Below are 236,599 nucleotides of genomic sequence, written 5' to 3' on the forward strand. Positions count from 1 at the left end.
GTTTGTATTAATTAATGAATAAAAAGACTTATCATTTTTCCTCCAAATCTAGCCTTTCCTCACCCAATTTGCTTGAGTTTTATGTGTGGTGGGTTGCAAGCAAGATTTCTCTTCTTAAAAACCAGAGAGAGAAAATAATATGCCACGGCATATTCCATCGCCAAACAAACACGAGGGCCTTCGAAAGTACGTGTTGCAAAACTAACAGCAAAATACTTGCTCGGGTCCGTCTGGGCGGTGCATCACGCTAGTCTCACACACTAGAGGTCCCCAGTTAGAACCTGAGCTCAGACACCTTTCATCTCTTTTCTTTACATACAGATTATCCTTTTTATTTCATCCGGAGAGGAATTGGGACAAATCTCTAATACACTGAAGTAAGCGTATATTTAGATTGTAATTATATTTGTTACGTCTACAGACATTTTAGTTTTATTAGGTAGTGTTTGGTTGCTGTTATCATTCTAGTGTGTCTAACTTTTTAGCCTCTCAGGCTATTTGTTATAGATACAACATTTTATCAAAATTTATCTAAAATTAATTAGTCAATTTTCTTAACATAAAAATATGACAATGCGAACCTTATAAAGCAATATATAGAAAAATTAGTTATGAACCAAACGGGCCCTGAGTTTCCAAACTGAAAGGGTAATGGGCTGGACTCTGAAACACGACGCAAACTTAGGCCATTGGGCTGCGACACGCCAACTTATGTGGGCCGCGCGGCCGAAAAGCGCCCAAGCCACACAGCTCTCCCCCTCCGCGCTCGCCGCCGCGCCGCAGCCCGCATGCCCTAGGGCCGCAGCAGCAAGTGTACCCTCGCCTCGCCTCGCCTCGCCTCGCCGGTCGCCCACCACCGCGCTCTCTCCGTGCTCGGCCTCCCGCCCCTCTCCGGTTAGCTCGATTCTGACGCTCCGCTGCTACAGGTCCATCGAGCCGTTCCCTGCAACCTTCACTGCTTTCAGTTGAGGGTGCGGGTTGCGAGGCAGGGGGCTCAAGGCTGTCTGTTTTTTTTTTGGGAGTGATTCAATCATTTCTGCCGTTTCTATAGAGGTTTTGGTGTGTGTTTGGTAGCTCGGAGTTTGCCTTTGCGTCTTAGTTGCGTAATTTTTGTGCGCGGCCTAGTTTGCTGGATGCTGTAGAATATATTGTGGGGGTTTTAAACCAGTTCTTCTTCTTCTTGGGCAGGGAAAAATGACTGAGTATCTCTTTGAGGACGTCTTCATCGTCATCAGGCTCAATCCTGATGGTAAAAAGTTTGACAAAGGTAATTTCTGACTATTTTTATCACTATGTTATATCGTTAAATATATATGTACCTGCTGTTTCTTTAGTTTAGTTTGCATTGCTCGTATCAGTGTTGCTCATGTTATAGTGGGACTTCGTTCCTTCAATGTTCACGCTTCACGGTTCTGTTAGAGGGGCGGGGGGGGGGGGAGATTTTACAGACAATTCTGTGGTGTCATCTAAACATATAAGCAATGAAATTACAGTAGAAATGAGAGTGCGGATCATTTCCTTTGATACCTGTAAGTTGTTTTCCGGTTATTTTGTTGCACCCTGTTCTCTTTGTGTAATTGGAGTTGGAATGAATCATCACCTTCCTAATTTCAACACTGCGATCCATGATGTCAGATTTTAAGCATCTTCTTCCAATGATTATACATTCTTTTTCACCAGTTGACTGAAACAATGCCTTAATACTGTTTTCATACTGAGTTTTTCTTGCTTTCTGCTATCTCAAGGGGCTGTTCTTCTAGGATATACAATTAAACATTAAAGCTCCCTTCTGTATTGAAATAATATGCATGCAACTGTTGACAGTTATATGAATGTTCTTATTTTCAAATGTTTTGCTGTATCATTCATCTATGCATGTATATATGTTTCAATAGGTACTATAACTAGCTTATAGTTTGGTAACTTTTCTCCTGAATGTGATTTAGATATTCTTTCCGTTAGTACCGTTTAAATTACTATGCTCACTTGCTTAGCCCTGTTCTAATATGACCTCTTGTTCTGTTGTACTCCTCTTGTATATGTACAGTTTCTCGTATTGAAGCTCGCAGCGAGCAGTTTGATATGCACATGCAGTTAGATGTCGCCACAGACGTTTATCCTATGCATGTTGGCGACAAATTTACCATGGTTTTAGCTCCTACTCTTAATTTGGATGGCACTCCAGATACTGGATACTTCACACAGGTGATTGACCTTGCCATTCTATGAAATTTGCATCATACAACGTGACCTTTTATGATATTGTCCTCATGAATTTGCATCTGATCTGATGAGGCATGTAGATATAACTCCTTGGAAAATGAACACTAAATTTTCTCTTTTTCACTTCAGGCTGGCAGACAAACTCTGGCAGACAAGTTTGAGTATGTCATGCATGGGAAGCTTTACAAAATCTCAGAAGACACCTCCTCTGGTCAAAATGCTAAAGTGTATGGTTTTCCTCGATCTGAAAGTTAATGAATTGATGTATAGGTTTGCACTTTTTGGTACAAACTTATTCTGTTAGCATATTAGTATTTTGTTCACTTGTTGCTTCCTCCTACATATTATTTATTGAGGTTTTGGTCCTAGCATAACGCTCTTGCAGTATAAATGGCAACTCACAAATTCTCTTGCAGTATACATGACTAGCTATATGTTTTGGGGCATTTGCAAATACCTCCCTGGGTTTTTTTTTTGCAAGGATGCCACTCGAATGACGGTTTTAATGGTATTTTTGCAATTTTCTAGTGACAAGCTTGCAATAACACCAGGAGTAGTGGTTTCTTTGCAATTGTCCCATATGTTTTTCATGGTCCTAAAGAAAATGTAGGCATATAGCTATTACTTGTATGTAGTATGGAAAATTCCTTCCAAATCAATATGTTCTTGTGTCGAAAAGAAGGGAGCAAATTACTTTAATTTGTTTGTTTAAATTAATGTAAACTCCAGCTCTTCTTATTTATATGCAGTTTTTAAATTAGCTATGTTTCTCATGCAGTACTTTTCTTTTCCTTTCAGGGATATTTATGCATCATTTGGTGGTCTCCTAATGATGCTCAAGGGCGATCCTTCCAATGCTGCTAGCTTTGAGCTCGATCAGAGGCTTTTTCTACTTATGCGCAAGGTGTAGAACTACTAAAGCATGTGCGAACTACCTAATATTCTAGGGTGTTGGTCATTCACTTGAAGGCTGTAACCTATGACTCTATGAGTGACCTTAATTTTCATCCTTGGTGCCTGTCCTTAACCCCTTACTCATGCTTGATAATGGACCTTTTTGAACTGGTAGTGTATACTGTTTACTTCAGCATGATGTTATCTTCGTAGTTCCCGTTTCTTGTCCAAAAGCTTATTACGCGCTAAATGAGATCCATGATTTTCTTAATATATGGATCTATGCTGGAACTTCCATCCCCCTAAATCATTTCTTGCTTTTGTGCTCTGCTGTTCTACAGAATCATCAGGTGACTATGATGTGATTTCACAAAGATGAATGAATATAGTTAGGACATAGATAATCAGCTGCCATAACTCTTGTTGTTTTAGCATGGAACACATATTCTAGCCAAATCTTGCGTGAGTTGTGGCAACCGATTTGGTTGACACAAAATATACCTTGCCACACTTTGCCACAAGTAGGTGCGGCAATGTACAGTAGATTTTTCTGATTTTTTCTCACACTTTTGAACTTCGGGCCTGCTGATTTATGTTAGTACCAGTACACTAGGTCGTTGCACTTAGGTTGTTTTTGAAGCTGATGAATCAGATATGTTCTGAACCTGAGTCTAATAAAAAAAAGGCATCTTTTTATGATCTTCCCATGTACTGAAAAGAAGGTTTGTCCATCAGTTTTTTGGGGAGAAAAGGTTGCTTTGTAGATTGTTTAGTGCCGTGAGATTGGCGTGCCTCCTCTTTTCTCGCTCTTATCCATGAAGGCTGAATTCATAAGCTGCAAGTTGGGTAGCTGGTAGATTTCTTTCAGAGTTTCAGTATCTTGTCGTTCTTCTTTTTGTTCACGTTCCCTGTTTGATTTCTTTTTGAGATGCCGAACCCCTCTAATCTTCGGTTTCAGTATCTATGAGTCTATGGTAATGTAAGTACTAGTTTAAGTCAGTTGCCATGCTAGCAGTTCCCTGCATTGATTCAGGCAACCTTGCTGAACATTCATCGATCATCCAATCATGAGTCAAATGGACTTGTTCTTGTTCCTGATCTGAGTGAAACGTGATGCCTAGTTTAATACTAGGCGAGATGGCAACTTGACAATAGATTGATGTTTTCAGATTGGAATCTCTGAAGACGCGAGTCAGAGGAGCAATATCATTGGTAGTTTTGTTGTGTGCAGCTTGTCGTTTGCTTGTTCCCTTGTTGATCTGAAGAGAGCAGTGCTACATCTACGCATTTACGTGAGCTTTATGTACGACTGATGTGACAGTCATAATTTAATTCAGCAGCGCATTGGGTTCCTTTGATTCACAGAGCACGGAGTATTTTTCACTGATACGTTAGTTTTTAGTAGCATTTCTACTTAAGTAGACAAAGCATTACCGATCTGGAAAGTGCCCGGGTATAGATAGCAGAATGGGAACTTCGTTACATTACGACAGTAAAGATCCAGGGCCGTCCCTAAAGCCCGGGGATTGAGGCTATGGTGCTCGACACCAACTTCGGCCACCGCCGGCTGCGTCTCTCCGTACAGAGGTTTGAGGTATCTGGCCGTGTCGGTCGTATGGATCGAAAGGACGAGGAGATTGAGCAGGATGATCTAGTTGTCGATGAGAGGTTTCTTTATTTTTATATTTATAAAAATACATATTTATTTTAAAATATTACATATTTAGATTATTGTCGTTCGTTAGATGGATGACATAAAGATGCCGTACTTTTAATAAAAGATATTTTTTAAGTTGTCCAGACGACATATTTAAAAAAATAAAAAAACACTGCGTTGTATTACTCTGAAATTCTTCAATTTTGGTCATCAACACAGCCCAGTCCAGAATTAAGCTGGAAACAAGAACAATGGTGCTCCAAGGGGTGGCTACTCTGGCCACGGGGATGGTGCTCCAACGGGTGGCTACTCTAAGGCCGTCCACAGCGTTGATGGAACGCTTAAAAAAAAAATGAAGCTTCAGTTAGAATGAAGCATCACTCGTTGCAAACTTGCAGTGAGTGGCTTCATTGGTGGGCTCCATAAAACGAATAAAAAAATCGACACTTTCTTGTTTTCCCTAGTTCTATTCGGTCGCTACCTACAGCGTATGAAGCGATGCTTAGACCGTCGTCTCATCCACAAGCTTCACTCCAAGTACACGCTGTGGAAGTCCTAAGCTGCCGTGAAGCTGGATACCAGCAGGGCGGGTACAATGGCAGTGGCAACGGTGGATACCAGCAGGACGAGCACGGCAATGGCGTGTACCAAGAGCGCGCTGGCAATGCTGGCTACCAACCGGGCGGGCACAACGGCAGATACCAAGAGCTCGCTGGCAATGGTGGGTACAGTGGCCGGGGCAATGGCGGGTACAGCAGGCAGCGCGGCTACTCGGAGCGTGGTGGCAACGGCCGCCGCCCTGCGCGTGCCCAGGACATCAGCAGCAGGGCCTGCGTCTCCTGCACCAGCTCCAGCCGCAGTGGGGAGAGGACTGGAAGATAGGAGGAAAGCATAGCGTTTTTTCTCTTCAATTTTGTTCAATTCTTTGGTTTTTTTACAAGCTATCGTTTATCTTCCTTGTAGCGTGCGATTTGATAGTTCTTTCGAAAGCAGTGATGTTTTTTTGGTTGAAAAATGAGCTTCTCATTGCTTCCTGCTTGGTGGCCGCAAAGTACTCGTTATACATGAGAACGACAGATGAGTTGTGGGAGTCGAATAGCCCTGCAGTTGTCTAATCGTTATGGTTGCAATGTTACTTCATTGGTTGATAAACTATCTAAGATCTAATCCAAAGTAGAAACAGACAAAAAAAACCTAAACTGTGAGGAGTAAGGACTGTTTTAGGATCGAATGAATCGATTGATTTGCGATTGAAATATGACTTTGGATCTTATGTCGAGAAGTTGCGGGAAATAACTAGGAAAATGTGGTGTGTTTGTGAATCTAGCCACTGCACGCGTGTTATCAATTCAATATATAACCCTCTAAAAAAATATAGAATACAAATAATTAAAGATTAAATATATTTTTATAAAAAAAAGAGATTTAATTTTATACTATGACTATTTAATCAATTCGGATTAACAATGGAAATGGTCCGGATGTGCCATGGTAGGAGAATTATAAAATGGGAGTGTCTAGTTATCTGATGATAGATTTATTTATTATTATTATTATTATTATTATTATTATATATATATATATATATATATATATATATATATATATATATATATGACACTTATTCTATACTCCTAGGAGTATGTACTCCCACATGCAATATACCACCTAAACAAACACCCAGGAGTACATACTAGTTTTCCTATATATATATATATATATATACTCCTGGATGTATGTACTCCCATCTCTCATATACCACTTTTATACATGAGTTATACTTCTTTATCACTTTAAATATACTTCATTAGTAATTATAAGATACTACAATACAAATCCCATGAAAATTTTTATGAAATTCCATGATTTTTATCTTAATTTGCGTATATACTTCTTTTATGTATAAAAAAGAGTATATAGCAAAAATGAAAGGCTAACATTGAATTTTTTTTCATACAACTCATATTAGAGTATCTTAGAATTAGTATTAGAGTATACTAAAAATGATAAAAGAGTATAAAGTGTTTGTTTAGGTGGTATATTGCATGTGGGAGTACATACTCCTAGGAGTATAGAATAGGTGTCCTATATATATATATATATATAACCCCCACCTCACTCTATCTCTCCCAACCCGATTCCCACCGTCACTCCTGACTCGGCATGCGTGCTGCCACCATGTCGTCTCGTTGGCGTCGTCCCTGACGCCAGTGCGGCCTACCCGCCTGCATCGCCCCTCTTCTGACACCCTCCGCCGCTCCTTCGTCGGATCTGAGCTCCCCCACCTCCGCCACCACCTGACTGGCTCCAGCAGCGTCATCACCGTCGCCGCCAACGCTAACCACTCCAACCTCTATGCCCCCATCACCATCGTGGCCCAACCGCCATCCACCACCCCCGCCGCCTCACTGTTCTGCCTACCGCTCGCCACCACCGCTAGACCAACAAGCTCCCAAGCATCTTTTAGAGTCGAAGGTGTATAAATCCCACAACCTCAAACTCTAACTCTAATTTAAAATCCTAACTTTGCCAAAGTTTGTTAGAGGTGAAAGACAAATCTCGATACAAAATAGAAGGTTAGAAATTTGACAGATTATCCATTAAAATCTGTCATGAGATATTTAACATTTGACGCTGACGGTAGGCATACGCCAGCGATGATGCATGACGCCCCGCGTGCGCAAGCATGACGTCCCATCCGCGTCCACGGTCCACCCACCCGTCCAACCCCGCGATTCCGGAAGGAGCCAGCCACGGCCGCCGCGTGCTCTGCTCTGCTCTGAGCCTGCAATGACGACGGCGATGATGAGGCTGAGGCAGTATCTCTCCTCCCCTATTTATACCACCACCTTCGACAGGATCGGCAACAGCAGCATCCGCCGCCGCCTCTCCGTGCCACCACCGCAGAAGCGAACAAGTACCAAACAGAAGCCTCTGCTCCTCCTACTCCTGATCGTTCCACTACTCCTGATTCCAACCATCTTCTTCTTGCTCCCACCGATCACCATGTCTGCCTCGTCGTCCGCTTCAGATGCTACCATGTCGGCCGCGGCGCCGTTCGAGAAGCCGAGGGCGGTGATGAAGAAGCTCCTCGCGGGGTCGCAGCCCGAGGGACAGGGCGCCACCGTCAGGAGGAGCATCGGCAGGTGCCTTTCTATCTACCCTCAATTCTGTGGATCCCGATTGCGCCCTGCTGATTCCGATTTCTTTCCTTCGGTCTGCAGGCCCGAGCTCAGGACTCTGGACCCTTTCCTCATGCTCGACGAGTTCTCAGGTAGGACGACGACCCGCCTAAAATTGCAATCTTTTTGAGTCCCCAAACGATCAGATTTGCGGTTCTTGATCTTCTCTCAATTCTTTGCAGTCTCCAAACCCGCAGGATTTCCCGATCATCCCCACAGAGGATTCGAGACCGTAACCTACATGCTCGAGGTACGGCTGCTTAATCCTTCCCCTGCTTGTTCATACGCCGATGATGATGTGCTGCTCTACCTGATGCCCGCGAGGTGTTTGCTGAAATGCCGCGTGTTCGTGTGTTGTGGTTGCAGGGGGCCTTCACCCACCAGGACTTTGCAGGCCACAAGGGCACCATCAAGGCGGGTGATGTCCAGGTCCGGGTCTACTCTGCTCCCTCTCTCTCTAATGGAGGACATGATCACGCTCATTATGCAGTTCATTCCAATTGACATCCTGTCTGAATTCTCCAGTGGATGACGGCTGGCCGCGGCATCGTGCACTCAGAGATGCCGGCGGGAGACGGGGTGCAGAAGGGCCTGCAGCTCTGGATCAATCTCTCCTCGAAGGACAAGATGTATGCACTAGCAATTTTTTTCGAGGAACTTCTGTATGATCCATTGATACGAGGATTGCAGTGTGTAAGTCTTGGGGCAGTAGCATCTTGCAAGTGCTCATTGTCTTGCTACTTTGCGTGCTGGGTTTCAGGATCGAGCCCCGGTACCAAGAACTGCTGAGCAAGGACATCAGCCGGGCCGAGAAGGACGGCGTCGAGGTCAGGATCATCGCCGGCGAGGCCTTCGGCGTGCGCTCGCCGGTCTACACCCGTACCCCCACAATGTACATGGACTTCACCATGCAGCCGGGTTCCCAGCTGCACCAGCCGATCCCGGAGGGCTGGAACGCCTTCGTGTACATCATCGACGGCGAGGGCGTGTTCGGCCGGGAGAAGGCCGCCCCCAGCACCGCACACCACTGCCTCGTGCTCGGCCCCGGCGACGGGCTCAGCGTGTGGAACAAGTCCGGCGCGCCGCTGCGGTTCGCGCTGGTGGGCGGGCAGCCGCTGGACGAGCCGGTGGTGCAGCACGGGCCGTTCGTGATGAACACGCGCACCGAGATCCAGCAGGCCATGGAGGATTACTACTACGGCAGGAACGGCTTTGAGAAAGCCAGGCAGTGGAGCAGCTCTGCCTGAGAAAGCCAGGCCACCCCACCCCACCCCACCCCACCATGATGATATGATCCTCCGGTTCTACTGCATTCTTGAAAAATTGACATGAAAAAAAGAAAGGAATTTGTTGTCTTGACAGAGCAGAGCAGACCATTACTTGACACTCTGATCTTGATCATTATTTTCCCATTGTTTTTGCTTGCTGTAATATACTAGAAGGATTTGCTTGTCATTTGTATGGTGATTGCAATAAGCAGGATGACAAATTAGTAGTATCAATAAACTATTGTTTCTTTACGGGTGTAGCTTGTTCATCTGTGCATTGAGGCAGTATATTGTCGTGTTCCAACCTCAAGCCTATGGATGAGAACCGAGCCGTACCTTGTATAGTAATTGAGTTGTTTGTATCCCTATCTATCAGGAATTAAATTTTACGTTTGCTTCGTATAAGTTAGATGATTTTTTTTTTATGATAGATGATGTATTCATCGATAGTGAAATGTTTATAATAATTTTATTAATTTACAAACTTCGTATATGTGATATTCAGTAGATACTGTGTGAGTGCTCGTGTGCTATTCTGGTGTTTAAAAAAAAAAACTCAAGCTTGTGGATAAGGAACATTGTTTCGTCGGATTTTTGTCTCATGTCAACGAAGTTTCTCCGAGACCAGAAATCTATATACTGCATTCACGTGTCATCATAGTGAATAGCCACGTGTCACAGCTCCATGCAGGCCTCAAGGCGCGGCGCTCAGCCCGTGGCCGCCGGAGGATGGACGGCCGCGACGCTGCTTCCACAAAAATTCCAGTCGAATCCGTCCATCCATCCCTGCGCAGTCCAGCCCACTCGAATCAGACCCTCGCGTCGCGCTTCCCCTCCACCTCCACTCGTTTCATTCCTCCCCCGCAACGCAACATCACCACCAGCACCGGCGGCGGCGGCGGCGACCGGCACGGCAGCCGCCACCACCACCACAATGCTGGCCGCGTCCCTCAAGCCCGGGCCTTCCCTCGCGGCCTTCTCCCCTTCCATCCGGAAACTCGCGGCAACAGTTTCCTTCCCTCCCCGCCTCCACAACCGGCCCCTTCTCTCCGCTGCCGCAACTGCCGAGGGCACCGGCGCCCCCGCCAGCCAGGGAGACGCCTCCTCCTCCACCGCCGCCGCTGCCCCGATCGATGAGGCGCGCCTAGCCCAGGTTCGTAGCGTCCTCGTTACTGGGTATTTCCTTGTCGTCTGCTTCTGGAGCGTGCGGCTGCTGTTCGATGACATGCCAACATGGATGATCAATTAAGGATGTTGTATTGCCTGCAGTTCGCGGCGGACTGGCAGGCTGCGCGCGCGGACAAGGACCGGGGGAAGATCCTCACGCTGCCGGTGTTGCGGGCCAACAGCGGCGGGCTGATCGTCAGCTTCAACTCCCTGCAGGGGTTCGTGCCCAACCCTCTCCTCAGCCCCGCGCATTGGTGTAAAGGTAGCAGTTTGTCTTATCGACTTTGAACAATTTGCCGGACTTTTGTGAACCCTTTGTAATTGCCATTAAATATGAGCTAGCGGTTGATTGTAGTTAAGCTTGCAGACCCCAAAAGGCCCATCCAAGATGTTACAAAGGAACTTGTAGGTTCGTCCATTTCAGTCAAGGTAACTAGGTTTTCTTTGTTTTTGCTTTGCTACTTCCATTGTGCAGTTATTTGTTGCTAGTTTTGCTGTAACCTAATGGGGGAAAACTGACGGATGGGTCAAAAATGCGATTCATATGTTCTATCTAATGTCATTGCTCATCTCATAGCCTATCTGAAACTTGAACCTGGTTTCCTCGTTACTGCCTACGTCACAAACTAACATGGTTTCTGCCTAATAACATTACTCTGGAAATTGGATGAAATGAGCTCAAGATTTGAGGGTTTTCTTGAATTGATTTTCTTAAGAAGCTGAAGCTAATCACTCCAGGTGGCTGAAGTGAATGAGGAAGAAAAGAAGCTTGTTTTCTCTGAGAAGGATGCTAGTTGGTCTACATACTCTTCCCAAATTAAGATGGGCGATATATTTGATGGAATTGTGGGCTCAGTGTTCCACTATGGTGCATTTGTTCACCTGCGATTTCCTGATGGTACTTATTACCAATCCCTTTGCCATTTTTTTGTGCTAACTATTCAATGTAGTGTTTCTGACAACAGCTACACTTTACAGGATTTTACCATCTTACTGGTCTTGTACATATCTCCGAGGTGTCTTGGGACCTTGTCCAGGATGTCCAGGATTTTCTAAATGAAGGTGATGCTGTCAAGGTCATGGTGATGAACATAGATACGTAAGTACTTTTTACTACTTTACTTGGCTTGCTCCACAACTGTTAATATGTGTTTTCATGAGGTAGTTCTCTCCCTGTGGTGGAGTTATTCATGAAGTAGTTCTGATGACATACTTTGTCATGAAAGTATAGACATCATATGAATTTTTTGGTGTAAAATGTTGAGGTACTGTATGATGGAAACACCATATATTTTCCCATAGAAATTGTTAGTAGAATCAGTTGGCTTGTACAAATAACTTGGTATACATTAGGATTTAGGGGCATGATAACTGATGAGAAAATGTATTCCAAGTTTCAACAATTTCAAATTAGCAATCTTTCAGTTACGCAAGATATACAATTCGTAGAATGGAATGAGTTAGTTATCTGTTTAGCAAAGCATTGCTTTTTCTTTCATTTGAAAAAAACATGCCTTTTTTATCAATAGGGGAATGGGAAAATGTTGGGCTGCTGAATCAGATTTGTATGAAATAATTCGACATACTTTGCATTCTTACATTGCCTACAAAAAACAGGGTGAAGTCAAGGATAGCTTTATCAATCAGACAACTGGAGGAAGATCCTCTATTGGAAACATTGGACAAAGTTATTCCTTTGGTTAGTTGTTGAATACACACTGTCTTAGTGTATTGAGTTTGTTGTCCAAAAGGAGCACTCATGCAATAACATTTTTCTTATAGGACACTGATCAATCTCCTAATGCTCATATCACATCATCTCCTTCAGAAATTGAGCTTCTTCCAGGACTTGATGGTATATGTAATGAATTACTGCAAGAGGATGGGTATGATTTCTGTTTGTGTGATTGATATCTAGTATTTAATATTGTGGTATACTTCAACAGCAAGTCCTTTTCTGTCCCAATTATACCAGGCTACATATAGGTTATTCTGCAATATTCATACTTAAAACTAGTTGTATTATCTTCACAGTATAACGGATGTACAGTTTGGGCGCCAAGCATTGGAGAAACGTGTTGTTTCACAAGACTTGGAGCTTTGGCTTTCCAACGTATGATCCTAGTCGATGTCAACTTTTCATAGCTGAAGCTCACAGGTGCTGGATCTAGCTACAAACCTGTACTAACGTGTTGGATTTCGTTACCCAGGTACCAGCTAAGGACAACAAATTTAAGCTTCTTGCACGAGCTGGGAGGCAGGTTAGTTTTCTTCTGATATATACAATGTTGCTTTCTTTTGTAAGGAGTTTCATTATGCAAGTATTTGGCCTGGGCTTGTTCAGTCCCAACTAAATAGAAGTACAAAATTCATAAGTCGTTTTTACTTGGTAGGTCCAAGAAGTGTATTTGACAACTTCTCTAGACCAGGAGGGCATAAAGAAGGCTGTGCAAAGAGTACTAGGGCGTGTTCCTTGAGTCTGACACCCAGGAAGTAGGAACAGAGGTGTGTTTATCCTCCACAATTTTCTAACTAAAGCATCATACAGAATCAACAGTACGAGCAAACAGCCCGAAATATTCGTCACTGTTCCCACACTGCTGAATTTTCATCTCTGTTGGAGACTACACAACCAAAAGCTGTAAGCCTGTAAATACTCGCAGTAGTACAATGAGCAAGTTAGGCATCCTTCGTGCATCCATTAAGCAAATGTCTCGTTAAGGTGCTGTTTCCAGTATTTGCCTTTTGATCCCTGTGTATTTCGTACTGTATGTACTTTGGCTGAACCCTTGAGGCAACCTGTATATAAGAATGTACGTAAGTTTATGTCACTACTCTACTCACTAACTGCTTATTCAAGTTATATGCCTTTCTTGGCAAAGCATGCAGCTTGTAAAATGCAAATTTACTCTTGTAAGGTTCGTTTTTATGGCTTGGGGGGGGGGGGGGGGGGATTGGATGAGAGGGGCACCCCTGGAATTTATAGTGAAAATTCGAACTAAATTCTGATGTTTTGGGTCTACCCTCCTTATCCGAATGGGTCCTTAGTTTTGGAACAAGTTGCTGGTGAAGAAGCACTATCTGAACTCTATTCATCAAATCTTGACTGTTGGGAGTCGAGGCTTGAGACTGACGAAGGCAGTAAGATTGTCTAGAGTAGTGCTTCTCTCTGAACTCTCTTCGTTATGATCTGTGGGCTAGATAGATAGTAACCTAATCATTCAATTAAAGAAACTTCCCTAAAAAATATTCGAATAAAGAAACCACATACTAAGCTGCTTCCTGCTGACATGATCCAGGAGTTCCAAAGAGTGAACCAAACTGACTTGGGACGCATCGATACTATCCAAAAGGCGGCATCTTGACGCCCCTAGAACTAGATGAAGCAAGGCGCCCATCCGTCGACGTCTAGGAACGAACCCGTCGGCTCGTGGCATTTCCGCGTGCCCTTCGCCTTCTGCCCTCGAGCGATACTCCCAAAGGCCCAAACAAGAATGGTATTGATGATTACGAATATCTTTTTAAAAAAATAAAACTTAGTACAACATGTAGACATATACATATACTTACTCATACAACTCCTAATAAAAGTTAAAAATACAAGATTGAATATTAATAAAGTCACTCCACACGTTTGGCTATTAATGAAAACATCGGTTGCCACTAAAATAAAATTACATCTTATATATCCTAAAATTTAATCTATAATTAATAAAGATACAACTATCTCCACTCACCACCCATTCTCGATGACCACGAGAATCTGGAGCCCCCGCGCCGGCAGATCGCGCTCGCCGACGACACAAACAACAAGGAAGCTCCTCCCCAAGAACCAAGAGCAGTAGTATATCTACACGATCACGCTGCATCGAGACACCTCTCCACGCACTTGCAGCTAGTCAGTCTACTAGCTAGTACTTCGTTGTTGCCAAGATATTTACCGTCGCAGCCTCGTGCCTCGCTTGATTTCTAGCAAGCTAGTGCCATGTCGCATGGCGGCCAGCCGTCTTGCACCACGCTGTCGCTCGGCAAGTACGTCCGCCGCGCGCGCGGCAAGAAGCGCATCAAGGACAAGCCGGAGAAGAAGAAGAAGCCCGAGGACCCGGCCTCGGCGAGCAGCGGAGGCGTGTCGATGGAGCTGACCAGCGCCTTCTCGGCGGAGGCGGGGGCGGCGTGGAGGGACTCGGTGGTGCGGGTGGTGCTGAAGAGCGGGGTGGTGGAGGTGTACCCGGGGGTGGTCCAGGCGTGCACGGTCATCCGGAAGCACCCGCCGGGGTTATGCCTGGCCCACCCGGACGTGTTCCGAAACCCGCACGGCGCGGTGGTCCGGCCGCTAGAACCGCTCTTCCCCGGCCAGAAGTTCCTGCTCCTCCCCGTGACCACCGTCGACAAGCTCAAGCAGAAGATCCCGGAGAGCTCCATCGGCGCCTTCGCAGACGAAGAATCTGACCTGGAGGAGGAAGAAGAGGATGAGGGGAGCGAGGAGGTGACGTCGGAGGGGGACCAGGATTACAGCAGCGGCGCCGCAGCTTCGTCGGAGGACGACCAGGAGACGGCGGCTGGTGACGGTAGCTTCATGCCGGCGTGCAGCGCGAGGGAGTACTACGTGGCAAATGAGCGGTGGTCGGAGTGCCACTTCAAGAAGCTTGTGGCGCGCGGTCTCGCCGTGGAGCAGAGCAAAGAACCGGAGAGAAAGGAGAGGACCAAGAAGAAGGGGACGAAAAAGAGAAAGGGAAAGAAGCGGAAAGACCGGCGTGTCGCCGTGCCCGCGGGGTTGAGGATGTTCGCGACGCCGAGGAGGACATGGGAGCCCAGCCTGCCGTCCGTGGATGAGGAGATCATCTCTCCTCTCCACCCTCCATCGGAGGCTACAACCGACGATCATGAGCAGTAAGTTAATTATTGCTGTTGCACATAGTCCTAGTCCTGTTATTGTTTCCTCTCGCTCGGAGGTGCAGTTCAAGCGTCCAATCAGAAAAGTATGGCGTTTGCTTTCTGATCGGACATTTCAGATTCTTTTTCGGTAGCAGCAGCAGCTTGAACTGCATGCATAGTGCTCTGCTCCGTACGTACATTCCTTGGTAAAAATCGGCGTTTGTAACTTTGTATCCGCGTGCAACTGATAAGATCTATGTATGTATGTATATATACACACATACACATATATATACACACACCTTGTTGCGATCGATCTTTCTTTTTTTGCAGCCGTGATCGATCTAGTTGGTGTTATCGTGCCATTGCATTTTCTACTTGTCGCGTGTGTCTTGTCATCCTTCTTTAGTACTCACTTGTTGTCTCCTTTTATTTTCAAACGGAAACGATCAAACGACAATTCGAAACCAAGTGTTTTTTCACACGAATTCAAAAGTTCAGTTTCCTGCACTGCGTAACTCGTTCTGCAGCAATTGGAACCTTGAGAGATATCTCTGGTTAGGCCGGCCCGTACATGTGTAAAAGGCAAAAATCCTGTTGCGTGCTAGTAGCTTAAGTCATACGTCCGAATGAGATGGTCCACTAGTGTTTCGATACTAAATTTTTTCGTTTTTTTTAAAAAAAATTCTTATTATTTTTTTTTAAATTTTTTTGACCTAAACTTTTTCTAAACTTATTCTTAAAAAAGTTTTTTTTTAAGCTTGAGCTAATAGAAAAAAAATTAGAAAAGTTTCGAAAATAAAAAGATACAAAGGAAAAAAGTTTTTAAAAGGAAAAGGAGGAGGGCTGTCGGACTATAAAAAGGTCTAGACCCAAAAGATATGCACATTATTGTAGCGCGTGTAGTTGTCTTGGTATTCTATTTTACTCTCTTGCGTGCTAGTCTATTGTATTATTACCAGTGATTTACATACAATCATATTCTATGAAACTTTTTTTAGTAGAGTAACAACAATATTTAGAAAACCACACCTTCATTTGCATTGGGTTTAGTTTTACAAGAGAAAGATCCAGCAGTCAAGTATGTGACCACTTGTAAAATAATTCCACCATAATGTGTGGGGTTTAACACAAGCTTTTGGGTTTCATTTGGGTAAAAACGGATTGGATAATTTCCAACTAATCCGAGTCATCGGAAACGGATAATTTTCTTGTAAATTAGTGTAGCAGTTTCAGATTTTTTTTTTTTGGAATTGGCATCGAAACCTGTGTAGTAGTTTTGACAAAATCGACATCGATATTGGATATCCGGAGTACCTAAGTTCGGATATTATCCGAATGCCTCACGTGCCCAGCAACCCAGCACAGTCCATGGCAGTGGCCAAGTGGTGGTAGCTCATTGCGCAAGCGGGCGAGGGCGCGGGACGCGGCTTCTGCTTCTTGTCGCACTGCCACGCCCAAGGTTTACAAATGCATTTTATCTCTGAAATCGCTCGGCGGTAGTAACCGTATAGTAATTTAGTGGAACTCGATAGTAACCGATTAAATTTTGTTATTTTTTTTTAATTTTAAATTTAAATTTAATCGGTACACGCTCGATTTATAAATACAATTCGAACCGAATTATCCTGTAACCAATAACCCTGGCCACGCCACCGCCCGGCAGGAATTCCGGCCTCCGGTGGCTTCTTCTGTGCGGGCTCCGGAGTCGCTCCATCATTAGCCGTCTGATCGCTTGATCACTCTGATCGGAAGCCTGATGTTTCCTCTTCTTTTTTTCTCTCTCACGGTGGAACTACTTTTGTATATAGAGATCCGTGGGTTTTATGATTGGATGTTATGCGATTTTTTGCTGAGGATATTACTAGCAGATAGAACATAACTGTTATGATCTTACACACAATTGAAGATGATATTATAAATATGTTCTTTGCTTTTGTTATGTTCTTAATAATTTAAATGGTCTTTCGTGTCCTGATAAATACTCGTCGGTCGTATTCGTTTTCGATCCATATTCATTTTATATTCATTTTTTATATTATCTATGATCATATTCATATCCGAATTATCCATATTTGAATATGCTTTTAGTAAAAAATATGATTTCAAATACAGTGAAGCTTTGTTTTCACCGATTCCGAGCCTTTTTCACCCCTACGCTACACAATTCGCCCTTGTCTCGAATAGGCCTTAATGCTTGCTTCACTTCACTTCCTGGGCTACCGGGGCCCTCATCTGCGATCGCTTTAGTTGGGCCGGGCCGGGCCGACCTAGGCCAAGTCCCCACCTCGCCATTCCTCTCACGGGTTCTTCCTCTTCCTCCCCCAAAATACGAGTTAAATCCCACACTCAGATCCATCCGACCTCCCTCCTTCATGGGCCACGACGACACCAAAAAGCGGAGGGCCAGTCACGGCGGCGGCAAGGAGGATGGCACAGACACGATGGAGGAGGCGCCAGACCTCATCAGCCGCCTCCCGAATTGCGTACTCAACACCATCGTGTCCCTCCTCGACACCCATCTCATCAAGGCGGGTGCCCGCACTGACGGCTCCATCTTCCAAGCAACTTGTTTCTTTTCAGCTAAGCAAACGAAAAAGCAAACAAATCTTTACTGTATAAAACAAGAGTTTTCTATATAATCTCTTCTCATATTCTTCTCTTATGTAATAAAACTTCTAAAATTTACACACTTTTGTCATCCACTATTTCTTCATTCTCGCAATCTCATTATCAGCTATGTAAATGAACAAAAATTTAAAGAAAAATCAGCAGATAATCTTATTCTCTTTTTAAAAATCTCATATGATATCAAACTATGGCATCACTTTCAACGTATTTACTCGGCGACGCTCTCATAATATATCTACATCTTCAAACTTAATTTTATACTCAATATTAACACGTCTAATATTTATGTTTTTGTTAAAGATAGTCCTGCCGTGCAGGTTAGATAGTACAAGAATGAAAATTAAGCAAGCCATATTATTTTCTGTGCAAGTTACAAATTTTGTTTCTTTAAGTTTATTCTTTTTGAGCGGACAAACGGTCCTTAAGTCACGTGCTCATAAAGTACCAAGGCCCACCTGAGCCTGGCCCAATTCAGGCCCGGCCCACCTATGCTTCAACGGTGGGACCCACGCCGCAACGTTGGTGCACCCTCCACTCCACCGGAGTAATAAGTCACGTGCTCATAAAGTACCAAAGGCCCACTCGGAGTTGGAGTCGCCACTCGCCTGCTCCTGCTCGTGTCGGGCCTCGCCGCCCGCCTCCTCCTCCAATGGCTGCGCCCTCCCACTTCCGCCTCCTCGCCCGCCCCCAAACCCTAGCCCTAGCCCTGCCCGCGTCGCGGGCCCGCTCCGCCCCCCGCTTCCGCCGCCTCCGCCCCGTCGCCGCGCTCGCTGGCGGCGGCGGCGGTCTCGCCGACGTTGGCGAGTTGTTCGGCCGTGTCGAGGCGCTCCTCTACACCGTCGCGGACGCCGCCGTCTCCGCGGGCCCGGGGGCGGTTGCCGAGGGCGGCGGTAAGGTCAAGGAGGCCGGGGACTGGCTCTCTGGCGTCACCAACTCCATGGAGACCGTGCTCAAGGTGGGTTTCCTACTTGCTAGCGTCTGGCTCCGCGTTTGCGTGGGCTGCTTCCCGTTCCGTGTGTGTACGCATCTTCGATATTCTGTTTTGGGAGTTTGGGCAGCTGTGTGGCGTGAGATGCGTGATCCCTTTTTTTGTGCTAAAAATGCTACGACACCAGAGTAGAAATGTTAGTTATAGTAGAATCTAGTACTACTTGCTTAGATTGCTGTGTTGGCTGAGAGCGATCTACTGGAGAATTTAATTCAGGTATTTCTGTGTTGCTGTTGTAAAGGAGCCTTGTGTTTTCTGAACATGCTCTGAAATTGGCGTTGGTATCCTCTTGCCGCAGGTGGGATGAATTTTATTGGAGTTCTGAACACCCACTTGAGGCAACACAATTATCAGTATTTTCTCTAAAAATAGTTGAATCACCAAAATTTTTGAATCCAATGACCCTTCAACACAGCACTGCTGCATGACTTTTTGCAGCGTACTGCTGACTCTCAGGCAGCAGTGGTTGTGTTGAAGGGTCATGGGATTTTACACCAAGGCCTGAAGGCCACCGGCAATGACCGTGAGAGTCTGCATGCTTGTGAACAATATCCTCACATAGCTTCATGGGAGGATAATATTTGCCATGCCCTATCAGTATACAGTCCAGTTCAAATTTAGCACTATTTTTTTTTTAATTTTTTGCCTAGCACTTTAGCTAAGGTTTTTGTTATGATCATGATTGCATCGACCGGTACCTAGATATTTAGCTATGAAGGCAAGTTACCATCATTACTCGAAGAACTCTGAATTGGACCTGCACTCCTGCAGACATACAGTGTTGATACTGGTGTCTAATTGCTGCTGTACTTGAGGACCTGCAGGGGTATAAGAACTAACTAGTTTCTTCCAACTGCCACTACAGTTTCATTAACTTTCACAAGAAAAAAAAGCTTCCCTGATATCCATGTCTCAAGCAAATTAGGTAAAGTTGAGTTGTCACAGGCACTGCTAGGGAAGATGGACCGACGGACAAGGCTTAGTTGAGGTTCAAAGGAAAAGGGTAATTGAAAGAGTTGCTGATTAGTGTGTTTTGAAATCTACATTCAACAATTGGCGTTCAGTTAATTGAAAGAGTTGCTACATTCAACAATTGGTGTTCAGTTAATTGAAAGAGTTGCTGATTAGTGTGTTTTGAAATCTACAATAGTCTATTCCACTGGAAAATTACTTGAAGGATCGGTGAAATTCAACTTATCCATTCATGCTTGTTTTGACTCTTTTGAGAACATATATACCTTGTTTTGCTGCTGTAACTCCCAATACAGAAAAGGATGTTAGATCTGGAAGATGACAAAAATTTGAATTTTCACGAAGGTTGAGAAAGGAGATGAAGAGAGTCATTTACATCCCATTTTCCTCATGTTTATGGCTTTGTGACCGTGATCATATGAGTGACCTCTCTAGTTTTATTGTGAACTCATTGATAATTATTATAATATGTTCCCGTTCAATCCGTACATGTGTCTTATGTTTTTTTATTCTCATTTTGTGCCCTCTTCTTTTTATATGTTTATGTCATGCTTCAACACCTTCTTAGGTGATATACATTTTTTTCCATTGGCAGATTCTGAAAGATGGTCTATCAGCTCTCCATGTTCCTTATTCATATGGTTTTGCAATCATTCTCCTCACTGTTCTTGTTAAGGCAGCTACATTTCCTCTTACAAAGAAGCAGGTAAATCTCTCTGCTATGTTTATACAGTCAGAACACATTGTGATATAGTTGAATATAGATTATCATATAGATTATTCAAATTAAAATGGTGAAAGGTGCTTGATTTTTCCAGCCATGATAATTTTACTCTTATATGTTTTCTTCTATTTAAAATTGTGCATTGTGGGCTTGTGGCAGATCATTAAGGTATATTGTAATCGCAATATGTCCCCACTTTATGTGGGAAACAGTAGGGTTTGCCATCGACTACTGAAACATTGAGATCTGCAGCTCATAAAAAATACTGAGATATTTATCAATACTTGATTACATGACGCATATTGCCTATGTGGCATTGTGGCAGTATTTTCTTTCTTCTGTCCAGCTGTAGCTTCAAGCATATCCTAGAAAATGGTGATTAATTGCGGGACCTTCTCATTTGATCCAATAATTAATGCATGACTTGATCTTTTGTACCAGTGCCTTCATGAAAGAAACTTTAATGTTGGAACTATTTGGATAGAAAAGTGTGAAACACATAGTTTTCACCTTGGGAGAACATTTTGCTGCCCTTCGATCCAGAACAATGAATGAGATTGGGTCTTTTGGGGTTAAATTCGGCATTCAAGCATGGCCTACTAGTGATAAATGATGATGTAAAAACGCATCCTACCAGTCAGCTGGAATCTTCTAATTGCATGTTTTTACCTTCCGGTAAATTATGCGCATATCTCCAGATGTACCTAATTTTATGGAAAATTGTTGGTTACTGTGGGTAGTAATGCTTAAAGTTCACTGGTGACTCTCCTGCCTAGGCACTAGTTGTCGTCCTTACTCTTGAAACGAGCATTTTGGTTGCCAGCAGTTTGTTTGAACGAAGCAAAAAAAAGATGAGTTTGCCAAGTTCATTTTCATTAATGTATTAGTCGGGATATTGCACATATGCTTTTTTAGTATCATTTTGCATTACCAACCGGTAATCACATTCTTTTAGTTCTGCATCACTTCTTGAAATGTGAACACGTTATATTTTTCCATTGGAGATCCATTTGCAAGAGAAAATTTTCAATTTTCTGTACATTGCTTGTGTGCTGCCCTAAGAGTTCTGTTAATTTTGTCTTCAGTATTGAAACTAACACTTTTTGCTGTTTTCTTATAGGTTGAGTCTGCACTTGCAATGAGATCGCTCCAACCTCAAGTGAAGGCCATTCAAGAACGATATGCTGGTGATCAGGTGATTATGTTTTACATATTGATCTATTAGAAAATAATATATATTAGACCGCTGCACATGTTCTTGTGATGGACCACTGCACATGCTCTTACATTGGATTCTTCAATGTGCACTGTGGAGCAATGACAGGGTAAACCTTGCAATTCTTTTGTTACCAATGGTAAAATAATTACGTCACTGTAAATTGAGGTCCTAATCAAGTGGAAGGTCTATTTTTCTCATCGCACTCAGTTTTTTCCTCATGAAGTTGTTAAGATGTTATGTGAAAGCCTCGTGATCGAATCTTGATGTATTGTTAGCTCACTCCAAAGTACATTATGACATCAAGTTAACAGGGGTAGTTTTGTCCATGAGGTAGCTTAGAGCAAAGTGCACACTTCATATGGGCCCCATTTGAAATAAACTACTCTTTTACTTACAAAGGCTCCCTTTCTGGGATGGCTTATGAAAGCTCACCTGGGACTTGGATGTAGACTGCAATGGTTTTACAAAGTGCATTTTAGATTACATAAATGAATTTAGACTACAACTGAAATCACATTTTGTTTGTAAATCTTTTATTTGTTCTTCCAGGAAAGGATACAACTCGAAACTGCTCGTTTATACAAGCTGTCTGGCGTTAACCCACTTGCAGGTAGCTCAGAATAACCATACTTGATGCTTTTCATATCAATGCATGCCCCTCAATGCTCAATGCATAACCAGTATCAATAGAGTTATCTTGTTATTGGGTTTCAAATCTCTGTCTATTGCTACCTTTTCTTTTTACCTTTTTAGTAGTATGGGTATGTTTGTTAGAGCTCCTCCTAATCCAAATTCTCTGTGGGAATTGATTCTCTGGGGGAAGTGATTCTGTGGCTGAAAATGATTCTCTGGGATAAACTCTATGGAGGTAATGATTCTGTGAGGCAAGTGAATCAGGAGAAACTGGTTTTTTCAGCTCATAGCATCTAATTCATTTCAAGGAATCACTCCCACGGAATCACACTGGGAGCTAAAAACTGCAAACTACTGTTTGATAGAGCTCCCACTGATTCCACTCTAGGAGCTAGTCTGGGAGCTCTGCCAAACATACCCTATGTTCTTATGTGGATATATTCTTCTGTTAGTTATTCACATGCAGTTTCTTTTTGCCTTTTTTTTTTCTGCAATAGGATGCTTGCCTACTCTTGTGACAATACCGGTTTGGATTGGTCTATACAGAGCTCTCTCGAATGTAGCTAATGAGGTGGATATGCCAAGACATCTATTCTTTCTGTCATTCTTCGTTATGTTGAACAGTAAACATGTATATTACCTAATGCGTTTGTATCTTCTCTAAAAAAAGGGACTTTTGACTGAAGGTTTTTTTTGGATACCTTCTTTGGCTGGTCCTACAACAATATCTGCTCGACAAACAGGGCAGGGAATATCCTGGCTTTTTCCTTTCACGGTAAGTACAAATAACTTGATATTCCATAGACTTACACAACGGCACAATACAACTAAATAATTGGAGCTCCATTGACTTAGTTTATAATGTTAAGGATCGCATTGAATTCTCTGTGATGCTATGCTCAATTATTTATTCTCATCAGGATTGTTCTGTTCAGCAGAAAAGTTTTACATATAACAATTTTCTTGTACTTACCTGCTTAAAAATAAAATTTATGAGCCCAGTTTCAGTTTCCTACGTGTACCTTTTGGCATGAATGCATGATGCAGTATCACAGCATGTGTGTGTTCAACATAATTGCATTTTCCATAAATATTGGAGAGATCTACAATGACGAGTTCTATTGCCTTAAGATAGGCGAATTTCCATCTGCATGTGAAACTTGACTACATAATTGAGGCCTGGTTGATGGGCTTGTTCATAATTTGGTTTTATTTGCTGGTGTAGAAATCAAAAGGCTAAGGTTTCACATGATTTTAGTGCTTGTGTTCAATCTGTAGATGCTTTAAAATGATGAATTTGTAAAGCAAGCACATCTAATTCTGTTACCCTGGAAATTTCAGTGGTTGCCTGTTAATGCTGTTTTACACCTTTATGCTGACCTATTAGTTATTTGGACAAGACTGTTTCAAAATGGTGCTTGACACTGTTTTATAGAATATGGATTCCATTTTATATTTCTGACCCCAGTATAATTGATGACATTGTAGGATGGCCATCCACCTCTTGGCTGGTCGGACACTCTGGCATATCTTGTCCTACCTGTTCTTCTTGTCATTTCACAATACATATCTGCTCAAATAATGCAGCCACCACAGGTTAGTTTTACCAAGTTTTGAACATATTTATTCCACTGAAGCTACTATTTTAAGAGCATATTCATCTCGGCCTTCAATATTGGTATGAAAAATTTGTTATTAATTGAAATTTATCTATATGTCATGGTTCTGAAAATCAGTAACCTGTATTAGTTTGGTCACCCACCTAGTAGTGCCTTATGCATTGTAACTGTCCTGATTATGCGGCCTAACCGACGATTATATCATGAAAAGTAGGGGCTTGTATACTGCCTAGCAGACCCACTAATGAAGAACAATATAACATTTATGGGTTGGCTTAACTTTAGTTCAAGCACACATGATTCTGCAAAGATATATGAAAGATCAGATAGCTTGCTTTTGTCAGCTCCCTTCAAAGATCCGTGGTGTAGTAATTTTTTCAAATTTTTCACTCTTCAAGGAAAAGAACTAGGGAATTCAGAAAGCTTAAATATCTAATGTATACAATTTCTTTGATGCCTGTTGCAAATGTACTTCAGCAGCTCGTGGAGTTTCGCTGTTTTTTCAAGTTTTCAACATGTTGTTTGGCATACAATTGTTTTGCAGAGCAATGATCCTAGTCAGCAAGGTGTTCAAGCTGTAACAAAGTTCATGCCTTTGCTAATTGGTTATTTTGCTCTTTCCGTACCTTCTGGACTAAGTCTATACTGGTGAGCATATTTAACAAATTGAACTGCAATTTATTTAAATGGCCTAGAGTGCTGTTGATGGCATCTCCAGGCCATGTGCTGCATAACATTGCCACTTTGGCTGTTGCGTCATAACTAGCTTCATTGACTGGACATGCTATCTTAATGTGATATGTATGATTAATGAAAACAATATTTTGTTATTGTTGTTTGATTTTTGTGAACTTGATCAGGTTTTCCTTTCTGTATTAGTTAAATTGATTATCTGAAAGTGTTGGGGTAGATTAAGATAAATGAGTCTGTTCTATCTTTGAACCAATATGAGCAGCCTCGTAGGCCTAAGTTTATTTTGATTGCTTCCAGGCTCCACCAGTGCAGTTCTTTCATTTAATCAGAATCCCTATGTTTATTTTGGTTGCTCCTGGGCTCCACTCATACAGTTCTTCCATTTAATCAGAATATTTATCAATATTGCCATAGAAGTTAGAAGATGCTTGACTGCAAAGTAGTTTTAAAATTTGCTTTAGTGCAAAGATAGGTTTTGCCATTGATTGGCTTACAAGCCTTAATTACTAACAGGGTGGTATCTATGTTTGAGTATAGTCACTGTTTATTGAAAGTTGACATACTATAAGAAAATTATTGCTCAACTTGAATAACTTGCTGTTATATACTTGTTTTACTGCTGTCTTAGTTTTGTCAGGAATATAGTGTAATTGAGAACAAATTTTCACCCTTTTTTCCTTGTTTTAACTTTACAGTGCCAATTTTACTCAGTTTTCTTTTGTAAGACAACTGTATTTGTTTTAGTTTTGTGTTCACTTATGTGAAAGTCCCACCAACGTCGCCTGTTTTCTGTTTCTTTTTCTTGTAATTTTTATTTATCTGTGGTTTTCATTAATTATAGCTTTCCTGCAGGCTCGCAAATAATATCCTCAGTTCTGCACAACAAGTATGGCTTCAAAAGCTTGGTGGTGCGAAAAATCCTGTTAAAGAATATATTGACAAACTTTCTAGAGAAGACTCAACTAATGTTGGGAAGTACGAATCTGCTGTTAAGAGTGACTCTCTCCCTAAACCTGGTAAACCCCAGCCCAGCCAAGAGCTGAAACCAAGTGGCCCGCAACGCGGTGAAAGGTAATGTTGAGAAATCTTTGGAAGATCACTGATGAATGCATGTGCTATCTCGGCACTAAAGTCATGGTCACTAAACTATTGGATCCAGGATCCTTAAACAAAGAACACTTTGGCATACATTTTGATTGGGATCTTAGGAAATGAAAATCCATTAACTGTGGCCAGATCCAGAAGCCAATGTATTTGGTGATACAGGGACCCAATGTTTGAATTAGAGACATAGGGGTCATGCTTAAAATAAGAGGAAAACAGAAGTAATCAAAGTCTGGAGCCTGGACTTTATGAAACCTTTTGTACATTGTCAGTATAGAATTAACGTAATGAGGTATTTGAAGAAATTCCATTGTAACATTTGGAAGTTTAGCAAGCTCTGCTACTAGTAAAGTTTCTGCAGTATGAATCCATTAAGCTTCCTGTGAACACTGCATGACATCTTATAGTCTGGACCTTGCACATGCATGTCAATATTGTGCTATGTGGGATGTCTTATACAAGGGCTTGATGTGTGCATAAATCCATTTAAAGACGTGCATATGGGCTGCTAGTGACATTTTAGCACTGCAGCATCATGGTTAGGTAAAGACTTGCATATGGGCTTAATTTAGTTCTTGCTCATTTATTATTGGCACCTATACCCCTCATTCCAACCCTAGAAATAAGGTCGATGCTTCTGGCAGGGAGAACATAAAAAATGGTGAGTGATAAAAATTGATTTTTCCATATCTCAATTGGACCACCAAGGGGAAATTGCAAGAGAAGAGTAGGTTGTGCGAGTGGGCCATAAGTCTAATATGGTATTGTGTCCTTTAAAGGATTAATGGAGAAATTACGTTGTGTTTAACTTGAAAGGATGCAATGTATTATATTGTTATATGTTGTACATTTTTATGTTCAGATTTAGGAAACTAAAGGAGGAAGAATCAAGGAAAAAAGAGCTTGTTGGACAAGCAAAACAATCAGAACAGTCAAGCACAGAATCTATTGTCCTTGATGGAAAACAAAATTCCGATGCCTCTTCTGGAGGCAACAAAGATGAACAGGTACAGGCCATTTGTTGCTTGGTATATCATTTAGTTCAGCAGCTGAAGTCCTTTTGACTATTAATAAATATTTAACAGGAATCTAATGAAAATGGATCGATCATAGCCAAGAGCAATGGTGGACTTAACCATAGTAGAAACGAAAGTACTGTGAATGGAACCACAGAAAAGGTATGCCGCTGTTGCTATCAATATGTTTCTGCCAGTATGAAATCCCAGTGAATTAAGTGACAACAAAGTTCTACGTCTTGTCCATACCTGCTTGCTCATTTGGTTGATTAAAGGCTGAAAGATTGAATATGCCTGTTCGGCTGTATATGGATTTCAGGAAGCAGCTGACGATCATTCCTCAGTAAGCAAACCTGCCTCACCGGACGCCCACAAATTGACGGACCAAGAGAATGGAAATGATGCCGTATAGTCAATGCAAGTTGGTGGCTCTAGCCTTTGCACTGCCTTTACATGTTCACTGAAAATCACCGGCTCTGGCGGATCTGCTTCTTCAACGTGCTGATCTAAATTCACCGTGCAGACAAGTTGTGATCTAGTGAGCATTAGTTTAGGCAGCTACAGGAGAGTCGAGTCTTACAGGAACACACACCAGGAGGCAAAATTGTTTCAAACCATGCTCTAGGGCTAGGTTCTTTTTCCTTTTTAGAACTTTAGAATTGAGGCTGTAGATTATGTGCAGCTTGTAGATGAAAGGATTTTTGTTCATCCCGTTTATGTTTTCCAGCTGGGATGAATGTAAGGTGGCTGTAAATATATATCTTCCATCGTCGCTGATTTTGACCGTTCAACTCGATATTTTGCTAGCAGTGTACTTTTTATTATGTCTAATTCTTAGCTAATTAATATGATAGTCCTATCTCTAGGATCAAGCACCTCGTAACATTGGAAGTGTGAATGTGTACCTGTATTCGGTGACGTCATCAGATGAGGTTGAGAAGTGTGATGTAGCGTAGCTGTGCGTGATGATGATGTTTGAAACCGTGCAGATTTTCGGTGCTGTTGTCTTCAGCGTGATGCAGGTGATGTAGATGTGGCTGTGAGTGGGAGAGTTTGGTGGAGATCTTCGGAGCAGTCCGGTGGTGGCCTTTGTTTCATCGCAGCGTAATCTTTAGATCGGTTTAGAGTTTTGGTATGTTGGGTGTGCGTTAGTTACGTACAATCAATTTTACCCATGAGCCCTGACATTCTCCTTTTATTGGTGCGTTGTATGGAACAAGATCTTAATCAATGTTGGTTGTGCCCCTGATCAAGACGTTGGGGTGGGGACGGCTCTTTCTTATCTCTCGATTTGTTTTGTTAGAGAACATTAACACGAATTGAGATCAATTTTAATATTCTTTTTCTTGATCGTAAGGTTTACATTATAATTACACTCTTAATGAAATACCATACCAAGATAAAGTATTTTAGCGGCTAATAAAATACCACTAAAACCCAAAAATCTATAGTATACCACATCTTAAAATGAAAATTCGTTATTCCTAATGAGAATTAGTTTGCATTGTTGTTCTCTTATCTAAAATTATAGACTTTCTGATGATCCTATGCCGACAATATGATTACAAAAAATATGGGGTGATAAGACTTTAGTAAGCGGATCCGCGAGCATTAACTTAGTGTTATATGCTCAATATTAATTGTTTGATCCTGAATTCTATCTTTCACAACATGACACTTAATATCGATTTGTTTGGCAACACTATTCGACTTATTGTTACTCGTATAGAAAAATGCGGCTTGATGATCGAAGCACAACTTAAGTGGCTTTGAAATGCTGTCTACCACTCTTAATCTCAGGATAAAATTCTTTAGCTATACAGCCTTCCCGTAGCCTCACAACATACTACAAACTTAGCTTGCATCGTTGACAATGCCGTAAGTGTATGTTTGGAGTTTTTTCACGAGATAGCTCCTCTAGCGAGGATAGAGATATAACCTGACATAGATTTCTTAATATCAACACATACCGCAAAGTCGGCATCTGAATAACCAACAACTTCAAGGTTATCAGATTTTCTAAATATGAGTATATAGTTCTTAGTGCCTTGCAAATAGCGAATGACTTTCTTAATGGCTTTTCAGTGGTCCAATCCTGAATTTAACTGATATCTGCCAAGCATCCCGGTCACAAAAGTTAAATCAGGACGAGTACATACTTGAGCATACATAATGCTTCCGACAGCTGAAACATAAGAAACTGATTTTATCTGATTAGTTTCATACTGGTTCCTCGGACATTGAAATACCCCAAATTTATCACCTTTAATAATAGGAGCAGGTGTGATAGAGCACTTATGCATATTATATTTCTTCAGGACTCTGTCAATGTATGCCTTTTGCGACAAACCTAATACCCATTTGGATCAATCTCGGTAAATCTCAGTACCAAGAACGTAAGAAGCTTCACCGAGATCCTTCATATCAAAATTAGAGGATAGAAATCTCTTGGTCTCAGACATATCCTTATCGCTGCTAGCCAATAAGATATCATCCATATAAAGAACTAAGATGGTGAATTTTCTCTCTTTAAATTTTACGTAAATGCAGTTATCAACTTCATTTTCTTTAAAGCTAAATTTTCTAATGACTTTATCAAACTTGAGATACTACTACCTAGAAGCTTACTTTAGACCATAAATTGATTTCTTAAGGCGACATCCCAAATGTTCATTGCCTTACATGACAAAACCTTTCAGTTGAGCCATGTAAATATTTTCTTCCAAGTCATCATTAAGGAATGCTATTTTTTATGTCCATTTAATGCAGCTCTAAATCATAATGCACTACAAGCAACATAATTATTTTATAGGAATCTTTATTTGATACAGGAGAGAAAATTTTATTATAGTCAATCCCTTCTCTTTATGAGAAGCCTTTAGCTACGAGTCTCGTTTTGAATTTTTTTTTGATGTTCTCTTTAGAGTCATACTTTGTTTTGTAGACCCATTTACAACATACTGTTTTAGCTCCGTCAGAGATTTCTACTAGGTCCCATACATCATTATCGCTCATAAATTTTAATTCGTCCTTCATGGCATTAAGCCACATAAACGAATGGTCACTCTTCATGGCCTCTTTATATGAGTTAGGATCTTCTATCTTCCTAATGTCATTAACATCCTCATTCATGTATACATCGTAATCGTTCAAGATGGCAGGTCTCTTGCCATGCTGTGATCTCCTAATTGGTTCGTTAGGTACTACAGGATTAGGATTGGGTACTGTAGGGTATTGCTGAGGCTCATCTTTAGGTGCAATATTAGGAATTTCAGAGACCTCAACAGGTGGTGCACTGATGTTAGTTTCTACTGAAGGTGCAACCACCTGGGGTACATGTATGGAGGGTTCTTTGATCAGCGGTGTATGAACATGAACCTATTTTTCCTCAAGATCAGTTTCCCTGGACTCTAGATCTTCGTTCTCAAGAAATATAGCGTGTCTTGTTTCTACAAACTTAGTGATCCTATCTGGACAGTTGAAGCGATACCCTTTTGATTTCTTGAGATATCCAATAAAGTGACAACTAATTATCTTAGGATCTAATTTCTCAATATATGGATTAAATACTTTATCTTCAGCTGCACAACCCTACACATGCAAATACTTCAAAGAGGGCTTTCTCCCAATCCATAATTCATAAGGTGTTTTTGGAACTAATTTATTGGAAACCCGATTAAGAATGTGTGTAGATGTCTTAAGTGCCTTCATCCACAGTCCAACTGGTAAACAAGAATAGCTAAACATACTTCGCATAATGTTCATAAGCGTGCAGTTGCGTCTCTCAGCTAGCCCATTTTACTGAGATTCACCAGGTATAGAATATTGAGCTACTATGCTATTTTCCTAAAGGAATATGGCAAAGAGACCAGGAATTTGCCCATATGGGGTATTATCGGAGGGTGAACTCCTCAAGCGGGGATCTGGAGGGACCCCCTTTGAGATTCGGCCGGGGGGATGATTCTGAATCCGCTTTGTAGGTGAAATAAATGAGAGTAAATGAGATGCATGTGGATGCGGAATGATTGGATGCATGAAGTAGTAAATGCTCAGGGGATTTTTAGACAGGTTCGGGCCACACTGAGCGTAACACCTTACTCCTGTGTGTATGCTATAAATGCTCTGAGAATGTCTCTCTGAGTATTTGCTGGGTTACAAGAAAGTTTGTCTAGTCTAGAGCTTCGTGCTCCTTATTCTTCGGCTGATCCAAGCTTCTGTCTTGTGTTCTTCGAGACTTGTCCTCAGCTCATACTCGACTTGTACCGAACTGGACCTTAACTCAGTTACTCTCAAACTCAGTTCGTACTCCACAACCTATCTTTCTCCGGGGAGCCCGCCCAGCTTATACCCGCCGGGGTGGTAGCGTGCCCAGAAAGGATGGTGCGAGTTTCGAGGCGCCATAAATGGAAAGCAACCATCATGGGCTGCTACGCGAGGTGACGGGGAGGGTTGAAAACGCGCCCCCGTCCGGTCTTGTTCGTCATTATGCCGTTTTTCAACGGGCACCACGGGGAGGGCCCACCGGGCAGCCACCGAGCAGCCCGGTGTGCCCGCCCGGCCAGAGCAGGTCTGACACAGCAGGGCGGCAGGCGGGGTGCCTCGAGTGCCGCGACGTTATCCCGAGGCGTGCCGGATGACGCGCGATGGGACCGGTGCATTAAATATCCCCTCGCCTCCCTGCCAGGCCGTGGCAGGGACTGGCAGCAAGCGTGGGGGGAGCAGTTGAAAGTGATAGGCCACGCGCCCTCTTAAATGCAGTATCGGGCCTTTCACCAGTTGACACCTCACCGCTGGGCCCTCGTGGGGACCACCAGCGAAGGACCTCTCGGGCCCTCGGGGAACCGAGTGCTCGGGGGGCCACTGTTCGCGGCCCCGAGCACTCTCTCCCGGATATGCCCTTTCTTGGTCCTCGGGGAACCGAGTGCTCGGAGGCCACTGTTCACGGTCCCGAGCACTCTCTGCCGGAACTGACCATTCGAGTCATCAGGGAACCGAGTACTCGGGGGCCACTGCTCGCGGCCCCGAGTACTCTCTCCCGAAACTGGGTGATTGGGTCTTCGGGGAACCGAGTGCTCGAGGGCCATTGTTCATGGTCCCGAGCACTCTCTCCTGGAATTTGGCTTTTCTTATCATCGGGGAACTTGGGTACTCGGGGGTCACTGTGCGCAGCCCCGAGCACCTTCTTCCCGGCACTTGGTCTTCTCGGGTCATCGGGAAACTCGGGTACTCGGGGACCACTGTTTATGGCCCCGAGCACTCTCTCCCGGAACTTGGTCTTCTCGAACCCCGGGAAGATAATCCCCGAGGGAGGGTGCCACGTGGCACTCTGCTGTTCTGGCCTCGGGACTCGGGGACCCCCAGTTCCTGTGTCACCGACAGGTATGTCTCCTATAATACTCTCCCCATGATACGATCTTACTACTTTAATCTTTATATTGTGCTGATTTTCTACTTTAGCCTTAAATATTTTGAATTTATCGAGAGACTCAGATCGATCTTTAATGTGATAGATATAGCCGTAACAAGAGAAATCATCAGTTAAGGTAATGAATGAATCAAAACCATCCACCGATGTCACAGGAAAAGGACTGTAGATATCCGTGTGAATTAATTCTAATAATCCTGTGCTCCGAGTGGCCCCTTTGTTTATTTGCTTAACGTGTTTTACTTTAATGCAATATATGCAATGATCAGAGTCAGAGAAGTCTAATGGTTGGAGAATCTCTTCCTTAATGAGATGCTCCATTCCCCCTCTTGAAATGTGTCCTAAACGACAATTCCACAGTTTTGAAAAAGTCTCATTAATTGTACTTCTCTTTCTCTTATATCTTACATCACAGATATTCATAGACACAGATGATTCATTAAAAGGAAACATATAAAGTTTGTCTTGTCGGATGGCAAAACCAATAACATCTAAATTAAACTTAAGAATGCACTTATTATCTCTAAAATTACAATGAAGACATCATCGTCTAACATCGAAACTAAAATGAGAATTCTACTCATGGAAGGAACATAAACTATATTATTCAGTCTAAGAGTGAAGTCGCTATAAAGAATTAATGAAATGGATCCGACAGCTTCAACTTCAGCTTCCTTCCCATTGGTTACTCTAAGACTTCGCTCCCCCTTTCCTAATATTCTCGTGGTAAGGAATCCATGTAATGAGTTGGTAATATGTATAGTAACACCTGAGTCAATCCACCATGAATTAAGAGAAAATCAACATAAAGAGATTCATCAATGAATGTCATTAAATCATTACCCTTCTTTGCGAGCCACTTCAGGTAACCAACACAGTCTTTCTGGTGGTGATCCTTCTTGTGGCATAAATGGCATCCGTCATCCTTAGATTCTTGAGAGACAGGAGCAGAAGGAGCAGGTGCCTTGGACGTTCTCTGCACTGTCTTGTCGTGCTTAGCGATAAAATGCAACTTCTTCTTAGAGTTAAAATCTCATTGGAATTTCCTTTTATTTCTAGGGTTGTTAACTTGATTAAGAAAATCTTTTTTTAGCCCTCAGCCTCTCTTCCTGTTAGACACACATCGTGATCAAGTCGCTCATGGTCCATTTCTCCTTCTGAGTATTATAGTTAATATTAAAGAGAGAAAATTTAGGAGGGAGAGAGGTCATAATAAAATAGACAAGAAAACCATAAGAGATTTTCATTTTTATGCTCTTAAGTTTGGCAATCATGTCTCTTATCATCATGATGTGTTCTCTTATGTTGTCGGACCCATAATTGTACTTAGTATTGAGGAGCTTCTGAATTAATATACTGGTATAAACTTTGAAGGTGCCTTTAAATTGATCCTCCACGAATGCTAAGTAGCATTTCTTGAGATGGGATTGCTCTCCTTATAGCTTCTGAGATCGAGTTCCTTATAATCATTAGTGACATACGGTTATACCGCTTCCACTTCTTTGAAAGTGCATCATGAGTTTTCTTTAGTTCATCATAATTCTCCACACCAATAGCGGGAGCAATGGGAGCGTTAACCCTAAGTGCATAATCAAGGTCCAAAACTCTAAGGACAACAGTCACCTCAGCTTTCCAAGCGTGAAAGTCCTGTAAGTTGCTCTATGCCGTCAATTGTGGTGGCAATAGAGAAAGCATTAAGAGCTGGAGAGAAAAATTAGGCTAAATTAGAAAATTATCATAAAGAAATATTTTGCACGAATATAACCCTAAATTGGTCTGATTAAAATCATGCCAAAAACTCTAATCTGCATCATCGTTGGGCAGAAGATGGAACATAATTTGAATTAACACATAAAATGGTGCATAATTACAGTCAACTTTGGTCAGAAAGTAATTATGAACCTACATAAATTAACCATAAAATTCTCTAAAAAATCTTTCCGTTGGTTCTAATTCAACTAGAGAATTAGTTCATAATTTTAGTGCATAAAGCATCATTATTTTGGGTTGTAAACATTAATATATATCCAGTGCATAAATTAAGAAACATTAATACTCAATGGATCCGACGAGAGAGAGAAGAGGAGGAAGGCAAGAAAATGTCGTCATCGGTCGGCTCGCCGGAGCGTGCGTGCGAAAGGTCTTACGCAGCTCCATCGAGCCGGTCTGTGGAGGTGTCGTGAAGGTGACATGCGCACGCGGTGAAAGAGAGACATACTCCGATGCAAGAAGACGACGATGAAGCGAGGAGGTATGGATGATCTGCGTGCGCAACGAAGGTATAGGAGGGGAGATCTCGCCGGAGAAGAAGAGCTCGAGGCTCCGACGGGCATGACAAAGATGAAGAGCGCCAAAAACTCCTAAGACCTCCGCCCTTTCTTGCTTGCTCTGGGGTTCCAAAGTGGGGATTTGCGGGTTTAGGCCTTCATAAATGGAGAAAAGGGCTTGGAATTGAGGAATTTTCTTAGATTTTTCATTAGGGTTCTTTCGGATTCCCTAAAATTCCCTCCTTCTATGTACTACCCAAGACTTATACATGCCCTAAGCCCTCAAACTAATCCTAATAGCACACAAGAACGCACATATATGCATAAATTACATCTAATCTGAGCCTTAAAACCCCTAATTCATGAACATATTATCTAATCTGACACTAATTGGGGCTAATTATCACTTAAATATTCTCAATTAACATTAATCCAAGGCATAAATAGCCTAAAACATGAATATGAGCATTGATCCGAGCCTAATTTATATTAAAGATTCATAATTGACAGCTAATTGGTGTAAACCGAAACTAACTAGACATGTTTGATCATAAAACGATACCAACCGAACACAATCTAACATAATTAAGGTCTAATGGGCTTAATTAGAGGTAAGTTAGCCTCTGATACCAAATATTATGTCCAATCCTTAGCTAATTAATATGATGCCATAGCTCTAGGATCAAGCACCTCGTAATAGCGGAAGCGTGAATGTGTACATGCGTTCGGTGACGCCATCAGATGAGGTTGAGAAGCGTCATGTAGGTGTAGCCGTGCGTGATGATGATGGTTGACGTCGTGCAGACTGTTGGTGCTATTGTTGCCAGCGTGATGCAGGTGATGTAGATGTGGCTGTGAGAGAAGGAGAGCTTGGCGGAGATCTTCGGAGCAGTCCAGCAGCAGCCTTCGCTCCACTGCAGCCCACTTTTTAGATCGGTCTAGGGTTTTAGTATGTGGGGGTATGTGTTAGCTATGTGAGATCAATTTCACCCACGAGCCCCGGCGTTCCTCTCTTATTATCGCGCTGCATGAAACGGAACCGTAACTAACGTTGGTTGTGCCCCCGATCAGGGCGTTGAGGTGGGGATGACTCCCCTTTATCTCTTAGTTTGTTCTGTTAGAGAACGTTAGCACGAGGCGAGATCAATTCCAAAATTACTTTGTGTCAATAATTTTAAAAAGCATGGTGCGATATGACAATAGAATATGAAATGAAAGCATGGTGTTTGTGTACATATATGATATCGAAGAAACTAGTCAAGTGAAATGTTTCAGAGATTTTGCAGAGCTCATGCATGTCGTGATCATCTGGACACGTAGAGGTGTCGGCTTCGCTCATTCCCAGCAACCCATCACAACACATCAACTGGAACTGATGTCCAAGCCTCGGCGAGTGCCTCAGAAGGCGAACGCGCCTGCGGCGACCGCCGCGACGGCTCCGACGCGAGCCGCCGCTACCCCCAGCACGGACGCGCCGCTGGTGGCGGTCCCTGCCTCCCCGGCAGCAGCGCCGCCGCCGGGCGTGGTGGTGAGCTCCGGCTTGGGCTCGGTCATGGTGGCCCCAGTGGGGGCGCCGACGGGCGCGGCGTCGTCGTCGTCCATGGAGTCGTCGTCGGAGGCCGGCGTGTCGCCCTCGAACGACCCGAGCGGGGTGTCTGCGACGGGGGTCAGGATGGTCGGCTTGGCCTCCTCGGCGGAGGCGACAGCGGCCACTGCCACCAGGAGCGCGGCGACGAGGAGGAGGAGCAGCGCCCGGTGCCCGGCCATGGCCCGGAGATCAATGAACTTGGAGGAATGAGCAGAGGGATCAAGAGGTAATCCTGTATGAGTTTTATTATCTCTAATTAGCTGCAAGAATCGGGATTGATGGAGAGATGGAAGCGTTTCTATATATCGATCTAGCCTGGGTGACAGGCAGAGGCGGAGAGCGATGCATGGTGCATGCAACGGGAGAATTTGGCGGGAGATGGTCGGCTGCGGGCGGTTTGACCTAGAGAGTAGAGACCACGGGATGGGACACTGGTCGCGCGGGTCCCACGGTCGTCGCCCAGTTTGGGAAGGTAGGGTGTTTGGTTTGTGAAACTGCATGTATAAGTAGACTCAGGACAAATAAGTTAGGAAGAATTATATTTGTTAAAAAAAGAGTATTTGTTTGGATATACTGAACTGATTTTCTGCTTGTTTGATTGAATCTGAGGCGGATGAAAGAGTCGGGATTGTGATTAGTTACTTATATAAATATGATTTTGTAATACTGACAAGTTAACTCAACTGTTTGAGCGTATGTAAAACCTATATCTGTCATGTTAGACTGCAGAGTATGAGACTGTATATTTGCATCCGCTAAATCAGGATGGATAGTGAATACGAATAACCAAATATACTTATCGCTGAGATTATACGTATCTACCGAGAGATTCGAGTAATCAAACACACTAAAAAAAGAGAGCATTTGTTTCGGCATCTGTTGCTCTGTTTTGGAAATCTTAGGTTTCTTTGTACGGGAAAGAGTATTAACTATCATTGCAATTGGAAATGGAGCTACGTACATTCAACTCAATGTGAGAAGCACTTGGAAATGTTTTGTGCTTCTCAGTTCTTTAGACCGAGCCGGACACAAGATTGATAGTGCAGTACAGGAGTAGGTGAAACTTTACACAGTGGGTTGCCGTGCAGTGCAGTGCAGAGGCAGACGAGCAGAGCAGCGACGGCGATTCACTGCGGCTGCTCCTCTCCTTTATTAGCCCGACAGCACCCGGTCCAGGAGGTTGGTGTATGCCCTCCAATCCATCACCAACTAATTATGCGAGCACGTAATAAATGCCACGTTTACACGTACACTCGATTTCTGTACTGTATTGTACCGTGTACGTAAACCAGAGGAATTTTTTTAATGCGATGGGCGTATTTCTTGAGTTTGAGGGCTGATTATACAGAGTATAAGACTTGTATGGTAAGAAGTCTCTTCTAAAAGTAAGACGGATATAATGGGATTATAAATTTTAAACTACTAAATACAAATATGCCAATATACTCTAACATCCTCCGTAGTGGTAGTAGGAGTAACACAGATTAATCAGATTGGAAAGAAAGTCGAAGGTTGGGAACCGACAGCCTAACATTCCCTCGAGGTTGTAATGTGAGCACCGTTGTGTCACGGACGCTGTGACTGTAGAGGAAGCTAGCATGTTGCTCGAGCGAATGATAGCTCTTTGCGGCGATGTCGAAGTGGCCGAGAGCGAAAGGCATGGTGCAACCGTGGTCGGAGACTTGGAGTAACTATAGGTGAGGTAGCTATGGTCGATGTAGCCGAGGGGTTGCCGTTAACGAGGTAGTCGCATATGAAGCTGCGGGCGCAAGGAGGCACCATAGAGCCAGGAGCGCAATAATGCACCTAGGAAGAAGACAATGATATGATTGAGACAATCGTGAAGGAAGAGGTTGATGCCAAAGGAGATGGTGTCAAAGTCGTCAAAGACGAGGCACCCCACTGGGTTTGCCAAACCCGTGGATGCGTCAGGAACGAACACGCACATCAGTGTTGCCGGTACTAGATGTGTCAAGAAGAGGATCATCACGAACCATGTGCAATGTTAGAGAGACTAGCAGAGAAGGTCTCTAGGACGGTTGCGACATGCAGAGTGACGAAGAGGGATGTGCCAGTGTATCCCACGTTGTCGAAGTAGACGAAATGTAGTCAAAGAAGATGATGTGATTCTGGCAATGGGGTTGTGGTGGACGATGATTGAAGGTATGGCGAAACCAACAACCTGAAGTGGTGACGCTAGTAGTCTGAAAAAGCATGACAGGGGTGCTCGAAGTAGGCGGAGAAGAACTCGAGCGGCATGACGAAGATCGGCGCGAGCAATGATGGCGATGTTGTGCCTAAGGAGATAGGTCAATGAAAGTGTCAAATGAAGAATTGATCTGGTCAAGTTTCTCCTAGTCTTCATGCTAAGATAGTTAGGCTTAACGTCATGTAGCTCTTCTCTCCTTAATTCTAGTTGTATCTGTAACTGACGAATGTGTACTATAGCTCGCCTGTTGGTCTATAAATAAACACATCGCCACTGAATTTAGTGTGGCGTTCTTCTCCCAAATCTCTTCCGTTTACTTTTACATGGTACCAGAGCCATTTGATCCATCAAATCGATATGTCCACTGACAACTCCAGCTTCGGCACCTCCGCTGTGAACTCCATCTCTGCTGCCGGAATTCTGCCCACGCCATCCTTTGGGCATCTCATCACGGTGAAATTGAACCGTGACAACCACCTTCTCTAGAAAGCTCAGATCCTACCCTTCCTACGGAGCTAGCAACTCCTAGGATTTGTTGATGGATCAAACATCCCACCTTCACAGATGATCGCCGTTACCGAAGGAACATGCGACAACATCAGATCCATCTCCAGGACAAATCCTACCTATCGGACTTGGACCCTTCAGGATGAATCTGTTCTCAGCGCCTTGCTTTCCTCCCTTTCTCCAGAAATCCTGTCCCAAGTTCTATTTCTTTCCACCTCACATGAAGTTTGGACGGCCTTGAAACACATGTTTGCATCTCAATCCTGTGTGAAAATCATGCAGATTAGGCGACAATTGGCCATAGTGCAGAAGAAAGATCTTTCGATGTCCGATTACTTTCATAAGGTAAAAGGGCTCGTAGATTCTTTAGCTGCAGTTGGTCAGCCTCTACAAGATGAAGAAGTCCAGCCCTACCTCTTCACCAGCCTTGATACCGACTACGACCCCATTGTGACGTCGCTCACAACACGGTTTGATCCACTCACCCTCGACGACATCTATGCGCATCTGCTCACGTTCGAGATGCGTCTAGAGCATAACTCCGAAGTACAAGTGGTGGTGCCTCAGTGAACTCGGCCACTCGGGGCAGAGGTGGTGGTGGCCGCTGAGGACGCGGTTGTGACCGGTCCAGTGCCAGTGAAGGACATGAGCGACTGAACAACAACAACAGCAACTCCAACGGCAAGATCTAGTGCCAAGTGTGTGGGAAAACCGACCACTCAGCACTCAAATGCTGGTACATGTTTGATCATTCTTTTCAGCCAGAAGATAAACGCGTTGCAGGTTTTGCGGTGACCATTCCAGTGTACAACATTGACCAAAACTGGTACACCGACACCGGAGCGACATATCATATAACAAATGATCTAGATCGTCTGACAACGCATGAAAGATACAGTGGGAAGGATCTGGTTCATGCTGCTAATGGAGCAGGTATGGTTATTTGCCATGTTGGTCAGTCTAAGATTAATACTCCCCTTCGTGATCTTTAGCTTAAGAACATACTTCATGTGCCAAACACCACCAAAAATCTCTTATCTGTCCACCGATTCACCACTGACAATGGTGTTCTTTTTTAATTTCATCCAAACCACTACTACATCAAGGATCGAGCCACTCGAAAGATTCTTCTTAGAGGCCATTGTAATGGTGGTCTTTACTCCTTCATGCCTGATCAAAGTTTAAAGCTCAGAAGAGCCCTCATCACCACCATTCCAACTCAAGAACAGTGGCACAACAGGCTTGGTCATCTTGCAGTTCCAGTAGTTCAACAAGTTGTTTCTCTCAACAATCTTTTGTGTGCCAATAAGAGTAAACATGTTTCAGTTTGTGATACATGCCAATTGGCTAAAAGTTGTTAATTGCCTTTTTTTTTCATTTCCAATAATGTGTCCATCTCACCTCTTGAGCTTGTACATTCAGATGTGTGGGGTCCTGCCCACACTTCTGTAGGAGGGCATAGGTATTATGTAAGTTTTATAGATGACTTTAGCAAGTTTACATGGTTTTATCTTCTGAATAATAAATCTGATGTTGCAAAGGCATTTGTTCAATTTCATTCCAATGTTGAAAGAACTCCGAATAAACACATTATGAATTTTCAGTTTGATTGGGGTGGGGAATACCAAAAACTTCACTCCATATTAACTCAATCAAGGATTTCCCATCGAGTCTCCTGTCCTCACACACACCAACAAAATGGGGTAGCCGAAAGAAAACATAGGCACATTGTTGAAGTAGGTTTATCCCTTCTTGCTCATACCAGCATGCCTTTGAAATTTTGGGATGAGGCATTCCAAACAGCATGTTTTCTCATAAACAGATTGCCTAGCAAAACCATCCAATCTCTCACTCCAGTGGAAAAACTATTTTTCACCAAACCATCCTACAATTTTCTTAAAACCTTTGGATGTGTCTACTAGCCTAACCTCAGACCATATAATCAACATAAGATGCAGTTCAGTGTGTTTTTATAGGTTACAATGGGATGCATAAATGGTATAAGTGTCTTGAACCTAAATCTGGAAGAGTTTACATCTCTAGGGATGTAGTATTTGATGAATCCATTTTTCCTTTCTCCAAATTATCCCCAAATATTGGCTACATCTAGTTTGAATCTGACCTACTTCTTTCCACTGTCCAACATTCCAATCTGTCTTCTATGGGGAGTTGTCAATCTGGACAAAATCACATGGTTAATGATCATACTCTTCCCTCTGTTGTTTGGACTAACTCTGATCTGCAGAGCAATATTCACCAACCAGCTTGTGCTAACACCAGGACTGAAGCTGGCCAAGTTATTGCATCCAGTCTTGCTGCTGTTGAAGATCTCCCTGCTATTGTCGACAATACAACAACAATTGATATCTCTGTTTCTGAAGCTGGTTCACCACTGGTGTTCACTCAAGCATCACATGCAACAAGCTTTGAATCAGTACCACTCCCTGAACCCAGGCATCACATGTGCACTCATCTCAGGAACAATATCACACAACCAAAGCAATTCAATGATGGTACTGTGCGCTATGCATGTAGTGCTTTATTTGAATCTGCTGAACCAACTGACTATCGACAAGCTATGCAGCATAGACAATGGGAGAAAGCCATGGATGATGAGTTCAATGCATTACTGAAGAATGATACATGGGAATTTGTGCCTCCAAGGAAGGGAATTAATCTCATAGACTGCAAATGGGTTTTCAAGCTCAAAAGGAAAGCTGATGGTTCAGTGGATCGACATAAAGCTCGATTGGTTGCAAAAGGATTTAAGCAAATATATGGCATATATTATGATGATACATTCAGTCTAGTGATCAAGCCTGTCACAGTTCGACTTGTACTCTCCTTAGCTGTGTCTAGAGGATGGGATTTGAGGCAACTGGATGTCCAAAATGCATTTCTTCATGGCATTCTTGAAGAAGAAGTATTCATGAAACAACCCCCTAGGTATGAGCATCCTCTTCATAGCAATCATTTCTGCAAATTGCAGAAAACACTTTATGGTTTAAAGCAAGCTCCACAAACTTGGTATGCGCATCTTAGTGCCAAATTGCAGGCTATGGGGTTTAAACCATCCTGTGCAGACACATCTTTGTTCATACTTCAAGCTGATGGCACCACTGTCTTTGTTCTGATATATGTCGACGACATCATTGTGACTGGTTCTTCAGGGTATGTTGTACAAAGTAAGCCTGATCAATCAACTTCAACAAGATTTTGCTATCAAAGATCTTGAGCAGCTACACTATTTTCTGGGTCTTGAGGTTCAATACACTAGTTTAGGTAATACATCTCTGAAGTTCTCCATCGTGCAAATATGTCTCACTGTAAGCCCATTAGTACACCAATGGCTACCTCAGAAAAGCTATCCAAGGATGCAGGAGATCTGTTGTCGGATGCTGATACTTTCAAGTACAGAAGTGTGGTAGGAGCACTTCAATACTTAACCCTGACAAGACCTGATATCGCTTTTGCTGTGAATCGTGTTTGTCAATTTCTCTCTACACCAACCATGATTCATTGGGGGGTTGTCAAGAGAATTCTCCGATATCTGAAGGCTACACCGATAACAGGTCTTGCTATCAAACACTCCAAGTTTGTTCTAGTCAGTGCATTTTCGGATGCGGATTGGGCAGGCTACCCTGATGATCGAAGGTCTACAAGTGGTTTTGCCGTCTATTTTGAACCAATCTCATATCTTGGAGCTCCAGAAAGCAGGCCACAGTGTCCAGTTCGAGCACAGAGTCGGAATACAAGGTTTGGCCAATGCTACTGCAGAGATTGTCTGGGTGCAGTCCTTGCTCAGAGAACTTGATGTTCGTCAAGATCGTGCGCCCTGTCTGTGGTGTGACAATCTGGGAGCCACGTATCTTTCGGCAAATCAGGTATTTCACGCAAGAACAAAGCACATTGAAGTTGATTTTCACTTTGTTCGAGAACGTGTAGCAAGGAAAGCCTTGGAAATTCGGTTCATACCCAGTCAAGATCAAGTAGCTGATGGCTTCACAAAACCTTTGGCGGCAAGGCAATTAGCATTACTGAAGAGCAATCACAACCTTGAAAAGATCAGTTCAGATTGAGGGAGACTGTCAAATGAAGAATTGATCTGGTCAAGTTTCTCCTAGTCTTCAGGCTAAGATAGTTGGGCTTAACGTCATGTAGCTCTTCTCTCCTTAATTCTAATTGTATCTGTAACTGACGAACGTGTACTGTAGCTCTGTTGATATATAAATAAACACATCGCCACTGAATTTAGTGTGGCGTTCTTCTCCCAAATCTCTTCCATTTACTTTTACAGAAAGAAGGATGAGTCGTCGATGTGCGGGAACGGCGATGAAGACGATGCAGCGACGGGAGCCATTGGTGGCGCTGCCATGCCTTGGAAGGTGTGCACAACAACCGGGTGGGGTTGACTATGGGCAGCAACACCGCAGTCCAAAGGGGTGATGTAGTGGCCTTCCTGATGCTCAGTGGCTTAGTGCGAATGCTCACTCACAGATCGTATCGAGGGGCGACGTTAGTATGTGGTGATGGACATGGATGATGATGCACAAATTGGAGTCACCTAGCCCTAACATATCATGGTAGCGATGTGTATAAGGTGGTGACGTTGTTGAGGACGTCTCGAATGGTGGTGGCGATGCTGAGTCGACATGTAGACAGGTTGCTGAGAGATGATTGATGGCGTGAATCCTAGCTATGGATGACGCAACCTCAAGCGAACATCATAGAGATCGACCTCCCTGGGAGCGACGTAGTGCAAAATCTACGATAGAGGCTAGAAACAAAAACTATCTAATATCATATAAACGGGAGGAATTTACATAATCCGACGGATGTATTGTTTGAGCCTAGAAAACAGATTATGTGGAGTATAAGGTTTGTAAAACAAAAAACCTCTCCTAAGATAAAACAAGTATCACAAGATTACAAATTCTAAACTGCCAAATACATATATGCCAATATAATCTAACGGTGTACATGCGCACGTATGTACACACACGATTTCTGCGGGCAATTAATGTACCGACACCATGCATGGAGCGTGCAGTAACGGAGTGTACTGTAGGCTTCCAGATATAAAAATCACCACACGTCTGTAGTACACACGCAAGTTTGGGTAACAAGCTAGCTAGGCAGCTAGCACTGACTGCCCCAAGGACGATGACAATGGCGACCACCAGCCGTCTTCTCCTGCTAGTCCTCGCCACCGTTGTCGCTGTGGCGGCGACGGCTCCGGCTCCGGCTGCAGCCGCGGCTGCGGCGTCGTCGCCGTTCCGGACGGTGTACGCGTTCGGCGACTCGTTCACGGACACGGGGAACACGCACTCGACGACGGGGCAGACGTCCTTCGGCTACGTCTCCAGCCCGCCCTACGGCGCCACCTTCTTCAACCGCTCCACCAACCGCTACTCCGACGGCCGCCTCGTCGTCGACTTCCTCGCGCAGGAGCTTTCGCTGCCCTCGTTCCTCCCGCCCTACCTCTCCGCCGCCTCCAGCTCCAACAACGCTACCGACGTCGGCGTCAACTTCGCCGTGGCCGGCGCCACGGCCATCGAGCACGACTTCTTCGCCAAGAACAACATCAGCATCGATATCACGCCGCAGTCCATCATGACGCAGCTCGCCTGGTTCGACGCGCACCTCCGCCGGACTACCACGGCAAGCGAGATCAAGGAGAAGGTCGCCGACGCGCTCTTCTGGGTCGGCGAGATCGGTGCCAACGACTACGCCTACACCGACGTCATGGCTGCCCCCACGATCCGCCCCAAGCTCATCCGGACCATGGCCGTCCAGAGGATCACCACCTTCATCGAGGTATTGAAATTTACGCACCTCATTAGTGTTAATTCAAGTCTAGAAAATGAAGATTAGTGGTGCAAGTAACATATATAGGAGTAAGATCTTGGAAGAGTCGGTGTCACAGTAGATCATGCACAGGCGGTAGATATGGCGGCATTAACATTTAACAGTGGCCTGATCACATCTTGAACTGTTCATATCAGAACATTAGATTCGCTTAGCTTTGATTTCAATTCCTAGCTACTGTTGTTAGCTATTAATCTTGTCATTAGCATTTGCAAGTTTAGTTTTGCACACTTCCTAAATTCCATGTGTTCAGGCGACAGATTCCGACGGCCGATGGCAGGGTTAAGGGTTTTGAGATTTGAGTTTTTCCATAGCTGTCAGACTCAGAGGAGGTTGGAGAAAGCAGGCTGGTCCGGTGGAGGAGGTGAGCGTGAGGGTGGGGCGGTGAGGTGGTGGGTCTTGCCGTCGACCGCGGGCGACGGAGGATGACTGGTGGGCGGGGCTGGGCGGGGGCGAGCGGAGATGAGGGGTTAGCGAGGGAGGGGCGATGACCGCGGATCCGACGGCGAGGCTGCCGTCGGAGACATCCAGAGAAGGGCGGATGAGGGGGAGCGAGCCGGCATCAGGCACAGGCGCAGGCGGCGTGAGGTTGAAGATGGCTATGAGTCGTTGGATGAGCATCCAAGCACTCACAACTGTCATTAAAAAATAAATAAAAATGAGACATTTGAAAAAAAAAACATCCCCTTATTTTTGGGTTATTGCATGCATGCAGTCGAGTACATGTGTTGTAGGGGTTTGCATTGTAGCAGTGTGTGGCGTCAGAGTAAATGGACGTCAATACGCGTGAAACTACAAGCATGGTCGCTTGAGTCAGAAATATCTGTGGCATGCAAGACGGCATGACACACGTACAAGACTTGGTCGTGTGGAGAGCAAGAAGCGGATGCTTGCATGATCCTGTATACTTGAGGTTATCAGGTTGCTTGCAAGGATTGCTTCATCATGGCGTGAGTTAGTTGGATAAGATCTGTTTAGTTGTTGCATGGCTTGGAGATAGGATAGAGTCTAGTTTTGTTAACTGTGCGTGCGTGAGTCTTCAAAAGTATGTAATCTCATTCATCCGGATGCATGTTAGCGTCCACCAAAACACCAGTGTCTCTATGTAATCTTTCTTCACGTGCATGTGTCCTCTGAGGGAAATCAGTGATTGATTTCTAACAACTGTGTCCTCTATGAATTTCCAGCTTCTAGAAAGAATCGACGATTCAGCACTTGGCCTAGTGTAATGTAGCAGCTTTTCTGTTCTATTCTGTTCTTCCTGACGCTGCTGCATGGAGTCTAGTAGCCCAGTTTCTGAATCCATCCATAGATGCTCTGCTCTCTCAAGCAGTAACCGGCATCTGCACGGATTTAATTGACTACTCTGAACATAATAACCAGTAAAAAACTCTACTAATATACCAGTTTCAGTTAATAATTGATGCATACTGTAGTTTTAAACTTTTAATTCCACTGCAAAATATAATCATGAATGGTTTGTAGAGTAGAGTACCCAAAGCAGCAGCAGAAAAGAAATTAACCTGACTGAATACATTATTTATCTTGGTGGGGTTGCAAATGGCAGGCATTGCTGCAGAGAGGTGCCAAGTACCTGATCGTGCAGGGGCTGCCAGTCACGGGCTGCCTGTCGCTCACCTTGACGCTGGCGCGCGCGGACGACCGCGACAACCTCAGCTGCGTCGCCTCCGTCAACCGGCAGGACTACGCGCACAACCGCCTCCTCCTGGCCACCCTCCGCCGGCTCCGGCAGAAGCACCCGGACGCCGTCATCGCCTACGCCGACTACTACGGCGCGCACCTCGCCGTCTTGCGGAGCCCCGCGAGGTACGGCTTCACGGAGCTCTTCCGGACGTGCTGCGGCTCCGGCGGCGGCGACTACAACTTCGACGTCTTCGCCACCTGCGGATCGCCGGAGGTGACGACGGCCTGCGCCCAGCCGGCCAAGTACGTCAACTGGGACGGCGTCCACATGACGGAGGCCATGTACAAGGTCGTCGCCACCATGTTCTTCCAGGACCGCGACACCTACTGCCGCCCGTCGTTCGGTGCTCTGCTGGCCAGGAAAGCCCAGGGCAAGTGACCGCCGCCGAGATCACCTCGAGAATCTTTGCCGCTTGCTAGCTACGGTCAGTTCAGCACAAATGCAATTTAATGGTGACGAATGCATCAGTCACCTTGTTCTTCAACCATTGTGATTTCACAGGTGTATCCGAAGCTATGATGATGATGATGAACAAAGATGGTTTAATAAGAAGCATTGCATGAACGCTGAGCAAGCCATAATACAGTTAATGCACTTCACACATTCTGTGAGCTACACTTCGCTCATATTGTGCTCGAAAGAAAATTGTTGTTCCATTTACAACAATGAAGAAGGCCCATGCCAAGTTCAAGAACAGCAACGAAGACTCATTTCAAGGCTCTAACTAGGATTCTATCCTCCGACTAGCACCAATTTCTCTTCTGAAACAAATATCCATGAGAAGATTACAGAACCAAGTAAAAACAAATCATTACCAACTTCGGACAGCAATCAACTGAAGATCTTAGCATGCCAAAAGAAACCAAGACTCAGGATCCAGAAATGACGCCTCTGTGCCCAACCCAACTGGCCTCTCAGATCTTTTGTCAATTTGCCACCTTAATATACCTCGTATATACAACTCAATCCTGTACAATGTTTCATGAATGGCTAACAACTCGAGAAGTTCATATGTTAGAAAACACTTGCCCAAACTTCAAACTACCAAAGAGAGGTGCATTTCTTTACCCCGTGAATGACTCGCTACATAGCTGAAGATTGACGAGGTAAGGGTCGAGAGACGAGCACCGCCGCTCCGCTGGTTGCTTTCGCTGATGCAATCTCTTCAAGGCGTTTCCATGTGGCTTCTTGCTTCAATTTGATCTCCTTCTCTTTGGCTTTCTCTTCCTCATATTTCCGCAGACACTCGGTGTATAGTCCAGCATCATGATCAGAGAACAGCTTTCGAACATTAAGGGTGAGGCTTTGCACAGCTTGGTTCCAGTGCCCATTGGTGTTTCTCTCAAGTGCGGGAAAGATGATAGGTAATATAACCTTACTATTTTGCTTGATCAAATTCTCGATATGGTCATTGTTCCACAAAAATAATGCTCTCTCAGCAACCTGAAGTGGAATAAGACTGTTAGTTACCATCCATCAATTAACACTATATTCTGAATCTGCAATTTCAATAGGACATGCATTGCAATCATGCAAAAAAAAGCAATGTTTGATGTCTCAAACTCTGAAACACAATAGCTGATTTGAGATGCAATGAAAGGTCGCCCTCACAATATTGTATTCCCAAACTCCACACCATTTTGTGCACAGATAAAGCAAATAAAGGAATTTTGGAGAAAGACAGTGTGTTGAGAATGCAGGATAAACAATAACTCTTTCATCTTCTCTCTTATAAACCACCGTTACAAAGTTACATCTTAAATATTGATTCAATTGTTCTACAGTTCAGGAAGACATGGAACAGAACTGGAACTCTATACTTGTGAAATGGTAAATTCTTAGCTGTTCTTCAAAGCTCATTAATAAACAAGACAGGACCTTCCAGTACTCTGAACTTTATTGAAGTCGAATCTCACTGTCTATTTGAAGGACATAAGCTGCAGATAGTTCCAAGGTTCATTTGAACATATGATTTTTGTTGTAGGAATCAATGGACATTTATTTAAAGAAATGACAAAGAAAGAAACTATATATTACAAGAAATATCATGGACAAAAAAACCAATTATCTTTCAAGTGTTTTAGTTTAATAACTAACAACCCATACTTATGCATCCAAAGTTAGCAGTAGCAGTTCATGATGTCCTACAGCAGGCCAATGGTCAGCAAGTAATTAAAGTTTGCCTACTCTAAGCTGTAGTATAAAAGGGAGACATTTTTGTTTTACTTTTTTCTTTGACATGGTTACCAGGAATTTTTTCAGTTAAAATTTTCACTTAAGAGACTATGAAAACTAAATCCGACAAGGGATTCATACTCAGTCCTGGTCAGCACTCAGCACTCAATGAACATCATTTCTGAAGAGCTACACACTGCAGAGAAATCCTTGTTAAGAATCCCCTTGGCAATCCATGGTAGAAGCTGCTCAACCATTCCTCAAACTAACCATACAAAATGGCCTTTAACATGTAATCAATTGGTGTAGTATTAACAACAAACTGTAAGGTACTTTTCAAAAGACATAAAAGAAAATAGAGTGCCTCCAAAGAAGACTAACAAATACAGGGTACAGAAAACGACAATGATACGTGAGCAGAAAACTATCTTGTAAAGTAAACCGAACTCAACAGACAAAAGAAAAACTACAATCAGTGAATAATTTCATATGCCACCCACTTACAGCACTAAGCTGTCTAATTCTAGACCCGCACAAGAACATCATAATCCACGTATTATATATTTATATCTACACTAACATGCCTTAAACAGAAACACAATAAACAAGATGAGATGATCACTGTGCGGCTCATGCATCTTATCAATTTTAAGAAGAAAAGGACAGAAGTAAACCACAAAATGGAAGAATTTGAAAATAACAAAACAAAAATGGGTACTTTTATTTCATGATGAAGGCAAGGCAATGCTACGACTAACATTACCTGAAAGTGTGAGCTATTCAGGCACCGTGCGATCTGGCGGAAAAGAGGGACCATGCATTTCTGGAACTCTGCAGGTTGCATAGCTTCCAGTATCTCTTCCAACTCTCCCAAAAACATCACCTCCTTGGAGCTGTTTGTGATGGGCCAATATTTCAATAGGCCTCTGATTACTGTATCTGCAAGTTTGCAATCCTTTTCGACAAACTGGGTAATACAGTAAGACAACTGCTGATGATACATCGAATTGCATTTTGGCTTGTGAAGAGGAATTAAAGCTCGAACAAGGAACAATTTATGCTCTTCCTTAAGTGGCAATGCGAACCCATTGATGATACTTCCCAAAATCTCCAACAGCTCTGCAATTCCATTGTGTTTTTCAGTTTCATAGATGAATTGATAGAAGATGTTGTTAATGGCTTTCCTAATATATGGCCGATGAACCATGAACTTTCCATAGACACGGTGAAGTATCATCTTGAGGTACTCCCTCTCCCTAGGATCTTCAGAATCAAAGAGATCAAGTAGCCTCAGAACAAACGAATGATCAATGTATCTTTTAGCCAACTTAGCGTCAGTCTCTGGAGACTGAATGAACCTCAAGAACAACTCATAAACAATCTGCAAGTGCGCCCATGCAGGGTCCATGACAGGTTCCTCCTCATCCAAGTCAAAGGCTTCCACTTTGTTCTCTCTGGGAGGGATAGTCAGTGTCCTGAACAGATTTACAGAAACCATTTTTGTGATCTCTTGCATGCTTGCCTCAGAAAATTTCCCACTGGCCGAGGCAATATAGTCAACGAGCTCCACCAAAGTTTGCCTCTTTGTTTCCTTCTCCTTTATGTTCTTTGTTGGATCGGTGAAGTCAAATTGGGTGCAGCACAAGTTCAACTTCTTGATGAACAAGCTCTGCTTCTCCGTGTTGGGCACATCCTTAAAGCTTGGTAACGACACAAAGGCTGGCGAGGCCGAATCACCATTTACGTTTACCCTCGAGTTTGCATTTCCTACATGCATGCCACTCCCATAACTAAGCCCAGAGCTGGAAATGACCGGTGGCTGACTACTCAAGTTGGAGGTCCTATCTGCACCTCTCGGACCCAATGGTGGGTGCGACACCGAGGGGCTGGACCTGCCAATAGGATCCTTATCCGCGGACTTGGACGGCTTCTTGGGGAGCCGTCCAAGGAATTGCTTTATCATGCTATCACTCAGATTAGTAAGTCACCCAACACGAACTTCAAAGAGCTCGGAAACAACAGTTGTCGCCTTCCGAGTAGCAGGAGCTGCTAGCCTATTACTGAACAGTAAACCCTAGTACATTGCCATGTCAAGGCAAGCTTCACTTCAAAATCTGAATGTTCAAGCCGCTCCAATCTGCGAGAATCAAAACGACAAGCCAAAATAACAAACCATAAGAAGATCGCGTCGCCCAAAAAAAATACCCCTCGGATCACATAGCGGCAGATCAGTTTGAACCCAGATTTTTAGAAAATAAAATGCAACCGCACCTTGGTTAGGTCAATCTCGCGCGAGGAAGAACAATATGAACCTAATTGATCCATAAAGGATGTATTAGCTCAGATTAGCAGGTTAGCACGCAGCAAACAAATCCGCAACTAACAAAATGGAGAGAGAGAGAGAGAGAGAGAGAGAGAGAGAGAGAGAGAGAGAGAGAGAGGAAGATTTGGATTTGATTGCTCGCAGTCAAAGCAAAGAAATGGTCCCCGAAAACAAAATGAACAACTAGAAAAATGCAATCTAGGGTTACTCACCAACAAAAGAAGAAAATCGATCCAAGTGTGGATGGATCTCCACTCCACGCCGGTCCAGCACCAGTAGATGGCGGCGACGAGGCGCAGGAGGAGAACGACGACGAGGGAGACGCCTCTCGACGTGTGAGAAGACTTCCGTGGATGGACGGGCGGCTTGCTTGTTGTGCCCCGTCGCCGGCGGTGAGGTCGCCGATGATGAGGCACAGCAAATGCGGGCGGTGGAAGGAGAAGAGCTTGAGACCGAGGGAGGAGAGGAAAGTTCCCTCAACTTTGCAGATTTCCCGTTTTACCCCTGTATCCGCTGAAGGATAGCAGTGCAGGTGGTGGCTTTTGTTGTCATCAACAAAACCGCCCACTTCTCCTTAAACGGTCCGGTCACTGGTTCGCCATTAAACCAACCGGTCTAGTTTGGTTCCAGGCCTGACTCCAGCTATCAGAATTTTTTAAGTAGAGTATTTCTAGCTATAGAAATTTATAGAATTGAAAATTTTGGTATATTTAAAGTATTTATATGAGTATCTTATTCCTATTTTAAATTAAAAACATAAATATAAATCACTTTATTTTAACTTACAAACTCAAAATCTAAGTAGAGCTATCCCAATCAATATCTAAAGTCATTGGTTCATGATTCTCTTGGTCACCAGCGGAAATATGACTCAAAATGTTTTGAGTTTGTTGTCAAAATGTTTTGCTAGTGAAACATACTTACTCCACCCTCTCTTATTGGTTGATTTGTTGTCATTATAATTATTTTTACATTGTGTTGTATTGGTCATAAACTTTGATAAGATATTTCCAAAGTTGGGTCGCGAGCATACATCGTAGCTAGGTAGCCAAACTCTCGTTACAAAAATAACAAAGTATCGGTTAGAAATATTATTTTCCACCTACTCTACTGCGTGTCCCAGGCTGTTACAGTAGCAACGGTGAGATCCTTCTGTTGCCCGTTACTCTGGAAGAAAAATAGCGTTCCGGCCAATAAGAGAAGCTCAAGCCCCTGCTTCTTCCTGCTCGATACATGTCATGTGTATCTAAAGATTTTTTTTTTATATATATCATGTGTATCTTTTTTTCTCAGTTATACATATCAATTGTTGAATTAGATAAGGACGATATAGATCAGAGTCTTATAAAAAAATTTCAGTGAAAAATCCCATAAAAAAAAATTTCGTGCACATTTGAATGGATCTGACTTTTTATCGGAAGTTGTAACCAGTCAAGCTAACTTGGTACGCTATTAAAAGAAAGACATAGAGGAGAAGAAAAAAGAAGAAAAAGAAAGAAAAATGCTCTTTACAGTTCGTTCATGCGTTCGCCACTGGAAAGAAACCAGTACCGCTTCTCACTGCTACTTATTTTTAAAAAATCATGGAGTTTGTTGGTGGCATTATGCGTTGCTCCCTTTTTTGCTTTTTCTTAATACCGTGGGAGGGCAGTTGGGTTTGCGCCAGGCTGTTTAAGATTCTGATGATTAAGCCGCGTGATTAGCATAACCAACGGACGATGATTACATTTGAACTCGTTAATTAGTTGCTAAATAGGAGTACATTGCTAATTAACATATAACCATCCAATGATGATTACATTTACAGCTAAGAGGAGCCTGTGCGATTGCAACTTGCCCCTTTCAACAACGGCCGGATCTGCAGGCGTCATGACAAGATCAGCCACGATTTCAAGTGTTCTTTTTTTCCTTTTCCTTTTGAGCTGGATACATGTTTTTTTAGTACAAATCGGTTGGGTCAACCCACATTGAGGTGAGATACACAGGATACGAGATAATTTTTCGTTTTTTTAGTGATACATGATATGTATCAAGTTCATATAATATTTTCTAACCTAACAAGTAGATCACTGAATCTCTAACTTAACGAGTAAAACATTTCATTATTTTTATTCTAAATTCACCACTACAAATCAGGTACGCATGCCCGTGCGCTACACTCACGCCAGTGTTTCGCAACACAGGAGTGTCAGCTTGCTGATATCAATGAAACAGAAGGTGAAGAAATGTAGAGTGGGCCAAACTCAATATGGGCCTAAAAGCACGGAAGGCCTGGCATTTCTGTTGATTTAGTAAGGTATAGTGGCCCACTCGAGCCAACCACAGTTTTTTTTTTTTTGTGCGCAAGGAAGTGTCTAAAGATAAGCATGGTGCATAAAGACAGGTAATTCTGTTTGCAACTTTTGACTCTTGGATGTTACTGCTTAGCTGGAAAATGCAGATACGGCCATGTTTGGATCTCTCCATATTTGTCATTTTTTGGGCTAAAACATGTAAGGTATGTTCAAACTTGAAAGCGGGTATGAAGCATGGACCACTCTTGGCTAAAAAAACTAAGCAATGGTTTGTTTTTTCGACACTTTGTGAACAGAAACATTGTGCCGAGGGGATCAAGCATGGATGGTGTGTGAACTTTGCAAACAGAAACATTGTACCAAAATCAAAGTGCATTTTTTCCATCCCTTACCACCATACAAGCGTTGTCTTCCGCCAGCATACGCGACTCGAACTCTGGGATGAGCGGACTCCATGTGACGATCGATCCTATTTGTAGGGCCTTTAGGTCGGTTTGGGTAGCCCTCGGGCTGATGATCACTCGGCCTGACAGTGAACTGGATCAAGTTGGCCAATTAAAAACTCCAACCGCTGAAGCTAGGCCAATGCATTCGTGACACGTATCGGGTTGGGGATACGTGGCTCCTCAGCCGATGCCTCGACCTCGACGAGTCGTGGATTAAGGCCCTCCACAGTGTTAGCTTAGAGCGATGCCTCAAGAGGGGAGAGAGAGGGGCTTGCTTTGTACACATCGGAAGATTTTTCAAGAGATTTTTAGTGGAGAAAATATTGCACACATCGGATAGAAAATTAGGCATGATGCCTTCTGATGTGAATTTATATGCCTTAAGTTTGTGTCAAAGAGTATATATACATTTTACAAGTGTTTGCGTTTTTCTTTGTAACCTTTTTGTCTTTTCTATGGCGCAGGAAGAGATCCGCTTCATGATTAACCCAGAACTGATTGTGGGCATGCTCTTCATGGCTTCCATGGAAGATAATGAGCCATAGAAATTGTTGGTGCAGAAAGGTTCTCACATTATATGGGGTTAGTTTGAACCTATCCATCCGTTGCTTCATTTTAGTTCATAGGTTGAATAAGAAAGAACTGCCAGTAGTCAAATCTATGATATGATTTATGGGTGATATCCTTTACATGAACCCAACACTTGCTTCTCCTTACAGGTATGGTTCCTCATTCCGCTTTGTTGGTAACTATTTAGATAGCAAGCCCTTTGATTCAATGGGTAGACGGAGAACTAGGATAGTGGCAATTGATGCTTTGGAAAATCTTTTATGTCTTAGTTTTTCTACATTTTTCCTATAATACACCTTTGCTAAGGGAAGTGAACAAGGCCTTCTGTGGTTTTTCTGATCAATCGAAACATCAGCTCTATGCGAAGCTTTTCCAGGTTGTTTATCTGATCACTCTATGCAATTTATGATAAGCTTTTCTAGTTCTAACATGGTAAACTGGAATTTACAATAATATACATGGCATCAGAAATTCAGCAGTATGATAGATATATGTGCTGATTATGTTTTCTCTTTCAAAACACTGTTCAGGATTATAATACCAAGGATAACTGTCCAAGTATCAGTTCCGATGAATGTATAGGGGTTTCGACTGGAAACTGGGGCTGTGGTGCTTTTGGTGGAAACCCTGAAATTAAGAGCATGATTCAGTGGATTGCTGCATCACAGGTTCAAGCAAAATGTGTGACTTGTTATTATGTAGTCAAACTCCAGGGTCAGTACTGAACAATTCATCAGAAATTATTGGAGCAATAAACTTGTTATTAAAATCCAGCTCACAGCTGGCTTCTGAATTCTTAGAAGCAGAAGCCCAGAAAAATCGAAGGAAACAGATCCTAAGAAGCTCCCCCAGCCGTTGTAAACAAAAAACAAAAAACAAAAAACAAAACAAAACAAAACAAAACAAAACCCTGTGAGACGGGGAGCGTTGTGCGTTGTGCGAAGTCTCTGTGCCAAACAGACACTCTAAAAAAACATTATCGGATGATGATTGCATCCTTTCCCTTTAGCATTTCTTTCGGACATTCTTTGGCACTTAACTCCAGTTTCTGGATGCCTGCTTAAAAGTCGTGAATGTACTAACAGGCAATGACTAACGATTGATCGGATTTGAGCACTGCACAGAACTCTATTCCATGGAGATGAAACGCATGATTGATTATATAGAAAAGGATGCTTTATTCAAGACGGACAACAACATTTTGTTTGCAATAGATCCACAAATAAACGTGATCACTAACAATAATTATATACCAATACACACAAGAGACCGAGCTGGGTCTTTCGTATGCATGCTGAGCATGCGTACGCTTTATATTTCAGTAGTGCACATCATGCATGCGTGCAAATAAGTATATATCTGGCCTCGGTAATTTTGCTGTGCAGAATTCAGATCGATTGGGTTGGGTGTGCCATCCTCTTCCACCTTGCAATTTTCTCCATTCCCTAATACGCAAGAATCCAACAAGTTGAGTAATTTTCATATAGAGTAATGTTCAGTTGGTCAAATATATTTGTCCATAATTAGTCGTGCATCGCAGTGTGATTTACGTACCTTTCGTGGCTCGACTGCCACCTCGTTGTCTTGGATGCTGGTAATCACGAAACCCAGGGGCTTCAGCACCTCCTCATAACTGCATCGTGACATATAGGAAGGAGTATACATGAGACCAACGTGTATTAGCATCACTAATCACTCTAGACTACTATAAATGATGTCATCTATCCATGGACGGTCCCATGCATCTTACTCGAGCACTGTTGTATTGAATGGTGGCCCAGCCTCCTGACCTTCAGCCTACCATGCATGCATGAACAAATTGGGAGCAAAACAAATATATATTGATCAGTTTGAGCTACCAAGAACAGACTGGAATCACCAGTAGATGCATGGTAGTGCAATTATTATTACCAGGTACATGAGGGTAATGAGCTCTCCATCTGGCTTCAACACTTCGGCCATTCTCCTCGCCCATGCTGGCCTCATGGACGGGTGCAGAGCACAGAAGAATCTGAAGCACACAAAACAAATAAGTGAGACTCGAACCGGATAGACAGATTTTACCACAAGGACCATAATCAACTAAGCTATATTCAGTTCATGAAACTGGTAAGAGTAGTAATTAACCAGTAGGATTTTGCGTACGTGTAGTCGAAGATGAGGTCGAACAGCTCCGGCGGCTCCCAGGTGAAGAAGTCCGCCACGACGAAGGCGAAGAAACTGCCGTCGGCCGATGATGAGGACGACCACTAGTAGGATCAAAACATTTTATTTCCGTACGTTAATTAGCAGCTAGCTAGTCTCGCGGAATACCGTACGTATTTTTTTTTACAAGCACACGTACGTACAATAGGTACCAGTAGTACTCGTACCTGTTTGGCCTTCTGGATGGCGGTCTCGCAGACGTCGAGGCCGACGACGAAGCGGCCGGGGCCGGAGAGCGCAACCACGTCGTACCCCTGCAGCTACGGATTAATGAATCAAAGCAAGCTAGGCCATTCAACAATGAGATCATGGTCGTCAAGGCAAAACGCAGGGGGAGCTGGTCGAGGCGATCACTGACCGCGCCGCATCCCGGGACGAGGACGGTGGCAGCGTCACTGGGCAGGGTCCCAGACCGCACGAGCTCGACGACGGCCGGTGTGGGCTGGCCCAGGTCCCACGGCGTCACGCCTTCCTCCCAGCACCGGCTCCACCCATCTGCACCGCCCATGCATGCATGCGCGTACGTACGTGAGTGATCAACGCGCTTCCTGGGACCACTACTGTGCATACGCACTACCTGAAGGATCCCGGCCGCCGATGAGCTGCCGCAGGCGGGCCACCGACGGGTTCGAGCCGTCGAGGACCTGGCCGGAGATGGCCGGAGATGCCATGAAGTACTTCTTTTTCAGTCAATCAACTATATGTCGAGTCGATTCGATCGATCACGTTAATCTTGCCTAACAATGGCGTGGATGGTTTCAAGTGTAGTGCTAAGATACAAGTGTACTGAATATATATATAACGGTAGAACATAGCCTCGCTTAAGTTACTAACTTGGTGTGATTGCTTGCTTCAAATGTAAACCACATGAAGAATCAGAGAGTGACTCGTGTGTTGGCCAAGAACAGAGAGATCTCAATCGATCCATAAATCGTATATCGCCGGCCACCACAGGTCCCTGTGTGGTGTGGCTGCGGCGCCCCAAAATCAGGCTCTGCTCTGCTCTCCTCTCTTTGTCACAATTAATCGGTGATCTTGATTACACAGCCACATGGAGAATAATTGAGTGACTAATTGCGAGGGCAAAGTGTCATCCGCCACAGAATCCAACTTCGCCGGAACAGCCCTTCGAATTCTCACCACATGAAGTTTTGCGCAAGAAAAAACTTGAAAGATTTCTGATCATGACAGGTTAAACCAGCAGAGCCCATCATCAGGCATCACTACTCTTGATTTCAAGCTAAGGAGTTGTTTCACGGATTCGAAACATGCGGATTCAAATTCGAATAGTTGTATATTGTATAACTGTATATATATCGCGGGCGTGTCAGTATATGAAAGAGCAGATCTAACTATTTCTTCGACGATTGCTTCGTCTTGATTCCCAGAGCCTCATAAGGCCACTGGTTAATTACGCCTGGCTTCCTGAACAACCTCCGATTAAGCTACATCACAGGTAATATACACATGCTAGCTGTAGCGAGATCTTCTGCGATGCTACACAAGTTTCAAAACATTCCTCCAATAATGTTTTGAAGTCTTCTCTAAAGATGCAAAGGATATATGTCAATTTACAACCAAAAAGACAAAACAAAAAGATGACTATCATTATCCTATGTTCTACTTTACAGGTAAAGTTGGAAGTAATTTGTTAATCTTTGACATCTAAATCTGCAATCTGCATATGTGAATTTGTATCTTGCATCACATCAACAAGCTCCCCAAGCATCTGATAGATGGACGCCGAGTCTGGATGAGACATGTCTCCTGCAACAAAGGCATGGACCTCATTCTTGACCTCAATCCAGCTCCACCCGGCTTCCTTCTTGACCCCCATTTCGTCCATCCTCCTCCGCACGCTCCCAGCATCCCGCCATTCTCCGTGCATCGCGTAGATGTTGGACATCAGCACGTAGCTCGCGGAGTCCCTTTCTGAAAGCTCCATGAGCTTGCCTGCTGCGAGCTTTCCAATGTCCAGATTCCTGTGCAGCTTGCATGATGCTAATAGCGTTTTCCACACCAAGACATCAGGCTCGAATGGCATCATCTCGATCATGTGCAGTGCCTCATCGAATCTGCCACTTCGACCCAGCATGTCAATCATGCAAGCGTAGTGAGGAGGAGTCGGTGTGATACCATATTGATCCATCATTAGTCTGAAGAACATCTTCCCTTCCTTTACCAGACCTGCATGATTGCACCCTACCAAGACTCCCAGAAATGTTGAGTCATCTGGCTTGCAACCATTGGAACACATCTCACTGAATGCCTCTAGTGCCAAATTTGCATCCCCATGCTGTGCAAAACCATGAATCAGAGAGTTCCAGGATGTGACATCATGGAGATGCATGACATCAAATGTAAGCCTTGCGGATCCAATTTTACCGCACTTGGAATACATGTTGATCAGTGCATTCCCAGTACAAATTTTGGAGTCACACCCCAGTTTTAGTGCCAGGCAATGAAATTGCCTTCCTTGATCCAGCAATGCCAGGTCTGCACAAGAACTCAGACCGCTAGAGAAGGCATAGTCATTCGGTGTGAAACCTTCTGAATGCATCTGAGAAAGCAATGCCACAGCCTTCTCACCAAAACCATTTTGGAAGTATGCCGAAATAGCAGTTGTCCAGCTAACAAGATCAGGATTTTCAGTCTTGTTGAGCACAGCCTCGAGTTCTTCTACAAGACCACTTCTACCATACATAGAGAGTAAAGCATTTGATACTCGAATATCTGTCATTAAGTTGCGCTTGATGGCTGAGCAGTGAATTTGACGCCCCAGGCCAATGAATCCACAAGCCCCTAGCGCAATTGAGAATGCAAACTCATTTGGCTCGACACCTTCTGACATCATACCACTAAACACTCGCAGCGCGTCTTCCAACCTTCCATCTCTGATGTGCAGCTGCATCATGGAACACCAGGACACCACGTTCTTGCAGTCGAGGTTTTCAAACACCATGATCGCCAGGTCAAAGTCACCGTTTCTTGAATAGAAATCGATCAGTGCAGTCGATGCATAGACACTTTGCGAACCCATTGCCTTGAGCATGTATCCATGTATCTGCTCTCCAAGAACACGAGGGCATGCTGCCAGCATGCTTGCCAGCGTGTGCTCATTCGGCTGCAACCCCTGCTTCATCATCTGACAGAGCGCCTCCACAGCCTGTCCAAACTCGCCGTACCGGCAGAGCGCCGAGATGAGCGAGGTGTATCCCACCACGTCTGGCGAGTCCATCCGGCGAAACACATCCTCGGCCGCCCGAAGAGAACCGCACCTCGAGTACAGCTCGATCAGGCAACTCCCGATCCACGCGTCCCCGGCGAACCCCGCCCGCACGGCGAGCGAGTGCACCTGCTCGCCGAGGCCGAGCGTGCCCGCGTCCGCGCACGCCGCCAGGGCCGCGTTGCACGCGAAGCCGTTCGGCGCGACGCCGGACTCCAGCATGTCGACGAACATCGCCAAGGACGCTTCGGGGCGCCCGTTCCGCGTGCACCCGGAGATGGCCGAGGTCCAGGCAACGACGTTCTTGCGAGGCATTCGATCGAACAGGTCGATAGCGTCCCCCAGCCTCCCGGACTTCATGAGCCTGTCCAGCCGTTTGCAGTCGAGAACGACGTCCGGCGGCTCGTAGCGGCTCTTGCCCACGGACGTGGGGCGGCCGCTCGGCGGTCCATGGCTCGGTGGCGCGGTGAGGAGTCGAGGTGTGGGTGGGAGCTTGGCGTGGAGCGCGGCCATTTCCCCCGTGACAGGGACCAAGCGAAGCGGAAGAAGAGAATGGATAAGCTTCTAGTGTGGAGGAGGCCATGGGCTTGGGCCCAACCTAAACTAGCCCGTTTCCACCTGACCTGTGTTGAGCCGTGTCCGGCCCGGCCCAGCCCGACCTGGCCCATCTCAGAAGGAACTGCAGTTCTTGCAAGTTGCGACACGTCTACGTCAGATTTGTATGAATACTTTTTTTCTTCCCGTTCATGTTGGTGCTTTCCATCTACCACGAGTAATTTGTTATCATAATTTTGGCTGGCACCTATCTCCAGGAGATTACAAACAGCAGAAAAACCATTCGATCACGCAGCAGCCACAGAAATTCTTGTGCACATTTCAACAGAAATTTTGGAAGATAACAAGGCAAAAGTGATTATTTCTTTCAAGATGACATATATATATACACACACATGTTAGTTGCGGTAAAAATGAGCGACGCTACGTTCCTACAAAAGTATCCACATGAGCAGAACGTCACAGCATGTGTTTTCCAAGCCTCTTGTGTAAGATGAAGCTACTGCATCCCGAGGGCAACTCCATTTGGCTTCCTGCCTTTGTGTATACGCCTCAACTTTTAGGCGCCCCGGACAAAGGATTCTTGACCCGGCTTCCTGTACATTCTGGAAACATAGCTCAAACTGAATGTTCTTTACATGTGCCAAGAAGAATCTTTCCTAATTAAACACACAAATTTTCCCTTTTATACCAAATATATGCCAATGGATTTGTTAAGCAGATATCTCATGCTGGTTGTGTGGCCCCAATGAACATTCCTCTAACCAAAGCCAAAATGATCAAGGTTGGTCTACAGGGTTCACATGTAAAATTCAAAATATTTGAAGTACTCAAACAAAGTTTCCAGACACTCCTCCACAAGAGGTCTTCTATAAAGAGGCAAAGACTTAACACATTAACTTGCAAGACAAACATAGCATTATCATTTGAATATGGCATATAGCACGTGCTACTACACAGTAAAAATTCTGAAGAGAAGGAAACCTGAAATGGCAACCCCCTGACCCTGCCTCCAATTGCTATGATGTCCGTCTGCCATAAGGCACTTGATCGTCCTACATAAATTACAATACATCAGTGTATATGCCTATTACTGAAGTTTAATGGTTTATCTCAGAGTCCCTCCAAAAAGTACTAGAGAAACTGCAAAGTGCATTCACCGGGAATATATTAGAATACATCCACTGGACCCTAGAGTGCTCGGCTGCTGACGTAGGTTGGCCAAACTGTCCAATTTGGAGAAACTAATTAAGTGTTTTCCTTTGTTGCACATATTTTATTCGAGCAAAATTGTAAACAGAAATGTCAGCACAGCATTGCAAAGAATAAACCTGCAAAGTGTTTCCTGCATGCAGCTGGTTACCAAAGTGGTGAGGGTGACCAGATTGCATGCCATAACGGCTGTCGAATGATATCTCATTTGGATTAACATCTTCCTGGAAGTTACACAGTTAAAAGTAATTACACTGTCAAGAATCCCATATATAATAAAGGATAAACAACCAAATATTGATAAAAGCGACTACCATGAGATCAACAACTCCATGTGTCCTGACATGAGTACCAAGGTTTGAGGCAGTCGAAGAAGAATGAAAAGCACCCTTCTGAGTTGCATCGGAGGATACCAATAAGGAGTCCTGCCATATGACAAATAAAACTTGGTTAGGACCAACAACAAAATGATGCGAGGAGTGCACATAATAGAAGTAAGGAGACATCTTATTGCCATACTGATTTACCATGGGATCCATGCTTATCTCTTTACTCTTTTTAGGAGGACGGCCTCGGCGCTTTTTTGTTGGACCCCCCTCGGATGAACGAGGTTGTGCATGGTTGTCACCATTCACAATCGTACGTTCAGCTGGTGTAAGTTTCTGCTCCAAATCACGGCACAGACTATCATCAAGAAGGGTGTCTTTCATGTCTTGTAGGAGTCTTAATGCATACCGATACTTCTCATCTGATGCCATTCCAATCTCAACAAGACGGAGGCACTGCAAAGAAATATAATCATAACGTTCAACGTGATTACTTGTTGCCAAATCCTTTGATGGATTATCCAGGGCATGCAACTGCTTAAAGTCACTCCGCCACCTGCTAAGTACATAACAAGGGAGGATGTCGTATACTTGCTGCCATTTAAGCACAGATAATGCATGCCGACAAATGATGCCACTAAACTGAAATAGACCACAGTTACACTCCATCCTGTTGGTCGCCATACAGTGAACAACCTCGTACTTTTTATTCAGCGTTTCACTGGCTGCTTCAGCCAAATCAATAGCTATAAAAGAAGATGCCGATCCATCCAGCTGAACTTGACAATGCATGGTTGCCTTTAGCTCATCCTGGAACTTTATAAACATATTTAAGGTGTACAATTTGGATAGCTGTTCTTCCATTGGGAACTTTGATATCAGGACCCTGCTGCTATTTAATGACTCAAAGTCATCTTGTTGCTCCATTTTGTATTTGTTCTCCAAAAGAATCATGTAGCTCGCAAGGAACGGCGCCAATGTGGTCTCTGGGCTGATTGAATCCTCAAAGAATGCACTTGGACTTTCTTGCTGGTTAACAGTACACAACCCAGCCCAGAAGGCATCCTTAAGATAGGCAGGGACCCACAAATGTCGATTCTCATACAGAAAGATGATCCATTCATTATCCTGAAGGCCAAATCTATCAGTCCAGTTCTTCCACCTTGCCTCAAACTCATCATCCTTCAAAGAATCATATATTACAGTCTCCAATTCGGTTCTCATTGCTTCATATTCTGGGAACTCCCCTAATTTTTCTGAAATACTTCTTACTACATGCCAATCACTTATTCTATGGCGTGCCTTCGGAAACACTTCTCGAACTGCAGCTTTTATCGCCACACATTCATCAGTAACTATGGCATTTGGGGGTCTTCCCTTCATACAAGTTAACCATGACTTGAACAGCCATAAGAAGCTCTCTGTACTCTCATCCGACAGCAAGCCACAGCCTAACAGTACAAGCTGACCATGGTGATTCACACCCAGAAATGAAACAAGTGGGATATTAAACTTGTTTCTTAGGCACGTCGTGTCAACCCAAATAGCATCGCTAAAGTACTGATACGCTGCCCTGGATCTCGAATCAGCCCACAGGACACTCCTCAGATGGCCCTCTACATAAAAATCCATGACATAGAAGGAGTTTGGCAGCTTGGTCTGCATCTCGGTGAAAAAACCGTTGATGGCCACAACATCCGCTTCCCCAATCTTAAGTCTCCCCCAGTCATCAAATATCGGGACATCTATGTCACCGGAACCCGAGCACTCCCCTCTGGCAGCCCTCACCACGAGATCTTTGCTCATCCCACTGGGCAGCGTCTTGTAACACCTCAGAAATCGCGCCGCCGATGGATTCAGCGCGTGATTGTGCTCAAGATTCACGTCCGTCAGGTGCAGCAGGCCGTCCCCCCACAGCCTCGCGACTACGGTGGCCTGGCAGTTGGTCTTGGCGGTTGGCCTGGCCTGGTAGCAGGCGTCCTCCTTGCCGTTCCCCCACTTGTTGCAGACGAGCACCAGGCGGCGGCAGAGGCCGGCCTTGGTGAAGGAGGACTTCTTGACGCAGACGCCGAAGCCTGTGCGCAGCGCGTAGCGCTTGTAGAAGTTGAGCACCTCCTCGTAGGACTTGAACACCAGCCCGTCCCGCGGCGTCCGGTCGTCCCCGTACGGCGTTACCGGCGACGCGGCGGCCCCGGCGTCGTCCAGATCGATGCTCTCCGCCGCCGCCGCCGCCGCCTCCACCAAGGCCGCGAGCTCCTTGCTGCCGGGGGAGATGTCCCCCGCATCGTCGTCGTCGTCCTGGGTGCCCGCGAAGGCCAGTTCCTCCTCCCCCGGATTCGTGTCCACCTCCATCATGGTTCCCTCCTACGAATCTACAACGCAATCAATCCATCGAGGCAATGCAAATTCAGACGCGGGAAGGAAAAAAGAAAAACCAAACACCAAGAACAACGGAATCCATCCAAGCAAGCTAGGGTTGCTTACCAACAACAGAAGAAATCAATCAGAGGAGGAGGGCCGCGAGAGAGCAATGGCAACTTGTGGCCGTAGCCCGGAGGAGTGAGACGACCGTCTTTGAGCTGCCGAGGCAGACGAAACGGACCTGGAGGAAGCGGCGGCCCCCGAGAGGGGAGGGAGGAGGAGAAGGGGACTAGCTAGCTAGGGCTGGTCCTGACTCCTGACTCCTTAGGGCCGATGCGATATTTTTTTAATCTTTCTGAGGTTTTTTTTATAGAGAAATCTTTTCTGAGGTTGTTTTCGCACACAAACACAATGTGACGCTCTCTCAAAAATAAAACACAATGTGACGCGGGACGGCGGGAGGAAGGATAAAAATGAGTAGTTTTGGTTCCGCTGCAATGGAAAAAAAAAGTTGAGTGTTCAGGTATTGTAATAGAAAAATAGTAAAATACTCGTGCATTGTAAAAAAAATACGTACCGGTAATATCATACACATGCTATATATATGATGTTAATTGACACCTTATGAGATTTAGATAGGCAAACCTGAGATAAGTGCTACTCTCACTAGTTATAAATACTCGATGTTCGGATAATATCCGATCAAACTTTTAAAATTTTGATCATCAATAACCTTTAAAATCTTTAGTTTAGAAATATAAAAATCATGTGTAGATTTATCTTTAAAAAAACGTTTAATAATCTTATAAATTTATTAAACTCTCTCTCTCTCTCTCTCTCTCTCTCTCTCTCTCTCTCTCTCTCTCTCTCTCTCTCTCTCTCTCTCTCTCTCTCTCTCTCTCTCTATATATATATATATATATATATATATATATATATATATTCTAAAAGAAACAGTGTTCAGATATACACATTGGAGTCCTTTCGTATCCAAAACGTCATATATTTTGACTGAATGGAGTACTAGCACCTGATTCAGATAGCCCAATAACATATATATTTACATGGACATCAGACCCTCATCTTATATGCTATTCATGTATTATGACGGAACATGGCAAAATTGTTTGAGATAAGGACAAATGGCTTCCTCGATTTATATTGTACAAAATACAAAATGCTGAACACTATGAAAACATAACTGCCGTGCAGTCCATAACAGATAAACAAGCAGCCTCACTGGAAAATTGATCTCCCGCTCAGTATCAAAACTCAGGAGCCTTGAGCCCTGAACCATAAGTGATGCTTTGCTCCTTGTGTATACGGATGCTCCATGGACAAGAATATACAATGGATTGGATCGATCCAAAGTTCCAAAGCTTGTGTCGTGAATTCTATTGTCATCCTTTATAGGCCATAGTGCAGCATTCTTTGTGTTTATGTACATGGCAAGTCGAGGTATCAGTCTAGATTGATCCAAAATCTGGTCAAGTGGTCATGCTTTCCTCCTTCACGCTCAGTTCTTGCCTTCTTCCAAAGGCTCTTGTTGATGTCTTCCGGCACTGCTGTCCTATTTTCCTTGGTTGTGCCCAGGAGTTTGTTTTCATCTATGATGTGAGGTAACTCATTCTTTCTCAGATATAACAACAAAAACATCCTTGGGCGACCACCTTCGCCTTGAAACTTTATCTGTTGGATTGATTATGGCACGCTCAGCTCCCTCAAGACGGTACCCAATGACAATCTCTTTCCTCTGTCTAGCACGAAGAATGACCTCAAAGAAATTCAACTCCTCATCTTCTTTAAGGTACAGATCGGATGGATGTATTTGCATTTCATTTCCCTGCAAAGGAGTCCAGTTGCAAACACAGATATCAGTCAGACAGAAACCTGAGTAAGGCATGATTCAAAAGAAGTCCAGCTGCTGACTTAGAAATTACTCTTACAAACAGATACATGAGAAGAATCATATTTCCAAAGAACGAAAAAATAAATAAATAACTGAGATAGCATCTGAGAACAATACTGACAATTGAACCAGAGAAAAATTGTCTAAATGTAATAGTCCAAAGCTATTCAGATGAACTTTTCCTTCTTGAGATTCTATAGGTAAAGTTAACGTACTGAACAATATTCATGTCAGATACGAAGTTCTAGTACTTCAGTCTGTGTACTAAACATTAGATTCATCTACTATACAAATTATAAGTTAAACATTATTTGCATACATGTTTGGGAATCGAAATGTAATCTGGATATCTGATTTAATGCAGAATCATAACTTTTTGAGGTAAATTTCTAGGTCAGTGAAAAGTGATTGACCATGCAACCAGCTTCAAGAATTATACCTGTTCAGCAAAGAGCTCCTCCAAGACATCATTTATTTGCTTATCTTCAGCAACCATTGCCAATGCCATGCTCACTAGTTCATTTGAAAGAACATAGTCACTAATTTTTGACATTGTCAACAAATTTTTTGTCCTATGCTCCAAAATCTCGCTGATTATGACAGATTTATCAGATGCTTGTTGCATCTCTCCTATCCAAGAACCTTCAGAAAAGGTACCTAGGGGAACATGTGAAACCATCGCTTCCCTGTATGGAAGCCGTTTTGCCTGCAGTAGTTAAAGAGTATGAGAACAATCTTCAGTTCTTGTAAAGAGTTTATTATAACATTAGGAATGATTTAGCTGGGAAATAAAAATAGCACATGATCGAAGATGATTGCATGTGATCTGGAGATGACATCAATAACAAATTAACTCTGTTCTAGAAGAAAAAAAAAACCTGAATATCTCTGATCAGCAGTAACGTTGCAAGTGACCTCGAGTCAGCTTGGATTGCTGAATCTTCTACAGATTCGTCTGCCAAAATCAAGATCTGCATTTTTCTTTCAAGCATCAATAAGAGGAAACGCGAGCAACTATACTCATAGGAAATACCTTAGCACTTGTTATTCTGCGGATAACAGTTCTAGCAGAGTACAATATAATTTCTCAGAACTTACTGAATCAAATGATTCTAAAGGGAGGCTCTCCAGGTGACGGCGAATAACAGCATTTCCTTCACGATGCACCAAAATAATGTTTTCCAGACGACCGAAGTCCAGACCTCCATCAATCAGCTTTCTTTCTCTGTCAATCTCAGGGACATCATTAAACATCCACAACTCTGATCCTGGCGCAAGGAAAGCATCAAGTACCTGGATATCAACAACCAAGTTACAATACGTTGTTCTCAACTGAAACACAATAAGGCCTTAATAGCTCATTCCATCCACAACGCTGCTGTGACATTAATTATACATAATAAAATTCAGAACAGGAGGAAGTACTCTATATTTAAAAGTTTTGGCACAGGTAAATTCTGCCTCCAAATCCTTTCGCTACAAATGTCTTCGTTATAGGCACATGACACTTAAGAATGTCAATTTGGATCTGTCATCAAGTTACCATTATCATATCTTCCATATCACGGCGCCAACCACAAAATAATATTCTTTCTGGAGACTTTGGAACAATAAAATCTTTAGGCAGACAGCCTCTCCTAACCTGCACAATTTAACAGAGAGAAAAGGAATTAGGAGCTTCAAAGAAAGAGCTTACCACAATCATATCATCTATATCCCGTCACCAACCACAAAGGAGAATCTTCTGAGGTTTTCTTTCAGGGTGAACAATGTCAATGCAAAGAGCCTCTTTAACCTGAATAATAAGATTGACTTTGCTTATGGGATGCTCCACATATGTGCAGTGTCTATGTCGAACTTTTTTAAGATAACTAGTTCTTATTGTTTTCAGAAGTGATAACAAGCATTAGACTGTCATCTGTAATGCATTAAGAATAAACAGCATAATGCAGTTGCACTATCGGTGCTCAATGGACAAAATGGGAAGGGAATGAACAAATTTCAAATCGCAACACCAAGGCAATAAAGCTTCATTTTGAGTAGAAGCTAGAATTCTATTCACTGATGTGTGTTGACTACTGTTATTGAGCATATAATCTATCACGTCTGTGGGGAAATGACCGAATAGGATAGCTGTGGGAAGTCACCGGCCAGTTTCTTGCCCATGGTGTAGCCTGGGGCGCCTGCTAGGCGCCGACCAAAGGAGATGACAAGCAGGAGATGAGATAATAGAGAATTGAGGTGAGAACTAGATTGTTTTATTGCTTGAATTCCTGCTGCTCTTCATATATAGAGCATGGCTCATTACAACTCCCAAACAACTCAGACTCCTAACCGAATTAGATTACCTTCCTAATCCTATCTCTTCCTGCCGACTTGAACAAGGACTCCTAATCCTAATCGACTCAAACTAAACCTTCCTATCTTCAAGAATCCGACTAAGGCAACTTCAACCTTCAGCTTGATCTGCTACTATCTTTAGCCAGCGCCTACCATATGTCTTGCCGACCATAAAATCTCTCCCCTCCTTCGGAAACAGCTCGTTCTCGAGCTGAAACTCTGGATACAACTTCTTGAAGGACACATCTTCCGAAGTCGTGTCACTATCGAGCATTCCTTCCCAACGCACGAAAATCTGCCAAACCCCGCAGGCCAATCTACTACGCACTACTTGAGATGGCCGAGGCAAAGCACGGCCATGCAGCAGAGGGGACAGCTTTGGTTGTACCCTTGGTGGCTCACCATAGAACTTTTTTAGAAGTCCCACATGAAAAACATCATGAATTTTTGCTCCAGTAGGTAGACGGAGACGATAGGCAACTTCTCCAATGTGTTCCAAAATCTGAAAAGGCCCATAAAACCTGGGTGAGAGTTTGTCTTTGCTATATTGATGAAGAGAGGTTGCTGGTCGTTGAATCAACTTGAGCCACACCCAATCACCAACCCCGAAAGCCACCTCTGTATGTTTGGCACCATAGTATAGCTTAGCGTGTTCCTGGGCTTGAAGAAGTCTTTCACGCACATCCTTGATGAACGCATCTCTTTCGGTCAGAGACTACTCCACGGCCGGCACCCGTGTGTCACCTTTTTCACACACCTACATAGATGGGGTTGCCGGCCATATAGACCACCCAAAAGGGAGTGTCCCAGAGTGCTAAGTGATATGCAGTATTATAGCAATATTCCGCACACGGAAGCCAGCACAACCACTATGATACCGCACACCCTTGATTGTTCGACGAGAGGAGGAACGAGGAGGAGTTGAGCTTGTGGATGAGAGCGCAAGGGGTATCAGGGTAACTGTGCCGAGTCACCCAGCTCGCCGTGGTGAGGCTCTTCCTCAACCATGGCAGCAGCTCTGACAATGCCGATTTACTTTGGAAGTTTATTTCTTGCTTGATTTCTCCCATACACCCTACAACAGCCTTAATAGATTAGGTGTCTTAATGCCTAAGCCAACCGACTTAACAAACATGGTAACAAACTAGAAAAGATCCTGATCAACTCTAATCAATTCCCAACTAATCAAATCTTTCTATATCTTCATCCTCCTGTTGCTTCACGCAGATTGCTTGTCGTCGGATTTTTAGTTGTTGCTGCCGTTACCAACGTCGTGGCCCTATTCCTCCGCCTGTACGTTCTTCCCACGAAAGCGTCGGTAACATTTCCTCCCTCGCCGAAAAACAGCTCGTCCTCGAGCTGAAACGTCGAGTAAGTGTTGGTGAAGTCCTCCAAATACTCCCAGGTTCCCTCAGCTGGTGCGCAACCAAGCCAGTGCACCAGGACTTGCTAGCAGCCTCTATTGAGACGCGCCTTCGAGACCTTGGCTGGTGATGGCACCACTCGACCCCGAACGATTTCCGGTAGTGGCTGCATCGTTGTAGATGTAGGACCGATGTATTTCTTTAACAGCGTGACATGGAATACGTCATGTATACGTGCTGCCGGTGGAAGCTTCAATCGATAGGCAACCTCGCCTACCCGTTCACTGATTTGGAATGGTCCATAGAACTTGGGCGCTAGCTTTGTTCTAACACCTTCTTTGATTGATGCTACCGGTAGATGCTGCAAGCGAAGCCATGCCCACTCCCCGACATCAAATGTGAGGTCGCGATGACTTTTGTCATGCTTGATCTTCATGTAATTGGCCGCCTAAAGGAGCCGTTCCCTGATGTCGCACAGAAAGTCATCGCGGTCCCTGAGCTGGCGATCCACCGCCGGTACCCGAGCCATGCCTCCCCGGTAGGAAAGTAGGACCGAAGGATCACGACCATATACCACACGAAATGGTGTGCCCCTGAGCATCGAGTGGTACGAGGTATTGTAGCATAATTCAACCAATGGAAGCCACTGTAACCATGAGCATGGCCATTCTCCTGCCAAACACCGAAGGTACATGGCGATTGTGCGATTGACGACTTCGGATTGACCATCGGTTTGCGGATAGAATGCAGAGCTACGGAGAAGCTTGGTACCGAACAGTCGAAAGAGCTCTTCCCAAAAGTTGCTTGTGAAAACTAGGTCCCGTTCACTCACAATGGAACACGGGAAGACGTGGAGCTTGACAATGTTGTCGAAGAAGGCTCGCGCGACGGAGCTAGCGGTGTAGGGGTGACCGAGCGCAATGAAGTGGTTGTACTTGGAGAAGTGATCAACCACCGTTAGCACGACTGATTTGCCTCCGACCTTAGGAAAGCCTTCCAAGAAATCGAGTGAGATATCCTCCCAACCTGCAGTCGGCACTGGTAACAGCTGCAAGAGTCCGGCTAGATGCAAGTGTCCGTTTTGTTGCATTGGCACACAACACACCCACGAACATACTCCTGGACTCATTGATGGGCTTGTGCACTGTAGAATGTCGCACGAAACCGATGAAGAGTCTTGTCAGCACCCTCATGAGCGCCACCATGTGCATCAGCTAGGATTTAGGGCCATGTCGTCGAGTGATCTGGCACAAATATGCGGCCCTTGTGTAGTAGCAGACCATCGACTTCCGTCCACACGGAGTCGGCCTACGCTACAGCGAGCTGGGTGCGCATGGCCACAGCATGGGAGTATTGCGCCAACTATCGTCGGATGGTGTCGAAGATGGCGAAGGAGGGCGCAGACACAACATGGCACTGGATTTGATCTTTGTGGCATCGGGACAAGGCGTCTGCCGCCGTGTTTAGTCATCCCGGTCGATATTCCACCGAAAAATCATAGCCGAAGAGCTTGCTCACCCAAGTATGTTGGGGAATTGTAGAAGCCGCTGATCAAGCAGATACTTGAGGCTATAGTGGTCTGTGCGAAGCACGAAGTGACACCCCCAGAGATAGGGCCTCCAATGGCGCACCGCTTTCACAAGGCCGATCAGCTCACGTGGCGTGGTGTACCATCATCGCCCGACTAAAGAATGCGATGGGGTCAGCACCTTGATGTAAAACCGCCCCGAATCCAATCCCAGATGCATCGCAGTCGACGGTGAGTGTGTTGTCGAAGTCGGGCAGCTGGAGTAGTGGAGCCGACGTTAGTGCAGCCTTGAGCATGACGAAGGCGGCCTCGGCGTCATCGCTCCACGAGAATGCCTCCTTGAGCAGCGCGATGAGAGGAGCGCCGATGGCTCCATATCCCGCAATGAACTTTCAATAGTACCCTGTGAGGCCTAGGAAGCCTCGCAGGGCTCACACCAACCGTGGCCGCGGTCAATTCTCCATCGCGCCCACCTTGGAGGGATCCATGGCCACACCTTGGCCCAACACGACGTGGCCGAGGTGGTTTACGGATTGTTCATCGAAGAAACACTTGGATTACTTCAACGCGAGCCAATGCTCTCGTATGATCTCAAATACCATCTTGGCATGCTGCAAGTGTTCTGCCCAAGATGAACTATAGACTAAAATGTCATCAAAAAATACAAGAACAAACTTGCGAAGGAAGGGCTGAAATATAGAGTTCATTAGGGCCTGAAATGTTGCCAGTGCATTCATTAATCCAAAAGGCATCACCAAGAATTTGAAGTGCCCATGATGTGTGCGGAAGGCCGTCTTCTCGACATCTGCTAGGCTCATTAGAACTTGGTGATAGCCACTCATGTCGAGCTTGGTGAAGAACCACACCTGCCTGAATTCATCAAGGAGTTCCACCAAGGGAATGGAGAACTTATCCTTGATTGTCTTGTTGTTGAGTGCACGGTAGTCGACACAGAACCTCCATGACCCGTCTGGTTTTTTCACGAGGAGCACCAGTGAGGAGAACGCAGATGTGCTTTCCCGAATAATTCCTTGTACCAACATATCAGCACATTGGTGCTCGATCTCATCTTTGAGTAATTGTGGGTACCGATATGGTCACACCACAATAGGAGGTGTGTTAGGCAGCAAGTGAATGTGATGTGCATGATGCCTGACCAAAGGAAGGCCACGGGCTTCTTGAATATGTCGCTGAAGTCGGTGAGGAGGTGGTCGAGAAGCTCTCAGCTCGTCGCCGTGGTGAAAAGCTCGAAGGGCACATCGGGTGCACCAATGCCGCGCCACTTGACTTGATGATCTGCATGCCAAAAAGTCATCGTTAGAGCTTCAAAATTCCACAGGATAGGTCCAAGTGAACGGAGCCAGTGGACGCCCAACATGAGGTTGAACCCTCCGAGGGAAATGGCGAAACAATTTAGTGTGAACTTCTCGTGTCCGATAGTCACGGATTGACGCTCGCAGATGCCCCCAATGGTGATGTGCTCGCCATTGGCCACCACGACCATTAGTCCAGGGAGTGGCTTGATGTCGTCGAGCCATTGTCGACTAGCGTCGTGATGCTATTACCGCCCATGAGCACAGGCAACCGCATGGTGTGGGCCACTTGAATGCCGGTTAGGGCTAATAGGGAAATTTGCAAGCCGCTTTCGTCTTCCTCCGGAGTATCGTCAGTGAGTTCCAGCAACAAGACCCCTTTCATGGAACACTTGCCAACATGTTCCTTCGAAAACTTTTCAGGGCAGTTAAAGCACAGGCCCTTCATCCTTCGATCCGTCGCTGCCGAAACTTTGAGCATGGTGTCGTGGCTTTAACAGACGGTGGCACTGGTGTTTTTGTCCCGACGGTCATTGATGTTGATGATGCGAACGAGGTCGCTGTCAATGTTGGAGTAGAAACAGCGGTCGAGATCGACTTCGGCGCCACGCTGGTGGGCCGAGTGGAGCCCGCAGGTCGCAGCGTCGTGGTTATAGCGTTGTAATCTCCTTCGTCCAAGCGTTGCTCGTACGCCCGGCCAAACTCATGGCCATCTGAAGATTGGTCAGGCATTGAAGCTCGACGTCGGTACGCAGTGGTTTGCCAAGGCCTGCGGTGAAGAGGTTGACTTGGTGTTGTGGCGTTAGGCCATCACATCGGCAGAGGAGTGCCAAAAACTGGCGTTGATACTCCTCGACCGTACCAGTCCGGCGAAGATCCTTGAGTTCGCCCAAAATATTGGCCCGGATCGGGGGACCAAAACGGAGGTTGACGAAGTCAACGAACCATGCCCATGACAGAACGACGTGTTCCCACTCCAATTGATAGTAACACTGAGCGGCAACACCTTGCAAATTGAACGATGCCAACCATACCTTTTCCATTGTGCGTTAACCCTGGAAAAACTACTCACATTTGTTGAGCCACGGAAGATGATCCTCCTCACCCTCAGATGAAGGGAAATTCAACTTGTGGTGGCGTGGGATGCCACGACGATCATCAATGCAGCCATCTTGGCGGTGCTGATGAGTCGTCCTGGTTGGCGAGGCATCGCGTGACCGGTCATTGTCGTCGTCGGCCTGGAATTTCTTCGTGTGCGCAATGCACTAATCATGGTGATCCAGGCGAGTTTTGACAGATGACAGCTCGGTGAGGACCCGTTCCAGCCGTGCCGTAAGGTCAGATGTTGGTTCCTTTGGTGCATCGCCCGTGTCGGCCATGGCAGCAGGTGGTATTGGGGATGGTGGTGGGCAAGAAGCGGCCAATTGTTGTCCTATCTCTGATACCAAATTGATATCACACGCCCTCGATTGTTCGACGAGAGGAGGAACGAGGAGGAGTTGAGCTTGTGGATGAGAGCGCAAGGGGTATCGGGGTAACTGCGGCGAGTCACCCAGCTCGCGTGGTGAGATTCTTCCTCAGCCACCACAGCGGCTCTAACAATACCGATTTACTTTGGAAGTTTATTTCTTGCTTGATTTCTCCCATACACCCTACAACAGCCTTTATAGATTAGGTGCTTTAATGCCTAAGCCAACCGACTTAACATGGTAACAAACTAGAAAAGATCCTGATCAACTCTAATCAATTCCCAACTAATCAAATCTTTCTATATCTTCATCCTTCTGTTGCTTCACGTAGATTGCTTGCCGTCGGATTTTTAGTTGTTGCCGTTACCGACGTCGTGGCCATGTTCCTCCGCCTGTACGTTCTTCCCACGAAAGCATCGGTAACAACTACTTGGGCTAATCCCCTGTCAAACAGCGAAGATACATAATAATGACTTTATTGGCAGCCTCCGACAGACCATCGGTCTGGGGGTGGAAGGCCAAGCTCATATGCAAACGTGTGCCTGGTAGCCGGAACAACTCCTTCCACAAATTGCTAGTGAAGACCACATCCTGATCACTGACAATTGGCTCAGGCAACCCATGAAGACGGACCACCTCATCAAAGAAAGCACGGGCTACCGAGCTGGTCGTATAGGGATGTCCAAGAGGAATAAAATGTGCATACTTGGAGAGAAGATCAACCACAGTAAGGATTACCGTTTTATTGTTTACCCTCGGAAGCCCTTTGACGAAATCCATCGCAATGTCACTCCAAATATGAGCTGGGATTGGCAAAGATTGCAATAGTCCAGCCAGGTGCAAGTGACTGACTTTGTTTTGTTGGCAGATGGACCATGTGCGGACAAAGTCCTACACCAAAGTCTTGTTCCTTGGAATACGAAAATCAGCTCGAAGCCGCTGCAATGTTCTCTGACAACTTGCTCTGATACCAAGTTGTCACGTCCGTGGGGAAGTGACCGAATAGGGTACCTGTGGGAAGTCGTCGGCCGGTCCTTGACCCGTTTCTTGCCCGTGGTGTAGCCTGGGTCGCCTGCTGGGCGCCGACCGGAGGAGATGACGAGCAGGAGATGAGATAATAGAGAATTGAGATGAGAAAACTAGATTGTTTTATTGCTTGAATTCCTAAAGGCCCTACTGCTCTTCATACCTTCCTAATTCTATCTCTACTTGCCGACTTAAACAAGTACTCCTAATCCTAACCGACTCAAACCAAACTTTCCTATCTTCTAGAATCCGACTAAGGCCACTTCAACCTTCAGCTTGATCTGCTACTATCTTTAGCCAGCGCCTACCATATGTCTTGCTGACCATAACATAATCCGAATGAAAAAACTTTTATAAGGATGGAAGCAATTCCATAAGGTGGTCAGGCAAAAGTAACACAAGTTTATAGCTCATATATAGCCAAACATCCCACTGCAAAATTAATCTAAAAAGTTTGAATACATTCTATGTGCAATAACTGTTAGGTGCCAATTGTCAACAAAATATAAAATAAACATTATGAACAATTTACAATCGCTCATAAATGTAAGTCAAAAACATTGAAGCTAACTCTGTGCTCTCGAAAATCAGTTGATGCCGTAAGTTCTAAAGATAAAATATATCAATAAAAGAGGTTAAATGGAATATAAATGGATAGATTATGTAACAGAACCTGGAGGCGGACCAAGTATAACAATTTCAACACAGTATAGTTTGTGGAATGCAATGAGTAGAGTAAAAATGTACTAAGACTGCCAAGAACACCAATAACTCGTCAAATTCATAAGATCACATAATTTATAAACTTAACATCAATATTGAAATTATTATAGGCATACGGGTGAAATATATCAAACCAAACATGTGCTTGCAGATTATAGCCAAAAAAAATTACATCTTCGTTCTTAGTGACAAAAAATTACCTTGGGCAACGGTGCTGGGGCATATGTATCATCATCTTCTGCGATTACTATCACCTCATCACCCTCTTGCAAAACATAACAATCATCAGGGTTTAAAATAATTTTGCCACCGTAAGATGCCACTTTTATGCCACATGGAACGGCATCAGGAAAGCTAATCAGCACATCTTCAAATCGCATTCCATCCAACTTAGGCCATCTTTTAATGTAGAATTCACAGTTCTCAAAGCCAAGAATATCTTCCCATATCTGTATATGCAACTCAAATGATTTTTACAACAACATTTAGAAATTACTGAACTGTATCTAAATTCAATCAGCATGGTAATCATAGTAAGGGTTATGTAGATGTCGGCACAATTAAAACTTAAAAGCATGCACATATTGCAGGAATGATTCTTATTTCAACAAAGCAACAGCACTCAGAATTTAATGTTGGAAGGAAACCTGAGCAAGGCCTGGCTGACGTGCACACTGTATCATCAACCGACCGATCACATCATGTGCAACAACGGTCTCCACAAGATCTCCGCCAACAAGTTTGACTAGAACTTCGTTGTCAAGATCACTAAGCTCAACTACTATGTGACCTCTTAGTCCCTCTTTGACTCCAGTTAAACTCAAGACTGTTCGCAGTGCCCGTGCATCACTCTGCAATAAGGGTGTAATGATGTAAGGAAGAGCTTCCACAGAACAGTATAACTTGATCAACAGAACTTACCTGGTCAGCATTTCCTTCTTCAGCTAAAACCACAATTGCACGTGCCTTAGAAACTGAGACCTTGTGCATGAAGGTACATTAGTTGAAATAGGCACATATATATGCAGAAGTGATGTGCTAGCCAGAATTAACTAACATCAATACATCACAATCATTCTATTAACTGTCAACAGACCATAATGGCATATTAACAATCACAGGTGTCAGAAGATCAAAACTGAGAAAAATATGCCTCAACATCTGTAGATCACATCGTTTTACCTTTTTCAAGTCAGCCAGAATCAGAGGGCTTCCACTTCTACATATTACAGATGTTCCTTTCAAGTCAAACTCCATTTTAGCAATATCTGCTTCCATTTCCTCTTTGTTTCTTTCAGCCATCACTACGATGGTCCCACCTCCCAAACTTTCATTAGCAATAGCGATTTGGTTCAGTAAAGATCCCTATTGTCACCAAAGGAAACAGGTTAGATTACATAATCTGGAGAAATGCAACTTTTGTTCTTACAAAAAAACTGGCATGTAACAAAGCAGCTATATAAGTTAAAAGAAGTGACACAACGTTGCCAAAAATGTGCATGGCATTCTATCAGAAGAATGCATGATACTATAACGAAACGGCATTAGTAACGAGCATCTATCTCTCTGGTTTTAGGAATAACTTTGAAGCATCAAGCGACCTGACAGAGTGCAGACCCAAGACCTCTTAATAAACTTATTAGCTACAGGTACAGCTACAAAATTCATACACAAACAACAAGGGACATAGCAATACATTTAAGCATAGTTAGGAAATTTGCAAGAAAAGATTAGCAAAGGTTCGTTCCAAGATTACCAACTTGTCACTCCATCCAAGGATCAGAGTGTGGCTTTGCTCTATGACCTCACTTCTTCCTTTCCTCAAAGAATCAAACTTCTCTGAGATTGAATCAATGACGAGACCAAGCATCATGGCAAAAACCAACATCCCACCAATACTAATTGAAACTGAAACCAGCTTGGGTCCAAAACCCATGGCATTGGCATGGTTGCCCGAGTCAGCAATGAAGGTCCAGGACAGCCAAAGACAATCGGATAAGCTATCATCAGTCACACCATACAGAGCCAGCCCGCCAAGAGCAATAAGTAACAATGTAGCAACAAGTAGAACCAACGGTTTAGCATACGGATGAAGAGATAAAAATATATCAACTTTGTATGCCAAACGCTTGTTTATGGGAACTTCTTCAGAGTCATGTGAACTCCTTATCTTTGACACAAGGCCAATGTACTTGAGAATGACTAGCGGCGCATATAGTACGGAAAGCGAGATCAACAGGGAAAAGTTCTTCAGACTTCTGGTCTGCATGGTATTGTTTTCATCCTGATGCAACAAATTAATGTTGCTCATATCCAATGAGGAGCCTATAATACATGACTGCAGTTTTGCAGTAACTACAGCAAGCTGTTCCTGAAACAATCAGAATGAAATGGGATAAGATCGACAGATTATATAATGCTTCACAAGCAGTGCGAGGCAATTAAGGGCAGACTTGTACCTGCAAATGGCAAACCTGATCGTGTAACGAAAAGTTCCTGCGGAGAAGGGAGGCTAAGCACAGCGAAATGACCTGAAGCAAGCAACAGTTTTTTCGCGATTAAACAACGGGCCAACAAAAGTCAAACACAAAACCCAGCGAGTTCGCCCATTTCTCACCGCCGCGGATAGCATCTCTGACCATCGAGGGGTGATCGCCGATGCCGCCGGCTTCCTTCCGTGCACCGGGGCGGACGTCTGAGGCGCCTTTTTCTCGGCGGCAGCCGTTAGGACATCGCCGCGGCGGACGCCAGCGTACCGGAGGTCGCGGCGGCGTGGCGCGGACGGAAGCGGAGGCGGCGGTGGCTGCTGCTGCTCCGGCGTCGGGTGTGGGGAACGGGAGCGGGAGCGCAGGGTAGGGGGTGGACGGCGGTCGGCGAGGGAATAGGGCTTGGGGGAGCGGGAGGTGGAGGGGAAGGGGGTCCGGGCTCTGGAGGAGGGGAGGAACGGCGGCGCCGGCGGGAAGAACCAGTCGCGGTGCGGCGGCGGCGACGAGGAGTCGGGGTCCAGGGGCATTTTGGGGATTCCCGACTGGCGGGGCGGCGTGGGGGATGTCTTTTTTTTTTTTTTTTTTTTTTTGGACGACGGGGATGTTTGTTCGCGCGTGGCTGGCCGTTGGTTTCCGCGAAATGATTCGCCATGTCATTGACTTGTTTAACCTTTATTAATCGGCGGGTTTGCTCCGTAAATAGATATTTTTTCTCGACAACCTCAAAGTACGTGGATTACAATAGGAATATGATTCTCTTTAGTAGATATATATAGATTATAGGTCTAAGTATGTGTTTTAAGTATATAAATGCGCGTGTGTAGAATATGATATATGTTTAAATATTTGTTTAAATATTATAGTTTGTATCTAATATTGAGATAAAAAAACTTTTCTTAATGGAAATCCAACCATGAAGATGGTTCTTATATGGTTTCCTTTCTCTGATGCCAAAATTATCGATGTTACTATGTTGTCATGATTAATGTGAGCTTTTCTTTCCTTTTTTCTTTTGAGAAATCCCTTGCAACAAGTAGACGTAGCGCATATTCGTACTATCACATGCAAACACGCAGTACTCACACAACATCTATTTAAGATTGGAGATGTAGAGAATGATGAAGTTACCATAAATATCTTATTGTCAACGGTACATTGTGTGCTATAAAAAATCGGTCTTGTTGAGACACATAAATAATAGACTTAAGGTTTGATCCTGATGAGTATGGGTACAATTCTCTTTTCTTTTGTACTGGCTTGGATTTTGATATAACCAATTTAGGCATGAATAGATGCCATACAGAAAAAGGGTCTCTTATAGTGTTTTAAAAGTGTTTTATTTTCTGTATAGATAACATGTGTGGTCCCCTTAGTTTGCACGGAAAAATGAAAATCAGACTTGCCATTGTTTAAGAGGGGAGATATTGCCAGCAATATATTCCGGTTTTCTTTTTCAAAAGGATCGGAAGAACAATTAATTGTGTACAAACTAACACATTTCAGAGCCTTATTTGTAGCCAGCAAGTATTTGCCTAGGATTGGTATTCTCAAATATCAATAAAGATTTCCTTTCCTTGGTATAAAGCATAACCGTTTGAGATTAATTTAGTCCAATTCATAGTTGGATGATATCATCCAAAATCTAGGGCATATGAATACCGTGTAGAAGAATATAGAAACACGTGGAATTCTCCAGAGTTGGTGTAAAAGGCCAAGATCCAAGTTGGTGTACTCCACTCTATGTTCAGATACTTAAAAATGTGGAAAAAAAAAGGCTAAACAATTTAGGGCATGTTTGGATGTAGTAGGTTTTAAAAATCACGATATGGAGAAACTACAATTTTAAAAATAAGAGACATTTAATACTCACGGTTTAAGATAAGAGGTTCCAAGGGGAGTTTTCAAAACTCCAAATAGGCTAAGCTTTTAGCAATACTATGGTTCTGAGAACTATAATATTTGTTACATTCAAACACCTCCTAGTTTTCTAAAATCAAACTACTTTGTAAAACTGTAGTATATTTCCTGAACTTCAGAAAAACTTTGCACTCTACCTTAATTATTTTAGTTTCTTATCACTTTGGTCCGGACATATATTTGTAATAAGTAATTTGTGCTCCTTGGCTTGCTGTTGGACCACTGGTTGTTAGCTTGTTGCTGTGGCCTGTGGCCGAGTAAGTGACTGTTGCTGTTGGAGTGTTGGGCTGTTTGGCATTTCGACCGTAAGCTGCCATTTTGGTTAATTATTGCAAGTTTGAACTTGGAACTTTCTTGATTCCTCTCGTTGTACTGCTACAGTAGCACGAGGCATCTCAAAGGCAATTGTGGAGACGATTCGGCCAGCTCCCTCACATCCGACGTCTTTCTGGCGTTGGAATATGAGGGTGGTCTGGTCTTGATGGTTTTAGGTTAGTATTTTACTAGTGTATGTAGTTTAGTTAGTTTAGGATTAGGTTTGCGAGGGAGTTTTCTCGTTGGGGTTGTGTGTCCTGTTGGTCATTGATGAGCATGTTGGCATATGCGTCAGCTACAGCGATAGCCATGGTAGGGGGTTTTCGAGGCATGCTGGTGTTTGTGATCGGGTCTGTGGTTTTTGTTCCCTCGTCGACGTTGGAGGTTCCAGCTCTATTGTCGAAGTTGGAGGCGTCTGCTCGCTCTAAGTCCGGTGACGCTTCAGCCTTTGGCTGGTTCAAGATGACTATGCATTCAGCGTGTACAAGATATGTTTGTTTCATGTTGACTGTTGTGGCGCAAAAATGTGAAGTGTCCTCGTCGGTTGAGTGCGCGGTCTCCGGCTCCTTCCTCGGGGTGGTTCGTCGTCCAGTGTCAATGAGACGTGGCCGTTTTGGGTTAGATCTATCGGAGATGAAGCAGAAGATAAGGTCCCCTCATGTATTGAGTTGTAATTTTGATCTTTTCCAGGGTCTTTTTTAACTGTGCTGTAATGCTTATGCTTTGTAAATGAAAACCAGACCCGGTCCTTCTTAAAAAAAAAAAAACTATGCTCATTGCCTACAATTTGATTTCTGAAGTGGCTTCTTGTTTTCTTTGGTTAAGGCTTCACAGTGTTTTGTGTTGCTCAGATGCAGTCTGAACTTCTTGATATACTCGAGTAGATGTTTCTCTTGAGGTGTTTTTTTTTCCCTGCATGGTCAGACGGGTGTGAGTTTTTATTTGTGTTTTAGGTTTTGTTGCGTATGAGTTTTTGCTGTACCTACTTTGATTCTGATCTATTGCCATTTCTAAATTTGTATGAAATATTTGCTCATAGCTCTTCTGTTCATAAGGTCTGTTTATATTAGCTTGCAAATTAAAGTAAATAAGTTGAATAGTAAAAATAGATTATATAAGATATTTTTATCTTCTATCAATTTATGCAGATTGTATAATCTAATTTTATAATTTTATAAAGTGCTTTTCACCGTCTAGAAATAAACAGGCGTGACCTCCAAACCCCATAAACCAGAACATTTCCCGCATGAAACTCACCTAGCAAACGCAAAAAGAGCGGTAAACAAACAACCCAAGCGCCCGACACAAGAAAAAAACAAAAGAAAAACCCTCAGTCCTTAACCCTCGTCCCAATCCATGGATGCGGAGATGGAGGAGGCGGGGACCCAAGTGAGATCAAGTGGGACAACGGCGGTGACGGAGCCGACGTGGGGCTGGGCCTTCCCGGTGACGCCGCCTCGGTGTCATTGTGCTACCACCCGGCGTTCAGTCCCCACGACGACCTCGTTCTCCTTGAGGCCGGCGCCGACCTTCTCTCTGATCTTCTACAGAGCTGGTAAGCACTCCCCTTCACCAAGCACCTTACGTTTTTTTACGGTTTTACCCCAATAGATCAAGAACCAGCAGCGCTACTCGTTTTTCAGGAGCACACGTTTTATTAGGGTGTCACTATGAGATCTTCAACCGGTCTCCAGCATAAGCTGGTTTTTATGCTTAGTTATCTGTATCCACTGGATTTCAACTTTAAGCAGGCCGATTCAAACAGATAGTCGATTATTGTAGGATGGAAATTGTCCAGTTTGCACCATTCGCCTTGTGCACTAGTTAGTTTGCATGAACTATTCTAAGTATCATTTTTGCTTAATGCAAAATTAATCGTTGTCAAACTTGCCCTCCATGATTCCCTGGCGCAATGGCTGATAACATAGGCCGATAAATCCATAGATACGAGCATTTTTGTTGTCAACTTGTGTGAGCCTACGCTTGTATGTACTTAATTGTGAGTTGGTCTTACGTGTGATGTTCAGGTCGGTCTGTTGTTCGTCCTACTTATTTTACCGAACGAGAATGACGATTTAAAGTGGGGTGAATAGACGTCTCAACAAATTCTTTAAATAGATATTTTTTTCCTATTTCTCACCCAACGCACCCCAAAACGTTTAAGCGGAAGCAAAAGAATTAGATAAACAAATTAAGAAGACTAGTTCTATGAAAACATGACTTCACGGATGGAATATGAAATATATGTTTCATTTAAGACCATTCCATATGTCTCTGTGTATAAAACTCATAACTTTCAAAGAAATTAAAGAAGAAGGACACCGAACAAGGTTATCCTCCAAGATGATAGTCTAGTGGCAAGGGAACACAAGACCCGCTCAAATACATGAGTATGTAAGTGTTTAAGTCACTAGCATCAAGAAAAACAACCCTGCAAAGGTGAAACCTACAGCTCAAAGAAAAGATCACCGAGTAAAGAATATCTCTAAGTTGATAATCTAGAGGTAAGGTTACTCAAGACCCAAGTGCATACACTCGTATGTGATTTTTTATCCCTCTAGCAACAAGAAGAATGACCTCACAATATGCTGAAATTTCAGCCCAAAAATCAAAACGAAAATCAAAACCGAAAAACAAAAAACTTACAAACTTGCAAAGGAACCAATAAAGTGAAACTAGAAGGAGGGAAATTCAAGCATATAAAAAAATAAATTTTATTACTCAAAGAGATCAGTCCTATTTTAAACGGATTACAAAGGTTTATCTCTTAAAACTCTCACCTATTATATAAGCTAAACATGTATCCTTCTCTCCTTTAAAACCTTAGCTCTAAGGCTCTTAAATGTATGGTACGAGGGGGCTCAAATGGCTAGTTCAAAACTCTCTCTAGCTCTACCCCTTTACTTAGTTGGAGAGAATAATATTAATCGGGAGGAGCAATGGTTAGTATTAATCGGTGTAACGGCTTTGTCATGACGCCCTATGTACACCCAACGTGCAGAGTGTACGGTATCGACGGGTACCACCAAAGGGAAGTTCATGTCGTGTGGGTAAAGTGTACAAACTCTGCAGAGTAATAAATCTATTCGAATAGCCGAGCTCGCGGTCAAGAGCCCCTTAGGAAAGGCTGCATGGTTTAGATTATTTATTTTGGGATGTCAGGTTTCACTTGTAGGCACTAGTGTAAGTATTGTGTATGTCTAGATGGAGAATCGATCTTCATGGTTTGTGGTAGATATGAAGCTGTTGTTGTTTATTTATTTGCACTATCATTTACTTTTTGCTCTCTTTAAATTACGTTGTGAATCTATTATATTGTGTACTTTTCAAATTGTCAAGGCATTTATGCAAAAACTAGATATGTTGACAATCCTTCAATTCAACATGCATTATTGTATCATTGCAATATACATAGCTTGCCTCCTGAAGTCGTTTATTCAGAAATAATGCCAGAAAATCATGGAAGCGATGATATCGGGTCTTTCTAGGATTCAACTCCCAGTCGGTTGCCCGTGGGCGGGTTTGAGGCACACCCGCTGGATATTTGAATCTATTTTGTTGTATTTTTCTGCTGCATATCCTTTTATATTGTAGACCAGTTGGTCATAATGTTGTAAATTTAATCCAATTAAACATTTTCACCTTGTAAAATGTATGGATGTGATATCACTGTTGTAACCGTGTGTACTTGCTACTGATTATGGGACAAGTACAGTGGAAACACAGAGTTTCGGGTAATCTAATTACCAGGGGCGTCACACCTACCTACCACCGGACGGCCGTGGCGCCTTCACGACTTAGCTTCGCCTCGACGCAAGCTTCGTGATGGTGTTATGTACTCCTCTAATCCTCTCATGTTTTTAAGGTCAAATCGCGAAACCACCTGCACTCTTCTCAAAGCGTGACTCACCACCTTACTTATACTTTAAGCAAGCGCTTCGATGTCGACGCGTGTACTCCGTCATGCGATCCTGACCCCCGGCAAGTCTCTCCCGCTCTCGATTCTTCGGGCGCCTTGTCACTTGCACCGGCATTCCATTCGCTTGACTTTGTCAACGCACCCGTTTTCATCCGTATTCAATGCTTTGCTTGACCTCCACGTGTTCAGCTAGGATTACCCTTAACTACGTCCGGCCCCCTTGATCATCTAGCACCAAGCACTCTGTTTGGCCCCGATCATCCCGCTGTTGAACGCCAAGTTGCATCCGTCGACTGCACACCATGAGACAAGCGAACACATATCTCCAACTCCAATTTCAATTAGTTCATAATCAATATGCTCAAATAAAATCTTAGATTACATCAAAACTCATGCAAAATCGAAGATCATCAAACTAAATAAATGACAATATCAACACCCATCAAAAATAACCCAAGATACATTTTAGCTTAGTTTATCATCAACATTAGCATAGCATGGAAAAAAAACCTTAGCTTTATTGAATCATAAACAACTAACATCTACGCCGCAGACAGATGTCAACTGAATTTAGTGAGGTTGATCCTCACATTTGCAGCACCAGTTCACGTGCCATTGGAGAATTACATGCCTTATATAATTGATTTTTTCCTGAGTCAAAGCTGAATCCAAATAAACAGCTAACATCTACGCCACAATGTCAACTAAATTTAGTAACGTTGATCATCACATTTGCAGCACTAGTTCACGTGCCATTGGAGAATTATAATGCCTTATCTAATGCTCCACTCTACGAAAGTATGGTGAATTGCTTCAATGTTTCCATGTGTGATTAATTTTGACATTTCTTTTGATACAGGATGACTGTACGGGGGCGTCTGGATGAAGAAGCTCTTCTCTGCACACCTTCTGCAACGTGTGCCATGAAGTTTGTGGGTACATCCAATTCTATGTTTCTGATACCACCCGGGGAGCCAGCTGCTCCAAGTTTAAGGCCTGATAACACCAATGGCGATGCTAATGCCGCTGATGCGGTGGTTGCTGCCATCAAAGTAGCATCAGGGAGCATTGAATTGGCCCGAACTGCTCCGCGACTTGACGAGTAACTTTCTCCGCCAGAGCCCCTATGTGCTTGATGAGGATCTTGGGGATGGCTTTCACTATAAGATCATCTTCAATTATATTTTTTTCATTTTGTTTCCTTCTCGATTTATTTCACCGTTTGTATTCTTTTTATTTTCTCTTATCTTCAAGAGATTTCATTCGAACGGAATCGCGAAAGAAAAAGAGAGAATCCTGTCTTAAAGGGAATGACTTTGAGAATCCCTTCGTGACGGAAACTGTGAAGTTAAACTGTTGGAGTGCTGAAGTAAACGAAAATTTATTGACAACGAGAATCTGAATCGTGAAGGAAAATAGTTGGCAATAGTCTAAGAAGGGGAAGGCCTTTGTGAACTTGTCCAGGCCAGTGACGGTAAGATGTCGGGCTGAATTCTCTCTCTGCTGTCGAGATTGATGGGTACTGGAAGACGGTCGATGCCAATTCTGTGAACACTATTCTGGACATGATCCTGCACAACTCTGTGTTGCACGACTGGCCCCTAAATTCAATGCCAGAAAATTTATAAAAGTAATTTTTCAATATAAATCTACACATATGACTAAACCTTTTAAAAGCTATTGCTAGTTAAAGTTTTAAAAGTTTGACTAAACTATTTCAAAATAACGTATATGTATGATTGGAGGGAGTACAACATACTTCTTCTATATTTTTGAATTCAAGCCCAGAAGCAGACTGCACTCTATGCCGACAGTGAGTTTTTTTTCCTTGTTTGAGGGAGCTATACCGATATAGTGAGTAAAAAAGAGATGTTAAAATTAGCCGGGGCCCAATGAGCACTAATTTAGGGCCCAGCCCAACGGATTAGCCCGTGGGCTATGCAGTATGAGGCCCGTCCCCGACCACTAAGGCCGTCCAAATAAGGAAAGGGGGCCCACGACCCACCCACTCGGCTCCGACCGCATCTCTTCTTCTTCTTCTTCGTGTCCCTCGCCGCGTCTCTCGCCGAGAGCAGTCGCGCGTTCAGTAGAAACCCTAATAAACCCCACCTCGTCCCCTCGCCCGCGGAACCCTCGTCGCCTTGCCGGGAGGCGGGGCAAAGGGGGTCGCCGGTCGCCATGGACGCGATGCGGAAGCAGCTGGACGTGCTCATGGGGGCCAACCGCAACGGCGACGTGGAGGAGGTCAACCGCAACTACTACGACCGCGACGTCTGCCGCCTCTTCCTCGCGGGCCTATGCCCGCACGACCTCTTCCAGCTCACGGTATCCTCCTCTCTGCTCCCCCCGCCCCACCCAAGATGCTGTTTTCCATGGTAATTTTGGTTAGGTTTGGGGGTGGAAAAATATCTTCCTAGGTTTTTGTGGGAGTCATGGATAAATTGCGTATCGCTAATATGCGCATGCCGCAGATGGAATTTTCTTTCCACAAAAAAAGTAGTTTTGCTTTATGCTGCTGTTATCTAACCGACTTATTTGCTAATAATGGCAGAAAATGGATCTCGGACCTTGTTCCAAGGTTCACTCGCTTCAACTGCGGAAAGAGTATCCTTCATTTTACATTGTTATGTGCAAATTTCTTCACTAAATTGTTTGTTCTGCGAAGTGCTGTGTAGCCTTGCTTTCCTGAGCTGTTGGCAGTTATGAAGAAGCGAAATCAAAGGGATCAGGGAATTTTGATCAAGAACTCGAGGATATGATAGAGAGACTCATTGTGGAGTGTGATAGGAAAATTCAAAGGGCACTGAAACGCCTTGCGGATGAGGATGCCAAGGCTGCTATTGCAATATCTGTGTCTGAGGTTACTCTGGTATTTTGTCACTTGTATATTACTTATTAGAATTTATATTTTTCAATGGTGACTTGATTAAGCTTTAAATTGACTATCTTGTTAACGTTCACAGACAGACGAGATACTGCAGCTGTCAAAACAGATCAAGGAGAAAATGAAAGAAGTTGATACCTTTGGTAATTCCACTACATTTATATTTTTCCTACTTTGTTGATTACCGCAGTTGTCAAAACATATCAAGGCAGCTCATAGAAGTTTATTATTTGGATGACTCGTAGCTTCTAGGCATGCAGTGCAACCAGGTTTCCTCTATATGCTAATCTGGAGAGAGGGGCGAGATCCCAAATAGTTTAGGTTGATGGACCCCAAATATGTGAATGCATATTGTTCTTTGTGTTTAACATTAATACATTTGTTTATGACTGAAGAAAAGTTTCCAGTATGGCCACAGCAACAATGTGAAAGTAATTAACCTAGTCAGACTCAACATACTTTAACATTTCCCCCTTTTGTATCGTGCAATATAAGAGGCTCAATCAATAGGATGTACCGCATGTTTAAGAGATTGTTATTGTACTATCAGTACTCAGCGTTTCTCTTTGAAATGTACCAACAGATTTTGAAGGGAGAACTGATGATAAAATCAAGGCCCAGGAAGTGGCAGAAGAACTGAAAGCTAAAAGGGCTGATATGCAGGTATTACTTCACAAATTCAAATATCCAACTTTTTAATTCTTAATAGATCGTAGACTATATATTTCTAGCACACATTAGTAAAATACTAATACTTTAGCTTTGATGTGATAATTGATTTCCCAATATTTTCGCAGGCTACCCTCTTGCTTGATGCTTTTAACAAGGACAGAGCTTCATTACCTCAACCTGCTCCACCTCCTCAAATAGCAGCAGTGCCACCGCCTGCCCCTCCAGATGCTCGTACTCAAGAAATGATTAATGAAAAGCTTAAGAAAGCTGAAGAGCTTGGTATGGAAAGAAATCTTTCAAACTGCTTTACTTTGCAAAGTACTATGTTTTACTAGTTTTTTTTCTTATAGTTGTATATGTATTTAGCAATTGGGGCCAAGTTAGGGTGAGTATTTCTCCTCGTGTATGTTGTGAAGTCAACCACTCAGTTAATATACCAAATAGGCTAAGCATATGCACCACTGAAACTTTAGTTTTATTTGGTGATGGTGAGAAGCTGTGAGGGTTACTTGTATGAGAGTCCTCAACTGACATTAAGTTATAGTTGGTATATTTGTGGCATATTTTGATCTCTAGACCTTTTCACGATCATAGACAAGTTTTGTGCAACTTTATAGGTTTGCTATTCCAAAAATAAGCCACCTAGCCCTCCTAATCAGGTATTTGGCGCTAGGCGCCCCCTCCTCCTTTTGAAACAGAGTATAGATCTATTGATTATTTGTTAATTGGACAACAGTGTCTTCAGTAGATTTTTTCTTCTATTATGACGTCAATTTTGTGACCTTTGCATGTCTAGTTGACCAAAATTTGTTGGGTATTTGTATTGTTGGTATGAATCCTTCCATTCTGCTATTTTCTTAGAAATACTTTAATGGTTGTCCTTTTGGTAGGTGAACAAGGCATGGTAGATGAAGCTCAGAAAGCTTTGGAAGAGGCAGAAACTCTGAAAAAGGTAGCTATTACCATGTTCACCTTAATTTATTATGTTTCTTTTACGAGCCATTTTAAGTAGGTTGTTTTTTAGCCTCGCCGTCGCAGACAAAGGATAGAGATGACTTGCCATTTTTATAACACTGATACTTATATTCCTTTTCTTTGGTTTAATGGACCATTACTGATGGCTAATTTTGGTTTTGACTTTATGTTAGTTGGCACCACGGCAGGAGCCAGCTTCAGAATCTTCTAAATATACAGTTGCTGATGTTCGAATTGTGAGTTTTCACACAGCCAAGGGTTTTTTTTCAATCACGTTCTTATCTGTGTTATAACATTAGTTTGCAGTTTGCACTGTATTGTTGTTTGTCTTTTCTGCTAGCTTCTTTTGATGATTGATTATTATGGCTTATGAGATAACCCTGGTACAATGGTTTATTCTAGATCAGTGGCTTTCGTGATGCCTGACATTATTCTTGGACCCACTTAAATTGGAACTAGGAATTTAATGTGTATATTTCTCCTACTCCTAGGCGCTAAAGTTTTATCCTATCTTGCTCAATGATATGATTATACTCTGTAGTCTAAATGGGAAACTGATTAAACATAAGCATTCCCAATTGTACTTAGAAGTAATTTAACTTGCATAATTCATATTTCCTGAACGTCTTGATGAGATATTGTCGTACCAGAATCCCATTCTCGTATCAGTTTAAGCTCTTTCAAGTTACAGTTCAGCCTTTACACATTTGGGAATTTATGCCAGTCATGTGTGCACTTGCTTAGTTCCGAACCTAATGCACTACCGAAATATAAAGTGGTATGCAGACTGTGAACCGTTGCTGCTCCACTAGTATATGTTTATGCACTTATGGCATTACAAAATGATATACTAATTATTATATGTTCTTTGAGCACATCAATTTGAATTTTTTGCAACGTCACCTCCATTAAATGACTCTTTCTACAAAGCACCATGTGCATTGCATATCTAGAGTTCCAATGTTTGCAATGCACTTATTCAGCATCAATGGGTGCTACCTTTGTGCCTCATGTTTTGAAATGACTTTGATGTGGCGCCAGTGTTACATCATATGTTGATCCGTATTTCTTGATATTTCTGATCATGGTGAATTAGGTTTGCATGCATATATAATTTTATTTACTCTTAAAGATGCTATGGTCTACATCATTTTTTAGAGTTTAAGGGTTGTCACTATTTTGTTACATAAATTTTATTTTATATCTATCTATTTACATCATAGTGCAGTACTAGGTACAGCATTGCTAATGCCTAATGGTATTCTCTCTCTGTCCACTTAATAGACTGATCAGAAGCTACGCCTCTGTGACATTTGTGGAGCATTTCTGAGTGTATATGACAAGTAATACTTTAAGATCCTTCGTCCTTCCACTCCCAACATGATCTGAAACTGTCAAATTGCATCTTTAACATGAAAATGAATATATCTCAACACAGTGATCGACGTCTCGCTGACCATTTTGGAGGGAAGCTACACTTGGGCTACTTGCTGATTCGTGAAAAACTGAAAGAACTCCAGGTAAATTTCTGCATGCCCAAAATACAAATAAGATGCTGGAGAGTTATGAAACAAATTAAGGATTCCTGGCATTGTAAACCATAAATGAATAAAAACAATCAAATCAGGGAACCTGCGCATCTTATTAGGACTTACATTCTATTTGTCTATTAGAATATAAGTTGGATTTATTCCTTTGTCCTTTCTCTAAATTTGTTAAGGTGCAAATTTATCAGGTGCTGAGTGTAATGTACCATTTTCTACTTTAAAGAGTTACTATGTTTTGGGCCTTTTGGCATCTGTGAGTTTTCTTATCTCAAGGAAGAGCCTCCATGTTCTCACCTTTCTTATATATTATTTCATTTCTCACATTGGAGGGCACTATGGTTATTACGATAGTCATTACAGGAATTAGTCAATGTTGCGTATTTGGAATCTCATGTGACAATCATCTTCACACCCATGGCAACAGCTGTCACTGTATGTTGACAAATGTAAGCATAGGAGCGTGCAAAACATGGTATGAAGAATCATGTTTACTTAATTGTGAAAAATTCCTTATATGCTCTGCTTAGTATTATGTTGATCAGAAGCTGGAGGTTGCTTTTCTGCTGGGTGATCATATTATGTAGACCTGGTGATAAATAGTACTGGTTAAGTTATCCTGAAAGCACTCTCCTTTTGCCATCCTTTGCTGTAAGTGACAACTTGTTCATATGCTACCCGCTCCATGAGTTTGTAAGTTATAATATGCTGAAGCAGCCTTGCCTATAATGTATCACTTGCCCTTTCTTTTGGAACGTTGCCTTTTATTTGTAAGTATGCCAAAACATCATCATTTTTGCCATCATAAAATACGCTATCTTCCAGGAGCAGAGAAATAAAAGAAGGAAGGACAGATCTGAAGATGATAGACGGTATGGTATCCCCCACCCTTATTATTTTAGTCAGTAATGAAATTATCTGAAAGTACTTGTTTGGCTTTTTAGATCAAGAGAACACAGCAAGGACCCCAACAACCGAGCATCCAGGGAAAGAAAGGACAGAGTTGAGTCTCGAGAAAGTAGAAGAGATCACGATAGGGATCGCGATAGACGCCATGATAGAGACCGTCGCCATGACCGTGATCGGGATAGAGATTACGACCGCTCCCGCGGCCATGATTCAAGGAGAAGGGACCGTTCTCGATCCAGGGAGCGCAGGTATTGCTGAATGGTTTCTCTTGCATAATAAATCGTAACTTCATGCTTGTAGAGCTAGATTGTGTGGCATGTAGCATGGCAAAGAACATATGAAGTTCTCTGCCTTTTGATTTGAAACCCTTTAGTCGTCACTTGTCTAACCTAGATATTTGTTGCAATTTTCAGGCGCCATGATAGATACTGAATGCTGCTCCATGGTTGGCTGATTTTGGAGTGCTCTCGTCTTTCCGCATGATAGCTTGTTGCTTCGAGATATTGTTGAGTTGTGCTTTGTATCTTCTGAAAGTTCTCGCTTGAGAAATCTGAAAGTACTATCGCCTTAGTTGCTGGGTTGATGCAGGCAATCTTATGCATTTTGTACTGTTCTACATACCTGTGGCGCCTCAAGAACTTTGGCATCAATTCAGGCTTTGGGAAACCGTCTTGACAGCTAAATGAGTCGAGATCTTTTTGTGTTTTAATGCATCTGAAATCATAAGCGACTTGTTCCAGTGGATGGAGTGGCGTTAATCCAATTCGTTCAACTTCTGAATACCTTTGTTCAGTCTTATTGTGTTTGCTGAGTAGGTTGTGGCTTTCCCATTTACGCTTTCACAGGAACTGTACTTCACTGAAGAGGATTAAAGTCTTGCTCCGTTCTGCCCTTGAATTGAGCAAGAAAATGTCGATTTCTGCCTTGTCCAGGTAGAATCAAGTAGTCTCAGTACCTATTCCCTTGTACAACCTGCAGTAGGCAAGGCCGATTGGTCCTCCAGCAGCACAAGCTTCAGGCTTTTGCCTGAGCATGGTGGGCTAAGCTGTTGCCACATCACTTAGAACGTCACAAGCGTCGGTTCGGTGAGCACTAGCCTGAATGAAAAAATGCATGCATTTCTAGAACACAAATACAAGAAAAAGGCATCATTTTCTCTCAACCTGAAGCAGAATTCTGGTATGATATGAACACACTCAAAACCTGAAGCTTTTCGACGCAGAAGAATCGAAGAAACCAAATTTAGAAGGCCTTCCGCTTGCGGACCTTGAAGCTGGTCGACCGGATGACATCGTCGTCGGCATTGAGCCTTTGCTGCAGAGCGTCCAAGGACTCCGGCTTGGTGAAGTAGGTGACGAGGAGGTATATGCCGTCGTAGTAGGTGGACGGCAGGCCGGTCCGGCTGTTCCTCTTCCTGATGCTGTATGCCAGTGGGATGACTCCCCGGTTGAAGACCTCCACGTACATGGCGCCGCCGGCGACAAGCAGCTGCAACACGGGGAGCACCAAGGTAAGCAGAGTTGCCGACGAAACGGACCGATACACAGATGGTAAGAGTGGAGAATGGGTGGTTCACTTGAGGATCGAATGGCATTTTAGACTTGCATAGGTATAGAACAAAATCAAGTTCTTTGCTAATTGTTCGTTACTTGTGCACACTAATGTAGGAGTTTGCGCACACAATTGATAGACTCACATGGCAAGATTATTGAAGATCGTCGTCATTTTGATAGCTTGTGTAATGTCCCGGTGTGCTACCGTACCATTGCTGTCAATGCTCTTACAGTTACAGACATTTGGTGCTGCATCATTCTCTTGGGAGAGTATAAGCTTTGCATTTTCACTACCAATCGATAGATCATCCAACTTATAGGCAGCGATAATGTTTGACGCATGAGCAAAAAAGAAGACATTTTTGGACGAGATGGTCTAGTATCACACGCTCATACCGGCAAACGATAAGATTTTTCAGGCAGGCACCATAAGCAGCTAGCTTCCTAGGAATTCATGTGGAATGCAGACGAGAGGTGATCGGATTGCGTTGTAGAGCAGGTAAATGGAGCGATCGAATAGGCGTACCTCCTCGTAGCGCTGGATGAGGGCGAGACGCTCCTCCTCGGACATGTCGGGGCGGAGCACCACCATGGTCTCGTACTGGCGCAGCCCTGGCGGGCAGGGCGGCATCTCGCGCTCCTCCAGCGCCAGCGCCGCCTCCGCGGCCGACATCCCGAGCCCGCCGCCGCCGAGTCCCAGCCCGGCGCCGAACCCCGCGGAGGAGCCCCCCTCGTCGCCGACCCCCTCGTCCTCGGCGCCGCTGGCCGCAGACGCCGAGCCGCCGTAGAAGGACGCGGCGTAGCCGGCGGAGACCGCGCGGGCGCTGGCGCGGGCCGAGGGGAGGTGCAGTGTGGCGGGCACGCGAGAGCGGAAGGGCGGGAGCGTAGGGAGTGTAGTGGCGGCGGAGGAGGAGAGGGGCAGCGCCATGGGTGGCGGCATTGGAGGGAAGCCGAGGGGAGGGCGGAGGTGCTGTTCGTGTCCACTGGATAGATAAGGATAGGACGCCACGCCCGCCTTAAAAACTCCGTTTGGACGAATTTTGGACATGTTAGATAACATTGTTTGGACAAATTTTGCCGCGTTTAAAGTTTAACACAGGGCTTAAAAGCTTAACTGCGAGTTATCCAACAATGGCACTTTAATCTAGTGCGCAACAAGTTCAATGAGTTCTAGTCACGGTACTTACTTTGGTGGTTTATTTGAACTCTGTTTAGCGATAACTAATGACTATTTTAAGATGAAGTGTGAATTTTACAGGAACATAGTAAATTGTTTTGAACTGTGATAGATAGTATGAAATGACTGATTTACATATGAAAAAAAAGTCAATGACATGTGTTCGACCTATTGTCGCTGGTATATAATGAATTAAATTGTCTTGCTTGTTGCGCTCATACTTCCCTCCCATCCCTTCACTTCTCTCGGTGCCTTTGTTCCTTTTGTTTTTAACTCATTGTTCTATTTTACCTGTTGCTGTCGTACTAGGGCTAGGTATCCATCGTGTCTAACCAAATTTTGGTTCTGTCCAGATAATTTGGCCGTTGCTTGATTCGGAACTGAAATTTGGCTACCAAGTGAATTTGGTCATACCGAGTTGTTCGTCCAGCCAAATGTTGGCTAAGTTGGCGCAAGCAAATCGCTGATCAAATTTTGGCTCAGCTACATGATGATGTGGTAGTTGGAGAGTGGCTCCGATTTGGGTTGGATCTGAGCGGTCACTCCTCCGCCCTCCCGTGCGTCTCGTGTGTGGCACCTCCCTCTCCCTGGCTCCCCCTTGCTCACGGTCTATGGCTCACACCACCATCGGGTTTTGGATTCACGTCGGATCAGAGCTAAAGGTAGTTTTGCACCTGATAAGAATTTCATAACCAAGTCGGACGTAATGTCTCTGGTTTCGAGTCTGGTGCATTCTTACTTCATCTAGTCCCAATCCAACTCATTATCACTAAAGCTATTAAAAAAGTTCGAGACTCGCGAGCTACTTGAACTCGACTCGTTATAAGCTCAATTCAAGTTTGTCTCAAGACCTTAACAAGCTAAGCTTAGGTCTAGCCACAAGCTCGAGAGCCTATCGAGCTCGAATAGCTTATCAAAAGCTCAGCTAACTCTAACTACTATCCGTTGAGGCAAAGCCGATGTCTATTTACTTTAGTCAATTTTTTTTAATCTTATCATCAAACCTAAAATCCAATCGTCCAACCTAAAATCCAATCGTCCAACCTCAAATTCACGTGACTATATACTTATATGACTCATAGATAGTGCTATAAAAAAAGTTCGAAGTACGTGAGCTACTCGAACTTTAACTCGTTTTAGACTCGATTTGAGGTTTAAAAAGCCAAGCTCAAATTTAATTATAAGCTCAACCAAATATTTGGTTCGGATCACACTCGACTCGAATTTCTATAAAATTCAAATTTGAGATGATGAACTCACTTGAGCTCAGATAGTTGACAGCACTAATTAGGCCATCTCCAGCAGATCCTCTAAAAATTCATCCCCTATAATACTATTACAGCATCCTTTAACACTATTACAGTATCTCCTATTTTTTTAATCTCCAGTAGCTACCATATTTCCTATCTTCTATTACTTTCTCCCTCCCCTCGGACCCATGTGCATACGCTAGCTACAGTGATACAGGTGCTCCAACCGGCCTCAAATTTGCTGTTCTCAATTTCCAATCGGCATCACGGTAGCTGCTGAAAAGGTCGTATGCGGTAGCTGCTGAAGACGTATACGAGAGCTCCAATCGATAAAAATACAGATGCGGCTCATTTGCTGGCACTGCTGGAGAAGGCCTTATCACCGTTACTTCTTTGTGTTCCTGAGTGCTCCGCTCCTGATTGCTCAAGCTGTGAAGCTGAGGTGGACAGACAATCAGACAAAGGGGTCGGTCCAACCACACTCCTGCACGTGCTTGCTGCCTCTGCTCTCGCTCTCCTCCCTCGCTTCCGTCTCGAGACGGAAGCAATCTCTGATCTCACTCTCACGTTCTTGGTTTTTTTCTCCGCCAGCGACAGCGTCGAGCATGTCTTCGTCGGAGAACATCACGGTGACCGAACGCGGCGGCAAGGACAAGGACCATGACGAGGGCGGCGGCGGCTTCATCGACAAGGTGAAGGACTTCATCCACGACATCGGCGAGAAGATCGAGGAGGCCGTCGGCTTCGGCAAGCCCACCGCCGACGTCTCCGGCATCCACATCCCCCACATCAGCCTCCACCGCGCCGACCTCGTCGTGGACGTCCTCATCAAGAACCCCAACCCCGTCCCCATCCCGCTCGTCGACATCGACTACCTCATCGACAGCGACGGCCGCAAGCTCGTCTCCGGCCTCATCCCCGACGCTGGCACCATCCACGCCCACGGCGAGGAGACCGTCAAGATCCCCGTCTCCCTCGTCTTCGACGACATCAAGAGCACCTACAAGGACATCCAGCCCGGGAGCATCATCCCCTACCTCGTCCGCGTCGTCCTCCTCGTCGACGTCCCCATCATCGGCCGGATCAAGATCCCGCTCGAGAAGACCGGCGAGATCCCCGTCCCCTACAAGCCCGACGTCGACGTCGAGAAGATCAAGTTCCACAGGTTCTCCTTCGACGACACTACCGCCACGCTTCACCTCAAGCTCGAGAACAAGAACGATTTCGACCTCGGACTCAACATGCTCCAGTACGAGATGTGGCTCGGCGACGACAGCATCGCCTCCGCCGAGCTCACGCAGAGCGCCAAGATCGAGAAGCAGGGGATCACCAGGATGCAAGTCCCGTTCAGCTTCAGCCCCAAGGATTTCGGATCAGCTGTCTGGGACATGATCAGGGGCAGGGGGACAGGGTACACCATCAAGGGGAAGATTGATGTGGACACCCCGTTTGGGAACATGAAACTGCCCATCAGCAAAGAGGGTGGAACCACTCGCCTCAAGAAGGACGAGGACGAGGACGACGACGACGAGGTATATGCTTGCTTCTGCTGCCTGTTGATTGATCTATCATCTTCCATGCTCTGCACTCATTCTTCATATTCGTGTACTAGACTAGTTCAGTCCTGTTTGACTAGAATGATAGTGGAAGAGATAAATTGAGCACAAGCATGGATTAATTTTAGTTGTCTTACCAAGCCAAGTTTTCTACTTCATGAATGCAATAGCTGAACTTACTTGGCCTTCAATTTCTGATTGTTCTAGTGAAGGATGGATACTAAAAATAGTTGCAATAAAAATGGCCAAAAAGGCTCAATCAGTTTTGCCTTCATAAACCTCTAGATAAGCCAAAGAAATGTATTCAAGTTTAGCCTAGAAATTCTGTTGTCTGCGGCAGATATTCAGTGCATGCTCAAATACCTGCCACTGATAAACTTAGAATACCATTATTCTGTTTCAGATGATGTTAGCTGAAACTATATCCATATCATAACACAATCTTATGGGGAAAATTCAGGAAGACATGTAGTGCCGGCAATTGCTGTCTATCAGCACATTGGATTTGTCATAACAAATAGATTAGGGGAGCGAAGTTTAACTTCTTTTTTACTATCCTATAGAAATAAATTGGGTTGCTTCCACATCATAAAGCGGCGCTCTTAGCAGTACCATTCTTGTTTCCTGGAACCTTGCTAACCTCTGTATCTGAACTACTGTTTTTGCAGGAGTGAAGTGCTGCTGTTAGCGAACAGGCAAGATAGTTAAGCATCAAGAATGGAGAATGTTTTATGGGGATAGTCCACCCGTACGCTTATCACTAGTCAAGCTCATGCTTTAGTTCTTGATGCCTTGTTTGATTACAGATCTGATGTCCGAACCACCTCCATGCCGTATGCTTCATTGTGAACTGGTCTTGTGACTGCTTTGTGCTGTTCATCTAGTTGTCTCGTGCATGAATTCTGTGTGCGTTAAGGGCTCCAGACTTTGTGATTGGAATAACAATAAAGTCCATCACCCCTTGTTCTTTGTGGGGCTGGTTGGTAGGTTTTCCGTGTTTTCAAACGTTGTGTTGATGCAAGTTTTTTCTCCTCGCCCAAACTTTGACATGTTTGCTATGCTTAGTACACGTTTTTTCCTTCCACGTGATTCTATTATCTACTTTATAATTTTTTTCACCTACCCTTCTGACACAAATCTCAATATGAATAAACGGTCTTAATAAACCATATATATGGGTATAGCCTAGTAGAATTTTCCCTTCTTCGTGGCGATTCCATCCTTTTCTTTTCTACTTACTGTTTTTTCCTGCTTTATTACTACAATTGGCAGCTGTCATGGTAGCTTGTTCTAAGAAAAAATAAGAACGAACAAACGATGCACTCACATCGATCACGAGTCACGCGACATATGTATGTGCCAAGTGCAAAACTGGATGTATTTTTGGATTGTGCGCACGCGGTGTGGAATTGGGATCTGGAAATGAGATGGGTGCTTTGCCATGAGGTTTCTGTATGCGATCTAGACATCTACATTGTTGGTGCTGCTGCTGTGATCGAGTAATCTGGAATTTCTTCGCGGGTGATTTGGAGTGACTGATCGGACAGCTGAGTGACGAGCGGGGCGCCGAGGGAATTGGATGGCTTCTCCTGTCGGCACCGGCCGCAAGGCAGGCCGTGTTGTCCAGGTAGCGCAGGAGTAGCGGCGCAGGCCTGGAGCGGACAAGGCGATTCCTTCACCGAGCCGAGCGTAAGGGGCGCGCGGCGGTGCTCCGGCGATACAGCGACCCCTGCGGTGGTCGGTAAATCAAATACCGTCCACCCCTGGGCATCAGAAGCCGTTAGATCGGACATATGCGGCCACGATTGGCGTCGATAATTGCAAGGAGAGACTCTCTTCTTCTTCCTCGCTCGACAGCCCTTTCCCCTCGACGACGCGCTGAGCAGAGCTCCGGCGAGGCATGGCACCGGATGGCGGAAGGCGATCGCAGGCTTTTGTTGGTACCATCTGTCTCATCGCGAGGCCAATAGGCCCAAGAAGGCGGCGGCGAATCTCCTCCGACGGCAGAGCTTCGTTGGCTTCTTGTTCAGCAGTCAAACCATCTGCGGGCTCAAATTCAGTTGCCTTTGTTTCAGCCAAACTCTAAAAGCGCATCAGGCAATCGTTGTTCAACAACGCCCAAGGATCCAACCAGGGATGCACTCTAGTTCATAGAATTTTTTTCCACCATAACCATCATTAATAAAATGAACTAAACAATCAGGTAGAATAGCATTTTAGTTCAAAAAAAGTTCGTTTTGGGTCGAACCAGTAGCAGGGAACTCGTAAACCATCATGGCTTGCAGGAATGCAGGATGAAAATCCCATCAGATTCTTCAAGTGCAGACATATACAGTCTGCTCACTTTCAAAAATCTACTGACATCGTTTCTTTAACTGAGCTTCCCACATCCACATGCCTGAAAACACTTGCACACAGTTGCGTTACTATACAGCTCATGGTTTTTTTTTTCCCGCGGGACTCTGATCCAAATACGGAGTCTACAAAAAACTGTCCCCTAAGAAAACCAGGTTTCTTTTTACATGACGTTAGCTCTCTCATGATGTTGTCTTGGTTGAGGACCTTCCTGATGGCATCGGTTTTGCGCTATCACTTGTCTAGTGTCTATGAATCCAATGTTAGTGGATGTCCACACACAAATGCACTTATGTACACCTGTTTTCTTCCTCTTCTCTTGCCAACCACCATCTAGCAGTTAAAGTCACTTTTTTCTCCGTTCTTGTTCTTCAAGCTGATTCCTAAGACCTTTCAATGCGTGTACTACTTTTGGGTTCAGCTTGTGCTGCAGAAGTTTTCCTTGCAACGACGTTGACCTGTCAATTTTAAATTCAAATAGGTTGGATCAGAACATTTAGCAAATAAATTGGATCCAGAACGAAATTTGGTGCCATCATTTTTGCAGCTTGGCAAGTGGATATGTAAAGTTATTTCCTCTTTGATGCCTAAATCAAGTTTTTAGAAAGAAAATGATGCACCGCATTACTGTAAAAGGTGTAACTTGAACCTGGTTTCCTTCAGTTCTATATCAAGTTCCTTCTCTGATTCTTTTAACTGCAAAATCATAAGAAAATACTTTGCTGTTATACAATGATTCTTTGAGACTTTAATATCCATTAAATGCAAAATAATAGAAACTAACCTCTTTGACCAATCTTTTCGAGCTCCAAATAAGAGCACCCTACAAAATATACAATAAGAACTACATTATAATCATCAGGAATAAAACATGTGAATATGTGGCAAAACAATTAATAAAAGTAACAACTAATATCCTCTATTTCCTTATTTCCTCTCATTTTCTATTTATTTTCAAGGCTATCATTGGTTTTGGAATATAACAATCAGTCCTCATGTTTTCCAGATAAAGAACTAGTGAAAATTTCTGGTGGTTAAATACTGAAATGTGCAGAATGCATTTCGTGACACTTTCTGTCAGAAATGTGGCAGAACGTCAAAACTAAAGTACAAAACTAAACATACAAAACTAGTGCATAAATGTCTGATGGCCGGTAGCGATAAATAGAAGCAGATTGTCCTGGAAACGAAGAAAACACACTTCTCCATGTGCTAATTGTTGCTCCAATGCATCAGATGTCACAACCCAGACTTTGGGGCAGCCATCTGCCACCAAGGCTTCGACCTACATTGGAGGAAGAACCAGCAAAAGAAATCAGTGAGCGGTATTACATGCTGCGTACTTCATTTGTATTAATCTGATATGAATGCGTCTCAAGTCCATTTGCTTCCAAAATTACATAATCATGTCCAGAGTAAAAACTTAGTGCTCGTAGTGTTGAACTAATACAACCACAAAAAATGCTTCTTGACAATATGGCAACAATTTGCATTACTTTAGGTCAGCAAAAAACCAATATTAATTGTACTTCTTTTGCTGACCCTTTTCTGAAGAATCCTTAAACACACAAACAGTTGGTTATGATACAGCTAGCATGAAGACTACAACTAGAACATCTCTGCATGCTGAAACTGACTCAAATAATTTGCAATATTTTTTACTTTCAGTCATGCACGCTTCATATATTAGAGCCTTTTTTGCATGAGTTTTGCACTGATGAGTAGTGTCATAAATCTATGCTAGGAACTCTAGGGTATCCTTCTGATGAAGAACTTCAAAATGTACCTCCTTCTCTATCCAAGAATCAGCAGATAAGTCAGTGGAATATACAACATCAACCCTGTTCAATGAGGCAAAATCTGCGTGTTAGGTTTTCCCTAAGAACCACCTAGAGAAACCTGATGGAAACACTGAACTTCCATTTATTTAATCAGACAGATCAGCTTCAATGGCATCAACATCTAATGGAAGAAAAAGGTCAATTTACAATAGCATCTTACCCTTTATATGTTTCCTTATGTGTAGAAAGCCCGGACATGGCAGCATCAAATACGACTACAACTTTTACCTCTGCAAGTGTCGTTGTGACAAATGATATAAGATACCTCACGTAAAAGAATACCACATGGCTACTGAAGAAATTACATTGCTACGAAAATCAGTGGAAAATGGTATTGCAAGTGACAGGTAAAAAACAACCTGATAGAGTTATGCTACACATTTGGCTAGCTACATTCCATTCATTTATAAGTTGTAACTAGATTTTTCCACTATAAATCGTAGTAGACTAAGAACTAAGAAGTGCAACTATGTAAGAGCTTTCAACAGTTATTGCTTAAGTAGGCAGCACAGCTGAGACCTTTTTCTGAGAAAATCATAGTCGAGACATTATTTTAACAGGTTTGATCCTCTAGTGCAGACCTCTTACTGCACTGAAAGATACCAGCTCATCAATGAGCATTTGTCTTGCAATTTCTTGCCTGCCATTCATGAAATCCTTCTTAAGCTTTCCCCAATAGCCACATACATTGTAACCGTCCACAAGAATAACAGGTGAAGCAATTTCCAAACCCTGACTTGTGCTAGATTAAACGAAAACACAAAGTCAGCAACTCAGCATACTCAATTTGAATCAGTACTAAGAAAAAAGAGTAAGGTCTTGGATATGAAAGGAAAGACAAGCCTGACAAGTGAAGAGTGGAAGAAGGGTCCTCGTAGATGTCTGTGTCATCAGGAAGCACTTCTTTTATTACTTTCTTTTTGCGGTACCTAGTAGCAGGTTGAGGTCCACTTGTTTGCCTCCTTTCATAGTCCTGATAACAAAGGTTTAAGTAATTGTAACAAATGGAGTGCTTTAATCTGAAAATGACGCACTACATTACAGAGTAGGACTAAACATATTTGACTGCATATGAACTGCATGCATCTGATAATCTGATCCCATGTTGATCAGTAAATGCAAAAGTTAATCTTGCATGCCTTAGGTGCAGCATTGTGTTGCTTGACGCATTTATCATATGTTCTTCTGAAGATTTAATTATACTAGGCACAGCAAAACAAGAATTTAACCCCTAGAGACAGATAGGAAACGGTAATGCTGGAAAGCTGGTTTTAAATTGAATGCAGGAAAAGATTACCTTCCAAAATTTTAGAATCCTCAAGTTCTGCTTAACATTAGATGTAATCCTAGGAGGCCGCCACACCTGCAAATAAGAGAGCGCGTGAGAAACTCCGACCATATTTCCTGATCTGTTATCAATTAACATAGCAGATATTCCACCTCCGAAATTCAAGACAAAGAATTATAATGTCACGGTAATCTTAATATGCACTAGCTAAAGAACGAATATACTAATTCACATTTGTCTTATCACATTGACATTTCCTTAATAATAACAGAACAAAATGACATAGGTGGTAAGTTTTTTTTTTAGAAAAATAAATAACAGAAGTGGTTTCTCTATTCATGTTCCCTAACTTTCCCTTTCCCCAGGCAGAAAAAGGACCAACAACTAACCCGCAAAGCATCTGAATTTATGTAGCCCAGCAACCATTTGATTCTAGGCCACCTTTCCTGCCGCATTGTATATTCCCGGATGATTGCACTCATGATGCGCCAAATTCGATGGTACAGTACTTAGCATACGAGATCGTTTTTTCGAGCGAATACTAAACAAAAAAAAAAATCTGAACCAAGATAGCACGTGATGTCGTAACGAGCTGGAAGGGGATTGAGCTGACCTTGTTGGAGCCCGCGGAGCCGCCGCCTCTGGCGCCCTTGCCCTTGCCGTTGCCCTTGGCCATCACCACCACAGTGGCGGACGCGGAGTAGGCTGCCGAGCCCGCCATGTCGCTCGCCGGCCACCACCCTTCCTCTGTATCTGCCCCCGCCCGTGGTGCGAGCGCGACGAGTGGCGGAGACTGAACTGGCCCCCACGCGGAGTGAGTGAGAGGCGCGGGGGCGGGCGGGTGGCGCCGGCCGCTGCCATTGGAAGGAACGGGTGGCCGTCACTCGCATGCCGAAGACGTAACACCCAAAGCCCGCCTCTGCCTCAGCCAACCATGATATCGCGCGACGCCTTGATCGTCCGATGCCGATCGGACGGACCATGGAACCTCTCCTGCGCTGTTCTCGACCGTCTGGCCTCGATCGAAGGTGCGTGTGTTGACTTTTCCTCTGTGCATGATCGAAGCCGGCACGCCAGCTTCTCGTTGAAACCGTGTCCGTTGAACTTTTCTCTCCATCAATTTTTTTTCTCTCTCCTCAACTTTTTTCCCCGGATTACAAGGTAAAGTTGACGCACGTATATCACTATACGCTCACATCACACACATATATACACTTTTATCGTATGTTTTTATATAATATTATTAAAAACACTTATGTGTATAAATCATTAATACCAAAATTTGAATACTGCTGAATGGAAAAAGGGAAAAAATCACTTCACTCCCTCGAACTATACAATAATTTGGATAACCCTGAACTTTGAATCTTCCATTTTACTCATCCGAAGTTTTAATATCATATCACTTAACCCCTTAAGTGGTTTCACTAAATGGTTTCGATGACGTGAACGCTATGCCACCTTAGAGTTATTCGGATTATTAATATAGTTCAAGAGAGTAAAATAAACTTTGTTTATAGCATCAACTTCTATATATTTCCAATCGTACAACGCGCAAGAAAGTTTGTTGGGGGTCAAACTATACTTGAGTTTGGAGTTATAATGATAATAATGCCTGCTTGATTGGAAAGATTCCAAAATCATCTTCCAGCTCAGCATCGAGCGCTGGCGGATCATGTATCATTTGATAGGAATGTCTCCAAATTGTACCTTGATTATGGAATATTATCTCTTTTAGTGGGGTATGGCTAGATCCACACTGAAATTTGTCCATAGCTCCGTGTAAAAAGAGGCAGCCTTGTTCCCCTGTTGACCACCGAGGATGCTTCTAACAAATTTAGATGTTTAGCCGTTTTTATAGGACTTTAGCTAATAAGAAATATGTAAATATCATGGTAAACATGTTTTGCGATCACTTATCTTGCTATATCAATAAGTTCACTCTGTGACAATATAATAATCAAACATCACATACTAAGTAGGTGCGTCACCTTTCTAAAAAAAAGTTGTTTCACTTATCATTTTTGTCAGGATCATTATGTAGTGGAGCATCATGACGGAACCAATCTCATGGGAAGGCGAGTTTTAGTTCAGTATATAGAAATTTCACTAAGGTATAATCTAGATAGTAAAAGCTCATTATAAGATATTATTTTAATGTTAGTTCTAGACCGTTAAAGTTTAATCTAGGTGTGACCGAATTCTAGCTCCACTATTATACAACGTATTATATTATTTTAGTTGTTAATAAAATAAATTAACCTTTATAGCTTAGAATCCACACAACAAGTATTGATATTATACTTTAAACAGACAGCTGCCTAACCAGTCAACATAAAAAGGCAACTAGTGCTAAGAAGTAGGCATGAACAAGTATGGGTGGCCCCCCTCTAAAAAAAGTATGGGGTGGCCCAAAGGTGCACTTGTGGTGTAACCGTAACCATTTTCCCCGTGCGCACTCTGCAGTCTGCACGAATAATCAAGTGGCCCTCTCCCTCTCGTCTCCCCTTGCAAAGCAAAAACGATAGCCGCCAAAGCAAGAAGCCGTCGTGGCCCCGGCGGGAGGAGCCAGAAGACAAAACAACAGCGAGGCCGTGGGGAGGCGAAGTCTCCGAGGAAGCAGCAGCCGGTTAGGGCGCAACGAGACCGAAAGCGAGGAGGAGGAGGAGGAGAACAAGGGGATCAAGAAAGGCTTCCTTTCGGATCGATGGCGGGGCGGCGTGCGGCGGCGTGGGAGCAGGGCGGCGACGAGTACGACTACCTGTTCAAGGTGGTGCTGATCGGGGACTCGGGCGTCGGCAAGTCCAACCTCCTCTCCCGCTTCACCCGCAACACCTTCTCCCTCGACTCCAAGTCCACCATCGGCGTCGAGTTCGCCACCCGCACCATCCAGGTACGTACGGCCGCTGACCCATGCCTTGCCCGCCCCGCTCTTATCGTCGCCATGGTCGCCGCTGTATCCAGTCCCCCCTTCCGCCATCATAGTTTCTTGTGCTGCTCGAATCGTACGCCCGCATGCTATGCGCGTATCAGGGTCTTGACCTTGGTTATCTGCTCTGCTCGATGCCTCTGTAGCCTTCGCCCGTGGAGCCGGCGCCGCTGCTTTGCACTACTTTTCGTCAAAATTTCCTTGAATCCAAACGGGGCCTTGAAGCAGAATCGGTTTTTGCCGACTCTCTGTCTTTCTTGTTAGGTAGGTGTGTCAGTTCTTGTCCCGGCACATCTCGGCTTGTATGTGCAAAATTCGTTTGGGGGAAATCTGACCAATGCAAGCGTGGATTGGAGCTGAATTGGATCAATCAAAGTGCAACGGAATACCATCCGGATGCTTTTAATTTACGCTGTTCTTCCTGCTGTGCTCGGGGACACATTTCATTGACATGAATAGTATCATAATCAAAGTGACAATCTTTTCAGTGGCAAATCATCAATTTATTGGTTATGCGGTGGAAAGATGATCACCGTGTACAAGTGGCCAAATGTCACCGATCTATTTATTTTCTATTGATATTTTGATGCTGAACTTGTGTTATGTAACCTGTTTGGATGTCACCAAAGTACACTGTCAACCTGCCTGTACCACAACTTGCACAGGCTGAGATAATTTTATTTTCCATGGTTTTAAAAAAACATGTACCACATCTGCACTTTCCTGAAGCTGAAGTGGCAGTGTTCATATGCATCTTGTATTGGTGCCAACTGCCAAACGGTTGATGCCATCTCAAATTCTCAATCAGTACTGGTAGACCATTAGCAATTTCGTAAATTTTTCCATCAACATCGCATAGTCATATCGCTGCGTCTGCGTGATTTCAGGTGGAAAGCAAGACGATAAAAGCACAGATATGGGACACGGCCGGGCAAGAGCGGTACCGCGCGATCACGAGCGCCTACTACCGCGGCGCCGTGGGCGCGCTCCTGGTCTACGACGTCACCAAGGGCGCCACCTTCGAGAACGTGAAGCGGTGGCTCAAGGAGCTCCGCGACCACGCCGACGCCAACACCGTCGTCATGCTCATCGGCAACAAGACCGACCTCGGCCACCTCCGCTCCGTGGCGCAGGGGGACGCGGCCGCATTTGCGGAGCGGGAAGGCCTGTCTTTCGTCGAGACCTCGGCGCTCGACGCCACCAACGTCGACAGGGCGTTCCAGACCCTGCTCACGGAGATCTACCGCATCATCAGTAAGAAGGCGTTGGCGTCCGATAAGGCTGCGTCAGGTGCCGGCGCTGTCGGGGAGGGGCAGCCGATTCAGGTGGCGGGCGGCGTGACGACGAGATGCTGCGCCTTCTAGTGATCATCAACTTACTTTGGATTGCCTCAGGTGATCCCTGATCGATCCTATTTATTTGTCAAGATGTGCTGTTCCGCGACAGATCTAATGACTTACGTTCAGAAGGAGATCTGCGTAGAGTGACATGGTATGGCTGCTTTGATTATGAATTGCGCCATTTCTTGCGACCACTTTGATTATGAATTGCGCCATTTCTTGCGACCACAAGTGAGCAGAGTTTGGCATAAGCTGAGGTTCAGGTCTGTGCTGGCTCATCCAATGCGCGCAGGCGCAGCGCGGTGTCCCTGCATGACTGCAGTAGATCCGAGTAGGAGTAGAAGAAAAGAAATCTGGGCCGGAAACTTTTGGTCAAACGGCCCAGGAACACGAAAATAAGTGAGTACAACTACTAATATGAGATAATAAGGCAAGGGTTTTCGTGCAAACGTACATACACCAGCACGATCAGTCATGTGGGTCCACATGATTGCCATACATTCTTCACGCGATGTTTGTTTGAACTTCTGCTGCTGCTGGCTTCTACAAAGATAGCTTTTCATTCAAAAGTTAATACACAAAAACACCTTTTCTAGCTTTCTAAAAGCTGCAGCCCAAACAAACTTCAACCGTCTTGATTACCCCTCCCCGACATCGTCTTAATGCTCTTCTCCAGCGACGAGGAAAGGAGGACATGCTAAAACTTGAAGGTTTAGGGGTGTGACTTGTGTAAAACTCTTGTTTAAAAAATTTAGGTCCATGCCACTGCGTCAATTACCGTTTTGATATTTGTTATTGCTTTTTTATATTGAGGCCCATGCCACTAGCTTCAAAACTTGTTTCGTGAACTAGTGGCATCAGCTCCGATGTCGAAAAAGTAATGGTAAATATCGAAACAGTGATTGACACAGTGGTGTAAATCCAAACTTTTCTTCTTCATTGAGCGAATGGCACTATCAATGCCACTCTCTCATGCTCTTTTATCCATCCATTCCATCTCTCTCTCTCTCCAACTGCAACAGATGATGCGTCCTTCCACCACCGCAGCCTGAGGTAGGCAGGGCCACTTCGCCACAATCGCTTTTTCATGTTTTTTCGATCTAAGTTGAATCTTCCCATACATTTTTTTTTTGTTAAACTTCATCCTCAATTTTTTTAATAAAAGTTTTAGATTAAAATTTTTGGACAAAGCTTCGCATCGAAATTTTTAGCCAAAGTTTTCGACCAAAAATTTTTAGCCAAAGGTTTCAACCAAAAAATTTTAATCAAAGTTTTCGATCAAAATTCTGCAACAGATGTTTTAGTTCACCTTTGTCCAAAAATGTTTGAGATATTTTTTTAGTAAAAAACGAAAGGGAGGAGGGAGGGGGACCACTTTTTACCCGAATCAGAAAGTGTCGGGGGGGAAGGGGGATGTTGATTTCCGGCTGTTGGAATGGTGCATGAGCTTCCTTGCGCGCGCGCGGAAATTAGTGCCCCCCAATTTAATTCTGCAGCAACCCCCAATTTAGTATAATCTTTTATAATTTTCCTAAATGGCTGAAAAAATTCTAGAATAAATTAGACACTTCCGGATGGTGAAAACAAATCACGGATAAAACATTACCGACTAAGAATTCCCGCCAAGGATTTTGGTATACAAACAAATGAATAGCAAATGAACTAAATTGTCTGGCTCTTAAAAGTAGTACTCTAGAGAAAAGTTCGAGCATCTTCAGCAAACTTGGTAAATGGCTCGTCATCACCATGTTTGGTCAGAAATATGAAAGTAACATCTCTAAGAGAATCATCATTGGACGGATCATCCCTGTACACACGCCATCCCATTCTGCTCGCTCCGAAAAAGTAGATTACCTTCTCGGCTCACCATCTCGACCACATCACTACTACTCCGTTTCCCAACAATTACGCGGGGAGCCAAATGCCAATCCCGCGTGCCTGTAACCTGTTCGACAAATTTCCTAAGAGGGACAGGCTGAGACCTAGTCTCCGTTAAAATTGCCAGCCTCCGTGTTCAGCATTTGGTTTGCAATTCATTGCCATTCCATGATGCTCGTCAGGCATATCATTGCCACCATGGACCAGGGCTGCCGCCTTCGTTTTGCAATTCAGCACTTGGTTTGCAATTCGGAATTAAAATTAAGTTTTCTTGGATTGTGTCATTTTTTGAATCAAAATTATCGCCCACAGTTTGGTCCTGTATGTGAATTCATGCGTTTGCTATTTGGAATGCCGAGTAATTATCAGTTCTTCAGTTCCTAGCTGTGTCATTGTGTCATATGGAAAAAAGTTTGTCTTTTCAACCTGTTTCATTTTTTTGCCAATTACATCTTTATCATGGGATTTCATATTGTTGAAGTGGATAGACGATGGAAATATTTCGATGTACCTATAAGACATGGTAGTTGTCTTCAGTGTACCTTATCATAACCAAAAAAACATGGAATAAATGAAATTATCAATTAGTCATCTCTCTAACTCTTCAAATTCCAAGAGGAAAGAAAGATATAATTTAACTAACAATACCATCACCATATGTTAATTATTGTCAACTGACTCTTTTTTGAAATCACAAATCATAGAGAAATGGTAAAAACAAAAGCCTCTGTGTAGAATTAGCTGGTAGCTAGCAAGAGCAAAAGAAAAAAATGGATCATATATTTGAGTTAAAAACACACGCTTTCGTAAAGAGTGCTCAGAATTTTGAGTACAAATACTTGAAAGAATCAAACATCATGTAAAAGAAGCATCATCTTGTTTAGAAGTGATACTTCATATTCGGCAGAACAGATAAATTTCTAATGCTTTCTTGGGACATTGTTCATCCTTTGTTACTTCATCAAATGGAACATATTGAAAAGGGTACTACATAAGAAGAGAAGGAAGCATGAATATATTGCAATATGTATCAAGCTGAAGAAGAGGGTTGGGCTTGCATCAAAGAGCTTCAATTCACATCTCAGTAGTGCCAAAATCTGGTAGTGCTACAATTAGTTCTTGAGGCCATGCTTTCCAGTGAAATTGAAGCTAGTTATATGAGAAGTCAGGTAAGAGCGGCTGTTGTACAACTTAATTTGTTAAGAAATGACCTTGAGAAACTTCAACTCAAGAACAAAGATGCTGATGAATTATTAAGGGCACACATGTTTACTGAAGCAGAATTGGCTGATAGAAATGCTACACTTCAAGCAGCTGTTGATTCTCTTCAAATTGACCTTTGCAGTGCTATTCAAGAGAAGGAAGGAGTTGAGGAGCTTGTGAAACGAAATAAGGAAGCATCGACTCAAGATAGTAATAACAAGTCTCGGGATATAGCAGTATTAATCGATAACAGTGAGAGAGTATTGAAGTATCAAGATGGGATTTCACAACCTAGAGTCTTGGTGACAGATCTTGAAGAGTAGGTTGATGATATGAGCTCTACAAAAGATGAGATTGAAATTTTAAACATGATTCTTAGGTCAAAATTGGAGGAACAACACACTGTGATGCCATCGTTGCTCCGGAATCATGGTGACGAGTTGATAAATTTAAAAGAACAGAACAAGGACCTCACTCAAAAACTTGCTGAACAAAGTCTGAAGGGAGAAGAGTTCAAGAACCTGTTTTCCATTTGAGAGAGCTAAAAGGAAAGAGAAAGAGGGATCAATATTTGCCACACAAGATTCCCTAAGAATTGCCTTTATTAAGGAGCAGTATGAATCGAAGGTTCAAGAGCTGAAAGGTCAAGTATTTGTTTCTAAATATGAAATTTGAATTGATGAAGTAATATTGTTTTGTTCACTGTGACCATAAGTACAAAGTGAAAATAGAAAACGCAAGGAAGTATATCCCAAGACTAATGCATAGTCACAATCGCTGAAAAGATTTGAAGAAAGCACAAGTTTTTTTTGAGGTGTTTATTCTCCTGTTGTTGCATAGCTATACATCGATGAGGAAATCAATAGAACAACTATATGGGCGGATCGAGATTCGAATAGAGCTGCAACAATTGACGAAAGAGGAAGGGAGGGATTGTGCTCACCGCTTATACAGCCGAGGACGGCCATGGCGACGCCCCCGTAGCAGAAGAGGGGTAGATGCGAGACACCGCATCCAAGAGGGCGACGGTGGAGCTCCCAACACAATTGGTGTCAGGATTGACGCATCTCGATTTCGTACTATGATATCGGCGGCCGGGTTTGGGCTCGCCGGTCGGAGATGAGAGAGAAAAGGGGTAGCGCGGAGGAGGAGTGGCCTCACCGAAGGTCGCTGTAATATCCTGAGTTGAACATGTTTATTTAGTTACCAATTTAGCTCCAAATTAAAAAATTTTAGAATTAATTAATATAATTAAAGTTAAGAAGATAAGCCTATCGATGTATGTATATACCTTCATGCACGTTAAAAGTGCTAAGTTCAATAAGTGTTCTAAATAGCACAAGAGTCAATTCCAAAGTAATCTTTACATTAGGATGGTTTATATGCTTTGGTTGAGATTTTTATGGTTTTTTGTGTGGTGGTTTGAATTAGGATGTCTCTCAAATTCAAAACCTACTTTTAAATTCGGTTCAGCTCAAATCTAATCTGAATTCAAATTCTTGGATTCAAATCATCTCCAAAAGGTCTCGAGATCCAAGGATCAGATATTTTAAATGAAGTTGATATACATTCAAAATCAAATCCAAATTCAAATGCCTCAATTAAAATTTAAATCTTATTCTTATCCCAATTATTCTTTTTCCTCTTCTCAGGCCGAATTCCAATTCTTCTCACTTTCTCGGCCCATCGAGCTGGCCCACTCCTTCTCCCCTTCCCCCCTTCTCCCGCGCTGTTGGCCCGTTCACTCGCGCGCGCCAACACTCGGCCCACGCCACCGCGCTGCCGGCCCAGCTGCACGCTCACGCGCGCGCCAACGCTCACCCGCGCATCGCCCTCGCTGGCCGTCCACGTGTCACCCATCCACCGGCTCACTCCCTCTCCCTCTCCTTCCTTCCCCCTTCCAGCGCGACGATGACTTCACCGGCCATTGTCCCTCTGGGAAATATCCCGCGCGCGCGTCGACCAGCCTCCGCTTTCTCGCTCTCTCTCTCTTTCGCGCTCTCTCTCTCCTCCCATGCTCTGCACGCACGACTTCCGCAACCTGCCCATTCTTGGCCAGCGCATAATTCTCAGGCATCTTCTCCTAAGGCAGAGCAATCATGTTTCAGTTCAGAATTCTCATGACTCCCATGCGTGCTTCAGTAAATGCTCGTCTCAATTTTCAAGCATCTACAAGTTAACCCAAATACATGAAGTTTATTATCTCACTGAAGAAAAAATACAGTACATGCACCAAATCTTAATAGAAACAACTGGGAATAAAGGAAGCATAGACTACTAAGAATGTATCAGGTGGCAGCTAAAGACTCAAGGTTCGTTGGCATGTTGAATTTCATCAATTACTTATCTTTAATTTTGCAATAACTTCAGCAGTTCTATTTACAAATTTTCATTTGTTAGTTTCTCGCATACTCCTCATACTCAGTTGTGAGTAACATTCAAGAGGACACGGTAAATGTTGCCAAAAAAAAAAAACCTTATGGCCTGTGTGCTCACCTGCTTAAATGCACCAAATTTCGGTGCATCCAACAAGCAGTTCTATAGCATGATGCTGCTTTAAGAAAGGAGCTCAGTACTCTTATGCTATCAAGAGGCTAAATTAACGGAACAGATCCAGTACGACGAAGATGCAAACTCGCTATAATGCTTCAGCTTGTGGACAATTAAATGATCTGACGGGGCAGCTAAAGCACAAGCACACTAAATCCACCTAGCAGGAAACAGAAAAGCAGTAGCTATTTGATCTTGCGCAAGCACAAATGGCTTAAACCTGTGGGACCGGAGGTATGGAGCCCAATGCAATGAACGCTGGAAAGGTGGATGATCCAAATGAACACCTAACCTTGAGAAGACGAACCCTCCCACCAAAGCTCCCAAACCACCGTGGCAAGCTCTAGCCTTGTGCCCGTGTCCACCATGCCTCTGGTCAAACCTGACAGCACCGTAGATTTTTTATCGGGCCTGCCATGCAATGGAGGGAGGTGCGCTTAAGCTTCAAGGTCTGCAGAGAATGTTACCCTTGCGCCGCCAGCATGGTTTAGTACCACCGTGCATCGCCTGATGACAGCGAGAGCGGAGGTGTCCAAAATTCCAAAATGTGCCTCTAACCTCAGCTCAGTAAACCCTTCATGTGCAATTTGGCTCATAGATATGGATAATTTTTTTTAAAAATTAACTCATCATGCCTCCAAATCTCAGCTCAATGAGCCTTTGCCATGCAATTTCACACATCAAATTGGACAAAATAGTAAGGGAAAAAAATTGGAGATCTAAGAGTGAGCCGTGGATCAGGAGGGAGCGGAAGGGGAGGAGGCGGCGTGGCTCAGGGGAAAGGAGACGGGGGCAGCGGTTAGACCATCTGCTTTCCTTCGCGAGTCCCTCCGAAGAGAGAGTTAAACTGTTAGAAATGAGAGAAAATAAAAAAAATGAAAAAAATCAGGAAGGAAACAAAATGAAGAGAATATGATTAGAAATAGTCTTATAATATCGATGCTTATTTTTTAGGAACCGAAGCAAAACACGGACCACGGGGAGGGCGAAAACGTGGAGAGACAGATGAAACTTACACTTTATAATAGTAGAGAAGAGATAGAGACTACCACTCAGTTTGTCCACACCACAATCATGAACACCCACATGTCACAATCCATCTACATACATCCTGTAGAATGAATATTCTGGCAACACATGAACAAACTATCTTCGATGCAAAAGGCAATCTTGGGGCATCCATCTCCCCAGTTGGTAAACAACTCCGAGACTCAACGCTCAGTCGCTCAAACAACTTGCGCACATTTTCGCAAACATAACGTACAACTTGTTCCACCCCCTTGAATCGCTGTTACCACGAATGCCAAAGTTTCATGGACACATTTTCCATGCGAGATTCATCACATTGTCGTCAATGTATGGGCGCAAATCCCACATAAGGCAGTATCCCTCGAGCTGCGATGATGGTGTTTTAAGAGATAATGCACTGACAATCTTTTCCTGCAGGGAAAACCGGAAAAAGTAGTCTCCGTTAATCAAAAGGCCTAAAGAAACAGAATTGGGATGCCGTAAAATGCGATCGAAAGCAAATGAACATCCTGACACATGGGATGCTGCAAAACGCAATCTACCTGCATCATATAGTCAAGCTTCAACATGTTACAAACAATGATCATCACTGTAACGAACGATACATCTCTGTCCAATTGATCTGCACTTTTATCCTCCTCCTGCAATGTAGAAGTACCGTGTTCCCAGTTTCCATTTAACTTATCGTTGCAAACAGCAAGTTTTTCTTTGTTGAACAGGACACCAATAGTAACAGAGTAGCAAAAGCATTGTGGGAACCGAGACTTTACCTCCATGAAGCAAGTTTCATTGTTCAGCTTGTTACCAATGGAAGGACTGTCCGAAGTTTCCAATTGATCTGCACTTTTGTCCTCCTCCTGCAATGTAGAAATACCATGTTACCTGGTTTCCATTTCACTTCATCATTAAAAGAAGTAAGTTTTTCTTTGTTGAACAGGACACCAATAGTTACAGAGTAGCAAAAACATTATGGGAGACTTCTACCTCCATGAAGCAAGTTTCATTGTTCAGCTTGTTATCAATGGAAGGATTGTCCAAAGTTTCCAGAGCACTTAAACTGGCCGTTTGTGTAACGCCATGGACATCCTTGACTAGACATTCGAGCTCTTCAAGCAGTGTCTTAACTTTGAGAAAATAAAAGAACAGCAGGCCAATTAGAATTAGAAGTTTCACAAACTTGATAAAAAGGCAATATTATTAACCGATAGCTCTAGTTTAAAAAATATGAACTGAAGAGAACATTAAAGTGGAATTGATGCACCATTCTTATCTTTGGCCAAATGTTTTCCTCTGTCTACTAATGGAAAGGTAGGCAGTACTTCTGCCAATTCTTGAAATATATGTCTTTGGTCAAATGTAGGCCAAACAGCCATGTACACTACTACATGAGTACATGACCAAACAAGATACAGAACTACATAAGGACTATCAACTAACTGGTGATCATTAAGTTGGTCTTTGAAAAAGGATCTCTTGGCAAAACAGATATGATTACTCTATGCTATCATGACTGCATTGTTAAGAATAACAATTCAGAATTACTATTGTCAATTTTGACTTTACTATTCAATACGCATGGCAAAGGTTGAATAGAGAAGTCAAAATTGACAGTCATTCAATAACAGAGGTAGTATATCAATCTGCGATTATGTGTCCAAAATGAGAATATATCCCTTTGAATCACAAGCAATGTTCGCCGCACCAATATGAATATATCTGGACACTAAGCAGTTAGTAGATTTTGCACAAGAATTGCAGTGAGGTCACGCTTTACATTAATTAAATGCTTGTGCATAGTGAATATAATAAAGATTAACAAACTCATATAAGATAAAGAGCGACCAAATACCTTCGTTTATATGATCTTTAAGTCCATCTTCACACGAACGTACTGGTACAAGAAACAGAAAAAATCAATATTAAACTGATTAAAAGTTATGGAGTTGTCTATTAAAAGTGAGCAATTAAGTTCTTTAAAGCTTATGCTTCATTAATGAAAGCAAAGAATCAAAGCAGTACATATAATCTGCTTAGAATCACAATATCGGATAAAATTCTATAGCCAGAACCTCACCTAGTCACAACTATACTACTACATGAGTTCACAAAATTATGTACAGCGTGAGTTCTGATAAGCAAATCATATCAATCAATAGCATGCGAGAATAAGAACGACTATTCATTCTTAAAGCTAGACAACTCACACTGATTTATGTTTGAAATGTTCTGGCAGTGAAGCCTGCAGCCAGCTTCAAGGTAGGACCGCATTCTGCCAGTGCAGTTAGATTTAAGTATCGCACTCATGACATCCGACCCGGCAGGAATTTGTGGCCTTCGAAAATTCTCTGAAACAAGGTGGTTCAGCGCCCTCGATAAATCACAATTCACAAGTATGGAAAAAATACAGTACAAGTATCAGAATAATGTTTCTGAGTAAAGGCACTACACAGTGGATCATATAAGCTGAACCTTCAGTTGTGCACACAAAAGGGGAGGGGGGACATGTCAGAATTGCTAACCTAGCTCCTGATGGAATCTGACAAGCAATCGCTTCCCAGATTCAGCTAGCTCCTCGAACCGAGCCACCCTGTGTCACAGATGGAAGGATCAGCACAGCGCAGGTCAATGGGAATTTCAGACGAAAAAGATACGAATTCAGATCGCAGAAGAAGGATGAAATACTTGGTCATGAACTCCAGGAATACGCCGTGGCAAGTTCGTTCCTCCTCACCTGCCACGGCGGGCGGCGGCGGCGGCTCCTCGAGCATAGCTGGAACCTCTCCCGCCTGCGAACTTCAACTACCACGGAGCTCGGCGGCGACGGCGAGCCGAGTCCAGTAGCCCTCCCCGTCCCGTTAGGCGGGCCGCATTTAGTGGGCCGGATCGACACTTAATGGGCCCAAATGTAGTATTCTCGGCCTAGACGGGCCAGGGCTTTTAATCCACGACGGAGAACGGCCGGCGAGGAGCCACGTGTCCCCAACCGCGGCCTCACTCTACTGTCTACTCCCTCGCCTTCCTCTCTCTCCTCGTCGTCTTCCAACGGTTCGGCGTTCGCCTGGGGGAGCGCACGAGAGCCCGGGCCGCGCCCCATTTTCGCTCACCGCTCTGACTCCGAGATGGCGGCCTCAGCATTAACCTCCCGCGCTGCCTCTGCCGCGACAGCCGCCGTCTTTCCAAGTCGCTCGCTGCCGGGCCGTGGCCGCCGACGAACGCTCCACCGACCCCTCCTTCCCCGAGGGCCAGAACCGCGCGCTCTCCGGGTACGCACCAACTGATCATTCAAATTTCCGAATGTTTATCACTTCGTCATCGCCTCATCGATGTTGTTGGATTCTGATGGATCAGGGCGGTGGAGAGGCCGGCGGCGGACGTCGTCGTGATCGGCAGCGGGCTGTGCTGCGCGGGGCTCCTGGCGAGGTACGGCCAGGACGTGCTGGTGCTCGAGAGCCATGACCGCCCGGGAGGCGCCGCACATTCGTTTGATATCAAGGGGTTCAACTTCAACTCGGGGCCGTCCTTGTTCTCGGGGTTCCAGTCCAGAGGCCCCCAGGCAAATCCACTCGCTCAGGTGAGCCCACGCGCTACTTGATTGTGCATACTACACAACACAACTACACAAGCATAGCTTTTTGGCATTTTGGAAGTTGGATGGACTGACAATGTTGATTACGGTGAGAGCTTGAAGTTGTTCTGATTTTCTACTGGCTCAGGTCCTTGATGCGCTAGGCAAATCAGTACCTTGTGCGTCTTATGACTCTTGGATGGTTTATGTACCTGAAGGCCAGTTCCTCTTGCGGATCGGGCCAACTGATTTTCTCAAGGTAAGCTATCTTAATTAGGCTACTTGGTATATACCGTTCCCTTAACTTTTAGCATGTGCATTTCTTAATTTTCAGCAAGTTGTTTCAGTAACCATTCATATGTTTGATTATTCTCTAGTTAGTAATAATTGGGTATCCCTCGTAAAAGAAGTATTTTGGATATTGTTTTCTTATGATGACAAAGTGAAGCAACCAAATAAGAGTTGTTTCCTTAGAGTCCTTCATACTCCACATACAAATAATCCTAAATGTTTAGCATATCATCTAGTCATATGATAATCAGATATGGTGCAATTTGTGATCATTTTCGTGATACTGCACAAAGAGGTCCTTGGTTGATACCCTGCGATTTTGTAAGCTCCACTGTGCACACCTAGCTGTTGTGATCAAAGGAGGGCCAGTGATGCAGGGAAATGAAACCTTGAAAATGGGGGATGGATTGCTGGCTACCATGGCAGTGAATTGCTGCCGTGGTAGTTGCCTAAGATTTTTTGGAGTGATCAGCATGGATCATTACATCTAGCAATGCTCTGTCACATTTATCAATTTTTGTTGTTAGCATTTTTGTTTGTGTTGGATTGCTCTCACTCTTGACTGGATCCTGACTTCTAATTCCTGCAGGACCTTGAGACATTTGTTGGCATCGACGCTGTCCAGGAGTGGAAAAAGTTTCTTGTGAGTTTTCTTTATCTGGTAGTTAGTTTCTTTGGTAAAGGCTTTTCTAGTTGTAGATTAACTCTTTGAATTGCTGAACAATGCATGGGTAATGCACTAGGTGTTGTCTTTCCTGTGCGTTTGTACTCGCATACACTTTAAAATCATGCAATGTTTATATTTTAAGGTACTCTTATATTTCCTTAAAACACATGCTAATGCCATACTGAAAACAATCTCAGGATGCAGTTATTCTTCTGTCTGCAGCTGCAATGGCTTTGCCTCCACTTTCCATTCGAGGTGATTTGGGCGTTCTCTCCACAGCTGCTGGTAGATATGCTCCTTCTCTGTTGAAATCATTCATACAAATGGGACCCCAAGGAGCTCTGGGTGCCACAAAACTTCTACGGCCATTCTCAGAGATTGTTGATTCGCTAGAGCTGAAAAATCCCTTTGTTCGTAACTGGATCGATCTCCTGTGCTTTCTACTTGCTGGAGTAAAATCTGATGGCACTCTGTCTGCAGAAATGGTAATCTAAGCTCCAACGGGTTAAATTTCCTCTTTAGTGCTTCCCCAAACTTTAGCTCATGATGAAAACTGCGCATAATCAAAACGGTAACATGTGATATGCAGAAAATGATGTGTGTGAGCAAATTCAGTATTCATCGCTTGTGCCCTGAAACTAGCTTGACACACCCTAATTACTACGTACAATGAAAGAGCTATGCATCTGAAGTTTTCTGAATCGTCATTAATCCAGATCTGATAGACCACCAAATGCATGAACATGAACTGTATTAAAACAAGTTTGTGTTGTGTTTTTTTTTAAGAAAAAAGTTTTGTGTTGTGTGAATCAAATAGATGTAATAATTTTGTTGCACAATCTGTGTGAATATTTTTTGTTGGTTCATCTTGGGTGGTGAGGACCGATGGAGCATGATAAGACTACTCATGAAAATGGGAGTATTGTTGATGTTGGCAAGGATATACTCTTACTGGCTTTTCATATCATTGGCGCATCTATCTAAACCTGCGACAATCTTAGAGTTTATGTACCAGGTGCCATATTTCAGGACCTACAATAAGCTACTCCCATCTGCCCCTAAACCAAGCAATGCAATGACCATGGTAGTGATTATATTTGTACTGGGACTGAATTATGTAGGGTGGCAGCATACTTTTCCAGTGATGAATGGCATTTACTGTTATAAGAAATCATGAGATGGCTATTGCTGTTTGTTTGCTCCATATCATTCATCTTTACATCTACATATTGGTGATCCATCTGCCATGCCCATTTAAAATTAGTTGGATAATTTAAAATATAAAAATATGAAGTGTTCTGTTCATCATTTGGTCTAACTACATCCTCAGGTTTATATGTTTGCAGAATGGTATAAACCAGGATGCTTGCTTGAGTACCCTCTGGGTGGAAGTGGAACAATAATAGATGCCCTTGTGCGTGGTATTTAAAAATTCAATGGCAGACTTGCTCTTCGTTTCATGTTGAAAATATCTTAATTGAGAATGGTCGAGCGGTTGGTGTCAAGCTACAAAGTGGACAAGTAAGCTCCAGAGGACATTTTATTTCAAAACCAAAGAAAAAAGAAAAATAAATAAGAACTTGTTGGAAAATGAGTGGTATGTCATGGCCATAAAGCTAATAACAACAACGATGAGTAAGACTCTGATTCAGATGTCATGTAGCTATCATGGACAATTATTTTGTCTTGTGTGATGTTTTGTAATATATTGTTCTTTATAGATGCTAAATGGCCTTTAATCAGAAGGTACAATCCACAACATCAAAAGACAGTTTCTATGTGAAAAGCAAATTAAGTGTTTATCCTCAGTACTGCATATCATATTTAGTCTAGGCCATGCTCCATCGCTTTCAAGTAGTGGCAGACCATAGAAATGATGTAGGCCAAGATGGCAAAAAATTGCCTCTTTGTTGTCTTATGCATCTATTTTTTAGTGGCATGATTGTGTCACATGTCAATCTAGGTCAGTAGATAAACTTTTTTCCCTGTATTGATTTCCATCATGCTACCTATGGTTTGAAGAAAGATGCAGCTGTTGAAATCTTGTCGGGAATTATATGTCCTCTTGCAGGTTGTACGTGCAAAGAAAGCGGCTGTTAGTAATGCATCTATATGGGATACTTTGGATCTGCTACCACCAGATGTCCCAAAATCATACAAAGATAAAGTGAAAGCAACTCCATAATGTGATTCGTTTATGCATCTCCACCTGGGTTTTGATGCAGAGGTTCGTTCTTGTATGCTTCATCTGAAGTGAAATCTATTCACAAAGATCTGTGTTTCCACATTGGTGTTACATTTCTTACTGTAATTGACAACATTACTGAAACATAATGCTAGAGAGGACCTTGGGATCCATCACATTGTGGTTAATGATTGGAACAAAGGAGTCGATGGTGAACAGAATGTTGTGTTGATGTCAGTTCCTAGTGTTCTTGGTAAGAGCCTGGCACCACCCGGAAAGCACAGCCTTCATGCATACACACCAGGAGCAGAACTTTTCAGTTTGTGGGAGGGACTGGATCGGAAAAGCGCAGATTATCGAAGGCTGAAGGAAGAACGTTCTGAGGTACATCATAGTGAGAACTGCTATGCTATAGTTACAATTTTGATCCCTTCAAGCTATCAGTACCTATCAGTTGATGCATTTCATGCCATTTCCCAAGTTTAGATATGTCTTGAAGTTCCACGTGTCCACCCTCATCGGTCCAGTTCTTTTAGCGCATGTGCTCATTTGCATTGTCTAAGCAAGATCTGATAATGACAGTGAATTAATCAAAAGAGAGAAGTGCTCGAAAGCTGAGCACAGAAGTCATCAAAATGACTCAAGTTTTTCAAAATAAGACCTCCATCAACTGCCTGTAAAATGTAACTTTGACTGACATTCTAATGCAAACTTTTCAGGTGATGTGGAAAGCTGTGGAGCTTGCTCTTGGCCCAAGATTTAGCAGAGAAAAGTGCGACGTGAAGTTGGTCGGGACACCATTAACGCACAAGAGGTTTCTCCGAAGAAATAGAGGAACGTATGGTCCAGCCATAAAAGCTGGAGAAGCCACTTTCCCTGGGCATGCAACACCAATCCCCCAGCTGTTCTGCTGTGGTGACTCAACTTTTCCAGGAATCGGAGTACCGGCGGTCGCGGCGAGCGGCGCAATCGTCGCCAACACTCTTGTCTCGGTGTCGCAACATTCAGAGCTTGACGCCGTTGGAATTTAAACCGCAGATATGTGTCCTGGTAAACATCGACTTTGTGTTCATAGTACCATTGCATTATACATTTTTTTTTTTTTTTTGCTACTGAAACTACATCAAATACTTTGTGCTGGAGCTTTTCACAGGCATCACGATGCAGAGTCCAGCTGCAAGCCTGCAACCCCCTTAGAATAATGATGATGATGTTTCTACTTCTCACAGCGCAGCTCACATGGCCGCTTTACAGTAGCGTATGCAATCTGAATTGTAGATGTGAGACTCATTTGACCTGGTCAACGGATGACAGTAGCATGATGAGGATGAACAGAACAGCTATCCTTGTAGACCTTTTGAGTGCTCCCTTTTTGTTACCACCACTTGTTTCTTGTTGTTATTCATTTGGGCAAAGGCATGTGACTGCCTCCGTTTTTGTCTATCTTGCTTCCCAAACTACACCAAGTCTCTGGTTCCAAGCAGGCAGATAAGTAGATATGCATACATACAGAATAAGATAGCCAAGTTTTTTCCATGGCTGTTGAGGCCATGAAAAGAGCATACGGATGAGCCATGAACGGGAAGTTTACAACATCGGCTCAGTACCTATGTAACACATTGTCGTTTACAAAAGAACCACGGTGCAATACTGAAGTGCTTAATAGTCAGAAATGAGGCTGGAAAAAACTCTTGGATGATATTGTACAGTAATGATTCAGATATACATGAAGTTCGTATTACCCCACGTTGTTAAGAGATGCTGCTTTCTGACAAAGAGGTCGCCTGAAGAAACCATGCTTGTTGTATTGTTCTACCGAAAGCTCTGTGGCACATGCAGGCTTTTCCATATTTTTACTGGTACGGCGAACCATGTGTTTATTTGTGTTGGAAGAATAGATGCATTGTACAACTGAAGTCGCAGTTAGCTGATAGTCATTCAACAACAAATACCAGTTGTGCAATCTGTTGGTTAGAGCAGCACTTGTTCAAAGAACTAAAATATTACTTTTTTTAATATAGCAAAACCAGATTATCGTTGTATATTCATCAGAAAAGTCCCTTTTCCACTTTATATGCTTTCTTCAAGAAAGATGTTTAAAGTTCCATCCAAAAGTCAATCTGTAGTTGCAAATTTGACATAAATTTCCAGCACTGGAAAAGAACAGACAAATAGTGCATTATTTTTATCAGTTAAGCACATGTTCACCTAAAAAAAGAAAAGCACAAATTGCTTCTAAAAAATATACCTGCACATCACAAGTCACTTCCAAGTCAATCAAATCCATCAATCCAAGTATTTTCACTGCAAATTGACTGCAGCAAGCATCGCAGCCTCGAATCAGAGGTGTCACCTCACTCCACCTTCACAGCTCACACCCAATATTTGTTGGCATCTTCTTGTCTTCCAACCCCACCCCCTCCCTCCCCTGCAGCTTCCATACTCTCCCCAATAAATTTCCCTGGTCCTTCCATGCCGCGCCAATTCTTTTTACCGGAAACGGAAAAGTTTGCAAGGACCAGGAGCTAGCAGCTGCCCTCCACTACCTCACTCACTCCCACCACCAACTTGCTCAGTTGCTCCAGAGTCCTAACCATCTCCTCCCCCACTGGCCACTGCCCAGCTCAAGAACCCCAAAACGAGTGCTGGAGCGACTGCAAGAACCGTGAGACTGTGAAGGGCCTGTGTTTTGATCTGCTCCAAGAAATCGTCTTCGATCTCGGCGTGGTTTCAGTTTGAGGTACTGGCTCTGGTTTCTTTGATCCCATTCCCACCCGGAAAAAAATGGTTCTTCTGATTTCTTCTTCGGGTCCGGTTTGCGCGGTTTTGACCCAATTATCGAGGTATTGGATTTGGGATGGATCGACCGGTTTATCTCGGAGGATCTTTAGTCCAGTTTTGAGTGTGATCTGTCACGATTTGGAGAAAGTTGCAGTTGTTTTTTTACGCAAGGGTTCTTCTTGATCTCTGTGTGACTGGAAGCTCGGTTGCTTTTTGGGAGTAGTGAACTGTAGCTGAAGAATTAGCAGTGCTTGCGGAGTACTCTCTGCATCGCTTCAATCACCAGGAGAAGATTTTTGTGGCTTTTTTTCCATCTGTTCTTTTTCTGTATTTCTGCACTTACATGAAATTTACCCTAACATAAACAAATCGTACTGTGCAGCTATTATTGTTGAATTAATGGTGGAGGAACTGGCATTGGCAATGGAAGGCTGATCTTCCACAAGCGATGAAACTGCACACTGGAGTGCTTGCTCATCTTGACCTTGGTGATCTCGACTGAGCCTTACCACTCGGCTGGGGAATGGCGTATTCTGGACAAAGGCATGGTGGTGTTGGGAACTCCTCGAGGCCAGGGAATGGCTTCAAGGGGCAGGCCAGCTCGGTCGAGTTTCTGGGAAGGGAGATGCTGGAAATGCAACTGAGGGATGCCAAGCCCGATGCAGATGATGAAAGGGTAGGTTTCTACTACTGTTTGATTGGCTTGTCGCTGAACTAATGTTAATGTTTTAGTCAGAATGAGCAATCACTTAATCACCACATTCAATCAGAATACATGTACAAAGCCAGCCTCGTCCCTCCTGTGTGGTTCTTTAATGTAGCATTGCATATTGGAGCATACATAAAGATGCGATCTCCTATACTGCATAAAAGATATACTGCATATTGGCAATGTGATCTCTATCCTAGAAAGGCATGTTTTTGTGTTATTGCTTCATGATCTTATCACTTATCCTGTCATACCTATTCCAGAGAACCTAAAGAAACTCGTGGATCAATTCTTCACTTCGTTTTCTTATATGAAGAGACTTAGTTTATTTGCAGGACATGGGGTCAGGCTCAGATGTGATTGATAGTTCTAGTTCTGAAGCTGGTCACATAATAGCTACTACAATTCGTGGGCGCAAGGGCCTGCCTAAACAGGTAAGGGTGATTTTAATCCTTCACACACACACACACACACACACACACACACACACACACACACACACACACACACACATGTTTGGTTGTGAAACAACTATCCAACAAATAATGGCACACACACACACACACACACACACACACACACACACACATGTTTGGTTGTGAAACAACTATCCAACAAATAATGGTATGTTTTGTGATACAGTCAGTCACATACATTGCTGAACATGTGGTTGGAACTGGTTCATTTGGGGTTGTTTATCAGGTAAACTTCTTACTTTTCCATTTTCTGAACTGTTTTATGCCTAATTGATAGTGAAAAGCATATAACTTTTTCCTTGTCAACTCTTCAGGCCAAATGCCGAGAAACAGGAGAAATTGTTGCCATAAAAAAGGTTCTCCAAGATAAGCGTTATAAGAACAGGGAGCTGCAAATTATGCATATGCTTGACCATCCAAACATCATCGGTCTTAAGCATTACTTCTTTTCAACAACTGAAAGGGACAAGCTTTATCTCAATCTTGTTCTCGAGTTTGTTCCAGAAACAGTAAACAGGATTGCAAGACAGTACAACCGAATGAATCAACGGATGCCCCTCATTTATGTCAAACTGTACACCTATCAGGTCTGCCCTGACTACTTGGTTTTTTTACTAATTATGAATGTTGTTAAATGCTGTTATTGCTTTAGAATGTTGCCCTCCGTTTTATCATTCATCGTCTAACTAAAGCAATTTCTTTAGAAATAAAAAGAAGAACTTTTGTGCCCTCTGTCTAATCCCATACCAAAGTATTTTATAAATAGTATGAACAAAACATATTCGAGGCCCTTCCACACTATATTGTTATTTTGCGATTTTAAAGAAGACAAAGGGATAAGCTCTGGAAAATGTGGGGTACTTTCGTTCAGTAGAGTTGTCTGGTGGTCATAAGGCATGCATGCCACATGTTCCACACTCAACCTTACATATTATGGATATGAATTTTATTCTGTAGGGCATTAATTTAACATGTTCATTCATCTTAATTGAAACTTAAAATAACAGAGGAAATAGAGCATTTTTGTTCTCCAAAATTATATATGCAATTACTTTTATCTACATGTTGTCTTGTAGAGCTAGCAGTGTGGTGGCATTAGTCTCTTATCTTCTTGGCAGTCATCTGTTTGCATCATGTCTGCTTGAAGTCTATCTTTAACAGTTGAGCACTGTACTGGAAGTCTGGAACCTCTCCAGAAGTTCTATATAAATGATTCACTTTGATTGTATCCATGAAGAATCTAAGATAAATATTGAGGCATTTTAAGACCCAATGGAGCCAGCCTGTCAGTTATTCTGTGATCCTGTCTTTGGATTTATGTTCGACAACTTACTTCCTATATGTTTAGTGGGACACTTTTGAATGATTGCTAGTATACAGAGTTTGCACTGCATGTCCACATGAGATTTAAGCCCTAAGTTTTAGTCAGATGAGTGGCTTGAATCCACTCTTCATGGACTAACATAGGTCATTACTGTATAACTCACAGTTAGTGCAAACATAATTGTTTACGTGGCTCTACTCTTGATTTTATTCAGCTATATTTTGTCTTTGACGTCAGTGAGAATGTTTGCTAATATGATTTGGTATAAATTTTTTTGCTCTTTATGAAGTCAAACAATTTCCAGCTGCCTTCAGTTACCTTTTAGTATCATATATGCGCACATTTCTACCATGCATTAAGTAATATAATCTTTGTCCTAAATCTCTTTACTTTGCAGATATGCCGAGCACTTGCTTATATACATAACTGCATTGGCATCTGCCACCGTGATATCAAACCGCAGAATGTTCTTGTGAGATTTCAACCTCTTTCTTTTGTATGATAAATATGTTGTGTTGCATGTATCCTCCACATGTGTGGGATGTTGTGTTATTGGCACAACATGGTAACACCATCACACCATAAAAAAAACATTTGGTTTGTACAACTGTACAAGTGGGACTGAGTTTGTTGTTCATATGTAGCCCGATGTCATGTTTATTGGTTAGTTCCACCCCACATCTTTGGCCCTAGCAGTTTGAAATTGAAAACATCAGTCCACTTGTGCATTATTTAGTTTCCTATATATGAGCTATCCCATGTGCATTGTTTGGCGCATAGGATGCGGGATATCATATCGTGTGCTACTGTATATGCTGTTTTTCTTGTCAATGGTATCATCTCTTGTTCTTTTATAGCAAGACTGGACAAAACCCATGCTCCCAGTTTCTCAGATATGAATTGCATCAGTCCGCACTACTAATGCCTATGCTTGAAATATATTTGAGCATACAGCCTCAGAAAGGACAGCATGAAAGATCACTGCAACTAGCTATCTCATTAACCCATGAGCCCATGACCACATAGATTAGAGATTATTTGAGGAAGCAGGAGAAATTGTTGGCACTTGTGTTATTAAATTTTGAAATACAAATTATCATACATTGACTACCATGGAGTATAAAAAAAATGAGCTTCCCATGATGGTATTCTTTTTCTGCAATACTAAGGGGCTCTGGGCTCTATTTGCTTTGCCTCCTCCAAATGTTGAGATAGCTATTGTTTTACTAGTTCACCTTTTTTTCTACCTCAGGAATAGCATATTTCCGATGATGTATTTATGATTACTAATACATTTTACTAATCTTTCCTCTATAGGTTAACCCACATACTCACCAGCTCAAAATTTGCGATTTCGGAAGTGCTAAAGTCTTGGTGAGCTATCTTCTAATTTTGGCTACAGTTAAATGCACAAGAATGTTATATATGAAGAGAGACTAAATTTCTTGAAAAGAATAAAGAAATGCACAGTTCCACATTAAATGAAGGTCACCTACCTAGACATGGATTTTTTTTTTTTTTTAAAGTCTGGATGTCATGTTTTGCAAATATGCAGGTCAAAGGAGAGCCAAACATCTCCTACATATGCTCAAGATATTACCGGGCACCAGAGCTCATATTTGGCGCAACAGAATATACTACTGCTATTGATTTGTGGTCAACAGGCTGTGTTATGGCAGAGTTGCTTCTAGGACAGGTTTTGGACATTCAAAGTCTCCCTCCCTCCCTCTGGTTCTTTTCCTTTTGCTTCTTCTGATGGCATTCATACATGTAGCCTCTATTTCCTGGAGAAAGTGGAGTCGACCAACTGGTTGAGATCATCAAGGTGATTTTTTTATGGCATCTGTAACTACTGTTCTGCTACCTTTTTCTGGACCATGGCATATTGAGGCTTAGCAACTTGCAGGTTTTGGGTACTCCAACAAGGGAAGAGATCAAATGCATGAACCCAAACTACACAGAGTTCAAGTTCCCGCAAATTAAGGCTCATCCATGGCACAAGGTAATCTGCACAAAGATTATTTAGCTCAATACCATCACAAAGATGTTGGAATTAACTGTCATACAAAATGGATGCATGGTCAGTGCAAAATGCACAAATGATATACACTTATACAGCTTGGTACATACCTTTGGAACACAGAGATATCAGATTTGTATATTATAAGATTGTTGCACTTTTAAATTGTGAAAATTACTGGCAAGAAAAGCTATGTTTAAATTCTTGTAGTATTGTCAGTTTGACACTTACCATTACTATTGAAGTCAGGCATGCGAGCTTGCCCGCATCATGTGTATGTTATCTCTCATGATTCCTATGTTATCTCAAAGTTCTTTTCTATCCAGGTTTTTCAAAAAAGGCTTCCACCTGAAGCAGTGGACCTTGTTAGCAGGTTTCTACAGTACTCACCAAATCTACGGTGCACTGCTGTAAGCGCCATGAACTTTTATGTTGTTTTCACTAACTGTCTGACATGATACTTTGTGAGTTTTCATTCTTCTAACCGAGGAGCAATTCTTCAGTTGGAAGCCTGTATGCACCCTTTCTTTGATGAGCTGAGAGACCCAAACACTCGTCTACCTAATGGGCGACCTCTGCCTCCTCTCTTCAACTTCAGATCTCAAGGTAGCATAATTGTACTGAAATAGCAGTGCTGTTTTGTCTGTCAGTAGTTAATCTTCTGTTCCCTTCAGTGAACCTCCTTCAGAAGTTAATCTAGCTGCTTGAAAACTTATCCTCAGCTAAACTGATCAACTGTTTGCAATCTTGACAGAGCTAAAAGGCGTTCCTCCAGAAGTCGTCGAACGCCTTGTCCCAGAGCACGCGAGAAGGCAGAGTTTGTTCATGGCGCTGCGGACCTAGTTTTCGCTGGTCTTTTAGCCCTTTTTCCCACTTGTTTGTTCCCTGAGGGAAGCTTGTAAAGCTGTAGCTTCTCCTTTCCTTCCTTCCCTGCTCCCCCTTTCTACCTTTCTTGCTTCAGAGCTTTGTGTGGATGAGATCGTTGACAGACACTAGAACTGTTCCAGGATGTTAGGTTGAAGAAGCTTGTGTGTGGTGTGCAGTTGGTTTGAGGTTGGAGATTTCGGTTTCAGCGTTGTGTGATGCTTGTGAAGCTTCTGTCTTTTTTTTTTTTTTTTTTTTGGGAACTGACTTCAAGATTTCGTCATGTGAAGCTTGTGTGCACTGTGCAGTAAAGTAGTTGAATCATGAGAGAGATATTAGTCTACTATGAGAGTGTTGGATGATGCAATCATTCAGGAAAGAGGATGTTAACTACTTTATTTATTTAACTAAATTACGGGCAAATGCAGTGCTTCCCGATATGCAATGCATTGTCACAGTTCAAAATTATCTCAGATTTGCTTTAGAAAAATTTGGGAGTGGATATATATTATGAATAATGAGATAAATTTCTCACGGCCTCTCCGAGAAAGAAATAAGAATTATTTTTTCTCGCGAGAAATTAAATCAACTTTGCACGCAAGAAAGCCAGGATAATTTTCAGCCATCCGATCTCACGGATGAATCATCTTGCACCGCAAGACAAACCTGCCGAGTCCTTTCTTGCAGCGCAGGAAAGAACCCGGTCCCGGCACCCTCTCCTCCGTCCGATCGAAAATCCAGCGGCTGTGATCTCCCAGCCAACCTCCCATAACCCCTCCCTTCCCTTTCGTCGTCCACTTCCACCACTCAGAACCCTAGCTAAACCCCATTCTCCGCCGCCGGCACGCGCTCCGGCGAGATGAGCTTCAAGGGGGCCAAGATGCCGAGCGCTCCGCCGAAGGGCGCGGGCGCCCTTGCCAAGTTGGTGCTGGTGGGCGGCACGCTGGCGTACGCCGGCCTCAACAGCTTCTACAACGTCGAGGGAGGCCACCGCGCCATCGTCTTCAACCGCCTCGAGGGCATCAAGGACAAGGTGAGCCACCTCGATCACGGCCGTGAAGTGGTGCGATGTGCGAATATGGCTGATTCGGCTTGGATTTGGCTTGCATTTCCTCGCAGGTGTACCCCGAAGGGACTCACCTGATCATCCCGTGGTTCGAGAGGCCCATTATCTACGACGTCCGCGCCCGCCCCAACCTCGTCGAGAGCACCTCCGGAAGCCGGGACCTCCAGATGGTAACGTGCCGTTCCTCCGATCCTTGTGTCTGGGAGCTGTTGTAGTTTACTAATTTTGCTACGAATGTGTGTATTTCCTTCTCGATTCGCATGCCTATCACTATATTTGTAGTGAATATACTGCTCAATGTGCGTACCTAACTATTACTTGTTTTCGGGACAAGGGATCTGCTTCTGGTCGGAATAGTTGAGATGATGTGGCTGCGGCTTGTAGGCAGCTTCTCTGGTTCTGAACTGATTGGCGTTTCGTGACATGTGGGTGGTTTGAATAGCTAATTTGGCACTGTCACTTCAAACCCTGGTTCTGTTGCAACTTACAGCAGGGACCTGCAATGAAGGAACTCAACATTGCAGGCTTAGCATCTATTTTGCGTATATCGCTCCACCACACCGAGAAGAGGTCTTAGCTAATTCACATTACCTCTTGTTATTTCAATCCTTCCATGTCCAATCGTGACCCTTGATCTGTCTGTGAACCGGAAAGGAGGTATGGTACTCAAAATCAACTTGTTACTCTGCCTTCCTATCTGACCAAACCTCTAAGGCGAGGATCCTCCTCGAGTTCTACCGGCACCCAGCCCACAAGTTTTTGTTCATCTCAGCTTAAGCACGCCCCTTGCTAGTTGTGGATCTAGCAACCCTGATAGCCTTTAGACTGTTACTAACTGAATGATTCATTTCGACCTGTATACCATTGTGCATTAATCTGTTCTGAGGGTGTCTTTGATTTTAGTAAACAGCCACTTACAAAGCGTATGCTAATTTGTGAGTGTTTTTTAACTTTTCAAAACCCTTAATCCTTTAATATTGCCAGTGAATCCAACTTTTGGTTCATCACAATCATTGTCGTCACCATTTAAGATGGTTTGCTCATGTTTAATTGTATTTTGGAAGAAATAAAAACCCATACTGACCATGTGAGTTAGTTGTGTTGCAAGTTTCTTGTTTTGCACATGCACTGGAAAGTATATTGGCACTGCAATTCCTTTCTATATTTGATTTTGATACCAGTTAATAACTTGGACAGGTGAGAATTGGTCTTCGTGTTCTTACACGACCCATGCCAGATCAACTACCTAAAATCTACAGGAGCCTGGGGGAGAACTTCAACGAGAGAGTTTTGCCTTCAATCATTCATGAAACACTCAAAGCTGTGGTTGCGCAATACAATGCCAGCCAGCTGATCACACAGAGAGAGGTATCATTTCATGTGTTTAGATATGCTCCCTAGATAATAGCTGATCTTACTAGGATTGCAGGATATTATGATAACGATAACAACTCATGCATCCAATGCAGGCTGTAAGCAGGGAGATTAGGAAGGTTCTGACTGAGAGGGCCAATAACTTCAATATTGCTCTGGATGATGTGTCCATCACAAGCCTCAGCTTTGGAAAAGAGTTTACTCATGCCATTGAAGCCAAACAGGTTGCTGCACAAGAAGCGGAGCGTGCCAAGTTCATTGTTGAGAAGGCTGAGCAAGACAAGAAAAGTGCAATTATCAGGGCACAGGTTAGCTTTCCTTTCTTGTATAAAAGCAATAAAGCATGTGTTGGTCTGACTTGTGCAAATGGGAAATGTATAAGCAATAGAAAAATAAAGTAGATTTTGGATGACTTTCACCTACTTCCCTCGTAATTTTATCTGTTCGTAGTTTCAGTTTCTTACTAGAGGGATATTGGCAGTGTTCTTTGATGTGTCTTTGTATTTTTATATATGATCTTTGTATTTGTTGAGTCATGCTTGAATCTGAATCGCTATCTGTTTTGGACCTACATTTGAACAGGGTGAAGCTAAGAGTGCAGAGCTTATTGGTCAAGCCATTGCCAACAACCCTGCTTTCCTCGCTCTCAGACAGATTGAAGCTGCAAGGGAGATCTCTCACACCATGGCTACCTCAAACAACAGGGTGTACCTTGATTCCAATGACCTTTTGCTGGGACTCCAGCAGCTGAAAGTGGGGGGCAAACAAAAGAAGTGAAATGATTATCCAGTTGTTTGATAGTTACTGTCCGACGTCCATGGAAGAGTGGTTTAAGAGGAATACTATGTCTTCAATGTAGTTTCTGTCGAAGGTTTTATCTGATCCAGAACACACGTGAAAACGAACCCTTTGTTGCCGCAGTTTTATGGGGCAACTTGCAAGTGCAATGGTAGCTGGTATTTTTGCTGTTCAAATCACTGGAGGAAGTTTGTTGTGAATGTTGTTGCTTCTGGGAATGATTTGCTGGTATCTTTAATGCTTGGTTCTTGGGTAATGTCCCACCTATGAGCATTCTGGTGCCTCCATACGATGAGAAACAGGAACCCATAATAAGCTGGCTACTGAGGTCACACTCATGAAATGAACTGATTAGTTTTTTTTTAAGTGTTACCAACCCACGACCCTAGATACAATTGCAGGATTCAGTGTGCATCAACGCATGAAGAGGCCGGACACTACCATACCCAGGAGAAAACACGAGCGGGGCACCAGTGTGAGCAGTAATATGCAATAGGAAAAATACCTTCGTATTTTGTACGCAAATTAGCTTTCCAGTGTTGAATTCATTCAAAAGTTCAAATAAAGTATATTCTTTCTAAGTTGCAAATAAGTGACATTTTAGACATTAGCGTGGTTTCTTTCGAAAAGAAAACGACATTATCACATTAGCATGGTTGTTTAGCCATCCGCAAAAGAGAATATAGCCTAGCTTAGGCTTGACAAGATGTTTTAACTTCAAATGTGCATAAATAAAAGCTTATTATACAAACGCTTGGAAGGAAAATACATAAATAAAGCTTATTATAAATGTGCATGCTATGAAAAATTTAGTTGCCCCCAAATGGGACAATGAAATGCAGGCACGTCATTTTTGTGATGGACCGCATTAAGCCGCGACCGTCACAGAGAGAGCAACCTACATGGAGTCTAGTTTTTAAAGCAAAATCGACCACTGATTATTGTAGGGTCCTAATCCACCACTGATTATTTACTTCCATATGTCATCCTTGGCGGTTCCTGAAAGATTAACAAAAGCATTCGATTTAAATAAGAAAATGCAGAATCAAACTTCACATTGTAGCCTCATGAGTTGCTCGTCTATAATCGTGTCTATCAATGAAGAAATATACCTATCGGATTGAGCTAAAGGACAACGTCCATGATAATATAGCTTGGAACTGAAGGCTCTCGCGCTTGAGGGCAAGCGCAATTTCAAGGGGAATCGTCATGGCTTAAGCTGATCCGACGGCTCAGAGTGTTATGGACCGATTCGCCTGTGATCGACGGCTCCCATAGCTTCTTCCTCTCAGCGCTTTTGCCAGGTCGGATTAGACACAGTTAAACGTTCTTACCGTTTCTGTTATTTTAGTTAAGCTTCGGGTAAACTCGACAGTATCGTACGGTCGAGATTAAGCAGGGGACACCCAAGCTCTCGTCCTTATCCCTCGCCGGCGAGCCCTGGCGAGCTCCCGAGTCTTGCGTTTTGCGGTGGTGCTCGTTCGATCCGGCCGGAGAGTCTCGCCTATTTTTTCTTTTCGCACGGCAGGGCAGATCGGTTGGTTACAGTCCGACTCCGACGTCGCTTCTGTCTCCATCAGTCAGACTGACTTGCCACCTCATAGCCGCGGAGGGCGGGCGAGGCTCAGCGGCGACCGGCGAGGGCGCGCATCTTTGTGGCGCCACAGCTCCGGGAAGCAACAACACCACGGGCGCGGTCTCCGCCACGTGCATCGAGAATCCGACATTTTGTTGGCCTCCCTCCGCTCGGCTGTCGCCTGCGCACTGCTGCTCTTGACTGGGAGAGCAACTTAACGGTTTGTTACAATCCGAAGTTGCTGCTGCCGCGCTTAAGAGCAATCCGCATGCAGTCCGCCAGTTCGTCCGTGGATATAAAAGGGGAGGCAGGGCAGCGCAGTGTCGTCTCCTTCCATAACGATCATCTAGTTTTCCAAAGATTTCGATCCAGTCGATCGACTCACTCGACTCGTCGAGTCGACAACTCCATCGATCAAGATGGACTACCTCTTCTCCCCTTCCGCTGAAAGCCTCATCAGCCGCTACCTCCGCTCCAAGATCGCCGGCGAGCCCCACGACGCCTCCAGCTTCATGCACGACGTCGACGTCTACACCGACCACCCCTACGAGCTCGTGCGCAACCGCGCCCCCGCGCTTGGCACCGGCGACGGAGACGGCCGAATCTGGTACTTCTTCAGCCCCGTGCACTACGTCGGTGGCAAGAACACGTCCGGGCGCCGCGGCGGGTCCCGGAAGCGGTCAAGAACCGTCGGCGCCAACGGCAAGCTAGGAACCTGGCACTCCGAGGGAAAAAAGAAGACGATGGAAGGAAGCGCCGCCGGCGGGTACGTAGAGAACTTCTCGTACCACGAGAGGACGGCGTCGGGGTTCGTCAAGCCGGGCTGGCTGATGGTCGAGTATGGCATCTTAGAAGAAGACGGCGGCTGCAACATCGTCCTATGCAAGGTGTACAAATCGCCTCGGGGGCCTGGCTCGGACGTACCGTTTCCCCGCACATCGGCGTCGTCGGGCTGCAAGAGGAAGGCAGATGTCGTCGAACACCTCGAGGCTCCACGCACACCCAGCTTCTGGCCGCGACAGCGAACGCACGGAGACGACGACGACGACTGCATGCTATTCGCGGATAGCCTGGAACGCGACATGTCAGACGATCGTGCGGCGCCAGCGTACCAAGAGTCAGAACCCATGTCTAGAGGCGAGCTCGCGGCGCCGGCGTACCAAGAGACACAGCACATGTCGGGAGGCGGTGAGCCTTCGGCGTCGGCGTTCCAGGAGACAGAGCACGTATCGGGAGGTGAGGCGCAGCTCGCACCAAGCGCGGGCGACCTGAGCGGACTGCCGTGGTTGCAACAGTTCATGGAGACCGACGACGACGAGGTGGTCATCCAACTCCCCCACGATTTCAGCTACGAGCGATATCTGCTGGGAGACGACCAGCCGGGCGCCGTGCTGCCAAGCGCTGCTCAGCCGGAGGATGCCGCCGTTACATGCGCCCAGACGTCACAACATGGTCCCCCAGAAGAGGACATGATTGAGTTCAGCCTTGACGAGTTGATGGGTTCTTCGGCGTCCGGCGCGTGCAGCGGCTTGCAAAATCTAATCACTGATGACGACGACGACGACGTGATGTTGTGCGGCTTGTCGTGTCCACCTGCGAACGACGACAAGATCGAGTTCATGGATGCTGGGGTAATCGTTGAGGAGCTGCTCGCTTCTTCCACGCCCGGCGAGTGCAGCGCCTTGCAAAGTCCACTCACTGACGACGACGTGATGTTGTGCGGTCTGGCATGTCCGCCGATGGATCGTGCCTGCGTAGAGCAGCTATTCTCGGCGCCCCCTGAGCGGTTTGATCCTTCCTACGTGGAGGAGCTGCTCTCGGATCTCTAGATACACGATGCACCTTTTGATGCACAGACTAGCTTAGGTTTAGCCCAGGGCAGCAAGTTGTACAAATCGATTACTGTATCTATTCGTTGATTCTTGTAACCCTTGCGTTGTCGTGGGAATGTATGATCTGATTGCGCTAAAGCAGGCATTATTGTTGTTTTAGCAGTTGTTTCAATTGTTGTCAATTATTTGCTTTCTTGCAAATGATCTGATTGTGCTATGATTCTCTTGGCAAAAAAACTCAGACGATGGTATGCAGGAACATGCACGTGAATGATCCCCGTTCACCTCCCTCCTCGCCGTGTTTAGCGTCTCGGACGCCGCCGCCGAGTGCCCCCGCATCCACGCCAAGATCGCCGTGGAGCTCAGCGCCAAAGCGGACGCGACGACGGCCTCCTCCGCGTCCATCACCAGCGCAGGGTGGAGTGGTGCGAGGTGCAAGGAGCTTAAGGCACAGCACGTCGAGGTGCTCGTGGCTGGATGTGGATCCCCGACGCGCTCAATGGGGTGTACACTTGCCGCTACGGGGTCAGCTGAGTATGGAGCAAGTCCACCGCTATCGTTGACCGCCTCGACACACTACTCTTCGAGGGCGCCACGCCGCTGCAACAGGTACTGGACTTCTTCCCCTCTTTCTTGTCTCGGGGACAATGGAAAGATGACCTATTTTGTTGAAATGAGGTCTGCGATATGACTGTTTAGGAGGAACTAATAGTTGGTAGATTTGGGTACTTAACACTTAGAGAGATTAAATTGGTGATAAATTCTGATCTTTGCGTGATGATCTAGCAAATGACATGTGGGGTGAACGTTGATATTACTCGGTGCTATTTTATTGCAAGGCATTATTTTTGTTTTAACAATTGTCGCAATTGTTGTCAATTATTTGCTTTCTTGCAAACGATCTGATTGCGCTACGATTTTCTTGGCCAAAATCTCGACGATGGTATGTAGGAACATGCATGCTCGCCGAAATAGCTATTGCACGAACCAAACGAATAATGTACACAGATAATGGCATTTCTACCAAACCATGACGATTTACAGGATGGAGATCTTTTAACAGTGTAAATAATTAAGCAGGTTGCCCGCACAAAATTTGTAACTTGGCAAGGGCCAGAGTGCCCATGATAATACATCGCTCACGCAATCCATGTGCATGTCTGAAACCTGAGCGCCCTCCAGTTTCTAGCTACCGTTCAAAAATCGAGTTCATGTATGCCGGGGTAACATCGTCCAGACGTCACATGTTCCACCTGCGAATTGAACGAGCTGCTCGCTTCTTTGGCTCCTGCAAATTCATGGTGATATTGATCTGCTTGCGCTTTGATCGTTTCTTCTTGCAAATTCATGGTGGTCTGGGCACCAAACCACAAGCATGTAAGTACAAATGAACACACGAGCCGCCTCTCAACTACCTTTTGTTCTTCTGGGAAGTTAAACATAGTACTGTGTCCCTGTTGTCTAAACCTTCGTATGGCTGTATTTCGCTACTCCCTGCATGTCGCCTTAGGTCTATGTTTATGAGTTCGATATACGCTCTATGTCTGATTCTGCGGTTGTAAAACTACATACTAGTGATTTCTGTTAATATCTTAATAGAAATAGAATATCCCTACGTACGAAAACAATAGAACACATGAGCAAACGCTCCACAATAGCACTTAAAAGGCGAACGGGCTCATAGCCCGGTGGCAAAATCCCAGGAAAGGATCGAGCCGGCCGGAGGTTCGAACCCTCGAACTCGTACAACTCTGCCTCCAATAAAACCGTAGAAATAGATTTCACTGTTCAAACAAAAAAAAAACAATAGCACCCAAAGAAGCAAAAAAAAACCTCTAGTTCAGGCCCAACTTATATGGTGTATAAGTAGACGCAAGTTTCTTTCATTTTTTCTCCTTTGGTTGAGTCTTTTTCAGGATAACGCGAAGAAATAATTGTTTTTTTTTTTTTTTGCACGTGAGAACTGTCTTTCCATTAAGCGAGGATAAAACAGAGTACATGGATTATTAGCAAGGTAGGACTATAAAACTAACCTGAAAAACAGAGCAAAGTAATAAAGGAAAGACTACCCTAAACCTGAAGGACACATCTAATTAAATAATGGCTTGACGAAAACCTGATAACAGAGATCTACAACAGGCGATAACAGAGACTGTGCATAGACCCATTCTTTTTTTTTTCTGAGAATATATACATCCAGTTTAATAGCCGATAGAAGCATTCCACCCAAAACCAGACTACACCACTTGATAGCCAAAAAAAGGACTCACAGCCCATACCAAGCTACCACATGTGAGTCGTCTACTACTAAAAAAAAAAACATCTTAGTGAAACACATAAAAAGTAAATTTAGTGTTTGATCCCTGATGAGTTAGAACAATCACTTTCACTAACCATCTAAGCCAATACTTGATCCTCACGTAGGAATTCGATTGGTTATGTAAAAACAAAAAAAAAAAGTATGTTTCTCCACTAGGTGCAACGATATTGTCCCTTTCACCATCCCATCACACATCACTTCTGTTTGCAACGAGAACTAGGGTACTGGGCATTGCAAAGCATGTTTTAGGAGACCAACACATCATGCCACGTACATTGAAATTTCGAACACAATATTCCACGCGGAAATGAATTACATTAACGACCATGCATGCAGTAGCTTGTTCCACGACAAGGGAAGAAATGTACGAGTCTGTACCACACTACACAGTACACACATATGATGCACGTGTCCATCCATGATCCATCAATCGGTTGAGTTGGGCATGCGACCGGTCGAGCTGATGGATCAGAACTTGGCGATAAAGTCGTGGATGTGTTTGCTGACCTCGTCGGCCTTCTCCTGCTGGATGAAGTGGCCGGCGCCGGGGATGACGACGACGTTCTCGAGCAGCGGCACGTCGGCCTTGAAGCCGCCCTTGTGCAGGTAGTCCTGGATGCCCGGGTAGTGGTACGTGAGGTCGCCGTCCCCGACGATGAACTTGGTCGGCACCCGCACCTTGGCGTCCGCCCACGGCGCCGCCAGCTCCCAGTTCCGGTCCATGTTGCGGTAGTAGTTGATGGCGCCCGTGAACCCCGTCCGCTCGAACTCCGACGCGAAGTAGTCCACGTCCGCCTCCGTCAGCCACGGAGGGAGCGGCGAGTCGTCATCGGCCGCCGGCGGCGGCTTCTCGCCGCCGGCTGCCTCGGAGGTGAAACGGTTGCACAGGATCTGCCGCATGATGTGCCGGGCGTTGGCCGGGCAGAATTCCTTCTCTGCAACCCCAGGCTCCTGCACCGTGCGTCCGTGCAAACAACAAAATTATGCACACCAGAATTAATCGTACCGTGTCACTCACACAAGATACGTGCTATAGCTAATTTGGATGCCTGATCCTAGCGAATACTCTCTCCATTTTTGTTGCTTTGATTTTGTTGCATGTGTTAAGGAAAATTGATTTTCCTAAAAATTTAATTTGCAAAATTAATTGAGCCTGAGAATTGCTAATAGGGCTTGGCTGATGGGGGTGAGAGGTGAGAACAGAGAACGAGTCCTCTCGTTCTCATGGCGCAAGGCTGTTGCGTCCGATTTCCGTGGCTGACGACTCCTTCCTCTCCCCTATATTTTCTCTCCTATGGGCTCTTCTCAAGTACATAGAAAACACGTCAATCTAGAGCTGCCTTCGTTCACTCTGTTCTCTGCTGGTTCTACGGTAGATCGGCGACGAGCTCGCTAGCTTCCGGTAAGGTTGTTCTACAAGGTTCGGAGGAGAAGGAAGGTTGCTTCACCGAGTATTGGAGGTGCGATATTGAGGCTCGACTTCATATCACAGTGTGCTACGTCGTACGACAGAGGTACTGTATCTACATCTTCCTTGCTGACGAGACCGTGACACAAGCAGCGGCAACTGGATTTATGGGACAATAGCGACACCACTGTGCATTGCTCTTCCTTCTAAACAACTTAAGAGTGTGTTGTTCCTATGTAAGTAATCTGGGCAAATTTCTTAGTTTGTTTGGTGCGTGTGTTGTACTCACATTGATGAATTTGGGTCACTGAAATAGAACTGAACGATTAAAGTTGCTGATAGGGCCTTGAACTAGTAGTCTGATCAATACCTGTTTCCTGTCATTCTAGAAAATATTAAGGGCTAATCACTGTTTAGAAATTGCTAATCATATCTTGCTGTCCAGAACTTGATGTAGAGGTTTGGCACATCCTGTTAGAATTTTTCTAGTAGTCTTGTGTAATTCTTCAAGTTCTTGGGTCTAGTCTGTTTGGTTTGGTTGAATTTTGGTTGGTCGAGCAGTACACATATGCAGCTCTGAGTTTCTGATTAGCAATTTACTAGGAGCAGTAACTTTAATTCTTGATACTTACCGTGCATGATTAAGAAAGGTTAGGGTTCAAGGCCTTGTTAGCTTAGATAATTGTCTAGTTTAATATGTGCGATCACACTGCTGGTTCCCCGTATGAATAAATATGAAAAGAAGTTTGCTTGGTTACATTCATGCAAGTTTTAATGTAACAGGCAGTCCTTTTGGTCAGATTGTTTTTTTTGTTTCTTCCCCTATGTGTGACTATTTTCCTATTTAATATAACAGACAGTCTCATTTCGAAAAAAGATTCATACTAGTTTTCCTGGAAGTTTGGAGCGTTTCCATACGTAATACTGGACTTCCAAATTCCAATATTGTCCTAGTACTAGTACTATAGAAGAAGGAAATTTGCAGAATGCATATTACGGTTATATACGCGCGTGAGAAGATTAACAAGTAGAAATACAGAGTATATCAGCTTAATTACCTGGAAGCGGCAGATGTAGTAGGTGGGTCCGTAGGTGCGGTTGAAGTAGTCGGTGGTCTTGACGGCGCCGGCGCCGGCGCGGATCATGACGCGGCGCATGAAGGCGACGCTCGTGTTCACCAGCGCCGTCACGCGGTCCGGCCGGAACAGGCAGAGGTACCAGGCGATGAGCGAGCCCCAGTCGTGCCCCACCACGAACACCTTCAATTCAATCCGTGCCATCGTATCAGCATGCCTGATTCTTTCCAGAGAAAATATCACAAACAAGTACTGGCGATTCAACGTGCATGGTAGTCCAAGTACAGCACATGCATACTACAGCTTGTACCAACAAGGGTGGAGATCTAAAAAAAAAAAAGTCCAGCACATGCAGACTTGACAAACGCAACGGCTGACATGATGCCGTACTAGTTAGTACCTGCGTTTCATCTACTAGCGGTCTTGGCCAATTCAGAAACCAGCTGTCGTTTTACATGCTGCTATTAGAATAACTCTATTAGTCGTAGATATCAGCTATCTCTTAGTATTATAGTACATAGAGAGAAAAGAAGTGAGTGAAAGTGGAGATGAAACTGATGTGGAAGAAATATTAGAGAGCTCACTCTTAAAGAAGAGAAAATAAAAAATAAGTCTAAGCATCGTAAGGTATAACAAATTTAGAATGAAACTTTTTAAGAAATATGCTAAGAGAAAGTAACTATAGATAATTACTGGAGATGCCCTTATTCACAATACTATGAGGGTTCATCGATTTTTAAGGTTTGGTTTCAAGAAAAGACACCAGGTTTTCAACACCTTTAATACTCTAAACTTTTACTATCCATTTCTTTTTTATAAAATTGCAGATCCCAAAAAATCACTTTGATTTTGAGATCCCCATCCAAAAGTTATATTGTTGCAAAGGCACACTCCGTGTCTAAATCGCACCCCCACTCCCGGCCCGTTGTTGCAAGAGTGTGCCAATAGCATCTCCTCCGTGCCGCGGAGACCAGTAAGTGCTCCTCTGCGAGGACATAGTAGTAGGAGCCCATGGACGGGCATCTTTGCCATTGAGGCAATTGCTGGTGGGCAGCGAACTTAGCGTCATTTATGGTGGTGCAAACCGTGGAGCTGGACGTTCCATTCCAAATACCAAGACATAAAATAGTGTCGTTTTGAAAATTATCACGGTCATGAAAAATATAACATAGTTGTAATTTTTTAAAACTAATTTTCAAAATAAATCTAGCTATACCATTTTTAAAAATTCAATTAAATTTTTTTAAAAAATATTGATAGTCAAAGTTTAAATACGTTGAACATACGCAACTAAAAATGACACTCTTCTGAAACCGGAGGGGAAATGAGTAGAGTAGCATGCAGAGAATACACATCATATGTTGACTCGTATTTCTGGACGGTATGGAACAGACGAATCTTTTGCTTCACGTCCCAATCTAGACCCTAGCATCTTCTTCTTCTTCACCAGTTTCAGATTTTTTTTTTTACACGAAACCATTTTCGGATTGAAAATTAGTGGAAAGGAAATAAGGCACACACCCACACACGTGAAGAAAATTGAATGGCTAAGATTGACAGGGTTACCTGATGATGCTAAGATCATCTTTAACTATTTTACTTTTATTTCGTTCACTTTCTGATTTTTTTATTTTTATTCTTTTTATTTTTTATCATTATCAATAGCTTCTCTTTAAAAATATTTGTAAAGAAAAAATAGAAAAAATCCTATCGTGAAAAGAATAACATTAAAAATCTCTTTATGAAGAAAAACGGTCAAAACACTAAAGAGATCGAAAATCCTTTCGCGAAAAGATTTTCAGTCGCAAAAGGAATACGTTGGATATGGTTTAAGTGCAGGACACTAGCTCATGAGAAGAACCGGTGATGTGAACATCTAACTGGACGTGCGTACCTTGTTGAGGCCGAGCGCGTCGAGGAGGGCGCCGACGTCGCCGACGACGTGGAAGGCCGAGTATGACGACACCTCCGGCGGCGCGGTGGTGCCGCCGTAGCCGCGGAGGTCGGGCGTGATGCAGCGGTAGCCGCGCGCGGCCAGGTGCTCCATCTGGTGGCGCCACGAGTACCACAGCTCCGGGAACCCGTGCAGGAACACCACCGCAGGCCGCTGCGTCCCCTCCGCGCCGTCGCCGCCGGCCTCCGCCACGTGCATCGAGATGCCGTTCGCCTCCACCGTCCGGTGCCTCACCGCCGCCCCCTCCATGCTAACCGGCTCTCCCTTCTCTCTCGCTGGCTTCAGCTAGTTTGCTCCGTGCGCGCGCGCGTGCTACGATCGATGAGCAGCGTGCTACTTATCGGCGTCTTCGTTTGCCAAGGGGAGGAGGAAGCGAGAGAGCGACGTGTGAACGGAGGGGCCGAACGGGGACGGGAGTGGAAAAACATTTTGTGAGGTCAGTGTGACGTGCACACTGACGCATCACGCTTGATGCTAATCGCGAACGCGGAGGGAACGAGCGTGGAAGCTGGCAGAGCCGAGCGAGTCGGCATGTGTAGCCAGTCCGGCGGTTCCGGCGAACGCGTGCATGTCGCGGGCGCGTCCATCGGCGGCAGCGTCGCGCTCCGCATTGGTGTTTTGGGGCTTGCACCCCTCTCCACGGCAATGTCCACGGCGCACCGCTCTTGGCTACCTCGGCAATAAAATGGCTACCATCCGCATGAGCTCCTCATTGGTCTACACTCCAGTCACAACACCGGCAATGCGGCGATATTACGACTGCGGGGGGATGTCAGTCTGTAGCCTTGCTATCTTCAGCTTATTCTCCAATCTAACCGTCTGCGATGCTCCCGCTACGACTGCGTGGAGATGTTAGAGTATATTTGGTAGCTAGGATTTGTAATCCCATACTGACATATGTATCAGGGATGCTTCTTGCCTCTCAAATCTCTGTACTCTATTTATATCGTCCGAGAGGCTCAATACAATATATCTACAATCTCATACAATCTATTCTTCTTACATTGCTCATGAAGGCGACGGCGATCTGGAGCATCTTCTGGAACTCGACGAGGCTGTGGTGCAGGACGATGCGCACTTCGCCGTTGAGCTCCATGCAGCTGAGCGTGCACGACGCGACACGTCGCCGATGGCGCGCGACGCCAAGGTCTTGGCGATGTCGTTGGCGCTTGAGCTCCGTGGAAAGGAAATAAGGCACACGCCCACACACGTGAAGAGAATTGAAAGGTTAAGATTGACGGGTAACTGCCTGACGATCCTCCTCCAATTCTCAAGTGCAGGGCACTAGCGCGCGAAAAGAATTGAAAGGAATTGATGGTGACGTGAACATCTAACTGAACGTGCGTACCATGTCAAGGCCGAGCGCGTCGAGGAGGGCGACGACGTGGAAGGCGGAGTAGGACAACACCTCCGCCGGTGCGGTGGTGCCGCCGTAGCCGCGGAGGTCGGGCGCGATGCAGCAATAGCCGCGCGCGGCCAGGTGCTCCATCTGGTGGCGCCACGAGTACCACAGCTCCGGGAACCCCGTCCTCTCGAACTCCGAAGCGAAGTGGTCCACGTCCGCCCACGGCGCCGCCAGCTCCCAGTTCCGGTCCATGTTGCGGTAGTAGTTGATGGCGCCCGTGAACCCCGTCCGCTCGAACTCCGACGCGAAGTAGTCCACGTCCGCCTCCGTCAGCCACGGAGGGAGCGGCGAGTCGTCGTCGGCCGCCGGCTAAAAGCATTCAGCCCAAAACCAGACTAACACGACTTAGTAGCAAAAAAAAAGAAAGAAGAAGACTCACGGCCCATACCAAGTCACCACATGCTAGCTAGGTAGTCGCATATGACCACTAAAAAAAATTTCATACATGTACAAGAGCAAACCTTAGGTTTGATCTGTGATGGTAGAGGGTACCTCATTAACCATCTAAGGCAATACTTGATTCTCACATAGTAATTCGACTGGTTATGTAAAAACAAAAAAAAATATTTTATATTATTTCTTTCACCATCTCAACACACAGTACTTCTGTTTGCAACGAGAATTGCAAAGCATGTTTTAGGAGACCAACACATCATGCGACGTACATTGAAATTTCGAACACCTTATTCCACGCAGAATGAATTAAATTAACAACCATGCATGCAGTAGCTTGTTCCACGACAAGGGAAGAAATGTACGAGTCTGTACCACACTACACAGTACACACATATGATGCGCGTGTCCATCCATGATCCATCAATCGGTTGAGTTGGGCATGCGACCGGTCGAGCTGAGGGATCAGAACTTGGCGATGAAGTCGTGGATGTGTTTGCTGACCTCGTCGGCCTTCTCCTGCTGGATGAAGTGGCCGGCGCCGGGGATGACGACGACGTCCTCGAGCAGCGGCACGTCGGCCTTGAAGCCGCCCTTGTGCAGGTAGTCCTGGATGCCCGGGTAGTGGTACGTGAGGTCGCCGTCCCCGACGATGAACTTGGTTGGCACCCGCACCTTGGCGTCCGCCCACGGCGCCGCCAGCTCCCAGTTCCGGTACATGTTGCGGTAGTAGTTGATGGCGCCCGTGAACCCTGTCCGCTCGAACTCCGACGCGAAGTGGTCCACGTCCGCCACCGTCAGCCACGGAGGGAGCGGCGAGTCGTCGTCGGCTGCATCTGAGGTGAAACGGTTGCACAGGATCTGCCGCATGATGTACCGGGCCGGGCGTTGGCCTGCCAGAATTCCTTCTCTGCAACCCCAAACGGCGGTCTCGACTCTTGAGACGAGAAGCGCAGAGTTGTGTAATTATCCACGCTAATCTTGGCCGCACATATCCGATCCACCGGCTACGGGGGACCCAGGGGTGGTCGGTATTTCATTTACCCGTCCGGTTCGGTCGTTATTTCGTTTACCGACCACCCCAGCAGCCGCTGTCTTGCCGGAGCACGGCCGGGGCCTCCACCTCCTCGACACCTCCGGCTCCACCAACTCTCTCAGGTCGCGACTCTGCCGGCCATGGCAGCGGCGGCGGCGCAGAGCGGCAGAGGCTCCTCGTGGCGAGCACGAAAATCATCGGCGTCGCGCGCAGCTACGTCGCCCAGGCTATCCAGTCCCCAAGGTCCGCGCCTTCCCTCCGCTCCCAAGACACTGCCTGTTCGGATTTCCATCGCGCGGCAACCCATTCTTCCCGCGCGGACTCTGATTCGATCCCGTTGTCGCGTTGCTCGCAGGAGCCCGTGCTGTTCCTGAAGCCGACCTCGTCGTTCCTCCACACTGGCGTGGCCACCGGAGCCGCTCGAGTCGCTGCACCACGAGGTGGAGCTTGCCGTCATCTCCCGGCGCGCGCGCGACGTTCCGGAGGCATCCGCCATGGACTTCGTCGGAGGTAATTGAGAAATGCGTCGCAACAAGTGATCTGAGATAATTACGAGTTGAGTACTGGTGCGATAAGAAGGCTTGACATTCTCATCCATGGAGGAAAAATAATGTAACTGCATAGCGTGGTGAAATTCGTATAGGAAACTATTTACGGACTTGGAGTCGACAATAAGATTGTTTCAGCCTTACTGCTTTATTGTGGCAAGGAAGGATGGTAACTAGGGGAGATGGAATTTAACAATGCCAGTTTTGTTCGACAAGTTCATGCTTGTTCATTGCTGATTTTTCCACAGGCCGGAATATAAAGTATCTTTCATAGAACCTAGAAATATAGAATTCATGGACTCAACTTTTATTTTCTTGTATTGCTGGTTGCTGGAGGTGTTATGTATATTCACGGTGGTCTATGGCTTTACTGACAACTATTTGTTATCTGTGTTCTTCATCAATAGTTTTTTTTTTCCGAAAGGAGTGTTCTTCATCAATAGTGAACTTGAGTGAAAGGCTTACAATATGTAGTATCTTCTGTGGTTTCCCCTGTCTTTGTTTTAATGCTCTATCAAAATAAACAATTTAGGTTCATCTTTGTCCTACTTGTCAATATAGAGCACGCATCAATGTTACGTGTCATTAAAAAGTTTTTTTTTGTTCTTTTCAGCAGTGAGAAACGAAATATGAGATAACTGCTTACATCATTGGATTTCCCAGGTTATGCACTTGCTTCGGACAAGGGAGCTTCAATCTATTGCAAAGGTGAGTGCTACCATCTGTAGTTTTCTCTGAGTCTTGAACTACTACTACTATTATTGTTGTTGTACTATCATCTGTCATCCCTGGTGGTTGTTGAAAGATAGATAAGAATTAAATATACATAAGTAAATTCAGCAACATACACATCTTAGTATCATGAGTTTCTTTTTTCTACGATCATATGGAACACTGGCAGACTGTCAGGCAATCTGGTGCAAGTGATACTATTAACAAGCAGTGAACATACATGGGATCTTTTGTCATGAGTAGGTGCTGCTGCTGCCCCTTGTCATCGATTGATAGTCCTTATTTACGTACAATTTAAAGTATTTTAGACCAGTGGTCATAAAGTCGATATGTCCGAGTGGTTAAGGAGACAGACTCGAAATCTGTTGGGCTTTGCCTGCGCAGGTTCGAATCCTGCTGTCGACGATTATTTATTTTTTTCTGCACAAAAATTTTCTTCCTAGTTCATTGCAGTTTCATGGCTTAAAAAAAAACCAAATTCGTTGCAGTTTCACTTGGAGCTTGCTGCAAACGATAATTGATAGTAGCATCTATATATTTAACTGAATTTAAGTACCATGCGAGATTAGACGCAACTGTATAACAAATATGATTAAAGTTTTGATCATAGATATTGGAGGTGAATGAAAAACACAGGCGTGTCTTCAAGTGTACGCCAAAAATATGCTTATGGATGCTACGCCCGCTCGTAAACGTATACTTTTGGGACATCGACGTTGTCCATGATGATAAAATTGATTATGTAAATATATTTATTTATAATAGGATATATGATCATCAACTATATCTATCAAAGAGAATAATATGGGATTTTATACAGATCTAGACCTCACTTAGAATAATAGCCATACGTTATATTTTATTTTCATTATTTTCAAAAAAATAATTACAATAAGGACATATATAGATTTAAGAAATCTAATCATGGTACAACTCTATTGTGAATGTGTTTTTGTTTATATTCTTCTTGCTTCATGTAGTTTGTCTAGCTTCTCATTTTTTTAGGTTTGATGGCTCTCACTTTTTGCCTAGGATTTGATTGTCTTGTCTGAAATCAAATTATCTTTAGATGTATCCCTCTCATTTTTATATAGTTAGGTTGAGAAGACATAATATACCTCTGGAATATGGGCACATGATTTATTTACCTTATGACGGTTATAAAATCTACCGTCTTAGATTAATGGCACATGTATGATAGTGATATATCGTATTTCTAATATCCTTAATTATTTAATTATCAATTTTGTCATCACACACGACCTCCAATATTCAACTTTGATTGTTGGTTTTTATTTGAAAATGATGATAAAAATTATAAATTTTCTAAATTCTAAAGTATTTTTTATGACAAATCAAATGGTACTATATCCATATGAGCATTCCACGTATTTTCTCTTAAATCAATTATCAAAGTTGACGTCATACATATACGAACAGAGGGAGTACTATAAACCACTAAAAAAGAGACATCTTTTTGAATCAGAAAAATAAAAATAGTTATTTTATTATGTGGGTCTCTTAGTCTTTCCTTTCAGCTGTCCAGAGAGAGAGGTGAGGTGAAAATACTATGACAACCTTCAAGCTTGTTTAGCGAGTATTACGGGGAAGCATTATCTCGAATGTTTTTGCTATAGTTTAGATGTTTGGTCGAATTTTGATATTTCTTGCTGTCTCCCATACGAGAAAAGTTGTTAAATTTTAGCGATCTCAACATGCCCAATTCATAAGAACACATGATCTAAAGGTATCTCTAACAAATTCCTAATTTCGCTTTGTATAGTCAAATATAGAGAATCTGATTAAAAATACCTCTAACAGATGTCTAATCCAATGCTCAAAACTTACTGATACCTAGAATCAATGCTCTCATTAGCTACATATTGAGAGCACCCCTCGCTCCCAAAACGTTAGACCGCTCACAGGCCCACCCCTCGTTTGTGCTATTGTCAGAGCGACACCCTATCGCACTTCTGTATGAGACCCGCCTGAAGTCGCCGACTGTCTGTATCGCTCCACCCGATGGCTCTCTTTGCTCCCAGTGCCTCCGTCCCTATGCGCGCTCACTGGTGCCAACCCTCAGTAGGTGCAGACAGCAGACTACGTGTCGTGGAGGAGCCTTCTCACAGCGCCCGCACTGGACCTTCGCCGAGGCGGAGGCAGAGGCACTCGCGTCGAAGGCCGCGACGGCATCGGCGATGGAGGGGAAGGGAGGGGGCGGGTGGGCGCAACGTCAGGAGCGGAGGTGGCCTCGGGGAGCAAGGACTAGAGGCGGTGGGGATCTCCATCGGCTCGTGAAGAGGAAAGGGGGCGAGAGAAAGGGAAAAAATAGAGATGATATATGAGGTTCATCCGTTGGTGATGTAAGAGAGAAAATATAAAAAAATGTAATATTAAGAGTTGTTTAAAGAAAAAAAATTAAAAAAGAAAATATTATTAAGAAGACTCTATAAGGAGTGATTTTTTGAGCATCTACGGTAGATGCTCTAATTCGATGAAGAAACTTGGGTTGCTAGATCAGCTCTGCGCCCAGTCCAACCCAAAGCACCGCACCGCATCAGCATCCACCAGCCAGCCTCCCTGTCTCCGCGACTCCGCCTCTCTCTCTCTCTCCGCCGCTCCCTACACCGTTCGCGTCGGCTCCTCTCCTCGTGTCCCGAAACCCTCGCCATGGCGGAGTCGCCCGAGAACGCCGCCCCCACCCCACCGCCACCAGCGCCACTGGTGTCTTCCTCCCCGCCCCCGAAGTCAGGGATCCCGCCGCGGTACGACCTGGACGCCAAGTGGGACGCGTGCCTCGACCTCTCCATCCGCCGCGTCGCCTACTCCTCCCTCGCCGGCGCCTTCGCGGGCCTCCTCCTCTTCCGTAAGGAAGCCCCTAACCCCCCCCCCCCCCAACTTTACCTCCCCTTGCACTTTATCTCGTGAGATCTGTGTGCAGCGTGCTTGGTACTTCGGTGCTGGATGGGTGGAGTTAATTTAGGGTTATTGCGGATGCTCGTGTTACATCTTGATCGGTCAGCTCCGATGCGGGACAGGCTACATAGGCTACGCACGTCCAAGTGATTCTATCAGTTTGTGGATCAATGCGTGTATGAACCAGTTACTTTAGGGCATTGCAGAGAAATTGTTTTGACTATCTGCGGTTATTAGGAAGCCACATTTGTCGGAATTGAGTTATACAGTCAATTTGCAAGTATTGTGAGAAGTTGCAAGAGCGCAAGTGAAATTTCCTTAAGTTCATTTACTGTGTGACATAGAGAGAGCACTGCATTATGAATAGGCTGCAAAATGAGGAAAGTAAACCAAATGCGAGGAGGCTGATGTGTTTTTTTATCTGCTTGTCATTGATGTAGGGAGGCTGAGTTGCGTATTAGGTTTGTCATGACTCTGGTTGGTAACAACTTGTTTGCTTACTGTTTAGTTCATCAGACTTAGTTGGTGTAGACAGAGCTTTCGTGTCTGGTAGGCGCTCTGTGAATAGGCTTGATGAATTTGGGTTTGGTAACTAATTGTCCTGTGTCTTTTTTTTTGTTGATTAATGAGCAATTTTGTACTTACATTTGGAGTAGATTTTACTTTCCAGAAGTTTGTCTTTAAAAAGTTAGGTTTGTTTCCCGTTTACTACCTTTCCCCCCTCTGAACTGCATCTTGTTTCTTGTATGCTGCCTTGTTTGCTTCTGAAGTGAACTCCTTTCCTGTATACAACTTTTTTTTCTTTTTTCTTTTTTCTTTTTTCTTTCTTTTGTTTTTGAAGTACTTGAGCGCATCTATTTTCCATGCATGTTTGCAAGTATGTTTAGCAAACAATAATAACTTCTTCGGTTTCCACTAAACTACCCAAATTACCTTAGATTTCCACCCTTATTGACTTCTGAGATATGCCATATTCAGAAGCTACAAATTGTGAAAGAAGAAATTTTACACTCATGCATTAAGGACTGTTAAGTTACATTTGCTTGCAATTTGCATGTTTGACCTTTCCTATTTTATGCAGGTAGCCCAACTACGCGCTGGGCGTCAGTTGCACTTGGAGCTGGTGTGGGGATAGGGGCGGCATACACTGAATGCTCCTACTTATTCAATGGTGCTCCTCCAAAGTGGTCACCCAAAGTCTCAACTGTTCCTTCTGCTCACTCTGAGGTAATTGCTTTCTCATAATCCTAGTTAAGCTTTTGTGCTTCTGGTTAAACATTATCAGCATATTAATTGTAGTCCATTACTAAATTGACATAGATGGTGCTCTTTTTTTCCCTAAACCAAAGTGTGTCTTAATCCTGATAGTATATGCTACAATTACTTGCCCTCTATGTTTCTGAAAATCAATGTATACATATTTTTTTAATTTGTCAGATATATTGTTCTAAAGAGAATATGGTTATCTCACATGATCTCAGCCTGCCTAGTGTCTACTGGATCCATCTTCACATTTATGGGCTAAAATTTATTGCAACTAAACTCTAAAAAACATAGCTGGAACTACATGTTGGGAATCTGGAAGGGAATCGAGGTGATAGATTTGTTTTTCTCAAGTAGAACTCTCATGATCTTCTGAATGCAACTTGACTAGTGTACGGTGAAGCATTTATGGATGCTTTTTCCTAAATGCCCCAATGTTGCCAACTGCGAAAGAGAATCTGGGCACACACAACCTTGATTATACCGAAAAGTGCAGAACTGGTAGGTTTGGAGTAATTTAGTAAATTGCATATGCTATTTAGATCTATATGTATATAAGTGAGCTGCTGCTTGTGTTTGACTAGTGATTAATTTTCTTATCTAGAAGGCCAGTAGCATTTTTGTTTTCTGTAACTCTGTCTATCAAAACTCGTCTAGATCATGATCATCCAATGATCATATCCTTACAATAAAGCAGTAACTGGGATGAGAGCTGGGTAGTGCTATCTGCAAGTGAAGCCACTACTTCCCAAAAGTCCTTGTTATTAGCTCGTTTGATATTTTGGATAATGTTGTATTACCATCCTTGGGTGAAACTACTGCTTTCTTAAAAGCCCTGATGATTATCTCATGAACTAAGCACTTGCAGAGTGGAGTAATGCAGTTAGCAAAATTCTTCCCTTTGTGAAACCGGATCTTGCTTTTATATTCTTATTGATGCCCGTTTTATTTTTCTTTCATCAGGGAGAAGACAAGTAAACATTCTCATTGGATGGGTCCATCTCGGTGGAGTTTTGGAGTGTGTTCTTGAACTAGTTGCGTCATGTTTGATATCACGCTATTTATGGCCATAGTATGACATCATCGAAGTTAGCATGTACCACACTTCTGAGTCTTGTTTACACTTCGTGCAAACCTATTCCAATCGTGGTCTGATGACCCCTGGCTGCGCACTGCGAGAGCTTTGTAAGCTGCCTTCAATTGATGGCTCAGTGACCAGGAATAAATCTTCCATCATGTGACTTGTTAGCAGCGTGCATGCATGGTACACAATCCATTGCCGGGGAGGTTCCCTTGCGCTGTTCCTATGCATACTTAAGATGGTTCAATATTTCTGTTGTGTAAACGGTCAGTGTTGACCCTGGTCCCTTCAAATTGCTTGTGATTCTGACTGTTATCTCGATGGTTCTATCAACTCATGATTAATAGAAGTCCATTTTTGGTTTAGGCGAAATTTGGGCTTATCAATACGCGAAAACAAATGGTTGACCACGAGCAGCAGCAGCATCGCAACATGCCTTGGAACAGGTGTGGTCGGTGCATCGGGCGCACACATCCGCCAGACGGTCAACATGGCTGCGACCCGTCAAACCCGGACGCGCATGGCGGTTCAAACTCCATAGCTAATTGAAAGCAAATTTTATAGATTGATTTTGAACTTTTTAGAAGCAAATTTTATAGAATTAGATTTTATGAAATACTTTTTTTCTATGATGATATGTGTCATTTTTTTTCTCATCTTATAAATCAGAGGTGTGATTGAATTAGTGTCTCACAAAGATTTTTTATAGAAAAATTCTATAAAATTTACTTCCCACATGCACCCAGCCCTGAACTGACTGCTCCGAGCATCAGCATCCGTACACGGCGCGTCGCAACCCCTCCCCTCGTGGACCGAACTCAGCTGCAACACACCGGCTCTCCAACACCTGGTCCTTGCACACCTCAAGGGCTACCCCAACAGCACTAAAAATGTCAACGGCATGGCCGGCGCCAACACCCGGACCAGGCTCTCCGCCCCTCCCCAATTTCTCCGCTTCTCCTCTTCTTCTGCACCCCCCCCCCCCGCCTCCGTGTGCTCCCCGCCCCCATCTGGCCGGGCGAGCCTCAGGTCGGCGCCGCCATGGCGCGTTAGCTAGCTTTTGATTCCTCCCGCCTCGGCCGGCGCATTGTCTCCGTGCGCACCCGTCGGCATCGTTCCTATGGGCAAGATCACTGCCGAGTCTGGCGCCGCCGTGCTCCTGCACGGCGACCTGGACATTCGGATAGTAGAGGCCAAATGCCTCCCCAACATGGACATCATGTCGGAGCGGATGCGCCAGTGCTTTGCCTGCGGCGGCGGCGCGGGGGCGTGCGGTGGGGGGCAGCCCGCGCCCGAAACGCACCACCGGGGCAGGGGCACGAAGAAGCTCATCACCAGCGACCCCTACGTCTCCGTCTGCCTCGCGGGCGCCACGGTCGCGCAGACCCGCGTCATCCCCAACTCCGAGAACCCCAGGTGGAACGAGCACTTCCGCGTCGAGGTCGCGCACGCGGTCACTCGGGTCGAGTTCGACGTCAAGGACAACGACGTGTTCGGCGCGCAGCTCATCGGCGTCGCGGCCGTGCCCGTCGAGAAGATTGCCACCGGGGCGCTGATCAAGGGCTGGTTCCCGGTCGAGGGGCAGTACACCAACCCTCTGAGGCCATCGCCCGACCTGCACTTCTCAATACAGTATCAGCCGATTGAGGAGAATCCGTTGTACAAATATGGGGTTGATGTTGGTTCTCTGTATCCCGGCGTGCCGAATGCCTATTTCCCTCTCCGGAGAGGAGGCAGTGTTACTCTTTACCAGGATGCCCATGTCGCCGATGGCACTCTACCTAAGATTGAGATCGATGGTGGCAGGATTTATGAACATAGCAAATGTTGGGAGGACATTTGCCATGCGATCATCGAAGCGCATCATCTTGTTTATATGGTTGGCTGGTCTATTTATCATCCTGTCAAGCTTGTGAGGGAGCCTACCAAGCCGTTGCCCGGTGGAACTCCATCAACCCTTGGGGAGCTTCTCAAGGGCAAGGTTCATGAGGGAGTCCGCATCGTGATGTTGATTTGGGATGACAAGACGTCGCACGACAAATTCCTTTTGAAAACGGTATGATTTGTTCTGTGTTATCCAATGTATGGGTGCTTTTTATTTCCATGAGCACTTTTTGTGATATTGTCCTTCTGCTGTTTTTACAGAATTTAAGTCTGTTCAATAAGTTCTTCATTTATCGCCAAAAAAGAAACTTCGTCGAAGAATGGTCTGATAGAAATTATTTAGGTTGAATGCAGGATGGTGTCATGCATACACATGATGAGGAAACTAGAAAGTTCTTCAAGCATTCAGGTGTCCACTGTGTACTTGTTCCTCGTTATGCCAGCAATAAACTTAGCATTTTCAAGCAGCAGGTGAGGATTCCAATCCAATGTACTGCTAAAATTATTTGCCTTGTAACTGCATTTTTTTTTAAGAAAACTGCATATGACTGACTGCATTTTTCTCTCCATGTGTACTGCTCACATATTTCTTCAAGCAAAATTGTTACTTATGGCAACATTTCCTGAAAGTTGATGTACTTGATGGTGTAATAATTACTGCAGTCTTCAACATACGGGAAAGGCTTACCAGTTTAGTTCTATAACATGCACATAGAATGTGAACATGGTGGGGATCAGAGTCGCAAAGCATTAGATGTTAGCAGACTGCTTATCATGCTTCAAGGTTACTGTTGACATGTACATTCTCAACGATATTCCTTTTTGCAAGGAATCTCAACGACCTTCGTGACTTCCAGAAAGCTATATACATGCAACAAACTTCTCCCCCTTTTCCTCCATTTATTCATAGGACACCACAGGATTTATAGTATATGCTTGAAAAACATGCTGCGACACATGGTAATGTAAGATTTTTCTTGTCCAGGTTGTTGGAACTTTATTTACACATCATCAGAAATGTGTGATTGTCGACTCACAAGCTGCTGGAAACAATCGCAAAATAACTGCTTTTCTTGGTGGTCTAGACTTGTGTGATGGCAGATATGATACGCCTGAACATAGGCTTTTCAAAGACCTTGATACTGTTTTCAATAAGGACTTTCATAATCCTACGTTTCCAGTAAGTTCTTCTGTTCATAAACGGTTTGGGCTATAGAGTTCCTACTTCCTTCTTTTCTCTTTTCCTTACCCAAAATTTGCAGATTTTTTTAAAGGTTTCAATAAAATGTATTGATACCACAATATATGATATGACCCACTCTCCTTTCTAATTATGATCATCAACATCAGTGCATCCTTTTCTGATTTGCAGGTTAACTCGTATGGGCCAAGACAGCCATGGCATGATTTACACTGCAAAGTTGATGGTCCTGCTGCCTATGATATACTGACAAACTTTGAACAGCGATGGAGGAAAACTACAAAATGGAAAGTCAGCCTTAAGAAAGTTGCAAGTTGGCATTACGACATGCTGATAAAGCTAAACCGGATGTCATGGATTGTTTCACCTGCTACGGATGAAGCAAATGCGCATGTTTGTGATGAACGGGACCCAGAAAACTGGCATGTACAGGTGTAAGACTTAGTTTTGATCTCAGAAACTGTCCAATGTCATCATGGATTGTACTGGTCTTTTTTTAGGGAAAATGCTGTTACTTATTTTGTTGTTTGGCTAGGTTTTCAGGTCAATTGATTCCGGATCTGTGAAAGGATTTCCTAAACTTGTTCAGGAGGCAGAGTCACAGGTTAGGCTCTCTGCCATGCCATAAGATTTTTTTTAAAAAGGAGGATCTTATTTTTGACAACTGGTTAAAGTATGCATAATGAAAATTTCAAAATTAGTGCCCATTTAAGTGCTTCTTTTGACAACTGGTTAGTTCTATGGATATGTTTTAGTATTGAGTAGCTGTTACCTCATTTCTTCTGCAGAATCTTGTTTGTGCAAAAAATTTAAAGATTGACAAGAGTATACATAGTGCTTATGTGAAAGCCATCAGGTCTGCACAGCACTTTATATACATTGAGAACCAGTATTTCATTGGCTCTTCATTCTGCTGGCCTTCAAATAAAAATGCAGGTACAAACTGCATCTATCAGACTTGCCCACTTTTTGTTTCAATGCAATTTGCTTTGCTTCGCAACCAGTAGTTACATACATATGTTAGTTTCAAATTTGGCTTAATAATAATTTGTTAATCACAGTGTCAGCATAATAGATAGTTAGATCTCAATATTAAGGGGCAATCTCTCCTGAGATCAGGTGCGGATAATTTAATACCCATTGAGCTGGCCTTGAAGATTGCAAGCAAGATCAAGGCAAGGGAGCGATTCGCAGTCTACATTGTCATACCAATGTGGCCTGAAGGCATCCCAACCACGGCTCCCATGCAGCAAATCCTCTTTTGGCAGGTCTGCCCCCCATCATATATATCGTTCCATTATGAGCTGAAATTAGCCTTTGGAATACACAGCCACAGGTTGTAGAATGCCATTCCTTGTGTACTAAAGACAAGTTTCTCTGTGTTCTTGGAAAAGAAGACACCTTTCTGGACAGATCATGATGTTTCAATATGATCTCGTTTTGTAGGGGCAAACCATGTCTATGATGTACAAGATTGTAGCGGATACCCTCCAGAGCCAGGGTCTCCTTGAAGCCCATCCGCAAGATTACCTGAATTTCTACTGCCTCGGGAAACGTGAGCTTGCCGATGACGTCTCATCTCCTACGAGCTTATGCAATGACACTTCTCCTCTGGTACAACAAATCCAGCCATCCTCTAGTACCTTTTCCTTGCGCAGAAAGTGGAAGTGACTGACAACAAAGTGTGTCCTGTTCTGCTCTTCTGTTCTTGAAAACCTCCAGCGCACAGCTCAGAAGCTCAGGAGGTTCATGATCTATGTGCACTCCAAAGGGATGGTCGTCGACGACGAGTACGTCATCATCGGATCGGCCAACATAAACCAAAGGTCCATGGAAGGCTCCAGGGATACCGAGATCGCAATGGGTGCGTACCAGCCTCACTACAAGTGTGCTGGAAACACCGGCCCTCCTCGCGGGCAGGTATGCCGCATCACCGACCAATTCCTCCAAAAGCTTAAGATGAGAGCGCGCTACAATTACTGTGGTCTGTATCATCGTCTGCAGGTGTACGGGTACAGGATGTCGCTGTGGGCGGAGCACCTGGGCGCGGTGGAGGAGTGTTTCCGGCGGCCGGAGACGGAGGAGTGCGTCCAAAAGGTGAATAAAATGGCGGAGGAGAACTGGCAGACGTACGTGTCACCGGACATGGAGGAGACGAGGGGCCACCTGATGAGGTACCCCATCAAGGTGGACAAGGACGGCCGCATCGGCGCTCTGCCGGGGCACGAGTGCTTCCCAGACGTCGGCGGCAAGGTCCTCGGCACGCAGACCTCGCTGCCCAATGCCCTGACCACGTAACAGTCATTTCCTCTTAAGCTGGATTCTTGCTTTCTGCTAAGTGCCAACTTTTGTAAAAATTATCAGCACCTGTTTGTTTATGAATTATGAAATATCGTGAAAGGATGTTCGTCTCTACTGACAAGGAGGGGAAACAAACAAAACATGAATTATTGTTGCTGTTGTTACGTTGTCATGGATGGAAAGAAACATACGCATTTTCAACCAACGGGAGCAGCCTCCGGGCCAAATCGTATAGAAAATCAAGGATGAAGGTGCTCTTTGGGCTTTCGCAGTCGCGCGCCACCTTGACGTCTCATAGCGCTAGAATAGGTCACCTCTTTTGGGGTTGGGAATTGTTGGCCGGGTTCCCTGACACCCTCTGTTTTGATTGTTTTTTTGGCTCTTGTAAAACCCTGGTTGTAGTCTTTCGCGATTTTCTTCTGTTTAATACAACGAACAGTTCTCCCGTTGGTTTCTTTCAAAAAAAAAATTGTTCCGCAAGTTGATCAGTCGGTAATGCAACTGCTAATATAAATGATTTTATCCTTTTCCTTCTACTAAAAAAATAGGGGGAAAAAAGATCAAGTGTTACTAGAAGTGGTCATGCTTAAAAGGCTTAAACCCTCTAAGAAGGTGAAGAAGGGAGTGACGCACCTCGCCTTGGCGAATGCTAAAGAAAAGCAGGTACTTATGTTGATGAAGTCTGGAGAATCAAGTCAAGATTAGGAGCGACATTGTTAGTGTTAATCTTGACCTGTACGTGTTGCTGTTGTGTTCCGTCGAGTCGTGAGTACATGCACGCTAGTTGTGAGTGGGCGCTGCATGCACGAGTTGGGGCCTGTACAACGCTCCTACATGGCCTGGCGCTTACGGGCCGTTTCCATCCGAGCTTGCCACGGTGGAGGCCAGCCTGATCGCTCAAGGACTTTTGTGGGCGGAATTGTTGCTCCCTCTGGCGGTCGATGCGTCAAACAGTTTGCCTGCGACCTGATGGAGTCTGGCACTTGGTTGTTACCTGAGGCAAAAATGGTTGAAGCAGCTCGGGTGTATTGCGGGTGAACGACACTTAAACCAGCTCTTAAATTTAACGGTCCCTTTAAACATCTATAAAATAGGAATCCCCATTGTAGGTTGAGGCTCTTGCATATTTACTTGATGATGTAGCACTTTTCTCTCTCTTTAAGCAGCTAGATAAGAGTCTTTGTATTGCACATGCCCTTAGTAGAGTGCGTTGGTGGGTGGCCGAGTCGTGCGGCCAAAACATGGCGTGAGTTGTTGCGTGCCTACATAAGGCTCTGTAATCAGCGCAGTGGAGCGTTGGTGAAGGGAAATGTGAGTGAGAGGCTCTGATGTGCAGTGCAGAAAAATCTCAAGAGGGAGTTTTGTGTGCTCACTGGGCGTTGTGCTTGCTAGCTTCTCTACAGTACGTAGAGTTGAGTTCTCGTGTTGAGTTTCAGCGCGTGTTCGAGTGTTAGCTTCCTTCTCTGTGAGTGAGCTGGGACAAACACAGGGAAGATCCTATCCTAATAGAAGGATTTTTGGGCACCGGTTAAACAATATAATCACCCTTTCATGAGCCAAGACAAAAGGTGTCGTGGTGTAGTTGGTTATCACGTCAGTCTAACACACTGAAGGTCTCCGGTTCGAGTCCGGGCGACGCCAAGCAACATTTTTGTAGTATAAGTTTATTTTGATTTTTTTTTCTGCGGTAGCATACGTGGCAGTACTAAAGCATTGGGGTCTCAGAAGATCCCAGTGTTGCCGAGCACTCCGCTGCCACTCCTTGTTGAGTTGATGTAGTTTTTCAGTTTCAACAAGCCATAGGCTGGAGCTGGATCTAACATATTTAATGTGTCAGCTGTTCTTTGTCTTCGCAACTGGGGCCTCCCACTGCACTGCACTGTACTGCACTGCACTGCATACAGGTGCCAACTATTGGTTGCTTGTCTACTTCCAGGAGTAGTGCGCTTTGTGTTGCGCTTTGATCGCAGTGCAGGCTGACAAGTCGTTTACTCGTTTTAGAGCAGCTCCGGTGTATGGGAAAAACGAACCCTGACTCAGGGAAAGCGAACCAAATATATTGGAGTAGTCGAACTATGGGTGTCAGAAAGCAAAATCGGACTCCAAATATGGTTCGACTCTTGCCGAATAAAAAAATATTTCCTGCACATGGCCGTTGGCTAGTAGCCGTTGTTCCAACCGACCGTTGCTTCTGCTTGCTCCTCTATATACATGTCATGCGTGTTCATTCACACACACATTTTGCTCCAAACATGAAGAACTCATCTACATCCAGTTTTACAAATTTGCTGAACTCTTCAATCTCAAGTTCAGATGCTGAAAATCCAAATAGTCAACAGTACCCTGGTTTCCCATCCCTATTTCCCATGAGTTTTCCACCCCACCAATCTGGCCCCAGTTTTCATCCTCACTACCCACAAAATTTCAACCCATTTGGAGTTCAATCTGGTTACCAACAATTCCCAACTTCAAGCTATCATGGTGTTCCTTTCCATGGCAATTTTCATGGAGGGGATATGGCTGGCGAACCATCATCACCGGTTGGTTCAGCAGCTTTCTTTGGAGTTGCTGGCGGTAGTGGTTCAAGAGGTGGTGACGAATCAGCTTCTCCAATCTCTTCTCCAATATCTGCTGCACAGAATACAAACAAAGGACCTGTTATTGAAGAATGGAGCGACGTCGATTCAGATGAGGAAAAGAAAGGTGGGCGTAAATATTGGTCTGAAGAGGACAACATACGGCTAATAAGTGCTTGGTTGAATAATTCCAATGACCCAATCGATGGCAATTCAAAGAAGGGTTCTCATTACTGGAAGCAAGTTGCTGAAGAATACAACAAATATGCTCCGAAAGGTTAGAAAAGAACAGCTATGCAGTGCAAGAACCATTGGAATTCAACCAGCACACTTGTTTCAAAGTTCCATGGATGTTGGACATCAATGAAGAACACATATGCGAGTGGGCAATCTGATCAACAACTTATGGAGAAAGCTCATGCAGAATACAAAAACGTGATGCAAACAGAGAAGCCCTTTGCGTTTGAGTATTGGTGGAGAGTGGTCAAGGATGAACCTAAATGGCTTAATCGAGATGTGGCTGCTGACATGAATAAGAGGAACAAGGTATCTGCATCAGGGGCTTACACTTCTTCTTCAAATCAAGACACAGATGAAGTAGTTGGCCAACCTGAACGTCGTCGACCACAAGGGCAGAAGGCAGCCAAAGCGCAGCGGAAGGGTAAGGTAAAGGGCAGACTGTCAGAAGAACATGTGGAACAATTTAATGATATCCAAGTAAGAAAATCAGAGGCAATAGAAAACATGGCAGCAGCTGCAAGAGAACATGCTGAAGCCATTACAGTTCAGGCTGCAGCTGATAAAGAGAAGGTTAAGGTAGAAAAACTAAAGTGTTTCAATGAACTCTTGAAGATTGATACCTCATCATACAGTGAGGCACAAAAAGCAAGGCATGAGAAGATGTTGGACTACTTATCTAATGAACTTTTTACAGATGCTTAGTATGTATGCATTGATGTTTAGGAGGAAATATATTTTCTTATATATTGTGCTAGTTATATATTTTTATATTAAGTCAATCTCTGTGTACTACTTTGCTTGCAATATATGAAGTTATTGTAATGCCATGAATCTCTGTACCTTTGAGTTGCATCTGGTTGTTTGCTCTTTTTAGCACTTAAGTCAGTCTGGCATACTGACCTGCAAATGAAAAATAACACTTAAGTCAGTCTTGGAGTTGTAATAGAAAGAGCTCCATGGAGAGCTCTGGTAATTTGAACATAATGAGCATGCAAGGTTCACTTTGACAATTCAACAGAAAGGTATTAAAATCCTTCAAACTCAAGATGCATATATGAACGAATAATCCACATAATTGAAATTCAGTACAACCAGCAATCCAGCAAGAAGTATTGATGGGATTCAAAATTACCCGATTACTTTTGTGGTGGTACTCCTCTTCAATTCCAGCATATGGATCCATCTTCAAGTTTAAATAGATAAATTGACATTAGAGAACTTCTGTAGTATTTTATTTGCAACAGAAGGATGGATGAACAATGTAAATTAAGGGATAAATACTCTTTTATAGCTTTAATATTTTCAATCATTCAATGCAATACCATAAGAATGCCATGAATCTCTGTACCTTTGAGCTGATGGAAAAAATAGTTTAAAAGCAAACTAGCCGTTGTAAAACTAGCCGTTGTGAACTGGCATATACAAAAGGTGGATGAAGCCTCCTTCCACCCCCACCAGCTCCTCACATCCACTCTACTCCACCACATCCCCACATCCACTCCATTCCAGCAGATCCAAACATACACTCCACTCCACCAGCTCCAAAAATGTCCACACAATCTAACTCCCAACCTCACAGCTCCGGAAATCGCAACATTGATGTTATCCCATTTGACTTGATTTGGGACTACATCAATGATCCTGTTGAGGCTCAGATCGAAGAGGAGATTAGATCTCAAATTGAGGAGCAACAGAGAGGTATATCAAGTCAAAGCAGAAGGTTTTCTCGAAGGTACATTAGAAGAGACCGTCAAGATGCTGAGAATCGGCTGAGGGCTTACTACTTCTCAGAAAACCCAATGTACACCGATGACCAGTTTCGTCGGAGATATAGGATGAGAAAACATCTCTTTTTGCACATTGTGCAAACCCTTGGTGATTGGTCTCCATTTTTCTGTCAAAGGAGCGATGCTTTCGGTAAGGTTGGCTTTTCACCCTTGCTCAAATGTACAGCTGCTATGCGAATGTTAGCATATGGAACCTGTGCTGATATGTTTGATGAAAATTTACAAATTGCTGAAACCACAGTCATTGAGTGCTTGAACAATTTCTGCAAAGGTATCATAGACAATTTTGGGCAGCAATACCTAAGGAGGCCCACTAATGAAGACATTCAGAGGTTGCTTCACGTGGGGGAGGCTCGTGGCTTCCCTGGCATGTTGGGAAGTATTGATTGCATGCATTGGGAGTGGAAAAATTGTCCAGTGGCATGGAAGGGACAATATACCCGTGGTGATTATGGAGTACCCACCGTCATGCTCGAAGCTGTTGCCTCACATGACCTATGGATATGGCATGCATTTTTTGGTGTTGCTGGGTCAAACAATGACATTAACGTGTTAAACCAATCTACCTTGTTCACAGAACAGCGGCAATGGATAGCTCCAGAGGTTCAGTTTACAGTCAATGGCAATCAGTATAACATGGGTTACTACCTGGCTGACGGTATATATCCTGAGTGGGCTGCATTTGTGAAGACATTCAAAGTGCCTCATGGTGAGAAACACAAATTATTTGCTGAAAAGCAAGAAGGAGCAAGGAAAGATATTGAATGCGCATTTGGTGTTTTGCAATCTCGTTTTGTCATTTTACGCACCCCAGCACGTATGTGGCAAACACGAACTCTTGGTGAGATCATGTATGTGTCGGTGTGTTTAGAACCAGGGGTCCCTAAGTCCCGAGGCCAAACCGGCCGCCCACCACATATCACCACCCTGCAAGGTAAAAGCAGAGACTCGGGAGAGGGTGCTCGGGGCTGCGCGTGGCAGCCCCCGAGGACTCGGTGCCCCGAAGGTCCCTCTAAAGTGCTCGGGAGAGGGTGCTCGGGGCTGCACGTGGCAGCCCGCGAGGACTCGGTGCCTCGAAGGTCTCACTCAAGTACTCGGGAGAGGGTGCTCGGGGCTGCACGTGGCAGCCCGCGAGGACTCGGTGCCCCGAAGGTCTCACTCAAGTACTCGGGAGAGGGTGCTCGGGGCTGCGCGTGGCAGCCCCCGAGGACTCGGTGCCCCGAAGGTCCCTCTAAAGTGCTCGGGAGAGGGTGCTCGGGGCTGCACGTGGCAGCCCGCGAGGACTCGGTGCCCCGAAGGTCTCACTCAAGTACTCGGGAGAGGGTGCTCGGGGCTGCACGTGGCAGCCCGCGAGGACTCGGTGCCCCGAAGGTCTCACTGAAGTACTCGGGAGAGGGTGCTCGGGGCTGCACGTGGCAGCCCCCGAGGACTCGGTGCCCCGAAGGTCCCCCCAAGATGCTCGGGAAATAGTGCTCGGGGCTGCACGTGGCAGCCCCCGGGGACTCGGTCCCCAGAAGGTTCGCGCAAGATCGTTCAAAGACTCAAAGGGCCCCGTCGCCAGAGTGTCATCCAGTCAAGGGCCCGATGCCGCATTTAATAGGCGCGCGTGGCCTGGCATTCTGACATCCTGACATTCTCGGCTGCCCACGCCCCAGTGTCAGACCCGGCCATGCCCTGGCTGGGGGGCGTGGGTTCATTAAATGCACGGGTCCCGTCCCGTTTCCACTTGCGCACCTCGGGATAACGTTACCAGAATCGAAGCACTCGGCCTGCCACCCTGCCCTGGCAGGAGAACAAGACAGAGTGGGCGCACCGGGCACCTCTGAGGCTGTCCGGTGGGCCTTTTTTTTTTTGTGGCACCCCGAAGCTTCCGCAGCGGCTAGTGGTCGAATGCGCGCCGCCTTCCTCCACCGCCCCTGTCACTTCGCCAAAATGAGATGATTAGGCCTTTCTCCGTGGCACCTGGGCATTGGCATCCCCTCTTTCCCATTCAGGATATGTCGAGGTCGGCGCATCTATAAAAGGAAAAGAAGGGGGGCACCAAGAAGAGGACGGAGAGACGAACAACAAAAAAGAGGAGGACAAGAGAAAAACAAGAGGTCAGTCGAAGAACAGGAAATCACCACCCCCGATCACAAGACAATCAAGAAACCAGCTAGCTAGAACATAAGAGCCTCCTGCTCTTTGTAAACAGCTCTCCCTCGAGAACCAGATATACCCTTGAAGGATCTCCTTCAAGGATAGATATAACACTCATACAGGAGTAGGGTGTTACGCCTCCGCGCGGCCCGAACCTGTCCAAAAACCCGGTGTCCCCGCAAGCCATCGCATTTTATTTCCTTTTCCGCTCATTTCCCGTGCAAGCTTTTCTAGGATCATCCCCCCGGCCGAATCTCTAAAAAGGGGTCTCTCGGGATCCCTGCGACAGGAGTTCACTCTCCGACAGCTGGCGCGCCAGGTAGGGGGGAATATCCCTAGATTGTTTGTTTCCCTTTTTTCTCCACAGGAAAAGATGGCCGGTGGGCATCGTCTCCAGTGTTCCGGCTCCACTTCCAGTAACGGAACGCCGCCCCACGGCCAAGAGGTTTTTCCCGCCCAAGGGGATCAGGGCGCTGGGCCCATCAGCGCCGCCGCTGCCGGCGTGCTCTCTGACCCCCAGCAGATGGTCAGGGCCCCGGCCGCTAGGCCCGCCTCTGGATCACGTCGGGCGCCGCCCCGGCGCAGGCTCGCTTTTAGTGAGGCCAGCCCAGGGAGCGCCTTGCTTGCAGCGCAAGCCCTCCTCAGGCACCCTCCCATTCAGGCCACGCCAAACACTCCGGAAGGCCGGTGGATGCAAGACATCGCCGCTTTGGTCGGCACCGCTCGCCGCCAGGTACAGGTCGAGAGTCCTCGGGGGCTGCCACTCCCGAATCCGTGGAACATCGAGCATCTCCGACGCTTCTACCCGTAGATGGTCAAGCTCGCGGTTCAGGTTGATAAGGCCGGGGGCTTCTCCTCGCCCGAGCAATCTGGAGGCTTCGCCCCGTATGGTAAATCGCTGTCGCCCAACCTTGTAAATATCGTACATTCAGTATTTTAATAAAGCAATCACTATGGCAAATTATTTCTCTGGATTCCCTATGTTTAACCTGTCTGGTGAGGTGCTCGGTTGTGCGAGAAAAAGTTCGCTCTCTCGTTTTTTCCCATTGATAAAAGAATCCCAATCGGTATACATGCGGGCAGTCGCCACTGACTTACGTCCGACATGGTAGGCAGTGGTATTCGGTGTCGTAACGGGCTCCCGGGTACTAACCGAGTTTCGGGGCGCTCTGGGTAATCCCATCACTCGAGCTGCTCGAGTAGGCCGGAGCTCAGGCCCCCGGAGCGAGCTGTCGGTGCTCGGTCTGGCCTGTCATACCCGGGCGCCACCGAACCATAGGACCTCTAGGTTATGCCTCTGACCGCCCTTGTCTTCCGGTTCGGGTATTCGAGAGGTCTCGGGTCGAAAAAACAAGAGCAGTCTAAGGCAAGTACCGCACTAACAGAGCGCACCAGACAAAGAAATTCTACATTTTCTCTATCAAGTCACAGGACAGCAATCACAAGCAGACTCGGCCGCGAGGGCTTCAATGCCCCGGTCTCTGGTCGGCCCCCAGGGTTCTTCGGGTGGTCCTACCGCCTAGGCTTGGGTGGTCGAGATCACCCGACCCTAGGAGCCTCGTATGCCCATGGGCGGTCGGGCGCTCCGTTGAAAGGATCAAGTTCCCGGGCCCCCGGGCTCGGAATCAACCCCTTCCGGGTCGGCTGGCCGGAAGGCCGACGGCTGCCCGGTGAGTGGTTATATTCAAACAAATCTGCTTTCAGTAACTTTATGTTCCCGAGTCATTCTCGGGGGCTCTCGCACTTTAATCTGCTCGGTGAGGTGGTCTCCTGGCCCGTGAACAAACCCTGCCGCGTGTCGGCCTTTTTCTAGAACGACAGAGCGGTTCGTAGAAAGGAGTACCGTGCGTGCGATAACGTTCGACCGAAGCCCTTCGTGGTGGTCGTGGTGGTCGGTCCGCTCTTAAGGACCCCGAGCACTACCGAGTCCTCAGGTGCCCTGGGTAATCCTATCACTCGAGCTGCTCGAGTAGTCCGGAGCTCAGGCCTTGGGGGCAGGCTGTCAGTACTCGGTCTGGCCCTTTCTTGAGCCCGGGCACCACCGGACCGCGAGGACTCTTGGTCACATTCTCGCTCGCACGCGTCTCCCATCTACCGGCTGAGTGGTCGCAAGGCGAAAAGGTGTTCACAGGGCACGGCGTGTTCCGGACAGGGCTGTTCTATCTCCCGAGCAAGGAGTCTATGTCTTTGTTTCTTAAGCTAGGCAGTGCGGACTCACGAGAGCTTAAAAGCTGGCTGCGCCAACACACACCAGCGACTACAACTACTTCGTTTTTCGGGGATGGAAAGGTCGGGAGCGGCCCGACTGAGTACTCCTCGGGACTTCCAGACAGAGCGCCGGAAAGAAACCTCAAGCATACAAAAGAAATTGGAGTTTCGAGCCCAAGGAAAAGCTGCCATTATATTCGCAAGACCTGGACAAAGCTTTTTCTAAAGGTTCACTCCTACATCTGCAACAAAAAAGATAAGGGCGCCGACGGCCTAGTCTGCGGCAGAGGCGTCGGCTGAGTCTTCTGAGTCGTCCCCGGGGGCTGGCGATGGTGGCACCTCCCGCCTGAAGCCGGCCGCCACCGCAGAGGCGGTACTGCTAACCGCTGCCCGGGCGGCCTCCTCCTCAGCCTCGACCACTCCCTCCCGCGCCGGCTCCAGCGGGAAGTTCGGGTCCCTGCTTCGGTAGCAGGCCAGGACATGCTCAGCCACGGCATGAGCCAGGCCACGTCCCTCCCGGGCAGCGAGCTCCTGGACTGCCCAGGGCAGGGTCTCGAGGCGCTCGCAGACTTGCTGCAGCTCCAGCACTTGCCGTGCGGGGCCGTCGCCCTTCGTGTCGCCGACAAGCCGCCCAAGGCCGCCTTTCTCCATGGCCCGTCGCATCCGCCGGAGTATATCCTCCAGCATCTGCACCAGGTTAACCCGCGAGACGAAGGCCGCCTCGAGCTTCTCCTTGGCGACCCGCAGCTGTGCCTCAAGTCCCTGGTCCCCGGCCGGACCAGAAGAACCGCCAGCTGCGGCAGGGGCAGCATCCTGCTTCGCCTTGGCCACCACCTCGGACAGGGCTTGTTCACGGGCGGTCAGTTCCGCCTCGTGTTTCGCATTCTCTTCCGCCCTGGTAGCCGCGGCGACCGCCGCGGCAGCTGCCTCGCCTTCCCGGCGACTCAGCTCGCCTTCCCGGCGACTCAGCTCACTCTCCCGCCGGGCCAGCGCCTCCTCCTGCTGGACCACCGAGTCCTCCCGGGCTCCGAGGTCAGACGCAGACAGCGCGTTGTCCACTTCCCGGATGGAGACGTCTTCTTCCCAGCGCTTGATTTCTCCTCTGATCCTCTGGAGGTCGTCTTCCCAGCGCTGGAGGTCGGCGCGCGTCTTCTCGACCGCGCCCTCTCGGCGGGCCAGCTCGGCCTGCCGCTCCTCTGCAAGCCGCTCCCGGGACGTGACCGCCGCCTCCCTCACCTGCGCCTGCCCCATCCTGGCAAGGGCATCGGCAGCCTGCCGCCTCGACGCCTCGGCCAGGCGGGCGGCGTCTTCAAGTTCCCGCGCGGCTCCCGCGCGGATGTCATCAAGGAGTTTTTGCTCCCGCACGGTTGCCGCACGGGCCTCCTCTCGGGCGCCGGCCAGCTGCGCCCTCTCCAGTGCCAGGCGGGCGCGCTCGGCTTCGAGCTCCCCCTCCTTGGCATCCACCGCCGCGCCCAACTGCTCGACGGCAGCTCGGACGCCTTCAATGGCGGCCGAGAAGGGATCGGTAGGCCGGCCGGGCACCGCGAGCGCCGAGGGCTCCCGGGCTTCTCCGCCGGATCCCTCCAGGGGGGCCAAGCTCTCCGCCGGGCCCTGCGCCGCCATCCGCCCCGGGCTCTGACTGACCGGGGTAGGCTCCTCCGGAACCAAGGCCTCGGACGGCGGCTGCGCTCCTGCATCAGCCGCCTTGGCCACCGGTCCCGACGAGGCATCCGCCTCCACTGTTCTCCGCCCCGGGCTCTCCGCGCCCGGGGTAGGCTCCGCCGGCGCCGTTTCCGTAGTCGCCGCCACTACCTCTCTCCCCACAGCCGCCCCGTCGATTGACGCCTCCACGTCAATCGGCGCCTCCGCCGTTCCTACACTTGCCTGCGCTGGCGCGGCGGGCAGGTTCGGCTCCGCCCTTGGCGCCTGCTCCTTCTCCGACGCCGCAACGGCTGCGGCCGGCCTACGGGAGACAAGTAAAAGAGTCAAAACTTAGTTCGGGCCGAAAATACCCATGGGAAAGCAAGAGAAATAACTCACCGATATCGCCACTTGGCCGCTGGGAGCCGGACGTCCGGGTCCGGTGACGTCGGTCCGGACCCCTCCCGCCGCCTCTTCCGCTGGGGGCTCGGCTGGGCCACAGCACGGGCCTCGGGTGCCGCCGCCCGAGTCTCGGACTCCGCCGTGCAGGTCGCCGGCGTGGTCGCAGGCGTCGGCGCGGGCCCCATCCGCACCAGGCGCGGCTCCAGCACCGTTAACGCCGCCGCTGCCGTCGGCGACGGCGGAGACTCCGGCGGCAGGATCAAATTCCGGGGTCTTTTTCCCCGGTCTCCCGGCGTCGACTCCGCGGCAGCTTCGGGGGCAGCCTCTTCTCCGGCGCGGCGGCTGCTGGTTGCGGCAGCCCCGTCGCCGGCCTGCGCCGCGCTGCCAACGCCCTCCTCGCCCAGGAGATCTTCCAGCCCGGGGAGTTCGGAGGCCTCGGGACTCCGGCTTCTTGGCCGGTCCACGGGCCCTTGGGCGTCGAACTCCGGCAGCCGCTTCAGGATAGCCACCCGGTCGGGATTGGCGCAGAGCGCCATCTCCGGCCACGGAAGCTCCGCCCGGCTCATGTCCTCCGACCCGGTGATCACTCGGATCATCCCTCGCAGCTCCGCCTGCCCCAGATCCCAGCTCGCGCCGATCTGGGTCCTGGTGATGTCCTCCGGCCCGGTGTAGAACCAGCTTGGCCGGGCCCGCTCCCGCAAGGGCGCCAGTCGACGTCGCAGGAAGTCCGCGACCACCATAACGGAGGTTAGCCCGGACTCGCGCAGCTCCAGGATGCGCTCCAGCACCGGCTTTAGCCTCGCATCTTCTGGCGGCGGCGCCTCCCACGTCAATCGCCGAGGTTCCGCCGCCTTCTCTGGCAGTTCGAGCCGCTCGTGGGGGTCGGTGTCGACGAAGAACCAGTCCCGTCGCCACTCCTCCCACTTGCTGCGCACCACCTGGGGGATATATTGGTCCCCCAGGCCTTCCCGAAGCCGAAGGTTGCAGCACCCCGCAACATCCGCCGTGGAGTGCCCCCTCTTCTTCCCCACCGGTCGAAGGACGAAGAAATGGCGAAGCAGCGTCGCCGACGGCACCACCCCCACGAACATTTCGCAGAGATGGGCGAAGACCGCCAGCGCCACGACGGAGTTGGGGCTCAGGTGCGCCATCTGGATGCCGTAAGTCTCCAGCACTTGCATGATGTCAGCATTTTGCCAGGCGTATTTTCCTCGATCTGCGCGGCAACCGCACGGGCCGCCCGTATGATTATCACACCCCTCGGAAGTTGTATGGACACGCGTCCACTCATTTGCCCGTTGGGGTCTGCTTGATGTCTAGAAACCGCAGGGGCCACCTCCGGAAAGCTTGCCGCGTGGCATTCGGCCCGCCTTGACCTCGGTCGCGACGAAGGGCCCATTCGCAGTCTCTGTCCCATCGGCTGCCAAACGGGCCCGGGGGCTACTGTCGGTGTGTTTAGAACCAGGGGTCCCTAAGTCCCGAGGCCAAACCGGCCGCCCACCACATATCACCACCCTGCAAGGTAAAAGCAGAGACTCGGGAGAGGGTGCTCGGGGCTGCGCGTGGCAGCCCCCGAGGACTCGGTGCCCCGAAGGTCCCTCTAAAGTGCTCGGGAGAGGGTGCTCGGGGCTGCACGTGGCAGCCCGCGAGGACTCGGTGCCCCGAAGGTCTCACTCAAGTACTCGGGAGAGGGTGCTCGGGGCTGCACGTGGCAGCCCGCGAGGACTCGGTGCCCCGAAGGTCTCACTCAAGTACTCGGGAGAGGGTGCTCGGGGCTGCGCGTGGCAGCCCCCGAGGACTCGGTGCCCCGAAGGTCCCTCTAAAGTGCTCGGGAGAGGGTGCTCGGGGCTGCACGTGGCAGCCCGCGAGGACTCGGTGCCCCGAAGGTCTCACTCAAGTACTCGGGAGAGGGTGCTCGGGGCTGCACGTGGCAGCCCGCGAGGACTCGGTGCCCCGAAGGTCTCATTGAAGTACTCGGGAGAGGGTGCTCGGGGCTGCACGTGGCAGCCCCCGAGGACTCGGTGCCCCGAAGGTCCCCCCAAGATGCTCGGGAAATAGTGCTCGGGGCTGCACGTGGCAGCCCCCGGGGACTCGGTCCCCAGAAGGTTCGCGCAAGATCGTTCAAAGACTCAAAGGGCCCCGTCGCCAGAGTGTCATCCAGTCAAGGGCCCGATGCCGCATTTAATAGGCGCGCGTGGCCTGGCATTCTGACATCCTGACATTCTCGGCTGCCCACGCCCCAGTGTCAGACCCGGCCATGCCCTGGCTGGGGGGCGTGGGTTCATTAAATGCACGGGTCCCGTCCCGTTTCCACTTGCGCACCTCGGGATAACGTTACCAGAATCGAAGCACTCGGCCTGCCACCCTGCCCTGGCAGGAGAACAAGACAGAGTGGGCGCACCGGGCACCTCTGAGGCTGTCCGGTGGGCCTTTTTTTTTTTGTGGCACCCCGAAGCTTCCGCAGCGGCTAGTGGTCGAATGCGCGCCGCCTTCCTCCACCGCCCCTGTCACTTCGCCAAAATGAGATGATTAGGCCTTTCTCCGTGGCACCTGGGCATTGGCATCCCCTCTTTCCCATTCAGGATATGTCGAGGTCGGCGCATCTATAAAAGGAAAAGAAGGGGGGCACCAAGAAGAGGACGGAGAGACGAACAACAAAAAAGAGGAGGACAAGAGAAAAACAAGAGGTCAGTCGAAGAACAGGAAATCACCACCCCCGATCACAAGACAATCAAGAAACCAGCTAGCTAGAACATAAGAGCCTCCTGCTCTTTGTAAACAGCTCTCCCTCGAGAACCAGATATACCCTTGAAGGATCTCCTTCAAGGATAGATATAACACTCATACAGGAGTATGGTGTTACGCCTCCGCGCGGCCCGAACCTGTCCAAAAACCCGGTGTCCCCGCAAGCCATCGCATTTTATTTCCTTTTCCGCTCATTTCCCGTGCAAGCTTTTCTAGGATCATCCCCCCGGCCGAATCTCTAAAAAGGGGTCTCTCGGGATCCCTGCGACAGGAGTTCACTCTCCGACAGTATGCTTGCATTATATTGCATAATATGATCGTCGAGGATGAGAGGGACTCTTATGAGGGTCGCCATGACTATGACTATGAGCAGGGGAGCGCTCCCGCACCATTGAATGGATTTGGACAAGGTCCAATTCATGGATTTTCTAGGGTACTCGAGACTGGCGTGGCTATTCGGGATCGAGTGATGCATCGTCGACTCAAGGATGACTTGGTTGAGCATATATGGCAAAAATTTGGAGATAACCAACTTGAGCAATAACCTGAACACTAGTTTTTATGTATCCATTAGTCCTGTTTTTCATGTACTGAATAATGTAGTTCTTTCATATAATACAGCGTAATTATACTTTTAATTTTTATGAAGAAAAATATGTACTTAGATGCTATCTTTTTTTACTTACACAATACTTTAGGGTCAATTAAAACAGGAAGAACTATAAGTACAGCAGACCTTTATACCAAAGTAGGGAACACCAGCACGTTCCAGAGAGAAGTATACAGGTAGGGAACAAGCCAAAGCGATCCGGCTTGCGAACAAGCCAAGAAATTACGGCACTGCTCCCTCCCTTCCGCGGCGTCCGCGTCTCAGTCGTAACATAGCAATCAAAGAAGCACAGGTCATGTAATTTTTATGCAAATTTGCAACTAACGGTGGAACATAGTTGAACTATAGGTTGAACAAATGGTTAAATCTCACCTTGTGGACCATATCTGCTTAAGGGATGACACCTCCCCTGCACAGCAAGCCTGATCCTCGCGCAGCGACGCAACACAAGCGCACCTGGGACCTGTCGCGGCTACCACGAGCTCGCATGGCGATGTAGCGAGGACGGCTCCCAAGACTCGATCTCGCACGAAGAAGCCGCAATGAGCGCCCAGGTCCGGATCCACCTCGCCTCCATAGCAACAGCTCGGGTCCGAGGCCAGTTTCGTGGAGGCATGGCCGGATTTGTTTGGGATGGGTGAGGAATTGAGAGGACGATTGGGGAGGAGAAGAGGATGGGGAACGAAAGGAACGAGCGGAGTCTTCAGCGTAGCCGCGCGAAGGAGGAAAGAGAGAGAAGGAAATATTATTTACTTGCCTGTAGGACCCGCTCACACTGGAGGAAACGAACCGTGTAGAAGCGAACCGAACGTTACCCCTTCGATTCGACGATACACTGGAGCTGCTCTTAGGACCAAGAAAATTGCCTAAAGATTGCAAGCGAGAATAAGTCACTGTTTGGTTGGATTGCAAGCGAGAATAAGTCTAACTAAACAGACTGTTGACAAGTTAAATTTTAAAAAGTTGAAAAAACTGGTTTCTAAAGAAATAAACTAAAAACTGATAAGATAGTAAAAATGAGTTTTTTTTTATCTTTTAATATGCTGAGAAGCTAAAAATTTATTAAAAAATCAATAAAAAAATCATCAGATAGTTTTTCAACCTCAAAACTAAAAACCTTAGCCTAACCAAACACCATTAAGTGTCATCCTAACATGTAGTAGAACTATTTACCTATTAACTAGATCATTATTCTGACTTTTGCATAATTACCTCTATAAAATCATGATACTACTCCAATCAACTGGCTCCGGCATCCTCTGAATGAGTTGGCACGGTTAAATCACTTCACTACCGTGTACCACACCATACGTGCAGGCTGCGTAGTTGTACCACTGCGTTGTGTTTTCGAGGGTGCTAGAGGAGAGAGAAAGACATGGTGCAATACGTTAGGTCATGTGGTGCTATGGAGAAAATGTTAGCACCTGATGTCATTGACTAGAAATTATTTCTGCTTTGTTCTTGCACAGGAGAGAGAACAAGACAGAGGGGAATGGAGGATGCGTGGAAGAGAGAGGAAGCAGAATTTTTTATTTAATGTTATGGATCTCACGTTGATGCTAACATTGCTATAGTGTTAGAGCAAAGTCTACCAAGGTACACTAAAACACTAAAGCTGACAGCAACTGCCAACGGATCTCATCACACCACCTTGCCCGCCAAGTACCACCCACTCCCATACCGCCACGTGGCGTGTCACGAGTGGACGACGTGAGCCAGACCCATCGTCGGTGATCGCAGGGATCTCCCACTGTTCCCACATCTAGTGAAGAGATCCGGTTCCTCTGAAATTAGAGGGAAACAGTATTTTGTGAGAGGATAAATAGTGTCTTCGAAGGTAAATACTGTAACACAGTGGTACTGTAGCAACATAACTATAACGAATCTATTAATTACTGTTGTAGTATTTTACTGTTCACCATACTGTGATGTCAAATTTAGCTTCTTTATCTCAAATCAATGGTTGACAGCTGTTGAAGTCAACCTGACTTCACAATCTCGTTCCCTAGTGAAGGGTGGTTGGTATCCCCACACGCACGCACCGCATCAACAGCGCTGTGGCCTACAGCTGGGACCCACCGAGCCCAAGGGACCACCACCTAGCTCACTTCACGCCGCGCCAATTTATTTCCCCCGCTCCGCTTCGCCGGAGCAGCAGCTCCTCAGTTCCTCACACACAAGCTCGAAATCCCCCATGGCCGCGACCTCCTCCTCTGCGTCCAAACCCTAGCTGGCGAGCACTAACAATCCGAACCCCAGATCCCCATTCCGTGCGGTGCCTCCCCCGCCCCATGGCGAACGCGACGCACCACACCATCCGCCGCGCCGCCGCTCGCTCGCGCGGCTGGTGCTGCTCTTTCGCCGGCGTCCCGCAGAGCCCTGAGCACCGGGCGCCCCCATCTGCCGCAGGAGGCGAAGGCGTCCAGAAGCTCCCGCCCAAGTCCCCGTTGGCGCCGTCGTTCCACAGCTCGCCGTCGTCCAAGCTCGCGGGCCTCATCGACCCGCGCAGGATCCTCTCCCCGGGACGCGTGTCCCCCATCGATCCCGAAGGCTCGCCTTCTGTGGGGGTTGCGGCGTCCGTCGAGGAGGAGGTGCCGAGGGAGCAGGCGGCGCTGGTCCCGTTTGTGGCGGTGCGGGAGGAGGAGGAAGGGAGGGGGATGGATCTGAGGTTGTGCCTGCGGGGGAGGGACGGGAGGTGCGTGGTGATGGAGCTGGACTCCACGGTGCTGTGCGAGAGCAGCGCCTTCTTCGCCGACATGGTGCCGGCCGCCTCTCGAGGGGCCGGCGGGGGCAAGAGGATCGAGGTGGATGGGGTGGAGAACTTGGAGGCGTTCAATGAGGCGGTGGAGCTCATGTTCGAGCCCAACTCCATGCGGTGGCTTGCCAGGGCCGGCGTGTCACGGGCGATAGGCGTACTCGAGGTGAGATGCATCCCTTTCATTTCCTTCTCTTTGTTTCCCGGCAGTGCGGGTCAATTTTGTGATGTGACCAGCATTTCCGTGTGACTGCTGAAGTAATGTTTATACCAGTCACATTGCAGGATTTTATGGCTGGCTTTAATTGGTCAATTGATTGCATTGAGCAAAATTCAGTGTACATTTGTAACCTTGATGTTCATGCTCACCTATTTAGTTAGCATGTAGACATCAATAGATGTAGCTGCTCTTGGACTTAGACCAATGCAGCAATCAAAATCGAGTATACATTTCGGGAGGTGGTGCTTTTAGTCATTAGCTAATGGATCTGTCACTTTGATGTGTCAAAATCATTTGAGTTGGTGCTGAAAATGCAACTTAGCTGTTGCTAGAATAGAAGCTGCAGCTGTTATGGTAGGGATCACTCCATGTGGGTGCTTGTAACTCTGCAGCTGTTATGGTAGGGATTACTCCATGTGGGTGCTTGTAACTGGCATTAACAGTAAGCCTTACCGATAGCCTCACATTACTTACTTATATACTAATATTATTGCTGACAATGTTGTAACTTATAATTCAACAGCGCTTTTGAGCTTATCTTGGTTCACAAACTCATTGGCTTTTTAAAATAAAAGGGAACTTTCCATAATTGCTACATGGCATATTAATCTACAAGCCTTATTGACAACCTCACATTTCTTAGACGTTATTATTGCCAATAAATGGGCAAAAGAAGAAACTAGCTTAAGGTTTCATGAGCTGTCCATTTTGGTTAGCTCAAAAAATTAGCAAATAAATGTTAGCAACAAATATTTATATAGTTCAGTAGAGCTTTTAAGCATCTAGGTTCGATTGATTTTAAAAATGAATCATTCCGTAATTTATATAAGACTATTGTTATGGACCTATGGTCCTATGTGAAGTTTAATTATGGAGCAATAAAGTTCTTACATTTGTATGGCTAAAGCAGTTAAGGATCTGAAGATCAGCTCATTAATAATGTGTCAACAAGAAGCCACTAAAAGTCTAAAACTCTGAGAAAGCATAAAATGACATACTAGCATAATAGCCTAATTTTGTGGCTTAAAATTATTTGTTAATTTATGTACACCGAGCAGGTTATTTTTCCTACTTAGTTGTACCTTAGACAAAATACATTTATCCGGTGTCACATGTGTCATCCATTAGCAGTTGCATTAGCAGTGAGATGTCAAGTACAGAGTACCTGAACTTTTCATCGCTGCACATGTATAGTACTATATTTGTTCATTCCTTCTTATCTATTTTCTCCTTCCTGACACAATATGAATTGTGTCTGTTATGTATCTGATGAATGATATCCTGTTTTGACTTTTGAATTGCAGGTGTCCTCCTCTATTATGTTTGACAGAGGAATTCAATCATGTTTGAATTACATCGAAGCAGTTCCTTGGAGTGATAATGAGGAAGAGAAGCTGAAGAATGTCTTTGCTAGATGCACTTTCGACGAAGCAATATCTAAAAATGTGCTGGCAAGATTAGAACAACAATGCAGGAGCAGCTCGGAGGACCTGACAGTGCAGCTCGTTGAATCTGTGACCAGTGGAACCAACAGCAGTGCGAGAAAAGAGATGCAATCTTTGGTCAGTGGTCTCCTAAGCAAGAGCTCGGTCTATCAAAAGGACTTGTCTGGGCTAAACAAAGGGAGCCTTTACAAAATCTGTCATTCCTGTTTGAACTCACTGGTGGAACTTTTCAAGGAAGACTCGGAACCAATCAAGCATGCGGACCAAGCAGTGATAGCTTCGGATAGTAAACCGATGATTGAAAGGGTCAGTAAGCAAACTGAGAATCTGAATTGGCTCTTTGACATCCTTGTAAATAATGATATGGCAGAAGAATTTGTCGAGTTGTGGGCTAAGCAAGACGAACTCATCAGAATGCATGAGCAAGCATCACCGATGTTTAAATACGAGCTAAGCCGGATATCAGCGAGCGTGTTCATCGCTCTGGGGAAAGGAAGAATCCAGTGCCCCAGCGACTTTAGGAGCCAATTGTTCAATGGATGGTTCAGACCAATGTTAATGGACTTTGGCTGGCTCCAAAGGTGCTCCAAAGGGCTCGATGTGAGAATACTGGAGGAGAACTTGGGGCATGCCCTACTCACCCTTCCACTTCATCAGCAGCAGATCTTATTCGAAGAATGGTTTCGATGCTTTGCATCTAGGGGCACAGAATGCCCTAATCTCAGTAGAGCTTTCCAGGTATGGTGGAGACGGTCATTTGCTAGATCATCTCGATGAGAGATTTTACATGACCGCGAGGTGTATGTGTTGTGTGTATCAATGTAAATTTAGAGTTGTTGCAATATGTAATAGATTCGAATTCTGGTTTCTTAATAAACGTCTCAGCTGGTTCTTGCCGTTCTATGCACTAGCAGGCAGCAGTAAAATTATTACAACCGTGACAAGTTAACCAGAAAGCTTCATCATAAGTATATTTCATAATCGAGTTATTTTTGCCTTAAGCACGGCATCACTTTCTTTACATGACCTTATTCCTTCGCAAACATAGATAGGAGAGCATCAATGTACACGCTAGTCGCTATATACATACATGAACTCACACGTCCCGGATACAGCTTAGCCGTGCTTGCCACACATGAGGCCATCTGGCTGGGCATCAATGTCGAGCCAGTGGCAGTCTCGGAACGCACACGTCCCGGAGGCCTGCAGCGTCTCGCCGACGTCCTCCGGCTTTTGGTAGTACGGCGTCCCATCCTCGAACGAGTTGTGCGTGAGCCGCCGGATGCCCGACCCGTCGATGTTCACGGTGAAGATCTCCCCGTAGGGCTGGTAGTGCTGCGGGTTCGAGATAGACTCGGTCCAGATATTTCGGTGACCCAGGGCGACAATAAAAATAAGACTTTATTATTAAATATAAATCGTCTAGATCTAATTTTTTTACTTTTCTTTTATATCAATATACACCGTATATATATACATACGGGGCTTTGAGTTTTTGGGACCCGAGACGGTCATCCCGCTCGACCCCAGGGCCGGCCCTGGTTTGAGACGGGCTCAGCGGAGACGGCGGCGTAGTCTGACGTGAACACCACGGTCTTGGAGTCCGGGCTGAACCAGGGGTGGTTTGTCCTGCCGCCGACGCCGCTGTGCACCACCCTGCGCAGCCCGGTGCCGTTCGGGTGGACCAGGTCGTGCCGGTCGGAGGCGAAGGCGATCCACTCGCCGTCGGGTGACCAGTTGCACATGGTGTCGGACCACGGACCCTCGGTCAGGCGCCGGATGCCCCCGGCCTCGCCGTCCTCGGCGTCCATGATGTAGAGGTTCTTGTGCCCGGACCTTCCCGAGCAGAACACCACCCATTTTGCAGTGAAGATGCTCGGAGTATGGGATTTTTACGGTTGAAATGTACTGTAGATGGAATCGTGTGTTTGGGACTCACAGACTCATATGAGCCGATCTCGATGCACGTCACTTCTGACCGTTGTCACTGACATGTGGTTCTAGATATGAGACGCACATGTTAGTTACCATCTCTCTCTAACGTTCACATCAAAATAACCGGTTCCGTTTGGAACACGCACAGCACAGAACCGTGCCAGCTCCTCTGAGTTTGTTCTGACGTCAGAAGTGAAGTATCCTGACTTTATCGTGCTGTCGGTGTCACCGTGACAACCATAGAAGGGCACGTGATCCGGTTTGGAAGCTGCGAGAGGAGAGCACGTGTATGATTAAGGTATACACGACAGAGGAACTAATGATATAATCCAATAATCAGATGTCAGATAATAGTAGTACTCGACAAGCTTATTGAGGCCAGAGCAACTTTCTCTCTTGTGGCCAAGATCGTCGATGCGGCGGATGGCCCTGTGATGGCCAAGATCCTGTGGTGGAAACATGCGGCAATCGTACAATCAAAGTCCAATTCCAAGGGAGGAGCAGCACCGCTCCAGATCTTTATTCTATGTTGGGTGACAAAGCAACCAAAGGTTTTCTGGAACCCAAATGCCAGAATTATATTCTCATTTTGTCGCATATTTGCGCCAGTATACATACACATATACATATAAAAAAGAGAGAAAGAAAAAAAAAGGTGAGGGCCTCGGCCGGCCCAAACTCCCTGCCAGGCCGGCCCAGCCCGGCTCCCTCTCCTCCTTACCTGTCTGTCTTATCCCTTCACCTGAGCCGCCCCTTATCCTTTTCCTCTTGCGGCTGGCCTCCGATTCTTCTTCTCGGCCCCGCCAGAGCCGACTTGCAGCATCTCTGTAAGAAACGCTCCGGCGTTCATAGTGCTATCGCCGGACCTTCCGGCGTATACTTCAAAATCTACTTCTGCGTAGAAATGTTCTGGCGTGTGTTCCATCTGAATGCCGGAACATCCGACGGGTTCAACTACCCAAGCATTGAATCATTCGACGTATACAATCTTCCTAGACTCAGAAACAGAAATATCAACTCCATTTTCTTTGTAACTTTTGTTAGTGATTATAATTGCATTACAAGGACATACTCATGCAATCTCACAAATCATTAAACTAACTAAAAAACTTATCAATCACTCATCACAAATAAATCAAGGCACATTTTAACTTATTTTCTCAGTATTTTTCCAAGATGAAGAGCTTTGCAGATGAGATGGCGGCCGCTGGCAAGCGGCTTGATGAAGATGATCTAGTGTCATATATTCTTACAGGGCTTGATGCTGAGTACACCCCCCCCCCCCTCATTGAAGCAGTGAGTGCTAGAATTGATGCTATCAGCCTCAGCGATCTATATGCCCAGCTTCTATCCGCTGAAGCTCGGCTGGAAGCCCAGAGTTTGCAATACCAGATGAACGTCAATAGCGTGTCACGTGGAGGCAAGAACTCTTCCCGTGGTCGAGGGCAATAGGGTCATGGTGACGACAGTCGTGGTGGAGGATGAAGCGGCCAAGGATACAACAACAGCATTAGCACACCGAACTCAAAATCGGTGTGCCAGCTCTACAACAAAGTTGGACACATAGTACACCGTTGTTGGAAGCGGTTTGATACAAATTTTACTGGTGAAGAGAAGAATGCACACACGACTGTTACTTCGTATGGTATAGACACAAATTGGTACATGGATACTGGCATAACTGATCACATTACTTGAGAACTAGATAAGCTAACTACACGTGAGAAGTACAATGGCCAGGATCAAGTTTATACAGCTAATGGTGCAGGTATGGCTATAAATCATGTTGGTTGTTCTACTGTTCATACCCCAGTTCGTGCTATTCATCTTAACAAAATTCTTCATGTTCCTAATGCCAAAAACAAGATCTTATCTCTGTTCATCATCTTACTACTGATAATAATGCTTATTTTGAGTTTTATCCTGATTTCTTTTTGATAAAGGATCAAGCAACAAAGAAAACTCTTCTACGACGCAAATGTAAGGGTGGTCTTTATCCCCTTCCAATCCCGGAGAAGCCTTCCTCATCAAGTCAAGTCCTTAGTGCTGTCAAAGTATCATATGAACGATGGCACAACCGCTTAGTTCACCCATCTTAGTCATAGTTCAGAAGGTCATCAGCAGTAGTAATCTTCCTTGTTCTCACGAAAATAGTAGAGAGTCAATCTGTGATGCTTGTCAACAAGCTAAGAGTCATCAGAGTCAACTAGTGTGTCTAGATTTCCTTTAGAACTTGTTTTGTCTGATGTGTGGGGTTCTGCACCTACCTCAGTTGGAAGGAATAAATATTATATAAGCTTTATCGATGATTAAAGTAAGTTTACTTGGATCTATATTTTGAAAAATAAATCTGATGTCTTCAGTAAATTTCTTGAGTTCCAATAACATGTTGAGCGTCTTTTCAGCAGAAAAATTATCACAATACAAACTGACTAGGAAGAATAATACCAGAAACCGAATTCCTTCTTCAAAAGGGTAGGAATTTCTCACCATTTTTCATGTCCTCATGCCTATCAGCAGAATAGTTCTGCTGAACGAAAACATCGTCGCATTGTCAAGGTCGGTCTAGCTCTTCTTGCCCATGCTTCCATGCCATTAAAATTTTGGGATGAAGCCTTCCTTTCTGCAGTCTATCTCATTAATCAGTTGCCATCCAAAGTAATTAGTTTTGAGTCACCCATGGAACGTTTGTTCAATCAAAAACCCGACTAATGGAACGTTTGTTCAATCAAAAACCCGACTATTCCTTGCTTCGTGTCTTTGGGTCTGCTTGTTGGCCAAATCTCTAACCTTATAACACAAGAAAACTTCAATTTCGCTCTACCCGTTGTGCTTTCTTGGTTATAGCAGTCTCCATAAAGGTTATAAGTGTCTTGATATCACAACGGTTCGTGCCTATATTTCTAGAGATGTGATCTTTAGGTTATAAGTGTCTTGATATCACAACGGTTCGTGCCTATATTTCTAGAGATGTGATCTTTGATGAGACTGTATTTCCTTTCGCCCACCTTCATCCAAATGCTGGAGCCCAACTAAGATCCGAAATTCTCCTCCTTCGTCCTACTTTGCTCAATCATGACCGAATTGGGGATATTACAGTAGACACTAATGTGGCTAATGAGGTTGTTGAGTATTCTGGAGCATAGGGCAGTGAACAGGATGATGAACAGGGCGAAAATCCGGCTGGAGATTTTATGCTCCTGGTGTTGCTATGGGCACAGATGATCCCAACGCAGAGCCCGGGGAGGTTCTTCCTCTGTCCTTGTCTCGGGATAGCTATCGTAGCACGTCTGCTCGCACATCTGTCTCTCGCAGGTGTCCCAGGCCGGTGTCTGGAGTACAAGGAGAACAAGCTAGAGCACAGCCAACATTTATGGCCTTGCCTCGGGACTCTACTCTACCTGGTCCATCTAGTTCACATTGGGACTTCGCGCCGTCAAACACTAGAGGTCCAGATAATTCTCCGCTTGAGCAGGTATCATCAGAGGTAGATTCCGACGTTGATTTGAGATTTGTTCCTGGAGAGCTCAGTACCTTACAACCGGTTACTCGCTCCCGAAATAATATTTTTAAGCCAAGAACTTTCAATGATGGAACAGTACATTACGGATTTCTTAGTGCTATAGGAGAACCCTAGAGTTTACAAGAGGCAATGGGAGATCACAAGTGGAAGCAAGCGATGGACAAAGAGTACCTTGCGCTGATCAAGAATAAAACTTGGCATTTGGTTCCTTCCAAAGGTGCTAGCAATATTATAGACTGCAAATTGGTTTATAAGGTAAAACGAAAAGCTGACGGGTCAATTGATAGGTATAAAGCTTGCTTGGTAGCAAATGGTTTCAAACAACGATATAGTATTGATTATGAAGATAATTTTAGTCCAGTTGTGAAAGCTGTGACTATTTGAATTGTATTGTCTATTGCTGTTTCCAGGAATTGGTGACTTCGATAGTTGGACGTTAAGAACGCGTTCCTTCATGGTGTTCTGAAGGAGGAAGTCTATATGAGACAACCACCTGAGTATGAAAATTCTTCTTGTCCTGAATATATATGTAAACTTGATAAAGCATTATATGGATTAAAACAGGCACCTCGAGTATGTTACTCTAGGCTTAGCACAAAATTACAACAGCTTGGTTTTGTTGCTTCTAAAGCAGATACATCACTATTTATTTATAATAAAGAGATACTTGTTATATATTTACTTATCTATGTGTATGATATTATTGCGGCAAGTTCTTCTGAAAAGGTTGTTGAAGCTCTTCTCCAAGATTTGAATCAGGAGTTTGCTTTGAAAGACTTGGGTGATTTGCATTATTTTTTGGGTATTGAAGTGAAGAAGACCAAAGATGGTATTATTCTCTCTCAAGAGAAGTACGCTTCTGATCTTTTGGTGCGAGTTGGAATGAAACATTGTAAGTCGTTAATTACTCCTGTGTCAACATCAGAAAAACTTTCAATTGTTGGTGGTGATCCTTTGAGCAGTGAAGACTCAACAAGGTATAGAAGTATTATTGGTGCATTACAATATTTAACATTGACCCGACCAGATATTGCTTTTTCTATCAATAAGGTTTGTCAATTTCTTCATGCACCAACTTATTTATATTGCACAAGAGTTAAAAGAATTTTGCGGTATATTGCATATACTATAGCCTTGGAGATCAAATTTAGTAAGTCTCCCTCTATTTTGGTAAGTGACTTTTCTGATGTAGACTGGGCAGGATGTCCAGATGATAGAAGATCTACATAAGAGTTTGCTGTATATTTGGGCTCGAATCTTGTGTCTTGGAGTGCTTATAAACAGGCTACAATATCCAGGTCTAGCACAAAAGCAGAATATAAGTCTCTTGCTACTACTACAGTTAAGGTTATCTGGATGCAGACAATTCTTGAAGAACTTGGTATTTCTCAATCTAGGTCAGCGTGTCTCTAGTGTGACAACTTAGAGGCTACTTATTTATCAGCTAATCCTATATTCCATGCTTGAATTAAACATATTGAAGTTGATTATCATTTTGTGAGAGAAAGTGTGGCAGACAAGCATCTTGATATAAGGTTTATATCGTCTGAAGATCAAATTGCAGATGGTTTTACTAAGTCCCTTGCTGTTCGGAAACAGGAAGAATTTAGGCGCAGATAAGTTAAGATTGAGAGAGAGTGTTAGAGAAATTGAGATATATATGATGAGTATAGTTGAGTTCGGTTTGGTCTGTTAGCCAGGATAGAGATATGTTGCTATATTTAAACTTTGTATCCTCTTGAAGATAGATTTCAGCTCTTGTTTAAACCAGCGGAACTCATATCTTGTACAGCCACGCCGTGGGGGCTTTTCCCGGCCTATATTAACATACAGATGCGGCCCGAGAGGGTTAAGACGCTTCACCTAAACTTTGATCGCGCACGTCGTGCTCGTCGAGCCGCTCGCCGAAGCACATGGCCACGAGGAGACGGAACATGGAGTACTACTGGAACCGTGGAACGTAGTATCTATGATGGTGCCGTCCCCTTGTCGGTGGCGCAGCTTGTCCGTGAGCTCGGCGAGAAGAGCCAGAGGAGTGCCGGGTTCGTGACCTCAGCCGCGAACAGCCGCCAGAGCTGGAGGTGAATATGGGCAGTGAGTCAGCGGCTCCGTTTTTCCCTCGACGAAACCGGATCCTTCTATGGCTCGCTATCTTCATTGGCTCGGAGCCGGTACCGGACGGGAAACAAAGCAGTCCAGGAAGGTGCATTGAATCAGAGCGGGTACAACTACATATTATATTGTTGTAACCTTTCTGTTTGGTACATTCGAGCTGCCATTATGTAATTACACCTTATTCTATTTCCTTCTTCCATAAAAGGGCAGAGCACCTGCCATCTTCCTTAAAAAAAAAATCAGAGCGGTGCTGCATAGGGACTTGTTTGTAGCACTGCTGCATACAATTTTTTAAAATTCTCTACAGTCCCGTTACCGTGAGGCCCTACGCCCGATTTTTGCCACCTGACCTGTACTTGATCGATCTCAGAGCACCCCAGACTGCTCGCGCCGCTCCAGGACCAGGAAACGAGCGAGGACCCGCTGCCACCAACCCTCACTGCGGAGCTGGCCGTCTCCGCCGAGATCGCGCTCCAGTCCTTGATTCCAAAGGGAGCAACCAGATTCCAGTCTTCGCCTTTTGAGTGCCAGTACACTACTTCAGAGCTTCACGTGGAGTTTTAATGCGCCGAGGGAACTTGTATTGTCAAACATCATATGATTTCAGTATGATTTGTTTTGATGCCATTGTTCTGGCCTCAAGTATAGTCGTCTAAGCTGAAGCTGTGATGCCTAGTGGCACAAGTATCAACAGCACGTTCGCGATGGCACTCAGGAGACTGGAATCTGCTTGTTCACTGATTATATACAGGTTGAATATTACTTCAAAAAAATACAGGTTGAATATATACTGTAACTAAACAGATCATAATGATATGAATTTGTCTTGCTGGTTGTTCAGCTGAACTGCCGAACGACCTGCCGAAGCTCCTCTTCTCATCCATTCTGAACATTTGAATTCTTGGGATAAATTTCATGTTTCTCCAAAAAAAAAAAATCAATGATGGTCTTAGTATGGTTATCTTCAAACTTAATTCTTCAAGTGAAAAGATGAACTATACTATGTCACATTGCTTAGAGGCAAGAAAAAAGTGTCATTCACTAGTTTCAGAAAAGAAAAGAACATTGCACAGTAGTTCTGAATTATAGTCAACAATGCCATACACAAGTTTCAGAATAAAAATCACATTGTACACTATTTCTGAATGAAACTAAAATAGCTCATCAACAAGATGGCTACTGCACAGATCCTATCAAACATAACTCCCTAGAATCTTTGTCTTTCATCTTCAATTTCGACAAAAAAGCAGTTAGAGATAATATTTGGCATGTATGATCAACCAACCAGGTTGATGTTCTATTTATAGCACAGATGGATTGAAGTACAAGAAAAGTTTATACAACAAGAAAGATCTCAACAGATTGAGATCGATATCTTCTAATATCGTAACATGCCGGATATGCTACAGATCCGGTACTTGCCGGATATACCTGTACAACTTCCTTGTTTGACAAAAGCCACTTTGGTATTTTAAGAAAGCCCACATCACAAACTTTGCAGGTTTGTTAATTATATAGAGAAGGTAACCGACAACGATGCCTTTTCTTCCCGTCCCTTATCCGAGCAATTGCAATCGGAGTTGTCCGTGTTCCCTGCCCCTAGCTAACCTCGCCGATCCTTGCCTATAATATAAATATAACGACAAGAAGAAAGAAACCGCGCTCCCCTGGAATCGTCCGACATTAACCATCCCACGACCGCCATGTCGTCCGACGCCGGCGACCCATCGCGCAAGCTCCGCCACCAGCGTCTCCTCCCACGTACTCAAGATTGATGGGTACTCAAGAACCTTGGACACCCAGGGTAACATGCAAGGCTTCCGTTCATGCGGGAGGCCGTACGTGGCGCATCAGCTACTACCCCATAGGAGCAGGGGGGCCCTGGAAACATGGATTTCATAGCTATTTTTCTCGTTCTTGCTGACACTGTCGATGAGGCCGTGACAGCGAAGGTTACCTTCAGTTTGCTCGACCAAGACCAAAAGCCGGTGCCATCCTATAGCCGTACCACCACCGAGGCTGACTTCTCGAGGTCTATTGGATACTACAAGTTCATAAAAAGAGAAGACTTGGAACGATCAGAGTTTCTCAACGATGACTGCTGCTCGCTGTTAGGGTGGATGTACATGTTGTCAAGGAAGCAGCGCCGCCATCCACGATGGTTTCACCGTATGACATGCAGCACCAGCATCTCGCTGATTTCCTATTGAGGAGGGAGGGCGCCGATGTTGAATTCCGAGTTCGCGGGGAGACGTTTTCTGCGCAGCGGCTAGTGCTCAGGGCAAGATCTCCAGTCTTCAAGGCACAGCTCTTGGGCCCGATGGAGAAAGGCACTACCACAAACATCGTACAAATAGATGATATAGAGCCGCAAGTGTTCGAGGCTCTCCTCACCTTCATATACACAGATGCGTGTCCAGAGATGGAGAATGATGATGAGTTTGCATTGACTCAACGCTTGCTTGTAGCTGCGGCAGGTATAGCCTGCAAAGACTGAAGCTCATATGTGAAGACAGGTTGTGCAACTACATCGACACAGGCTCCGTGTCAACTATCTTGACACTAGCAGAGAAACACCACTGCCCTGGTCTTAAGGAGGCATGCTTCGACTTCCTTGGCTCCTCGACAGTTCTACTCGCGAGGTGTTGACGGGGGGCCACGAAGCAACAGCAAGCATCAGCCGTTAAGTTTTATGTGCTGCCCACTGCACGGCGCGGGAAAGTGGCAGGCCAATGTGCCCAGCTGCAAGCATCCAGCTGCATACTTGGTTAACGAGCAATTAAGCTGCAAACGTTGCACACGGACGTGCGTTTTTTTTGGGGGGGGGGGGGGGGGGCTAGATTTGATCAGGTGCCCAGTCCGAGGACGTCCAAATAGAACAGACTAGGACGATCGCCGACTGCATGCGGATCCAATTAAGCCATTATTGCAATTTCATCATACAAACAAACCAAGAAAAAAAAAGATGGAAAGCCCTTCCTTGTGAAGCAATTGGAGGCACAAATAGCTTTTCTTTCCTTCCCGTCCCCTACCCGTGCCTCTCTACAAAAACGCAAGAACCCTAGCCTCTCCCCGGCCCCTGCATCGGAATCGGCCGACAATAGCTAGCTAGCCATCCCGTCGGCCGGCCAGCCACCATGGCCTCTAGTCCATCGCGCTCAGCAACCACCATTGTCACGGTGAGATCCTACCACGTGGTCAAGATAGACGGGTATTCTAGCTGGCATTTCAGTTACCGACCCATGGGGAGCCAGCACCACCCAGGAAACACCGAGTTCATCTCCTTGTACCTCGTTCTCGATGATATTGTCAATAAGGCCGTGGTGGCGCAGGCTTCGTTCATGGTCTGCTCGACCATGACGGGTCGACGCCGGTACGCATCTACAGCTCGACCACTGCCATGAATAACTTCTCGGTATCTAGGGATAGGGCCTTCGGATTCGAGGATTTCATCAAAAGGGAAGACTTGGAGCGATCCGAGTATCTCAAGGATGATTGTTTCGCCATCAGGGTCCGTGTACATATCGTCAAGGAAGCGCCATCTATCATGGTGCCACAGTCTGATATGCACCAGCATCTTGGCCATCTCTTGTCAAACAAGGAGGACACCGATGTGGAGTTTGGAGTCAGCGGGGAGACGTTTGCCGCGCACCGTGTGGTGCTTGGGGCACGATCACCAGTCTTCATGGCGGAACTCTTCGGCCCGATGAAGGAGGGCGCCACGACAAACGTCATACAAGTCGATGATATGGAAGCACAAGTGTTCGATGCTCTACTTACTTTCATATACACGGATGCATGGCCAAAGATCAGACCCGGCTCTGACATTTCGGTGGCCCGAGACGAGATTAAAAAGGGACCTTATTATTAAATATAAGTCATTCAGATCTAATTTTTTTCAGTTTGCTTTTGGATCGATATACACATTATACATATACATATGAGGACTTTGAATTTTAGGGGTCCGGGGCGGTCGCACCACTCGACCTCCCTCCGTACCGGCCCTGCCAGAGACGGAGCAGGAAGATGCATCCGCAATGACTCAGCATTTGCTTGTCGCGGCGGCCAGGTATAGGTTGCAAGGGTTAAAACTGATGTGCGAAGACAGGCTGCGCAACCACATCGATACGGACTCTGTGGCAACTATCCTGACGCTAGCAGAGCAGCATTGTTGCCTTGGCCTTAAGGAGGCATGCTTCGAGTTCCTTGGCTCTTCAGCAGCCTTGCTTGCGCCCAAGGAGATCGAGTACTTAGCCCAGAGTTGTCCTACTATTATGAATGAGCTAGTTTCAAAACTTGCAGCTAGCTCGCAATTTAGAAAAGGAGAAAGTTCCGGGAGGAATCGGGAAAGACGATTAACTAAAGAAATGTGGAACCAAATACTAGGAGTAGTCTTATTCGGTACTCTGTATCTATGTCTTTATTTTAGTTGATCATGATCATTGTATACGTACCTCGATGATATATGTCTTGCTGGTTCGTTAATGCATTTATCTTTCCTGTTTGATTTCTCTGCCTGTGTTTTGGCTGGTTATTCGTACAACGTGTGGAGATCGAGTTGGCAGTTAGTTGTGAGCTTTTGTTCTTCGGGGATGAGTGTCCAGACCACCAGGTGCGTGTACCGTTTGCGTGCTTAGTTTAGAAAGAGTTGTTTCTGGTTGACACCATCGCGCGATTAGCTTCCCCCCCCCCCCCCATCACGATCAGTATGTGTCGCTAAGCTAGGAAGTTGACACATTTTGCTTTTGGAAAATGCTTCACACCCGAGTGGGATAATATTATTGCTTTTGCACCTTGGCGTATAATTGTTTGCTCCAACGAATCCATGAGGCTAGAGTCGGGTCACCTTCTCCTCGTCCTCTCTTGTTGGCTTGCTGCAGCAGCGGCGGGATCCTCAACGCCATCACCAGCCTCGCGGAGCCGCCCTCTACTGCCTGCTGCTCCTTGGGGGGGAGGGCATTTATTGCTCCTCCTCTGACCGCGTCACCGCCATCGATCAGCCTCGTGAGACCTTTCTCCTCCTCCTTCCTGTCCTGTCGTCGCTCACCGATCGAGCTCGTATGGCTGGACCTCCAGAGCAACGCGCTCTCTAGCCCCGTTCCATCACTCGGCAACGCATTCACCTGCCTCCCCAAGGACTTCCTCCAGGGGATGCATGCCCGCTCTGCAGTACCTCAGCATGGACGACCTCCCTCTCGAGCCGTGCAGTGAACCATCATATCCCCGACGCCATCGCCAGCTGCCCCTCCCTCGTCACCTTCTCCGCCTCCAATGCCTCCATCACCGGCCCCTTCCCGGCCATTATTGCCAACCTGACAGGGCTGCGACGCCTTGTCCTAGCCAATAACAATCTCACCAGGGGATACCTGATGCTCTCGATCACAGCATTACCTGCCGAATCTTGAGCTTCTTCATGTCACTAGCCAACTGCCCAAGTTCCGTTTATCGATCAGTTCCTGTGTTATCGGATCGGAACCGGTTTGACGAACCAGGCGCTGCTGCTGCTCCTCCCTCTTCGCCTTCAAGCTCTGCTGCAGATGCATTATCCAAGTCGTCTAAGCCGAATTAATGCAGCAACAATTCTTGCAATTCTTGTACCTTTACTTGATTTATGAAAGGGCAATTAGCGTTGCAATAAAGTACGTTCAATTGTAATCCATTGTTTGTACAAATTCTTCTCTCCTCAAGTGGGTAGGCCGCAGAATGCGTGACCTGTAGAGGTGATCACGCGCGATCGAGGTGGCTGGCAGCAGTTCTGTTCTGTGAACATGCACACAATTAACTATTGTTCGCATGCAGGATCGATACTATTATATGGCCAACACGACAGACAGACAGATCCTTAAAACCTGAAAGTCTAGCTGCCAGAACGATTTAAACCTGCATGTTTGGCGCGGCCTGCCTTGTATCTACGCGGTACCTAACGGCTAACGAAATTGTGCGTATATGCATGCAGCTTTCCTGCTGGCCGGGAATACTTTTTGTACTTTTTATTTCTTCTTGCGAGGACTGAAATACTAGTACATGACCACAAGGCGACTGGGATGGATCGATCACGACACGACCCGATCCACCAACTACTCGTGTAAAAAATGTGCTACTCGCAAAACAAAAAAGTGTAAATAATGTGCTGGTAGGAACTTGTGAAAAGAAGAAAGCACGTGCCCTCCAGCGAGTCAAAACACACATGGTCTCCTCCGATCCATTTTATACTCATCATCCAGCAAAAGTTACGTATATACGTACGTAGAGGAGCAGGTTGTGGATTGCCACGTGCGAACTAACTAGCTCGCAGAGTTACATTTACACATGAAACCACTAGAGCTCTTTAAAAAAGATATAAACGAACTCGTCGCACGTACGTGCCACCCGCGCCATGCAGCATGCAGGACGGACGAGCCACTGAGAATGACCGTTCGCGCGCAATGATCTTTGTATTGTTTTCGTGCTCACCGACGCACGCTGATCGTCATATCTTACCTCAATTATTGGTAACTGTATTGTATTGTTGTCGTCGTCATTTCTTTCCCTTCGACACTTGCGATTATATTGGACGGTGCTTGCAACTGCCGACCCATATATTGGAGTTGGTACAGATCAATGGTTGATGGTAGTGTAGTGAACCAAATGATCGATCGTCGTTCTCATGTTTTTTTTCATCGTGAAATTCAGACTTCACATCCGGATGGTCTAGAACTCATACGTACGTAAGTCGTAGTTTTTTCGATTCTTCATCTTACTAATGACCACATTCATTCTTGGTCTCATCTGAAAAGAAAACGACTTCATTCAATGTGCAGGCGTTGTTGAAAGTTTTCCGGAACCGATCCGTTGAAAATTCTACTGCATGCTGTGTGTCAGAGTATGTAAGACTTTGCAGCTTTGACTTTTCCTTGCACTACGTAATACACTAATAATAGAGACACTTTATTAGCGATAGCGGCTCATTACGTATCACTAATATCCTATTAGTAACGGTCATAAATACCTATTATTAATGTGATATTGGGTTAGAACCTATTTTAGATCCGTCACTAATAATAACAGTGACGGACTACTTCACAACATATCACTAATAATATAATCATTAGTGATGTGTTATAGAGAGACTACTCATTAGTGGTAGGTGATAACAGCACACGTCACTAAAGTGAAAGTCATTAGTGATGTGTGTTGAAAACACCCGTCACTAATACGAATATGGGAGGATTTAGGCAGCGTGGGCCATGGCCCAGGCGGTCTTTCCGGCCCAGGCTAGCCTAGGCACGTGCGGGTGGGCAACCTTAGGGCTTGCCTTGTGCCTACCATCACCGCCGCCAGCTCACTCGCGCAAGCATCCCTCCCCACCACGCCTCACCTTAGATCCCATCTTGCCCTCCCTCACCCCCGCCCCCATGGCCACCATCGCCCTCGTCTCCGCCTCCGCCTCCGCCTCCGGTTGTGATCCCACCGGTCAGGTAGGCCCAGCTGCACCAGCCATGGACACTGGCAGCGCGTGGCCATCGGCTCCATCGGACGCCCAGGTCTACACCGACCTTGCCGGTAAGGCTCAGATCGACACCGACCATGCCAGCACCCCCGAGAGAAATCTTAATCCGCACTACATTCTCGATCTCACCGAGGAAGGAAGGAGCAGAGCAGAAGAATGGCAGTCGAAGAGGGAGTCGTGGTCACATGCCACACTAAGAAGGAGTTTGACGCCCAGATGACCAAGGCCAAGGAGGCCGGCAAGCTGGTATGCCCGCTTGCCCCCAATCCCCCACCTCCCTCTCTCTGTCTCCTCACCGCGCAATCTCCCCGTAATTTGGGGCACTATTTAGGGATTATTTATTCTAGGTTTCCTTGATTCATGTTGATATCTAGCGTTCTAGGTTCTCGCACGATTTGGTGCTTGCAACTTGTAGGCATTGATTTACTGCATATGCGTTCAGATCCCCGATCTGATGCCTGATTTGCTTGGGATAGGAGTGGTGTAGGCTCAACTTTACCTATGCTATTAGCTAGGTCCTATTTTCTTATTACATATATTAAGCCTTGAAGGCCTATTGTTGGTCCATCGTAGAGTGATTGGTCAAAGAAAGTTAAGCTGTCCTTTAAACATATTAGCGCTATACAGATCTGTCCAAATGGGCCTGTCGGGCTGGCTCGGCACGGGCCCGGCTAAGGCATAGCCTGACAAGCCCGGCTAAGCAAACGGGTCGTGTCGTGCCGGAGGCGTGGCCCACGACACGGCCCGTGGCCGACCGTGCTGTGCCAGACTGGCTCGGGCACGATTGTGACGCGGCGGGGGTGGCCAACCGGGCGGGGGCAATGAGGCGACCGATCGATGGGCCGGGGGCGGCCGGGGCAAGGAGGGGGTGGCGCGGATGGGGGCAATCGGGGCGGGGGCGAGGGCTAGGGTGGCCAAGCCGTGCTGGCATGCCGTGCCGAGGCATCAGCCCACGCACGGCCTGGCTGGCCGTGTCGTGCTAGCTCGGCCCACCTAACCCTCAGGTTGTGTCGTGCCTGGGCTGTGCCTACAGTGCTGTGCCTCGGATCGTCTTAGTAGGCACCCATGTGGCTAGCACTAGCGCCATATGTCGCCTCCAATGTTATGTCATCTTAACTAATGCAATTGGCTTCTTGTAAGGTTAAGGAGCGCCTGGTGTCTGTAGATGAGTTACTTGACGTTGATGAAGTTTTCTGCACGGGAACTGTTGTTGTGATGTCACATGTGGGCAGCATAACATATTCGGGGAAAAGGTGACACTCATGCCTTTCTTGCTAATCTATCTGTTACTTGGTGTTCATGTGCGACGAACTGGAAGTTTGAAGTTTTTAGTTGAAAACAAATATCGATACAAATTCTTGAAGTACATGTCTTGTTTCTTGAAACAACACCAAGAAGAGTTACTACTTAAATAAAACATGATGAGCAAAACTATGTTAGCCTAATTAACAGTAAACCGTAACCTATTTTTTCTTTAAAAAAACATGGTGACCATAACCAAGTTGGCCTAATTACTGTACTGCTGTGATTCTTTCTCTGTAATCAGTTCTGTTGCATGTCTTTAGTGCTTGTTTTTCTGTTTCTTGGAAATGCTATTTTATAGTTGTTGGTATCTGGATTTTACTTGTCATCATCCCTTCCTGATATGAGTGTTAGTTGCTTTACTGTATTCCTTCAACAGCATCAAATGTCATGTAATTTTAATAGCAATTGCAGAATATTCTTAGTTTGATGCACATATGCTTGTAACAACATCTAATTCCACAGTTACATACAAACTTACGGAACATCTGCTGTTCTTGTCGCATTATTGATTTCCGGAAAGTGATAAATTCGTTCTTCAGAGTGTTATGGGTAGCCATGTTGAATCTCAAACTCCCATCCATGGTTTTTTTATTTGCAGGGTAGAATATGGCAACCAAGGAGTCGGTGTTGTATCAAAGCAGCTATACAAGTCACTTACAAGCCTCCAGATGGGTCATGTGGCGCCTATTTGAAGTTACCCGTTAGTTTTGCATTAACTTTTAAATTGGCTTTCTGTTGTATGTTGTAGCAATTCGAACAACATAATGATGTACTATATTTGTTTATTAGTGGCTTTCAGGCTTTTGTATATTGTAGTTATTCTCTTTTTTTTTTAAGTGCTCGTTAGTGACAGGTTTGAATTCAAACCCGTTATTGATGTATAGTTATTAGTGACAACTATCACTAATATATGTCATTGGTGATTTAGTGACAAATTAATAATAACATTTATCATCCGTTATTAACTTGTTGTTTTGAGTAGTGTTGTTTCCTAGCTACTGGAAAGGGCACTTGAAGGACCAGGCTACGAATATTATTAGAATTCTGGGACTGTTTATATATATATATATATATATATATATATATATATATATATATATATATATATATATATATATATAGGAAAACTAGTATGTACTCTGGGTGTATGTACTCCCATCTCTCATATACCACTTTTACACGTGTGTTATACTTCTTTATCACTTTAAATATACTTCATTAGTAATTATAAGATACTACAATACAAATCCCACGAATTTTTTTATGAAATTTCATGATTTTTATCATAATTTGCGTATATACTTCTTTTATGTATAAAAAAGAGTATATAGCAAAAATGAAAGGCTAACATTGAATTTTTTTTCATACAACTCATATTGGAGTATCTTAGAATTAGTATTAGAGTATACTAAAAATGATAAAAGAGTATAAAGTGTTTGTTTAGGTGGTATATTGCATGTGGGAGTACATACTCCTAGGAGTATAGAATAGGTGTCCTATATATATATATATATATATCCATCTACTTGCACAAAATCGCCATTGATAGGTGCAGGTTTAAATGGTTATGTATGTATGACTGCAACATCCATCGTCACCGGTGAGGACTGAGGACGGTGAAACAAGTGGATGCTGAATAAATATATATATATATGGTTTGGCTAGCTTTGGATTATCTTGCATACGTCGTGGCAAGACATGGACAGTTAGTTTGCTCTGTGGAAGCTTCGCAAAAAAGAGCAAAACGAAAGGCATCTAGAAAAGTGAAAAGGATAAAAAGAGGCGGACGGAATGTGGCATGTACGCTCACATGTCTTTCTTTTTTGAAACAAAAAAAAGGAGCAAATTTGGCAATTTGCTTTTATCCTTTTGAAGGTTGGCAATTTCATCGATAATGAGAGCTCAAGATAGATAGATGCTCACATATAGTGGAGTATATACGCGCGTACTGATTCCAACGGGTTGATGTGCAGAAATTGGGTGGATTCAGGAGCTGCAACTTAATTTCTCTCATTTTTAAGCAGTGAATAGATGCTACAAATGTGGTGCATGTACGACCCATGCTGTTGTCATTGTGATTTACGACGCTCCGACCGGCCGAAGCGGTGCCAAACTTTGTACCAAATTGTCATCATGGCGGACTCACATATATGATCATGCGTTGTGTATGTTCAAGCGAATTGACGTCGGATGGCTCTGCCCAATATCGCACAACAAAGATGATAAATTCTAACGGGAAAAAAATGGTACCTGAATTTTTCTCTCTCTTTTTTTTGACAGAGATTCGTGTTGGTATTTTTGGGACAGGAGGACCTTTTCCCTTTCGAAAAGCACGAAAGAATATATATCTTGTACCAAATCTGGATCGGTAGTAGCTATATCATCTATATTTTTATAAAATGTACGAGTTGTGACAGATTTGATCGATCTTCATCGTCTATCTGAGTCAATCAAACGGTCACCATCCATTTGAGTAGCAGCGTGCGCGCAGGCATAAGAGAGAGAGGAGGAAGAGATAAAGCATGGAGAGAGAGAGGGATAGAGAGTAAGGTTTTGCAAAAAAAGGAAGAGATTGAACGGGTCAAAAATATCATCGTGTGGATGTGAGCTAGCCGAGCGGATGTGAGCCAAAAACCGTTTGAACTAAAATTTTGGATCCGTATCATCAGTGATGGTTCTAGCCACGAACCGCCACTAATATCTGTTACAAACCGGCACTGATAATCGATTTCAATGCCACTTTTTAGCGGCTCCATTATAGTTCGGACGCAGAAGTTTAAGAACCGGCAGTGATACATTTGCACTGTCAGTTCTTACACAACTGACAGTGATGAGCCATTATTTATGATCGGGTTTGTAGTAGTGATACCTATGCGTCTAATATTTTTGTCTTTAGAAGATGTGTCGCCTTCCACACTTCGTCTATACCGTTTGATTTCTTTGAATTACTGTATTCTGAATTAATTTCATATGCGCACGTATACAGGTACTAGTGAGATTAGGGGAGCCAGTTTTGGTTACACGATAATGAAGTGCGCGGAGAGCTGGCCATGTTACTGAATTGTCTGCGCCTGCTCGTGCGCCTGTATTTCATTTCATATTGAGTAAATTTCATAATTCCATAATTATTTATACCTTTGTAATAGAGAGTTACAATTTTTTAATTTATTTTATAAAACTACGACTATTTATACTGTTAATAATACAAAACTACAAATTTTTAATACATATTTTGCAGCACAGCAATAATATGCACCGCTTTAATTTCTGTCAGAATGAATCAAGAGAAAGAAGAATCTGTCAGACAAGTTGAATCATGTCTCTGTTTCTACTTCCTCATACCACACTGGGCTGTCAGATGCATGCACGTTCGTTCTGGTAATACTAATCCAATCTCGCTCGATCAGCACGAGGTAGTACGCCCATGGGATCGGGTCAATGAGCTGGGAAAAGTCGTCTTGCCTGGGCATGCGTTTGCACTTCCCGTCCATTGCATCACCATCTATGATTATTGATCCGCTGACAGAATGATCAAGCAGCAGCTGGAAATTATATCAGTGCATGTATCAGCTGGGCATTAGTTTGCTTAATTTGCTGCTGACAATTATTCCAAGGTTGATTCAGCTCCCTCGTGCATAAAAGTTAGTTATCACAATGCCCAGCTCAATCTGATTCGATACTATGTCTGACAGTCAAGCATAAGATCTGAAGGAAGGTCGATGGATGTGAGGTCTGCAACTGTAAAGGGCCAAGGAAAGCGCTCGGCTTTCGCTTTGTGGCATATACCGGATCTACGATTAAGCCTTAATCTAGTACTCTACTAGCAGCTGACAGCTTTGCATTAGTTAATCTGCATCCAGTTCATCGTGACCGACAGAGATAAGGATGCCTGTCTGATGGGGCCGGGGGGAAAAATTAAGCGTAATTAGTCAAGCCACTGGCGTTCTTGCAGAATCTTGATCAAGGTTTGGTACTTAATTGCACGAACAATTTGGAGTACGAATATTGCTATGCTCCATGTATAATTGTGGGTGATCGATGTGCGTGTGAGCAATTAAGGCTAAAGCTTGCACGCAATAATTGAACAACCTTCTTCCCAAGCCCTAACTTGTAGCTGTAAGCTCAGGCCGTACGGGCACCGTTTCGCTAACACTGCGTTACACGTACACCCGCTCGATGGATAATCACAATATGTATTTCGCATGAGGCATTAGCATATGAACATATTGCCGGTTGATTAGCACGAAATAGCTTGTGACCATTAAGAGGACGAGTTGGTGATTGGGATCTTTGATGAGTCGTCACTGTGGACATTGCCAACAAATACGTACGGTCCGAGAAACACCACTCCAAACATTACAATTCAGAAAATACCATTGTATCCAGTGTACTGTCTATAAAATACTACGATCTCTATATTTTATTGTTTTCTTTTTTTTCCTTTCCCAATTTTCACCATTTAAATGGACGTTTTTACCCTTGGATTTAAAGGGAAAAAAAGCTTCTAGGTGAACAAGGACCCATGGCCATGGGTCAAAATTCTCAAATCGACTTGAGGTATCGCAGTGGGGTCCCTGTCGACGGCGCAGTTGATCGTAGCTACGACGATTAGGTCCTCGTTGGTGGCGTAGGTGGCCATATCAGCGGTAGTCGGGTCCCCGCCGGCGGCGCATACTGCCATAGCTGCGGCGGTCGGGTCCTCGTTGGTGGCGTAAATGGCCGTATTAGCGGCAGTTGGCCCATCGTTGATGGCGCAGGTGGGTGTAGCTGCGGTAGTCGGGTCCTCATCGTTGGCGCAGGCAGGCGTAGCTGCAGCAGTCAGGCCCCCCTCGATCCTCCTCCCTGGCGGAGTTGCTTTCTCTTACACAGGCAAGTCAAAAAAACTCTAGAGAAGGTTCTTCAGCTGCGAGAAGGTTGTTGTTGTTGTCTTAGGAACTAACAAGGTAGAGTGATGTGTTGTATCTAGTAGTGGGTATATTGTGATGTGGTATCCTGTTTTGTTTATATCTGTTATGTATTTATTAATGGGTGTGATGCGTTCGTGGGTTATAAATAATTTAAAGACCCCTCTTTTGTTTACTTATGTATGCCAAGCTTTATACACATATATGTGGTGAATGGAGCAGCAAAAATATGATCATATGTGTTTAATTATGTGTGCACTCCCTCTATGATCATATATGCTACATTGTATCCTGTTTAAACAGGTGGTGGGGCAGTAAAATATATGGTTGTGTTCTGTCTGAGATAGATATAGGGGTAAAATAGTCCATTTAACTGTAAAAGTGAGGGAAAACACTAAAAAGTAGATATTATGATATTTTATAGACAAAACACCAGATACAATGATATTTTCTGAATTGCAATATTTGGAATGGTGTTTCTAGAACCACCACTCTTTAGAGTGGTATTTCCTTAATCCCCCCTCCCCCACACATGTCCTCCTTAAAGATTGCTAGGCCGGCCTAAACAGGAGTTGAATCATGAGGAGACATCAACCACGCGTGCTTCGTCTGTACATGCACACATGCACCCAATGCATAAGCAATAAGCCGCAAAAATGGTCCCACATTGGTCGCCCATTAGGTGCATAAACCTACATGTCTCACGCCCTAACAAAAATTTTAAGCACCTAAAATTCGTCTTTTCTGACCAGCAAAATGACCCCTCGGTTGTGGTATTTGTGGATGCACCGACAAGCACCACTTATTAGTACAGGGCCGCTGTTCCAAACGGGCAAACAGTTCGTCCTTCCCGTTTGTCGTCTCATGTGGTCCTTGACATCTTGATCGTGCCTTCGCCTGTTTGATGTTCTTTTGTTTCGAAAGTTTAAGGTCAGGCCGAGCCTTGTATGTCACTATCTCTCTAGAAGGTCTTGTTTAGTTTTGTTTTCCTCTGCTGCCTCTTGTTGACAGGAGGCAGAATTTGCATGCCCTCGCTGTCAATGCAAAACCGGTCAAATCTATTACAGATAAGATTGAACCCAACGGGTTCTCTTCACGGGGGAGATTCCCATCGTGAAGGGATTTCCGTTTCTTTCAGCGCTCCAACGGTTTCTCTTCACGACGGGATTCTAGGATCATTCTTTTCAGGACGAGATTCTCTCTCCTTTCCTTTCGTGATTCTCCTCGAAAGTAAGCTGTTAGAGATGAGAGGAAATAAAAGAAATGAAAACAAGAAGGGAATCGAAAAAGAAATAAAATGAAGAAATATGATTGGGGATAATCTAAGCGATCCCAGCAGGCCCAGGTATTGAAAATTGCATTGACCATTTCTGCTTTTTGCTGGTTTGAAGTTAGATTACCAACTGATATGACTTAGAGGACAAGGCTTTTAATTCATTCTTTGTCTAGGGTAGTTTTGAAATTGAATACTTTTCCGAGGGAAGAAGGCTTCAGTCTAGAAGTTCAGTTTCTCTTTTTTAGCTAAAATTCAAGAGATGTTAACGAAAACGCAACAATGCTAGTAGCACAAATGCATGATTAATTTGTTTCTCTAAAAAACTGCAGCTGCAAGCAGCACGCGTGAGCTGACCAGCGAGTGTGACCTTCCTGCTCAGTTCCCATTAAAAAAAGGCAAATGGAGACTAGCATAGACATGCTACGACCGTTTCGTCGCGATTAGCTTCGGGTTTAAGCCGTCTCCGCCCATCAGACTTGACCAAAATACGTAAATGATAGTACACTTTGTATTTCAAAAACTGCAGAGGGTTAACAAATGGCTTCTTGAAAGAGGATTAACACTCTAATAATTGTAACTATGAGTCATCATCGTTTACTGTTCGCCGAATTGTTGTTTGTTGAATCACTATTCATGTGATACTGTACATAATCACTGTTTGCGGAACTGCTATTTATCAACCACTGCTCATCCATCCGGTTTACTGAGACAAGTTATAATCACTGTTTACCCCTGCCTTTCCTTGTCTAAGTAGCCGGTTCAGTGAAAGCGAGAGGAGAGGCAGCAGTAATAATTGCCCTTTACTGCTCACAGTCAAAGCAGGCTTTACTGGCGTCGGAATCTTGCCCTTTTATCGACGTGTCCCCCTAACCCCACACGCCTTTTCATCTGTCAGCGACACAACTGGCTAAAAAAAAATTTTAAAAAGGAAAAGGCGGCACGCGAAATGCGCAACGGAACCGGTGAAAACAGGACCGAAATTAAAAAAAAGATAATATACGAGATCATACTTATTAAAATAAATAATATATTATCATATTTATAAATTTAGTATACGTATTCGACATCTTATTCTCCCAAACTTACTTTTAGCATCTCAGATATCGAATATGATACTGTACATCGTAGTCAGCATATCAGATGCAGAAAACGGCTTTATTCGATACATAAGATGCTAAATACAGTGCCTCATATCGTATTCAGTACCTCACGTGTCGAATACAACCTCTCATGCTGTGCGCCACGCTTGCGATAGAAGAATCCAGAAGAAGTCGTTGCGTTTAAGTTTTTTATTTAACTCTTAATTTTATTTAGAGTAAAAAAGTCTAAATTTTTTAAACGTTTTTATGAGTAAACTAGAGCTCACTAGCAATCCGTTTTAATTGGTTTAGTTCCACAAGCCTAAGCCAATATTTAATTAAAATTCTCTAAATAAACATACTTTTATAAATTCTAATAATTTTTAATACCTCCAATAAAATCTCAAAAATCTAGAAAATTCACTAATATTTTTCTAATATGATGTACTAATTTATAAAAATGTTTCCAACCCTATGTAATTTGGTGAAAAAAATGAGTTCTTTGTAATGCTCTATTTATATATATTTTTATCATTTCATGTGATATTCTCTTTTTAATTTAATTTGAATAAAAAAATTCAAACATTCATATTGATGCGTACAACAAAAAATCATAAATTCACTAATATTTGTCTCATGTGATACATGACAAGTTGATAACTACTACTAATTACTAATATGGTAAAACTAGACACTTAAGAAGCATTTAATCCAAGAATTACGAATATATATTACATTCATCTTTTCAAAGCATATGGTGATAGATCAAGTTTTAACATTTATCGATTAAATATGGCAAATGATATATCCGAGATTTAAAAAAGCAGATAAGGATATCATCTCTTAAATTAGGAAGAGAAAACTAAAAAAGAATGAAGTATACAGAATAGAAAGAAGAGACTTAATATTAAACTGAGAGGTTACCTGACTTTTCAGCTTAGTGCTGGCAATAGATTAAATGGAGCATGTTTCAATTAATCTAAGAACCAAAGTTTTGTGCATATTTGAATTTTTTTCAAATTGAATTAAAAAAGAGAATATCATATAAAATGATAAAATGCATATAAATGGAGCATTACAAAGGATTAATATTTAATTTTTTTATTCAAATTGAATTAAAAAGAGAATATTACATGAAATGATAAAATACATATAAATAGAGTATTATAAAGGAACTTATTTTTTCACTATATAACCTAGGGTTGAAAATATTTTTATAAATTAGTACACCATATTAGAAGAATATTAGTGAATTTTTCTAAATTTTTGAGAATTTATTTGAGGCATTAAAATTACTATAATTTATAAAAGTATGCTTATTTGGAGAATTTTAATTAATATTGCTAAGGCTTTTTAATCAAACTAATTAAAACAGGTTACAAGTGAGTTCTAATTTGTTCGTGAAAAGGTTTATAATTTTTAGACTATTTTATACTCTAAATAAAATCAAAAAATTAAATAAAAACTTAAACTTAAACATACAACAGTTTCTTCTAGCTTCTTTCTTCCATCGCGAGTGTGGCGCACAGCACGGGAGAAGGTGCTGAAAGCATATTTTTGATGAATAAGATTACGAATACATATAATAAATTTATAAATAAATTATTATATTATCTATTTTAATAAATACTATCTTTAGATTTATACCGTAAAAACAGCGGTTGCTGGCAGCGTACAGCGTATAGTGGACGCCCCAAAATCCCAAATGGTGGGAGAGAGAGGAGAAACCACAAGTCCACAAGGCAAGAGAGAGAGAGGAGAGAGAAACCGCAGAGCGTTGAGAGGGAGCAACGCCGCAACGGGCACGAACCAACACGACCTTCCAGGCGGAGGAGAGAGAAACCAGAAAGCAACAACGAGCAACGGAACAAGAAGGCGCGCGCGGCGAGGGGGAGGAGCCCGGCAGGACGCGGCGTTTGCCTGGAAAGGTCCAATCGAATCGCCAAGGCGCCCGAGGCGCAAGAGCACGCGTCCCCCCCGCAATGGTGGCGCACGCCGCAGCAGCCCTGTGAGTCGCCAGTGACGGGCACAGATGAAGGTATCCAGGAAGCAGCCGCAGCAGCAGGAGGAAGAAAGGTCGCCGGCGGAGGCCATGGACGCGGACGAGATGGCAGTCCAGGAGGAGGAGGAGGAGGAGGGGAGCGCGGGGAAGGCCCCGGAATCGGAGGCGGAGGGGAGGACTCTGGTGGTCGGCGTGCGGGCGGACGCCGAGAGCCGCGCGCTGCTCACGTGGGTGCTCGTCAATGTGGCGGAGGTCGGGGACCGCGTCGTCGCCGTCCACGTGGTGCCGCCCTCCGCCGCGGAGGCGGCTGCCGCCGTGGACTTCGACACCATGCTCGGTGTCTACGAGGGGTTCTGCAACCTCAAGCAGGTCGCTGCTCTCTGCTTGCTTCGCTGTTGCGGTGCTATTAATTCGTAGTTGTTCCCAAGCGCCTTGCCAACATGCGAAGTCTTCTCCTTTCAATTTTGTTTGTGTTTATTGTTCTGTCTTGCTTGTTTCATCCTTCCCTTTCTGCTTGGTTGGAAAGGTTGGATTTTTTGGAGTTCTTTCGATGCGATTCCTCCGTATTGTTTGGTAAAAATGGGATTTTCGGTTAATTTTGTGCTTGGCTAGAGGATTTATCACGCTTGCCCATGCCAAGTAGGATTTTGGCATAATCTGATTTTCGTTCACACCTTGCAGTTTATGCTAATCTCAAAACTTTTTTGGGTTATTTCGCAAAGATGCGGTTTTTTTACTTCATTTATGGCTTCCAAGTCTTTTGCCCCCATTCTGCCATGGTTTTTGCAGTGGTAAATTCGCCTAACATTTCTTCCGGGAACTAACTGATACTTGTGCGTCGGCAGATCAATCTGAAGGTGAAGATTTGTAGGGACTCGTCAGTCCGCAAGGCGCTAGTTCGTGAGGCCAGCCTGTTTGGGGCCTCCAAGCTTGTCATCGGCATCGCCAAGAAGAGGCGCGCAATTTCGTAGGTGCCACTATCACAGCATTGGATGCTCAGTGTTTTCCACTATCGAAGCTCTAAGCTTTTTCCACGCTATGATTACCTCCACTCCTGTAACTATTGCTTTGGATTCTGCAGGTCCTCGTTGTCCGTTGCAAAATATTGCGCAAAGAAACTACCGGCAAATTGTGCGGTCCTCGCCGTGAACAATGGCAAGATCGTGTTCCCGAGAGAATCAAATGTCCACTCAGGCAAGGTCTCGGCAGCAGCTCCTCCCTCTGGTGATGGTGAGATGTATTGCGTAGTGCCGTTCCAAGCCCGTCAGGTTAAAGGGGGCACATTATCTTTAGGAGACGAACCTAAAGATGATGGTGGGGGTGGCAGCACGCATGATGATGTTGGCACAAAGGGCAGTAAGCCGGAGGACACCATCACGGAAGAACAGCCGGTCTCGAGCGTGGACCCTGCGGATTTGTCAAGGGATCAGGTTCAGATTGATACAGATCCTTTTGGCAAGGCTGAAGAGTCAACAGCCGAACAGAAAGATGAGACTGCCGAGCTTCCAGGTGAGGGTGCCAGCGTGTTGTACTGTGTGCTTCCGGCGAGGAGTTGCGATTCAGTCGCAAGTACTTCAAATAGGCAAGACCATGATTCAGTGGATCTTCCAGCTGAAGGGGCTGGGGAGCTATACTGCTTATTGCCCCCAAGGAATGGTCATTCAGGCAGGAGTATTAGTGATTCTAAGCGTTCAACTGCGAGTCAGAAAGACGATGAACCTTCCAATCTGTTGCTTGAAGGAGATGGTGACCTGTACTGCCAGCTGCCGAGGAATGGACGTTCGGGTAGGAGTTCTGGGGGATCCAAACGTTCTGTTGGTATAAAAGGTGTGATTAGACGTAGCAGTAGTTTCTCCAGTGATATTAATTTGAACTCGGAGACATCACCTAGTAAGAGGGATGGCTCCGTTTGCATGGCTACCTCTGAACGGACTTCTTCCACAGTATCCACAGAAACCGAGGATTTGCCAAAGGACACTACACGAAATGCTGAAACACCCTCGGGTTCTCCTATGTCTCTGAGAAGGATGATAGAAGGAAGATCCGACCGCTGTCACCTCCGCAAGAGACTCTTCAGCCATCATAGAAGCTCATCTTTTGAATGGGCAAAAATCTCGATGGTTCAATGGGCGATGAGGCTTCCGAGCCGTTACACTTCAGTCCATCTAGACAGCAAATCACTGAAATCTGATGCAAGTCCAAGGTTGAACTGTGATTCTGAATGTGAATCCACTTCAGCTGTTGAGTCAGAATCTATGTTTTCTTTCTCTTTCTATGATGTATCATGGCCTCCAAGTGAATTGGAATCTCTTCGAGAGAAGTACATTTCAGTTTGTAGGCTGTTTAGTTATGAAGAACTGAAGCTTGCTACAGCGAGCTACTCACCAGGTAAATTTCCTTTGACATCAGCACTACTTTGGTATACATGTTTCGTTTTGCAAGTTTGAACGCTTGTTTTCTTTTATGGTGATGCAGAAATGTTAATTGGGAAGGGTGGAACCAGTCAAGTTTACAAGGCACAGCTGTTTGATGGCACATTTTCAGCTGTAAAGATTCTGAAACCGTCAGTTGATGCAATACATGAGTTTATTACTGAAGTTGAGATCGTGACCAGCTTGCAACATGAGAACATTGTCGCATTGCGGGGATTCAGCTTTGATAACTACAGTCTTTTGTTGGTATATGATTACATGCCCCAAGGAAGCTTAGACAAAGTTCTTCATGGTAAGTGTCAAAATGAAATAAACCATTTCTTCAGTCGGTAACTTTCTTGCTAGCTAGCCACTTATTTGTAACTGCTATTGCTCTTCAGGCAAGAATGATGACAAGAATTTCCTTAGTTGGGAGAGGAGGAATAAGATAGCAATCGACATTGCAAGAGCACTTGAATTTCTCCATCTTGGCAGTGTGACTCAATCTGTGATTCATGGAGATGTTAAATCTTCAAACATCCTCCTCTCGGATGATTTTGGGGCACGGGTAAATATTCAGTTCATGTTTGCAAATACCTAGAGCTATAAGTAGGACAGGAAGTCATGTTTTTTCTCCCCAATCTTGCTCTATATCATAAATATTTCTTTTAATTGGGGGGGGGGGGGGGGATTCGAGACATGCGGATTAATCTATTGGCTTGACACAGAGGAAGTGATGAATTAGTAAACCCACTTGTCAATGTTGATTCTGGTTGTGACATCATCGCATTTGGAAATTTTCAGCTGTGTGATTTTGGGCTGGCAAAGCAAGTGTCAGCTTCGACTCCCCACCTAACATGTACTGACATCACCGGAACTTTCGGGTCTGTATCATCTTTGGGCTATGTTTAGCTGTTTTGTTAACTTAAACATCAATTCGGAAGTGGCTAACAAACTACTCTTGTGACAGGTACTTGGCTCCTGAGTATTTTTCATATGGGAAGGTCAATGAGAAGATCGATGTCTATGCATTTGGAGTTGTACTACTGGAGATCATTTCAGGAAGGAGACCCATTACACCAGGAAGCGCGAAAGGCCAGGAAAGCCTGGTTGGGTGGGTAAGTGCACCTTAATTATATTTTTTATGCTGGCTGGCTTGAGCAGTAACATACCCTAAGAACAAAATGACATGTTTGGTCATTGATTTCTGAAGTTCATGCTGATGATATTAAACTAGAATTGGAACATATGATCCATTGTCCACATGATCACTGTTGCACGTGAAAACTGTGCTTCCTTTTTTCCTGATTCTTCATTCATGGTTTCAGGCAAAGCCTTTACTGTCCAGTGGAGAAATTAAACAATTAATTGATCCATTATTGGGAAATGATTATGATTGTGATGAAATGGAGAGGATGACGCTTGCCGCCTCTCTGTGCACAAGGACATCTTCTCATTCTCGACCGAAAATGTCACTAGTAAGAACTTTAGCTATATGAAAAGAACACGTGCAATTTCATCGAAACATTGTTCGTTGAAGAAATTTGATCTCAACATAAACTTATTTGCTACTTTTCTGCAATCCAGATCTTGAAACTGCTTCAAGGGGACAACGAAACGATTGACTGGGGAAGGTTACATGCCACTGCTAGTTTCGATGGTTCGGATGAGGAGGCTGTCACTCCTGATTCAAACATGCAGTCTCATCTGAACCTTGCATTGCTTGGTGTAGATGAGGACACGCTCTCGCACTGCAGCAGCACTGAACGAACTGTGGACACCTCCGCTGATGGCTACTGGAGCCGATCATCGAGCTTTGACTAGAATTTTATCTTCGATGCGAATGCACTGAATTGAGTTGTTTGCATAGTTCTCATGTGTTACCATTGTTGATTGGTTGGGATGGTTGCATTCAGGCAATGGAAAATGGAGGCTTGCTCATTTAGTTGGCAGATATGGCACATGTAGTAGTGTTGCTAATTTAGTTAGGAGTTAATTTTGTTGTAGATCCAACCCTGTTGGCCCTGGCCCTACAATGCAATATTGCAATTAGTATTGTATTATCAATGGTTTTCTGGTGCATCAAAATCGAAACGATCCCAAGTTGTTTTGGTTTTTGCTACCCAAAGATACCATCTCAAACTGCTCTGATATATTCCTTCCTGTCTAAACTTCTTCTACTGATGAACAAATGTGAAAGCTTGCTAAATCAGCAGTACCCGGTCAGTTTGCCAAATCAACATTAAACACACACTACCCCTCTCCAACAATGCAGGATGTTATGCTAATGTCCTGCACTGGTTGTTGAGAACGAAACGGGGTTCCTTCTGACTGGTCGCTGAGAGTTCAGAGACACGGATGAGAGGTCCAGCAACGAGAGGGTGCAGTGCAAGTGCGCCCCAGCAACGGAGCATGGGGACACGGAGCAGAACAGTAGGGCACCAGATCCACTTCTCGTGTGGGGCTCTCGAGTCTCGACTGAGGCAATGCGTCAAACGCAGCGACGGGCCGGGTCGGACAAAAAACCGCAGCCCAATGAGCGCCGACACCACAGCGACAGCCTACAGGGCTCAGGGCTGCGACACCATGGGTTCAGTTCTTCAGAACTGTGCTCATCATGTGACCTTGTCCGAGCTCTGTTCAACGTTTGGGAGATAAAGCAAACACTCGCATGTGGTGCTATTGATGGCAGTATTAGAGCTGCGAAGATTTTGTTGGCGACCTGACGGCCTCTCTCTCTCTCTCTCTCTTTTGCCACAGATTAGATTTTTTGGTGAGAGAATTGTCACAGATTAGATTTTTTTATTCGTTAGAGAGGATGTCACGGATTAGGTAGACAGATGAATGGTTTGACAGGAGAATCATACTCTGCATCTCCGATTTTCAGTAGGTATTAGGTGAACCGCGTGTGTCATATATATAAATATAGTGGTGTGAGTGTGTCCGTCTCATGGCGTGGTGGGTTTTAAAAAAGTTAAATAGTTTGACAGGCCTCACTCAATGAAAACGAGGTGGTGAGTAAGCCCGGATGTGCATGCTGGTGTCATCTTGGGCTTTCGCCACGATCTCCGGTTTCATGGAGTCCACGTTTTGTTGCCCGCTAGTTTGCAGTTGGACCTTTTACTCTTGGGACCGACAAAGTGCACGATCTGGCCCAAGTGATTTGAACCGAGATAGAACCATCTCTCTCTCTCTCTCGCCCACGCACAAGCAAAAAGAAAACGAGAATCATTTTCAAACAATCTAGTATGATCTTCCCAGCCCCTTCTGCTAATCGTTTTTGCATGTTCTTCCTCTTGTTCTTGGCAGGAATCAGTCTTTTATCCATGAGGCTCCAATTATTGGGAAGATTTGACGGTTCAATATCATATATATCTGAAAAAGAAAAATACCAACTCTCTACCGACCTGCCCAAGCGACATTTGGAGCAGAGGCGGCGGGGCAAGCTTGGAGGAGGTCGGGCGCCGTGGTTGCAGAGGCGGCAGCCGATGGCGCTGTGTAGCAGAGAGATGTGCTCGCCTCCTAGCACCCTGCCTCCATCGCCGCTGGTTTCCGACGCCAAGTCGCGCACGTCTCTGACGTCTCACCGCCACCACCTGTACCAGAGGAGCGGCGGCGGCGCGTGCTCCGTGCGCATGAGCAGGACCAACGGCGGCTGACGTCAATGTGTCATTTCCAAGTATGGATAATTGGATACTAGACATATCTATAGTTTGTAATAGGGGGCATCTTGCTTCAGGCAGATTAGTTTGTTGTATTCCTATGTGTCATGTATAGCAAATTTTGGCAAATTCTGCAAGTGCTGCCGCGTGATCTTTGGCAAATTTTGCATTATGATGCACTGAGTTGTGCTCTGGTCCAAAAGCTAGGGAACATAGAAAGGGAGGAGGAGCAAATTTACATATATTTGTCGTATCAGCGTATCTTTGCTTTTGGATGATCGTCGTATCGTCGTACCTGTATCCGTATCGGCGTATCGGTGAAACTCAGTGGCGCCTCCTCCTTCTGCGCGCGTCAGCAAGCTTTCCTCCGCGTCGTGTCGACGGAGCTCGGTCGCCTCGGCACAACTCTCGCCCCCGACTACGCCGTTGTCGTCGCACCGTCGGCCCATGTCCGCGCGCTGGTGCTGCTGTTCATACGGCGGCCGCGGCGGGGCCTGTCCAAGGACGACGTCGACTTCTGCGTGCTGTACGGCGAGAAGATCGCGTAGCCTGTAGATATACCAGTCTCGAATGTGTATGCAGCTTATAAATATACAATCGACAACATTGGTGATCTTTCGTTGCTCGAATCTTCATTCAACAGTTAGGATTTAATGCTGAGCTCATATCGCACAAATCATTTTTGAAGCCGCGTGATTTTTAAGATCATTATCTGTCGGCCGTCCATGAAGTCGTTGCGGATCCGGTCCGTGTTCACGCCCATGAAACGACGCGTTCAGCTCGCCAAGCCTCGCTACCACCAGCCGCGGTCTGCGCATCTCCGCCACGCGCTGCTGCCTGCAGCTCCGGGTATCACGCGCCGTCCACGCTGCGCAGCGCCACCAGCTCCGCTGGCACGCCGCCGATGAGCCTCACCACCGTCACTGCCACGCTGCGCATTGGGCTTAAAGGTTTGACGGACCGTTGGAGGTATTGGGCTAACTCTGGGCCCATGCCACTCACCTTCCGCAGCGCTATTAGAAGGGAAGCAGCAGAACAGATGACGAGATCGAGCAGAATAGAAGATCTTGGCCTTCTTCTACTCCGCTCTCTTCCTCTCTCCGCTTCTTCTAGAGCCTTCTAGATTCTTCTATCTTATATTCCACGCTCGTGCTAAGCCCCAAAGGTCGGCTTCATCTTTTGACTCCTTACATGCTCATGCTAAGGCTAGCAAGATTTGTTTTCTTGAAAAATGCTGCATCAACATTCACCTTCGCTCTTCCAGACATCATGAATTGGATAGTACATGGCTTATTGTATTCCCACATGCTCCATCATTTCTTTGCCCACGGATCGTTTTTTCCTTTACTATCCACTTGCGAGTTATTTTGCTAGACAATGAACAATGATGATAAATAGCTTATCAGAAAATGTACAGATCGAATGATGGAGTCTTTCGGACCATCATGTGTGAGCTCATCCCTAATAAATCAAGTACGCCAGAACAGCAGCAATACCATACTCCATTGAGCATTCAACTAACAACAACAAAAGCCAGTATGGTCCTATGTTGGAGTAGCACGACTCCGCTGGAAACTCCCAAAACTCCTGCATCGCCTCCCTCAATTTTTTTGATAATAAATTTTTTATTGACTCTTATAGTTACCTCGCCTCTTAGATATATTGCATAAGAATAACTCACGAGAGCATGAAATTCAGCTTCATCATCCATACCGCAAATAACACATGTTCCAACAAGTTCCAAATTCCTGCACGGAGAGAGATTTTGTAGCCACTCCCCCTCCCCCACCCAAAAAAAAAAAAAAACTTTAGGGAGAAGCGAAGCTTGCCATAGGCATTTCCATAGTGAGCCATCTCCATTGGGTGCCGAACTAGAAGCTCCCCAGCCATCATCATATTGCAATCGAAAGCCCAATTCATACGCACTACGCACAGAAAAAATCTCGACTTCTCATATATAGTGTCATGCACCGAAATCACTGCGGCCCCTGCTTGGTAGTCCGATTTTCAACACCTCCTCCACGTCAGATTCATGAAACACTGACCGAATCAAATCTGAATTCCAGCTTGTGTGTGGATGCATCAACTCTAAAACCCGTCGGAGTCTATTCCGGCCCTTCTTCCCCAGAATAGATAAATATGTTGCTATCGATATCCAATTGTCACGCTAGATATGTGTGCTTGTACCATCACCTATGTGCCAAATCACACCTTTCTTAAGAAGTTCCAGCCCGTGTTCAACTGCTCACCAAGTCGGTGAGGCATCACCACTGAGCCATTCGGATAGTGTTGAATTTTTAGAATGGGAGCACATAGTGTCCGAAAATTTTACATGCAGCCATACCTGATGAGGCGAGGAGAGCTTGATTAAAAATCCACAAGTCACGAAATCCTAGTCCGCCTTAGGGCTTACACCGCAACATCCATTCCCAAGAAACCCATGAGTTTTACGAGCGAATCTTTCAGATGAGTTCATCACACAGTCTCGCAGAAAGCTTGAACACCCTCATGCAATATGTTGATAGGGATTGAGCAACGGATTTAATGAGAATTTATTTACCAGCACCTGATACGATATACCTCTCACTATCCGTTTGCTGAACCTGTATTCTAGAGGCTGAAAAGCTTCTCGTTTTCATGCGACCTTGCAGTGTAGGTAACCCAATATGTTTGGTGGTGTGAACGATAGATAGAAGTACCGTTGACCCCTGGAGGCATATCAACTCTTGTTAAAAAAAAAAAGAACTCCTTGACCGCCCTGACAAGATGGCCCAATTCTTTTGCTAGAAACGCCCCGGCAACCCATCGGGCCAGTGCTTTAACGGGCCCAATTTGGAATAAAACGGAACTTAATTATCCCATCTTCTGAGAACTTCTTGCACAGGCCAACATTAACATCATCAGAAATTAAACGCCTGCACGTTTGTTGTAAAGCACGTTCAGGTTCCACGCCCGATCGAGTCCCTGTCATAAAGTTTCTCAAATAAAATTATTAGTGAAAACCTGCATCTTCTTCTTCTTCATCATCCTCCGCATGCCCTTTCAGTTCGTTTTTCGCGGTGTCTGCTGCACTTTCGGAGAGCAAACCAATCTGCAGGGTTGGTTAATCTGAGCACCCTGCAGTAGCCAGCGGACAGGTGTGTTTAGCACTTCGTGAGTGGAGACGATAATTGAGGTGGTATGTATGCCCTGAAAGAATGGTCAAAAGAATTGAAACCACTTGGCAGCATTATCTGGAAATGTTAATTGAGATTTCAAACACTCATTGCATGCACTGTACTACGACGTACCTAAATTTGGCTACAGTTCTAACAAACTTGCTACTCATCTGGGTCCGTTACAGGGCGGAGATCCGCCATCAGCCCCGCTCCTCTTCGCCTCCGCCCTGTGCCGCATATTAGGATTTTGAGTCCGCCACGTCGCCTCGCTCCATTGTCCCGTTGTGCCATCCCGCCCCGGCCAGCCCCAGTCACCCCGATGTGCTATCCCTCGGGTAAACGGTATACACACAGGCGACAGGTTTAGAGTTGGCTCTTCGCCCGTGGACATTCATGGGTATACTCACGTACAGGTAAAAAAATCAGCAGGTACGAATATGAGTAAACACTACCCATATCTGCCGTACCCGATTGTCATCCATAGGTCTGGCCGAGTCGACCTTATCAGTAGGACAACATTAGTTAGTCATTCTTACACCATTGTACGTTTAGTTAGTCATTCTTTCTATTTCATCTCATGTTCACAGGGCAATTTAGTCATCCTATCTCGGTTGCCTTATTGATCTGCAACCATTTAGCGACACAAGTTTGATCTACAATCATCAGATATTACCTAACTTATTTATGTTTTTTAAATAGTAAAATATATCAGTGTATCAGGTTTCCTCAAAAAATAGCGTATCCCTATATCCGTATTAGACTGATACCGATACCCATATCCGTATCAGTGGTGTATAGCTTTTTACTCTGTTTTTTTTATCGGAAATGCTTTTTACAGTATAACGTTACGTTACTTTAGGAACTTGAGATAGCGGTCCGGATAGCCCTGTATCGTGTACGCTGGGCCGAACCTAGAGAGCCTTGGACACGAATAATGCTTCCGGGCTGGCCCACATGCGAATCCGGCCGCCGAAGTCTAATTCTCCAAATGAGGAAGATGAATTGACTTCGATCTCTCGAATTTTTTAATATTTTTTATTTTATAAAACAATTATACAGCAAAGTCTTGTCAGAGAAAAAAAATGTTTTTTTTCTGTTTTTTATAAACCCGATAGGATAGCTAAGTAGTATTAGGTTTTAACATACGTTATAGATTAGATCTAGTATATTTTTAGAAACTAGATATGATAGCGATTGGACGTAGGTTAGAATATTGTTCTAGATTTAGAATTAGAGTTATATAGTTTAGCAACTAGATCATATGTGTATATATATTTTAGCAATTAGATGTATTATATGGATGTTATGTATTAGATATAGGATTTAGATATAGTGTAGATATAACTAAGATAGTAGCTGTAGAATTTAGAGATGTTTGATGTAGCGACTTGGATATTTTTTTTAAGTATAGACTGTAAGTTGGTTCATATTTGTAATGAATTCTGCATTATTATAGATGTAATTTTATATAATTACTTATGTTCTGTCGCAATAATGTTAGGATTTGTGTCAATGATTGCCATATATGTCGGATCAGTGGTAGTTTAGAACTTTTTACGGGGACAGTAAAATATTATATGGTTTGAAAGGGGTAGTACTGTCCGTATTTCAGACAATGGATATGAGTATCCTAGGCTTATGAAAAAAGTGTCGGACGCTTGTATGCCTCGTTGATGCAGGATCTCAAAATGGCAAAATTAGGTAGATACCATCACAAAAGTACTTATATTGAAAAATATCATCGGTTGTGAGGATGACATATGCCCATATGTCATCCTCACAACCGATGATATTTTTCAAGCTTTTGTGATTTTTGCGATGGTACCCAGCAAATTGCCCTCAAAATAGACCACGAGGTTTAAAAGATGATCATTAGTATTATGTGTAACTGTCTAAGAGATGATGTGTACTGTAAGGTGTACCTGCATGATATTGTGCACAGAGGTTGGCCTCCTACATTTCTTTTGCAATAGAGGAATAAGAAGTTAGTTGGTGAGATACAGGGTGGGGGTACGTAGAGGAGGAGGGTGATAAAAAAGATTATAATGAGGATGTCAATCCGAATGAAACACATTCATTGGATTATCTGACTAAACCGATCAGTGAGGCAAATGAGGGGGAGCAAATCCCTTCTCTAATTGAACAGATGGAGCGGAATGATCTTGAGGCTGACGAATTTTCTAAGTATGACATGTCGGATGATGAGGACGACGCTCCTATTCCAGCAGACTGTAACAATTACAACTTTAACAACCTTGTGGTGAATGAGGAAAATCATGTGCCCCTACGCAGAATGAGGTGACCGAGGGTGCTAGGTATCCGACCAGTCAGACTATGAAGGATGTTGTGACTCAATGGACGGGCATCGTTTCAACATCAATTTTATGTTATCGAGTCAATCAAAAAGTAATATGATATGAAGTACGTGACGGAGGGTTACCCGTAGCCAGTGCACGACTTCTAGGAGAAAGTGGGTTGAATATTGGGAGGTGTGGATTGTGATGGACCACACTTGCACGATTGATGAACTTGAGCCGAGCTACATGAACATCACCTCAGCCTTTGTTTCTAATGTGATATATGTCCATATTGCGAACAACCCGAACTACGAACCATAGTCAATAATCAGGCAAATTGAAAAGTAGTACAAGTACACTATCAGGTACAACAAAGCGTGAAGGGAGAAAATGAATGCAATTAAGATGACGTTTGGCACCTACGAAGTGTCATATAACAATCTTCCACAGTTGTTGCAGACCATTGCTCGAAAGAACTCAGAGATGCATTACAACATTGACAAGTACCTATTGTTATCCAAACCTGGCAAGTATGTACTGAAGCGATGCTTGTTGGCATTAAGACCATATATAAAAACTTTTGAGCATTGTCAGCCTATCCTCTGTATCGATGACACTTTCCTTATGTGTATGTATAAGGGACAGATCCTGACTGCTATTGGGGGTTGATGAGAACAACCAAGTGCTACCGTTGACGAAAGTTTGATGCTCTTTAAAAGACACTAGATGAGCTGATGAAGAAACAAACACAAGAGCATATAGGGAGGCCCGTGAGGGGATCGAATGATGAACTAGTACCTCTTGAGTCCCTGCCAACAAACAATGAAGCTGGCATAACACGGAAGATCGGGTCTTCTACCAGGTCATTTAGCGAGTGGATTGAGAATGAATCTCAGGAGAAGTGGGTTCTACTATATGACACAAACGGGGCTAGGTGCGGTATTATGACTATAAATTTACCAGAGGTTTACAACTGGATGATGAAATGTGTGTGTCAGTGGATGAACACCGCAAGCGGAGATCCTGAGGGACCCCTTTTGAGATTCGGCCGGGGGGGGGGGTGATTCTGGATCTACCTCGTACGTGGATTTAATGCGAATGTATGAGATCTAGGCGGGACGGATGATCGTCGGCTAGTAGGAGTAAATGCACAAGGGATTTTAGACAAATTCGGACCGCACGGAGCGTAATACCCTACTCCTGTGTGTCTGATATGCTATTAATGCTCTTGGAATACCTTTTTCTGGATCTCTATGTTACAAGGTTTTTTGCTCTTGCTAAAGTTTCTGAACTTCTAAGAGCCTTAACTTCTCAAAAACTAGAACCTATCTTTCTACGAAGTGCTCCCCCTTTTATCCTACCGGGGGAGGCTCGACGTGCCCAAATCGGGGGCACAAGTTCCCGTACACCATAAATAGAAAGCAACCATCATGTGTCTACAGTTTGATGTTACAGGGGTTGAAAATACGCCCTTCGGCCGGTCCCGTCACTCATTACGCCCCAACTTTAGCAGGTGCAGGGGGCCCACCGGGCAGCCGTTGAATATCCCCGCATGCCCGTCCGGTCAGAGCAGATCTGACACGATCTGACGCGACATGGGGCATGCGGTACGCCTCGAGCCCAGCGACGATATCTTCAAGCCGTTTCTTCTATGGGCCCCGTAGGGTGAAGTGCGATGGGACCTGTCGCATTAAATGTCCCCACGCCTCCTGCCAGGCGGTGGCAGTGACTGGCGTACTCAGTACGACAGGTGCGGGGGGAGTGGTTGGATGTGACAGGCCATGCTCCCTCTTAAATGCAGCATCGGGCCTCCCACCGATTGACACCTCACCGTGGAGCCCTTGTGGGGTCCACCGGCAACGGGCTTCTTAGGTCCTCGAGGAACTCTGGGTACTCGGGGACCAACTGTTCTTAGCCTCAAGCACCCTCTCCCGGATTCGCCTCTTCTCGGGTCCTCGGGGAACCCCGGGTACTCAGGGGCCAACTGTTCATGGCCCCGAGCGCCCCTCCCGGAACTGGCCCTTCTCGGGTATTCGGGGAACTCTGGGTACTCGGGGACCAACTGTTCTTGGCCCCGAGTACCCTCTCCCAGATTCACTTCTTCTCGGGTCCTCGGGGAACTCCAGGTACTCGGGGGCCAACTGTTCATGGCCCCGAATGCCCCTCCCGGAACTGGCTCTTTTCTTGGCCCTTGGGAGATGATCCCCGAGGGATTGCGTCACGTGGCATTATGTTGTCCTGGCCTCGGGACTCGAGGACCTCTGGTTCCCATGTCACCGACAGTATGAGAGGGTTGCTGCTTGTGAGAATTGTAGAATTCATACTTCAAGAGATGTGCAAGTATTTCAGGGAGCACTATGCAATAACGCACATGACGCTAAATGATACTCGTCTGATTTGTGGGATAAAGATGACTAAGTATATGGAAGATAAGACGGAGAAGGTAAAAATACACCGAGTGAAGATCATAGAAACTCCACAGCATAGATACGAAATTATGTGCATGGACAAAGGAAGGAGGGGGCAAGTGTGATAGAATTATACACAAGTCCACGAGTCCCTTGAGTAGGCTGTTGCACTTCCCGTAGGGACACCTCCAACTCTTCCAGCTAAGTCTAGAGGGCCACAATATGTGACTGCTACTCGGCAAAGGCGGTGTTCACGGCGACAGTGCCGGCTACAACCCTTAGGGACGCGGTAGGGCCCATCATGTGCTGTTGCAGGGCCCCGAGGCGAGGCCCCCAGCGCCAACCATAGCCGTGGTCGCGGCTGGGCAGCCTGTGGTCACAGGGCCCTCGTCCCCCCCGGCTAGGGGGTTGTCGTCGGTTTGGCGTGTGGTCATTTGCACATGCATGGCTAGGGCATCGTCCGCCTGTGCTGTGGCCACGATGGTCTTCTTTTTGGAGGCCATCTTACCTCTCGAGCACTTTTGTTGTTCGACTCCTCACGAACGGTGCGTTGTTGGCACAAAAATATGTCTTGCACGAATAAGTATAGCGAGAGCACACTCACAGAAGTATGCTCAAGCTTGGAGAAGAAGTGGAGAAGAATGGACACCATATATGTGATGATAAAAAAGGATTGGTCCCTTGGTTTAATAGCCAAAGGTCTGTATTTATAGTGCCATGTGTGCTGTAAATGTACAAATATATCCTTACAAAGATAGCGATACAAACTATTACTATCTCGCAAGGACCTAGGATCGGTCAAATTATTCGGTATGGGTTTAGATAGGATGTATTTTACCCCTAATCTGAAGATATTATCTACCATGATAATTCATTAGTGCACGTGGCTCTAGGGACGTGGCGCCCAGCCAATCACCTATTGCGGCACCACGCTATCAAGATCCCAGGATGACGTCCACTTACGCTGAGATGTTAGGATGACCTCCACTTGCGTTGTCTTAAATATAGGTCACTTTCTTGTAGGTGGAGGACGGATGACAGACCCCCTCTAGTTGATCTTTCTCTTAGGTCAGATAGCTCTCCACTGCAACTTTGAAGAGCCTGCCCAGACTCTAGAAGACAATGGCTTCGGAGGCTAAGGCTTTGAAAGGCAAGGGTTTCAGAGGTTAAGACTCCGAAAAGCCAAAGCTCCAGAGGGTCTCGGAGCCTGGTGATCCGCACAGCCCCTAAGGACCTGTTTTACCCGCAAGCGCGATCCACCGAGGCTAGAAACGGTAGGGTCCTAAATGACGATCCCCAACAGTCATCTTCTAAGAACTCCTTGCACAGACCAACATTGACATCATCAGATATTAAACGCCTGCATGTTTGTTGTAAAGCACATTCAGGTTCCACATCCGATCGAGTCCCTGTCATAAAGTTTCTCAAAAACATTATTAGTTAAAACCTGCATCTTCTTCTTCATCGTCATCATCCTCCACACGCCCTTTCAGTTCGTTTTTCGCGGTGTCTGCTGCACTTTCGGAGAGCATACCAATCTGCAGGGCTGGTTAATCTGAGCACCCTGCAGTAGCCCGCGGACAAGTGTGTTTAGCACTTCGTGAGTGGAGACGATAATTGAGGTGGTATGTATGCCCTGAAAGAATGGTCAAAAGAATTGAAACCACTTGGCAACATTATCTGGAAATGTTAATTGAGATTTCAAGCACTCATTGCATGCACTGTACTACTACGTACCTAAATTAGGCTGCAGTTCTAACAAACTTGCTAGTATTCAATTCAGGGTTCAGATCAGCCGCAAATAACCATGCCCTGCACTAGGAATTAGGCCACGGCGAACGGCTTCCTTTCGAGGATAAAAATCTGATCGTGAAGTGATTCCCTTGCCAATGCTTATGTACGTGAGCTGTGTGTCATAAAACCACTTGAGACTTGACTGTACTATATTAAAGCCAGAAGAGCGCAGAACGGAGAAACTGAACAGAAGTGGTAGCTTCTGATAGATAACAGAGACTGGTCGATCGGTCTGTCCATGTTTCAGGCTAACAGCAATGCAGCATGCATGCGGCATTTCATCGCAGTTTGCACATCGACGTACTTGGCCTTGTCGCCGGCACATCTTCTCATCACATCGCCGGCACCAATTATGTTGCTTGTGCGTGCAAGGTGCGATCGAGTACCACTGGCCATCGGCGTTGCACCCGGCCCCGGTAGTGGTGTGCAGTGCAGTGCAGTAGGGCACATTGCACCTACCCTTGTTTCGCTAAGCGCGCGCGAGTTTTCTCGGAGAGGGATGATTAAAGCAGGGGTCGGCTCGATCGGATCGAGCTGATCGCTGCGCCGGTGGTGCAGTGCGTGATGATATGGACACACGCACCCCCAACTACCATGCATGCACCATCATACTACTATCATTCAGTCGCTGGAGCTAGCTAGGTAGGCAGGTAGGTTGATTTTAAATCTGTCTGCATATTCTATTTCGTTTTTAGCCGGCCTGTTACTGCATAATCGGCGAGCATGATACGATATGATGGCGACGAGGCACTAGGTAGATTGCGTATCATCTGCCGTCAACTTGATTACTGTAGATTGCATCATGGCGTTGGCTAATTGTAATTTCCAAGGCTCAACGAGGCACTTTGTCCTTTTGATTAAGCAGTTGATGCACATCGGTTGGACCCTTTCTTCTTTCTGCGCCTGGCTAGTTAGTGGGGTGTTTCTGAAACGCAATATATAGCTTGGTTCTTGACATGTAGGAGAAGAAAGCGAAGTGCTACGTACATGAGGTCAAGTCGTGGGGGCATTAAACTAAAGAATGCTCTGGTGACCAAAGCTAAGCTACCTGCAGATCGATGTAGGCTCTCGTGGAAATTAAGCGAGAGGTAGGAGACGCTATCCTTTTCAATTCTTTAGGTGGCTAAGACAGTGGACGCATGTTTTTTGTGCTTTACACGTGCATTGCATTAGTATATATAGTAAAATGTCAATGTAGATACTACTACCTATATTTTCATTTACTTGTCACTAATAATTTACTATAGTAATTTTGATAGTACATAAATTATAAATACTTAAAAGTATATAATACTAATAAATATATTTCGTAACAAATCTAATAATACGAAAGTTTAGATATCTATAAATTTTTCATAAAAATACAAGATGATAATTGCTACTGGAAACCATTAATTACAAGAAAATGAAAATAGAAGTAGTCCCGTTAGCAAGGCCATTATCAAGGCGAGAGCTCTACGTAGCAAGGCCATGGCCAAGCCGTCCGGAGTGTAGAGAACATCAATAAGTACAGCACGTCCCTGTAGCACCCAATCCATGCATCCAGCTTGACTCGAACATGTTCGTTGAACTGCCACAAAGGCCATATCTAGGCTACACTCGAGCCTCGGGTCAGAACGTACGGCTAGGAGGCTAGGTTTCACAGCACACAGCAGCAGGAGGTAGCACGCAAGTTGAATGGCCTATCTGTGCATTATACTACTCGGTTTACTTTTACTTGTCGCCATATTTGACTGTAGTAAATTTGATTGTCCTTTTTCTAAAAGATTTATAAATATTTAAAAATATACAACACTAATAAAGTTTATTTCATGATCAATCTAATAATATATATTTTAAATATATATAAATCTTATTTAAAAAACAAATAATCAAATTTACTATAATAAAAAATGATGACAATTAAAAACAAACGAAGGTAGTATTGCTATTGCATGGGGGGGTGGCGCTAGCTCCGGCTAGGATGGCCACGTGAAGCAGGACAAGCAGGGTCGGCCGGGAGATGAGGTGTTCCGTACGCTCCCCTACGATACCTACACGAGCAGCTACCGTCTGTGGCAGGAGTCACTCGATCACATGCCACGTTAGGATAGGCATGGAGGTAAAGATGTTTAAATGAGTCTGGTAATATATGTCGGTTCGAGTACAATATTAGGATATAATGGAGAGCATAGATGTAGAGTGCATTTCTATCTCTATCCCTACCTAAATTCGCAGGATAAATTTTTTTCATATCCCTTCTCTAATAAAAGAACTCCCCACGTGTTACCAGAAACGGAGCCCCTGTTAGGCTGTTACCATCCTATCCGCGCCGGTGTGTGACGATAGACTCGACGCAAGTCGGAAACCGGAGCAGCTAGCAGGCTTGCTTAAATTGGCTTACGCTGGCCTGGTGCAGACAGGCTACAGGCACGGTGTAGTGTGGTGTCAAACTGACCATCACCAGCCCGACCGGGCCTCGCTGCATGCCTGCGTCTGCATGCAGTGCACTCCTACGCGAGAAATCGCACGGCACGGCGCGTGGAGGAGCAGCAGCAGTGACTCGCACGCCAATTCTGCCGCGACGTCTTGTCCTGTCTGTACAGCTGCTACAGCTTCTGATGGGACCGAGGCTCGACCTATTAAATGGCTTTGGATTGGCGGGGGCCGCGCAGCCGCCGGCGCAGGTCCCGTGGTAGCTGGTCGGCGTGCCCAGCCAGCACATGCAAGCATGCATGCATGCGCTCGTTTGGGACCGGCCGCCGCTGCCGCTGCCGCTGCACCTGCACGCACGAAGGCTGCTGCCTGCTGCCTGCTGCCTAGCTAGCTTGGACCGTACCAGTAAGTGCTACTGTGCTTGCTACTGTCACCTCGATCGAAAGATGCAACGCAATGGTCTACGCACGGAACGGTGTCCCTGTTGCTGCTGCTGCTGCTGCTGCTTGGAACGATCGATGGTATCGGCAGCGACAAATGGTAGGAGACAAGACATGGTTCTTCTCTTTTTGTTTCTCTCGTAGCGAGTTTGGCTTGCTACTATGCATTCGTTGCATATATGAGCAAGACATCGATAAGTACTAGCTCAGGACCAGTATCTTTTTCTTTTCCTTCTTCAAACGGGACAAGTTTTCTTTCGAAAGCGGAAACCTTATCAGAATAACAGAATTATTTACCGAACATAGTTTATAACTTTAGACACCAAACAAGAGTATAAAAGAGCAACCAGAAGCGAGCCAAAACCGTTAATAGTGCGAGAGGGAAACGCACACACTAAATATCGGACTAGCACTAATAAACTAGAGCATAACTCAAAAGTATCCTGATAACCACAGCAACGTAGAAATACTCGGTCACTCCTCATCCTCATTCTTCTGATCAGTGGCAAATTAATCCTCGTCTTGCAGAAGCAATATGTGACCATCAGGGGGCTTAGGGCGACTGATTGCTGAGCCAACATCTGGGACATAAAATGCAACAAGTTGTGTGCACCACGGATCAAGTCTACCTTACTTATATCTTTGAGAAGATATGCTCAAAGAGTCAGTGAGGACTGAAAAGCAATCACAAAAAATGATATCATAGGACGACAAATAAGTTTTTTTCTCCAAATAATCACTATTCCTGATTTTCCAAATAGTCCAACTAATAGCTACAAAACCTATTGTAAAAATGGTTTTTATCAATGTTCACCAAAGATTCAATCCAGCTATATTATTGAAATATAGAACTAGGAATAGTTCTAGCACCAAACCAATTAGCCACTAAACCCCATACTGCATTAGCAATAGGGCAAAGAAAGAAAATGTGTATGCATCGCTCAATTTGAGTACAGAAGTAGCAGGTATCATCACTAGTCCACCTCCTCTTAATCATGTTATCTTTAGTAAGAACAACATTTTGCTCAAGAAGCTAGAAGAAGATTTTTATCTTTTTAGGGTTTTAGCCTTCCAAATATGTTTATAAGGCTGGTTGAGAGTATATCTCATCAACTATTTGTATAGAGATTTAACAGTGAATTTTCCAATAGAATTCAAATACCATCTCACTAAATCCTCATCATTTGATATCTGATACTAGGAGGTCCAGTTAAGGATCAACTCTCATTGGTCATAAAGATCTTGAGTGATTCATGGTCACCTCATAAATAGAAGAATTTTTATTCAGGAAAATGCTATACATAATTGGGAAGTGGGTAGATAAAGGATTGTTTGGATCCAAACATCCTTCCAAATATGGAATTAGTACCATTATCAACAATATATTTTCTACCAAGAAGATATAAAGGTTTGACCTTCAGAAAATTATCCTAACAAGGAGAGTCATAAATTTATGCTTGACTAGAGGAATGGATGTATTACTAAGGTATTTCTTTCTAACAATGCTGCCATAGACCATAAGACTTTTCAAGCCTCCACCACCATTTACACATCAGAGCATAATTAAATTTAGTCAAGTCCTTAATACCCAGGTCACCTTTTTTCTTAGGTTTACAGATTTTATCCCATGCAGCAAGATGATATTTTTTCTTAGTACCACCTCCCTGCCAGAAGAATTTCCTCCTAATTGCATCAATATGCTCAGAATAGTTTTAGGAAGAAGGTAGATAGACATATGGTATATAGGCACATTAGAAAGAATTGCATTGATCAAAGTAACTCTTCCCTCAATTGTAAGAAGACCACCCTTCCAGACATCAAGTTTTTCCATAATTTTTCCTCTACAAGGACCTAGTCAGCCATATGAAGTCTACAGGAACACCTAAGTACTTAATATGGAAATGACCAATTTAGGAGTGGAAAAGGTCAGCATATTCAATTGCAATTAGATCATCATCCCCAAGAAAATAATTTCACTTTTCTAGAAGTTAATTTTTAACCCAGACATCAACTCATAAATATATAAAAAGAGCTTGAGGTTTTTTGCTTTGATAATACCATGCTGAATGCAAAGAATTGTGTCATTATTATATTGTAAGATTGCAATCCCTCCTCAAACAAATGTGGGACCAATCCAGCAAGATTGCAAAGAAAGGGGGATCATGGATCTCCCTGTCTCATCCCCTTATGACAAGTGAAATAGTGCCCCATCCGATTATTTAGCTTAACACGTAAAGTCCCCCTTTTGACAACATTTCTTATCTAGTGAACCCATTTATTACTGAAGCCTCTCATGATTAAGCACTAAAACAAAAATTCCCAATTCACTTTGTCATAAGCTTTCTCAAAGTCCAATTTCAATACTATATCAATTTGATGGCGTCTTTTAGTCTCATGCAGGATTTCATGTAAGGAAAAAACACCATCCATGATATTTCTATTTTTTATAAAGATATTATGACCTGTAATAATGAGTTTATCCATATAAGGATCAATTCTCAAATTAAGAGTTTTGATTATCCATTTATATGAACAATTCAATAAATAAATGGGTTTATATTGTTGGATTCTTCCAGCATCATGAACCTTAGATAAAAGAGTAATCACTCCATAGTTCAGTCTGCTAATATCAACCACACCTTCATGAAATTTTTGGAAGAGGACCAAAAAATCACCTTTAATGATCTCCCAACAACGCTGAAAAAATTCAACAAAGAAACAATCAGCACCAGCAATTTTGTTTGACTCCATCTAGAATAAGGCATGTTTGATTTCTTCTTCATCAAAAGGTCTATCAAGGAATTCTTTATCATTATCATTCAATTTCTCATCATCATCCCAAACTAGGTTATCAAAGTTGATACAACTATTCCCAACAGGACCAAATAACTTTTTATAGTAATTAGTAGCACGAAGTAGTAAATTTTTATCTCCAAAAATTTTAGACCCCTCATGAGTAAAATAAAATATAGTATTTTTCTTTTTTTGTACCATTTGCCACATTGTGAAAAAAAATTGTATTATTATCACCCTTTAGAAGCCACGTGAAATGGGATCTCTTGAACCAGTACATTTGCTCATCAAGTAACATTTTTTCCAGCTCAACCTGAATTTTAATTTTTTTGCTGCCTTGAGATGCATCAAGAAAATTTTCTTCCTCCATCAATTCATGTTGAGAAAGCTCTTCTGTATGGATGTTTCTCTTTTTTCTTTCTAGGCCTTTTATATGACCACTCCAACCTTTAATGGGGGTTCTCAAATTTCTGATCTTAGTGATGATCACATTGAAAATACTATTATCATGAATAGATTTATTCCAAACATTTTGGGCTTCCTACTTAAATTGATTATCTTCTAGCCAACTGAGCTCAAAGTGGAATTGACTAGTTGAGATTTTTTTAATCAACATTAGATGATATCAAAAGCAAATTATGATTAAATCTTTTTCTGGCAATTTTCTGAATAGTCGTCAAAGGGTAAAAAGTCTCTCACTCATTATTGACTATAATTTTATCCAATTTTTCAAGAGTTGGATTTTTTTTTATTGGTCCATGTAAATTTGCCCCAATCATATGAAGTCCTCTCAAATCATGTGTATGAATGATACCATTGAATACAGAGGAGCTTCTAGATAAGCTAGTAGGCCTATTCCTTTTCATTTGTGTATCTAATGATATTAAAATATCCCCTCACCACCATAGGTCTCTGGGAGATAGAACAGAAATAGGATAATTCACACACAAACTCAATTTTAAGATCATCATGAGCAGGTCCATAAACATTCAGCAACATCCACTCTTTTGTGAGACACTTCTCAAAAAGGAAGATCTGAAGGATGTGCTTGCCACACTTCACTTGACTAATATAAAAGGAAACATGGTTTATTCCACTTAGCAAGCCCCCAGACTTTCTATTGGCAAGAATACAATCCCATACAAATCTAGAGGTAGCGTCAAACTTTCTAAGATCAAACATAGAGAAATCTTTTTTCATAGTTTGTTGAAAATATATAGAGTAAATATGATGAGAAAGAACGAAATCTTTCAGAAAAGAACTCATACCCTTCTTACTTAGTACCTCTGCAATTCCAAAAATAGCCCTTTATATATATCTTTTTGGTTTTTCTTCTTGCTTCCCTCGTAGGTCAATGTGATTCGGGGTTTTTTTTTTCCAATCAAAACTCTTGCTCTTAGGACTTTTTTCTTTTTATTACTCAAAGAGGCAATCTTCATATTCTGTCTAGGTTTATGTATTTTTTAGAAGACTCCATAATCATTCTCACCTAAATGCCAAGGTCGCTAGTTTTGGAGAAGATAATTCTTCAATAAAAACCCAAGATTCAGTAGGAAATAGGGGAAGATTAGATTTAGCCACTAAGGCACAGCTAACATCCTCTAGGGTTTTAATCAAATTGATTATTTTGTAATCATTGGGGTTAATAATAACACCCATATCATAAGCTTTATCTATGACGTCATGACAATATAAGACAACAAAAGATTTCTTAGAATGGAAAGTAGAAGCAGCAATAAAAGTACATTCTAAATTCCTCTTTTTGGCCCTCTAGACAGTAGCTTCTTCCACAGTGGAGCCCTCCAAGTGAGCACACCTCTCATTGTTTCTAGTGGGAGCAGAGCAAAAGGTTTCACTTGAACATTCTCCTCAGCAAGTTTCTCTTGAGGGAGCTAAAGTTGGTGGAGATTTTCATCAGTAGACTTCTTCATTTCAAACACTTGAGACAGACTGGAATCAGGGAACAGTGGAGGGGCATCTTTCCCTATCTTCTGCTAATAATCCAGAAAAGAGCACCTACCTAACCCAATGATTTAGTTACTTTCATGGGGCAGAGGAGCAAGCTTCATCATGCTAGACTCATGGTCATCAGAAAGGAGGTCATCTTCATCATCAATTGATTCAATATCTTTTAAAGCATCTATTTTCTCCTTTTCAAACACATGGGGTATATCATCCCACCCTTTTGGTAACAATATATGGTCCATGAGAACCATTGCCAGCTTCTAAACCACAACTCCTCAAATTCTTGATAAAAGATTGAGACCTAGGATTTCCAGCAGCCATCTTTAGAGGGGCAGATTTGTGACTCTTAGAAACCAGTCTTAAAGTAGAAGAACTTTTCACATATGTCTTGCCTCCACTCTTAAACACAGAAGAGGATGAATCACCAGATGTATTATCCAATCTAGCTTTCTTATGAGATCTCTCACTAATGTGAGCTTTGGATGATTGTTTGTTTTTGTTCTCATTCATTGGAGTAGCCATAGAATCAGGATTTGGAGCAGTAGATAAAGGCATCTCTCTCTTAAAGAGAAAATCATAAAAATAGTAACTATCTTACATAGCAAGACAACCTTCAATAGAAGAGAGAACCTTAGACATATTCCTATATCCAATTGTGATCCTAATAAAGTATTTTTTTTATACATGCTTCTCTTATCAATCTCAAGGGTGAGGCCAACCAATGATTCCACATAAGTAAGGACAGGTTCAAATCTACACTCATGAGGAACGCGTCTAACTCTAAACCATGCAGACTGAAGAACACCGTTAGACCCTAAAAAGGATCTGATGTCGCCTAGTTGGGGGGTGAATAGGTGGAATCTAAAAATTTTACAAACTAAACACAATGGATCAACAAAATGCGAACTCTTCATAGATTTTTTCAGAACTTCCACAAGTATGCGGAGGTTCCGCAGAAATCTGCGGATACCCTGGATATTTCTGGGAGAACTCAAATAGATGCTTATGCAACAACAACGTGTATCAAATCCATGAATTACTAAGCACCAGAGGATGTGTTTTAACCTATTTCTCCAAGTACTATAGCTCAAAACTCACAAAGAGATATATCGGATTGAAACCCTAAAAATCAATGGGAACAAGAATATGCAACAAATCACAAGAGATTGACAAATAAGACATAAGAATTTGTTCACCGAAGTCCGTCCACTCCACAAAGAAATGCATACGTCTCCGTTGAGGTGCTCACAAAAAGCCGTATTTCTCTCAATCTTTTCCTCACCCAAACGACCACAAAGATCGAGCTAGGGTTGCTTACTGAAATTTGCAGGGATGATACAAATGTCCTGAGTCTCACTGCAAGATTGGGAGCTCAATGGGCAACGCCTAGCCATCTAGGTGGACAAACCATAAAGAGTAACAAACGCGAAATCACCGGCTTAAAGAAGAAAACGAGTATTCAAATGATGGATTTGAATCTTACTAGCACTACTCCTTGATCTCACTTAATCCTACACAAAATTTCACCTAGAATCATAAAGGGGAGTGGAGAGAGGAGCTTTGAATTCTCTTGAGCTACTTGTCTCAAGTTAGGTCAAAATGAATGAGCTAGGTTACTATTAGAGAGAGAGGGTGTGTGGTATAAATACTTCATACTCAAAAATTTGCCATTATACCTTTAAAAATGCAGACCTTCCGTACGCTCTTAGTTAACCCAAACTCCGCTAAAGTACGGACTATCCGTAAAAATACGGACACTCTGCATTTGCATATTTTTAAAAGATTAGGGTTAACTTAGGTGCAAGTGTTGTATTTGATGTGTCTCTCATAGGTTTATTAGATTTTTTTTAGCATTGTTTCTACATAAACAAGTAAATTTCGTATCCCTCTTAATAGTATGACATCATAAACTCAATTTTAAAAGATAAATGAATTTAAAACTATAAGATTCATGTATCGCTTTCCTTTTTCCTTTTTGGGGTCACCATGCGTTAAATTCTCATTTGATCGAATTACACATGTCCATATTTCATAAAACTCATTAGTTCAATAATTATTTTATCATTATCACCAAAACCTATTTAAAGATCTAGATGCACTTTCAGCCCCAACTATCAGGTCCAATGGAGAGACCCTAATTTCTGCTTGAGCCCGACACATTCCCATAGTAGTAAAGTGCGACAACCCACTCTTCAATTTTACGAGCATTAGAAAATCTCATACTAAAGTGGTTGTCTGACCATTTCTTTGTATGGCATCTCTAAGTAGAGCCAAAGATATTATAGAATTCTTGCTCAATCTGTTGAGCAGTAGTAACCCTCTTGACCATTGTAATTATTGCTAGGCTAGCTTTTTTTTCACAGCGGTAGCATTAGAAATATGCTCAATGAAAAGAAAGCATGCCCCTCACTCTAAGCGTCACACATAGGAGCAACAAATTCTCTCGGATTTTTTTCAGGGCACAATCTGGAACCATGACCCTCCCTCTCATAACGAACACAATTATTCTTAGCAAGACAATTACTAACAAGATGATCAAAAGAACCGCAACCATAGCATGCACTAACCTCAAAAGCAACAGCAGTAACCCGACCACTGGAAGATGAAGAAGGGCGAGTGTACATTTGAGAAGGGAAGGTTGGTTCAGATCCACTCCTTGGAACCCCGTGAGAAGTGGAAATCTATTGGGTTGAAGATTTGCATCAGATGGGGGTGGTCTCACTCACGTCACCTCTTCATCCCCATCTTCCTCTTGATGTTGTCATTCCTAACGCATCTCCTCCCGATGATCCAGATGACCTCAATCAAAATCAGCAGCATCGGTCGCTGCCCAAGGATCTGGATCTTGAATTATGGATGGCAATTGGATCCGCGGGTTCTGCATTTGATGGGTCTGGGTTCTGATTTCATTTTCTGCCCATGGGTCAGTCGAGTCGAGTATACGAACCGGGTCAGGTTGGGTTTAAGTTTTAATTTTAACACACATGGCCCATCAGGTCACTCGAAATCCATTCTCAATTTATATAACCCAATCCAACTTTCCTCAGCCCATTAAAATCTCGGGCTTAAAACAAGGCCTCCCCAACCCGGCCTCCCCTCCTCCCATGCTCCCACCCCAACTTCGGGCCGCCGCCCCTCACCGCCAGCCTCCCCGTCCAACTGTCGTGCCCTCCAGCTACCTACGCCCACCCCACCCTGGCCTCCCCGTCTAGCCCCACCTCCTCGGCCTCCCCGCCTGGCCACCGCCTCTCCCCGGCCTCCCCATCCCGTCACCCCTGGGTCAGCCTCCCCGCTGACATCACCCCTCAGTTAGCCTCCCCGCTGCCGCCCCTCTCCAGACTCCCTCGATTGTGTCAGAGGCCTCGCATGAAACCCTCGAGATTTCATCCGGTTACCTCCCTACCGCTTGCTTACTCGTAGATGGACAAGATCCTAATTACGCACTCTGGTTGCAGGCACCGTGTATTCCGCTTCTGCTACTCTGCTGTTGGTTTTCTCTTGTTCAAATGTTCAGTCAAAAGATACCAACACATGACTTATTCTACTTCTCTTGTAAAAAATAGAGCGAGGGCGTAAGGGCTATAGGACAGTGAGATCCGCCGCTGTTTGCCTCGGTACGTAAAGGCATGGAAAAGCAGAGGAAGCAGACAAACATGCTCCTTTCCAGTTTTGAGGGATTTGCTAGTGATACAGGTCATCTACTAGTGGTAGTGGCGCTGTGGTGGCCGGTGATCTACTAATTGAAACTACCTTTTCTATTTCGACTATTCTTCGGCTGCTAATAAGTGGACATGGATATGTAAGCATCTTCATGGGATATGCAAGCATTTTCATCATCCATGAGATGGTGGGGCACCTAAACTCCCAATCTTGTCGATTTCTCCATGCTTTGTGCTGATAACTTGCTTTCTGCTTCCTTTACTTATATTTTTAGTCTATTTTTAAAAAAGACACATCTTTTCTTTCCCATTTTAAGTGTATGAGTGTCTCTCTGGAGTACTCAATTTTATACAGGTCAAGCATAAGGCAGAACACCCTGTCAGACAGTCTTGTGCAATCTAATGTCTTTTCATCAGGAACACGCCTTGCCAAATCAATGCAAGAGTCCACAACACAAGTGGCGTTAAGATACACAGCGCAGCGATAATTGACAGACCACCCAGATTATGTCTCGTCCTCTCGAAATCTGAATCCCTGAATTCCTTCGTTCTCTGCATCAGCTGTTCTGTCTGATTCTGGCCGGTGGACCGTGAATCATGCACGTCAAGGGTCAGAAAAGGGAAAGGCCGGGTGCCTTGCGGTTCATGCCGGCGAGGCTAGAGTTGCTGAATTTAGCAACCATCAATTCATGGCTACATCCAAGCAAGCACCATGCATGGCCCCAGCAACTAAATTAATCAAGAGTCCTAGGTGCTTAGAGTGTTTGACTTTCACGCATGTCCTAATCAAGAATCCGCATTGTATCAGTAATATATACCCCTCTAGTAAAAAAAAATACATGATATTTTGGATATGATATAGTCTCTAATACGTATATTTGGTTATTATTTTTTTAAGAATATGTGTGTAGAACAAAAAAAATCATGAGGTTATAAAAATATTTTTCAAGACAAATCTATATATATATAATTTTTATTTTATGTTTTCTAGATAAATATTTTAAAAGTTATAGTTGGTCAAAGTTTAAAATTTTAACCGGATATTTTCCAAAATGTTAGGTATTTATGATTGAAGAGAGTATGTATATAATTTTAGGTTCTATCTTTTTTTGCCTAGACATCATATAGTGATTGATATTTTCAGCTCGGTCCTACAATTTGATATTCCTGTATCGGAGCGGGAATCCTTTGAGGACAGTGCTTAGATGCTCACATTATCCATCTCGCTCTTACGAGATGCATTTTTCTTTAAAAAAAAGTTGGTAAATGCGCATCCTTGATAAACGCGTATCCTAGCCCCACAATGCCATAAAGTCGAGCTAATCGATTCCATTCCCATCAACAACCTCCTTGTACATCCTTTATAAAAAAAAAAGAAATAATATATTTTTCAAATAGTGGAAAAGGACCTTTTTGAAGGAAAAAAAATCTCTAATTTATCCCGAGCAACCCTGATTGCTATCTACCCTTTTCTAGATGCAGCAGCATGCGCGTATAAGGGTGCAATCTCCAGCATTTTCACTTTTTTCCATTCTTGCTTTCGAAACGAACCGTCGGCAGAAGGACCGACTGTTATATTGATAAGGAGAGGAGTAGTGTGTCCATCAGTCCATCCATTTCTTTTCATCGTGCATGATCAATTGAAACATCGTCCGTCATTGCATGGGCACCGCCTGACAGATTGTTATATATGTTTGTTACACATGCCATGCGTACTGCTGACAGGTACTGACTGGCCTGGCCGGGTACGATCAATTGGCCAAGTCTTGCTTGCAACTTCATGCACGCCTCTTGCACCCTGGCCATACGTGCATGCTTCCATCGGTCGTCATCGGCATGAGCCGTGAGCACACCCGATCGATGTGGACGCGTAACGACGATCGAGCTGCAACGGATTGGTTCGCATGGACGGGCTCGAGAGACCTGCATCTGCTGCGTGGGCACGCAGGCCGGTGACGAAGACGTCGACACATTTGGCTGCTGGTTAATTGTCTAGCACTGGTCGGCAAGTTGCCAGCCAGTACATCGATCGATCTGATCAAGACCTACGCAGAAACGCTGTCTATTCTGACAGAAACTGGTGAGCCCTTGCCCCTTGGTCGCATGCAACTGCGGTTTCTGCGAATGAAACGGCACTGATGAGCGACGGACACCAATACAATCCAAGGCCAAGTTGTGAACGACAACAGCGAGAAAAGGCGACAGCGACGTGCAGGATATTGTCCTCCCAAAAAGGGGAATATTACATGACAGCTGCTTTCATTTGCGTAGTAAAGCCAATATTACAGAACAGGATCGTCGATTTGAGACACTGATCGCCTCTGCAACACAGCCCCAGCCCCCAGATTAAGTCTACTACAGTACAGACTCTTCTCCTCCTAGCTAGTGCAGTACAAATGAAGTGATGACGATGGCGATTCGATCGGGAAATGCATGCAAAAGCCTCCTCCAATTTTGAGGGCGTCACCATCGTCCCTCCCAAGCGTAATATCTCAAGTGACTGGCCATGTAGCAATGCATGCATATTATAGGTTCTGAATTCTTCTGATAGATGGGTCATGGCTACCTAGATAGGTCGTCATTTTCCAAGCACCAAGCGCCTCAATGGTCACCACTTGCTATGCTGCTAGATGCGACTTGTGGGTGCTAGTTGCGACATCCACCACCACCATAGCTAATCAATGTGCTCGGCATTGGCTACGAGAACGAAACGATCTAGTAGAAGCTATACTATCTGGCAGCCAGGCCCCTAGCTCACCCCTGCATGCTGCATGAGCCGCGGACACAAAGCTAGCAAAACGTCGACCGTGGACTCTGACGATGAGCCACCGATTCGCTGGAACGTGCAGGCAGGCCCCTCACCAAGTCGTGGCAGCTTTCACTACACTAGACGTCCTCCGGCGGCTCGCCGTTGACAGCCACGAGGCGCTTGCTCTCCTCGGTGGTGGTGGCCGTCGCGAGCTCGAGGCCCGCCAGCTTCTTGGCGCGCAGCGCCTCGACGTGCCAGTCGGTGCGCCACACCACGGCGGCGAGCACCAGCGCCACGCACGCGACCTGCGCCGAGAGCAGGCCGTACCAGAGCCCGCGGAACCCCGCCCGGGCCCCGAACGCCAGGTACAGAGCCACGGGGGTGCCGACCAGGTAGAACGAGAGCAGGTTGATGCGCGCTCCGACGGCCGGGCGCGCCGTGCCGCGCAGCACGCCGCAACCCGTCGTCTGCGGGCAGTTGCCCAGCTCGCACAGCCCGATGATGGGCATCGCCGCGGAGGCCAGGTGCACCACGGACGCCTCCGTCGTGAAGAGCCGCACCCACTGCCGGCTGAACGCCACGGTCCACGCCACGTGGATGACGCCGATCACCACCGCGCACCCGAGCGCCACCATCGCCGCCATCCTCGCCCGACGAGGCTTGCCGGCGCCCAGCTCGTTGCCCACCTGCGCGATCACAATCAATGAGCAATCAAACGTACGCTGTTCACGAATCAAACAGAACAGCTTTGACACAATGAAAGCACTGTTCTGCGAAGATTTTTGCTTCTGTTCTACATGGTTGCGTGCATGCAATTCTTGTCTTTTCTTCGAACACAGCTGAGACAAAAATATATAAACCGAACAGTCCGTGGCAGATGACGACATGGCCGGACGACTCGTGCTGCGAGCTTGGCAGCCATTCACGGTTCACACTGCTATGCTCTGTGTTGGCATAGTGACATGAGGAGACCAACCACGGTATGGAAGAAACAAAACTTACAGCCTTTGCCGTTTCTCCTGCTGTAAAAATGGAGTAACTTTCATGGATGGGTAAAAATGAGGTAGGTATCTGGGAATCTACCAAAGAAGGGAATCACGAGTGATTCGTGCTCCTTTCAATTTAAACAGTGATGAAAATTCCCTAGCCCAGTTTAAGAACAGAGTCCACTGCAAGCTCTGAACATGCATGTGTTCTTCGATTGAAAAGGGAAAACATGCAGGCCTCCCTGGTCTGAGGGTAAGCATGCATGAGACAAGTATGACATGGTAGCGGGGCACGCAGAATAGGGATGGCGCACCACACCTGTCGCCGCTGACGTGCAGGACGGCGATAGGAGGAGGGCAAACCCACCATGCACGAAGCAATCTCTTGCAAATGCTGTTACTTTTAGAAAGAGTGGCCATGGCCACATGCATGCCTGCAACTAAAAGGGCATAATTCAGAGAATGAGGAGCAGCAAAAAGGAACCAAAAAGGAACCTGAGAAAGCAGAGAATGTGCAGAATTCAGATGTTCGATCATAAGTTCATCATATCTAAAAGGTGCTGTTTTCTCGGTTCATATATGCTGAAAGAAGAGGAAAAAAGATTCGAAGTTAGCGTAGTTCCTCCAAAGGATGTCGGCCGACATCGAACAAAGAAAAAAGGATCAAAAAACGTGTGACCAGAACGGCTAATCGGCACAAGTTCAGTGATACGGTGATGCTCAGTTGCTCACAACATGACGAGAAAAACGGCGGCGATGTCAACTTGAAAGCAATCTCACTGCCTACCTCGTCGTCGGATATACAGTACTACAGCAATAGTTGGATCGACTCGTATCAAAAGATTCAAAAACTAACTTGAAATGGCCCAAATTCCGGCGCAAAGATCTCGGAAAAATCGAGAGAATATATGGTTGCGGAGGGTCGGTTTTCATTTCACGAATCTCGATGCAACGATGTTGAGTTGAGGTGCTTACCCTGGTGGATACGCAGGCGGCGAGCGCCATGGGCACGGTGTACATGAGGCTGGTGGTTTGGATGAGTACACCGGCGGCGCCGACGGCGGCGGCGGGGTTCGGCAGGTACCCGGCGAGCACGGTGACCACCTCGTACCACCACCACTCGAGGCAGACGCCGAGGCAGCTGGGGACGGCAAGGCTGACGAGCCCCGCCAGCCCGCTGGCCACCGCGGCGGGGCGCGCCCAGCCCCTCCACGTGTCCTCGCATGCGCGCGCCCAGCGGATGTACGCGAGCAGGAACAGCGCCATGTTGGTGTTGGTGAGCGCCTGCGCGACCGCGACGCCGCGCACGCCGAACCCGAGGCCGAAGACGAGCAGCACGTTGAGCGGGACGTGCAGCGCAACGGCTGCGGCGGAGCAGGCAGCCATGGGCTTGGTGATGCCCTGCGAGCGGAGGTACACCCGCAGCGGCTGGAGCACGACGCTGGCGGCGAGGTCCGGGAGCGCATATGCAGCGTAAGCGGCGGCGGAGGCGGAAATGGTGGGGTCCTGCCCAAGCGCGACGAGGATGGGGCCGACGTTCAGCCACAGCAGCGCGATGGGAACAGCGGCGATGAGGAGCAGCAGCATGGCGCGCTGCAGGGAGAGGGTGAGCAGGTCGTAGTTGCGGGAGCCGAAGGCCTGCGCGCAGAGCGGCTCGATCCCGGACGCGAGGCCGAAGAGCACGCTGTGGCCCGTGATGTTGGTGAGGCCGATGGCGAGCGCGCCGCCCGCGAGGTCGAGCGGGCCGAGGCGGCCGAGGCAGAGCACGGACACCATGGCCCGCAGGTACACGATGCAGTTGAGCGCCGTGATCGGCGCCGCCATGCCCCACAGCGCACGCAGCTCCGCCGCCGCCGATGGCTGGTCGTCGACGCCCGCGTCCACCTGGCCGCCGCCATTCCCGTCCTCCCGCTGCTGCCGCGCCGCCTTCACCTGGAGCGGGATGGCCATGCCGAACCAAAGCGTGCCACTCGCTGCTACTGCTCTGTTTGAACGGGACAGGTTTGTGTTCTGCGCCGTGCCGGTTCGCTCCCTCGGTATATATGGTGATGGTCGTCGTCACCTCGCCGCTGTGCTGCCGTGAGTCATTCATTGCTTGTGCCCTGTCCCTTCTCTGATCGGCAGATTAGCCTGGCTGCTGTTATATTAAAGAAAGCACGCGGCAACTCAGCTGTGATCGTGCAGCTACCATACTTAGTGCATTTGGTTTAATAGAATAGTCCACCCGGAAGATAGCTATTTAGTTTTTCTAAGATATTTACCTAATTTTTTGATGTTTGGTTTGATGGATAAGATAGACGAAACGATAAGAATTTGAGAATATTTTCATATATGTTGAATGGGCTATTAGGGTGAAAACTGGTGGACAAAAAGATCCAGGTTCGTGTTCATGTGTGTTATTTTTTTATTTAACTCTTAATTTATCTAGAGTATATTAGTAGTTTAAAAATTCTAAATATTTTTATGATTAAAATAGAGCTCACTAACAACCTATTTTAATTAATTTGATAAAGAAACGCCGAGCCCATATTTAATTAAAATTCTAATAAAACTACTTTTATAATTTCTAATAATTTTTAATGCCTCAAATAAATTTCAAAAAATCGAAAAAATCACTAATATTCTTCTCATGTGATGTACTAATTTATGTGATGTACTAATTTATAAAAATATTTCTAACCCTAAGTTATTTGGTAAAAAAATAAGTTCCTTTATAATGTATTTTTATCATTTCATGTGATACTCTCTTTTTAATTCAATTTGAATTCAAACATGCACAAATTCATTCAAATGCTTATGGAATGCATATAAAAAAAAGAAAATTGACTCATCCTATCGTCTATAATCCCATCAACCAAACAGAAAACTGGCTCATCACATCCATCTCAATCAAACAGAAAATTGAATCGTCTCATCTTGAAAAACATGGATGATCGTATCCTATCCAACATCGTCCTCCAACCAAACGCACCCTTACGGTACCATGAAAGACGCTGCCATTTCGACATGTCGATTGATTCTTGTGGATGGATACTATTGCTATTGTATTGAGGCAAATACCAACGGTGTGGCAGTAACGGTTTGCCCTTGCTGTGGATACAACCATGTATGTAAAGTTACTGTACAGTTTGTACAGTAGGAGATGTTATTTTTTTAGGTGCCTGAAAATAATTTTTGTATCAAGCAATGAATCTAGCCCGTTCAATCTCGATCTAACAGATCTCGCGCTTTCTTCTTACTCTAGCCAAGGCACATTCTCTCTCTCTTCTCCACCACACCGACGCACGCACCCTCGCCCCGCCCGCCTCCAGCTGTCTTTGGTTGTATATAATTTCTTCTTATTATACTATTTCGTTCTGCTAGCCACCTAAAGATGCCAAATCCAGTGGCATCCCTTTCGAATTTGTTTGGGTGTAGCTGTCACGCTAACTCGACTCCACCAGGCCGCATCCTTGCCTCCTCATACCAGTCGTCCTTCACCGCCCATGGCTAGGTACGTCCTTGCCACCTCTGCCACTACGCCCTCGTGTCTACCTCCTTTGCCTGGTCGGCCTGCCTCCCGGAGCTTTCTATAAGATCAGAATCCATGGAATCCACCCAAACTTGAACATCAAAAACCCATGTTCCCTAACTCCAGCCGAAACCCATGTTCCCTAACTCCAGCCGAAATTGAATGTCACCTGATATTATTTCATTTTCAGGCATTTGAATATTAGGAAGCATGGTGTACAAAAGAAGGGATCATTTTTAGAAAAAAAAAAAAGAGGTCCCTTCTTTACAGCAACACCAACTAACACATTGAATCTCCACCATGTATTTGCTTGATTTGACAATCATCATCCTGCCACCAGCTCTCTTTGATTTCTCACCACATTAATCATGGGCTAATTAGGATGTGCCTCGAGCACTTGCCATGGGTCATGATCAACCCTTCTTTTGTGTGGAGAGGATACCACGAGTGAACTCTAAAGCAGCATTCACATAGAAAAAGATCCTCTGACGAATGTCAGCAAGGATGTTGGGATAACGTTACGTCAGAGAAACCGCTTCCCATTCACACGGCTTGCTTTGATTCCTCTCTTGGGCCTCGTTTGGGTGTCGGGGGGCAAATTTTCAATGTGTATTAATCCCTCACATGGATTTGGTTGTCCACACAAACCTGGTGTGAAAGGTCACATGTGGATTAGGGTTGCATGTTCATGTTTGGGCATAGGGAAAGAAATTAGCACCTAGAGAAATAGGTAAATCTAAAAATAACTTTAAAAAATGCCATACATAGGTTAGAAGAATCTTTATATGATCTGTTGCTGCAGAGGTTGGTGCACAAACAACAGAAAAAGGAAAAATAACAAAATCTTGAAGAACTCTCGTTGGTGATGCATTTAGTTGAACATGTTGTGTGCGTTGATGCTCCAAGAGCAACACCGACAAGCTGTTGACCATGCCACTACCCATGGCCAAGCCATCGATGTGCCGCATCGTCGAGCTAGAGGATTGTGACATTGGTAAAAGCCTTGCAGGCGCGGTGCATCTCGGCCTCCCCGAGTAGCGTGACAGGTCAAGCGATGAGACAAGGATGATGGTGGCTATGTCGAGGAGTTCAAGTCACTGCCATACGATGTCGAGTTGGTCACCGATGGAGTTGAATAGGTCAAGCGCCTTGATAGCACAGTAACAAAAGTTAGTGATGAGACAATCAATCATGTAGTGCTGGGCTCTTAACGCCTCATCAGAGGGCGGTTAGCCCGCATGTGAACGGTACTTGACCGGAGTACTGTTCACAAATCAATTTTTTTGTCGTATCTTATCTGTACAAAATAGTGGTCTTCTGTTGCTCAAAAATCCTAAAAAAAATGTACATGTTTCATAATTCATTTTCAACCCATTTTAATTGGATTCACCAAAAAGGCCTATGTAGAATTTAAACTAAAATTCTCCAAGAATGCCTACTTTATAACTCTGAACAATTGTTAGAGACTAAAATAAATTTCCAAAAATCTGGAAAAATTAACTAATATTCTTGTTATGTGATGGACTAATTTCTAAAATTG

The 236,599-nt window shown here is 44.8% G+C and overlaps 26 protein-coding genes, 3 non-coding genes and 6 pseudogenes across 40 annotated transcripts; 23 read left to right on the forward strand and 12 right to left on the reverse strand.

The window, feature by feature from the left end:
* Positions 1-761: 761 nt before the first annotated feature.
* Positions 762-3,334, forward strand: LOC133914053 (DNA-directed RNA polymerases II, IV and V subunit 8B-like). 2 transcript variants are annotated; one of them, XM_062357211.1, is made up of 5 exons: positions 762-894; positions 1,189-1,267; positions 2,048-2,205; positions 2,353-2,450; positions 3,022-3,334. In XM_062357211.1, the coding sequence occupies exons 2-5, from the start codon at positions 1,195-1,197 to the stop codon at positions 3,131-3,133; spliced, it is 441 nt and encodes a 146-aa protein (XP_062213195.1). In that variant the 5' UTR covers positions 762-894; positions 1,189-1,194; the 3' UTR covers positions 3,134-3,334. The 2 variants fall into 2 exon arrangements, with proteins under 2 accessions (XP_062213195.1, XP_062213196.1); XM_062357212.1 differs by having other exon boundaries at positions 773-926.
* A 4,144-nt stretch (positions 3,335-7,478) lies between these two features.
* On the forward strand, positions 7,479-9,476 carry LOC133915021 (pirin-like protein). Its single transcript, XM_062358015.1, has 6 exons — positions 7,479-7,920; positions 7,999-8,048; positions 8,139-8,206; positions 8,323-8,385; positions 8,482-8,585; positions 8,717-9,476. The coding sequence occupies exons 1-6, from the start codon at positions 7,565-7,567 to the stop codon at positions 9,201-9,203; spliced, it is 1,128 nt and encodes a 375-aa protein (XP_062213999.1). The 5' UTR covers positions 7,479-7,564; the 3' UTR covers positions 9,204-9,476.
* A 418-nt stretch (positions 9,477-9,894) lies between these two features.
* Positions 9,895-13,222, forward strand: LOC133915020 (uncharacterized). 2 transcript variants are annotated; one of them, XM_062358013.1, is made up of 10 exons: positions 9,895-10,377; positions 10,494-10,653; positions 10,747-10,820; positions 11,130-11,289; positions 11,370-11,490; positions 12,009-12,090; positions 12,174-12,277; positions 12,426-12,504; positions 12,602-12,652; positions 12,785-13,222. In XM_062358013.1, the coding sequence occupies exons 1-10, from the start codon at positions 9,910-9,912 to the stop codon at positions 12,866-12,868; spliced, it is 1,383 nt and encodes a 460-aa protein (XP_062213997.1). In that variant the 5' UTR covers positions 9,895-9,909; the 3' UTR covers positions 12,869-13,222. The 2 variants fall into 2 exon arrangements, with proteins under 2 accessions (XP_062213997.1, XP_062213998.1); XM_062358014.1 differs by having other exon boundaries at positions 10,759-10,820.
* Positions 13,223-13,374: 152 nt separating this feature from the next.
* Positions 13,375-15,510, forward strand: LOC133915022 (uncharacterized). Its single transcript, XM_062358017.1, has one exon. It carries the CDS (start codon positions 14,377-14,379, stop codon positions 15,283-15,285), a length of 909 nt encoding a protein of 302 aa, XP_062214001.1. The 5' UTR covers positions 13,375-14,376; the 3' UTR covers positions 15,286-15,510.
* Positions 15,511-18,467: 2,957 nt separating this feature from the next.
* Positions 18,468-27,689, forward strand: LOC133915023 (inner membrane protein PPF-1, chloroplastic-like). Its single transcript, XM_062358018.1, has 12 exons — positions 18,468-18,852; positions 20,453-20,563; positions 21,702-21,776; positions 22,350-22,410; positions 22,931-23,004; positions 23,104-23,208; positions 23,922-24,029; positions 24,597-24,700; positions 25,598-25,816; positions 26,712-26,856; positions 26,935-27,027; positions 27,185-27,689. The coding sequence occupies exons 1-12, from the start codon at positions 18,547-18,549 to the stop codon at positions 27,275-27,277; spliced, it is 1,494 nt and encodes a 497-aa protein (XP_062214002.1). The 5' UTR covers positions 18,468-18,546; the 3' UTR covers positions 27,278-27,689.
* Positions 27,690-35,955: 8,266 nt separating this feature from the next.
* LOC133914055 (uncharacterized) lies at positions 35,956-36,324 on the reverse strand. Its single transcript, XM_062357213.1, has one exon. It carries the CDS (start codon positions 36,322-36,324, stop codon positions 35,956-35,958), a length of 369 nt encoding a protein of 122 aa, XP_062213197.1.
* A 2,921-nt stretch (positions 36,325-39,245) lies between these two features.
* On the forward strand, positions 39,246-39,384 carry LOC133917172 (small nucleolar RNA Z247). Its single transcript, XR_009909582.1, has one exon. It is a non-coding gene; the product is annotated as a small nucleolar RNA Z247 (small nucleolar RNA).
* A 4,601-nt stretch (positions 39,385-43,985) lies between these two features.
* LOC133915026 (GDSL esterase/lipase At3g48460-like) lies at positions 43,986-46,941 on the forward strand. Its single transcript, XM_062358023.1, has 2 exons — positions 43,986-44,678; positions 46,297-46,941. The coding sequence occupies exons 1-2, from the start codon at positions 44,025-44,027 to the stop codon at positions 46,810-46,812; spliced, it is 1,170 nt and encodes a 389-aa protein (XP_062214007.1). The 5' UTR covers positions 43,986-44,024; the 3' UTR covers positions 46,813-46,941.
* Positions 46,942-47,062: 121 nt separating this feature from the next.
* On the reverse strand, positions 47,063-51,434 carry LOC133915024 (serine/threonine protein phosphatase 2A 57 kDa regulatory subunit B' theta isoform-like). Of its 3 annotated transcripts, XM_062358021.1 has the most exons (5): positions 51,145-51,434; positions 50,881-50,921; positions 49,373-50,746; positions 47,503-47,877; positions 47,063-47,424 (listed from the first exon to the last, which is right to left on the reverse strand). In XM_062358021.1, exons 3-4 carry the CDS (start codon positions 50,570-50,572, stop codon positions 47,518-47,520), a joined length of 1,560 nt encoding a protein of 519 aa, XP_062214005.1. In that variant the 5' UTR covers positions 50,573-50,746; positions 50,881-50,921; positions 51,145-51,434; the 3' UTR covers positions 47,063-47,424; positions 47,503-47,517. The 3 variants fall into 3 exon arrangements, with proteins under 3 accessions (XP_062214005.1, XP_062214003.1, XP_062214004.1); XM_062358019.1 differs by having other exon boundaries at positions 47,063-47,877; XM_062358020.1 differs by lacking the exon at positions 50,881-50,921 and having other exon boundaries at positions 47,063-47,877.
* A 1,864-nt stretch (positions 51,435-53,298) lies between these two features.
* LOC133913981 (poly(ADP-ribose) glycohydrolase 1-like) lies at positions 53,299-55,345 on the forward strand (annotated as a pseudogene).
* Positions 55,346-55,431: 86 nt separating this feature from the next.
* Positions 55,432-57,234, reverse strand: LOC133915025 (probable thiol methyltransferase 2). The gene is made up of 8 exons (XM_062358022.1): positions 57,025-57,234; positions 56,806-56,942; positions 56,615-56,701; positions 56,388-56,491; positions 56,154-56,253; positions 55,993-56,039; positions 55,797-55,875; positions 55,432-55,687 (listed from the first exon to the last, which is right to left on the reverse strand). The coding sequence occupies exons 1-8, from the start codon at positions 57,116-57,118 to the stop codon at positions 55,631-55,633; spliced, it is 705 nt and encodes a 234-aa protein (XP_062214006.1). The 5' UTR covers positions 57,119-57,234; the 3' UTR covers positions 55,432-55,630.
* Positions 57,235-57,922: 688 nt separating this feature from the next.
* LOC133915029 (pentatricopeptide repeat-containing protein At2g27610-like) lies at positions 57,923-60,440 on the reverse strand. Its single transcript, XM_062358026.1, has one exon. The coding sequence runs from the start codon at positions 60,184-60,186 to the stop codon at positions 58,099-58,101; it is 2,088 nt and encodes a 695-aa protein (XP_062214010.1). The 5' UTR covers positions 60,187-60,440; the 3' UTR covers positions 57,923-58,098.
* A 129-nt stretch (positions 60,441-60,569) lies between these two features.
* LOC133915027 (protein FAR1-RELATED SEQUENCE 6-like) lies at positions 60,570-64,461 on the reverse strand. 2 transcript variants are annotated; one of them, XM_062358025.1, is made up of 7 exons: positions 64,251-64,461; positions 61,968-64,130; positions 61,755-61,865; positions 61,560-61,664; positions 61,389-61,454; positions 61,213-61,283; positions 60,570-60,833 (listed from the first exon to the last, which is right to left on the reverse strand). In XM_062358025.1, the coding sequence occupies exons 2-6, from the start codon at positions 64,119-64,121 to the stop codon at positions 61,248-61,250; spliced, it is 2,472 nt and encodes an 823-aa protein (XP_062214009.1). In that variant the 5' UTR covers positions 64,122-64,130; positions 64,251-64,461; the 3' UTR covers positions 60,570-60,833; positions 61,213-61,247. The 2 variants fall into 2 exon arrangements, with proteins under 2 accessions (XP_062214009.1, XP_062214008.1); XM_062358024.1 differs by having other exon boundaries at positions 61,968-64,138; positions 64,251-64,460.
* A 706-nt stretch (positions 64,462-65,167) lies between these two features.
* Positions 65,168-78,869, reverse strand: LOC133915030 (probable ion channel CASTOR). The gene is made up of 12 exons (XM_062358027.1): positions 78,417-78,869; positions 78,259-78,330; positions 77,556-78,170; positions 76,982-77,164; positions 76,721-76,780; positions 76,447-76,650; positions 76,000-76,248; positions 67,580-67,678; positions 67,135-67,329; positions 66,915-67,007; positions 66,476-66,742; positions 65,168-65,970 (listed from the first exon to the last, which is right to left on the reverse strand). Exons 1-12 carry the CDS (start codon positions 78,810-78,812, stop codon positions 65,752-65,754), a joined length of 2,652 nt encoding a protein of 883 aa, XP_062214011.1. The 5' UTR covers positions 78,813-78,869; the 3' UTR covers positions 65,168-65,751.
* Positions 78,870-81,873: 3,004 nt separating this feature from the next.
* Positions 81,874-85,741, forward strand: LOC133913982 (uncharacterized; annotated as a pseudogene).
* A 706-nt stretch (positions 85,742-86,447) lies between these two features.
* Positions 86,448-92,159, forward strand: LOC133915031 (uncharacterized). 4 transcript variants are annotated; one of them, XR_009909284.1, is made up of 14 exons: positions 86,448-86,761; positions 86,988-87,040; positions 87,137-87,305; positions 87,400-87,463; positions 87,904-87,983; positions 88,118-88,271; positions 88,883-88,944; positions 89,141-89,203; positions 90,252-90,310; positions 90,406-90,487; positions 90,703-90,767; positions 90,875-90,986; positions 91,337-91,383; positions 91,456-91,547. XR_009909284.1 is itself a non-coding variant. In XM_062358030.1 (13 exons), exons 1-13 carry the CDS (start codon positions 86,615-86,617, stop codon positions 91,850-91,852), a joined length of 1,203 nt encoding a protein of 400 aa, XP_062214014.1. In that variant the 5' UTR covers positions 86,449-86,614; the 3' UTR covers positions 91,853-92,159. The 4 variants fall into 4 exon arrangements, 2 of the variants coding, with proteins under 2 accessions (XP_062214014.1, XP_062214013.1); XR_009909283.1 differs by having other exon boundaries at positions 90,703-90,986; XM_062358030.1 differs by lacking the exons at positions 90,703-90,767; positions 90,875-90,986 and adding an exon at positions 91,834-92,159 and having other exon boundaries at positions 86,449-86,761; positions 87,137-87,296; positions 91,456-91,668.
* Positions 92,160-92,553: 394 nt separating this feature from the next.
* On the reverse strand, positions 92,554-94,022 carry LOC133915032 (small ribosomal subunit protein bS6c-like). The gene is made up of 2 exons (XM_062358031.1): positions 93,500-94,022; positions 92,554-92,908 (listed from the first exon to the last, which is right to left on the reverse strand). Exons 1-2 carry the CDS (start codon positions 94,019-94,021, stop codon positions 92,663-92,665), a joined length of 768 nt encoding a protein of 255 aa, XP_062214015.1. The 5' UTR covers position 94,022; the 3' UTR covers positions 92,554-92,662.
* Positions 94,023-95,883: 1,861 nt separating this feature from the next.
* On the forward strand, positions 95,884-97,961 carry LOC133915033 (uncharacterized). Of its 2 annotated transcripts, none has more exons than XM_062358033.1 (2): positions 95,884-96,932; positions 97,628-97,961. In XM_062358033.1, exons 1-2 carry the CDS (start codon positions 96,006-96,008, stop codon positions 97,628-97,630), a joined length of 930 nt encoding a protein of 309 aa, XP_062214017.1. In that variant the 5' UTR covers positions 95,884-96,005; the 3' UTR covers positions 97,631-97,961. The 2 variants fall into 2 exon arrangements, with proteins under 2 accessions (XP_062214017.1, XP_062214016.1); XM_062358032.1 differs by having other exon boundaries at positions 95,885-96,932; positions 97,625-97,961.
* A 1,286-nt stretch (positions 97,962-99,247) lies between these two features.
* On the reverse strand, positions 99,248-103,307 carry LOC133915034 (uncharacterized). Of its 2 annotated transcripts, none has more exons than XM_062358034.1 (10): positions 103,054-103,301; positions 102,450-102,515; positions 102,001-102,125; positions 101,734-101,894; positions 101,313-101,382; positions 101,098-101,152; positions 100,513-100,596; positions 100,096-100,134; positions 99,961-100,007; positions 99,248-99,769 (listed from the first exon to the last, which is right to left on the reverse strand). In XM_062358034.1, the coding sequence occupies exons 1-10, from the start codon at positions 103,159-103,161 to the stop codon at positions 99,658-99,660; spliced, it is 867 nt and encodes a 288-aa protein (XP_062214018.1). In that variant the 5' UTR covers positions 103,162-103,301; the 3' UTR covers positions 99,248-99,657. The 2 variants fall into 2 exon arrangements, 1 of the variants encoding a protein (XP_062214018.1); XR_009909285.1 differs by having other exon boundaries at positions 99,752-99,769; positions 100,437-100,596; positions 103,054-103,307.
* Positions 103,308-104,938: 1,631 nt separating this feature from the next.
* On the forward strand, positions 104,939-106,904 carry LOC133915035 (ras-related protein RABA2a-like). The gene is made up of 2 exons (XM_062358035.1): positions 104,939-105,333; positions 106,257-106,904. Exons 1-2 carry the CDS (start codon positions 105,148-105,150, stop codon positions 106,731-106,733), a joined length of 663 nt encoding a protein of 220 aa, XP_062214019.1. The 5' UTR covers positions 104,939-105,147; the 3' UTR covers positions 106,734-106,904.
* Positions 106,905-113,340: 6,436 nt separating this feature from the next.
* LOC133915038 (uncharacterized) lies at positions 113,341-116,243 on the reverse strand. Of its 2 annotated transcripts, none has more exons than XM_062358038.1 (8): positions 116,052-116,243; positions 115,889-115,956; positions 115,574-115,714; positions 115,219-115,260; positions 114,354-114,493; positions 114,140-114,223; positions 113,912-114,010; positions 113,341-113,780 (listed from the first exon to the last, which is right to left on the reverse strand). In XM_062358038.1, exons 1-8 carry the CDS (start codon positions 116,135-116,137, stop codon positions 113,652-113,654), a joined length of 789 nt encoding a protein of 262 aa, XP_062214022.1. In that variant the 5' UTR covers positions 116,138-116,243; the 3' UTR covers positions 113,341-113,651. The 2 variants fall into 2 exon arrangements, with proteins under 2 accessions (XP_062214022.1, XP_062214021.1); XM_062358037.1 differs by having other exon boundaries at positions 114,140-114,226; positions 116,052-116,241.
* Positions 116,244-116,510: 267 nt separating this feature from the next.
* LOC133913983 (prolycopene isomerase, chloroplastic-like) lies at positions 116,511-120,293 on the forward strand (annotated as a pseudogene).
* Positions 120,294-122,478: 2,185 nt separating this feature from the next.
* Positions 122,479-128,331, forward strand: LOC133915037 (shaggy-related protein kinase kappa-like). The gene is made up of 13 exons (XM_062358036.1): positions 122,479-122,817; positions 123,241-123,534; positions 123,903-124,001; positions 124,210-124,269; positions 124,358-124,630; positions 125,765-125,839; positions 126,685-126,741; positions 126,923-127,063; positions 127,142-127,192; positions 127,274-127,369; positions 127,714-127,797; positions 127,891-127,993; positions 128,142-128,331. The coding sequence occupies exons 2-13, from the start codon at positions 123,382-123,384 to the stop codon at positions 128,228-128,230; spliced, it is 1,281 nt and encodes a 426-aa protein (XP_062214020.1). The 5' UTR covers positions 122,479-122,817; positions 123,241-123,381; the 3' UTR covers positions 128,231-128,331.
* A 705-nt stretch (positions 128,332-129,036) lies between these two features.
* LOC133915039 (prohibitin-6, mitochondrial-like) lies at positions 129,037-131,727 on the forward strand. Its single transcript, XM_062358040.1, has 5 exons — positions 129,037-129,284; positions 129,371-129,487; positions 130,515-130,685; positions 130,787-130,999; positions 131,274-131,727. Exons 1-5 carry the CDS (start codon positions 129,111-129,113, stop codon positions 131,466-131,468), a joined length of 870 nt encoding a protein of 289 aa, XP_062214024.1. The 5' UTR covers positions 129,037-129,110; the 3' UTR covers positions 131,469-131,727.
* Positions 131,728-137,492: 5,765 nt separating this feature from the next.
* On the reverse strand, positions 137,493-142,041 carry LOC133915040 (uncharacterized). Its single transcript, XM_062358041.1, has 3 exons — positions 141,596-142,041; positions 139,684-139,884; positions 137,493-138,168 (listed from the first exon to the last, which is right to left on the reverse strand). Exons 1-3 carry the CDS (start codon positions 141,902-141,904, stop codon positions 137,686-137,688), a joined length of 993 nt encoding a protein of 330 aa, XP_062214025.1. The 5' UTR covers positions 141,905-142,041; the 3' UTR covers positions 137,493-137,685.
* A 1,681-nt stretch (positions 142,042-143,722) lies between these two features.
* Positions 143,723-144,493, reverse strand: LOC133913984 (uncharacterized; annotated as a pseudogene).
* A 9-nt stretch (positions 144,494-144,502) lies between these two features.
* On the forward strand, positions 144,503-145,983 carry LOC133913985 (probable acylpyruvase FAHD2, mitochondrial; annotated as a pseudogene).
* A 109-nt stretch (positions 145,984-146,092) lies between these two features.
* Positions 146,093-146,174, forward strand: TRNAS-CGA (transfer RNA serine (anticodon CGA)). Its single transcript has one exon. It is a non-coding gene; the product is annotated as a tRNA-Ser (tRNA).
* Positions 146,175-148,260: 2,086 nt separating this feature from the next.
* Positions 148,261-151,257, forward strand: LOC133915042 (MICOS complex subunit MIC10-like). Its single transcript, XM_062358043.1, has 3 exons — positions 148,261-148,635; positions 149,767-149,912; positions 150,912-151,257. Exons 1-3 carry the CDS (start codon positions 148,440-148,442, stop codon positions 150,924-150,926), a joined length of 357 nt encoding a protein of 118 aa, XP_062214027.1. The 5' UTR covers positions 148,261-148,439; the 3' UTR covers positions 150,927-151,257.
* A 556-nt stretch (positions 151,258-151,813) lies between these two features.
* LOC133915041 (phospholipase D delta-like) lies at positions 151,814-156,575 on the forward strand. Its single transcript, XM_062358042.1, has 10 exons — positions 151,814-153,085; positions 153,268-153,384; positions 153,899-154,093; positions 154,286-154,546; positions 154,650-154,718; positions 154,903-155,050; positions 155,234-155,382; positions 155,561-155,728; positions 155,837-156,034; positions 156,119-156,575. Exons 1-10 carry the CDS (start codon positions 152,150-152,152, stop codon positions 156,410-156,412), a joined length of 2,535 nt encoding a protein of 844 aa, XP_062214026.1. The 5' UTR covers positions 151,814-152,149; the 3' UTR covers positions 156,413-156,575.
* A 1,407-nt stretch (positions 156,576-157,982) lies between these two features.
* On the forward strand, positions 157,983-158,056 carry TRNAV-AAC (transfer RNA valine (anticodon AAC)). The gene has a single exon. It is a non-coding gene; the product is annotated as a tRNA-Val (tRNA).
* Positions 158,057-172,790: 14,734 nt separating this feature from the next.
* On the forward strand, positions 172,791-176,084 carry LOC133915043 (BTB/POZ domain-containing protein At2g13690-like). The gene is made up of 2 exons (XM_062358044.1): positions 172,791-173,684; positions 175,043-176,084. The coding sequence occupies exons 1-2, from the start codon at positions 173,055-173,057 to the stop codon at positions 175,958-175,960; spliced, it is 1,548 nt and encodes a 515-aa protein (XP_062214028.1). The 5' UTR covers positions 172,791-173,054; the 3' UTR covers positions 175,961-176,084.
* An 8,561-nt stretch (positions 176,085-184,645) lies between these two features.
* LOC133913986 (uncharacterized) lies at positions 184,646-188,161 on the forward strand (annotated as a pseudogene).
* Positions 188,162-200,529: 12,368 nt separating this feature from the next.
* Positions 200,530-205,414, forward strand: LOC133915044 (protein kinase STUNTED-like). Its single transcript, XM_062358045.1, has 9 exons — positions 200,530-201,180; positions 201,657-201,778; positions 201,893-203,199; positions 203,287-203,535; positions 203,624-203,790; positions 204,027-204,106; positions 204,193-204,340; positions 204,551-204,700; positions 204,810-205,414. The coding sequence occupies exons 1-9, from the start codon at positions 200,842-200,844 to the stop codon at positions 205,044-205,046; spliced, it is 2,799 nt and encodes a 932-aa protein (XP_062214029.1). The 5' UTR covers positions 200,530-200,841; the 3' UTR covers positions 205,047-205,414.
* Positions 205,415-230,032: 24,618 nt separating this feature from the next.
* LOC133915045 (protein DETOXIFICATION 54-like) lies at positions 230,033-233,647 on the reverse strand. The gene is made up of 2 exons (XM_062358046.1): positions 232,524-233,647; positions 230,033-231,248 (listed from the first exon to the last, which is right to left on the reverse strand). The coding sequence occupies exons 1-2, from the start codon at positions 233,496-233,498 to the stop codon at positions 230,700-230,702; spliced, it is 1,524 nt and encodes a 507-aa protein (XP_062214030.1). The 5' UTR covers positions 233,499-233,647; the 3' UTR covers positions 230,033-230,699.
* Between the last annotated feature and the right edge of the window lie 2,952 nt (positions 233,648-236,599).

Source organism: Phragmites australis, chromosome 4 (assembly GCF_958298935.1).
Source record: "Phragmites australis chromosome 4, lpPhrAust1.1, whole genome shotgun sequence".
NCBI lineage: Eukaryota > Viridiplantae > Streptophyta > Magnoliopsida > Poales > Poaceae > Phragmites > Phragmites australis.

What these genes read in the sequence shown, in the direction of transcription:
- LOC133914053 (XM_062357211.1), top strand. Translation starts at nt 1,195, where the DNA reads ATGACTGAGTATCTCTTTGAGGACGTCTTCATCGTCATCAGGCTCAAT. An exon ending in TGGTAAAAAGTTTGACAAAG is followed by an intron (nt 1,268 to 2,047) that starts GTAATTTCTGAC and finishes GTATATGTACAG; the next exon opens with TTTCTCGTATTGAAGCTCGC. An exon ending in ATACTGGATACTTCACACAG is followed by an intron (nt 2,206 to 2,352) that starts GTGATTGACCTT and finishes TTTTCACTTCAG; the next exon opens with GCTGGCAGACAAACTCTGGC.
- LOC133915021 (XM_062358015.1), top strand. Translation starts at nt 7,565, where the DNA reads ATGACGACGGCGATGATGAGGCTGAGGCAGTATCTCTCCTCCCCTATT. An exon ending in CATGCTCGACGAGTTCTCAG is followed by an intron (nt 8,049 to 8,138) that starts GTAGGACGACGA and finishes AATTCTTTGCAG; the next exon opens with TCTCCAAACCCGCAGGATTT. An exon ending in CCGTAACCTACATGCTCGAG is followed by an intron (nt 8,207 to 8,322) that starts GTACGGCTGCTT and finishes TTGTGGTTGCAG; the next exon opens with GGGGCCTTCACCCACCAGGA.
- LOC133915020 (XM_062358013.1), top strand. Translation starts at nt 9,910, where the DNA reads ATGCAGGCCTCAAGGCGCGGCGCTCAGCCCGTGGCCGCCGGAGGATGG. An exon ending in ATGGTGATGAACATAGATAC is followed by an intron (nt 11,491 to 12,008) that starts GTAAGTACTTTT and finishes TACAAAAAACAG; the next exon opens with GGTGAAGTCAAGGATAGCTT. An exon ending in TGGAGCTTTGGCTTTCCAAC is followed by an intron (nt 12,505 to 12,601) that starts GTATGATCCTAG and finishes TTCGTTACCCAG; the next exon opens with GTACCAGCTAAGGACAACAA.
- LOC133915022 (XM_062358017.1), top strand. Translation starts at nt 14,377, where the DNA reads ATGTCGCATGGCGGCCAGCCGTCTTGCACCACGCTGTCGCTCGGCAAG.
- LOC133915023 (XM_062358018.1), top strand. Translation starts at nt 18,547, where the DNA reads ATGGCTGCGCCCTCCCACTTCCGCCTCCTCGCCCGCCCCCAAACCCTA. An exon ending in TTCCTCTTACAAAGAAGCAG is followed by an intron (nt 20,564 to 21,701) that starts GTAAATCTCTCT and finishes GTTTTCTTATAG; the next exon opens with GTTGAGTCTGCACTTGCAAT. An exon ending in TCTCGAATGTAGCTAATGAG is followed by an intron (nt 23,005 to 23,103) that starts GTGGATATGCCA and finishes CTCTAAAAAAAG; the next exon opens with GGACTTTTGACTGAAGGTTT.
- LOC133914055 (XM_062357213.1), bottom strand. Translation starts at nt 36,324, where the DNA reads ATGGCCGGGCACCGGGCGCTGCTCCTCCTCCTCGTCGCCGCGCTCCTG.
- LOC133915026 (XM_062358023.1), top strand. Translation starts at nt 44,025, where the DNA reads ATGACAATGGCGACCACCAGCCGTCTTCTCCTGCTAGTCCTCGCCACC. An exon ending in GGATCACCACCTTCATCGAG is followed by an intron (nt 44,679 to 46,296) that starts GTATTGAAATTT and finishes TGCAAATGGCAG; the next exon opens with GCATTGCTGCAGAGAGGTGC.
- LOC133915024 (XM_062358020.1), bottom strand. Translation starts at nt 50,572, where the DNA reads ATGATAAAGCAATTCCTTGGACGGCTCCCCAAGAAGCCGTCCAAGTCC. An exon ending in TGAATAGCTCACACTTTCAG is followed by an intron (nt 47,878 to 49,372) that starts GTAATGTTAGTC and finishes ATTCCACTTCAG; the next exon opens with GTTGCTGAGAGAGCATTATT.
- LOC133915025 (XM_062358022.1), bottom strand. Translation starts at nt 57,118, where the DNA reads ATGGCATCTCCGGCCATCTCCGGCCAGGTCCTCGACGGCTCGAACCCG. An exon ending in CGGCGGCCGGGATCCTTCAG is followed by an intron (nt 56,943 to 57,024) that starts GTAGTGCGTATG and finishes TGGGCGGTGCAG; the next exon opens with ATGGGTGGAGCCGGTGCTGG. An exon ending in TTCAATACAACAGTGCTCGA is followed by an intron (nt 55,876 to 55,992) that starts GTAAGATGCATG and finishes GTCACGATGCAG; the next exon opens with TTATGAGGAGGTGCTGAAGC.
- LOC133915029 (XM_062358026.1), bottom strand. Translation starts at nt 60,186, where the DNA reads ATGGCCGCGCTCCACGCCAAGCTCCCACCCACACCTCGACTCCTCACC.
- LOC133915027 (XM_062358025.1), bottom strand. Translation starts at nt 64,121, where the DNA reads ATGATGGAGGTGGACACGAATCCGGGGGAGGAGGAACTGGCCTTCGCG. An exon ending in AGATAAGCATGGATCCCATG is followed by an intron (nt 61,866 to 61,967) that starts GTAAATCAGTAT and finishes GTCATATGGCAG; the next exon opens with GACTCCTTATTGGTATCCTC. An exon ending in ATGGAGTTGTTGATCTCATG is followed by an intron (nt 61,665 to 61,754) that starts GTAGTCGCTTTT and finishes TGTAACTTCCAG; the next exon opens with GAAGATGTTAATCCAAATGA.
- LOC133915030 (XM_062358027.1), bottom strand. Translation starts at nt 78,812, where the DNA reads ATGCCCCTGGACCCCGACTCCTCGTCGCCGCCGCCGCACCGCGACTGG. An exon ending in TTCTGGCTGACTTGAAAAAG is followed by an intron (nt 76,781 to 76,981) that starts GTAAAACGATGT and finishes TTCATGCACAAG; the next exon opens with GTCTCAGTTTCTAAGGCACG. An exon ending in AAGAAGGAAATGCTGACCAG is followed by an intron (nt 76,651 to 76,720) that starts GTAAGTTCTGTT and finishes CCCTTATTGCAG; the next exon opens with AGTGATGCACGGGCACTGCG.
- LOC133915031 (XM_062358029.1), top strand. Translation starts at nt 86,615, where the DNA reads ATGGACGCGATGCGGAAGCAGCTGGACGTGCTCATGGGGGCCAACCGC. An exon ending in CTGTGTCTGAGGTTACTCTG is followed by an intron (nt 87,306 to 87,399) that starts GTATTTTGTCAC and finishes TAACGTTCACAG; the next exon opens with ACAGACGAGATACTGCAGCT. An exon ending in GAAAGAAGTTGATACCTTTG is followed by an intron (nt 87,464 to 87,903) that starts GTAATTCCACTA and finishes ATGTACCAACAG; the next exon opens with ATTTTGAAGGGAGAACTGAT.
- LOC133915032 (XM_062358031.1), bottom strand. Translation starts at nt 94,021, where the DNA reads ATGTCCAAAATTCGTCCAAACGGAGTTTTTAAGGCGGGCGTGGCGTCC. An exon ending in TCATCCAGCGCTACGAGGAG is followed by an intron (nt 92,909 to 93,499) that starts GTACGCCTATTC and finishes CCCGTGTTGCAG; the next exon opens with CTGCTTGTCGCCGGCGGCGC.
- LOC133915033 (XM_062358032.1), top strand. Translation starts at nt 96,006, where the DNA reads ATGTCTTCGTCGGAGAACATCACGGTGACCGAACGCGGCGGCAAGGAC.
- LOC133915034 (XM_062358034.1), bottom strand. Translation starts at nt 103,161, where the DNA reads ATGGCGGGCTCGGCAGCCTACTCCGCGTCCGCCACTGTGGTGGTGATG. An exon ending in ATTCTTGGATAGAGAAGGAG is followed by an intron (nt 100,597 to 101,097) that starts GTACATTTTGAA and finishes CCTCCAATGTAG; the next exon opens with GTCGAAGCCTTGGTGGCAGA. An exon ending in CGAAAAGATTGGTCAAAGAG is followed by an intron (nt 100,008 to 100,095) that starts GTTAGTTTCTAT and finishes ATGATTTTGCAG; the next exon opens with TTAAAAGAATCAGAGAAGGA.
- LOC133915035 (XM_062358035.1), top strand. Translation starts at nt 105,148, where the DNA reads ATGGCGGGGCGGCGTGCGGCGGCGTGGGAGCAGGGCGGCGACGAGTAC. An exon ending in TCGCCACCCGCACCATCCAG is followed by an intron (nt 105,334 to 106,256) that starts GTACGTACGGCC and finishes GCGTGATTTCAG; the next exon opens with GTGGAAAGCAAGACGATAAA.
- LOC133915038 (XM_062358037.1), bottom strand. Translation starts at nt 116,137, where the DNA reads ATGCTCGAGGAGCCGCCGCCGCCGCCCGCCGTGGCAGGTGAGGAGGAA. An exon ending in TTCCTGGAGTTCATGACCAA is followed by an intron (nt 115,957 to 116,051) that starts GTATTTCATCCT and finishes TCTGTGACACAG; the next exon opens with GGTGGCTCGGTTCGAGGAGC. An exon ending in TAAAGATCATATAAACGAAG is followed by an intron (nt 114,494 to 115,218) that starts GTATTTGGTCGC and finishes ATTTTCTCAAAG; the next exon opens with TTAAGACACTGCTTGAAGAG.
- LOC133915037 (XM_062358036.1), top strand. Translation starts at nt 123,382, where the DNA reads ATGGCGTATTCTGGACAAAGGCATGGTGGTGTTGGGAACTCCTCGAGG. An exon ending in TCGGAAGTGCTAAAGTCTTG is followed by an intron (nt 126,742 to 126,922) that starts GTGAGCTATCTT and finishes GCAAATATGCAG; the next exon opens with GTCAAAGGAGAGCCAAACAT. An exon ending in CAAATCTACGGTGCACTGCT is followed by an intron (nt 127,798 to 127,890) that starts GTAAGCGCCATG and finishes GCAATTCTTCAG; the next exon opens with TTGGAAGCCTGTATGCACCC.
- LOC133915039 (XM_062358040.1), top strand. Translation starts at nt 129,111, where the DNA reads ATGAGCTTCAAGGGGGCCAAGATGCCGAGCGCTCCGCCGAAGGGCGCG. An exon ending in AGCTGATCACACAGAGAGAG is followed by an intron (nt 130,686 to 130,786) that starts GTATCATTTCAT and finishes CATCCAATGCAG; the next exon opens with GCTGTAAGCAGGGAGATTAG. An exon ending in GTGCAATTATCAGGGCACAG is followed by an intron (nt 131,000 to 131,273) that starts GTTAGCTTTCCT and finishes ACATTTGAACAG; the next exon opens with GGTGAAGCTAAGAGTGCAGA.
- LOC133915040 (XM_062358041.1), bottom strand. Translation starts at nt 141,904, where the DNA reads ATGGAGGGGGCGGCGGTGAGGCACCGGACGGTGGAGGCGAACGGCATC. An exon ending in ACGCGCTCGGCCTCAACAAG is followed by an intron (nt 139,885 to 141,595) that starts GTACGCACGTCC and finishes ATTGAATTGAAG; the next exon opens with GTGTTCGTGGTGGGGCACGA. An exon ending in ACTACATCTGCCGCTTCCAG is followed by an intron (nt 138,169 to 139,683) that starts GTAATTAAGCTG and finishes CGCACGGTGCAG; the next exon opens with GAGCCTGGGGTTGCAGAGAA.
- LOC133915042 (XM_062358043.1), top strand. Translation starts at nt 148,440, where the DNA reads ATGGCGGAGTCGCCCGAGAACGCCGCCCCCACCCCACCGCCACCAGCG. An exon ending in CGCGGGCCTCCTCCTCTTCC is followed by an intron (nt 148,636 to 149,766) that starts GTAAGGAAGCCC and finishes TATTTTATGCAG; the next exon opens with GTAGCCCAACTACGCGCTGG.
- LOC133915041 (XM_062358042.1), top strand. Translation starts at nt 152,150, where the DNA reads ATGGGCAAGATCACTGCCGAGTCTGGCGCCGCCGTGCTCCTGCACGGC. An exon ending in ACAAATTCCTTTTGAAAACG is followed by an intron (nt 153,086 to 153,267) that starts GTATGATTTGTT and finishes GGTTGAATGCAG; the next exon opens with GATGGTGTCATGCATACACA. An exon ending in GCCTTCAAATAAAAATGCAG is followed by an intron (nt 155,051 to 155,233) that starts GTACAAACTGCA and finishes TCCTGAGATCAG; the next exon opens with GTGCGGATAATTTAATACCC.
- LOC133915043 (XM_062358044.1), top strand. Translation starts at nt 173,055, where the DNA reads ATGGCGAACGCGACGCACCACACCATCCGCCGCGCCGCCGCTCGCTCG. An exon ending in GGGCGATAGGCGTACTCGAG is followed by an intron (nt 173,685 to 175,042) that starts GTGAGATGCATC and finishes TTTGAATTGCAG; the next exon opens with GTGTCCTCCTCTATTATGTT.
- LOC133915044 (XM_062358045.1), top strand. Translation starts at nt 200,842, where the DNA reads ATGAAGGTATCCAGGAAGCAGCCGCAGCAGCAGGAGGAAGAAAGGTCG. An exon ending in CTTAGACAAAGTTCTTCATG is followed by an intron (nt 203,536 to 203,623) that starts GTAAGTGTCAAA and finishes ATTGCTCTTCAG; the next exon opens with GCAAGAATGATGACAAGAAT. An exon ending in AGGAAAGCCTGGTTGGGTGG is followed by an intron (nt 204,341 to 204,550) that starts GTAAGTGCACCT and finishes TCATGGTTTCAG; the next exon opens with GCAAAGCCTTTACTGTCCAG.
- LOC133915045 (XM_062358046.1), bottom strand. Translation starts at nt 233,498, where the DNA reads ATGGCCATCCCGCTCCAGGTGAAGGCGGCGCGGCAGCAGCGGGAGGAC. An exon ending in CCGCCTGCGTATCCACCAGG is followed by an intron (nt 231,249 to 232,523) that starts GTAAGCACCTCA and finishes GTGATCGCGCAG; the next exon opens with GTGGGCAACGAGCTGGGCGC.